The sequence below is a fragment of the Sciurus carolinensis genome, chromosome 10, assembly GCF_902686445.1.
Source record: "Sciurus carolinensis chromosome 10, mSciCar1.2, whole genome shotgun sequence".
Classification (NCBI taxonomy): Eukaryota; Metazoa; Chordata; class Mammalia; order Rodentia; family Sciuridae; genus Sciurus; species Sciurus carolinensis.
Window position 1 is genome coordinate 139634727 of NC_062222.1, and position 279212 is coordinate 139913938.

The 279212-nt window shown below is 52.7% G+C and overlaps 7 protein-coding genes, 1 long non-coding RNA gene and 2 pseudogenes across 33 annotated transcripts; 6 read left to right on the forward strand and 4 right to left on the reverse strand.

Moving 5' to 3' along the window:
- Positions 1-5989: 5989 nt before the first annotated feature.
- LOC124994325 (coiled-coil-helix-coiled-coil-helix domain-containing protein 2-like) lies at positions 5990-12122 on the reverse strand (annotated as a pseudogene).
- A 7373-nt stretch (positions 12123-19495) lies between these two features.
- LOC124994657 (succinate dehydrogenase [ubiquinone] cytochrome b small subunit, mitochondrial-like) lies at positions 19496-20748 on the forward strand (annotated as a pseudogene).
- A 2861-nt stretch (positions 20749-23609) lies between these two features.
- On the forward strand, positions 23610-42118 carry Nelfa (negative elongation factor complex member A). Of its 2 annotated transcripts, none has more exons than XM_047567479.1 (11): positions 23610-24089; positions 34391-34562; positions 35920-36081; positions 37333-37422; positions 38747-38877; positions 38964-39033; positions 39201-39289; positions 39924-40035; positions 40729-41038; positions 41127-41226; positions 41328-41496. In XM_047567479.1, the coding sequence occupies exons 1-11, from the start codon at positions 23880-23882 to the stop codon at positions 41355-41357; spliced, it is 1476 nt and encodes a 491-aa protein (XP_047423435.1). In that variant the 5' UTR covers positions 23610-23879; the 3' UTR covers positions 41358-41496. The 2 variants fall into 2 exon arrangements, with proteins under 2 accessions (XP_047423435.1, XP_047423434.1); XM_047567478.1 differs by having other exon boundaries at positions 23616-24089; positions 40729-41003; positions 41328-42118.
- Positions 42119-42578: 460 nt separating this feature from the next.
- Positions 42579-123035, reverse strand: Nsd2 (nuclear receptor binding SET domain protein 2). 9 transcript variants are annotated; one of them, XM_047567474.1, is made up of 22 exons: positions 122903-123035; positions 98136-98758; positions 95681-95843; positions 90412-90578; positions 89493-89975; positions 84684-84828; positions 80879-80997; positions 78576-78657; positions 77195-77319; positions 68441-68572; positions 67790-67913; positions 66770-66970; positions 66076-66255; positions 65719-65875; positions 65385-65590; positions 63545-63648; positions 62279-62548; positions 61171-61287; positions 48106-48247; positions 47818-47924; positions 46694-46898; positions 42579-45734 (listed from the first exon to the last, which is right to left on the reverse strand). In XM_047567474.1, the coding sequence occupies exons 2-22, from the start codon at positions 98730-98732 to the stop codon at positions 45463-45465; spliced, it is 4098 nt and encodes a 1365-aa protein (XP_047423430.1). In that variant the 5' UTR covers positions 98733-98758; positions 122903-123035; the 3' UTR covers positions 42579-45462. The 9 variants fall into 9 exon arrangements, 7 of the variants coding, with proteins under 7 accessions (XP_047423430.1, XP_047423426.1, XP_047423429.1 ...); XM_047567470.1 differs by having other exon boundaries at positions 98136-98761; XM_047567473.1 differs by lacking the exon at positions 122903-123035 and adding an exon at positions 122325-122410 and having other exon boundaries at positions 98136-98761.
- Positions 123036-137981: 14946 nt separating this feature from the next.
- On the forward strand, positions 137982-174022 carry Letm1 (leucine zipper and EF-hand containing transmembrane protein 1). 2 transcript variants are annotated; one of them, XM_047567535.1, is made up of 14 exons: positions 137982-138335; positions 141425-141487; positions 148224-148674; positions 154817-154960; positions 155464-155601; positions 157092-157295; positions 159601-159720; positions 160477-160608; positions 161088-161231; positions 161790-161921; positions 167243-167377; positions 169180-169367; positions 170156-170294; positions 171342-174022. In XM_047567535.1, exons 1-14 carry the CDS (start codon positions 138034-138036, stop codon positions 171489-171491), a joined length of 2442 nt encoding a protein of 813 aa, XP_047423491.1. In that variant the 5' UTR covers positions 137982-138033; the 3' UTR covers positions 171492-174022. The 2 variants fall into 2 exon arrangements, with proteins under 2 accessions (XP_047423491.1, XP_047423492.1); XM_047567536.1 differs by having other exon boundaries at positions 138113-138335; positions 141421-141487.
- A 2180-nt stretch (positions 174023-176202) lies between these two features.
- On the reverse strand, positions 176203-190816 carry Fgfr3 (fibroblast growth factor receptor 3). 10 transcript variants are annotated; one of them, XM_047567545.1, is made up of 18 exons: positions 190639-190816; positions 190084-190294; positions 184500-184769; positions 184243-184296; positions 183095-183264; positions 182889-183012; positions 182613-182803; positions 180854-180998; positions 180237-180427; positions 179929-180074; positions 179481-179602; positions 179294-179404; positions 179032-179222; positions 178770-178892; positions 178625-178695; positions 178228-178365; positions 178011-178116; positions 176203-177877 (listed from the first exon to the last, which is right to left on the reverse strand). In XM_047567545.1, the coding sequence occupies exons 2-18, from the start codon at positions 190190-190192 to the stop codon at positions 177731-177733; spliced, it is 2409 nt and encodes an 802-aa protein (XP_047423501.1). In that variant the 5' UTR covers positions 190193-190294; positions 190639-190816; the 3' UTR covers positions 176203-177730. The 10 variants fall into 10 exon arrangements, with proteins under 10 accessions (XP_047423501.1, XP_047423500.1, XP_047423499.1 ...); XM_047567544.1 differs by having other exon boundaries at positions 179929-180077; XM_047567543.1 differs by having other exon boundaries at positions 180231-180427.
- A 32160-nt stretch (positions 190817-222976) lies between these two features.
- LOC124994013 (uncharacterized) lies at positions 222977-224938 on the forward strand. Its single transcript, XR_007110423.1, has 3 exons — positions 222977-223024; positions 223833-223990; positions 224082-224938. It is a non-coding gene; the product is annotated as an uncharacterized LOC124994013 (long non-coding RNA).
- Positions 224939-234857: 9919 nt separating this feature from the next.
- Positions 234858-250289, reverse strand: Tacc3 (transforming acidic coiled-coil containing protein 3). 5 transcript variants are annotated; one of them, XM_047566963.1, is made up of 17 exons: positions 250098-250289; positions 249339-249857; positions 247314-247476; positions 247058-247200; positions 244000-244962; positions 243411-243486; positions 243044-243098; positions 240484-240536; positions 240023-240126; positions 238606-238693; positions 238208-238309; positions 236886-236962; positions 236762-236805; positions 236260-236420; positions 235389-235495; positions 235183-235303; positions 234858-235059 (listed from the first exon to the last, which is right to left on the reverse strand). In XM_047566963.1, exons 3-17 carry the CDS (start codon positions 247473-247475, stop codon positions 234994-234996), a joined length of 2322 nt encoding a protein of 773 aa, XP_047422919.1. In that variant the 5' UTR covers position 247476; positions 249339-249857; positions 250098-250289; the 3' UTR covers positions 234858-234993. The 5 variants fall into 5 exon arrangements, with proteins under 5 accessions (XP_047422919.1, XP_047422917.1, XP_047422918.1 ...); XM_047566961.1 differs by having other exon boundaries at positions 243044-243182; XM_047566962.1 differs by lacking the exon at positions 249339-249857 and having other exon boundaries at positions 243044-243182.
- On the forward strand, positions 249589-254595 carry Tmem129 (transmembrane protein 129, E3 ubiquitin ligase). Of its 2 annotated transcripts, XM_047566968.1 has the most exons (5): positions 249783-249900; positions 249941-250266; positions 251975-252449; positions 252890-253049; positions 253137-254595. In XM_047566968.1, exons 2-5 carry the CDS (start codon positions 250062-250064, stop codon positions 253383-253385), a joined length of 1089 nt encoding a protein of 362 aa, XP_047422924.1. In that variant the 5' UTR covers positions 249783-249900; positions 249941-250061; the 3' UTR covers positions 253386-254595. The 2 variants fall into 2 exon arrangements, with proteins under 2 accessions (XP_047422923.1, XP_047422924.1); XM_047566967.1 differs by having other exon boundaries at positions 249589-250266.
- A 1256-nt stretch (positions 254596-255851) lies between these two features.
- Positions 255852-265392, forward strand: Slbp (stem-loop binding protein). 2 transcript variants are annotated; one of them, XM_047567497.1, is made up of 8 exons: positions 255852-256334; positions 256465-256581; positions 259175-259279; positions 260151-260210; positions 260478-260615; positions 261196-261345; positions 262029-262110; positions 263485-264420. In XM_047567497.1, the coding sequence occupies exons 1-8, from the start codon at positions 256276-256278 to the stop codon at positions 263488-263490; spliced, it is 717 nt and encodes a 238-aa protein (XP_047423453.1). In that variant the 5' UTR covers positions 255852-256275; the 3' UTR covers positions 263491-264420. The 2 variants fall into 2 exon arrangements, with proteins under 2 accessions (XP_047423453.1, XP_047423452.1); XM_047567496.1 differs by lacking the exon at positions 263485-264420 and adding an exon at positions 264474-265392 and having other exon boundaries at positions 255857-256334.
- Positions 265393-279212: the final 13820 nt, after the last annotated feature.

The following is a 279212-nucleotide window of genomic DNA, read 5'->3' on the forward strand; positions in this document are numbered from 1 at the left end:
TGACAGTGAGCAATCTGCACTCAAAAAAGGTGTTGATATGCTGGCAGACTGCCAAAACATATTGAGTTTTAATGATAGCTATGAACCACAAAACAATTTTAATAATCTCAAATCCTTACCTTAAACTTTGGTTTGAAGAACATCAGTTTGGTAAAACATATTTTTTAAAAAATCTTATACTTAAAGGCTTTTATATTTGAAGATATGAATACATTCAGTATACAAAGAAGTCAGAAACAGCACCACAATTAAACTGATGTCTTTATATTAACCAAATTTAGCTTTTAAAGATAAATTTAGACTCTGGAATGTAGTGTAATAACCTAAAATAACAGTTGTTGTTTAACCAGAATTGCACAATCCTTAATGTTTTTATGACTAGTTTTTCTAAATCACAAAACTTAACAGACATAAGAAATTATCTTGCTGAATATGAGCAGATTAATGTTTTAAGAAATCCTTATTACATTAACAGAGGATTAAACGCTGGTTTCTATCAATACATTAATATTTGACCTTTGGAAAAAGTCTTGAATAACTAACTGTACCAATTATATATAGCCAATTTAGTTACACACAAACTTTGAAATTTACCATCCACAAACATATATAATGTACTTAGACATTTCACAACTTTTAACTTTCCCACAGAGACTTTTTTATCCAGAAACATGTTTTTTACTTTTTATATTAAAATATATATTTGTACCTAGAACTCTCCTTTGTCTTTTTTTAAAATGTTGACCCCTTTTTTAAATTAACATTTTGAAACAATCCTTATGAAATTTCTGAATTTAGACAAATTACTCCACTTTAATAAGATAGGATACTTTTTTTTATGGTACTTTAATTGAAACCTCACTAAGACCTTTTGTACTCTTTGTATATAAAATTACACCTGATAGAATCTTAACTCTTAGTAACATTGTTTTTAGTGAAGACACAGAAACAAAGCAATCTCAAACTTTTTCCATTTGCCAATTTAAGAAAACACATTAAATGTCTAAATATATTACCTTATGGAATTTAAGAAGTTAAGAGTACTTGATTTTATATGTATCGTTGATGTTTTAGCACTTTAACTTTGTAAATTAATCAGACATATCCTTTAATAAACACATTTATGAAGATTAATCCCATTTATGTTAAATCTAATTTACTTGTTTTCAACTGTAAAAAACAGGATATCAGACAAATGTAGTTAACAGTATTAGTCTTCTCTTTCCTATTGAAGAAAAACCTAGAAGGAATGGACATTACTTTTTAGACATTTTATAGGAACAGACACTTCATTGTCTGACCACCTAGGAAAACTTGTTGGTAATTTTAAAGACATCTTTATCTATTTACTTAATTTAAATTGAACTTCTTTTTTAAGTCATGCAAACTAACACGTATTTGGATTCATTTCTTACTTAAATTTCAATTAATGATGGCTCATTTATCTATATGTCAATTTTGATACCAAGTACATAATATATTGACACAGATATGTAGACACAATACAATACACAGGAATGCGCACATACATAAGCACACAAGAAAGAGAGATTTTGTGACTTTTTGTAAGTGGAGCTCCACAGGTAGGGAGGCAATGTTACAGATGTTTATTAAAGTCTCTATTAGATTTAGCCTGTTAAAAATTAAAATAGAGCCTGTCATACGTTTATATTATGACTTAAATATAATTGGTAATGAAAGGTACAAAGTCTGACAGCCACGGTGGACACTAAAATCAAAGTTTCAGGTAGCTGGCTATTCGTCCTCACTGGCTATCAAATTTATTCCCAACATCGCCATGTCTATATCCTTCTTAGGATTTTGTAAGAGAAAAATTTCTAATGTATTCAAGAGTCAACTCTCAAAAATTGGCCTATGAACAAAGAGTGTAAAAACTTCTATGGTTAGATAAAATAAGACTGGTCAGAAAAATACATTAATTTCTGTGTGCAAGATCAAATGTGAATTCACCATAAAACCATAAGCTCATGTTGGGAGCAGCAACTGAATTATGGGTTTTGAAACTGTCCTGTGGCAGAGGCAGTACCCCTCTGGAGAGTTCTTGGTGCAAAGGTGCCAACTGAGATAGCTCAGTTGCTGTAGTGACACCCTGTTCAATAGGAGGTTCTGTGCCAGCCACAAAGCTGTTCAGTTCTCAATTTGCCTTCTTAAAGTGCTCGATCCAGTGGGTTTTAGATGTCTACAAAGTTGTGCAACCATCACCTCATTGAACTCCAGAACACTTTCCCCATCCCAACAGCAACCCTTCATCCACTTGTCACACTACTTCCTGCCCTACACCCTAGAAACCACGAATCTATCCTGTTTCCACAGATTTGCCTATACAAGACACATCATCATGGCATATGAACAGATCACACAGCACACAACCTTCCCTGCCTGGCTTTGCTCGGGGAGTAAAAGGTCTTCAAGTCAACAGTGCAGATGTGGGAATCAGTACTCCATTCCTCCACATGGCTGAGTAAGGCCCCCTGGTGTAGAGGACATGACTTTGCCCATTCCCTCATTAACTGACAGCACTGGCAGTTCTACTCTTGGGCTGTCGTGAAGAGTGTGTGATGAATGCCATCATCAAGTTGTGTACACACCACAAGTGATTTTGCTCACTTGTCTTTATGCTGCGAGAGGCTTTACATGAAGTTGTCTTCTATTTCAGATTCAAGAGAGTTTTTCATCACAACTGGACACTGAAGTTTTTCAAGGTTCTTCTGCATCTGTTGGATGTTTGTTTGCTTTTAAATCCTGTTAACAGAGTGAAGTGTGTGGACTGACTTCCTAGGTTAAATCAGTGTTGCAGTCTCAGGATGAACTCTATTGGTCAAGAAGCATTATCCCTCTTCTATATTACTAAGATTCAGTTAGGGTTTTTTACATCTGGGTTCATGAGGATATTGGTCTGTAGTTTTCTCTTGTCAGGTCATGATCTGATTTTTGCACAGGGATAATTCTGACCCTGTGGGAATTGGTAAGTGTCCCCTCTTCTGTTTGCTAGAAGAGTCTGTGTAGAATTGCTACATTTTTTTTTTTTTTTTGAGTGTTCAGTAGATTTCATCTGGACCTTAGGTTTCCATTGCAGGAAGGTTTTGACTAGAAATTTAATTTATTTAGGAGTACAGAGCTATTCTGGCTGTCCCCCCTTAGTAAACTTTGGCATGGTGTGTGTTAGAATTTGCCTCCATCCTATCAATTGTCAGAACTTTTGGCATGCATCTGATCATGATGTCATCACCCATTTAATCTATGTAAGTTCTGTAACAGCATGTCCTCTCTCATGATTTTAGTAACATTTTAGTTTGTTTTTGCAGAACTGGGGAGGGAACCCAGGGCCTTAGCATGTTAGGCAAGCACTCTTTTACTGAGCTATATCCTCAGCCCTGATTTTGGTAACTTTTGCCTTATATGTTTTTTTCATGCTAAAGCTTTATTAATTGCATTGGGTGCAGTGCTACACACCTGTAATCCCAACAACTCTAGAGGCTGAGGCAGGAGGATTGCAAGTTGGAGGCCAGTCTCAGAGTTGCTATCTCAAAATAAAAAAATAAAAAGGGCTGAGAAAGTGGCTCAGTGGTAGAAGACCATTGAGTACAATCCCCAGTACAAACATAAACAAAAAAAAAAATCAGGCAGTTTAAAAGACCCTCTAACTTCATTGGCCCTTCAAAGTCACTCAAGAGATGGTTCCTGGACTCTATTCATTCATCCTCTTCCTGAAAAGCTCTTCAGCAGTGGGTGAGGACCAGCAGACAAACAATCAGCGTCAGGCAAGACAATGCCCTAGGATGAAGGCACTGAAGTGTGACCCACTGTCAGAGCTCTTGTACTGAGGTCTCCTCTGTTCTAGGCATTGAGGAGCGCATGCTCACCAGGCAGATTCCCCACAGAGTCACCGCAGCCCAACTGGTGTAGCTGAGTGTGAGGATCACAGAGGATGCTGGTCCTGAGGGTGGACTTGACTCAAGAGGGAGAGGGGCTTGGAGGATCTCAGGACCCTCAGGATCACTCACGGCCTCTTGCCACACATCCCTCATGGGCGAGGGAAAGGGATTCTGTCAGAGGGATGGGCTGACTACCAAATAGAAGCTATGAAATTTATCAGAAATAACAACATAACACAGAATTATCTTAAGAGCAGGGGCATGACCGATTGAGCTGTCCAGAAGAGTCTGGCTCTAACAAAGGAAGGATTCCATGCGTGCTTTATTTATATGGGTACAGATAAAAAGGGACTGGTAGGAGCTTCTGAGAAAAGCAGGAAGGGAGGTGGAGGTAAGCAAGTCATTTGGCTCTAGAGGGTCATTCCCACATCCAATGCTTGCATTTGAACTTTAGCAGTGAACTAAACACAGGATAACCATGTGAGTCAGGTGGTCTCAATCAACTGCCAAACAATTGTGAGTTCCTGAGACCATATCCTCCTGAGACTCAACCATGCTTGGTTTTTATACAAGCCATAGAGGGCTTCCTGCAACTGCCAACAGCCCAATGAAAACTCCATAAAAACTTGTGGATTGAGCACAGGTGAGTTTGCTAACTGACTGCACAGTGAGGACCACATCTTGGCTGAGGATTCTCTGTCTCCAAAGTGGCAGCCTGGGAGGCATTATGGAATTCAGTCTGGGCTTATGTGGCTGATGGTCTTCCAGTTCAGGACCTTGCTGGGATGGATCCAGCCCTCTGCCTATGGTAGAGGTCACAGATTCAGTCAGATGAAGGTTCCAAAGAATGAGCTGGTTCCCGAATTGGCAAACTGCCAGGATTTTCCTGCAGCAACGAAGTTATGTAATGATTTAGTCTTATTTTCCTAGAAAAGATTTTTTCTGGAGGAAAAAAACATTAAGTTCGCTTGGCAAAGGTGAGCTCAGTTCTCAGTCCTGAGCTAAGCTGGTATGTGTGGCTTTAGTGCTCCTTCTCCCTCAAAGTCCTGTCAAGGCCACGCTGCAGCCTCCACCTGCTCTCCTACCTCCAGGTTTTCTCTACTGCAAGATGTGCTCCCAGCAGCACACTCAGGGTGGCTCCAGGTATGCTGACTACCCTCCCCTACTCTAACCGATTCACTGGGCTAGCTTAAACCCAAGAGGTATCTCAAAGGTTGGTCCCACCCATGAACAAAGCAGTACATACTCCAAATAGAGTGTTAAGAATCTAAATAAGGGGTTGGGGAGATAGCTCAGTTGGTAGAGTGCTTGCCTTGCAAGCACAAGGCCCTGGGTTCGATCCCCAGCACCCAAAAAAAAAAAAAAAAAAAAAGAATCTAAACAACCTGGCAATACATGAAAAATAATAGTATGTTCAAATTGGGTTTATTTCAGGTATAAGATCAAACTGGGGTAACCCGATCAGATGATGGTAACCAGAGAACACAGGCCAGATGTGAATCGGAAAGAAACTTTACTGCAGAACGACTCTAAGGCGAGGTTGGGGAGCCCACCAGGATGCTGGGTCGGAGAAGTCGCATGTGGCCCCTATGGGGCTGTTTTTCTAACCCAGGGTCGGGGAGGGGAAGCTTTCAGACTCCGTGTCCTCCTGGGATTGGCTGAGGTCAGTTTGTCAGCACCTGATTGGTTGCTCCTTTGGCCTTGCGCAGGCTACACTGTTTCTCTGCGCATGCGCAGGCTGCTTGATGCCAGCCCCCATCCAGTCGCCCTGAACCATCCTCACAGCAGGAAAGTAAGATTTTTTTTTTTTTCCAGGAGAAAAATCACTTTATTCCAGTAAACTCAAAGAACATCAGAACAACTGGATTAAGGAGGGTACACAAACATTTGTCCAGCCCGGAATTCTGAACCAACTCAGTGAACTTCCATACAATTAGAAGTCTCTTTTGCGGCCACTCAGAAACATGAAGCTATTAGGTGAGACTTTACACTGCAGTTTTACATTTCATACTTTCACTATCAATTACATTTTAATGCTAAAGTAACTTGGTCATCACAGCTGATTTTTCATTTCTTCAATTTGAGTTTCCCAATTAGATTAATCCGTTAGCAATTCTGCACTGCTTCAGCACCTCCTCAAAACCCTCACGGAGCTTAACATCACCCTGGTTCTGGACACAAGTCCAAAAATTGTTTTATCTCATAAAAGTAAGGGCCACCCAGCTGCTGCTGCTGTGGTGGCTGGGTGCCCTGAGGCTCCTGGTAGTGATACCAGGTTTTGAGGGCTCCACAGCACTTCCTCTGCTGAAGCCCCCCTTGATGGCATGGCCCAGTGTGTGCCCCAAAGCAGTGCCCACAGTCACACCAACTGCAGTGGTTGGCATCTGGGCCACCAGACCTGGCTGCCGTGGTGTTGCAGCAGGTGAGCCCACTGCAGCTGGCGGGGCTGCAGCTGGTGGCGGAGCTGCTGGTGAGGGCATGAGCGCAGCTCTCCTCTGAGGGGCCCAGCTGGCAGAGGGCCACGCACAAGGTGCAACTCTGACTTCCACGAGGCACGCTAAGTGCGCGGCGGCTGGGCGTCCAGAATGCGAAAGAGCAAGGCAGGGGGATCCAGACAGCAGGCGAGCAGAAGTCCAAGATTTATTTAATTTGAAAAGCAATCAATCCATTCACCACATTCACAGAACAAAGGTGAAAAATCCCACAATCATTTCAATATGTGCAGAAAAAACATTTCTTAAGAATTTTTTTTTTTTGAGAGTTTGATTTTTTAATTACCTGTGAACATAAGGCTCTAAGTGTTAATTGCCTCTTGGATAGAGCTATCATTACAATTGTTAGCACATAATTAGTCAAAACAACATAACTATGTTACAAATTTTATAAATAATTATTAAGCAAAAAAATTAAAATCATTGGAAATAAAGCTCATAATGAGATGAGTGGGGTCAAATTGTGTCCATGGATAATTATTATTTATGATTTGAATGAAATGGGTTACACATCAATTCTATTTATATATTTCATATTTCTAGATGTAAACCCTGAGAAACCTTACTCATATAAATAGATAGAAACAGAGGTTTTGCTACATCTCTGCTGCTGCTCAATTGAAGCTCTTCTAGATCATATGCCAAGAAACCACCCAGTAACAATATTAGCTTTAATTTTCTACTTTTGATGATCTCAATTCATTCTTCAGTTTTGTTAAAAGCAAATGATTGATACGTTGTCAAGTCATTCGAGTTCATTCACTTAGATTTTATTGAGAATTATGAAATGTCTGTTATATTGGTCAGCCTTTGCTGTGTAACCAATAAAATCTCAGCATCTCAGTGGCTTATAATAGAAAGCAGTTGCTCTTCTTCCTAACAAGTATGGAGGTAAACAGAGGCAAGTCAGGATGCAGGTCAGTCCTGATGGGTTCCGTGTGTTTCCTGCTGGGGTCCAAGATGAAGATACAGTGGCTCCCTGGGGCCGTTCTCCTTGTGCCAGAGGTGGAAGCCACAGGGTATCTAGACTTGGAATGGGCTCATGCCCTCAATTGGTCAGAGAGTCAGATGACCACCCCAGCCTCAATAGGGCAGGAAGACTACCCTTTAGCTCGGGTGCTTGAGGTGGGGACATGAACGTTTCCCAATTTATCTAATCTACCTGCCTGTTGGCTATTCTCACAAAGGTTAAAGGGACATAATGTGTTTGTCCTGTCCAGATTGGAGCAAAACCCTCCCCTCCATTCCTTGATGGTCCACGTTCCATGCATCAACAACTTGGGTTGCAGAGTGAGGGCAAGAAGATGCAAAGACCTAAACCTTCCCAGGAGAACGTGTGGCCCAAAGGAGAGCTAAACATACAAGCTTTAAGCCACTGAGATGCTGGGGTAGTTTGATTCCCAGACCATTCTGACCAATTCATTTCAATTTTTTTTTTTTTTTTTTTTTTTTTTTTTTTGTTAAAGTGAGGCAAGTCTTATTTTGAAGGGGAAATAAGAAAAAAGAGAATCCACATTATACCAGAGAAGAGTATATATATGGTCCCCAAACTTGTTTGACCTGTGATTTTTATGATGAACAATGGTATGAAAACAGCACACATTTATTAGAAACTCTGCTTCAAATTCTGAATTTTTATCTTTTCCTGGCTAGTGCTATGCGCTATAATGTGCAGTGGGCTAAGTATGTTAAATGCATTTTTGATCTATGGTACTTTCATATCACCATGGGCTTGCTTGGCATGTAGGAGGCATGAGGCCTGGGTTCCATTTACAGCACAAAATAAAAAAGAAAAGAAAAGAAAAACACACACCCCAAAATTACAATGGATCTGGCAGGATGTAACCCCACTATAATTTAAGTGGTATTTATATATCAAAGTTGTGCTGTACATATTGAATCCTTTAAACAATCCACTTTATACAGCCTTTTAAAAAAATCTTTATATAACCTTTTTTAAAAGTCTCCATTCATCCCACTTTGAAAACCACTGGTTTGGGGGGTGGGGAATCTCCTTTAAACACTTTGCCAAAAGATAGCTAAGGAATTTTCATTGAAAATACAAGATATTCATGATAATTTCTCATCTCATTTCAAAGAATTTCTTAAGAATTTTGATAAAAGTAAATACCTAGTGATTTTTAAGTCACTTATTGATTTTTTAAAATCTTCATCAATTTAGACTATAAGGGAACTCCCTTACCTTAATCAAAGGTACCTTAAAAAATAAACATCATACTTCTCCTTGCACCATGACAGCAAGAAGCATGGTGCAGTGAGCTGGCCACCAGCCCTGCTGTCAGGCAGTGTTGTGCTGCCACCTCCAAAAGCACCGGCCAGAACAAGCAGAGCAGGAAGTGTGATCTGGCTCACAGTTTCAGAGGTTCAGTGCACGGTCAGCCAACTCCACAGCTCTGGGCCCAAGATGAAGCAGAACATCGTGACAAAGAAAAGCAGCTCAGGACATGGCAAGCAGGAAGGGAGAGAGGGAGGGAGGAAGGGAGAGAGAGAAAAAGAGAGAGAAGGGAAGGAGGGAGGGTGAGGGTACGCTTTGCTCACCAGGGACGAAATATGAATCCCAAGGATACCCCACCAGTGACCTACCTCCTCTAGCCATACCCTGCCTGCCTATAGTTACCTCCCACTTAATCCATATCAGTGGATTAATCCACTGACTGGGTTACTCATCTAATCATTTCACCTTTGAAAATTTTTGCATTATCTCATGCATGAACTTTGAGGGAACAACATTCTACCCCTGGTCCCCCAAATCCCATGTCCATCTCACAATGCAAAATATATTTAGTCCATTTCCAAGAGTCCCCTAAGTCTCAACAGTTCCAGAATTGCCCAAAAGTCCCAAGCCCAAAGCTCATCTGAGACTCAAGACAAACTCATTGATATTTTCCCCATAAAGATCAAAAACAAGTTACATATATCCAACATATAATGGCACAGAGTAAACATTTCCATTCTACAGGGGAGAAATAAGGGCTCAGAAAGAAGGGATGTGACCAAAGCAAGACTGAAATCCAGCTGGGTAAACAAGTCCTAGAGCTCCATGTCCAGTATCTGGGGCACATGGCATCCTGATACTCTCTCTAAAAGGCTCAGACAGCTCTGCCCATAGATCCTGCTTGTTGCAACTCACATGGCCTCTCTCACCCATAGACATTGCTAGATGCAGCCCACATGGCATCTCTTGGTTTGTCTCTGAAGATTTCCTCAAAAGATGTCCCACAGTACTGGCATCTCTTAATTGTGGGAGAAGCCCCCATGTTCCCCTAACTCCAACATCCTGCATTCCTGTACCATGTGGTTGACACCATGATCTGCCCCCATCTTGAGCAACAATCATGGCAGGGGAAAGTAGCTCAGAACATAGCAATCAGGAAGCAGAGAGGTCAGTGTACTATTCCATTGATCAGATTAAAGATCTCATAATCTCATCATTTCAACTCCCAAAATTCTTGTTTTGTCTTATACATGAGCTTTTGGGGGACATCACATATCTAGACCATAAAGCCTCCCACTGTCAAAGACTTTCCAGCTGGGGCCACAGCTCAGTGATGGAGAAGCTGCTATCATGGTCAAGGCCCTGGATTCCATCCCAGAGACAGGGGGAGCTTTAAAGAGTGAACAAAATGGAGCAGATTTGGAAGGGAAGTAACAACTTGGAAGAAGGGGCCAGCCCAGTGAGTTTTGAGGCAATTTTTAAAGTGTAAGCAGAGGACAGGTAGGCACCCCAGGGTGATACGAGAAGCTGAAACTCAAAAGAAAACTCAATGTCCTCTAGACTAGAACCAGATGGCAGGTCCTGAGTCAACACAATCTCCAGAAAAGAAGAGAAGAAAAGGAGAGAGGCAGAAAAAAGCAGTCCAAAATTCTGTACGTACGTTTGTCTCTGACTGACCTCTGCATCAAGAAGGGGAGGGCAGATTTCGGCAACTCAAAATAGTAAAAGAAAGACAGAGCCACTAGTAACAAGCCAAGATATGAAAAGGCTACTTAAAACCTCCATAAAAAACACCCAAAGAACAGAAGATCCTGCTGCTGTAGCTTGCACCTGGAGCATCCCCAGAAGCTCACGTATTTAAAGTTCTGTCCCGAGCCTGGCACTCTTGGAAGGCAGTGGAAACCCTAAAAGGTGGGACTCGGGGAGGTCTTTAGGTCCCTGGGGGCATGCCCCTGAGGAAGACTCTGGAACCTGTCTCCTCTCTCTTTTGCATCCTGGCCCTGAGGTGAAGGAGTTCGCCATGTGCTCGCTGTGACGTTCTACCTCACCACAGTCCCAAAAGCAACAGGGCCAACCCATTATAGACTGACTCCTCCAAAACTGTGAACCAAATTAACCTTTCCTCTTGATTAGCTGATTATCTCAGGCATTCCTTACACCAATGGTAGGCTGGCTAACACCAGACTTTGTGCACAGTAATTGAAAATCAGTGTAGGGAGATCTTGCCAACTCATTTTAGGAGGCTAATAAACCAAAATTGCCAGTGAACACAATAAAATATATGAACAAAATTATAGGCCAGTTCACTCATAATGAGTGGTGTAAATTTTAAAGGTATCCACGATGTATTTAGAAATAATTCAGGCATGGTAGTAAATGCCTGCAATCCCAGGAATTCAGGAGGCTGAGGCAAGAGGATTCCAAGTTCAAGGCCAGTCTTAACAATTGAGTGAGGCCCTAAGCTGGGGATGTGGCTCAGTGCTTAAGCAATCCTGGGTTCAATGCCTAGTGCCCCACCCCCCAAAAAAAAGAAAGAAAAGAAAACAAAGTAAGAAAATAAAGCTTCAGCCTGGTGCATTGCACATGCCTGTAATCCCAGTTACAGGGCAGGCTGATGCAGGAGGATCACAAGTTCAAGATCAGCCTGGTCAACGAACTGAGTTGCTATCTCAAAAATACCAAGGCTAAGGCTGTAGCTCAGTAATAACACCCATGGTTTTCAATCCCCAGTATAAGGAAGGAAGGAAGGAAGGAAGGAAGGAAGGAAGGAAGAGAGAGAGAGAGGGAGGGAGGGAGGGAGGGAGGGAGGGAGGAAGGAAGGAAGGAAGGAAGGAAGGAAGGAAGGAAGGAAGGAAGGAGAGAGTTGGGGAGGAGAGAGAGACAGGCAGGCTGGGATTAGGGTGAAGTCCATGAGACACTTGCCTTCAGGTATAAGCTTTGAGGTGGTTTTAAAACACTCAATCATCAAAGGTAAATATTTACCTGGGCAAAGTAGTACATACCAATGAGTGGAGAGAATCTGATTGAGGCAACAAGACCACAGACTCAGTTTGAAAATTTTTTAAAATATGTTTAAAGGTTTGAGAATATAGTTCAGTGAAGTACCAAGTATGATCTCCAGTACCAAGAAGAAAAAAAGGGTTAAGGTAATAAAAAGGAACAAAACTATATTAAAAAAATATGATAGTTGGGCAAGTTGGCACATTCCTGTAATCCTAGCTGCTCAGGAGGCTGAGGCAGTAGGATCACAAATTCAAAGCCAGGTTTGGCAAAAGCAAGGTGCTAAGCAACTCAGTGAGACCCCATCTCTAAATGAAATACAAAATAGGGCTGGGGGTGTGACTCAGTAGTTCAGTGTCCCTGAGTTCAATCCCCGGTAAGCCCCCACCCTGGCAGAAAAGATACTAAGGATCATAGGGAAAGACAGAGGCTCTGCAATGTAGCACTCACTGTGTGAGGGCATCCACCTTCTGAACCATACCTGAAGGTGTGCACCATCCTTACTCACATAGCTCCCTGGCCACCAAGCCCTGCAGCCAGCCCACCGGTCCCTGCTGAGAAGCAGCAGGGAGCAATGAAGGGTCAGGGTGGTGGGCTGTGTGGACAGCAAGCACAGAGAGTAAGCATGGGCTCCCATGCAAAACCCACCATGCTTTTGTGGGCCTGAGGTGGCAGCTGAGGTGCACCTGGGCAGCTGACCTGTCACCCCATGGCAGTCCCACCTGCACACAGTGTGGTTGCCTGCTGAAGAAGCATGCTGCATGCAGTGCTGCAGTTACAGACTCCCACTGAGCACGCACAGTCCAATGACTTCACTCTCACTCCCTGAAGCGGGGAGAAAATGAATTAGGCAACCTGAACAGGATTCAGGGCTCAGCAATAGTGTCAGTATGTTTCCAAACCCTCATTAACATAAGTTTGGACCAACAGCGTCAACCCACGTGCTCCATAAACCCCTAGAGTACACACTCAGACACCAACCACCAGGTGCCCTTGTCCTGCAGGAGTTTTGCTTCTCTAAATCAATATAAGAATTACAGCTTTAGTAAAAGTTGCAATTAAGTTTCCAATGTAAGAACACCTTTGCATTGACCATGAATACTTAGGGAAGGGTATAAATACCAATGTGATGATGCAGAATGCTAGAGAACAAGGAATCTGTATGCAGAGGAGGAAGCAAGAAACCTGAGAAGTTCAACGTCAAAGCTGAAGTAATAAGATGGCAGGACATATGTGGAGTGACCTGTCAGAATTGTTTGATCCATTTTATTGTAAGCATAAAACCTGTACCTCATTTGTCTTATTATCCAAAAGTCCAAAGTTGTGACAAGAATCCAGGGGAAGGTATAATTTATTTCTCATCAGACAGGTTTTTCTGAACTAATTAGATCAGACATATGCTTTTAGAACCAAAGCTATTATATGTACCGTTGTCTTTCTCATACCCATGTGGGACAGTAGCATAGCTTCTTTGCCTGAATCCTCTGGTTTAAGCCATTTAAAATATCTTTTTCCTCCCTTGTGTACAGATGCAGGTTCCACATCTTCTACATGTCCATTTATGATGCTCTTTGTTCCTCAATCAGATCCACCAGATATGTCAGAATCACACACCTCTGGATGTTGCTCCCAGATACTCCGAGAGCGGCGTTAGCCCCGCAGCCTTCCCCGAGAGCAAGGCGGCGGCCTGATAGGAAGGCAGAGTGCGGTCCCTAGGCTCCTCCAGCTGTGAACCAGCCGGAGTCCAAAGCCGCTGTGGACATGACGCCAACTCCCCAACAGCTTCTGAGCTCGCGGAGTGATCAGGCGGGGGACGGTTCCTACCTCCTAAAGGATTTTCTTTGGGAGGAATAACTAACCTTAAAGTGTTATTGTCTGATATCTTGGTTTTTATGAGAAACAGAAAATCTGGTGGTCCATTTTCAAAATATTGTATTTAGCCTTAACCGGATCCAACTGTAGCCACTTTAATTATAGCCCTTCCTTTTGCTCACCCCAATTTTAAAATCGGCGGATTGCATACATTGTGACCCTGAGCCCCTCCTACCAGGCAGGGAGCAGCCCTCAGGGACACGGCAGGTGGGCCACCCTCCAGGTTCCACAGCAGCCCTCTGCAGAAGGGAAGCTTGCCTTGCCCACCACTTTGAAACATGCATTCAATTTCTTGTGACACGTATTTCTAACAGTTTTCATGTGTAACACTAAGTTCTCTGCTAAATGTTTCTTCACAAACGTTTGTTTAAAAAGATTCAATACTTATCTATCAGAATAATTTGTTAGGGCTGGGGCTGGGGCTGGGGCTGGGGCTCAGTGGCAGAGCACTTGCCTAGCATGTGTGAGGTCCTGGGTTTGATCCTCAGCACTACATAAAAATAAATAAAATAAAGGTATTGTGTCCATCCACGACTAAAAAAATTTTTTTAAAAAAGAGAATTTTTGTGTCTATTAGGTTTTATTAGGACAATCCTAAGTCTCAAAAGTTAGGGTTTGCACCTGTTTTAAGGTCTTTAAAGCAATTACTCCATAACTGGTTAAATAAGCAATGGCTATTTTAGGTTTTTACATCAGAGTTGACACCCTAAATATATGTGGCTAGAGACATGTATTCATCTGAGTACTAAAGAGTCAAGCTTTGTCTGAGTGTTATGTAAAATCAATAAGTATGGTCTTTTGTACATTTTATTACCGTTGCCTGTTAGGGTTCAGCAGAAGTGCTACTCCTAACAAAATAACCTGCCTTAAGACAATGACTACAATAAGTCACCACCTACAGGACAGATAGGATATAGTGCTGACTTACAGGACTAAAAGTCAAAACCCAGCACTTCCACCTTAAGACTGGTGAAGCTAACCTGCTGGGTGTTTAACAGCAAAACCTGGAGACCAAATGCAGTAAAAGCGTTAAGGGAAAAATAGCCAATCTTTAAGGTCAGCCAGGATTCAGGGAATGATGGGATCCCTCTAAGGGCCCTGCAACTCCAGTGAGTTACCTGACTTCCCAATCAGGGGAACTGAGAACCCTAGAAAACAGGAAGCCAACAAGGGCACATTCTACAGAGGAAAGTCACTGGAGAGGGAAATGTCCCTGATGCTTCCAAGGGAAGCCACATATGATTAGCAAGACCCTGACCCATCCTGACAGATGGTACAACTGGTAGACGAACCAGGAGTCTTCTCACAAGTTCCAAAAAGTGATCCCTAACAAATCTCAACTGACTCCTAACAATAGATAAGAACAGGTCTGTAGTTTCTGACCAACTTGGTCTTAAACACCTGGCAGGAGAGTATAACCCAAACATAGTCACACAAGGAAGATAATGGTTTTTTGAAACTTGAGACAGGCACTGCTTAGTTCTCTCAAGTAAGCAAAACAGGGAGGTATAAAGGGAGGGTTCTTACACATGAGTGCCTGATAACTACTATCACAAAGTCTCTGCCAGAGGCACAGTTTTGTTCTAGATCTAAAACTAGAGATCTGCAGATCTTCCTGACCTCCTACATAGGTAAGTTCAATCTATTTTTCACTGGCATTATTTAGCCCCTATATTTATACCTCTAAAAGATATAAAGTGACACATGGAAGTTCTAACCAACTTATCCAAGGCAACCCTACACAACATGGCTAAAGGGGATCCCTCTACCAAGTTGGTAACACTAATGAAAATTGTTTTACAAAAATCAGGATGGCACAGTTCAAGAGAGTACCTAAGACCTTATAGAAACTAAGTATCTTGTATGCATTCCTAACAACTCTGCTAATGTTTCTAAAGTCTTCAGTGACCTCCAGTCACAAATCAGTGACAAGTTAGACCCCACTTAAGCTTCAATAAGTTACCTGTCTTCGTGGCTTACAGGGACTGGCTAATAACAGATTGTTTTTAAGCTGGTTGTTCACTTGTTCACTGTTGTCCCAAAACACTCTCTGCCCAAGTATGCCTAGTCCTGCCACCATGCATCTCAGGACTACCCTGATGTGCAGGATGCCCAAGCTACAACTAACCCTGCAGATGGAATCCAAAATCCAAACTTCCCTTCTACTGCAGGTCCTTAAACAGGCCTTTGAAGAAGGACCCCAACTGCCATTCCCCTGTCAATGCCCCTTTTCAGCCTTAAGTAGCCAGAGTGGTCATTGCCCTTTTCCCCCAAAGGCAGTTAGGGGCACTTCTTCAGATGGGGAATGACATGGCTTCCTGGCTGCCAAGCCATGCAACCAGCCCACTGGTCCCTGCCGAGAAGCTGAAGCACAGGCAGGAAGCATGGGCTGCCATGCAGAGCCCACCATGCTGGTGTGGGCCTGAAGTGGTCAGTCGAGGTGCACCCAGGCAGCTCCTGTCCCCCCACAGCAGCCCCACATGCACACAGTGTGGCTGCCCGCTGAAGATGTATGCTCCACACAATGCTGCAGCTACTGACCCCCTCAACTGAGCACACACAGTCCAATGACTTCCCCTGAATTGGGGAGAAAATGGAAGTTAGGCAACCTGAACAGGATTCAGGGCTCAGCAATAGTGTCAGTATGTTTCCAAACCCTCATTAGCATAAGTTTGGACCAACAGCATCAACCCACGTGCTCCATAAACCCCTAGAGTACACACTCAGACACCAACCACCAGGTGCCCTTGTCCTGCAGGAGTTTTGCTTCTCTGCACACTTGAGCAAATGCTACTCTTACACTCACTGACCATGGCTCTGGATTTCATTCTTCAATTTCACCAGATAAGACCCTGGAAAGAAGAAACTGATAGTGAGTAGTAACGTGTGGCTGCAGAGGCCTGCAGCTTGTGCAGACCCACCTGCCACCTGTGAAGTAGTAAACAGTTTCATCTCCAAACTCTGGTTTCATTACCACTACTGGGCTAGTGTGTCCACCATCATTATCACTCACTGGGTGAAGTTGTCCACCCTACCTACCACCCACTAGGCAAAGGCGTCTGCCCTACAAAGCACTCACTGGATGAGGTTGTCAGTTTTGTCTAACTTAACCCACAAATTCAATGGAAATCCAACCAAAATCCCACCATGAACTTTTTTAGAACTTCAACAAACTTACTCTAAAATGTATGGAAAGTCAGGAGCAGTGGCAGATGCCTGTAATCCCAGTAACTCAGGAGGTTGAGGCAGGAGGATCTCAAGTTTCAGGCCAGCCTTGGCAACTTAGTGAGACACGGTCTCAAAATAAAATTTAAAAATTGGGTTGGGGATATAGCTCAGTGGTAAATATCACCTGGCTTTTTATCCCTAGTATGTATGTATGTATGTATGTATGTATAAATAAATAAATAAAGTATGGAAAATTAAATAGCAATACTTATTGCCTTTAAGTAAGAAAAAAAAAAGGAGCCTCTTTATGTTTCAGAATCAAGCAAACAGATTTGAAAGGAACAAAAAATTTTATCCGCTATTGGCTAACCCAGACATAAATTTGAGGACAAGCTTACAGGCCACTCACTGATATTAAGGTATGGAACAAACTTTTCAAGAATGGACATGACCATAAGCAGCCAGGGTGTCCAAAGATGTGACAAGCTCCAGATTCCACATACAGAACATAACTTCACAAAAGAAGAATTCAACCAACAAGCAACTTCCCTCACTCCGTCCTATCAATTCCCTCACTAACCACCCATCGGGGAGGCAGATTTGAGTTTATGGCCTCCTTACCAGTCCATTTAAGCCTTAAAGCTAAAACATCTAACAAAAACCTTTTTGGCTTTTCTTTGGTCCTTAGCTTAAAAAATAAAGCTGCCCAAAGGAGCCTTTTCTTTTTGCAGAAAGCTGGTGCCACTGTGCTGGCTTCTGCACACCTTAGGCCTCAAGAACATATTCACAGGTGATATGATTGTCTTTGCAGGAAACTAATAGACTCTATCAAACAAGGGACTGTAACAGGACTCCAACTCTTCACTTTGATCTGCAAATGTCTGATTGATGGCTAAAAGCAGCAGGTCTGGTGGTTACACTTGAAATCCTAGCTACTCAGGTAGTTGAGGCATCAGGATAGCAAATTCAAGGCCAGCCTAGGCAACTTAATGAGCCTCTGCTAAAAATTTAAAAAAAAGGGGAAGGAGGGTGGAAACGTAGCTTGGTGGTAGCATGTCCCTAGATCTGATTCCCAGTGGCACACACACAAAAAGAGGGCTTAGCATTTCCACCTACATTTTGCATCCGTCTCCTTTGCTCTGAGCTACTGGGATTCCAGGAACCAGGTCTGATGGATAAACATCTTATGAATCAAGACTACCCCCATCAATAGCAACTTTCTAATCTTAGACAAACCCTTCCTGACCAATCCTGAGATGGACAGACTTCACCTGATTAAGACCCCCTTCTCTGGCAGCTGTGAAAAGCCCCCAGCTATGTGGAGCCCCACCCATGCCCTCATTCCCCTTTCCATAAAACCCCAAAGTTACCAGGCAAGGTACACACCTATAATTCCAGTGACTCCAGAAATGAAGGCAGGAGAATGGCAACTTTGGGAACAGCCTCAGCAACTCGCAAAGCCCTATCTCAAAATAAAAAAGCCTGGGAATGCAGCACAAAAGCAGAGCAGCCTGGTTTTGATCCCCAGTACTGCCAAACCAAACCAAACCAAACAAAAACACCTCAGTGTCAATCCTGAAAGACCAGGCAAAGGACGCGGGTCCCCTGTCTTCCAAGGGTAGCTGCACTGATGAAAGCTCCTTTATGTCTGCCACCATTATCTTTTCTGCTTGGTTTGGGGTGAGTGGCCAGACCGGATTTGTGAGATTCTAGATAGGCCTCTGGCCTAGACTCTGGAAACACTACTAGAACAAGTGAGGCCAGCAAGGACACAGTGCACCAAATCCCACATGCAAGACCAATCACATCTGAGTCTGCAACAGACTCTCAGAGGCTGTAGCTTAAAACATCCTATGCAATAACATCAAAGCAAGTGAGATGCTTAGAAACAAAAGACTGCAAGATTGGTATATTAAAAACTATAAAATGGTGCTGATTTTAAATAAACATATATATATACCATGTTCACAACACTCATGTTGATTCTCCCTACATTGATCCACAGACTCAACACAATTCAGTCAAAATGCCAGAAGAGCTTTTGTTGTATGTGGTAGAAAATTCTAAATTTACATGGAAATGCAGAGGACCTAAAACAGCTAAAACAACTTTGTTAAAGAACAGCATTGGAGAAGTAACACTGCCTAATTTCAAGACTTATTCTGAAGTTTTCATAATTAAGACAGTGTGGTATTGGCACAAAGTAGATGAATATATCAGGAGAGAAAGCTCCAGAATGAACCCATGCATGCATGGACAATAGATTGCTAAGGGTTCAAAATCAATCCAGTGGAGATTATCTTTTCAACAAATAGTACTGGAACAATTGGACATTCAAGTGTTTTTTAAAAGACCTTTGACTTTTTTTTTTTTGAGGATCTCTTTGTTGAAGTGATGTTTTGCTTCCTGCAGTTGCTCTTTCAACTGCTTATTGGTATGATCATTCATTGCCTGCATTTGCTCTATTATCTCATCCTTTGCTTCACAGATCATTTTAATTATGTATATTCTGAACTCCTTTTCTGACATTTCTTCTACCATGCTGTTACTGGATTCTATTAATATAGACTCTAGGTTTGTTTGGATCATTTTCTTCCCTTGTTTTTTCATGTTGTTCATGTATCTTCCCCTCTAGCAGTGCAGCTCTGGGGTATTGCAGTTTCCCCCCTATAGGCTTATAGTGACCCTATAGGTTTCCAAACCTCTTCTTTAAGGGGTGATCAATATTAGCAGTGCTCAGTATAGACAATATGCAACCCCAAACCAAATAGCCTCTATGAAGACATGAACAATATTGTCATAAACATGAGTTCAATTATTATCTGCAGGAGATGGAGGTTCTCTTGAAGCTGGGTGTCCTCTGCGGAGCTCACGGAGGGTGAGCTCTGTTTCTCTGAACCCCAGTGGTCAGACCTGCTCTCCTCTCAGCATTTCTTGAGGACCGACCTACCCCAGGATGGAGTGGAACACAGCACATTCACCTGTCACCAAACCGCCTTTCTAGTTCCAAGGCTGCATCTCTTCACTGGACTAGTGAGAGGGTTGTCAGTGTTTTGCTCCTGGGCCTGCTTCCAGCTGCATATTTGAATCCTTGCGCTGCAATGGACTACTCCTAGGCTGCCGTCCTCACTCTCCATAGTCACTGGGGCCTTGGACAAGTTGTTACTGATTATGTTCATGGGGATGCATCGCAGAAAGCTGCCAAGGCAGGCCTTTTGGCACTCTCAGCTTTAGCCTTTGCTGGGCTTTGTTATTTCAACTATCATGATGTGGGCATCTGCAAAGCTGTTGCCATGCTGTGGAAGCTTTGACCTTTTTGACTTAATATCTAAAGAATTGATTATATGCCTAATTGCCTCTGCTCTGTCATGCCATTCAACTCACAATAAGGAGAAAATAACAGATAAGTTCATTGGTGGACAGACCTTCTCCTAATCACATGGTTATTTTAGAATTTAATTGTTGAGGAAAAGGTTTGAGAGGAAATCTGCCCAAGAAATTTTGAGACCCAGTTCTGCATTCTAGTGAGTTAATGGGTTGTCTTCAAGCTCATGAGACTCACAGTATAACTAAACTTTACATATGAGCTTTTGCCTTTTGTCAGTCTCTTAAAGAGAATTCAGCTTTATTATTATCAATATATGGTCATATTTCTGCATTCGTCTTGGAAATAATGTACAAAGGGAAAGACTGTTAATTCATGAGTAAAGACTTTGCAAAAAATTAGATAGTATTTAATTTTGGAAATTTCCCTGTCTGTTCAGTTGATATCAGCTACTGATGATTTTATGCCTAGGTGAACTTTAAAATTAGGAGATGCTAAAAATCTCAGATTATAGATTTCTAAATCCTAGGAAGAAAGATTGGAGAGCTTCTGAATTTAGAGATGCTCCAGTTAGAGAGGAAGTTTTCCTGGTAGGCATATCAGAATATTACAAATTCTAAACAGATTTAATCCTCAAATGTGTTTTACTTGTTCTAAAATAATGTCCACAAATATAAAACTAAAAATAATAAATTATTTTCCCACCATGGGAATTGGTAATAAGAAAAATATTCCATGAAAAGAAAATTTTTTTAAAAAATACAATGTTATATAATAAAAAATTTATTCTACTCTTTTATGTTTTAAAAAAAAATTATTATCTGCAGTATAACAAACAGATTTGCAATAAGGTCTGCAGTTTCTAATGAAGGACAAAGAGGATGAGGAGGGGTGTAGGATGTAACTATTAGTGGGATAGGAAAAGAGTATATAGAAGTTCTAGATCACAGAAAGAGTGAAAGTGTAATCAATAGAAGTTGGTTGTTAGCATGAGAAAAGGGAGAAAGAGACTGAGGATGCAGAAAAACAAAAGAAAATAGAGCGAGAAAAGTAAAGAAATAAAATCTTAAAATTTTTCAAAAAGGAAAAAAAAAATCTACACTAACAGTCATACAGTATTCAAACCTCTCAGTCTTCAGTAGCCTGATGCATGAGAGGTACCTGACAATGAGCTTCCAGTCTCCAGCAGGTGTTTCAGGATGGGATTTGCCCCATCTAAAGATGGGAGTTACTACTTCCAGGATTATCCAAGATGGCTGCTCTGGCTTCCAAATGTGTTGGCAAATGGGGAGCTGCAGCTCCGGGGTGTGGGCATGGTCAGTCAGCGTTCCTGGAGGTGGAGTGTGGTTGGTTGGGCAGGGGTCCTGGAGGTAGGGTGTGGTCAGTCTGGTTGAGGTGTCCTGGAGATGGGGCTCAATCAGTCCAGCCAGGGGTCCTACATGTCCTGGCTGTTGTCTCAAAATGGCAGCAGTCACATGTAACCAAACCTGCAGGTTCTGGGACAGTGGACTTCCAGGCAATAGCAGGCAGCTGGCACTCCACTAGCAGTCTGTGGTCACTCGGTCTGCTGGGTGCTGTTGGGCGATCAGCAGGTAAACCTCGGGCGGTGGGTGATGGGTAGGTGAAAGGTGATGGACAGGCGAGAGGTAGGCAAATGGTGGATGACAGGAGACAGTCAGTGAACAATCTGCACTCAAAAAGTAGTCGATATACCAAGAAACAGATATCCTCTGCTTGAAACCCGATTTATGGGAGCGACAAGGAATGCAGCCTCCCTCCAGTCCACCATCTTTGAGGCTTATTCAAGACTTTTGACTTTTTAATTTTATTATCTGACAGGTATAATGAGGCATCTTCTTTCTCTTTTTGCAGTGCTGGGAATTGAACACAGGGACTTGTACATGCTAGGCAACTGCTCCACCACTGAGTCACATCCCCAGCCAGACATCTTATTCTAATTCAGATTCTTCAGGTTACTGAATTTAGCATCTTGCATGCATCTATGCATTGCCTTATCTTTTTTCCATTTGTCTATTAAGTCTCCTGTTTTTTTAAAGTAATTTTTTAATAATAACTTTATTTTTTTTAGTTTTGTATGTGGTGCTGAGGGTTGAACCCAGTGCTTCACATATGCTAGGCAAGCACTCCACCACTGAGCCACAGTTCTAGTCCTCTCCTGTTTTTTGGTCATTGTTTACAGGCATTCCTTTTGTCTATCCTAAATATTAATATGCTGTTGTTTCTTGATATTGCAAATAGTACCTCTTAGTGGCCTGTCTCATCTTTGTTAAGCCAGATGTTTAGAACAACTTTTCCTAATGCCCCAGAACTGGCATCAAGGTCCAAAACAAAAGACTCAGACACGTTGAGTACACATATTCTGGAAAAGCCTGCAAAATGATTATAGCCAGAAACACTGTGAGTACTTGAAGTTTGGGGCTACAAATAAAAATAAAGCTGCCATAAATGTCCCACACAGGTTTCTGTGTGAACAATGATTTACATTTCAGCCAACTGATGGTTACAATTCAATCATGATTTGACAAGTGGAGTCATCTCCCAAACCACTTTTTCCAATCAGGGCCACCAAATTTGATGTAATCAACTACTAAACTATTTCTCACCTCCAAATTACGATTTTTGAAATTTTTCAGCACCAGCCCCACTTATGTCAGAACTTCACATTAATCAAGGATGAGAGAAATTCCCTTGCTGAGTCTTTTCAATGGAAGAAATATTTTCTCAACTATCTTTTGTGCTATTCATAAGGTATTATATAGACAAATACGCTTAAGTTTCATCTGTCACGTTCCTAAGTCTAAACAATCAACAAAAGTATCAGTCCAGCCCTGATTTTGTAGCATTTGCCCATTTTCAAGGTGTAAATTCTTCCACCATTGCCAAGTTCAAACTACCAATTTGACATCACCAAGAGTGGAGCAGCCTAGAGATGCGCAGCAGCATCTATTTGTGTTTTCACCTGTCACCACAGATGTAGACAACATCAAGATCGCAGATATTCAGAATTAAGTAAATACTTAAAAAAAAAAAAAAAAAAGCCCCTTACAGTCGGGCTGCCAGGCAGGCCTTGAACTCCTGGTCTCAGTATCACACCCCGATTAGCAGGGACCACGGGTACGTGTCAGCTTTTTAGAAGACAAAACAGGGCTTACCTAACATGCTTCAGGCCCTGGGTTTGATGCCCAGCATCACTCCCCAAAGCAGTAAAATGAAGTCTGACTTTTTTTAATGGTACTAGAGATCTAACCCAGGGGCGCTCTACCTCTGAGCTACACCCCAGGCCTCTGTATTTTTTATTTCACAACAGGGACTCGCCAAGTTGCTCAGGCTGGCCTCGAACCTGCCATTCTCCGGCCTCGCTCTCCCAAATCGCTGGGATGACAGACCCACGTTGAACTTGGCATGTCTACATTTTGTGACAGGCTCCCAGAGTTCCTGAACACCTGACGCCGTCACGTCACGTGGGGCGGCTGGGCGAATGCGGGGTGCTCTGGAAGACAACTGGCCGGGCCTCAGCTGGCCGGCGCGACTTCTTCTCAGCGCCAGCCAGGCGGAACGCGAGGCAACGGCCAGCGCCGCTAGGCGTCACGCGGCGCGACGGCGTCTCGGCAAACGTCATCTGCCGGCGCAGGGGCGGGCGCCGCCATGATGCGGTACGGAAGCCGACGAGCCGCCCCGCGGCGCCCCGTCGCTCCAGCTCTCGGGCTTCGCCACGAAGCCGCCCGAAGGCGCGGCCTACACCAGTAGCGCTCGCTCGCCCGCCCAAGGCCCCGCCCCGCGCCCGCGGGCGCCGCCATGTTGGGGGTCCTCGCCGGGGGCGCGTAGGCGTCCTCATAAGATGCCGGCCCGGGCGCGCGGCAGCCCCCAAGATGGCGTCCATGCGGGAGAGCGACACGGGCCTGTGGCTGCACAACAAGCTGGGCGCCACGGACGAGCTGTGGGCGCCGCCCAGCATCGCGTCCCTGCTCACGGCCGCCGTCATAGACAACATCCGCCTCTGCTTCCACCGCCTCTCGTCGGCCGTGAAGCTCAAGCTGCTGCTCGGGACGCTGCACCTCCCGCGCCGCACAGTGGACGAGGTGAGGCGGCCCGCTGCGCTCGCCCGCGCCCCTTCTGCCTGCTCATCCGCCGACCCCGCTGCTTCTCCCGCCAGGGCCGCCGCCCCCACCCGTTCCTCGCCTCGGCCCGCCGCACCCCGGCATCCCCCCCACCGACCCTCGCCGCACCCCGGCTTCCCCCCCACCGACCCTCGCCGCACCCCGGCATCCCCCCCACCGATCCTCCGCCGCACCCCGGCATCCCCCCCACCGACCCTCGCCGCACCCCGGCTTCCCCCCCACCGACCCTCGCCGCACCCCGGCATCCCCCCCACCGATCCTCCGCCGCACCCCGGCATCCCCCCCACCGACCCTCGCCGCACCCCGGCTTCCCCCCCACCGACCCTCGCCGCACCCCGGCATCCCCCCCACCGATCCTCCGCCGCACCCCGGCATCCCCCCCACCGATCCTCCGCCGCACCCCGGCTTCCCCCCCACCGATCCTCCGCCGCACCCCGGCATCCCCCCCACCGACCCTCGCCGCACCCCGGCTTCCCCCCCACCGACCCTCGCCGCACCCCGGCCTCCCCCCCACCGATCCTCCGCCGCACCCCGGCATCCCCCCCCCCGACCCTCGCCGCACCCCGGCTTCCCCCCCACCGACCCTCGCCGCACCCCGGCATCCCCCCCACCGACCCTCGCCGCACCCCGGCATCCCCCCCACCGACCCTCGCCGCACCCCGGCATCCCCCCCACCGATCCTCCGCCGCACCCCGGCTTCCCCCCCACCGACCCTCGCCGCACCCCGGCTTCCCCCCCACCGATCCTCAGCCGCCCCCCGGCATCCCCCCCACCGACCCTCCGCCGCACCCCGGCTTCCACCCCACCGACCCTCGCCGCACCCCGGCTTCCCCCCCACCGACCCTCGCCGCACCCCGGCATCCCCCCCACCGACCCTCGCCGCACCCCGGCATCCCACCCACCGACCCTCGCCGCACCCCGGCATCCCACCCACCGACCCTCGCCGCACCCCGGCATCCCACCCACCGACCCTCGCCGCACCCCGGCATCCCCCCCACCGACCCTCGCCGCACCCCGGCATCCCCCCCACCGACCCTCGCCGCACCCCGGCTTCCCCCTCCCTGACCCTACGCCCGCCCCTCGGGCCGCCAGCGTCCCCGGTGGGGGTGGGCGTGGGCGTGGGCGTGGCCGCTGCGGGTCCGGGTCGGGGAGGCCTATCAGTGGCGGAGGTGCCCCGCGGAGGCGTCTTTCCAGGTGTGGGTGTTGGAGACCTGGCCCCTGGTCTCCCTCGGCGTTGGGGTGCAGGGCTGCGTGCAGTGTGGAAGCACCGCGGTGGTGTGAACATCCCAAGCTGCTGTTGGGTTTTTGCAGCCTTTATTGAGCTGTAAGGCACTTAAGTGCTTCATTCAGTCTATCGAACTCTGATGGCAGCAGGACCAATTCCTGTAACCTCCAGCAGGTGAACAGAAGCCCCGTCCTTAATCGGGAACTTTCCTCCTACCCCGGGGTGGGCGGTGGGTTGGCAGTACGCATTCCGAAACCGTCGAGTTGGTTCGCCTAATTGGAACCTAGTGTGCGTGTGTCCCCGGTGGCGCCTGGCTGACTCGTGCGTGGTGCGCCTTCCTGGCACCCAGCATGCCCTCCCTTCCACCTCAGGAAGGCGCTTAGGCCCTGCCCAGCTTCCCTGCTCCTGGGAGTGGTGCTGTCGCCAACATGACTTTTGGTCAGGGGCATTTCTTTAGGTACAGTATTCAGGAGTAGGCTTGTGGGGGAGTTAGGGTTATCCAGGTTGTTTTCAGAGTGGTCGTATCAAATTGTACTCCTCCCCAAAACGTGTCCTTCTGTTGGTGTGTAAATATTACTAGATTGTTTAATTTGTATATGCCTTATTACTGATTTGGTTGAACATCAAAACTTTTTTCCCTGATTGTCTTTTTCTTCATTGCTTTGTAGCAGATGGAGGTTTTAATAAATGCTGGGTACCATCCTTGTCCAGCTGCTTAGGGTCCTGCGCCTCCCAGCTGGGGCTTGACTTGCATCTGTGGATGGACAGAAGCTCTTGTAGTTGTCCCCTCTGGGTGCTGATCTGATCCTGTTGGGAAGGTCACCCCATCAGCCATTTTTCTTGTAGAGTTGTGCCACCGTGCCCTTCTTGAGCCGTCAGTCTGTCTGGACTTGAGCCGCTGGTGAAGCTGGAAGTGGTTTCACCATTTTCACACAGATATGGGCTTGGTCCAGCGCCACTGATTGCAGTGACTGTCCTTTTCTGTCAGTCCTCACAGTCACTTTTGCTGTGGGTCTGTTTCTCGGCCTTGCTCTTGAGCATTTGTGTGTTGCTGTGCTTCTTCACTAAGTCAATGCCCAGTCAGTTCTGGGCAGCTAACAAGCAGGGCAGACCCTCCCACTTTGTTCCTTGGGAATGTCTTGCCTTTTCTTGGCTTTTGCACTTCTTTGCAGGCTGTACCTTCGCTTCTCAGGTTGCATACATAACAGCCTGTTGGGATCTTAAGACCAATTTTATGAACACCTGGTTCCTTCTGAAGTGAAAGTGTATTAACATGAAATCCTGTAGCTATCTACTAATAACAATTTTATTTTCTATTATTGGTATATAGAACTGCTGTTGGCTTTTAGATAATGAGTTTGAATCACACACATGTTGGAAGTATCATTAATTGCAATACTTTTCTGTAGAACCTTGATTTTTCTTTGAACTTAATATGGTTATCTTTTCTTCTCTAGTCACCAGAAACCTTTTGTACATTCTTATTTCTGATCACACAGTGAGAACTTTGAATGGTTTGCCATTAAGATTTTTGTTTATTTGTTTCCTGTTTTCTTACGGAAATACCCTATATCTGATCAAGGAAATTCTTTTTTGTTGTTGTTGTAGGGTAAGTGCTCTAACACTGAGGCACATCCCCAACCCAAGGAAATTCTTTTCTATCACTAGGGATTTTTTTTTTTTTAATTCTCTTAATTGTAAATGAGGTGTTTGTTTTGTGGGGCTCATGGATTCAGGGGTTCATTCTGTAGACCACTGACTTTTATTGCTCTGGGCCTGAGGTGAGGTAGAGCATCATGACTCAGAACATCAAAAGATGTGGAAGAGGAAAGCTCAGGACATGGCACCATGAAGCAGAAAGCTCTGCTCAACAGGACATATGTGTGCCCCAAAGGCACGACCCCAGTGACCTGCCTCCTGCAGCCACACCCCACCTGCCTGTAGTCGCCACCCAGTTAGTCCATTCAAGGGGATTAAGGAACCTATTAGGTTAAAGCTTCTCTAATCTGATCATTTCACCTCTAAACTTTCTTTTTTGCGGTACTGGGGATCGAACGCACGGCCTTGTGCTTGCGAGGCAAGCACTCTACCAGCTGAGCTATCTCCCCAGCTGCTAAACTTTCTTGCATCGTCTCACACTTGAGTTTTGGGGAACACCTCACGTCTAAACTATGACACCCAGGCTGGTCTCCAACTCATTCAAGTGAAGCTTACTACCTCAACCTTCTGAGCACTGGGACCTCAGTCATGCTCAGCCACTCCCAGCTTGAATTAGTTTTTGTTTTTGTTTATTACTAGGGATTGAAGTGGGGCACCTAACTACTGAGCCACACCCCCAACCCTTTTTTGTATTTTATTTAGAGACAGGGTCTCACTGAGTTGCTTAGTGCCTCCCTAAGTTGCTGAAGCTGACGTTGAACTCACAGTCCTCCTGCCTCAGCCTCCTGAGCCTATGGGATTACAGTCTTACACCCCCATGCCGAGCTATCAGCTTTTTTTTTTTTTTTTTTAACCACTTTATTGAGGTACAATTCACATGCCATGCAGTTCAGCCTTGAAGATGTTGAGTGCAATGATTTTTAGTGATTCAGAGAGTTGATTATCCTAACCAACATTTCCGCACCCTGTCCTTGTTGCACTTCCCCACAGTCCTCTTCCTCTCTAGTCCCAAACGAGACCTGCCTCTCCTGTACATTTCACATAAATGGAATCATACAACACATAGCACCCCTTTGGGTTTTTGTGTAACTGGGGATTGAACCCCGCTACGCTCTTGTGACCTTCCTGCCTCAGCATCCCTGTCTTTCTGTTCTGCACTCAGTTTCTCAGTCACCCAGGCTGACCTGGAACATGCGTCCTCCGGGCTCAGCTCCAGTGCTGGGAGGGCAGCAGTTCATGGTCTTTATCTGACTCCTTTCACTGAGCAAAGTGCCTCCAAGGTTGGTTCCTGTCACGGCAGGTGTTGGTGCTGCGCTCCTCTTGTACTGGGTGGTGTTCCATGTCATGATGGACCATGTGTTTGTCCACTGCGCAGCAGATGGGCTTGGGGGCTGGTGCACCTCCTGGCACTGTGGCTGCTGCTGTGAGCATGCACATGCAGGGTTTTGTTTCCTTGTTGTGTGCCTGGGAGTGGGACTGTGCGTCACACGGTCAGTCTGCCTCGTGTTTTAGGGAATTTCCACACTGTCCTCCACGGTAGCACCACCACTGTATCCCCGAGGGTTTTGAGTACTCCATTTCCCACACCACCCTTATTGTATAACCATCCTAATGGGTATGATTATAAGTGAATTTTTAATTTTATCAAATCTTAAAATACTTACACGTAATTGATCACCTTGATGGATAGCTTTAATTGTAAACCAACCTTGTGTTCCTAAGGTAAACTGAAGTTAGTCATTTTCTGTTACTGGGTTACATTGTCCTGCTATTATGTGTAGGAATTTTGTATCTACGTTCCTGAGTAGAATTGACCTATAGTGTAACACACCAGACCCAGACGGTCTTTGTCAGATTTTTGTGTTGAGGGAATGCTGCCTGCAAAAAATGATTAATAATGCATCCTCCGCTTTCCTCTCTTTATTTATTTTGGTACTGGGGATTGAACCCCTGCATGCTCAACCACCAAGCCACATCTCAAAGCCCCTTTTATATTTTATTTAGAGACAGGGTCTCACCAAGTTGCTTAAATTGCTGATGCTGAATTTGAACTCGCAATCCTCCTGCCTCAGTCTCTCAAGCTACTGGGATTACAGGCATGTGCCTTGCTGTTTTCCTTTTCTTTGTAAGTGTTAATAATAGAATTATTTCTTCTTAAATGTTTGGTGAAGCTTGGTGATAATGTCTTCTGGGCCTGGCACATTCTTTATTTGTATTTATTTATTTATTTATTTATTTATTTTTGGTACTAGGAATCAAACCCAGTAATGCTCAGTGCTCTACCACTAAACCATATCCCCAGCCTTTTTTTTTTTTTTTTTTTTTTTTTTTTAATTTGAAACAGGGTCTAACTTGCTGAGACTGACCTCCCAGGTAGCTGGGATCACAGGTGGGCAGCCATACCCAGCACCTTCTTTATTTTCTAATAAATGCATGTAAGGCCATAAATTTTCTTCATATTACATTAACTACATCCAAATTTTATTCTGTTTTGTTTGGTGCTGGGGAGTGAACCCAGGAGAACTTAACCACTGAGCAACATCCCCAACACTTTTTTTTTTTTTTTTTGAGACAGGATCTTGGGAAGTTGCTAAGGCTGTTTTGAACTTGTGATCCTCCTGCCTCAGCCTCCTGAGCTGCTGGAATTACAGGCATGTGTCCAGCTGCATTTGACAAGTTTTGATATATGATACTTTCTGTTGTCAAGCTACAGTATTTTCTAATTTTTATGATAATTTCTTCACTGACTCCTGTATAAATTAGAAATGTTTCTCAATTTCTATACATTCAAGGGCAACAGGTTTTAGTTATGTTTTTATTAGTGATTTCTAACTGTATTGAGCTCTCATCAGAAAGTAGAGTTCAAATTATTTCAGTTGCCTGAAACTTGAGATTTGTTTAATGACAAAATATATGGTTAGTTTTTGTGAATGTTTGTGGATGAGCTTCAGAAACACATTTATTCTCTCATTTAGATCCTTTGCTTAGTATACATGTTCATTAGATCAAATTTGCTTAATCATGCCCTATTAATGGTTTTTTTTTATTCAGAGAGGATATATTTATCTCTCCCTTATGAGGATTATAGATTTGTCTATTCCTCCTTGTCAACCATTGCTTTATGTATTTGGGGGCTATGTTATTAGGTGCATGCAAGTTTAGAGTTGTTAGAGTTGCTTGGTGAAGTGAGCCATGGATTTATGTGCAGAAATTTGTTTTATCCTTAAGTCTGTTTTGTCTAGCATTAGGATAGGCATATTGGCTTGCTTTCTATGTATGTATATATGCACATGCATTTCTTTCCTCCTTTCTTGGACCTTGCCAATATGTAAGAAATGACAACAAAGACCTCATTTACTTAGATTGTGAAAGAATTAGCTATTCTGAACAATACACTTTTCTGAAAACCTTTTTTTTTTTTTTTTGCATTAAAAAAATCTTTCTAAAACATCTTCCTTCCATTGTCTATCCTTTTTTTTTTTTTTTTTTTCAGTTATATAAGGGTCTGGCACATTAGGAATATCACCCTGAGAATTAATCCTCTCTGCAAGGGACCATAGATCCAGTTGATGAGGTGACTTGACCGGATGTATTCCACAGTGTGATAGGATTCTTCCAAGAGAGCAGGGTGTGTAGATGCACAGTATGAACCAGGAGTGCCAAGGACTTGAGACCCAGGAAGGCCCAGGTCTGAAGGCTGGGAGAGTCCACCTCCAGCAGTCAAGTAGGAGGGCACACTCTCTTACCTTACCTAGCTTTTTTTCTTTTCCCCCTTTTTTGAGATGGGGTTTCTCTTGGTCACCTAGTCTGGCCTGAATTACTGAAGTGAAGCACTCTTCTTGCCTTAGACTCCCAAGTAGCTGGGACTGAAGGTGTGCACCACTTTACCTGGCACCCCCCTCACTCTGGGGGTGGATATTGGGGATTGAACCCAGGGGCATTCAACCACTGAGCCACGTCCTCAGCCCTATTTTGTATTTTATTTAGAGGCAGGGTCTCACTGAGTTGCTTAGTGCCTTGCTTTTGCTGAGGCTGTCTTTGAACTTGAATCCTCCTGTCTCAGCCTCCCAAGCCCCTGGGATTACGGGTGTGCACCACTGGGCCCAGCCCTCCCTTGCTTTTTTATTCAGGTCTTCAACTGATTGGATGAGGTCCACTCACATTCAGGATAGCAGTCCACTTTGTTCAGTACTAGTCCAAATGTTAATCTCATCCATAAACACCCTCCCGCACACACCCAGAATAATGTTTGACCTGAATATCTGGCACATGACTGTACTCCTAATGACATGGGAGACTGAGTCAGGAGGATCACACATTAGAGACCAACCTCAGCATCTTAGTGAGGCCCTGTCTCAAAATTTAAAAAAAAAAAAAAAAAGTGTTGAGGATGTAGCTAAGTGGTAAAGTGCCCCTGAGTTCACTCCTCAGTACTACAGAAGAAAAAAGATTAACCATTATATGTAGGACCTACTATGATTGTTTCTGGGTGAAATCCCAGAACCAGTTATTTTGTGATGTATCTATGGGGGCTTTTTTGTTTCGTTTGCTTTCTTGCATGACCAGGGTTGGAACCCAGGCAAGTGCTCTGCCCCCATCCCTATTCTTAAGAGCCAAGTGAGCAGCAGCTTTCAGCCAGTGGAGAGGAGGAAGACTGTGCAGTGAGGGGTGCCGCAGTGGGCTGGGGTCCTGCTCTCTAGGGCTCTGTTATGTCCTGGGATGGTAACACAGTCTTGCCAAGTGAGGCGGGTGGTTCCTGCAGGTAGCCAGGCACTGCCTGGGTGAAGCATGGGCTGCATCTGAAGGACTCTGAGGAAATGGGTGCTAGCACTGGGTGACAGCAGTCCAGTTGCTCCTCAGTGTGGGCACCAGAGCAGGCTGCAGAGGGAACCGCCGTGCCTATGCCCTGGCTGCTCAGTATGTGAGATCACCAGCTCCTGAGAGTCCGTGGAAGGCGGAGCCCTTCCTGCAGCTGGTGGCTGAGCTAGCCGAGGTAGCATGGAGGTCAGGGTGGCTGCGGAGTGAGCAGGAAGGACGCACCAGCTGTGGTTGTCTCATCCACTGAGAAACCTGTTTCAGATCTTTTTTTGGTAAAGCACCTCTTCACGTTTTGGGGGGAACACACACATATCTTGGTTTGTTCGTGAAGCACATGCTCTGCCACTGGGGGCACTGGAAGCAGGCCCAGAGCATCAGGCCTGCTTTCGTGTGCTCCTCTCCTTCCAGTCTCCGGTAGCTCTGCTGGAGTCGGGGTCTCTGGTGAGTCAGAATCCACTGTTCCTTTGCTGTTAGACTGGACGTCTCTTCTTTTCTGTGCTGTGAATCCAGGGTCCCCAGCCAGGAACCTGATGAAGCTGCTGTCCTTTTCTTACTGGTATGTGTGCCAGTACATGTGCCCACACGCCCGCTCACACACCTGTGAAATGTGCCAGCCTCAGGGCCCTCCTGGCAGGGGCTGCAGCCCACACTCGTGATGCTGTTGGCCCACTCTTCCTGAGCCCCTGGCATAGGGGGCGCGTGCTCAGGAAGAGCGCCGTGGTGTGGCCGCAGCAGGGTTCTGTTGAGGGTCATCCTTCTGAAAGTGGCAGCCAAAACAAGCAGTTGCCCTTTGGTGGCTGGACACACAGGGTCGCCCTTTGCAGTGGGGTAGTGCCTGAACTCGGGCTGTGGTCCTCCTGCGTGTCCCATGTTGTCTCCAGGAGACTCACACTTCCCGATAGGGTTGTGCTGTGCTCTCGTTGTTCAGGGAATAATGATGCTGAAAAAAAGGCCTGTTCACTTTCTTTTCTTTTCTTTTAAAGGTTTTTTTTTTTTTTAGATGTCAGTGGATACTGAGGATCGAACCCAGGGCTTCACACATGCCAGTGGCTGTACCACTGAGCCACAACCCCAGCCCCACACACTTTTTTTTTTTTTGGGTGCTGGGGATCGAACCCAGGGCCTTGTGCTTGCAAGGCAAGCACTCTACCAACTGAGCTATCTCCCCAGCCCCCCACACACTTATTTTTAAGAATGTTTTTAGTGCTTGCCTTGCAAGCACAAGGCCCTGGGTTCAATCCCTAGCACCACCAAAAAAAAAAAAAAAAAGAATGTTTTTGATCTGTGGTTGACAATCCCTGGATGCACAACCTGCAGGTGAGGAGAGCCAACCCTTCCATAGACTCAGAGGCTTAAACAGCAGACATTCATTTCTCACACTCTGGAGCCTGGAAGTCAAGATCCAGGTGCCTGCTTGCAGGTGGCTCTCACGCCCTCCAGCTGCCTCCCTGCAGCAGCACCACCTCCAGGTGCTGTCTTCATGGATTGCTGTCCACAATGTCCTCTGTCCTCCATAGCCTCATGCTGCATACCTGCCCCAAGGTGGGGTGCTGGGAGGTGGAGCCCTCATTGAGTCCCCTTTGGAGATAGACTGAGGGAGCATTCACCCCTTACCATGGGAGGACACAGTGAAGGAACCACTGAACCAGGAAGTGGCCCTTGGCAGACTCTGAGGTGACTGATGCCTGGCGTGTGTGCCTCTGGCTCCAGAGCTGTAGGAGGCTGTTCTCAGGCCGCCCCTAAGACAGACTTTACCAGGAGAGTCTGCAGGTATGGAATCCAGTCGAGGAAGTGGTCTTTTGTTTTTAATCTCCTTTTTTCTTTCTTTTATTCCCCCCGTTTTCAGTAAACATCATTCGGTCTTCTCTCTCGGTAGATGTTGGTTTCCTGAGGCTGCTCTAAAAATGTGGCTTAGAACCACAGCAGTTCAGCAGCAGGTGCCCCACTGTCACAGGCCACAGGCCATCCTCTTTCTCCTGGCAACCGTGGAGGTCTTTGGCCTGCATGTGCACTAGCCACTTCAGTCATGTGGCCATCTGTCTCTGTGTCCATGATCTTGAGCAGGGTGAGTTGGGTGGGGCTGGTGGGGATAACAGGTGCCAGCTCATCATCCACGTGGGCCCTGCAGGAGTGATGGGGCTGCCTGCCCACCTTGGCACCCATTGCTGGCCTGGGCCCAGCTCTTCATACCTGAGATGTTCCATGCAGACTTCCTAAGTGGCAGTGGTGGTGGCCCCGAGGCAGGAGGCGGGCCCAGAGAACCTGGTGCTTCCAGGAGTTGCTGGGGTTCTGTGGGGAGGCTCCACAAGCTGGGCCACTGCTGCCTGGGAGAAGCTGTGGCAGCCCAGGGAAGTGGGTGGCCCTGGGGTGGGGTGAGGGCTGGGGCAAGGGAGCCCCAGGAGGAAGCATGGGCCTGAGGGGTGAGTGCCGTCCAGGCTGGCTGCCCCATGCTCACCCAGAGGCCTCAGGGGAAAGTGAAGTGCACAGGTGGAGACCACTTTCCTGGATCCAGCATGTGGGCTCAGCTGGCTTGTGCTTCATCATTTTCTCTTCTCCACAGATGAAGGATGCCCTGATGGAGATCATCCAGCTCGCCACCTTGGACTCTGACCCCTGGGTCCTCATGGTTGCTGACATTCTGAAGTCCTTTCCTGACACGGGGTCCCTTAACCTTGATCTTGAGGAACAGAACCCCAACGTTCAAGATATTTTAGGAGAACTTAGAGAAAAGGGTATGAAGTGTGGCCTTATGTTGTGTTGGGAGGAGAGAAACATTTTCTGGAAGGAACTGGATTGTTAGGCAGTAGTGTGCTTGTGTGTACATGGTGCTTCCCAGAACACTACCTTTGTGCACCTCATGCCCACATGCTGCTGCCTGACCTGTGCCTGTCCTTGCAGCAGTGGACCACAGCCTCTGCACTGTACCGTGGCTGTCCATGGCGCACGCCTGTGATCCCAGTGACCTGGGAGCTGAGGCGGGAGGATCCCAAATTCCAGGCCAGCCTGGCCAACTTAGAAAGATCATGTCTCAAAATAAAAAATAAATAGGTTCGGGGGTGTAACTCAGTGGTAGATCATCCCTGGGTTCAATCCCCAGTACCAAAAGAAAAAAACAAACAAAAAAAGTGTTTGCAGGTAGTTATAAGGAGCATGCAATGAAGGAACATCCATCCCTTCAGAATCCTTCCTCCTTTGAAAAATGGGAACTGCAGCCCCTGAGAAGCAAACCCATGTCCTGTGCTCCATAGGGGCACTGCCAGTGCCAGCAGGCAGGGCTGTGGCTGGAGACATGGGTGGGCTGGTTACCTGGCCCAGGCGTGGCTCCGCAGCAGCCACTTGTGTGGCCACCTGTGCTGGGAAGCCTCTGGCATTTTAGGTTTTCACTTGACCTGTAATTGCGCACACCACAGACACTGAGCACATGGGCTACCCAGGTGCACACATGCCCTGCTGGGTTCCCTGGGGGTGGAGGGAGCTGGAGGAGCCCAGGGCAGCAAACTCCAGGGGCTGCCTGTGCTTTTCTCAGGGTGGTTATGTAACCAGCTGGGGCAGCAGGTGCTCCTGTCCCCAACACGCAAGTTTTTTCCTTGAGTTTGGACCCCTTGGTGACCACATAGACTCAGGCAGTGAGTTTTGTAAGTCTCTGGATTCAGCAGTCTCCAAGAGAGACCACTGATGGGGCTCCTGGGGAATCCCGAGAAGCCGTACCCCACCTGCTCTTGCTGCACAGGCACACGTCGCAGGAATCCGTGGTCCGAGGGTCTGCAGCCAGCCCTTGGTCTGCTGTTAGGCCCAGGGGCTTGCAGCAGAGCAGCCCGCAGACCCTTTCCTCTGTTCCAGGGGCTTTTGTTTCTAAAGTGTTGCCTGAGATTCTGGTGAGGTCCTCCCTTGGGTGGGAGGCCCGGCCTTGCTGCCTGGCCCACATTGATGACCTTGGTTCTGGGGTGGTGGAATTGGATCCAGGGGGATCTTGTGGGCACAGAGGAATTAAAACCAGAGCAGAGGCAGCGTTGCTGAAGGATGGAAGCGGGTCTGTGGGGGTGCAGCGCCCTGAGAAAGGGCCTCTAACCGGGTTGGGGCTCTCCACAGTGGGCGAGTGTGAGGCGTCCGCCATGCTGCCCCTGGAATGCCAGTACCTGAATAAAAACGCCCTGACCACACTCGCTGGACCCCTCACCCCGCCTGTGAAGCATTTTCAGTTAAAGCGGAAGCCCAAGAGTGCCACACTGCGGGCGGAGCTGCTGCAGAAGTGTGAGTCTACCCCATGGCCTGGTGCCTGCTCTCGTCCCTGCTTTCCAGGCCTCACTCACCTCCCTGGGTCCTAGGCTGTCTGTTCAGAGAGGAGCTTCTGAAAGCATGTGTCAGAAACGTGAGCGTCTCCAGGTCTGGTGTCTGACCTGGCGGGATGAAACCTGTGCCCGCTGCCACGCCACAGCGGTGCAGGTGTGCCGCCTGCTCTTCAGCTGTGAAGACGTCTGGCTGTCTCAGCTGGTGGAAGTGTGTGCAAGGTGCCTGCTGGGCAGAGTGGGGAGTGACCACTTCAGTCCAGTCGCAAAGCATGGATTTCACACCAGGCACAGGGGACACGTGGGAGACTGAAGCAGAAGGCCCCTGAGCAGCACAGCCAGGTGCTGTCTCGAACAGAACAGAGCCACCTGAGCCAGTCACGGGACACACCTATATCAGCAGCTTGGGAGGCTGGGGTAGGGGAGTGCAAGCTCAAGGCCAGCCTCAGCAATTTAGACCCTGTCTCAAAATAAAAACCTTAAGAAAGGGGTCGTGGCTCAGTGGTAGAGCGCTTGCCTAGCATGTGTGAAGCACTGGGTTCGATTCTCAGCACCACATATAAATAAATGAATAAAATAAAGATCTCAACATCTAAAATTTTTTTTACAAAAGGACTGGGGATGTAGCTCAGTGGTAGAGTACACGTGGGTTCAATCCTCAGTAAAAAACAACCACAACCACAGATTTCAGTAAGCTTGTGAGTGGTCGTGGAATCGTCATAGTAACAGACCTGGGTGCCCTGTTTTCTCACTGCCTCAGCTGTGACTCCTGCTTGGAGGAGGCAGTGTCCTGGGGTCAACCCAGTTGTGGGGACTCTGCAGAGACTCTGGCCACTGTGCAGCTCTTAGAGTCTGCCTGTCTCTCGGGTCCCACCTTCCAGGAGTCGGCAGCAGAACCTGGCTCTGGCCAGGGCAGCCGAGGCACTCTCCCTCCTCACCCTGAGCGGGGCAGCGAGCCGGGGAGCCCCTGTTCTTTGTTAAGTTCAGGCACTGCTCGGGGAGTGTAGGGAGGCTCTACCCCCAGAGCCCTGCTCCTCCCTCGCGGAGGCTGGGGCTGGGCATGTCCTAGGAGCACATCCCGGGCGTTCCTGACGGAAGACCTGGCTGTGGTGTTTGCCCTCGGCCTTCCCACGGCTCACGTTTCCCGAGGTGTGATTTACATGGAGCAAGAGGCCCTGTCGCTGCGAAGAGGCCTGACATGACCCTCTCCACACAGCCACCGAGACGGCACAGCAGCTGAAGAGGAGTGCAGGGGTGCCGTTCCATGCCAAGGGCCGGGGACTGCTCCGCAAGATGGACACCACAAGTAAGCCAGATGCCCACCGGTCAGCCCTGTTGCTTCCCAGTGGGAGGGGGCAACCTGAAAGAAGTGACTTTCCTCGTTCCCCACGTGGCAGGAAAGGAGGGCGTGGACTCCTGAGCTGCTGAGGGGGCTGCCCTGCCTGGCTCTTCTGCTCTGTGGTGGTGTCCAGTGCAGTGTTGCTGCTTGCCAGCGCTGTCCTGCTGCAGGTTCCCTGTGGTGGGTAGGACGGGGCACAGACCACGGGGTGAGTGGCCTGGCAGGCACGTGGCAGCCCCGCGGTGCTGCGGCCCAGCATCTGCACTGACCTGCGCACTCACTCGCAGGTCGGGCGAGAGCTTGACCAGAGGGATTACTAGTTGCTGTGCTGCGCTGGGGAGCTGCCAGGGAGCACGCCCGCCCGGGCAGAAAGGGAGCCTGCTGGCCCCTTCCAGGGCCTCTGCTGCCCTGTTCAGTTTGTTTGGGATTTTGTCCTACCAAGTGCCCACAATCCCAAAGCTCTCACCCAGGACCTGGCGGGAGCAGCTGGGTGAGGGCTGACGACCTTCCCCGCAGGCGCAGCCCTGCCCGTGATGAACGGGGCTCCACCTTGCTGACCAGACCCCAGCTTCCATTCCCCTGAGCAAGTCCCTTGAGGGCAGGACTGCCCCTGTTTGGGGGGACGGATAGCATGGCTGTCCATCAGTCATGTCCACCCTTCCAGGGTTCTAACCATGCAACTCACTGGGTGCTGCTTGGCCCCAAGCCCGGATTATGTGCTGGAGGGCAGCCTGCCTAGCAGGGAGTGTGGACAGCTGCCGGGCTCAGCAGTGCAGCACCTGGTCAGGAGTGCGAGAGGACAGTTCTCGTGAGTGTGACCCTCTGCACTGAAGCGCACGAGAAGGAAGCAGAGGCCAGCACTCCACCTCTGCTGACAGGAGGCTCGGTATCCCTGGCCAAGTGGGGTGTCTGTGCTCAGCGTTCTTGGCAAACGTGGCAGAGGTCAAGGCGCTGCTGTTTTTCCAGGATAGTTCAGTGTCCCCAGGTGGCCCTTGCCCTGCAAGACTGGGGTTCCAACTCATCTGGCCAGCTGTCCTCTCCCCTCACTTCAGCCCTCCCGGGCTCACCACTGTAGGGGTGTCACTGGGCCAGCAGGGTCTGAGCTGAGTACCTGTCCCCCACTGTGGTGCTGGCAGGAACAGCCTCGGCGGAACATGGGAAGAGCAGCAGGAGACCCGCTCCTCCCTGTGGTCCTCTCAAGGCAGCCCCCGCCCACCCTCTTGTATTTAGAGGGTGTCGGGCTCCTGTGGGCATCTCTGCTGGCTACTGACAGACACCGTCCTCTCCCCAGCCCCGCTCAAAGGCATCCCGAAGCAGGCACCCTTCAGAAGCCCTACCACACCGAGTGTCTTCAGCCCTGCTGGAAACCGGACCCCCATCCCACCTTCGAGGACCCCACTGCGGAAAGAAAGGGGTGTGAAGGTAGGCCTATACCCTGGTGCCGCTGTGTGCAGCCTCCCTCCTCCCCCGTGCCATAAGCAAGCCCGGAGCTGTGTTTGTCTTGGCAGCTGCTTGACATCTCTGAGCTGGATATGGTCGGTGCTGGCCGAGAGGCGAAGAGGAGGAGGAAGACTCTGGGTGTGTATGGGGCGACCACTGGGACTGGAGGGAGGCTCCAGGGCCTCTTTGGGCAGCTCTGTGCTGCAGTCCCTACAGCACCAGGGTCACCTACGTGGAGGTTGCTTGAACCTCTGAGCCAGTGGAGGCCTCCAGGGCTCCTCACAAGGACTGTGGCTCCTCCACAGATGCAGAAGTGGTGGAAAAGCCAGCCAAGGAGGAGACCGTGGTGGAGAACGCCACCCCGGACTACGCAGCTGGCCTGGTGTCCACACAGGTAGGGCTCCGCGCCTCCCCAGCTGGACATAGCCCCGTGGCATGCTCTTGTTCTGAAGGTTAGCCACCAGTGTTCTGTCGGAGAATGTGTGTGTTCGTGTGAGAGGCAGCGTGGGCTAGGGGCCCTGATCCAGCCATCAGCTCCAGTTGGAATGAGCACCTGCCACACTCCTGGAGGGACTGCCTGGGGACCTCCTCACTGCTATGTCTCAGTGTCCTGGAGTAAGGGTCCTGCCAGGAGTGAGTGGGGTCCATCACCCAGAGTCTGGAATGATGTGGCCAGAGAGGCGCAAGGCTGGGAAGGCTGACGTGGGCGTTCTCGGGAAGAGGGCAAGCTGATCTTGTGGAGCAGCTTCAGACGAGTGCCTTTCCCTGCGGTGCACACGCGTAGCAGGGCAGCCTTGCCGTCCTCCAGAGACAGTGGTTTGGGGGCCTCCTTGAGTGGGAGCTGCTCGGCCCTTCCTCTGCCAAGGGGGCTTCAGGGCCCAGGGATGGTGACGGGGCTGGGGCTTGCAGCCTGGAGCAGCTCTGCCCACCGTGCCAGGTGGGTGACGGGCAGTGCAGGTTTGGGCCAGGCCCGAGAATGGCACCTGGAACCCAGGCCTCTGCTGGGAGGGATGGTCACTGTCTTCCAGAAACTTGGGTCTCTGAACAGCGAGCCTGCACTGCCCTCCACGAGTTACCTGCCCTCCACCCCCAGCGTGGTCCCAGCCTCCTCCTACGTCCCCAGCTCCGAGGCTCCCCCAGGTGAGTGGACTTCTCTGCCCCTCTGGCCCTGAGGCTTCAAGGGCTCTTCTGTCCACCTGGGAGGCAGCCTTGCCCGCATGGTGTTGCCAGGGCCCAACGTCCTGTTTCTTCATCAGGACATCTGTCTTGTCATCATCCTTTAGCTTCTGCTGGTTAAACCCCAGGCAGGCAGGCGGGCAGGCAGCTGCTGTGTGCTGTTCCTGGCTGTGCTTTAGGGGCAGGAGGGACTGAGGACTCTTCCCAGATGGACACGGCCCAGCAATAGCACCCTCAGCCCCAGAGTTTTAGAAGATTCATAGGAAGGTGGAAATGGACCGCTCACCTGGTCTTAGGCTTTGGCTCCACCAGGACTGACAGAAAGGCCGCAGGTCAGGCAGCCTGTCTTGTCACCGATACCTCATGACCCCAGCAGAGTCCCACCACTTGTGAGGATCCAAAAATGCTTTGGACTGCAGGCTCTGCCCCTTTGGGCGGGGCCTGCAGGGTTCATGCCAGGGAGGCCTGCTTGTCATTTGCAGGAGCAGGACAGAGCAGGTGGGTTGGGGGTGTCCGTTGGTCAGGGCCTGGCAACCAGAGCTGAGCTGTCGGCTCAGAGGGCAGGGGCAGGGGCAGGTGGGGAGTGGGGGCTGGGCACAGGCCCAGGGTGTGGGTGTGGGGTGCCATCCCAGCCTCACCAGCGCTGCTCCACCACAGCACCATCTTCCCGGGAAACCAGCCTGCAGGCCACCCGGCCGCCTGAGGAGCCCAGCACCCCGAGCCCCACACTGCCGGCACAGTTTAAGCAGAGGGCACCCATGTACAATAGCAGCCTGAGTCCTGCTGCGCCCACACCTGCAGCACCCACGTCGCCCCTGACGCCCACCACGCCCCCAGCTGTCGCCCCAGCCGCTCAGACGCCCCCGGTGGCCATGGTGGTCCCACAGGCCCAGCCCCCTGCCCAGCAGCAGCCTAAGAAGTTGTCCCTCACGGTAGGTGGGTCCTGGCAGGGCCTGTGGGCTGCCAGGTAGGTGGTACAGCCTTGCCCACCTGCAGTTGGGGTGGGAGATGAACCTCGGGGGGCCTGGGTACCCAAATTGCCCTCCTGCCCACAGAGAGAGCAGATGTTTGCCGCCCAGGAAATGTTCAAGACCGCCAACAAGGTCACACGGCCCGAGAAAGCCCTCATCCTGGGCTTCATGGCTGGTTCCCGAGGTGTGTGTGGGGTGGGGGCTGGGACTGGGTGGTGTCCCGGCTGGGCTGGGGGTGGGCTCCTTGGCCTCAGGCATCTGTCCAGGAGCCTCTGCCCTCCACAGAGAACCCATGCCAGGAGCAAGGGGACGTGATCCAGATCAAGCTGAGCGAGCACACAGAGGACCTGCCCAAGGCTGACGGCCAGGGCAGCACCACCATGCTGGTGGACACCGTGTTTGAGATGAACTACGCCACAGGCCAGTGGACACGCTTCAAGAAGTACAAGCCCATGACCAATGTGTCCTGAGGGCCACCTGCCCCTACCACCGGCGCTGACTGCGTAGGGCTCCGAGGGACAAGGGCTTTCCAGCTTGGCTGAGCAGCCAGGGGGTACACGCCTGTGCCCAGCCACCCACAGTGCTGTGGAGCCCCAGGTTATTTAAGTTTTAGATCTTTTCTCTGGGGTGTTTTGGGCTTATTTTTTTTATATTAATATGGGTTACTTTTTGTGTGATTTAAGATACTTTTTTGGATTCAATATTAGAGTTTTTTGAATGTTAAAGTTAACCAAGAAAGTTATAACTTCCCAGTTTTAGTGCCTGTTAGACTTTTACCTTTTTTATTTTTTCTTAAAAGAAATTCTACTGACCGAGTGTGAGGGCTTTTCCCCCGCTAGTGCACGCCCTGCCCCACAAGGTTGAGGGGACCAAAGGTGGTACCTGGAGATGCTGGGAGGTGGGGGGACTGCCCCGGCAATGCCAGGAAGGGAGACGGCGGGCCTTGCCCTCCGTCAGCGCCTGCCTGGGAGTTTTGTATGTCTTTTGTACAGCTGTGGATATAAAAGACTGGTCTTTGGGTACCTACTTTCATTGTAATACTGAGTGATTAAAGTCTAGCTTTTCTAAAGAAGGCCCACAGAGCTGTGTTTCAGGCCTGAGCTCCCTGCTCAGGGGCCAGGGCTGGGAGAACCCGAGGACACCTGGACCTGGGGTGGGTGTCAGCATGAGGGTCGCTCCAGTGGCATGGGCCGTGGCCATAGGCCCTACCGAGGAAAGTAGAAGGCCCTGGGACCGCCCCGGTGGCCAGCTGCGGGGCTGGGAGAGGAGTGCCCCTGCCTCCAGATCTTTTCACCTTGAATGGGAACTTGGGAACCAAATTATTTTTGAAGGAAGAAAATGTATTTTCCAAAATCAGAATCCCCCTCGGACGTCCAGCATTCCCTATTTCCCAGGGCTTCCCTAGCTTCCTCCCCACCAGGCAGAGGCGGGAGCCCCCCGGGGCAGAAGCGCAGGGCGGCCGAAGGGAGATGGAAAGGCAACCCAGTCCCATATCAAATGAGGGAAGGAGAGGGCCTTTGAAACTTTTTAATACAAAAATACTCATACACAATTTTCCAAACACAACTTTCCACTTTAAATGCTATTTCCCCCCAACTGGCAATTCTCAAATCTATATTTCAGTATACCCACCCCCCCCAAAAAAAAATTTCAAGTTTTAAAGTCTAACTATCAAGCCTGGTGATAGCACCCAGTGTTCCTAGAAGGAACCTGCACCTGCATGAAACTTAGACACCGACAGGCACACTTCAGCTTAGGGTTGATTCTGAGGAGGCATCTCACATCTCAACAGCCACCACGGCAGGCACCATGACGCCAACAGACAGCGCTTTACTCCACCAAGTCACCAGCTACACTTCAGATGAAGATACTTGCGACTGACAATTGTTTGTGTCAACTTTAATTAAAACAAGTTTCTTTAATCTTTGAAAATAAGGTAGTTCTGGAATATGGGCACTGTACACATCATGGTTCAGATGTCAAGATAAATATTTCAGAGGCGTCATGAGCACCAACCCGAGTGTGCCCCGGGCCCAGAGAGTCCCAGGAGGCAACACTAGGGAAAGGAGGGCTGTCCCCAAGTCCTCGCTACTTTCTTTCAAGACATGCTTCCCCACAAGTGACCATATTTTATAACTGTCCAACTGGACCTATCTCAGTGACCACACACAATGGTGGGGCACCTGTGTCCTCACAAGCCAGTGCTGGCATGGACAGACACCAGGCTTGCACACACGAGCTGCCTGTGGGGGGGGTGTGCGCAGGGCAGGTACAGGTTGGGTCCTGCTGCTGAGAGCCCTGAGGCAGTCAGCTGGTTCCCATGTTGTACTTCACATTAATGACAAGGGATTGAAGTTGATGTTCGAGAAGGCTTCAAACCCTCAAAAACAGATCTTCCCCCAGACTCAGAACGAACTCGGGCAGGGCAGAGCACCTCATGACTGCATGCCTGGCCACCATCCCAAGGCCCCGTTTTACTCAAATTTATGAACGGGTCTAATAGAAGACTCTCAAAGTTAGTGTTATTTGCTCATTGTTTTTGAAAAGGAGAATTATTTAAGATTTTTGCAATATTTCCTTTAGGAAGCTCTAGGTTAATTTGGAGATAATATTGAAGTGACTTCAAAATCATAAAACTTTACTACTGCCAATACAGAAATAAGTTAGTCTGTTCTCCAAGGTGCACTACAAAACCATGTTCGCTCAGCTGGTAGGAAGGGGTCTTTTGGACAAGTAACAATACTGGCGGGCACCCGTCTGAGGAGCCTAGGGCCTTGGGCTCCAGAGGTGGGGCCGTGTGCACATGGGGATGCTACCTGGCCTGTCACCAGAACGGCCTTCCAAGTTCAGGGCATAAGGAACAGAAAAGTCTGTGAACCAATCCAATATTTTCTGAGGACTGAGTAGTTAGGCTCTAAGTGAAAAATACTCCCCAGAGGCCTGTCTGAGCGGGCTCGTGTGGAGGTGTCGGCTCGCTGCAGGGCTGTTTGTTCCTTTTGGTCCTTGGTAAGTTACTTTTGGGGGACCATGACTGAAGAAAAGCACAGGGAGGGCTGCCAGTCAGCAGCTTCCTCCCACACACCTGGTGCCTGAGTGTGGGCGCAGCCATGAGAGCAGCCAGGCCTGGGTCCGCAGGACAGCAGATGAGACCTCAGGTTCTCGAGGGCAGGTGGTGCGCTTCCATCTGCAGAAAGCAGTGCCTGCCACCTCTGCGTTCCCCCTGTTGCAGGAGGCCTGTGGCCTCCCCCTTTCTCACGGAGCTCCGTGCTCCCCGGGGCAAGAGGAACCCCCAGGAGGGAGGGGTCAGGTCTTCCAAAGAAAGCTTAGTTCTCCTCGGATCTCTCTGTGGGTCTTGCAATAAGTAAGAGAGAATTTTATCTCCAGGCCTGGCCACCGAGACTAGGTGCTGCTTCTCGTGGTGCCCTTGGAGAGCGTGCGAGAGAAGCAGGCCCGGCTGGACCGCGGGGTGAAGCCAAGGAGTCCTCGCTGCAGCCCATGCCCTCAGCAGTCTGGCATGGGCCCTGAGTTCACTGCCTCTGTAAGAGAACTCAGGTTGCATCAGTGAGCATGTTTTAGTTGGTGATTTGTGAAACAGGTTTAGCAAGAATATACTGAGAATAAAAGCCAGATTAAAAAAAAAAGAAGAAAAAAAGTCACATGAAAAAAAATATACAAGGTTTCCCCTCAAATGTGGGTTAGAACCTATAGAACCTAGTGTGTTCAGAAGGCAACCCAAAGGAGAAGCAGCCCACTGAACAGGCTGCTCCTTGGGGCCCACATGTCCACAGCAGGCATGTCACCAGCACTGGGTTCAAACCCACAGAGACGCCTGCAGGAGAGCTTGCCACACACCACCACTTCCACGCTCGTGGGGCCAGCCTGTCGCCAGGATGGGAAGGAAGCATTTCAAGGAAAAAAATTCACATTAGCACAAAACACAGAGCTGTTTCAAAAGAGCAAAATGATCAGAACCGTGGTCTGTGGGCACCCAGGGCCCGAGTCCCACCTCCTGAGTGGTGCAGCACTGTACAGAAGCAGAGCGAGGTGGGCGGAGCAGAGGCCCTGCAGAAAACACTACTCTACACACGTGCGGTGAGAGAAAGGCATTTCATACACCCATTCACCTTCAATGGCAACGTCAACCTACACAACAGCGCGGGAGGGTACAGAGCCTGGAACGGCTTGGCGCTCTGGGCCAGGCTTGTTTGTCCGGGCCGCCCAGCTCAGGGCTGGGAGGTCGTCAGTGCAGACAGCACAGCTGCCGATGGCTCAGTGAGGGAGGCGTACCCTCCCCAGGAGGCCCCCACGTCTGTCGCGGTGGCTGCAGCTGGGTCCCGGGGCACTGCCATGCTTGCCCTCCCTGCAGGCGGGGCTGGCTGCCCCGCGCCACCCCTGGATCTGACCACGCCGCCGCCTGGCGCTATTTGCCTTCCGTGACCCTGCGCCAACACCGCCTTTTCCTCCTCTTCCCTTTGGACTTGACGGGTTCCGGGAAGGGTCTCTCAGTCTCGGCACTCCTGCCCGACTCTGCCCCCAAGTCATGCTCGCAGCAGTAGGGCCGCCCGTCCTGGGTGCAGCGGAAGGCTGTCCCGTCCTGGTGCTCCTTACAGAAGGAGTTGGGGCAGAGGTGGCAGAAGGAGGCAGAAGGCTTGCCACACACGTCACAGTGGTGCCACGGGCACTCCCACTTCCCTGCAACAGAGCACAGCGTCAGCGGGCAGCACGGTCAGCACCTGGAGCACGGGCTCTACCACTGACCCCTCACTGCCCAGACGATCCCCCCGCCGCAGCCTCTCGAGCAGTGGGCTCCTGTGCACCATCACACCTCGCTGAAAACGACTTTAGAACTGTCTGTCAGAGGCATGCAGATCAGCACAAGATGCTGCTTTTCCTTCAGTCACCAGAGGCTAATGCTTGGTGCATAGGGCCTGGTGGGCGGGGGCCCGGAGTGGACCCGGGAGGCAGTTCGCTGCTGCTGGGCCCTCACTGCTCTGCAGCCTGCACAGGCACTGGCCAGCATTCATCTGAAAGGCCTTTGGTAGGTTAGGGTCAACTATCACATCCACTGCAGGCATTTTTCTCTATTGTCTCTAAATGGTGTCGCTTTATCGCTTTTCAGTTTTTTGTCTTTGGATGAGGGTCCCTTAATTTTACTTCTGAAATCAGTTGTGATTCACCCTTAGCTGGCGCTCGCTTTGAAACAGCAGGGGTGGTAGAGCAGAGCCCTCTCCACTTCCTTCCAGTCAGCTCCGGGGTCCCGCCACCCTCCAGGAGCTCCTCCTGGTGCACCGGGTCCTCTCGGGGGAGGGAGCCTGCACATCTTGGCAGGGAGGGACTCAGGTGTGGAGGAGCCAGACCAACGACTGCTGGACAGCTCAGGAGGCCAGAGATGTGGAGGCAGCTGCGGTGGATGCCCCCGCCCGGGAGGCGTCTTCTCCCACCCCACCAAAGCCAGGCCAGTCTCACTTCATGCCTTGGCATAGGCAAGGTGCCACTCCCTAGCCAGGCTCCAGGAGCTGCCCTGGGGGGCTCCAGCAGGACCACTGGACGGAGATGGTCACCACCCAGATGACCAACAAATCAGTGGACAGACAAGACCTGTTCAGCCGAGACGAGGCCAGTGAGAACAGCAGCCCAGGCCCTGCACCTACCGAAGGGCCGCTTGCCCAGGCCCAGGCAGCCCAGGTGGTAGGCCTTGGTGCACAGCTTGCGGTCACACAGCACCAGCTGGCCGCCGTCGCCACAGCGGAAGCACTCGTCCTCCGACCGCCTCTTCCCTTCCCCCTTGGCTCTGCGCCTCCTGGTTTTCTTCTTGGTCTTCTTGCCCTTTTCCTCTGAAGAAAGGGATGCTGAGGTCTAGAGTCAAGAGTTGAGCACAGTTCACTTAGAAGAGCCAGGCGCTCGGGGTGGAACGTCGCCTGGAGTGTGCGAGGCCCACCCAAGAACGTGGGAACCCAGGACCACGGACTGAAGCCATGGTCAGAGAGACCAGGGCAGAGCCCAGACAGAGCCCTACAGCTCTGAAGACACGCAGCGCCCGGGCAGGCGGTGGCCCTGCCACAGGATGGCTCCCCACCCGGCAGGCCCGTCAGCACCGGCATGCAGGGCACCGGGCACCCCCACGGGAGAAGAGGGAGAACCCAGAACCTGCGACTGCCCTGAGACTTCACGACAAGGAAACTTGAAAGCATCACCCCTGGGGCCCCCAGGGCGGCCATGACGCTGGGCTCAGGCCAGGTTCTGCACAGCTGGGAAGGAGGGACCACCCCAACCTGTGACCTTCTCTGGCCTTTGAAAGTGCCCTCTTTTGGACGCAGGGTGGCTGCAGGTGCAGCTAGGGTGGGGTCCTACGGGGGCAGGGTGGGCCCTGACTGCAGTGTGACTGGGCATAGGGTGAAGGGGGCAAGGTGGGGTGTGGCTCTGTGCCCAGCCTTTGCCAGGCATCACGTCTGAAGCCCCAGGTTCTGTTCCAGCACCACAATCAAGGGGGGAGATCTGATCGCAGCCATGCGTGGGGGAGAAGGCCACACAGGACCCAGGCCGGGGGCACCAAGGGCTGCAGGCCACCACCAGGAGCTGAGGCGGCTCAGGTGGGGTGGCCCCACCCAGGTCCCGTCCCCATCATCTGGCCCTCACCACCAGTGTGGTGCTCGGCTGCAGCAGCCACAAACCCTCAGCCCACAGCAAAAGCCCCTGAAGGCACACCCGTGACCGCAAGGCCAGCAGCGGCTAGGAAGCAGCTGGGCTTCGTGGAAGGAAGTTGCAAAGACCTCACCTTTGGTCTGTCCCCGAGGAACCCACTGCAATTGGAGGCTCCACACCGACAGACCGTCTTCTCGTTGCCCAGACAGTCGAGGTTGTAATTAAAAGTCAGTTCTGTCCCTGTGAGGAGACAGCACGCTGGAGCACGGGTCCACAGGATCCCTCTCACCTCCACGTCTACACCGCCCCATCGTGGTCTACCACCACCTGCCACCGCCCACCAGCCCAGTCACACACAAGCGTCCAGCCAGCACCTCTGCCTGCCCGCACAGCCAGGAGCACCCACGCCTTCCCCAAGTACCCGCAGGGATGTCGCACACAGCAAACAGGCCCACTCGCGTGTCTCCGTTCACTGTCCACTTGAGGGTCTCACAGTTGGGCTGGCAGCTGTGGTTCATGAATCGAGAATAGTTCCCTTTGGGGCCAGCATCAATTATACGATCCTGCAGGGTTGGGGAAAAAGAAAAAAAAAAATCAAGCTGAGTTAACTGCTCCACTGAGCAACTGTTATCTTCTTAAAGGGTATTATCACTGTCCCATGTAAGGCTGGACTAGCGTCCCCTGAAATTGTGGCATCCTGATTCTCCCGCTCACAGAGGATGGGTTGGAATGACACAGAGGACTGAGCCAGGTAAGCACGAGGCAAGGGGAGGCCAGCCTGTGCCTGCACTGCCCCACGCAAGGACACACGAGGTGCTGCAGGGGCACGAGCACCACGGCCAAGCAGAGCCAGACTGCCCAACCAAGCACTGGCCAAGGACAAGCCCGGCAACTGCGCGGCTGAAGCAGTGCACACTGAGGCAGCAGGCCAGGGCCTGACGGCGTCCACAACAGCACACGCTGGCTGGGAAGGGAGGGACAGCAGGAATGGCTTTGAGAAAGCAACCTGGCAGAAGCCTGAAAGTCAGAAATGCAAGCACGCCGTGGCCTGGGAATTGGCTCACTGAAACCCAGGTACTCGTGGCAAGAGGAAAATGGCATCTACCTATGGTGGCCCATGCTGGAGAGACACCTCTGCCCAGCAGCAGGGAGGACAGATGGCCACCCAGTCTCCAGCTGCCTCCTGTGGTAGCCTCCAGACCAACTGCACAACTGATGGGTCCCTGCTCCATGAGGAAAACTTAAAAGGCACAATTATGAGCCACACTGAGGGCCCCAGAGCTCTGAGCAGAGAAGGCAGCCCCAGGAGGCTGAGTGCCTCTCCAGGGGACCCTTTTGCTCTCATCCTAATGATCTACCCCACACTGGCTATTCCCTTAAAAACAGAAAGCCAGGCACAGTGGTGCACACCTGCAATCCCAGTGACTCGGGAGGCTGAGGCAGGAGGATCTCAAGTTCCAGGCCAGCCTCAGCAACTGAGCGAGGCCCTAAGCAACTTAGCAAGCCCCTGTCTCAAAATAAAAACAAAAATAGAAATAAGATCAGAACATAGCTGCACTGCAGTGTGCCTTTTACTGCACAAGATGTAACAACACTGTACAGTAAAACTCCAGCAGTCTATGTCCTTCCCACAGCCGCGAGATATTCCAGGACGTCCCTCACAGGCAGGTGTGGACCTCAGCCACCCACCAGTGGTGAACTGTGAGGCTCTCGCTATGCCGAGGCTGCGGGCACTCAAGCTCCGCCCCCACGCTCTGGCCACGCACATCGCAACCCAGCGTGGGCTCAGCACTGCCTCCTTCCCCTAGGCCTGAGTCTTCCCACCTGTGCACGGTTCAGCCAGGTCTCTGCTCTGCTGTCCTCATCGGCAGACGCTGTCTGTTCTAAACGTTAGACCCTCACTACGGTAGCCTCGCCGTCCGCTGCATAGTACCTTCTTCCACAAACTCCCTCAGGTCTATCAGGCTTTTGCTTTATGCACGTAGGATCTGCCGAGTAGCCTGACACAGCTTCCCCTGCCCCAGTCCACCTGAAATTTACAAGTGGCATGACAGGAGACACCTGTGCTTGCTGATGGCCTGCCCTGGGCCAGGGCCTGGTCTCCTGCTGGCTACCCTGCCATCTGTCCTGGGCTTGGGCCACACTCTGCTGGAAGGCAACCGAGAGCTCAGTCCTCCAAGGACACCCCAGCCTGCAGGCTGGAAGGCCAGGATCCAGGACTGACAGATCCAACTGAAGTCTCAGTTGCTGTTTCACTGAGATCACGGGGAAGGCCCAGTGGAGACACCTTTGCAACACGAGGCCGACCTGCACCCTGTCCTGCACCCTGTCCTGCTTCGCCCTCAGAAGCTCCGACGCCCCAGTGAGCCCCTGAGACCCTGTGGCTCTGCAGCCACAAGGGCAGGGCAGGGCCCTGTGTGGCGACCCTGAGCCACCATGAGGGAGGGAGAGTGGCCCAGCTTCCGCCCCCCACCCTGCACGACTGTCAGCAGCATTTCCCCAAAGCTCCTCTCGCCTGGACCATGCTTGGAGCGCTACTGCAGCACGTCCCCCAGTCAGTTCTGAGCCCCGTGAGCACGCGCTTCCTGTACACCCTGCCTGGGGGAAGTCATGGCCACGCTGCAGTGGTGCTGCAATGTGGACATGCTGGGCAGAGGGACAGGTCAGAGTGGGAGAGCCCAAGAGTCCTACATGCTGCACAGAATGGCCTGTGACATAGCCTGTGTGGGCCATTTCTGGAATTTTCTATGTAGTACTCCCGGACTGTTTTCAGTTACCTCACTGCAGGAAGTGAGACCAGACTGTGGACCAGGGGGACTGCTGTCCTGACTGGGTAGCCCTGGTCTGGGAGGTGGGGTGCCAGCCCTCCCTCTGACCCATGGGGGCAGCACTTTGAGACCTGTGTGCCTGCGTCTCTCCTCAGGACTCAGTGGACAACAGTAAACTCACCAGCTACATCAGTTCCATCAGCTTTGACTCCCCCAGCGCTTGCACAGCTGTGGCAACTGTAAGCTCTTTATTCCACTCTGGTCATAAAAGCTCCACGCACTCAAACCACACGGCACGCTGCCCAATGACAGGCCACAGAGAGGCTGAGAGCCAAGGAGGCCCCGGGATCTAAAGAGGCAGCACCAAGGGCGGAGGGCAAGAGCCACTGCAGGGTCAGGTGTGGGGCTGAGACAGTCACTGCTGTTGAGGAAGGGTCTGCACGGCAGCTCCCTGGGACCCTGATGCTGCACTCGGGGGCCTGCTGGGAGGGGGAGCCCTGCCAGTGCTGCTGTGCCAGTCTCGCAGGTCCTGGGGTCTCCCGTGCTCGCAGACCTGGTTCTCTGGTGCTGAGGTATCCTCCTGTCTGTGTCCTGACCCTGTGTGCAGCTGCAGCCACACCTCTCGCAGACACGGTGCCCCGGCCTCTGCACCAGGCGGAGCCATGCTGGGAGGGCAGCCCTGGTCCTCCAGGCTGCTGGACACTCGCCCTTCAGTGGCTACTGGAGGAAGGGCTGGAGCCTGCAAGCTCAACCCAGCTCTGCAGCTGCAACGCCTAAGGACCCCCAGGCTGAATCATGTCCCGGCTTCTCTGTGGACACCTCTGTGGGTGTCCCTGGACACAGGCCGTTTTGAGAGAGCTCCGGAAGGCCTCAGCAGCAGCTGGACTTCGTGTCTAGCTGTCCAAAGGGCTCTCTGTGAAACCCCACGGTTAAGCTCTCTGTTGACCATTCTGTGACTTCCCCTGAAACAAACCCTGTACAGCCAACTAACTTCTCAAGTTCAGTTTTCTTCTTCCTTCATTACTTGGGCAAATCCCGTTCATGGTCAGCTCTGTGTCTGAAGTGAAGAAGTCAGCAGGGCACCGAATGCCAGGCAAGAGCTGTCCCTGGGCACTCAGGGCCTCGTGCTGCCCGTGCCAGGCACCGACCCTTGACTGTGGTGCTCTCGACGTGCTCCTGTTTTAGCTTCTGTGGTCTCTGCATCCTCAGGCTTTGTTGCTCTGTTGCACCACAGGTGCACACAATGGTGGCCCTGCTGTCACAGACTTGCACATGCACACGGCGTAACTATGATGGCCAGTATCCTGCACAGTTCTGCTTTTGTTTACAAGGGACCTCGGTCTGGGTTTTATTTCCACTGGGGAGTTTCATCAGGAAAATGATGCATGTTCCACATACCTCTCCTCACACCACCCCTCCACTCCAGGACAGCTACTGGACATCTCTATTTTCCATGTCTCTGGACTTTTTTTTTTTTTTTTTTGGCACCAGGGATTGAACCCAAGGGTACAAAACCACTGAGCCACATCCCCAGCCCTTTTTATTTTTTGAGACAGGGTCTCACTAAGTTGCTGAGGCTGGTCTCAAACTTGGAATCCTCCTGTCTCAGCCTCTCAAGTTGCTAGGATTATAGGCATGCACCACCATGCCCGGCTCTAAAGAGTTCTAAGCAGTCATTCTAAACACCTTGCCCAGAGACCTGTCAACAGGTCTTTTTTAGAGAGTTCCTGTTGTTTTTTTCCTTCAAATGGGTCATAGTTCCCTGGTTCTTGGTAGGCCTTACGGTTTTCTAGATGGAAAGTAGACATTTGAGTCTAATAACATAGTAACTCTGGAAATCAGATTCTCCTCCTTCCCCAAGGTTGGCCATTGTTATTGGTGTTGTTTTATTTCATTTGTTGTGGGCTGTCTCTGTGTCAAGGATCGGCCTGGGATACAAACCCCAGGTCTTCGCAGGTCATTTCTGAGCCAGCACCTCTCCCTGGCAGACATGGTAACTTTCTGATTCTCTCCCTTATAGGCAGTTGCTTTGAATGTCCTAGTGTTTGATGTCCAGTTCCCTAAGGGGAAAAAGGGAAAAAGGAAGAGTAGGGGATGGACACCAGCTCTTTAAAGCCCTTGAAGTCACCAGGCAGAGGAGGAAGGACTTGAGCAGAGGAGCAAAGTGAGCAGGCATCACTCACTTCTCTGCAGGGTATCCAGGACAGGGTCCTTCTTGCCCAAACTGGCCGCTCCAGGGACCACAGGCTGGAGCTGAGCACTAGGCAGCTGCTTACTCTGCCGAGAGTCAAAATTAACCAAAATTAACACAAGTTCAACCCAGGCCCTGCCCTAGAAGTTGTAGGCCCTTGCGAGACTCCGGAGTCCACAGTGGCCACACCAGGCAGCTCCTCAGTGAAGGACCTGCAAACATGTCAGCTGTTAACTTCCACTTGGTTTTCACAGGAAATGCACAAGCCTGGTTGTTCAGAACGTCTCCCATGTTGTGGCTGCATCATTGGTCCGGCCCTAGGTCAAGTTCCGCCTTCAATGATGTCAGCTGTTTTCAACGTGTGACTTGGCCTTTCCTACTACACACCAGTCACTTAAATACAGCCTCTGAAATTCAGTAAGGCACAGGCCTATGGTTTTAATCTCTAACGAAGTAAATAACCTCTCCCCAAAACATACCACATACAAGACATAGGCTATCTGCTGCCTTCTGGGACAAATTTATGGGACCCTTTCCTAATGTAAACGCCCTCCAAGCGGCCTTCAAGTTCACCATCCGGCCTTGGAGCAGGCCCCTCACAGGTCCCAGGGGAGGGCTCACCATATGCTGAGAACCTGGGGGAGGAATTGTTACCCGACTCTCCAGTCCCAGGGCCTGCAGGATTTTTTTTTTTTTTTTTTTGGGGGGGGGGCGTGTCAGGGCTTTGAACTCAGGGGCACTCAACCACTGAGTCATATCCCCAGCCCTATTTTGTATTTTTTAAATTTAGAGAGAGATCCAAGATGGCGGACTAGAGGGAGGCTGCATTCCTTATCGCTTCTATAACTTGGGTTTCAAGCAAAGGATATCTGTTTCTTGGTGAGGCAGTTTTTGCTGTTTATCGATCCCCTGCTGTTTACCCCATCTGTCCACTGCGATCACCTGCAGTCTGCCAGCATATCGACTATTTTTTGAGTGCAGATTGCTCACTCTCTGGCACCTACCTTCCACCATTTACCTGCCTTTTGCCTGTCCATTGCCTGCTTTCACCTACCCATCACCCACCACCCGAGGTTCCCCTGCCGAATGTCTGACAGCAGCCAGCAGACCAACCGCAGACTGCCAGTGAAGCGCCAGCTGCCTGCTGCTGCCTGGAAGTTCACAGTCACAGAACCAGGTTTGGTTACACGTGGCTGCCGCTGTTTTGAGAAAACACCCAGGACCTGTAGGACCTCTGGCTGGACTGACTGAGCCCGTCTCCGGGACCCCTCAGCCCAACCGACCACTCCCTGCCTCCAGGGACCTCAGACTGATGGTGCCCCACCTCCAGGATCCCGCACCTCCAGGACCCCTGCCCAACCAACCGCACCCCGCCTCCAGGACCTCCAGCCAACCACACCCACACCCCAAACTGCAGCTCCCCATTTGCCAACACGTTTGGAAGCCAGAGCGGCCATCCTGGATAATCCTGGAAGCCATATCTTCCATCTTTAGGTGGGGCAAATCCCATCTTGAGACGCCTGCTGGAGACCTGAAGCTCATTGTCAGGTACCTCTCCTGCATCAGGCTACTGAAGACTGGGAGGTTTCATTACTATATGAGTGTAGATTTTCTTTTCTTTTTTTTCTTTTCCTTTTTGAAAATTTTTAAGTTTTTATTTCTTTACCTTTCTCGCTCTCTTTTCCTTTTGTTTACCTGTTCCCTCAGAGTCTCTTTCTCCCTTTTCAAATACTAACACCCAACTTCTTTTGATTACACTCTCACTCTTTCTGTGATCTAGAACTTCTATATATTCTTTTCTTATTCCATTAACAGCTACATCCTACACCCTGCCCCATTCTCTTTGTCCTCCATCAGAAACTTGCAAATCTATTTGTATGGTAGATAATACTTGAACTCATTCTGTTTATTATGATAATATTGTTTATATCCTCATAGGGGATGTTTGGTTTAGGATTGCATATTGTCTGCACTGGTGCTGGTAATATTGATCTCCCCCTTAAAGAGAGGTTTTGGAAACCTAAAGGGTCACTATAAGCCTATGGGGGGGGGGGGACTGCAATACCCCACATCTGCACTGCTAGAGGGGAAGATACATGAACAACATGAAAAAACAAGGGAAGAAAATGATCCAAACAAACCTAGAGTCTATATTAACAGAATCCAGTTACAGCATGGTAGAAGAAATGTCAGAAAAGGAGTTCAGAACATACATAATTAAAATGATTCATGAAGCAAATGATAACAGAGTAAATGCAGGCAATGAATGATCACACCAATAAGCAGCTGAAAGAGCAACTGCAGGAAGCAAAACACCATTTCAACAAAGAGGTAAAGATTCTCAAAAAAGAAAAAAAAAAAGGAAATTCTTGAAATGAAGGAAACAATAAACCAAAATAAAAAACTCAATGGAAAGTATCGCCAACAGACTAGACCACTTGGAAAACAGAACCTCAGACAATGAAGACAAATTATTTAATCTTGAAAATAAAGTTGCCCAAACAGATAAGATGGTAAGAAATCATGGATAGAATCTCCAAGAACTATGGGACACCATGAAAAGACCAAATTTAAGAATTATTGGGATTGATGAAGGCACAGAGATACAAACCAAAGGAATCAACAACCTATTCAATGAACTAATGGCAGAAAACTTTCCAAACCTGAAGAATGAAATGGAAAATCAAATACAAGAGGCTTACAGAACACCAAGTGCACAGAATCACAACAGATCCACACCAAGGCACATTATAATGAAAATGCCTAACATTCAAAATAAAGATAGGATTTTGAAGGCTGTGAGAGAAAAGCAACAGATTACATATAGGGGGAGACCAATACGGATAGCAGCTGACTTCTCAACCCAGACTCTAAAAGCTAGAAGGGCCTGGAGCAACATATTTCAAGTTATTTTAACAAAAGTTAAAAGAATTTACAAATAGAAAGACTGTGCTACAGAACATTCTCAGCAAACTATTCCATGAAGAGGAAATGAAAAAAACAATGGAGGTCAGCAAAGCGAGGAACTACCTTAGAGAAAAATCACTCAAAGGAGAAACTAAGCCAAGTTACAAACCAAAAATAAGTCCAAATGACTGGGAATACAAATCATATCTCAATAATAACCCTGAATGTTAATGGCCTAAACTCATCAATCAAAAGACATAGACTGGCAGATTGGATTAAAAAGAAAGACCCAACAATATGCTGCCTGCAAGAGACTCATCTCATAGAAAAAGACATCCACAGATTAAAGGTGAAAGGATGGGAAAAAAACCTACCACGCACACGGACTCAGTAAAAAAGCAGGGGTTTCCATCCTTATATCAGATAAAGTGGACTTCAAGCCAAAGTTAGTCAGATAAAGGACATTTCATACTGCTCAAGGGAACCATAAGTCAGGAAGACAAAACAATCGTAAATATTTATGCCCCAAACAACAGTGCGTCCCTGTACATCCAACAAATCCTTCTCAATTCCAGGAACCAAAAAGACCACAACACAATAATTCTGGGTAACTATAACACACCGCTGTCACCACTAGATAGATCTTCCAAACAAAAACCTAACAAAGAAACCATAGAACTCAATAACACAATCAATAACCTAGACTTAATAGATAGATATAGAATATTCCATCCATCGATGAGCGAATTCACTTTCTTCTCAGCAGCATGTGGAACCTTCTCGAAAATAGACCATATGTTATGTCACACAGCAGCCCTTAGGAAATGCAAAAAAATAGAGATACTGCCTTGTGTTCTATCAGATCATAATGAACTGAGAGTAGAAATCAATGACAAAATAAAAAACAGGAATTATTCCAACACCTGGAGACTAAATAATATGCTACTAAATGAAACATGGATAACAGAAAACATCAGGGAGGAGATAAAAAAATTCTTAGAGGTCAATGAGAATGATGATACAACATATCAAAATCTCTGGGACACTATGAAAGCGGTACTAAGAGGAAAATTAATTGCATGGGGCACATTCAAAAAAAGAATAAAAAGTCAACAACTAAATGACCTAACATTACAGCTCAAAGTCCTAGAAAAAGAAAAACAGAACAAGGGCTGGGGATATAGCTCAGTTGGCAGAGTGCTTGCCTTGCAAGCACAAGGCCGTGGGTTCAATCCCCAATACTGCAAAAAAAAAAAAAAAAAAAGAACAGAACAACACCAAGAAGACAGAAAATAATTAAAATCAGAGCTGAAATCAATAAAATCGAAAAAAAAGAAACAATTCAAAAAATTGAAAAAACAAAAAGTTGGTTCTTTGAAAAAGTAAATAGACAAACCCTTAGCCACACTAACAAAGAGGAGAGAGAAAACTCAAATTAAAATTCATGATGAAAAAGGAAATATCACGACAGACACCACTGAAATACATAGCATAATGAGAAGCTACTTTGAAAATCTATATTCCAACAAAATAGAAAATAGCAAAGACATCGACAAATTTCTACAGACATATGTTCCTCCCAAACTGAACCAGGAGGACATACACAATTTAAACAGATCAATATCAAGCAATGAAACAGAAGAAGCCATTAAATACCTACCATCCAAGAAAAGCCCAGGACCAGACGGATTCTCAGCTGAGTTCTACAAGACCTTCAAAGAAGAACTCATTCCAATACTTCTCAAAGTATTCCAGGAAACAGAAAAGGAGGGAACCCTACCAAACTCATTCTATGAAGCTAATATCACTCTGATAACCAAACCAGACAAAGACGCATCAAGGAAAGAAAAAGCTTTAGACCAATATCCTTGATGAATATAGATGCAAAAATCCTTAACAAAATCCTGGCAAACCGCATCCAAAACTATATTAAGAAGATAACGCACCACAATCAAGTGGGGTTCATCCCTGGAATGCAAGGTTGGTTCAACATCTGGAAATAAATAAATGTAATCCATCATGTCAATAGACTTAAGGATAAGAATCATATGGTTATTTCAATTGACACAGAAAAAGCGTTCGACAAAATACAACACCCCTTCATGCTCAAAACACTAGAAAAACCAGGGATAGTAGGAACATACTTCAACATTGTAGAGGCTATTTATGCTAAGCCCACAGCCAATATCATTTTTTAAAATATTTTTATTAGGTATTGATGAACCTTTATTTATTCATTTGTACGCAGTGCTGAGAATCGAACCCAGTGCCTCACACGTGGGAGGCAAGCACTCTACCACTGAGTTACAACCTCAGCCCGAACAAAATTCTTAATGGAGAAAAACTGAAAGCATTCCCTTTAAAAACTGGAACAAGACAGGGATGCCCTCTTTCACAACTTCTACTCAACATCCTACTTGAAATATCAGCCAGAACAATTAGTCAGACTAAAGAAATTAAAGGGATACGAATAGGAAAAGAGGAATTCAAGCTGTCACTATTTGCTGATAACATGATTCTCTATTTAGAGGATCCAAAAACTCCTCCAGAAAACTTCTAGACCTCATCAATGAATTCAGCAAAATAGCAGGCTATAAAATCAACACGCATAAATCTAAAGCATTTTTATATGCAAGCGACAAAACAGCTGAAAGGGAAATGAGGAAAACAACTCCATTTGCAATAGCCTCAAAAAAAGAGAAAATACTTGGGAATCAATCTAACCAAAGAAGTAAATGATCTCTACAATGAAAACTACAAAACATTGAAGAAAGAAATTGAGGAAGACCTTAGAAGATGGAAAGATCTCCCATGTTCTTGGATAGGCAGAATTAATATTGTCAAAATGGCCATACTACCAAAAGTGCTGTACAGATTCAATGCAATTCCAATTAAAATCCCAATGACGTACCTTACAGAAATAGAGCAAGCAATCTTGAAATTCATCTGGAAGAATAAGAAACCCAGAATAGCTAAAGCAATCCTTAGCAGGAAGAATGAAACAGGGGGTATCACAATACCAGAACTTCAACTATACTACAAAGCAACAGTAACAAAAACAGCATGGTATTGGCACCAAAATAGACAGGTAGACCAATGGTACAGGATAGAAGACACAGAGACATACTCACATAAGTACAGTAACCTCATACTAGACAAGGGGGCCAAAAACTTACACTAGAGAAAAGATAGCCTCTTCAACAAATGGTGCTGGGAAAACTGGAAATCCATATGCAACAGAATGAAACTAAACCCCTATCTCTCACCCTGTTCAAAACTCAGCTCAAACTGGATCAAGGGTCTAGGAATTAGACCTGAGACCCTTCACCAAATAGAAGAAAACGTAGGCCCGACTCTCCAACATGTAGGCTTAGGACCAGACTTTCTTAACAAGACCCCATAGCACAAGAAATAAAAGCAAGAATCAATAAATGGGATGGATTCAAACTAAAAAGTTTTTTCTCAGCACAGGAAACAATCAATAATGTGAAAAGAGAGCCTACAGAGTGGGAGAAAATCTTTTCCACACACACTTCAGACAGAGCACTCATCGCCAAAGTTTATAAAGAACTTAAAAAACTTTACTCCAAAAATACAAAGAACCCAATCAATAAATGGGCTAAGGAAATGGGCAGACACTTCACAGAAGAAGATATACAGGTGATCAACAAATATAGGAAAAAGTGCTCATCATCCCTAGTAATTAGAGAAATGCAAATTAAAACCACCCTAAGATTTCATCTAACTCCAATTAGAATGGCTATTATCAAGAACACAAGCAATAATAAGTGTTGGCATGGATGTGGGGAAAAAGGCACATTCGTACATTGCTGGTGCAGTTGAAAATCGGTGCAGCCACTCTGGAAAGCAGTATGGAGATTCTTCAGAAATCTTGGAAAGGACCCACCATTTGACCCAGCTATCCCACTCCTTGGTTTATACCCGAAGGACTTAAAATCAGCATACTACAGTGATACAGCCACATCAATGTTCACAGCAGCTCAATTCACAATAGCTAGATTGTGGAACCAACCTAGATGCCCTTCAATTGATGAATGGATAAAGAAACTGTGGTATATATATATATATATATATACAATGGAATATTACTCAGCCATAAAAAAGAATAAAATTATGGCATTTGCTGATAAATGGATGAAGCTGGAAAATATCTTGCTAAGTGAAATAGGCCAAGCCCAAAAAACCAAAGGCCAAATGGTTTCTCTGGTAAGTAGATGACGATATATAGAGCGGGGGTGATGTGGGGAAGAGAATAATGAAGGAACTTTGGATGGTGTAGAGGAAAATGGGGTGGAAGGAGGTGGAGGACAGAAAGACAGTAAAATGAAACAGTGTTACCCTATGTACATGATTACATGAATGGTGTGAATCTACATTGTGTAAAAAAAAAATTATAATGAGCAAAAAATAAAATAAATAAAAATAAATTTAGAGACAGGGTCTCACCGAGTTGTTCAGTGCCTCCCTTTTGCTGAGGCTGTCTTTGAACTCATGATCCTCCTGCCTCAGACTCTTGAGCTGCTGGGATTACAAGATGCACCACTGCACCCGGCTCAACCAGTTCTTTTGTTTAAAACATTTTAACCCTTCAGGAAACACCAATAGCACTGTGCCCACCAGGCACCCACACTCACACACTGCTGATGCTCTGCCCGTGGGCTTTCTTGCCACTCTTGCGCATGTGCAGACATAAACCCATGTGTGCATCTACGTATGAACACAATTTTCTCTCGTGCTTGCTGTTTTTTTGCAGGGGGCACTGAACCTGGGGGTGCTATACCACTGAGCTACACCCCAGCCCTTTTAATTTTTATTTTGAGTCAGATTCTGACTAGGTTGTCCAGGCTGGCCTTGAACCTGGGATCCTCCTGCCTAAGCCTCCTGAGCAACTGGGTCATAGGCGCGTGCACCACACCCATTTTCTCCCTGGTTCTTTGAAGGTGCATGGCCAGCACCCAGCAGACGACCTGCCCACCCCGCCCCACCGTGCTCACTCTCTTGCGGGGCCTCGGCACCTCCTGCACCTGAGAAATGTAACATCAAGAACAGTTTCCTGTCCAAGCACAGGCTCCCTGACCATCCCCAAAATGTCATTCAGGAGTTCCTAACACCCCCCAAGCTTCAAGCTCTGATCAAGAAGCACACTCCTGCTCAGGGTGGCCAGCCTCTTCTGACCCAGAGCCTCTGTCCTTCATGACACTGACTGTGCTGAAGGTCTAGGGCCTTGACCTGTGCCCGTGACATGGCGCCCAGGGCCGCCCAAAGGGATGTCCACAGTAGCCACTTTTCTCCAGGTCTCACCACATCTTCTGTCTTCCATGAGTCATTCAGGAATTTTGATTTTTTTTTAGGGTGCTGGGGATTGAACCCAGGGCCTTATGCTTGAGAGGCAAGCACTTTGCCAACTGAGCTGTAGCCCCAGCCCCTGACCTCTACTCATTCTCAAGCTGGTTTTTAAGCACTACTATTAACCTAGTCTTTGACACAGTCATGCTTTTCTAATAGGCCATGAGCTTACTGGCAACCAGAGCCATAAAGGTGTGCTCTGCGAGCCTTCCTCTCCCGCAGGCCCGGCGCAGCAGGCCTCCGCCACAGTCACCTTGTCTATGGTGAGCATGTAGAAGTGGGTGATGTCGTTCTCCTGCGCGTGCCTGATCCTCGCCATGCACTCCTCCTCATCAATCAGCTCGCCGACGTACTCGTTAACGAACTCTCCCTGGAAATCAGAGAGATGTGGTGAGAAGGAGCCCCGGCCACGCCCAGCATCAGGCTGGCCTCGCCCAGTCACTCCGTCTGACAGGGAGCCGCAGGCATGGTGGTCCTGGGGTGGCCTGCAGAGTGCTCATCGGTTCAAAAGTCCAAACGCATTCTGTAAGTAAAGGCTGTCCGCGACAGACTTATTGGAGTGTTTCTGAAGTGCGGCACTCCATGCCTGCGTCTTTCTCTTAGGAGCATGTCTGTTAGCCCAGTGTCCACCTACGTCGCTGTACATGCAGAGTCCCACAACAGAAGTGGTTCAACTTGCCAGGCTCCTCAGCAAACAGGGGCAGGAGAGGAGTGAGGTTGCAGGAGGTCCTGCACATGGACCTGGGGTCTGGGACCACCCACCAGGGCCAGGTCAAAGCAGGCCAGGGCCAGGTGGCAACAAGACAAGCAATCCCATCTGCGCCTCCACATCCTGGATGCACCTGGTACTTCCTTGAGAAGGGCGGCCGTCAGGAAGCCTCTGGCATCTAACAACAGCCTTGCCCTCGGCTACGCTGGGACCACCCAAGAGAGGCTCTCATCTCCTCACACTGCTGCTGGTGGCCCCTCAACGTCTGGCTGCAGGTGGCCTCAGATATTGCTCATTTACAGCAGCAACTCTACAAATTCTGACTGACGGCATCCTTCAGGGGAGTTTTAGTCTTTCTTTGTTTTGGGGGGTTTCTTTTTTGTCTTTTATAGTTCTAGACAAACAGCATGCCTTTATCTGTTTATTTTTATGTGTTGCCAGGCAAGCACTCTGGTCGTGGTCTGCAGCCACACCCCGAGAACTAGTTTCGGTAGTATCTCCCAAGCAGCATCTTTCAAAATCCACTTATAACTCAACTCAAAACAAATTTCTTAAATAACGTTCTCGCATGAGTGCCAACATACAACAAGCAAATCTGTGTGACCAGTGAACCCTGACTCCTTGGAGGCAGGGAGAGGGGCCCAACACACACCTTCCTGATGTCCCTCTTGGCCACCAGGCCCCAGCCCTTGCCATCGGTCCTGATGATCTTGGTCTCGGGGTACTGGCGCTTGGTGAAGCACTGGTTCTGGCAGTGCTCGCCCGCGGGACACACCTGCGGGTGGCACTCGAACATCAGCATCCTGTTCAGACACTCTGAGTCAAAGCCGCAGGGGTTCTCGTCCGTGGGCTTACAGTTGCACTTTGGGATTTCGGAAATATCAGCGGTATAGATCTGGACTTTCCCGTAGGGCTTGTTCACCTGCAGGACAAAGCGGTGGGTCTTGGCCTCACGTGCACAGAGCCCCTGAGCCCCGACAGGACACGCTCCTGCAGGCCTCACCCAGAGCCCGTCCCCGTTCCGCCACCTTAGTTACGCAGGTGGCTGTGGGCATATTAAGACTGCTCAGTAGGGATCCAGTCAGTGCCTGGCGAGAGCCCTGGCAGCAGCCTCCCTCCCTGCCCATCTGATGTGCCCTCAGCAAGGCGCCATGGCAGCCAGGCAGAGGGCACCCAGCAAGCTGTTGGCGGAGGGCAGTTTCTGTCCTGACCTGAGTTCATCACTAATGGAAAGGGTGCCCAAGCAGGAGAGGTAGCAGAGCAATGAAAAGAACTGGGCCGTAATCAGAGGCTCCGGCTCAGCGTAGTGGTGGCCAACACCCCAGCCACTGCTGCAGGACAAAGTCACCTGTGATCAACCTGGAAGGTGCCCAGAATCTAAGTTTCATACACCTCACCCTCTGGTTCTGTTTCTGAAATCACCCCAAAGACAGCACTGAGCACAGATGAACACAGAGAACACTCTTCACACACACGCTGACTGCACCCCAGAGTTTAGAAGCAAAGACGGAGACTGGAGCCAGCCACGAGGGCGGCACCCTTCTGTCCAGACAGGCCTGGCACAGAGGAAGGGCAAGACCCGCACCCATGCCCGTCTCCTGCAGGCACCTGCTTGCCACAGCAAGGCCTGTCCTCCAGCTCACTCCCCTCCAGGTGGCCCTGTTGAGGGCCACCCACTGCGGCATTCCATGCCTCCTCTGCTTACAGGTGGGCCTAAGCAGCCTCCAGGGCCTGCACACACTCATCCTGCACAGAGAGGGCCTGGGCTCAGCAGCAACTGTACCTGCTACCTGCCCACGGCCCTGGGCAGCTCACAAGGGCGCTTCCACCAGCGGCAGCCCAGATGTGACAGTCTGCAGCCTCAGAGCCTCCCCTGAGCTGCTCGTGGAGGCGCTGCTTACGCAACCCTGACACGCACCTTGATATGCTTGTACGGAGGGGGCTTGCGCTCACTTTCCTGTGTTTCTCGGGCTTCCCGCTGAAGTTTGATTTCACGAAAACGAGCTTCAGCTTCTTGCAATGCTGAAGAATCAATGAAATACGAAAAAGATGTCTTAGTACGTAAAGATTTCTACCTTCAAGCTCTACATTTTAATGGCTTACTCTAAACTGCCGCAGGTAAATTCAGTTTCTGGTTTCCATGAATCTAAAGGTTACAGAAAGCTGTGAAAGGGGAGGTTGATAAGACATGGCCAAAAGTGCAGAAGAGTGCTGCACCCCTGTGATCCTGGTGGCTCAGGAGGCTGAGGAAGGAGGACCTCAAGTTCAAAGCCAGCCTCAGCAACTTAGCGAGACCATGTCTCAAAAAAAATCTAAAGAGGAGGGCCGGGGATGTGGCTCAGTGGTTAAGCAATCCTGGGTTCAATCCCTGGAACCAAAAAAAAAAAAAAAAACTGCCACTGCAGAAGAGTGCTCGAGGGTTGTGGCTGTGGCTCAGTGGTAGAGCACTTGCCTCAGATGTGTGAGGCCCTGGGCGTGACCCTCAGCACCACATAAAAAATAATAAATAAATAAAATAAAGGCATTGTGTCCACTACAACTAAAAAGAAAAATTTTTTTAAATAATAAGAACAGTGCTCGAAGACCATCAGCGACTGAAGGGCAGGGCTGCTTGCACACAGTGCCACGAGGGCCCAGCATGAGGTTCTGCCAGCTCCCCACCCTGCGCTGGGGTCTGAGGACGAAGTGCCAGCCTCAGAGCTCGGGGCTCACTGTCCTGAGACAGAAAACAAAAATGCCTTTGCTCCTCTCAAAGAGAAAGGCTGTGAGTGGAGAGCAGCTCAGGCTGCGGCAGAGGCACGTAGACTGTGTGAAGCCAGCTGTCCTGCGGCTGCCCTGGCGCTGGCTCTGCAGGACGCCAGGCCTGAGTCAGGAGCCGGCCTCCCACCAGCCACAGCCACAACACACCCACGAGCTTCTCTCCCTCTCTCAGACCTTCAAGAGTCTTGGGCTGGGGGCTGGGGAGATGGCTCAGGTGGTAGAGGGCTTCCCTTGCAAGCACAGGCCCTGGGGTCCATCCCCAGCACCCAAAAAAAAAAGAGTCTTGGGATGCCTGTTCTCGTTCAGAACTCCAGAAGCCCCACGTGCTGCGGTCCCAAAGGAGCAATTACGGGCTGCCACTGGCCACCATACCCGAGGCCCAGACACCTGCCTGCCGCACACACCAGCCCCGCAGCTCCAGCAGCCCTGCATGAGCCGCGGGCACACTTTCCCTGCACCCTAGCACGCTCCACTGACCTAGGCACCAACCCCTGCCATCCAACAGCCTCTCTGCCCTCCTGCCTGGTTCATGGTGGCCTCGACAACTGCTGCTCCCGCTCCCAGTCTGACTGCAGGATCAGACAGTGCCCCACCCACCCGATACCACCGGAGGCCCAGCCCTGTCCACTCAGCACTTCGAGGTTTGCTGAAGGGCAGGGTGGCTGCTGAGCACCTGGGCACCTGGTCCGGACAGCGGAGACTCCTCCACATCTGCCTCTGTAGAGGCCAGTGGGGAAGGCGTCCGCCATCAGGACCGAGGACAAGGTACTCAGGGGAGCTCTGCTGCCCCATCTGGGCACCACTCACAAAGCATCGACCGTGTGCGAGCAGCACAACTCACTCCACGCTCCAGCAGACAAGCCCTGCGTAAGCCCACTTTCTTCTAACTCAGAAGTACTGAGACGATGCTCAGTTCAAAGATCAGATTTCAAAACAACAGAAAGGATGAGTAGCAGAAGGCACAGCGAGCGCCCCTGCTCCCGCGGAGACTTCCGTACCGTTTTTGAAGACTCTTCCGATCCCTCTGACCCCATGGTAGCGGCTGCCCCGGTCCCCCTCCATGTACGGGAACACTCGCGCCTGATGCGTCCAGTAATAATCTTTAGACCCAAAGAAAAACACAGGGAATTCTCCAATCTCGTGCTTCATTTTCTGAATATTTGGGGGAACATTTTTGGGATGGCAAACTTCTGCCGGCCACCATCTATTATAAATATTAAAAACAGGATTCACAGACTCTTCAGAGAGAGCGACAATCATTTCAATGCTTTTAAGTTCTGTAAAGTCAAACAGACACGTGAACAGAGACAAAAGCACAGACGGTCGGCACACCTGTAGTTCCCCAGTTTGACCCAGACGATGTCCTGGAAGTGCAGCCTCTTGCCAGCCCTGCAGTCATTGCAGAACCAGCTGCCGTCGGGCATCTCGATGCTGAGGCAGTCGGGGTGGAAGGCTGCTGGGCAGGCCTCGCAGCACAGCAGGCTGCCCCCTGCAAGAGCGGGCGGGGTGAGCTTGCCGCCGGGGCGGTGGCTCCTCCTGGGCCTGCCGCACTGGGCCAGGCAGCACCCCACCAGCACAGACCCAGCGTGCGCTCCCTGAGGGGCGCCTGGGGCAGGCGGCAGCGAGTCCAGAACACGACAGCACGCTGCTGAGTGTGGAGCAAGGCCCGCTGGGTGGAGGCGCCCTCACCTTTGGAGCACACGAAGCACCAGCTGACGTTGACATGGCTGTGGTGCCGCTTCCCCTTCCGAGCGGTGAAGTGGCCGGTGCAGATGATGCTGTTGGACGCGATCACCGTGCACCCTGCTGCCAGACAGGCGTCCCCTCCGTGGTAGGCAACAGGGCAGCGCACGCAGCGCATCATCTTCCCTGAGGGCAAGGAACACCCTGAGGACCCCAGGTTCTGCTGCCGCCCCTGCTGCAGCCGGGACCCAACACAAGGCCAGTGAAGGTACTGCCTCCAGGTGACAGAAGGTGCTCAGGACAGCTCGAGAGGACGGAGCCGGAGCACGGCAGGCATTGGGGAGGCCGGCTGTGCCCTGGAGCACGTCCCCAGAGCAGCCCCAGGCACCGCCACCCCAGGGGAAGCCCTGGTGCTCTCTGGCCCACGCAGTTGCCCCGAAATGCTAACCCAGATGCACTCTCGTCCAAGAACATTCCCCGGCAGCCAGAGTCCATCGGGTGGCCCAAGGGTACCTGTCTCTTAAGACTAAGACCCCTGAAGACACTGCTGGGATGAAGCGGGTAGAAGCAGGGAAGGTCCAGCAATGAAGAAAATCTGCCACCAGTTCTGTGTCCAGCAGCAAGACAAGGCACCTGACCTGGCTTGACAAGCCCAGCGGGCGCCAGGCATGCCCATGGGAGGGAGTCAGGCACAGCCTACCTTTTGCTGGCCTTGGATGTGAGGGGTTGGAGGCATGGCAGCTCACACAGCTGTGCAGGGGGCAGCGAAAGCCGCGGCTCTCAAACACCGTCAGCGGGAACTTCCGCACACAGGCTTCGTGGTAGAACTTCCCACACTGAGTCACCACGCAGCGCCTCACCTCTGTCTTGCTCTCTTTGCACACGAAGCACGAGTGGACCCCTAACAGCAGGTCAAGAAAGGAGGGAGGAGGGTTCCAAGAGGGAGAGTTCAACCGTGGTTCTAGGCCGCCTGCCCACGGAGGCCCCGGGCTCGCTCTCTCCAGCCTCGCTGATGAGCACAAGCACTCTTCAGGAAAATGCCGGCCATCAAGGGTTACCCTGTGGCTACCTGAGCTCCAGTTTCACCTGAAGCCACACGAACCAGCAAGCTTCACCCTCCATGGAGCCACCCCAACTGTGGTGAAGGGCCACTCACAGCCACAAGCAGGCAACACCCCAAGTGCAGAGCTGCGTGTGTTCCCACCCGAGCTGCTCTGACTACAGCCAGGGATGCCTCAGGCCTGCTGCGCAGCTGTCCTGACATGGTAACCCCAGACTGGTGTCAGGGCAAAGGCACTGACCACTCAGGCAAGCTGGCCTGTCCCTGCTGTTCCAAGGGAAGCTCACACTGATACTCTGCCTCCCTACCAATGCTGGTGTTCTGTGACCAACCAGGTTACCTGGCTAAGAAGGCCAGCTGTCCACGGGTGGAGTGGGGCTCAGGCCCACAGGAGGCGGTGCAGGGCCCCAGCCACCACGCACTCCTTCAGTCACTGTGCACTGAACTACTTGCGGAGCGAGTAGGTGGCAGTCACACCCAGAGCCTCCCACCTGCCGCGGGGTGCCCAGGGACCTGGGAGTCACGGCCAGAGAGCAGCTGTGGGCGGGAGGGGTGCGATCTCTGCTGGTGTCTGGGCTTGGCTGCTGCAGGGACGCAGGAGTGGGGGCGGGGTGGGGCGGGCAGCAGCACTGCTCTTGGCAGCGGGATGTCACGACTTGCCTGAGGCACACTCGCTGCAGGTGAACCTCCCTTCAGGTCTCCGGGAGAGGCCCAGGCAGGTGAGGTGGAAAGCCCCACAGCAGGGCCCTTCACACAGCAGGAGGCTGCCTGTCTTCTCACACAGCTGTGGGGACAGAACGGGCAGCCTGAGCCACACACAGCAGGAACACGACACCCGCCACAGCGAGAGCCTGGCCTGAGTAGCACGTGCAGGATCAGGTCAGAGCCAGGTGACTCGGTGGCCAGTCCCTCAGCAGGGCCGATGAAACAATAGGAGCCAAACCCCAAAGACACACTCACGACACTTCAGCTGGGACGTGAAGATCAAGAAACCCCAGGACACACTTCTTCCAGAAAGCTGTTGTCCTGCCAGAGGTGACAGGCTCCAAGCCAAGGGGCACCTTTCATAGTCACTGCCTTTAAATTTACCACCACCTCGCAGAGGGCAGGGCAGAAGCTCAGCGCAGCCAGTCTGCCATCGCCAGGCACTGCCGCTCCAGGGACCCAGGGGTCCACAGGGCACTGTCAGCGGGGCAACAGCCAAGGCAGCCCGATCTGGCCTGGCGGCACGTACACCACACCCCACAAGGCAGCCCACCCGAGTGCCTGCACGGGACGCCCTCTCGGAGGGCAGGGCGACCTGCTCCTCACCTGACACACGTGCTCCTTTTTGGCAGTGATTCCTCTTTCCGACCTCTTAGAGGAGACGGACACCTCGGTCTGTGTTTCGTCTGCACTCTCATAAGGGGACTCCGAGGGCTCATCCACGAGGCTGTCTGAGACCTGGAGATGAAGGAGGTGGAGGACAGTTCACAAGTCACAGAATACAGGGGCTCGCTGTGCGCCTCAGGCTCGGCCCGCTCCACCCATCTCCGCTTGACACGCCCAGCCTCTGGCCTCTGCAGTGGGGCCAGCATCAAGAGAGCTGCGCAGCGTCCAGAGGTGGACATACTCTACTCAACGCTGAGAATACTCATGTACACAGAGGCCCGTTCCTTGAAAATAAGAGACACACAGAAACCCAGCTTGTTCTTCTAGGTGAGCCAACACAGCTTTGGGACCAGAACCCTCCCTTCCTTACCCAGTCTGCTCAGGTCCAAACACCAAATGGATCTTGAAAGGAACCAAGGCTGTGTGCAGCGGCCGAGCGGCCCGCTCCCGTAGGCCCCACTCTTCCTACACTGGTGTGCTGCCCCAAGGTCAGCGGTCATCCTGACTCCAACCACTGACTGTCGCTGACTCTCTTCCCCTTCCCCCAAGAAGAAGTGTACAGTGGGCCTTCTCTGGGAACACAGAGTCTGAAGGCAGGGCCAGGGAGTCCCAGAACCCCAGAGCACCTGGAGCAGGGAGTGGTGGTCCTACTGCCCGAATGCCCTCCGCTCCACACCGGTCATCAGGACCAGCAACAACCTCACTCTTCACAGAGCACCTTGCCCTCACTGGACCAGCTGTAGCAATAAGTGCTTGAGAAGACAGAAGACCTTCTTGTCTATCAAATTTGGGTGTTTAAAAACTTTTCACTTTTTATTTGATGTTAGGTAAATAAGCATTGAAAACTGAAATTTGGAGCTGGAACAAAATGTAAGCTACTTCCTGCACACCTCATTAATCACAATAAAGATGTTACAGTATTGCTGCTTGTCAATGAGCACCAAGCTAGGTATTAAAATGGGGCCACATTAAAAACAAAACCGCCAACTCCACCAGGGAATCTGACTGATTCAATACCCTTATTAAGAGCTTCTTCCAAATTTAGCTCACTGAAATTACAGGAGTGGTTAGAAGAAAAGAAAGAAAAGCTTTTGCGGGTTGACTGGCAGGCAGTGGTGGGCTGACTGTTGAGGGCCTCCGTCGCTCTGACGCTCATGGAGCAGACAGGGCCCTGCGGGCCACCGTTGGAGCCTCACTAGACACATCTCGGTTTTCTCACCTTTTGCAGGAAGATGGGAATAGCATGAACCAAGACTAGCTCAGAGCGGTGTCACGTCTTAAGGTTCTGTCACCCGAAGGCCGACTAGCTGGAACTGCAGGGCCCACTGCCCATCCCTTGCCCATCAGCTCACCCCCACTTCTTTAACATCAAATCCAGAAAGAGGCAACCTGAAATGCTGAGTTCAAACCCCAAATTCAACAGGTCCATCAGACAGAGGTCACAGGTGGGGGTCTGAGCACTTCAGAGGTGAGACTGGAGTGGGTACTGGGGGAGCCCGGGATAACAGGAAGCAGCCTCATGGCTGCCAGATGCTGCTAACCCATCTGGTGGGGGAACCAAAGCCCAAAGAAAGGGCCTAACACAAGCCCTAGGGAGGAGAGCCAGCACTCGACCCGCCAACCCGGTTCCTCCCCAAGTGTGGCCAGAACGAATGTAAAAGCTAAAAAAGGAGAAAATACATGGAGAGAAAGACAGAAAACACAAACCAGTCCTGGGTCAGAGGAAGGAACAGCACCTTTTATTTAAGATTTACAGAAAGTTAGCACGTTTCCACTTGGAGATATCTCCTAAATTAACAAAGTCTGTTTTGAGGAAATAAACAGGAAATACATATTTGAATGGCAATATAAATAAATGTTCATGACACACATGAGGCTCAATTCCTGACTGGGGCCCAGGTCCCACATACAGAATAAAGACCTTACAATGTCACAGTCCATGGCAGGTGGCAGGCCCGCCCTCACCCCGCCTCCCCACCAGCCAGTCAGGAAGGGTCCCTGGCTCTCTGCTCAGTGCGCCCTCACTCCAGCTGCAGGCTCCGCCTCCACGCCAGGTGACAGCCTTACTCGGAGACTCCATTTGTGGAGGTGAGCATCACCTGCACGGGCCCCAAGTCCCAGGGCTCTTCTAGGACCCCTACCATCCATCCCACATCGACAGGAAGTGTGGGAAAGGAAAAGTCAGCGGCCCCAACAAATGGAGCCTTCCTGTCGTCTCCTGCGTCCACCCAGGCCGCATGGGTAATTCCCAAGCAGCTTAGTTCCTGACTTTCCAAATTTTTCTTCAGTCTGAAAAACCTTTCTCCACCTCTACTCTCAGTACATGATGGTACCAAGCTGCCTGTTTGCCTTAGAAATACATCCTGTGGGGCAGGGAGCGCAGGCTCCTTCATCTAGCACGGGACCTTCAACGTGGCACTACCCAACAGGACGGGACCCCATGAATGCCTTCTGCCAGCCGCCAGCAAGCACAGCCACAGAAGGTCACTCAGCACAGCCCCGCCCCTTCCGGGTGCTGTCACACAGTGAGTTTTTAATTTTTTGACAAAACAAATCCCTTCACAAATTGAAGACTACATCATTTTTGAAATACAATCACAGACCTTGAACAATAAATATTTCTATAAACCAACATTACTTTCATGTTTAAGTTATGCTTTTGTAAAAGAAACTGATTACTAAGTATTTTCACAGAGGGTTTTAGATTTACAAATGATAAGGAATCCTGTGCTCAGCAGATTTAATGAGTTTTAAATCAAAAGACTAATCTCAAAACAGGTCTTCCAAGTTAACATCACAGTGAAATATTAGAGCAGAATTAAAATGATTTTAAAATAAATTACTCATTATCTAAAATTTGATATTCAAAATAATTTTCGTTGATCCTTCTAGGATACAGAGACTGGAACCTTCCCAGCTGTTCCTAAATGCCAGGGTAAGGGCCAAGTGTGAGTCACAGAGGACATAAAGATCTCTAGTCCACAGAGCTGTCACATGCTTCTCCATCAGCTTCTAATCTACACCAGCTTCTGTGAGAATGAGCAGCAAGGACCCAGGGGACTTGTGGCCATAGCTGGCCATGTGGCTGCTGCTCCCAGTTCAAGACCTGCCTTGTCCAAGGCACAGGGAGTCTCTCTAAAGGTCCCAGCTGTGCCTCAGCAACGGCAGTGCCGAGCTGGGGAGCAGGCTGGGGAAGCCTGGGCTGGCGGCCTGAGTCTGGTCTGGAGGGCCTGAGAGCAGACAAGAATACGAGGTCTGCCTCCTGCCTTGGGTCATGCAGCTGGACAGCAGCCCTGCAGCCAGACCAGGACCCATTCCACACCAATCATTTCTTGCAAGCAATGTCCCCAACATGATTAGCATACTTCAAACACTGCCAGAGCTCTATGTGACACGCCCAACCCAGACATGTCATCTAGCAAAGTCACAAGTGTGGGTCCAGCACGGAACTGCGCAGGTACACGGCACCTGCCAGGACAGGGCTGCCAGGCGGCCAGAGGGACACCCAGGCAGCCAAGACACCCAGAGCTCCAGCCCCATGCTTTCTGGGCAAGGGTACAAGCTCTCCCGCTGGCTAAGGACAGTCCACCTCCATCACGAGCAGGTCAACTGGGGGTCATTTCTAATGAAAACAATACCCAAAGGGATCAAAATTTACTTCATTTACCCAAGTCCTAAAACACACAGGAGTCAGCGTCCTGTGTGTGTGTGTGTGTGTGTTTGGGTGTGTGTGGTACTGGTCCTCTAGCTCTATGCCATACAGCGCTCCACCACTGAGCCACACTACAGCTCCAGGAACAGGCGTATTTCTTTAAAACAAAAAAACTGAAATGCCAGTGAGGAGCAGGAGGCTGGGCATGCACAATGACAGCCTGAAAGACAGCAGCCCGGTCCTCAGCAGCTTCTGTGTCTGTTTCTAGATGTGCTAAACTTAGGTAATAAAACTGAGTTTTAAAACATAAAATGCTCCATGCTCTGCTCTGCACTAAGTCCAAAGGGTTGGCCTGATCCAGCGCAGGCATCTGCCTGGAAAGGAGCATGCAGTGGCTCAGTTCAGCCATCTCAGAAGGCTGCACTAGAATCAGCGACTCAGAAATGAAGCAAGCTTGCTACATCTTCCGCTGCAGACACCCCTGCATTGGGAGTCAGCAGGACCCTGGCTCCATCCTATGCCACGCAAGGCTGCCACCAGACCCGTCTCAGGGTACTTTCAATCCTCCTGACCAACGCACGACACATGTATGTGGGCAACCACTTCTGTTTGGGGAGCTATGATCTCAATTTTCTGCTCAGAGTGTTCTGTGACAGACCCATAAGCAGGTCCTAGAGTCACGCACACTGTCTGGTCATAGCTTGGGTCCTGGGATAGTGGGAGCCATGGACCATCACCGTGGCGTGGTCCCACTGCTTTCTCCTGCCTTTCCTCACTCATCATCTTCCAACCTCTAAGAATTCCACTTGGGTCTCCCTGGGCCTCAAGCCACCAGAAGCAGGCTGTCCTGCTCCCCCTGCACTGCTGGGCCCCTCTGCCTCGGCCTGGAGATGCCTCCTTGGGGTAAAGCTGGGCCTAGGCTTCTCCCTGCTTTCCAGGAACATCCTCTTAAAATCACTGGCGTTACCACCTTCAATGGGGAAACACGGCTACCACAGGTATAGTGAGTGCCAGGACCACCCTCAACTTCCAGCACTCTGTGGAAAGGCCAGCTGGGCAGGGGACGCTCCACAGCACTGCTCCAGGTGCTTGGCTGGGGCACCTCTTCCCAGTGCCATCTTCCACGAGAGCACCACCACCCTGGCCAGGCCAGCATGTACCTGTGGGTGATCTGAGGCAAGCCAGACAACGCGTCTCAACAAAGGGCAGCTCGAATGTCCTAAGGCCAGACATGTACCACTGCTGTTCTGGCAGCTGTAGGAAATGAAGGGATTCCATGTTCAATTCGCAGCATAATGAATTTTATATTCTTGGCAGCTTGTCCAAGTCGTTGCTCCTTCATGAGCTTTCAAACAACTCCATCTCCGACCCAGAAGAAACTGCTTCTCTGCCACAAAACCACTCCTGGCCTTCAAAGCAAGGCACTTCTGCCACACGTGAGACTGTCCCCCACAGGGCAGATGCCGATACCCTGCCTGTCAACTGACTCCAAATGTTCCTGGGGCACGCATTCTCCCTAGCTGAGGACCACTGTCACTGCACCCTCGCTCCATGTGGCCCTGTGAGAGCTGCTCTGTCCCTGAGATGGCCCTCTCCTCCCTGCCAGAGGACAGCACCCCTCCTTGGTCACCCAGACAAAACCCACCATGCTCCAATTTCAAATGCAATTCCTTCATTTGTGCCCAAAGCCTCTGAGGCTAGCATCTTCACTGTGGGAGACCATTGTGTTGTTCTTATTTTAAAACCTAGAGACTGGTGTTTTGACGATCTCAAGTTTACCTGAGCTCCTTATGTCCTCTAGGGGTAGCATGACTCAGACTGCTCCTAGGCTGTCTGAGGTCACATCTGCCACTACTCTGAGCAGGGCCATGAAGCAGCCCCCAGCCCCAGTCCAGCACCCTCTGTGCCACACAGACCTGGCTTCTGCCAGGTCACACTGCTGCCCCACATGCGTAATGTAGTTGTGAGGATCACTGTTCATGCCAAGGCAAATGTTATGCTTCCAGATAAAAATGGAATGAGGGTGATTTCATCTTTTTATTGTCATAACCATTACTGTCACAAGAGCGAGCCGCTGCGTGCTTGCCAGGTGCCAGGCACCCCAGAGCTCACATGCGTTACAGTACTTAGTGTTCGGAACAAAAGCATCACTCAGGAACTTTCATGACAGGTCAGACACATCTGAGGAGTGGCCGGGAACAGCTGGGCCCCTTCCTCTGGCTGTGAGCAGCGCAGCTGCTGTGGGAGCCAGGGCCCGTGCCGCTTCCCCATGCAAACGTGCGGACACTGGGCATGGCACGGCTGGCACCCAGGGCCACGACACGACGTGCTGCTGATGCCCCAAGGAAGTGACTGGCGAGGTGGCTGGCAGAAGTAGCCCAACATGGGTGCCCGTCACCGAGTCAAGAGTTGGATGGTTCACAATGGCACTGTAAATGGTACTTGGCCCAAAACTTACTGTGTCTAGTGTCATAGTAAAACTGTTCAGTAGAAAAGCACAGATTCAATGCCTCCTGCCTGTTATGCTGGAGACTGGGTCGTATCTACAGCACTGACTGCGTTTCACTGGCAACGAAAACAGCTGGCGAGGACCCTTCCATGTGCTGTTTGCTCTGTCTCTGGAGCAACGGGTGCTGACACTTGTTCACAAAGATGCAGGGGGTTATGACCTGGGGGAAATGACGTCTAACAGGATCACCCCGAGGCTGTGTCACTGCTGTAGCTCTGGGGCGCCGCCGAGGGCCTCCTCCCAACTTAACGCTACGTTGCTCTTGGGAGTATGGGTGTCTCTAGCATGAGATGGACGTGACTGAGCCAATGGCCTTGACAGGTTCTTACCTTGGTCTTACAATGTGTTATCTGTTCTCTTCACTGTATGTGTTTATTAGTGCCAGTAAAAACCGAGTACCACATGTCTTCCACACAATGACTGTGAGAGCAAGCATGTCACTGAGTGTGCGCGGCAGACATCTCGGGCCATTACATCACTCTAAGTGCGGTACAGGGCATCTGGTTCAAGTCCAGCTTGACTGATGTGGGCTCCCACAAAAGCTGTCACCAGTGAAGGCGAAAAAGTAAGAATTTGCTCTACTAAGGGAATAAGAAATGAAGTTACAAGACAAATCACATTAATTCCTTCACAGGCCGTTGTCATGCAAGTGTGTAATTTAATCTATTCTCTTCACTGGGGTGATGCAGGGTCATGTAATAATTACTCCAATAAAAATTTATTTACCACACACCCATTTGTCAAGAATTTAAACCACAACATGACCTAAAATGTCTTGAGATACCAATCTTAGGAAAACACCTTGCTTTTTCCAATCGAGTGTGACTGAAATATAAAGGAAGGAAAGACAGACATGCAAACAGGACGTGAACCTCATGAGGGCTGTGGGTATGCCCAGCATGGCTGCCACACCAGAGCTGGCCCACAGTGGACAGCCTCTTGATCACCCAGCGGCCAACCAACAGCGTGACTCTGTAAGCACCAACTCCAGCGGGAGGTTCACACACCCCACGGGAGTGACCTCCTGGAGAAGGCCCCGCAGCTCGAGTGATGACGATGCACGCTGTGGGCCCAGGTCACCTGAAGGGCAGGAGGGTGCGTGATCCTAGCGTGTCCGCTGGGATGTAAATGTGCTTTGTCGTGACCAACCTCTAGAGCTCCTCAGTCACACACAGACTCAGTCTCCTGATCACAAAAACGTCAGCTAAGCTTCTGGAGCGTCAAGCGGAGGCCACATCAGCCTGCCGCCCTCTCATCTCGACTGCTCCCTCACCGCCCCAGCCTGGCCTGCATGAGACAGGCACCCAAGAGCCAGAAGGGATTCCCGTGGCCTCAGTGCTTTTCTCTCTCATCTCTGACAACGGCATCAGCAAAAACTGAACCAGAAACGTGGACCAGAATAAGAAAAACGCATCAGAAATGCTTTATAAACAAAGCCACCAACTTAAGTCAAAGGGCCTATGGAATTGAAACGTTCTGTTTTTAATATTCTTATTTGGAATTGTAGACCACCCTTCATTTAATTCTAGGCTACTGACCTGAACTTGGGCAAGAAAGAAAAGGGAAAATGGTTTGTATAAAATCTGCCTTTCCGGGTTCTCGCAAGCTCCTAAACAGAAGCTTGCTAAAGAACTGAGCATCCAGAAGAAAGGCATGTTTGTCTACACAGCAAGCCATAGGTGAGTGCCTGGCCACAACCCCTGCCCAGCGGGGGCAGAGGGGCCCACAGTGCTGCCCCTGACCTGACAGGAGGGAAAGGCCATCCTGTCCCCCCTCACTACCCTCTTCCAATAATGTTCAAAGTCACCACCTCCTCACAAATACAAGAACAGGACTCATGTCCACAAGGAGACAAGCAGAACCCCAGGGACCAAGGGGAAGAAATCAAACTGGAAAGGAAGCCCCATGAAGGGAGTCACCAGGAGCGCTGGGCCACACCTATCTCTGCAGCACAAGGCTAGGCCTGCGTTTGTGGCTGTTCCTTTTCACTAGCTTGGCAACAGCAAAGTCCCAGACTTGGTGGTGCCTTCTAGATGTCACACCACAACGACAGCAGCAACAGCCTACAATGGCTACTGCTCTGCCAGCCCAGGAAAAGGCAGTGGCACAGTGGCAGCTCTGACTAGCCTCCACGCTCAAGGACCAGTGTGCCAGACGTAGAGTGCCTGAGGACCAAGAGACTGCTGGCTTCCCCAGGCCCCTGTGAGCCCTCACCACCCACAGGGCTCACCATGGCCAAGGGCAGCCCGGTGGACACAGTGGCCCTGTGGGAGCCAAGGTGGACCCCAAGTGTGAGGAGGGACAACATGAGGCCTACAGAACAGGCATGGTAGAAGCAGACTGCAAGGACAGGAGACAGCTCAGGAGAGGGGCGCCACACACCCACAGGCACGTGGCTCAGCGGCACCACCTCTTCCCTCCTGTGCACGTTCCACACCTGAGACCTGAATGGCCCACCCATGGAGAGCACCGGGTGCTCCTGAGCCGGGCCTTCACTAACACCCAACCTGTAACCACGGCATCATCCTTTTACCTCGTTCTCGGTCAAGGACGCAGAAGGAGACGAGCTTTTGCTAAACCCCAGAGCTGCAGACGCTGCTGCGGAAGCCCGGTTTCGCTTCTTCAGTGGTTTGCAAGCATCAGACAGATTTTTTGTTGCTGTAAAATAGTTTTGTTTATGAAGTAATGTTTGAGATCTTAAACCCTCAGCCTCTTGCTGCTATGAATCACACCTTGAATACGTGCAGTCCTACAGACTCTTCTGGGTCCCTTGGTCATACTAAGGGCTTAACTGTTTACCATGGAAAAATCCAAATATAAATAAAAGCTGAAAACTGTACAGTGAACACCAGGTCCCCAGGCCTGGTCCCCAAACCATCAGTCCAGGGCCACAGCAGCCCCACCCACACCTTGCTCCATGTCCCCTGGCAGATTACTCTGGAGAAAAATCCAGGTATGTCATCTTATCCATCAAAAGCTCAGGGCACACATCTAACAAAGTTTTAAACATAACAATTCCACTAACAATTCTTAAGAGTAACAACCCCTTTCTATCACCCAGGGTCCAGTCGGCACTGAAATTCCAACTGCTCACACATTTTTTAAAGAGACAGTCTGTTCAACTCATTTTCAAAAACCAGTCAAGCATCTCACACGATTCAGTAAAAGCAGCTTTGCCAGTCTTCACCCCAAGGGCTTATTCTCCCATGAGCTGAAGACAGTTAACCACCTCTGATAAACTGTCAGGCAGATATTTCAACAAGATAATTAATGAAAAGGTAAAGGGGGTGTTGATTGCTCCTTTCAAAATTTGTTTGATAGCAGTTTTCTTTTTTGGTACTGGGGATCCAACCCAGGGGACATGCCACTGAGTTGCATCCCAGCCCTTTTCAAATTTTATTTTGAGTCAGGACCTCATTAAGTTGCCTGGGCTGGCCTTGACTTCTGAGACTCCTGCCTCAGTCTCTGGAGTGGCTGGGATCACAAGTGTGTCCACCACACTCAGCATTAAGCTGATTTCTTTAACTTGTGAGACAGAAGCTACTTTTACTCTTAGCTAAGGTAGACGGAGCATCAGGGTCCTCTAGGGAAGGCTTTTGGCAATGACTGGTGCCATCAAATAAGAAATCTGAAAACTTCGGGCTTGAATCACTCCTCTAGTAAAATTTCAAATTATAAACAATAAAGTCGAGTAAAAATCAATAGAAAAGTAGCTTCAGTTAACCCCAAGTAAGGCCTTAAAACACCTGTCACGGGGCTCGTGTCAGCAGCACCAGGACCCTCCCTTCTCGCCCGAGTCCCTCTGAGGCTCCCTGGGATTCTCTTGCCCAGCCCCGCTCTCCTTCACCCCCACCCCCTCTGAGGACCTCTGCTCACCCACCTGCAGGGGTACCAGAGGGCCCTGAGCACATTACCTGCCTGGCTCCTGAGCGAGGAGGCTGTCTCTGAGGCCCTGTAAGAGCTGGCTCTGGCCATTTTGTCAGTGGTCATCTCTCTCTGTCATTTAGAAAAGAAAAAGGACAAGAAAGGAAAAGAAAAAAGTCTCCTAATGTGAATGAACACAGGTTGCTGAAAATCCGTGCAATGGAAACTTCTTCCACTGGGAGTGTGTCCACACCTAAGTGGACCAAGGCTGCCCCATCTCTGCCTTCTCCTCTCTGGACTTGCTCTTCCTGTACCACCCACTCTGAGAGTCATTCTGCTGTAGCTGCACTGTTCAGATGCCCCCGGTAGGTGCACTTCACATGCTGCCCGCTCTTCCTGCTGAACCCAAGCAGGGTGTTCACTGTGAAACCCAGCCTTCTACCCCAGAGGTCCAATCATGTCAAGCAACCCTTTCTGGCTCACTGTGTGCCAATAGTGCTAGTCTAATACACTACGATGAGGACCTCCAATTTTGAGATAAACTCTAAAGATCCAGCAAACTCCAGCAAATAAAAGCATCAATGAAACACATTTCACAACTGAGATAGCAAACAAAAAAACCAAAAAAGGGTCATGAATACTTTGCTGAGTGCTGATCCTGAGGCGGGGCAGGCAGCCCAAGGAAGGACTGTCTGCTGCTGCCCATCTCATCAGGAGGCTCAGCCTGCACTTGTGCCCAGTACCTGCCACAGGAAACATATCAGTGCCTCTTAGGAACCATGTGAATGTGCTCAGGTTCATGAAAACCAGACAGAAGACACACCACTACTTTGTTTTATACCATGTACAATTTCCTAAACTATAGTTAACAGAAACATTCCACCTGGTTACTTGATGTGAACCTTGATATTTCAAATGTCCAGGGTCATACATTTTTTAGATATATTATTTACATAAATATTTCAAAGCAACTTATTTCAGTATGATCACCAGTAAAAGCCTGCTTTAGAGCTGGTGACCAGAGGAGATATTAAGTATGTGCTTCCTAGTAACCTCAGTGACTCATGGAGAATGTGACTTAGCTAAAGCTGGACACCTGATTGATAAACAGTCCCAACGATGATGGGCACTGAGAACACTGTTGGCCAGGAAGATAAGGCAGGGTCTGGACTGCACACACACCTTAAGAATTAAGACAGACAATATGGTCCATAAAGTTATACTTCAGCAATCTAATATCTGAGATGTTTTCCATTCTTCCAAGTAATACAAAACAAAAAGGGCAGTTTAATATAGTATCAAGCTGTACTCAAAATCATAAATATATAACTGTCAGAACTATTATCGAATAAATTTAAGTTCAAATATAAAGTACAAAGTCTGTTTAAACTCAGCTTAGAGAAGAAGTCAACTGGACATCTGAGATGACTAAGGTAGACAGTGCTAGCAAAGGGCTCACATCTGCTCCCAGGCTGAGGGTACAGCCAGCCACTGTGGCTCGACTCCCTGCCAGGGTTACGGGAAGCTCTGCCCCGACAGATGCTGGGAACACATGTGTAATACAGGGCCTGGGGCTGCCCATGTGTCAATGTTGCCCCCATTTGGTGGCATCAGTACTGCCCACACTGCCTAGGACTCCCAGTGAGTAAACAGACTAACAGTTCATGAAATATGATTTCAATGCCTGCCATGGATTCTTTTGACTTTTTTTTTTTTTTTTTTTTTTTTTTTTTTTTTTTTGGCACCAAGGTTGAACCGAGGGGTGCTCTTCCACTGAATTACACCCCAGGCCTTTCTATTTTGAGACAGGGTCTTGCTAAGTTGCTTAGGGCCTCAGTAAGTTGCTAAGGCTGGCCCTGAACCTGCAATCCTCCTGCCTCAGCCTCCTGAATTGCTGGGATGACAGGTGTAACCACTGCACAGAGCTAGATTCTCTTAGTTTTTACTGAACATAACATACATCTCTAATGGATTTCCTATCAGCTCAATGATAACAGAACACTGAACAAGCCCTACAGACAAGAGTCTGTGGGCACGTGGTGCTGAGGATAGAAACCAGGCCCTCATCTGTGCCAGGCAAGCACACAACAACGGAGCTACACCTCCAGCCCAAGAGTTATTTTTAATATGCCATTTTATCCAATCTAAAAGCTGTATGTCACTCCCAAGCGCTTGGGTGCTGTTGCACACAGCTACGTGACAGCACCTTCTTCAGCAGTGCTCTCCCAGGGACTAAGGAAGAAGAGCAGGCTTTGCCCCTGAGCAGCACCAGGAGCCCAGAGAGCCTCTGCCTGCCTCCTGAGTCCCAGGAACCACACGTTCTCAGGGACAAACAAACCTGGAACATACTTACCTTCCGAAGACTATGCTTGTCTGTCCTTAGTCTTTTCCTGGGTATATCCTCAACGTCACCATCTTCTGGAGGGTCCTCTGTCCTCTTTGTGTGGATTCTTTTCTTCCCATTAACGTTACCTTGAAATAGGGGATGTGGAAACACACGTGAGAAACTCTCTGTGCTGCCCTCCAAAGCACAAGACCCTGGCCAGGGTAGTGGACATGCAAGCCAGCCTAGGGGAGGTTCCCAGCAACCCTGGAGTTTCCAGGTCCTATGTTTCACACACTGAATCTCCTTACAGTGAAACACTGGGGACTGAAAATACCTTAGAGATTATATTAGTATTCATTATCATTTTATTTTAACATACTAGAGCATTAAATTTAAAAATAACCCAGTATTTACTAACATTCAAAGATTGGTGGGATATAAGGTGAACTTGAAAACAATTTGCTACTATTTATGCATTCCCTGAAAGAACCATTTAAACAGCAACACTGCATTTTTATCCACAAGTGAAAGGCTTCTCTCTCTCTCTCTCTTTTTTTTTGGTACTAGGGATTGAACCCAGGGGCACTTAACCATTGAGCTGCATCCCTAAACCTTTATATATTTTTTAAAATATTTCTTTTTTAGTTGTAGATGGACACATTATCTTAATTTATTTATTTATGTATTTATTAGATGTTAATAGACCTTTATTTTATTTATTTATTTATATGTGGTGCTGAGGATTGAACCCAGTGCTTCACACATGCTAGGCAAGCACTCTACCACTGAGCCACAACCCCAGCCCCTATTTATTTATTTTTATGGGGTGGTAAGGATCAAACCCAGTCCCTTGCAAGTGCTAGGCAAGCACTCTACCACTAAGCCACAACCTCAGCACTTTATTTTTTATTTAGAGACAGGGTCTTGTTAAATTGCTTAGGGCTTCGGTAAGTTGGCTGAGGCTGGGTTTGAACTTATGATCCTCCTAACTCAGCCTCCCTAACTACTGGGATTACAGATATGAACCACATCTGGCATACCCAGCCCTTTTTACCAATTTTTTTTTTTTTTTTTTTGTGGTACTGGGGATTGAACCCAGGGTTTTGTGCTTACGAGGCAAGCACTCTACCAACTGAGCTAGATCCCCAGCCCTCAAAGATTTATTTTGAGACAGCGTCTCACAAGGTTGATGAATTTGGCCTTAAACTTGCCATCTCCTACCTCAGTCTCCAGAGCAATCGGGATTACAGGTTTGCATCCAGTGCCTGGCACTTAGGGCTTTTCTACGTGTGTACTTCACTGCTCACACACTCGGTGTCCCAGGATATCACTAATCCCCAACAGATGTGCAAACAGCCCTGGCCTAGAAAGATCAGGTGAATGGCACAAGCGTGAACCTAGAGACAACCAGCTTGAACGTGCCGGTGTTTATTTTCAGAGGTTCAGGATTTCTTGTTAACAGACAGACACCACCACCCTCAAACTCACTGTCCTTTGGAACACAATACCAGCACAAAGTGCTCAGCCCCCTGTGAACAGCAGGCCTCTGGAGGAGGCACCAGAGAGGCCTCACATGCTGACAAAGTGGCAGGTTAGGCTACAGTGTCAAGCAGCCAGCACACTTATTGCCCACCTCCAGCTACAGGCTGTGCAACAGGGCCCAGAACTGGCCCTCAGCAGACTGGGCAACTGGTCACTGTGGGCTGACCACAAAGTCTGCATGGGAAGAGGCCTGCAGAGCAGAGGATAGCAGGGTCTCACAGGCACAGCTTGAGCACAAGCACAACAAAGCCCAGCCTGCCTTACTTGCCAGAACCTCCAGCAGGTCTGCCACTAAGCCATGTGCACCTGCAGCAGCCGCATCTTCCTGTCTGTCTTCCCACTGGGATGCAAGCTCCTGGACCTGTCCATGAGCGTCTGCTGAGCATCATCCTCCACTGGGATGAGGTAGCAGCAGCTATTGGTGGAGGTTAACAACATGGCACCCATGTGAGGCCCATGAATGAAACAGTGGGACGGCTGGCACACAGAGAAGGCACAACACACTGTGGGTGGCGCCAGGTTCCCATGGAAGCCAGGGTTCAAGGACATCCAAGGACAGCATGCACCTGGCTCACACTGTGATGGAAACCCACTATCACCCTCACTGTCTACCGAGTGCTCGGGGACAGCCCAAATGGCAGAAGGTGACACACAAACAAATTTACCCCCTCTTCAAGGATGAACACCTCCTGCTTCAGGAAAGCCCAGCTCCTTTTTAATCAGGCACCTCTGTAGAAAAGCACTTCTCTCACGTGGCGTGCTGCCACTCGGGCAGGTGACCAGCTCGCCCTTAGGACAAACACACAAGTCCTGCATGTCTCGCTGATTTAAGCTACAGCCCTTGCAGCAAACACCGAGCAGTCTGAACAAAATTCAAGAGCAACACAATTAATCAATTTGGAGATCTAAAAAGCCCCAAAATAACATCTGAGGGAAAGAGGTACCACCGTGCCTGTGATCACTGCCCAGCACACAGGTGCCACTCCTGGAGAGGACAACTCACACAGCCTGCACCACTGCCAGGTGAGTCTTGCAGCACTACATCTAGTCTCTCCAGAACTCCTCAACAGTGAACCTCGACACAGGCACATTTTCTCTATCTTTTCTTTCTTTTTTTTTTTTTTTTTGCGGTGCTGGGGATTGAACCCAGGGCCTTGTGCTTGGGAGGCAAGCACTCTACCAACTGAGCTATCTCCCCAGGCCCCTCTTTCTTTTTTTTTTTTTTTTTTTTTTTAATCAAACAATCTTCTTTCCTACTTTATTTATTTATTTATTTAATGTGGTGCTGAGGATCAAACCCAGTGCCTCACGGATGCTAGGCAAGCACTCTCCCACTGAATCACAACGCCAGGCCTCTTGCATCTTTTCTTGATACCCAAATATGTCACACTTATTTTTACATTAAAATGGCAGTTTTCAGTCAGACGTAGTGCTGCACACCTGTAATCCCAGCAGCTTAGGAGGCTGAGACAGGAGGATTCAAGTTCTAGGCCAGCCTCAGCAACTTAGTGAGGCCCTAAGCACCTCAGCAAGACCCTGTCTCAAAATAAAATGGAAAGCTCTAGGGATGTGGCTCCGTGGTAGAGCAGCTGCCTCGCATGTGGCAGGCCCCATGTTCCAGCCCCAGCCCCAGTCCCAGCACAGGAAAACATTTTTTAAAAAGGTGGTTTTCCACCACTTGTGAGTCTGAGAACACACAGACCTCAAACCTGACACTGTTGCATGTCTTCCCCTTCTTACCAGGCTATCTCCCTTACCTTGCCACTGCCCCAAGTAAAGTAACACTTTCTATAAACTGAAAGCCCAAAAGGAACCAAAGGACACACAAACTCAAGATCAATCTAGTCATCCTCCTTAAATGCAAGCTCTCAAGCAAACAAGCCAAGAACTGACCCTCTCTAGGCCCAGATGCCTGACCTGCAAAAGCAGGCCTGAGAGGGGCAGAGCAAGAGCCAGCACTGGACAGGCTGCTTGGGCGGCTCCAATGCAAGGCTGCAGGCCTGAGGTCCAGACCCTACACCATCCAGCCTGGAGTCCCAGAAATGGCCTGGTTCCCTTCCTTCTGTCCTCTCCCAAATAAACCTCTCATGACTACAGTGGCCTCATGACTACCTGCTCCCCATGAAAAAAGGGCAAGGGACCTGCCGGCCGGCAGAGGATGAGAAGGAACAGTTCCAGTGACAAGGAAGGAAGTGCAGACAGAGGCTGCCTTGTCACGGCACACACACTCTGCCTGCGTCCCAAGAACGGGGCTCAGGCAGCTGGCCTCACAGACGAGCTGAACATTTACCAGAGTCATCTTCAGCCTGGGTGGAGGTCACCAGGGCAAACTTGGTGTTATAGCGTGCCTTCTGTTTTTCATTGAGCATGTTCCACTGGGAGCCTAGCAGTTCTTCAATCTCCTCGCCTGAGGCATCCGGATGCTCAGCAACAACCTGTGAACATGCAGAGGAAGCAGAAGCCGCCTGAACAAACTCATTCATGCTCTGCACTAATCAAATACATGGTTCTTTCCAACTTAGCATGTGGCATTGTTATTCCCACATCATGGAGCTAATTCTCAGAAAAACCTCAAAGAAAAATAACACTTAACTGATGATACAGTGATTCACTGAAAACTCAAAAATGAAAATACTGATGAATGGTAAAAAGAGAAAACATTACTTTTCCAAAATCAATAAATGATTTTAAGTCAGTTTTCTAGGCGCCCCCTGAAGTCAGTAGTTGAGCAAGGTTCATGGAAGCGCTGCCCCCACGCCTACAGTGAGGCCCTGGTCAGGCTTACTCAGGGGCCAGAGCACCCACACTCCATCTTCCAGTACTTGCCCCAGAGTAGGAAAAGCGGTCCAGCAAGGAGGGAGTCCCGGTTCCTGCCCCAGTGCTTCAAGACCATGATGGGACCTCCTTGTCCCTCCAGCCACTCAGCAACAGCACCCCAGGAGCTGGCTAGCAATGCAGACTCCCAGGCTCGTCCCAGACCTACTGGCCAGGAGTCTGTGTTTTCCCAAGGTCTCCAGGTGTTTGGTGTGCACAGTGATTCTGGCTGCACACATGGCAACAGCATCAGGAGTTTAACATCGATGGTATTCTGGTCCCACCATACCAGTGCAGCTCAGTGGGCTGGCGTCTGCATTGTTTCTGATGGGTATCAAGATAGAGAAGCACCAACAGAGGGCAGGGTCCAAGGGCCAGCACACTCAGAGCTGCAGCCCACTCTGGCTCACTGCCTGTTTCAGAAAGACCCAGGAGCTAAGAATCATTGTTTTTACTTTTTAGAAGTTGAAAAAAAGTCAGAAGAGTATTTCATGACATGCAAAAATTACAGAAAACTCAAAGATCAGTGTCCACAAACAAAGCTTCAGGGGACTTGGCCACAAGCTGGCGCTGCTGTCCTGCCCAGGGCTGTTTGCACACGGCAACACCATCGAGACAGAGACAGAGACAGGGCCCAGGCAAGACACTTTTTGACCAGCAGAGCCCTACCAGCACTTCTGGAACCAGACAGGGATCCAATGCTGACTGCTGCACTGGGCTTTTCTGAACGTAGGCAAGTGAAGGTGTGGTGCTCATGTCCACCATATGGAATGCGGGTGGCATGTGCATTCAGAGCATGAATGCCAGCTGGCTGCCATTACCACCCGGATCTACCACCTGCCAGTCAACACCAGTACCTGTCTCCGAACCCAAACCAGTGCCCTCCACCATTGGCCCTCCCGCTTCCTGGGTAGGTCATGTGCTCACTCCCCCTCTACCTCTGCCCTGCTGCACCCTACTGGCTGGACAAGGACAGCCCCACCACCTCCCCATATCACCTTTCCAAATGAAGGTGAGTAGCAACCTGCAGACACATCCAGACTGACAGCTTGCAACCTCCCACCTCAAGGACACTTTCTGCAGTTTCAAGTCTGGTTCTGGCTCCAAAGAGCCACAAGGGTTCTCTTCCTACCCCTGCCTGGGCATTCCCAGTCCCACTCACACCAATCTGCTGCTTGACTTGGGTGCCTTCCCCTTGGCCAGGCACAGCTCTTTGTCCCTCTGCCTGCAGCCTCACCCACTGCATGAGCTCACCCCTCCCAGCTCTGCAGGCACCAAGATCTCAGCCCTTCCTCCAGTGAAGGCTTCTGTGCAGAGGTTCAGTCCGTGTGGTCAACGGTGCCCTCCTCGGCCACTCACCCCGCTGGGCAGGGGTGACAGCATGGATCATGACAGTGCTCCCAGCAGCCTCACTAAACAAGACCCTGGCCTTCCCCACAGGCCAGCTTCCTCCTGCTTCTCATCCTGCACCCCTCAACATTCTTTATCCATCCAGTTCCATCCAGACCACCTTGTGTGCAGATCTTAATTTCAGCAACCAGTCTCCCTGTTCTCAATCCTGTCCATCCACTCCTGACACTCCCGACCCAAAGAGGCCAGAGCCCCAATCCACTCCCAGGGTAAAGCCCCCACAGCTCCACCAGGACTTCAAAGTCCAGCAAGACTCCATGCTGCTTCTCTTACACTTTTATCTCTCACCTAACCTCCTGCAGGCTCCTTGCTCCCTCCAGCCCTCTCCGCTGGGCTCCCCTGCACCCACACGAGGTTGTAGAGGTGTTTACAGAGCTCTGTGCCAGGGACCATAGGAAAATGGCAACAGCACCCTCCCTGCACCAGGGCACTCACTAGCTCTTTGCTCTTCACCTTTCTCCAGATGAGATGCTGCAGGGGGACATGGAAAGCGTCTGTCAGCAGCCTGGGATGATAAAGCAATGGCCACGCGTTCAAGTCCACATAACAAGGCCGCACCTAGAAAGACTGGGAGCAGGATCTTTCCAGTTTCCATGGTGTCAAGGTAATACATGTTCAGCAGAAATCATGCCGTGAATTTTGGATTTTAATGATTTCCATGCTGGCAACATGCCACACAGCCCTTTCTCACCATGCTGGCCAGTTCTGCGATGGCAAAAACCCAACACCAACACCAACACCCTGAGGCAGAGCGGCCTGCTGGGCAGGTCAGGAGCACTCAGCACATCCCCACGTATGGTATTTTCAACTGGGCATGGTTCATCAGGCCAAGACCCATGATAAATCAAGGCGCCCCTGTGGTTCAAGATCACACACGCAGGTGTGCAGTCAGGGCCAGGTCCAATTTTGCTTCCTGCCTGCACTGCCACTACTGAAGGAGACTGGCTTTCACCTGTGGGCTCAGAGCAGTCAGCCACAAGACAGGATGAGGCAAACCATGGAGGTGACCCTAAGCACTGGGTGCAAGTCTGCACAGTGACAGGTGGCAAGCACACAGCAGTGGCTACCTCTGCTTCACGACTAGACTGATGCAGACATGCTACAAAAGCATGGAGAACCAAAGGGCCCCAGGCCACAGGTGACTGAAGACGCTCGCTCTCGCTTGTACCAGAGGACAGCTGTTCTTCCCACAGCACATGCCTCCTGCAGCCCCCGCCCCCACCCCACCCCAAAGGCCACCTGCTGATGTTCACACCCCAACTTGTCAGCACTGGCCAATCTACTCAAGAGCTCCCTCCCTTCTCCCCAGGTCAGCTGGATTTTTTAAGTTGCCCAGGGTCCCAGAGCTGTGTCTAGAGCGGCCATCCCACCCTGCTGGCCTGTAGCTCTTTCCCATGCACTTCCACCACTCAGGAGTCTTTTCCTGGGCCCTGTTCTGCATGGTGTCCCCAGCATCAGTGTCACCATCTTCACAACAGAACTTCCCATCTAGTCAGCAAGCCCTCTGGCCATGTCAGCATCCGCTCACACTGTACGTTCACTGTGCAGTACTGATCTGTAGATCTTGAGAGGGAGTCGACAACTGCAGAGTCCTGAGCTGCCCAGCAGTTTCTCCAAGCCACACAGCCACTCCACACCTGTTCCTCAGGACTCACATCCTGTCTCCTCTTTTTAAACACCACATTTACTCTCTATCGCTGCACTCGGGCAGTGACCACATAGCCACAGCCTCCGTGAACTCCTACCAACCTTAAGGACTTCCTGTACCTCCCATGGGGAACTCAGAAGCCAGGACTGCGCTCCTTCCCTCACAACCTGCCTTCCTGCCACCCTCCTGCCTGGTGCACTGACGTGGTGCAGCTCCTAGTATGTGGGGAAGAGCGAGCAGCTCCACTGGGTACTGTTAGAGGGGCTCCTGAAGTGCCATCAGGAGGACCCAGCAGAGGGCGTCTGACCCTCCAACAGACTTAGAGAGTGCCCTTCCCCTTCTTTTTAGTCAAAAAGCTGACTTCCATCGAATGCCTCTTCGCCATTGGGGAGATGGTCGATGGACCTGCAGCAGAGAACCACAGCGACGGAGTCCCTGGCCTCGCCCAGTCAGGCTTTCGCTCCTGAGAAGAGCCCAGCCCCTCCAGAGGGGTGCTGCTGGGGGCTTCCACTGGAGAGCCCACGCTGGGCAGGACACAAGACGTCACTTACATGTTCCTTAAGCTACTCGTGACCCCGCCCTGTGCCGAGCCACCTGATATGGAGCAGGCATGGACCACATGCCCAGGGACAGTGCCTGGGAGAGAACCTGCCTCTCGCTGTCATCTCAGGCACCAGGTGGGTGTGGAGTGCAGAACGGAAAGCCCCCAAGAAAGTGAAGTCACAAAGAGCACTACAATAGCAGGCGTTCAGTTCCAGACTAGAGCCCACGCACTCCACATGACCGCACCACCAGACTGGGAGCCTCAGCTCCTCAGCTGAGGAGTCAAAGGTCCTGTGTCTTACTAGAACAACCAAGCACGTTGGCAGATGCTCCACTCATGACCCACTGCTGTCCTTTAAATATCAAGGGATGAATCCTCAACGTACTGATGCCTGAGGAGAGGTGCGCGTCACAGATGAGCAGGGTCATGCCAGAGCCTCAGAACAGCCATCCACAGCACAGGCTCACCTGGAGTTGAATGCCGAGGCAGAGGGTGGCCCAGGGAAGCCCACTCCCCGAGTGGAACACGGGCAGCAACCCAGGGGCAAAGGCAGGGTCCTGGCCACCAAGGGGTCAAAATGGCTGCTCCCCAATAGCCAAGAAAAGGCCAACCACGCACAGAAGTGTCCCTCAATTTGGACACTCTGGTCTGAAGTACAACTCAGAACCCATCTGAGTACTGACCTCATCCCTGTGCTTTTGACAGAAGACCAAAAACTGGGCAGCTGCATCTCCCTTCCTGCTCCTCGGAGTGGAGGGTGTGGTTTTCTTTCTCCCAGGAGGAGAGCCCATTCCTCTTTTGGGGTCCACCTCTGCCATCTTTTGAGGAGAACTCCTCTCTGTGCCAGGGCCACTCTCATGGTGCTCCACAGAGCTGGGCCGTTTGACTCTCCGCCTTCTCTTCATGGGCCCACCCTCTTCCTTCATGGGCCCGGGGTCTGCAGCAGCTTCCTCACCACCCCCTGTGGCCTCTGCCATTTCTCCAGAGGTCTGCACAGCAAGGCCAGCCTCCTTAGCCACCTGAGGGTTGAGGTGAAGCTGGTCCCCCACGTAGAGGAAGGTGAATTTGGCTTTCCGCTCTTCTACTGACATGCCTGCAGCTTCTTCTGCTTGGACGATGCCCATTTCCCACTGGGCCCTCAGTTTCCCTGAAATAGGCTTCAACAGCTAGAAAGAGAAGCAGAAGGTGTCAAAAGTTTTTTACAGAAACATAACTTAACTTACTTTAAAAGACACTTACAATTCAGATATTTAGAAATCAGAAACTATAACTAAACTTAGGTTAACAATTAACTTAGAGAGTTTTTAGATAGAACTAAGCACATAACTATTGTTGCTTTAAACTAGAAATCAATTCCAATTGCATTAACTAATGTAATCTATATATACATAAAGGGTAATAAAAAGTATAAAACAAATTATTTCTGGGAATTATCAAATGGGTAAAGGAAAAATAAGTTGTCTCAAAATTTGGCACTTGCCAAATTTTACAGTATATGTGGGCAGAATGAGTGATGACAACTTAAGAAGCAATTTAAGTTCAAATCAAACACCTCAGATGACAAAATGTGGACTGAAAGTACATGAAAGAAACATCTATCACCTTGGTTTTCTCAGCCTTCGTGGGTGCCAGCTTGGCACTTTCCTGGCATAATTTTTCAAACTGTCCTTCTCCTTCAAAAGCTACAAGGCTCTTCTCAAATATCCAAGCTCTCTCTGGGGCATCACCAAAGAACTGTACGTGATACTGGCGTGCACTCTTTTTCTGACCTGATTTTTAAAACGACACATTAGAACATGAATGTTAAAACTTGGGATGAAACCAAGCAAGCACAATGTCACTCTAAAGCTGTTCACTAGAGCCCACTGGCTGCAGAGTGAGCCCTGGCCTCCCATGCCCACCATGCTCCAACAAGGACCGCTGGGGAAGAAGGCGCAGGAGTGCATCCACTCCTCTCAAGGCCTGAAGGAGATGCCAGGCAGATGAAGCCTCAGAGGGCAGAGCACAGCAGGGGCAGTGGCCTGGCGTCCAGGGCTGGGTCCAGATCCACTCCTCCTGCCAGCTGGCCAGCCCTTGCTTGCAGTGCGTGGGGAAGGCACACGGCCTCTGAGAACACTGCAACCACAGCAAAGCTGCACCCTCGGACATCCAGGTGGTCGCTCTCACCTACAGAAAGAAGCCAACACAGCCGGGAGCCAGGGTGAGCAGGGGGCCAGATGCTGCTGAGGTGGAGAGAGAGCTAGAGCAGTTAAGCCAGCAGAAGGGCAGGTCTCTGGGCTGACGAAGGGAGGGAAGATGGTCTCCCATCCCCATCCCCTTGTGCACTGTGTTGGCCACAGGAAACCAAAGGAGAGTTCCTGGGGAACAAAAGCACCCAGGAAAATCTCTGCATGATTCCTTAGACACTCCCACTGAGTAACTATTGCCAGGCCAGAAACCAGAGTCTCCCACTCAGGGCTGCAGGCAGTGCTCAACATACTGTATTCTGACAAGGCCCCACCAAGAGCACTCAGGACCAGGGACACCTCCACATCAAGGAAGTCAAACACACAGAAGTCCTGGGCAGCTTCCATAGGGCCACAGACACAGGGCAAGACAGAAAATACACCCAGAGAAATGCCCTGGTTTGCTATAAAATGAGACACAGAAAGGGAAACAGTCAACGACAAAAATATAATTCATCAAGAAGGCTGGGTAGACAAGCCATCTCCCAGAAAAGCCAGTCATCCTATTAATTAAGGAGGCTGAAGCAGGAGGATCACAAGTTTGAGGCCAGCCTCAGCAACAGCAAGACCTTGTCTCAAAATAAAAAGGGCTGAGATACAGTTCAGTGGTAGAGCACCCTGGATTCAATCCCTAATACCCAGGGGGGAGGGGTGTTGGCCCAAAACTCTGCATTCTAGAAGAAAATGGAGTAAAACCTTCAACATTCTGAGGGGAATTATTCTTTTTTTTTTTTTTTTTTTTTTTTTTTTTTGTGGTGCTGAGGATTGAACCCAGGGCCTTGTGCTTGCAAGGCAAGCACTCTACCAACTGAGCTATCTCCCCAGCCCCGGGGAATTATTCTTAATGTAAAATTCCATATCTAGCTAAATCATAATGAAGAGTGAGGACAGAAAATTAGCTTCCTCTGAACTGCAGGGACTCAAATGTACCAACCATACACTCGGAGGATGCCAAGAATGTACTCCAGGGGGCTGGGGTTGTGCCTCAGTGAGGGGGAGTGCTTGCCTGGCATGCCCAAAGCACATGCTGGCTGGATCCCAGCACCACAGAACAGACAAACAAGAGGCCCCAACCAAGGAAGAGCACGGAGGAGCGACAGCACCGCAAGCCGCTCAGGAAAGGGAGGCCCTTGCAGCAAGGCAAGAGCACAGCAGGCAAGAGAAGGGTTCTCAGAGCCCCATGGAAGAAAGACAGGGACACCTCCACACAGAGTCCGGGTCACAAGTACAAGGGTTCAAAGACAAGCCCAAGGACAGAAAAGAGGGGCTCAGAAACGAATTCTCACTGCTGTTCATTTGAGAAGGAAAATAACTACATAAATACATAAATAGGAGAAACTACCCATATAATAAGTATGAGTCTTAAAGACATAGAGATAAATATTTGAAAAAATCATGGCTATCTCGACAGCAAAAGTACGTGTTTTTTTAAGAAGGCAATAACTAAATCCAGGAAAAACAAAATGTTGTCCAAGAAAGAGATTGCAACTACAGAACACAACTTTTCATCAAATGGCATTTATATAATCCAAGTTATGTAAACAATTCTTTTAATGAAATAAAAAAGCACCTGAGTCATATGGAGAAAAAGGGGAAAAATAGAAAATGGGTGAAGAATCAATCTTAATTTTTCATGATAAAAAGTCAACAGAAAATATCTAAGTAATAAAAACTAGCAGTTGAAACCATAAGAAAATAGAGTTTAATGAGTTAAAAATAATTACCTTTGGGGAAAAAGGGAAAAGGAGAAAGAGAAAGGATGATTTTTCACTATTAATCTCAGCACAATTTTTTAGGATACCTTTTAGGTTTTGGGGTACCAGGGATTAAACCCAGGGGTGCTTAAGTACTAAGCCACATCAGTCCTTTTCATGTTTTTATTTTGAGAAAGGTCCTCACTAAGTTGCTGAGGCTGGCTTTGAACTCACAATCTTCCTGCCTCGGCCTACCAAGCCACCAGGATCACAGGTGTGCATTACCACATCTGGCTACCTTTAGTTTTTACTTACAGTATTTTAATATCAAGAGGGTGTGTGTGCGTGTGTGTGTGAGATAAGGATCAAAATGCATGCTAGGCAAGCATTCTACCGCTTTCAGTACCATCTGATTTGTTTCTAAGTGTGCAAAGTAATTTGAAAATGCCTAAAATTCAAGAATATCAAGGGAATTGGGACTTCTTCCATTACTTTAATACTTTAAAAATATTTTCCCTATTAATGAAAATGAATATAGACAGACATGAGATATGTGTGGCAGTTATATGATAATCTTTTACAGTACATACAATAAAATAATATGAATTTAAATCATTTTATAAATAGTTAATGACCCAGAAAAATGATCCTGACATGTTGTGGGCAAAAGCAGAAGATCACCACAATCTGGCCCCAAGGTGTAAAATAAAGAAATGAAACTTTTTTTTAAGTTCTTTCCTATCTAGAAATTTGATAACATCACCCAATTTTCTCCTCTTTTTTTGAATATCTTTAATCTACCTGAATTTCATTTTGGTTCAAGTTGAGAGGTGATTATCTTATTGTTCTATTTTATCACAAAATTCACCAGTTGTCCCAGGGACACAGGTTAGTAACCCTTCCTTTGTTGCCAATCTCTGGCATCCACAGATCCCAGTCTACAAGAGAGTGGTTGCCGCTGACCCCCTCTGGCTCCTTGAACGGTCCTGGTGCCTGACTGTGCACTGCACTCCTATGTCCCCATCACAGCCCATTAGACTGCAGGTGGCCCCGTGGCTGAGACAGTTCTCTTTCTCCAGATTCCGAGGAGCCTGTGGAACTGACAACAGCCATTCCTGCACACAGACAGGACCCCACAAGGGACAAAGCTGTCTCGGGACGAAGAGAAGCCTTGAAGATGCTGATAAAGACTGATGTCTACAACATCAAGAACGGCCCACAAAAAGTCACAAGAACAAGAGCAGAACTCCATGCCTGAGTTTCCCAGTTCAACCCCAAAGCATATAACACAGACACTGACAGAACTACCCACAGAAAATGGCATATCCACTCACTGTCCCAGGGAGAAACTTTATTTAAACAGCTTTGTATGAACAAGCAAAAATTCCCAGACACTGGTGCTATGCAGACAAATGATATGGAAGTCAGCAGATTTCTGTGTAGGGTCCACACTCAGTTTTAGAGAGCAGAGAAGGGACAAGCCTTCACACATGCACATATGCCTGCACCAGGGTTGGACACACTGCACAAAGGTCTAGATCCCACCGACCAGCAAGTCCTCTAACACCCAAGGTCCAGGCGCCCTGAGGTACACCCTGGGATTCTTGCAGCCCCTTGGGGAGGATTCCTTTCATTCCAGCAAAGCCAGGATTCCAAAGACCCCCCAGGAGATGAAGTCAGCTTAGAGACTCCTCCTGCCCATGTCCTATGGAGCATACCTGCACCAGAGTCCCACAGGACAGGAGGCCAGAGTGCGGCACAGGTGGCACACTCGGGTCCTCTCCATCCTGAACCCGACCCCTTCTTGGCTACCCTTGCCAGGAGGCACCATCATATCTCACTCCCCAAGAGCCACCTGTACCCAGGGCCAGCTGACCCTCCAGACTGCTGTGCTGGTAGCAGCATGAGGACCCAGACCCAAGTGGGAGCAGTATCACCACTCCTGGAGAGCTCAGGCTGCTGAGAGCAGGGGGGACATTCAATGTGCCACTGAGGCTCCGTGCAAGGCTGACTGATGGGCCTGGCCCAGCCATGCTCTGGCTGCCCACATTCTGAAGGATGCAGAGGTCAAGGGACACCAGCATGCTCAGCCCAACTTTCTGTACTCACCACACCTCATCTTCTTCAAACCAAACTAAAATTTCCCTCTAGAAGAACTATCTAGAAGAATCTAACCACCATCTAACCTTTTTTTTTTGTTTGTTTGTTTTCCCAGTTATAGACGGACACAATACCTTTATTTTTTATCTTTATATGGTCCTGGGGATTGAACTCAGGGCCTCACACATGGTAGGCAGACATGCTACCACTGAGTTACATCCCTAGCACCCCCACACATTTTTTTTAGTTGTAGATGGACACAATACCTTTATTTCATTCATTTATTTATTTTTATGTGGTGCTGAGGTTCAAACCCAGTGCCTCACATGTGCTAAGCAAGCACTCAAGCACTGAGCTACAACCCCAGCTCCACATGACTTTTTGTTTATATTTCCTCCAAAACATATTTATGGGCAATCCAATTATTTAGGTATTTGCTGTATACTGATAACATATTACACTCTATAAATGTTCCTCAGCTGTCCCTAGCACCAATTTATATAAAGTGATCATTTCTATCGGTTTTCCCTCTTTCCACAGGCCTGATTAACCTGGGTGCTTTCAAAACTCAAATTTAGTATAAAAAACAATTTTGCAAATCATGCTGGAAAAAAATAATCACTCTACGTAATAAATTTGTTAAAAAGCTTGAAAGTCATTCAAAGCAAAGACCCTCCTTCCTTTGACCCTAATTGGTCAAATGAAGGGTACAGGAAAGAGCTGCAGCACATCACACCTGCATCCATTTCTAATCTCAGCAAATGCTGTAAAAACCAACTCCGGTAGACCTGTTGCAGGAAGTGCAGGCAAGAACTGGAGAGAAGGAAAAGGGTGTAGGAGGGAGTGCCGTACCTTTGAGCTTGGTGTAGTGGTGCAGGAGTGGGTCAGCAGAAACCATGCAGGGCCACCAGGGGTAGCCCGACACTTTGGACCACACCAAGTCACCCACGTTATACTTCAACAGCTGGTCTTTGTCTCTGCCTGTGGTTGGACAGGGTTCTTTCTTAACTGGAATCTGAAGGTGAATAACAAAAGAAAAATATTAACACACCCAATTACCACCCCTCCATCCAGCCTTGTAACTGTGGAAGACCAAGGATTAATCCGACTGTAGGTTTAAAACACACGTGGAGGGCCAGGGACAGCTCAGCAATAGAGATTTGGCCTGCTATGTACCAGGCTGGGTTCCATCCTGGCACTGCAAAAAACGAAGATCATACACACATGGCCCCCAAAGGAGGGGGGGCCTTGCTGTTTCAGGCCACGGCAATTGTATGACTCTCCCCTCATCTGAAGGGTGGCACAGTGTCTGGCGCACAGTGGGCACTCAACAGTATGAAGATCTATTTCCCTGGCCAGGGGGTGGTCCTCAGCAGGGCTCTAGTCACAGAATTTCAAATCCATGTGTCTAAAGATGGTCAGTCCTCAAAAGCACACAGTATGGAGACCCAGGCCCCAGCCCACCACTCTTGCTCCCAGTGCTGAGTCTCAGTTTCCCCATCTCTGGAACACGGGCAAGGATTTTTTTGTTCCTGTTTTTATTTTCTGGGTTTGGGGCAGTACTGGGAATTGAGCCCAGGGATACTTTACCACTGAGCTACAGCCCCAAGTTTTTATTTTCTACTTTAAGACAGGGTCTCACTAAGTTGCAGAGGCTAGCCTCCAACTTGCAATCTCCTGCCTGAGACTCTCAAGTCACTGGGATCACAGGCTTGTGCCAATGCATGTGGCAGATGGTTGTGTTCCGAGGTTCAACTTGTTATCCTCCTCTGCAAGGCAACTCTGCCCCAAGTCACTTTGGGCTCTGCTCCCCAGTGGGAGCAAGCACAGTCAGTGTGGCCCAGCCTCCCATGACCAGCCCAATTCCCTCTCAAGAGTACTACATGCTCAGGCAAAGGGATGATCAGTTTGGGGTCTGTTTCCTCATCTGTGAATGGAAGATAACAGCTATGAAATCTTGTGAGCCTGGCAGTGAGCTCTAGCACAGCGCTGCCACAACATACACTTACAAAAGATGAGAACACTCAGAGGTTCCAGCAACCAGGTTCACCCCATCCTGCAGACAGTCAAATTTCAAGGCATTCCCCTGAGTTTCAACAGAATCAAGTGGCGAAGCCAGATCTAACAACTTTCACAGGCTTCCTGCCCTGGAAAGCTTAAGTTTTACCACAGCAGTGAGCACTTCCAAAACTCATCCTATCAGTCACAAAAGGAACTCTCTAAAAGTTGTGTTTGGGGTTAGGGATGTGGCTCAGTAGCAGAGGGCTTAATTTGCATGTGTGAGGTTCCAAGTTAGAGCCCCAGTGCTACTACAAAAAAAAAAAAAAAAAAAAAAACCTGCAGTTGAAATTATATTAGCCAAAGCCAAAACTGTTCCTAAGCACTCAAAAGCCATTGTTTTTAAACCCTCGAAGGTCTTCGTTGAGTTTAAATAATTCCCAGGAAAAGTTCAATCATTCCTCCTCCAATCTGTGGAAATCCTAAACAAAACTCCACAACTGTAATTTTAAACAAAACACCCCAGGCTTGGTGACAACACCAGCTCACACCAGTCAGTTCCCCCATGGACCTGGAGCCACACCTGAAGGCCCACAGGCCCCCAGGCCCTCCTGGCCGCCAGCCCCAGAGAGCAGGCTGCCTGGCACTCACTTCCTTCTGCCAAGGCCACAGTCCTTGGCTGTTTTAATGGCCCATCCTCCCTGAAGTGTCCAGGCCACCCTGTATATGTCACTCTAGGACATGGTGACAAGCCACCTGGAAGAATACAACAGAGCCACGAGTCCTTCCACCTAAAGCCAGGTTCTCCTCCCAACCTCTGGTGAATGAACCCCACTCATTCATGTCCAAAGAGCTGGGCGGGGCACCAGAAATCAAGAACAGCCCCTCCACCTGCTGGACCCTGGCTGAGACCCACCAAGTGGACGGTGGGGCATGTGGGAAGGCTAATTGGAGCATCCCAGCCTGGTCCAGTGCTGCCCCCACTCATCGGGTGCTGCAGACCAGGGCTACCCTCTACTAAGCAGTCGGCCCAGAGTGCCTGGGACTAGCAAACCTGGATCAGAACTGCCTTGGCCTTTGTAGCCTCTCTGCTCCTGAATACCTAAGTTTTCCAGGCCTCTCCACCGGTACAGCAGCTGACTGTGGACCTCCAGTGGCAACTCGGGAGCTACACCGGAGCCCAAAGCCCAATGGGCATCAGCTGCATGTGGCCAAGGTGAGAAGACAGACAGCATCTGCCACACCAGGCCCATCCCCCACCACCTCTGCCTGCCGTGACACATGCCCCGACGGAATCCCTCACAAATACCTTTTTCTCTGCAGGACTTGAGATCTTGGACACCAGAGCTGCTTCCACAAGGCCCTGCTCCAGCAAGGAGTCATATTTTATGCTCCTTTTCCTGTTCCTCCTCGCCTTGTTCTCAGATTTTTGTCCATTTTCTTCTGACTGGGACACATCAGCAGCACTGTCACCACAAATGGAAGATTCAAAGAGAGGCTTCCCATTCATGTATGTCTTAGTGATTTTCAGCTTAATTTCAGGAGAGCCATTTTTGACAGGGGTAGTGTTGGGTGGCGTCCCCATTCCTTTTACTTCCTGGGACTCAAAACACAATTTGGCATCATGTGCACCAGGCTCTCCATTAAACACACGGGAAGTAAGATCTTTCAACTTCTCAGCTGGAATGAAGGGAAGCGCATCATGGCCATTAAATTTCGGCATGACTCCCTCCTGCAGGCTGTTAGAAAGCTGAGCTTTGCTGAGGAATACAGAACAGTCGCGGTTCACTTCACAGTTCTGGGTCTTCCCGTTTGTATTGCCAAGGATTTCTGGTGCCTGCTTCATCTTTATGCACTTTACAACTTTCTGAACAGACAGAGGACTTTTTTTGATGCTAAATTCCATCCAGCCTAGATGCTTCGGTTCTTAGACTACTATAATATTTTAAAAAGAGAAGAGAAAAAGCAACATTATATTTGAAACCTAGGACAAGCATGCTAACAGCTCTACAGTTTTGTGGGGGCTGGGGTTTTTTGTTTGGGGGATTTTTGAGGCACTTCATGTCTTATATAATAACAAGTTGCAGGAGGTAATTTTAATATCACTAAAATGACACAAAATCACAAAATGTGAACACTGGAAGGAAATATGCCAGGAGTCCTTCCCAAAAAGCACAGCACAGGCTGTCGGGAGAGCACACTCCAGGCTGCCAGGACCACCAACCAGCGTGATGGGAAGCTTACACCTGCCCCAGCACACACCCTCAACACAGTCCTGTGTGCCGCAGGGGAGCAAAACGCTGGGCCCAGGCAGGACACCCAGGAAGCGCTGAAGAGCAAAGCAAACTGACAGGCAGAGCTCCTCCCAGTCCTTCCTGTCAGCGAGGACCTGAAGCATCCCCAGGTGACCTGGACAACAACAACAGCGCTAAAAACACAGTATTAGCTCCAGAGCAATGAAAGAAAAAATGTGGGGGGAAAGGGCAAAAGAACACGCACACACTCCAAGTCAGCTCTGGCCAGGGCTGAGCAGGATGCTGTGCCGGGCCCCCAGGCCCCACCGAATGCCTACAGTAAGGACTACTGCAGCACCGTACTCCACTCTAATACCTGGGGGTCCACCTGAGAACCCTCGTGCAGAGGAAGCCAGCCACAAGAGGCCAACGTGCAGAGGAAGGCAGTTTTAGGAAGGCCCACTGGCTTCCTGGACCCACCAAAGTGGGGTCTTCACTGGGAAGCTACAGTCGAAGAGACAGCCAGCAAAGGTGCTAGGAAAAAGAAACAGGCAGACACCCACCCCAGCCGGGAAGGCAGTAACCAGGACCACACCATCAGACTCCAGAGAGATCCCTCAGGGAAGCAGCGACCAGGAATAGGCACTGGGGAAAGCTGAAGACACAAGGACCAAAGACACCCATGTATGTAGAGCAGGGGTTCTCAGCAGGGATGGCTGTGCTCCCCAGGGACATTTAGCCCTGATAGGGAACATTCTGAATTGTCACCACGGAGGCCTGCTATTGACAATACTGGGCAGAGGTCAAGGGTGCTGCTGGACATCCTACAAGGCAAAGGATGGCACCCAACACAGAATCACCTGCCCAGAATGTCAATGGTGCCAAGGCAGAGAGAGCCCAAGGCAGAGAGAGCCCGGCACAGCATCCTGCTCAGCCCTGGCCAGAGCTGACTTGGAATGTCTTCAGAGAGCTATCTCTGAAGAACGCAGGAAGGAACACCCAGGCTCCAGTTCAGCTGCATGTGCACTGGACAACCTCGAAACACCAACACACACATGCCTGCTTCCCCAAGGTACCATCAGAGCAGGCTCCTCTCCAGCACCAGGCAGATCAACTATCCTGCAGGCACAGTCCTAGGCAGAACAAAAAAGCCACTCTGCATCCCTGAAAACCACCAAAGCTGGAAGGAAAAAGATGCAGGTTGAATCTTGAAAGAAAGAGGATGGGGAGAAACTCTCAACTTTCACTTTTGTGCCTAAGGTGAGCCTGAAGCAGTTCTGACTGCTGTAAATGAAAGAGGGAAACCTCAAGTTCTGCCCAAGCTCCAGGCCAACACCTGTAGGGGCAGGTTCCAAATAGCCATGTCCAAGAGAAATGAAATGGGACACTAGCTGCTAGACAAAAGTAAAGCAAAAATCAATTTTAAGAGAAATATGATGGAATCCATAGTGTCCACAATATATCATTCGGGATATACTCCAAAATTACCAAACAGTTGAAGAAACAGGGAAACAACAAAAACTAACACAAAATGGTCCAAATATTAAAATGTAATAGACACAGATTTCAAAACATTATAACTCTACTCAGACATAATGAAAAATACACTAGTGAAAAAAAAAAATTGCGGGGCTGGAGCTTCGGCTCAGTGGTAGAGCGCTTGCCAAGCATGTATGAGGCACTGGGTTTGATTCTCAGCACCACATAAAATAAATAAATAAAGCAAAGGTATTATGTCCATCTGCAACTAAAATTGTTTTAAAAATTAAATTAAAAAATAAAAATTGCAACAGAGAAAAAGAAACTATGAAAAAATACCAAATGGAAATTCTATAAATGAGAAATACTGTATCTGAAATTAAAATATCAATGGATGAACTTAATAGCATATGAAATAACAAGTCAGGAAATTTGAAAACATAACAATAAAAACTATGTAGACTAAAAAACAAATTAATAATAATTAAAAAAGGAATAGAACCTCACCATTCTGTGCAACAAAATCAAAAGAGTCCACCAAGAAGGAGAGACAAAGAACAAAGCAGAAAAAATATTTTGAGAAAAAAAGTCAAAAAAATTTCTCATGACATCAGTTTATAGATTCTAGAAGTTCAATGGGGAACCATAGCACACACCAGTAATCCCAGCAATTTGGGAGGCTGAAGTTGGAGGTTCACAAGTCCAAAACCATCCTCAGCAACTTAGACCCTATCTCAAAAGAAAATAAAAGAATAAAAAATAAAAGACTAGGGATGTAGTTCAGTGGGTAGAGTGCCCCCTGGTTTCAATCCCAACACACATACACACACAGACAAAAACAAAAATTTCAAAATAAGTCTGAGGGCTGGGATTGTGGCTCAGTGTAGAGTGCTTGCCTAGCACATGTGAAGCACTGGGTTCGATTCTCAACACCTCATAAAAAATAAATATACAAAATAAAGGTACTGTGTTCATCTACAACTAAAAAACAATTTAAAAACAAGAAGTCTGAAAGAAAAAGGCCCATTAAATACAGAACAATAATATGGGTGATCATTTAATTATCAAAAAACAGTGGAATGATATTTTAAGTTCTGAAAGAGAAAGGTATGGAGAAGTTTTGTATCCAGAAAAAAGATCCTCCCAGAATGAAAGCTAAATGTATTTTGAGATAAATACAAACCAAGAAATTGTCACCAGGAAACCTGCATTGCAAAACAATGCCAAAAGAAGTTCTTCGAGTTGAAGGTAAAACAAACCAGGCTGAAACTCAAGACATCAGAAATGAATCGCGGAAACTAGCCCAGCAAACGTGCGGTTCCACATACGAGATGGCTGCTGTGAGTGCCTCTGGAAGCACACGCCTCCAGCCCAGTCTGTGCACTGGGAGTCCCACTTGCCATGTGTGGCGCCTGTGACAATGCAGCAGGGGCACTGCCATGTGAGCGCTGAGGGGCCAGAAGCAAGCTAGGGAGCAGACTGCACATCCAGCTGCCATGGCCACAGAAACTAACAGCCAACAGCAACCACCATTAGTCGCCAAAAGTTTACATTTGGGATGTTTTATACAAAAACTAGATTTCTGGCTTCTTGTGAAATGTGCACAGGTCACACGGCCAAGAAGTCAGGGGACCAGGACTCCACTCAGGCCTGTCATGAAGAGGCCCCGCTGCAGGTCTGTTTCCACTGGCGCTGCTCTGCTCACTTATGCTGCCTCTTTCTTTGTGCTCTGTCCTTTCTTCCTCCAAATCCACTGTGGACTACTCACTTCCCCGCATTTTACGTGGCCACCTTTGCTTCCTTCACAGCACTGCTTGTCACTGACCACTGAAGGTACCTTTCTGAAAGGTTTTATTTTATGTCCAAAGTATGCCAATAAGTTAAAATATAGTCTACTCTTTCTAGTATTTCAAGAAAAAAACTGATCAGAACTAACACAACAAATCAAAAGCCTGAATAGTCAGTAACTAAAGAAGAAAGCTGGATAAAGGGCCAAGTCCAGGAAACCTCACTGGCCAGTCTCACCAGCCCCAGGAGTGGTCTTCCTCACAAGGGGGAAGGCCAGGTGCGGTAAGCTCTTAAATGCAGGAAAGAACCAAGAGTTTCAGGACAAACAACATCCTGACCATCCTGAAAGATCACTTTCAGCATTTTGCCACATTTGCTTCAAGTCTTTTTTATAGGAAAGAAAAACAAACTGGAGAGTAACAACAACACACACATGCTCCAGGTTCCTCTGTGGTGTTCCCATTCCCAGGTCCAGACCTGAGACCCAAGAGAGAAGAAAGCAGCAGCCAGCCCCTGCAGACTCCAAGCTAGGAGCTTCTAGTGTGGGCGTGACTCCACACACAAGGCCCCCGGGCGTGCAGCTGGGAGCTGAGGCACCTGCTCCAGGTGCCACCTCCCAGGCCACTGGAAGGAGAAAAAGAGTGATGCGCAAAGGGATGAGGTCCACCCTAGTCCCCCAAAAGAAAATCCACCTATGACCCTAGGCCCATCTCCAGCATGAATTCACTTACGCCTTCCCAGTCCAGTGTCGTGTGCAGCCTCCATGTCTAAAACTGCCACCACATAATACATCTGCTCCACAATGTGGTCATTTCTCCGTGTGTGTGTACACAGTCAGCTCCATCTTTTGAACTGCTGAGCTCGTCATCACACAAATATATCATTCCTATTGTTTAGGTTATTCATAGATGATAAAAATGGAACATAGGAAATGACGGAAAGATTCCCAAAACACTATGCAAGGCTGACATAATCCTCATAAGAAAACCAGGGGTAAAAAAGTAGAAAAATAGATATATCAAGATCAGTCAAGTCACTGTATACACAATGCAAAAGCAAAGTAAATCAAACCCAGCCAGCCTGGGGGTATGGCACAGTGGAGCAGTACCACCTACCATGCACAAGGCCCTGGGTTCAATTCCCATCACCATGGGGGGAAGAAAAACAGATATCACGGTCTAAGAGGGTTTATCCAGAAACATACAGACAATTCAATGCCAGAAACGTTCATCAATGTTCTCACTATGCTGAAAGATCACAGAGGGATTTCTGGTAAGGTAACTAAAATGCTATTTTAAAGAAAAGCATTATCACTGCCCAATTCAAAGCAAAAAAGGAAAATCCCAGGTCTAGAAAGAGTCTCATAGGGCACAGGCTGCCCATGGTGAGACCCCAGGTTTTAAGGACTAGGGCTTGGGCACAGGGCAGGGCCTGCTGGGCACCTGCACAGAACACACAGGTCCAGCAACACTTCAGAGGCAGTGGTTAGGGTGCAGAATGTAGAGGCCACAGCCTGGGCCTCCAGGCACTGCCACTCACTAAGCTGTGGCACCCTGAGCAAGTGACCACCTCTCACCTTCACTCCCTGTCCTTCGGATAGAGGGCCAACCTCACAGAACTCTTAAACAAGAGAAGGTGACATGAGACAGAGGCCTCACTGGTCCCTGGGCAGTGTACTATCAGTGACGCACCTGATATCACCTGGGCCCAGGGTTGGCCCACAGTAAACACCCACCAAAGCAACTGGGAGGTGGGACCACCCTGGTGCATATGAACCCCAAGTCTCTGCCTCAAGACTGTGGTAAGCCTGAGATAAGACATTTATACCAAAGCAGGCCCAGCACAGGCATCCTGGACGGGCATCCAAGAAATGGCTCTTTGGCAGCTTCCACACCCAGAATGCTCAGGAGACTGAGGAAATCAGGCCACAGTGCACAGACCTTATCAACGGGATGCCCAAGAGTCAGGCAAAGTCCTGGGGTGTGCCTTCAAAAATCTTCCACAACCTGCAAAGTGGGGGGTGGGGGGACATGGGGGGACAGACCCTGAAATATAACAGAAGATATATCTGTATAAATTACCTAGAAAGAAAGCTAAAAAAAAGTAAAAAATATTGAGAGGAATTGCAAGACAGAGCATCCACAGTTCTCTCTTCCAAGCGTCTGGAATGCCCAGTGTGCCAGACACTACATTTTGGAAGCTGGGTTACAGCACTGAACCAAACAGTGAACACACTGTGCCACCCAGAAAACACAACGCTCAAAGGGGGTCTGTACATCTGTGCTCACAGCAGCAGCATCAGGGCAGCCACAGAGTGGCCCAGCAGGCTCGCTCTCACCGTCCTGAGCAGCACATGGCACTGAGGGAAGCTGGACTGGAAGGGCAGACACAGAGGTGGCATGACACGATGTGCACGATGCCACAGTGGGCTGCTGCTCTTGCTTGCCTTTGGGTTTGGGCTTTTTGGTTGGTTCGCTGCAGTACTGGAGATGAACCCCAGGTCTCACACATGCTAGGCTGCACTCCATCCCAGATCCACACATATACTTTAAAATAGTCCAAATGGTAATTTTTATATTTATGTATATGTTACCACACCCCCAACCAAAGAAATAAAATAAACTCCACCTTCAAGGAGCTTACACACCAAGAGAGTTCTAGGAGACAAGACCAGGGAGAATGGCAAAGGCGATTTTCAAAGGTAAGGAAATGATATTTGGATGAAAAGAGCTTCAATGCTCCAAGCAAGATAAATAACAGCAAACCAATACCTAGACACAGAGTAACAGAACTATTAATATGAAGAATAAAAACATCTTAAAACCTACAGAAAAAATGCCCAGATTTCAGCAAGTCTAAAAGAGAAACAGCCAGGCACAGTGACACAGGCCTGTAATCCCAGCAACCTGGCAGGCTGAAGCAGGAGGACTGCAAGTTCAAGACCAACCTGAGCAACTTAGCAAGCCCCTGTCTTAGAGTGAAAAATTAAAAAGGCTGGGGTGTGGCTCAGTGGTAGAGCACGCCAACTGTAACTATAGACCTCTGTTGAGCCTCAAAAGGTAGGAAGAAATAGATGATGAGTATCCCTTAAGCATGAAGAGAAAGTAACTCCATCCAGAGCTGTAGGCCAGCTGATCTCTCTCAAACAAGAAGCTAAGGGAGCTAAAGACAGTCCTCTCCCAAAGAAATGCTGAGAGGCACCTGGGCCGGTTGCAAAAAGTAAGGAGGCTGGTAATCCTAAAATAATCTTTATATTTAAAAAGAATGAGAGGATTCTTCTCCAAATTCCTTCAACAAGTCCCAATTTTAATGACAGTAAAGGAATTTAAAAAAAAAAAAAAAAAAAAAAAAGAATTAGAGATATCCAACCTGGGGATGCTCATTTCAATTCACTGAAGTTAAGTTAATGATATGCTTATGCAGGGCAAGGGGAACAACTAAGAATTCCTCTTGTTCATAAATATTTTATTCTTTTAAAAAATGCACTTTTAGGGCTGGGGAAATAGCTCAGTTGGTAGAGTGCTTGCCTTGCAAGCACAAAGCCCTGGGTTCGATCCCCAGCACCGCAAAAAAAAAAAAAAAAAAAAAAAAAAAAAGCACTTTTAATTTGCTTTAAAAGTGCAAATATGACAAATGATCATTGCAAAAAGGGAAAAAAAATATTGACAAACTCAGAGTGAAAAAGAAAACATGGAGTTAAAACAAATGAGCAGTCATGGGGTACATGGATGGTAATGGGAAGGCACACAGCTGCTGCTCTACAGGAATCACACAACTAACCACTTAGGTTCACAGAATTCACACAATGTGAACCTACATGCTAAGCAACGGGCAGTTGGGCAGCCCCACGGGGCCACCTGGACTAGAGGGGTTCTACGACACTGCCTCAGCGGAAAGGAGGCCAGGCAGTAGCCATTAAAACCAGTCCTGGCAATAAAAAACACATTCCCTGTTTTGTGGAGCTGGTGTCCTAGACAGGAGAGACAGAAATGAAGACATACAGGAGAGGTGGCTCAGTGGAAAAGCACCGGCCTAGCATGCATGAGGTCCTAAGATCTATCCCAACACCACAAAAAAGAGAAAGAGAAATAAATATAGGCAATATGACATATTAGGAAGAGTGATGGGTGGAGGGCAGGAGGGAGGCAGGAAAACTATCCCTTCTGTTGGACTTTAATGCCTTGGGTGCGCCAGGCCTCACTGTCCCTGCCTTCCCTCTGCCAGGGTGTCAGTCACAGCCCACTCTGGTTCCGTGAACCCAAACAAGCAGAGTCCCCTTGGGAAGGTCTCAACACAGAGAGCAGTGAGGCCTGGGACATTCCCCAGAGTCAGGCCATGAGCGGGATCTGGACTCCTCAGTCTCTACCACTTCATATGGGTCCACCTGGTGTGTATTCTGGTCCCTCGGTGACTGAGTGAGGGCAGAGTCTCTCCGTCAGACACGACTTTATCAGGGTACATGGTTCTGCACATGCATGCTGCAGAACTGGGTCCCTGCTCCCTGCTATGCTTGGAAGCCCCCTCCTGTGATTAATCTACATCAGCCAGGATCTACCAAGTTAGCTCTGCTTCTATGGAGAAGCACCAAGACAGTAAGGACTCTGACCTGGTTCCTTTTCTGATTCAGCAGCAGAGAAGCTCAGGAGGTTCACACACACCATTCTTCCCTGCTTCAGACCTAATCTTGACTTAGGGCACAAGGCTAGAGCACTCCCTAGTCCCAAACACTGCTTCTTCCCCATTTCATACATTCTTAGTGCAACAGGTCAAGTGCTCTTACTCCTTCTGCACTGCTGGTGAATGCAAAATGGTACAGTTGCTATGAAAAACAGTCTAGTGGTTCCTCAAAGAGCTAAACACACCTGAGTTGCAGTGGTGCATGCCTGTGATCCCAAAGACTCAGGAGGCTGAGGCAAGAGGATTGCAAGTTCAAGGCCAGCCTCTACACCACCTTTTTTTTTTTTTTTTTTTTTTTTTTTTTTGCGGTGCTGGGGATTGAACCCAGGGCCTTGTGCTTGCAAGGCAGGCACTCTACCAACTGAGCTATATCCCCAGCCCCTCTGCAAGACCTTAGTAAGAGTATCTCAAAATAAAATTTTAAAAAGGGATAGGGATGTAGCTCAGTACTAGGGCACTTGCTTAACATTTGTCAGGTCCTGGGTTTAATCTCCAATACTATAATAAAAATTTTATTTTTAGTTTAAAATTTTAAAAGTTAAACGGAGTTGCTATCTGACCCAGAAATTCTACTCCTAAGTATCTACTTGAGACAAAAACATGTTCATACACAAAGTTGCACAGGAAAGTTGACAGCAGCATTATTCCTAACAGTAAAAAACAACCCAAAAGTCCCCACCTGATAAATGGATAAGCAAGGTGGGGTCTACCCATACAATGGGCAGAATTCAGCCATGAAGAGAATGAAGTTCCTGAAAATGTTTACCTAAGTGAAAGAGGCCAGACACAAAAGACCACAAGCAGTATTCCATGCATCTGAAATGTTCAAGGGAGTCACGTCCACAGAAGTAGAAAGGCTGCCAGGCTGAGGGATGGGGAGGAGGGACAGAGGCTGCTCAAAGGCACAAGGGATGATGAAAATGTTTAGGAATAGGTAGTGGTAACAGAGGTGCACTGAATATACTAAAAACCACTGAACTGCACATCATAAAATAGTTTGTGAACATGTTATATGAATTTTATCTCAAAAAAGTCAAACCCCTATTAAGAACGCCAAAAACTCCAGAGTCTCAGTCCCTTCCAGGCAGTAACCAGAGCACACTGTCAGGACCAGGTGAAGTGTCTCCAGGTGCTGAGAGACAATCCTGCCCCAGCAGAGACCTCCCAGGAGCTCCTGAGCCTTCACCTTGTTTTATTTGCAGTGCTGGGGATTGAACCCAGGGGCACTCCCAATAAGCTGCAACCCCAGACCTTGTTTGCTTGCTCATTTTTTTAATACCTTTATTTTATTTATTTACTTTTATGTGGTGGTGAGGATCAAACCCAGTGCCTCACATGTGCGAGGCAAGCACTCCACCACTGAGCTGCAACCCCAGCCCCTGCTTGCTTATTTTTGAGGCAGGGTCTAAGTTGCTCAGGCTGGCCTCAAACTGCCACAGCCTCAGTTGGGAATACAGGCTCCCAGCAAGACACCTGGTTCAGCCTTCACTACACAAGGGCCCTCAGTAAAGGGCTGCCAGGCATCTGAGGGCAACTCACCACAAGAGACAAGAGAGCTTGAAAGTAAAAGTAAAGTGTGATCTTTTTTTTTTTTTTTTTTTTTTTTTTGCCATGCTGGGGGATCGCTGGGGATCGAACCCAGGGCCTTGTGTTTGCAAGGCAAGCACTCTACTAACTGAGCTGTCTCCCCAGCCCTGCAAAGTGGGATCTTAGAAATATGAACAATACAAGGAAAGGGAGAGCCTTGTGAAATATATTCCATTTGTCACTAATATACAGTTTCATTCAGTTATCCTCTGGCTACACCAGTGCCTCCAAGGAGGTGAAATGGGTGGTTGAGGAACAATGCAGTGGGAAGCTGTATGTTTGTTTTTGTTTTGCAGTGCTGGGGCTAGTGCATGATAAGCCCATACTCTAGCACTGAGCTACACCCACCCCAGCTCAGCAGAGAGAATTTTACATCACACTATCTCATTTAATTATTACAAGACCCCCATTTTACAGATCAAACTGAGGCTCCCAGGGAGCAGTTTCCCAGATAGTCAGTGTCAGTATTGGGACTTGAAACCACATGTGTTGGAATCTAAAGTCCATTCTTTTGTTTTTTTGTTTTTTTGCTTTTGGTGGTGCTGGGGATTGAACCCAGGGCCTTGTGCATCACACTTTTATACCAACACATGTGAACATATCAAAGTTTTTATTTCAACTTTTAAAGAAATATGATGAGGGGCTGGGAATATAGCTCAGTTTGTAGAGTGCTTGCCCTGTAAGCACAAGGCCCTGTGTTCAATCCCCAGCACCACATAGGGAAAAAAAAAAAAAAAAGAAAGAAAGAACGAACGAAAGAAATATGGTGAAAATGTAAAAATATTTCCAAAATAATTAAAAATCGTAGCACTCTCTATACCGTAACATTCGTAAAGGCTAAGGGGACAAAAAGTCAGATATGCGCCTCCTATAATCCTGCCCAAAGAGGAAGAGAAAGGCAGGAAGAAGGGAGATAGGAAAGGAACAGGCAAGGAAAGCAGAGAGGGAGAAGAAAGGAGGGAAGGTAGAAAGGAAAGGAGGGAAGAGGGTAAGGAGGAAAACGAAGGTGAGAGGTAGAAAGGAAAAGACAGGAGAAAAAGAAAATGTGAAGATCATGCCAATGGATCAGCCACATAACAGGAGTTCCAGAAAGAGAAAGAAAACTTAAGACAGCAATAACAGCAATAATAATAATGTCCCATAATCAAAAAGTCAGAAATAGCCAGTAAGTGGCAACAGATGGATGCAGAAGAGGCCACGAGGCTTCCAGGGGGGTTTCAAACAGGCCACAAGCAAAACCAGAAATGGGAAGAGCACCAGACATCTCAAAGAGGAAATGCATTGGGGGAGTTGAGAGATAATGAAGAAATGCCTACAAATTTTGAGAAAAAAATTTTTTTTCCAACCTAAATCACATACCCAGCCAAGCTATCCATCAAGCATAAGCACAGAACAGTTAATTTTGGCACATAAGGTCTCAAAAATGTCACCTCCTACACACTTGAAGATTACTACCAGACAGTATGTCACCAAGATATGAAGGTGAACCACATCAGGCACAAGACACCAGAACAGAGGTTCTGCCCCAGAAGGTGACCCAGACAGCTGTGTACAGGCCAGTGCAGGCCTGGAGAAAGGTCATTGAGAGAAAGGATGGAACTGACAGAGCTAGTATAGCTGACCATACCAGTTCAGTTGGAAAATTTGGGGCTGAATTAATAATAGATACATGAAAACTAAGCAAACAACAAAATTATTACCACTGGGAAAACAAAAAGTCATACAAGTAAATATTACCAATCATAACACAGGGTTTAGCTGAACAATATGACAACTTATAAACATTCATTTAAACCAGTAATCACAAAGTGTGGTGAATTACAGATGACTGGTAAGCTTTGCCACTCTATCCAGTACAAGATGAAACCCATTTCCCACCATTTCAGTTTGGATATGATGTGCCCCCAAAAGCTCATGTGTGAGCAATGCAGGAACAGTCAGAGGCAAAATGATTAGATTATGAGAGTTAGAATGCAATCAGCAGATTAATCCACTGATACTGATTAACAGGGTGGTAACTAAAGGCAGGTAGGATGTAGATGGAGGAAGCAGGTCACCAAGTGTGTGCTCTTGGGGTTTACAGTTTATCCCTGGTGAGTGGAGCTGTCTCTCTGCTTCCTGGTTGCCATGTTCTGAGCTGCTTTCCTTCACCATGCCCTTCCACCATGATGTTCTTTCTGACCCAGAGCTATGGAATTGGCCAACCATGGACTGAACCTCCAGAAACTGTGAGCCAAATAAACTTTTCCTTCTGATTGTTTTGTCAGGTCTTCTAATCACAGTGACCCAAAGCTGACTAAAATAGAAATTGGTACACAGAAAGTGGGGTCAGTGCTGTGATTGGCCAGGCTGTTTGGTTCAGAGACCTTTAGAGCTGGTTTTCTGGGGGTGGAATTCTGAAACATTAAAAGATGCAACTTGGAAAAGCTTTAGAGTGTTGTTAGTGGAGATTAATAGGCTCACTAACACATGGTGGAGTTCAGAACACCAGAAAGCCAACAGAACTGTGGATAGTGAAGACTGGGTTCATGAGGACTCCGCTGGAAATTAACTAGAGGTCACTCATGTTACGTTCTGGCAAATAAGTTATCTACATTTTGCCCATGTCCTGAGACTTTCTGCAAGGCTGAATTTAAAGGTGATGAACTAATTAATCGAGCAGAGGGAATTTCAAGGCAGCATAGCATTCAGGTAGTGGCATGGATACTGCTGGCAGCTTTTAGCCAAGTTTACTGTGGTACTAGGAGCAGAAAGCAAGACAGAAAGATTTGAAAAACTTGACATTTGCCCAGAAAAAGGCAAGGAAAACTGGGGCTAAGGAAGGTGTTAATTGTTAGAGATTATAGTCACTAATGAGATGCTAAAGACTTTACCCAGAAACAACAGGAAAGATGGCTTGAGGGCATCTCAGGTGTGGCAAGACCTCACCCATCCAAGGTTCAAAGGTACAAAAGTAAAAATTCCCTTGAGAAGAGACCATGGGGGCACACTGTTTGCATAGGATGGCCAAGGAAATTGTTTTACCATGCTCAACTGCCCAGGCACTCAGAGGCTGGCACAGCCAGGGTCCCAAGAGGCTTGGTAACTGCTTGAGATGGTGACAGACCTTGGTGTCAACCACATGATGCTGGTTCTGCAAGAATGCACGATGCTGGAGTTAGGGAATCATGGGGGCTTCCATCAAGATTTCAAAAGAAGGGCTAAGGGGCCAGGTCAGAGAGTCCCTACAGGTTGCCGTGAGAGGGTGATGCATGAAGATGTGAGAAGGGAGCTGAAGCTGCAACAGAGACCCCTGAGATTAAAAAATGCCAGTACTGTGTGATATCTACTGAGGGCAGAGAAAAGCCAAGTGAGGTCACATGGGCTGTAACCACTAAGGTCATGGAATGGAGCTACAGCCCTTTGGAGAGAAAATCACAATGCCATGTGCCCCAGATGCTGGGTTACCATAGAGCTGTAGGACTCATCTACCCATCTGGATTTCAGTCTTGATTCGGTCCATCCCTTCTTTCTATTCCCCTATTTCTCCTCTGGGGAATAGAAATGTTTACTCTGTGCCTTTACATATTGGATATAAGTAACTTGTTTTTTTTTTTTTTAAATAAATAGTTGTATAGTTTTTAGTTGCAGGTGAACACAATACCATTTTATTTTATTTTTATGTGGTGCTGAGAATTGAACCCAGGGCCTCACACGTGCTATGTGAGTGCTCTACCACTGAGCCACAACCCCAGCCTTGTAACTTGCTTTTGATCTTTACTCTCACAGTTAATACTTTGCCTTAAGTCTCAGATGAGTTTTTGGACTTGGGATTTTAGGTAATGCTGGAACTGTTAAGACTAGTGAAAACAGACTAAATGTATTTCATAGTATGCGATGGGCATGAGCTTTTAAAAGGCAGGGGTGAAATGTGATGGTTTAGATATGAGGTATACCCCCCAAAAGCTCATATGTGAGGCAATTCAAGAATTTTCAGAGGTGAATGATTAGATTATGAGAGGTGTAATCTATGGATTAATCCACTGATCTGGACTAACTGGGTGGTAACTACAGGCAGACAGGGTGTAGATGGAGGAAGTACGTCACTGGAGTTGTGCCTTTGGGATTTACATTTTGTCCTTGGTGAGCAGAGCTCTCGCTATTTCCCAGTCGCCATGTCCTGAGTGGTTTTCCTCTGCCATGCCCTTCCACCATGATGTTCTGCCTCACCTTGAGCCCAGAGCTATGGAGTCAGCTGACCATGAACTGAACCTCTGAAACTGTGAGCCAAAACAAACTTTTCCCCCTCTGCATTGTTCCTGTCAGGTCTTTTGGACATAGCAACAAAGCTGACTTACACATACACCCCTGAGTATGCCTGGCCCCCTGAGTCTCTGCCTTCAACAAAACATGTATGGCGAGAGTAAAGCCATGGCAGGTCTCATCCTTGCCTTTAAAAGGACTGCAGGGTTGGTATGTAGCTCCCTGGAAGACCACTTATCTAGCACGCTTGAGGCCCTGGGTTTCATCCTCAGCACTGCAAAAAATTAACAAACGATATAAACTGAAGGTTTCACTTCCTCCTTCTTAGAGCCAGCCACCATACTATGAGAAGCCCAAGCAGGTTCACAGGATGGCCCACACTGGAGAGCACAAGGTCATGGCCAAAAGGCAGTCCTAGCCATCGACCAGCATCAAGAAGCCAGACACACACAGGAAGCAGGTTGACACCACACAGAACAGAGTGAACACATTAACCCTGGCAAATCATGTCCAAACACAAAACCATAAACAAATATTACTATGTTTGTTAGCACTAAGTTCAGAACCAAACACAATCCTGGGAATATTGGAATGAAGCAGAAGGCAGGTGGGGGCGGGGAGGGGTAAGAAAGCTAAAAAGTCACATCATCTTCTACAGAAAGAACTTAATATATAAATCTGAAAGTTCCAAAATCAGCAAATAAGCAAGTTTGTGACTGTGTTTTGGGGGTTTGGGGGTTGTTTTAAGTGTAGATAAATACCAGAAACAGCCATTGAAAGAGCAGAGAACATACCTTCAACCATGTACCTCCCAGGGCAGTTGGCCTTCATTGTATGTGTCTTGGTTTAATAAAAGAAAAGATAAATTAGAAATGTGTGTAAAGTTTTTGGTTGGTTAGTTCCAACTTCCCCTCCACTTTGCTACATAAAATAAAATTTTCCTAAGACTTGTTTTGATTATAAATATTAAAAAAAAAACTATACTTTCTATTTTGCCATAATAGTATGTCTGGAAGTTGCACATTCTTTAAAATAAGACTTCTATAGGCTCTAGGTGAGAGCTCACAATTTAGTTCCTGTGCTGGGGCTCACAGGTGAGGAAGCACTAGGATCAGGAGCTCTGAGGTGGCAGCTCGGGGATCTCTCGGGCAATAGCAGAGAAAAGAAGCAGTGTGAAAAGAAGCACAGAAGGCAAGGTTGCTTTCCCAAGATAACAGAAGAAATATCAAAGGCCACTCCTGTGAGACAAGGACAACCATGAGGAAGGTACTGCAAGAACAGGGCCAGGCTGAAGAAGCCAGCAGCTCCCTTAAAGCCTGAGTAGGCCTCCATGCTGCAGCATCCTGCTCAGGCTTGGGTGCCACGTGGAACTCCTCCAGAAGTGGAAAGGTACCTGTTGACGTGCATTTTCACTTGCAAGGGGCGATCAAGACACAGATTTCCCCACCTCAGAAGTTCTGAACTTCTAAAGAAATGGAGAAGGTCATGACCCACAGCTTGTTTGTTGCTATATCTTCTGAACCAGCAGACAGCCTTCAAAAACACTCTACAGATCCAGGGAGGGGCCTGAGAGCATGGCACCGGACACCTGGCTACTGCTCTTCACTGATTTAGTCCACTAATTGGCTGAGGTTTCCACAACAGTCAAGAACATCCTGGCATCTTGAGAAATACATTCAAGTTTAGCTTCCCAGGTAGACAATGAATGAACAAGAATCACTTTTAATTGTTTCAAAGGAGTTGTAAGAAGCTACATTTTAAAGAAACTTTTGTCAGATTTCAGAGCTCAACCAAAAATAACCTAATAAACTATTAACATTATACATAATCCCAGCTCATCTTCTACAAATAAAGTTCACAAATTATTTCAGATAAAACAAAAGGGAGGCAAACCCAATTTCCCCACATGTACCATTCTCAGTAGTCTCATCTTATAAGTGTTCACTTTGGGTGGTGCTACCACTGAAATGCCCTTCTCTCTCCCACGTGAGGAAGAGTGAGCTGCCTAGAGTTAGTCAGACTTCCCCACGCCACCATGCCAGTTTGTGCCTCCACTCCAGGGTACCATGTGAATGAATCTGAACACCAGAAGCAAAAGCTAAGCCTGGGAGGCATGTCACCCAGGCACCATCCAGCACTCAGCAATGTCCCAGTCACACCTCCATCAGAACCTGAAGGTTCTCCCAGCCACCATCCATCCATCACAGGATTCCTGAGCCCACACACTCAGGCAGGGATGGGGGTGCCATGCAGGCGTGGGGATGCAAACAATGTGAAGAGACAAGTGTCCCACCTACAAGGAGTTTCCACTCAAGGGCAGGTGGGGACAACAAATGGGTCATCACCAGTTTCCACTCAAGGGCAGGTGGGGACAACAAATGGGTCATCACCACACCAGAAAAAATTAATTAGCCAAAGGGGCCTGGATGAGCAGAGGGGTACAATTTTAAATAGGGAGGTCAGTGTGGGCTTTACTGAGAAACATATTTGAACAAATCAAGTGAAAAAATTATTTTTCTTTCATAATGGCCTCTTTCTTGTTTCTGAGCTCAGAAAATGAAATAGATGCAAATGTTTACAAAAAAGATACTTTATCTGGACAAGAAAAGACATCTCCATCTATCTGTTTCTGTCAGACAAAAGCTCAGAAGCCACCACTTGACAGTTGTTCCCTACATGTCTCAGGACCCCAAACAACATGCTGTCGATTCACTCCAGAATCCACTTCAACTAAGCCCATCCACTTCTCACCATGCCACAGTCCCAGGGCTAGCCAACCACCAAGGGCTACCACCAGGTCTGACCCCACAGTGTTCTCAACCTGAGGATGTCAGAACCACAAGGGCTTGCTAGAACCCTGATTGCTGGGCCCTCTCCAGGGCCTATGACTCAGTGAGACTAGTCACTAGAGAACCAGAGAATCTGCATTTCTAACAAGTTCCCAGGTGATCAACCCTGCCAGACTGGGGACCAGACTTTGAGAAACCTGGGACTAGGCTATGATACAATACCAAGCCCAAAACCACGTGCTGCCTGGCTCATCCCCAAGAATTCCTTCTTACTCATGGCACCCATTCACTTGTTTCCACAATTAGAAAAAGGAAAACGGGAAATGATAAATGATAAGTCACATATTTCTAAGACCTTCCACTCTGAAGTGATATACTTTCCATCAACCAAAGCAAATCATATGGCCACACAAATTTTCAAAGGGACAGGACTGTTCAGCCATATCAGGCACCCAAAGCAAGAACAATGGAAAGACCCTGAGAGAGTTAACTACTTTCTGCCTAAATCCTACAACTAGTCAAGAGAATGCTGAGGAATATGCTCTCCAAAGCACATGGACTTGTGTCACATGATCCAGTTCCCTAAAAACCTGTCAAGGCCCTCACATTGCTCTTTGCATGAAAAAACAGTCTAAAAGAACTTGCCTGACAGTCCCCTAGACAGCAGCTGGCACCTCTGCAGCCTCACTCTCTGCTCCAGCTATACCCACTTCCTTCTCCTATCACAGGGTCTTTGCACAGGCTCTTCCCTCTATCTGAACCAACACCCAAGCCCTCTCCCTCTCTGCCCCAGACCAATCCCACAGGAAGTCTTCCCTGATACCTGTCAGGTATAACCTCCCTACCACACACACCCAGCTCTTTTATGACACAGGAGGAATTCTGAATGTACATGGAGGTGGACAGAAGAGGTAAAACCCACATGCCCTCAGCATCATCGGTATCATCAGCGTGTCTCTAACTAACTGGCCAGACGTGGATGCACATAATCCAGAAATGCTGAATCAGCTGGTGCCCTCATCAACTCTGGCCTCCTTGTGTAAGGGGACGGGTTGCTGGTCAGAGTTCTGCTGATGGCAGCCCAGTGGTGTAGGTTAGCATGCTCCTCTGCCCCAGTACTTGCTCACAGAAGCTTGATCAAATGCAGGCTTGATGTTTTTGTTGTTTTGTTTTGGCAAAACTGTTTTACAGGTTTTTTTAAAAGATTTTTGCCCACGCTCTCCTGTTTCCCCCTTCATAGGTCTCTATACTCTGGGGGACCTAGGACACAGGTCCTAGCTTATAACTGCACAGCTGATGCTCACCCATCTGTTCAATGAATAAAAAAATGTCAGAGAAATACAAAATCTTAAGTGCTGGGGAGTGGTTGGCCAAATTATATTGTTGCACTGTGTGCATGTGTGAATATGTAACAATAAATCCTGTCACTATGAACACCTGTAGTGTACCAATAAAAAAATGTGGAAACAAAAAGCACCTACAAATCAAAAATAAACAAAACGAGTACAAAACCATAAAGGCCCACCCTTCCACCTGGGGATAGACCACAATGTTGGAGCAGTAAGTCCCAGGGTACAGAACCAGCAGTCGGCTCTGCAGAAATCTCTCCATTACATGGTGCCTGGTGACTCTGGGTCAGTTTCTTAACAACTTTGGGACTTAGATTCTTGCTGTGAGGATCCAGTGAGATGACGTAAAGAATATTCACTGTTCAAAGTTGCATACAGCAAAATTCTACATAGATGGCACTGACTTCTAATCTTTGGGGGGTGGCCAGGCACAGTGGTACACATCTATAATCCCAACAACTGGGGAGGCTGGCACAGGAGGGTCACAAGTTTGAATCCAGCCTCAGCAACTTAGGGAGACCCTGTCTCCAAAAAAAAAGGCTGGGATGTAGCTCAGTGGTAGAGTACCCCTGGGTTCAATCCCCAAATCATCATCATCGCCATCATCTTTGGGGAAAAGCAATATAAGCCTATTTCTAACATACCTTAATTTTTTAAAACTAGTGATTCCCATTCTTATGAAATTAAAAAAATCCTTAGAAAAACAGAATAATGCCCAAAAGTCATCTCCACTTGTCCACTGTGTGCCTTCTACATCCAAGCACTGAAGGTAACTCAGAGGGTCATCCCTTGAAAAACTTATGACCTGGAGAAGAAGGTGGGGTGGGAGCCTGGGCAGCCTGCTGCCTGTGTAACAGGCCCTGGCATTCACAAAGGCACAACAAATTGGGCACAAGACAAACACATTCAGTCCCAGGGATCCAGGTCTGCAACACTAGTGGAAAGGCTTCCCAGAGATGAGGGATGAGCCATCAGAAAACCACACCACTCAAAACAAGACTACTCATGAAGAAGTGACAACACATGCAAAGATCCACAGGACAGAGCAGAGCTCATTCAAGACCACCTGGCAGCCTGACAGTGAGATCTTAGGGCAATCACAAGGGCTGGCCAGAGAAGACTCCAGAAAGATAGGCAGAGACCACGTGGCATGCTCCAGATCCAGGGCTTCCTCTTCTAAGCAGAGTGGAGCACCAGGATGCATCTTAGGCAGGCAGGTGAGAACAGAGCCTCCTTTTGGAAAGAAAAGAAGTAGATCAGAAACTAGGGCCACCTTCCCTTTCACTGCTTTACTGTGAGGCAAAAAAAGAGGCCAACACAACCCAATTTTCAAACTGTAGATACTGGAATCCCCAGAGTACCACTGTTCCTCTTCATCCCTCCATGCTGCCCTGACCCAGCCCACCAAAGCAGCATCAACTCCCTCTTGCAGTTGTTCATTCTTCCCATTCCCACCTCCTGTATCTTGGTAAACCATAGTCCTCTACCCTGGGGTTCTGGTCCACAGGCCTCCTCACTGGATTCTATCTCCAGTACATGGCCCTCCCATTTCCAGGCTCACTCCAGGACAAACATGCTCACATCAATCACTTCATTCACATCATGTCTAAGACATCTCATATCCCTGGTATCACACAAAAGACTGAGAAATCCTTCATGCAAAGTGTTGCTGAATATCTGCCAGTCACTCAGGTACCACTCTAGGCACTGGGGTACAAAGTAGTCAAAGACAAAGGAGAATGTCCCCGCCCTCACAGATATCTCACATAGTCAGAAAAAACAGGCAACATGTGGAATGCCAGAAGATAAGTGCTACGCAGATGACACTCCAGCAGAGAAGAGTGCCAGGCAGCAGCAGAGCATTCACATTCCTGGTCAGGGATGGTGCCTCAAGAGGACCTTGAGCAAAGACCTCAAGGGGAAGAGGAACAAGTCACAAAGCCATCTGAGGAGCATCAGGCAGAAAGACCAGCACATGTAGTAGCCTGAGACAGAGCAGGGACTGGGGTTTGGGGCCAGTATGTCTGGGACTGACAAAAATGGAGACTGGGCAAGGATGGGCACAGCCCCAAGTGCTAGAGCATACATACAAAAAAAGTCTGCCAAAGAGGCATGGAAGCAGGGGCAGCCTTCTAGTGTGTGTCCCAAGCTAAAACTGGCTGAAGGAATTAACAGGAAAAGCAAGCCCAGCCCAAGCACACATTGTGGGGAAGGGTATGCATATGGGATGAAAACACTAAAACCAATCATGCAAGGCTTGGGGAAAAGCACTACAGAAGGCCAGGGTAGAATAAATGCAACAAAAGCCAAAAAGCCCAGCAAGAGACAGGTCTTGAACCTCAAAGAGCAAAGAGATCCTTGAAGAGTGGGACTCACAGGACCACACCTGTTTTAGGAAGATCAGGAAGGATGTTGAGAACTGACTGAGACAATAAAAAGGGGTCAGGTCCATGCTACCTGGTGTGTTGGCATCTCTAACAGAGAAGTCATCAAAACACGAAATCCTTACTGAAATACACAGACCTCCTAACAACATGACAAATTTCATTTGCATCAACTCTTTCAACTTAAGTCAACTTAAAAAGTGAGGTCCCAGTTCTCTCCAGAAAGGAAAAAGAAAAAAAAAAAAAAACACTTTTTTTACATACTCACTAGGAAATCTCACTGCTGGAGTTTTGAGCTGTGGGCCATCACTCAGACTGAGCAACACTGTGATGTCTATCCTCATGTTTTGTTGATACCATTACAGCAATTAAGATGCTCTGAAAACTCATCAGTGGCTACTTGGTTTTAGGAAGGCTAAATAAAACACAAAACTAATCTGAGTTTTGTCTTGATCTCTTTAACTAGCAAACTAAATTTCATCATATTAATCAACTCTTTCAAAAACTATACTGAGGGCTGGGGATATAGCTCAGCCTGTAGAGGGCTTGCCTCACATGCACAAGGCTGTGGGTTCAATCCCCAGCACCACAAAAAAGAAAAAAAAAAAAAATAGTGAACAGGATGCAGTAGTGCATACCTGTAAGCCCAGTGGCTCAGGAGCCTGAAGCAGGAGGATCACAAGTTCAAGACCAGCTTCAGCTACTTGGCAAGGCTCTAAGCAACTTACAATACCCTGTCTCAAAATAAAAAATAAAAAGAGCCAGGGATGTGGCTCAGGGGTTGAGTGCACCAGTTCAATCCATAGTACCAAAAGATAAAAATAAATAAATTGGCCTCAAAGCTATACTGAAACCAACAGACAGATATAAAGTCTAGGTGGCCAACGAGAAGTCTCCCCCAATTGTGCTCAATGTAAAAAACATTCCCCAAAAGAGAAACTAACAAGTCACAGAGACAGTTTGTAAATTTAAGTTCAGAGCATAGTCCTCCAGGGCTTCCATGTCCCTTCTTGCTTTTGTACTTTGTATACTTTCTTTTTACCTTGTCCAGTGATACAGAGAACACAGCAGGAGGTTCAGCAGAAAAGCTTGCTCCAGGTTGGTATAGGTACTGCTTGCAACATTTCATAGCTAATTTTCACGTGCATTTGAGTAAGCCCTTGGTGAGCAAATGAAGCCACTCTGCCTGGCAAACACACCTTGCTTAAAGCAGAGTGACCTTAGCCCAACCCTCTCCTTTCCATACTCAACTTCTTCCCTTTCTGCTCCAACATGACTTACAAAACAGGTCTGATACTGGTATTAATTTTTTTTTAACTTTATGTCATATACCCATTTACTCTGCTCTTATGGAGCGCCTGCCACAGGAATACACCAGCAGAGGCAGGCTGCCCAAGGTTATGACAGAGTCCTACCTCTGAGAGCTCATCCAAAAAGAGAGAAAGGTCACGTGTGGCTCTTGACCGGCCATATACTGCGCTCAGAAGGGAGGATAAGCAGTGGTCCATGCCCAGCAACAGCCCATACAAAGGGCTGGAGTCAGGACAGGACACCACATATCTGGGGCAAAAGAGGAGAGTGAGGTCAGGAAACCAAGATGATCATTCAAAGTTGTACACATTCTATAGACATGATCAGTTCTCGAAAAAAACACTAGACCAGAATATGTGGACATAAACACTTCTACCTCCAGGGCTGGGATGTTCCAGGCCCTGGCTTCTATTACCAGCACCCCAGAAAAAAGGTGGAGGATACTTCTCTTCCAATCTCACTAATTAAAGCATTTACTTAGGTTATTTTACTGGATTGAAAAGACCAGGGCAAAATAAGTTTGAATTATGAACCTGAACTCCACCTCAGCACATCAGTTTACACACACTCGTACCTGGCAGAGAGAACCACACAGCTCACACGGCACACATTTTATTACTGTTTTCTGTCCTCTCACCAGCACTTCTAAGTCAGTCTAACTCCACCTACTTTCACATGTTTTACACTGAATCGCCAAAACTGTTTAACAAAAAAAAAAAAAAAAAAAAAAAGGAAGTAACTCATTAGCTCACATTCTGCCATGTAAGAAGACCTTTTCAAGTCTGACTACTGCTAGAGGGAGCGGACATCGAATGGATGGAGGGCCAAGCTCGCTCCTAACTAACACGCGGCATCTCCAATGCCTGACTCATTTTGCAATTCTTACTTAGAATTCATCTGGTTCCTCACATTTCAACCGGCACCGGTTTAATAGCCCTGTATAAACTGGTCGCATAAAAACAAAACCAGTGGTCGCACCTAAAGCCCATTTACCGTATTTTTCGCTGCGGGTCTCGTTAGTTTGCATGTTACACACGAACCACCACCGCCCGTATCCACACACCAGAACTGTCATCATGCTCTGAAATCCACCAAGTTTGCCGGCGCTATTAAGGCGGAACGTTTCCACTGCCATCAGAGACCACCGAAGTGGAAGTCGGAGGGGAGGATCCACACTGAAGAGCTGATGGGCGCTCTTCACACAAACTCCCAAGCGGGCGTTAGGTCCCCACGCCACCAACCATCACACCACACCGAGGGCTGCTGGGCGGCCAGAAAATGGAAGGAGAGGAAAGGAAATGACTCAAAGTCACCACCAGGCATACGTCCTCCGCATCGCCGGCCGGCGGTTCGGATCTGAGCGCCCGGGTCCCGGGGCGAGGCGCCCTCGGCGCGCTCGCCTGCGCGACCCGCACGCCCGCGGCTCGGGGAGCACCAGCCCAGCCCGGCCTCCCGGCGGCGGCCCCGCTCTGCACGCTGACACGCTTCTGGGAAACGCCTCGCGCTGCGAACGCGAGCGGCGCGCTCTTGGGATTTAACTCCTTTAAAAGCCAAGGCCGCGGGCCCCGCGGCGGCGGGCGGACTGCGGCACCGGGCCGTCGCCTCCCGGCGGCCGCAGCGCGCGCACCAGCGGCCCGAGGGCGTCGCGGCAGACGCACCTCCGAGCCGTTTCCAGCGGGATGACAGAAGGCTGGGCGCCGCGGCGGGTCCCGCGCCGCGCCTCGCTCTGCCGGCAGCCACGAGCCAGGTTCTGAACCGCCGGCCGCGCGGGCCCGGCCCGCCGCCCTGCGCCCGCGGGGCTGCCGCTCGCCGGGGTCCGGGTGGGTCCGGGCACCGCGCCTCCACCTGCCGGCCCGGCGGCCGCGGCCCGGGCGCGCCGCGCTGACCAACGGCCGCCGCCGGACCTCCCGCGCACAAAGCGCCCGGCGCGACCCCGCCGCCCGCGCCCCTCCCACCGCGGCTGCCCGGCCGGCGCCCCGCGCTGCACAAAGGCCGGCGGGCCCGCCGCGCCGCGGAACAAAGGCGGCCGCCGGCCGGCACAGGTGCACGGCCGCCGGGCCCAACATGGCCGCGCGCCCGCCGCCCCGTTAGCCGCCGCGCCCGCGGCCTGCGCCCGACCGGGCCTCGGCCTGCGCCCGGCCGGGCCCCGGCCGCCCGCCCGCCCGCCGCCCAGGCCTCCGGCCTCGCTGCCCGCCCGCCGCCCGGCCCGCCCGGCGGCTGGCGGCCGCCCAGTGACCTGGCTGCGTCGCATCCTCGGCGGCGTCCGGCGGCGCGGTCCGGCGGGCGAGGGCCGCGGAGGGCAGCGGCGGCCGAGGGGGCGGCGGCGGGCGCAGCGCGGCCAGGCCGAGGCTCTCGCGCGCGGCGCCGACCCCGCCCCCGCGCCTCCCGCCCGCCGCCGCCGCCGCCGGGCCGCCGCCGCCCCCAGAAGCCGCGGGAAAAGTGCGCGCTGCTGATTGGCTGCCGCCTCGCGGCGCCCGCGGACCGGGCTTTTCAAATCCGCGCCGGGGCCGCGCGCGGCGGGCGGCGGCGGGCGGGGCGCGCGGCGGGGCCGACGGCGGGCCGCAAGCGGGTGGGGCGCCGGGCGCGCGCCCGCCCCCGCCCGGCTCCCGCTGCCGCTCCTGCTCCTGCGGGCGCGCGGGCGGTGCCTGCTCCGCGGCCGCGGCGAGTCCGGCGCGCTGACGTCACGCCGCCCCTCGCGCGCGCGGCCCCGGGGCCCTGCGTGGGCGCGGAAGGCGGGCGCGCGGCGCCGGCCAGTGGCGCGGGGCGCGGGGGAACATCGGGGTGCGGGGGAACGTGGCCCTCCTCGCGCCGGGCGAGCCACGGGCAGGGTCGGGTCCTGCCGGCCGGTCCTGCGCGGGGGTAGCTTGGAACGGCGACACGGAGCGAGCTGCGGGATGTCCCTGAGCGTCCGCGGGGCGCGGGCGGGATTCAGGCCAGGAGCCGCAGAAGGGTGCTGGCGAGGGCGCCCGCGCGTCGGGTGTGGCGAGCACCGAGAGACGACGAAGCCGGCCGCTAGGGCAGCGGCAGGAGCGTCCGGTGGCACTGGACGCAGCCCCAGCCGTGCAGAGCGACTCGCGTGCTTTCAGGGGAGAACCCGGCGCCGAGTCGGGGAAGTGAAAAGTTACAGACGCGGGAAGGGCGGCAGGCCCATGGGTTTGCTAACTGGCTCTTTGGAAGTTAGATCCCTACCCTCCTGCAAAAAGACGGGACCCTATCTCCAGGAACCGCTGGAGCAAGCTCTGCGCTTTCCCAAGGCCCCTGAGGACCGCCCCCGCCTGCCGGACAAGGGCGCATCCTCTGGCACTCAGAACAACGGAACCGAGAGAGGCCCCCTTCCTTGGCCGACTGGACTGTCCGAGGGAGCCTGTGGTGATTAGCGGCCAACCTGCGTTCACTTCCTGGCAGGCCCACTATTGCCCAGGCCCTGACTCCTGGTGCCGCTGTGAGTAGCAGAAGGGTCCGAGAAAGGAGACGTGGGCTCTTTGGTCTGCCATTTCCAGGGCCTCGGGATAAGGCTGTGCAGCCCCAGCCCCGCCCCCGCCCCGGCACACACACCCTCTGTGCAGGAGGCAGCACTCCACCCCTGTGCATCCTTAGACGTGAGCCACCACATCACACACAGCTACAAATGAGCACTCAGCGGTGCCCTGGTGTTGAGATCAGGTGCTGCGGTATAGGACTCACCCATGCCCCTTGCTTCAGCTCTGACCCTTCCTGTTTCCACAGCCTCCAGATCGCCATAGAACCTCAGGGGTGCTTTTAGTCAAGTGCACCTGGTCTGAAAGGGGTGAGGAAAAGGCTCCCAAGTTCAGGCAGCATCCATGAAAAGTATGAAGAATGGGTGAGGGGCTAGAGCTCTAGGTCCAGGAAGTACCTTCAAGGCAGGTGGACAGCAAGTCCTGCTGATACAGTCACCACTGTGATCAGCCACAGCTTCATGCTTCCCACAGCAGCAGGGACTGCTGTCCAGGGCTTCCAAATGTGTTACCTTTCATCCAAACACCACATGACAAGGCCTGTTGGGTCCTGTGCAAGGTGTGGAGTCCAGCAGGGGCCAGGAGAGATGCCCTGCCCCATGATGTTCACTGTCAGAACACCAGGAGCCCTTGGGAGGCATCCAGCTGGGCAGTGGCCAAGCCCCTCTGGCTGTGGGGAGGGGAATGGTGCCTTCGCTAGCCCTGGATCCACCTGTCTCACTGGGGCACAAGCCCAAAAACTGCCTACCTCACCAGCATCTATTACATTCCTGCAACACATGTCAAATGCCACCAGAGCTCTTTGGATTCCACAGATTTGGAATGCAGGCCACTTTTCAAAGAAAAAAAGTCTGCATTTACTATATGGAAATCAACATGCAAATTTATTCAAAACATGCAAGTATGTGTTTGAATTTTCTTGAAGAAAGTTATTTGGGGCAGGCTGGTCTTTTCCTGCCAAACATTATCCTCCCTGAGCCCGCTTCGGTGAATCCAAACCCACCCATCCCTGGCCTGTGTGTTGCAACACTAGAGGGCAGGAAGAAAAAGGCCCACCCAGGACTCCACAGGTGAGGTCGGGGGAAGGAGGCCCTCATCTGCAGGGCTTGCAGAGCCCACATTCCAGGCTCCCAGGTGGGTTCATCCATTTTGGGACAGTAATTCTGTCCCACAGGTCACCTGTTTGGGCACCCATGCAGGCTGGAAGTTCTGAGAGCCTCAGCAGCATCCCCAACCCTGCAGCCTCACAGAAAAATCGTTCTTGGAGGGCAAGGCCCAAGCATGCTGCCAGGACTTGTAAATAAGAAACTCAAGTCCTGGGTAGGCCCCAGATGGGGCAGGGCACACAGGGACAGCAGCAGCTGGACTGACCCTGACTTGTTACTTCTTTGAAGACTCTGAAGTCCAGCTGCCTGCTCCCAGCACCCTCCCACCCAGTGGGCACTCCAGGAGGGACAATCTGCTCTCCCACTGCTCCATGTGGGCCCCACTGAAAGCCTCTTGACCTCTGGGCTCCTCAAAGTCTCATGCCTAGCATGTTTCTGCACCTCCCTGTGAGAGCTGCTGCCAAAAGAGCCCCTGAGCACCCCCCCCCTTGGCCTCTCCATTCCCCCAGGACTGGGGTCCCCCAGGGGCCAGGCTCATTGCTGTTTCCATGGGGATGTGTGCACTCTGACCCCAGCCTTTCTACATCCCAGGCCAAATAAAGAGGGCTTCCAAGTGGAAACTGGCAGTTCAGGCTGCCCCTCCTCCAGTGCCCCAGGTGGCCCTGCCTCCAAGGAGGGGAGAGGAAGCCCAGAACCCAGGAAAGCTGCAGGAGGGAGGGCCAGAGGGGCCTCCCACCCTCACCTTCTTGCCAGCCCCTTCCCAACCCTAACCACTCCACTCTGCATGTTGAAAGCATGCCTCTCCCCAGACCTGGAACCACCCTCAGGTACAGCAACTGCAGCAGCCAGTGGGTTGCTCTGCAAGGCCCTCCTGGGCCAGGGACCCAACTCCCACTAAACCAGGATCCCCACTGAGCAGAAGAGAGGGACCTCGAAACTGAAATTGGCTGAGAAGTCCTTCGTCCACCCTGCCCAAGTCCCAGCTGAGAGACCTGAGCTGCCTGTCACCAAGGTTCAGTCCTGGGGTGGTGCTACAGACCCATCTGTCCTCCAAGACTGCTTCTTTTTGTTGTTGTTGTTGTTGTTGTTGTTAATGGACCTTTATTTTGTTTGTTTATATGCAGTGCTGAGAATTGAACCCAGTACCTCACATGTACTAGGCAAGCAAGAGTCAGCCCCAGCCCCAGCCCCAAGGTCGCTTCTTGGAGAAGCTGACCTTGTTTGGGAAGCCAGCTCCCCACAGGGTGTTGTCCCTTGGACCAGTGTCTCTCTCCTCCCTGCAGGAGTCTCTCTTATCTGAGATATTACTTCTCCAAATCCCTGCTGATGCCTCCCCAGACTTCCAGAGCTGGTTCCCCCTCGTACTGGCTGGTGTCTTAAGTCACTCTTTCAGAGCTCTAGAGGCTGATGCCCAGACCAAGGCCCTGTCGGCCACGAGGCTCTGGCGGAGGACCCTTCCTCTTCTCAGCCTCTGGCGGCGCCCGCGTTTCTTGCCTTGTGCCATCGTCCCTCGTCTCCTTCACCACACATTGTCCTGTGTTTCTGCCTGTTCGATTTCTCTTCTTATGAGGACTGCGGTCGCACTGGCGCACAGCCCACCCTAATGACCTCATCTCAACTCGATGACACCTGGTAAGACCCTATTTCCAAATAAGGTCCCATTCACAGGTACCAGAGTTAGAACCTGAACGAACTTTTGGGAAGAAGACACATTCAGCCCCTTGGCTGATGAACGGATTGCGGGAACTCTGTAAAAGGCTGTCAGTAACAGTGCAGCGTCCGCTTCTGGGGCGGTGGGAGGAAGCCGACGGCCAGGTCCGAGCGGCTGCCCAGGGGCGCGGGCTCTCCCCGCCAGTCGCCTCCGCTAGAGGGCGGGCCGCGCCGAGCGGACGTGCGCGCATCCTTCCAGAAGGCTCGCGGAGCGGCGTGGGCTGCAGGACCCGAGCTGGGCCGCGGCCCGGGGCAGGGCAGGGCCTGGCCGGCGAGCGCCGCCGAGGGCGTCCGCCTCTCCGCTGACGCCAACAGGGTTAGGGACGTCGGGTCGGCAAAGGCGCCCGCCGCCGGCCCTGCCCCTGGGCCTTCGTCTCCGGCTCGGCCCCGCCCACGGGTCCGGGCCCGCGGGGCTGTCGGGTCTCCGACTTCGCGGTTAGGTCGTGCTGGGCGCGCTCCGCCCGTCTAGCGGGGCTGCGTGCTGGCCCGCCGCGCCGGTGTCCTGTTCCCCGCAGCCCACGACCCCCGGGCCCGCCGGCGGTTTGATTTTGCCACTCCAGATTCCTCGCCAAGGGCCATGGCTCCTAGGGCAAGGGCGGGGGTCGGGAGTCCCCACCTGCCCACGGCAGCGCTCTCCTCGGGACTGGCTTGGACTTTGGCGAAAACAGCATGGCTGTGGGTTAAAGTACCGTTTCTTTTTCTAGTCACGAAAATGACAGGATATTCAAATCCACACCAGCAGAAAGAAGGAAAATTCTTCCTAAACTCTGAGCCTGCGGCAAAATCTTTGGGGAGCGCTTGGGGCCACTTCTTTTCTGAACTGGTGATGGGTTCTTAAAGCCTGAATTGGGAACAGTAAGAGCTGCCAGCCTGCGGGCATCCTCCCAGGGCACCCGCCCCCAGCCAGGCGGGTCTTTTAGATTTTTTTTTTTTTTTTTTTTTTTTTTTTTTTTTTGCGGTTCTGGGGTTCGAACTCAGGGCCTTGTGCTTGTGAGGCAAGCACTCTACCAGCTGAGCCATCTCCCCAGCCCTTAGATTATTTTTTACTGAAAATTTGCAAAGCTAACACAGTCCCCCCACCCATTTTCCCCTAATGATAACACCCTACTCTTCCAGATTGGCTTTATCAAAACTGTCCTGGGGCTGGAGATATAGCTCAGTTGGTAGAGTGCTTGCCTTGCAAGCACAAGGCCCTGGGTTCGATCCCCAGCACCGCAAAAAAATAATAATAATAATAAAATAAATTAAGTCCTATACAGGTGCATTACTGTTAACTGAATCCGACTTTGTTTCTGAGCTTATGGTTTCCACACAAAGGTAAAAAGATCTAGAAGGCAATCTGTGGAAGGGCGCATTCTGGAGACAGAAACCAGGACCTAGCAATGCCCTGCCATTGATCCACACTAGTTCTGTAAGGTAGATCTGATGGAGGCTTCCACTGCCTACGGTCATAGAAGCCAGCCCCAGACCAGCTGTCACCATATAACCACAAGGGGGACAAACGGGGTGAAGTGCCTGTTCTCAGGTGGCAAGTGCAGGGCTGCCATGCCCAGAGCAGGGAAATTCATGAGGTAAGCTGTGGCCTCCCCAGCTCTATTTCTGGGCAGTGGCACAGGAGACCAAATCCAGCCAGGATATAAGGCTTCCAATGAGCTGAGGATAGGGGTCCAAGTCCAGCCCCGGCACAGTGGTCCTGCTGAACAGAGGATTGGGGGGGGCAAGTCCTGCCAGAGCATCATGGTACCATTGAACTGAGGACAGGGGACCAAGTCCAGCCAGGGTAGAGTGCTCCTGCTGAGCTGAGGGCAGCAAGGCAGCCAGAATGGTAGAGAGGGCAATGGAGCAGAGGGACAGTGTGAAGGGGAGCCTGTGCTGTCCCACAGTCCTTGGCTAAGGAATGGGTGATTCATGCACAGAGGTAGACCACCTGGACTTAACAAAGAACTGCCCTGACAGCTCTGGCCTGGCCAGAGTGGAGAGTCTTCATTCAAACACCATGTCCCTGGCATGCAGCGAGGACAGCAGAATCCATTTCCTGGGAACTAGGACAGCATCCTAGAATAAACCCTTCTCTAGACAAATCCTGTGGTAGTTATCCAGTGGTACATATCAGATTACCCCCAAACTTGGTGTTTCAACACTGTATAAACATTGATTATTATATGGTTTCTTTGAATTTGGGAGTGGCTGAGCCAGATAGTTCTGGCTCAAGGTGTCCTATGCGGTCACTAACAAAACGTTACCCATGGCTGCAGTCTTCTGAAGGTGTGGCTATGCGCTGCCAAGACAGCTTACTTGGTGGTGTTCCTGTTGGCAGGAGACCTCAGTTCCTCCCTACATGGTCCTCCCCACAGGTGCTTGAGTATCCTCAATGACATGCTGCTTGACTTCCTTCAGAGTGGTGATCCAAAGGGAGAGAGAGAGACGCTGCAAGGTCTTAGTGGTCTAGCCTTGGAAACCCACATTGTCACTTCCACAAAATCCTATTGGTTACATATGGCAGCACTCCTCAGTGTGGGCACCACCACCCAGAGGCAAGAATCCTGGTCACACACCCAAACAAAGTCTGAAGTCAAGTCCTGACAAGATCCTCAGAGACATCTGGAATCGACTCCCAAAGTTAAAGAGTTTGGAAAATATATTGGACTTTCTGCAGCTATGAAGAGCATAAAACCAAGCCAGTCCAAGTTCAAGGTGACCTACTACACTAATTGAACTGGCTGCTAGGGGGAAAAATCAGCTCTCTTCAGAGGAAGAAAACAGAATCTAAAGACTCCGTAACATTATATCCACAACCACCAATACACCATAAAAAGTCACTAGGCAGCCAGGCATGGTGGCACAGGCCTGTAAACCCAGCTACTTGGGAGGCTTATGCAGGAGGATCACAAGTTCTGGCCAGCCTGGGCAACTTAGCCAGAATCTGTATTCAAAACACAACAAAAACAAAAAACAAACAAACAAACAAACAAACACCACTAGGCATGCAAAGGAAAGAGAAAATGGGGCCCTAATCAGAAAAAAGCAAATAATGAAAACCAGTCCTGAGCCCAGTTGTTAGATTTGACAGATACAGACATTAAAGCTGCTATTTTAAAACATTCTCAAGGAAACATTGTCTAAAAAATGAAGAGAAAAAGAATCTAAACAGAAAAATGGAAGCTGTTAAAATAACCAAATGAAAATTCTAGAAATGAAAAAGCACATAATTAAAATGACAAAATTACTCATGGTCTTTACAGGGAAAGGAAGATGACAGAAAAGTTAGTGACCCTGAAGACAGATCAGTAGTAATTACCCAACCTGAGGAAAATAAAATTTCAAGCACTCAAGGGAAAATATCAAGGTATTTAGTATATGTGCATTGGAGTCACAGAAAGAGAAAAGGTTACAAATGAAGTAAAAAATATTTACCAAAATAATGGCCAAAAATTTTCCAAAGCTGACAAAAACCTTTTTTTTTTTTTTTTTTTTTTTTTTTTGTACTAGGGACCGAACCCAGGGGTACTTAACTACTGAGCCATATCCCCAGCCCTTTTTTGTATTTTATTTAGAGATAGGGTCTCACTGAGTTGCTTAGGGTCTTGCTGAGCTGGCTTTAAACTCAAGATCCTCCTCCCTGAGTCTCCCAGGCCGCTGGGATTTACAGGCATGTGCCACTGTGCCAGGTTAAAACATTCTTATGAGTGTTTACAATCTACGAAGCTTAAGGATCCCCAACAAACCCTAAGCATGATGTATGCCTACTGGGATGCAAGTCACACCTATGCTCCTCACGATCAAACCAGGGAAGGCAGTGAAAAGGTACCTCTCCTCAGTTGGCAGTCTTAACCAATTACAATTAAAATATTTTACTTTGGAAATTTTATCAAAAAGTAAATAGTCCAAAAACAATAAATTGTGTGTGAAAAAAAAGCAAATAGTTCATGTGAATGCACTGACTTGTAAAGGTCCCAAACAGAGGAAAGACCTTGAAGTTTACACTTGTTAGATCTATGGTGACTGTGTCTCTGATCAGGCTCAACCATGAGTGGGGTGGTGTGCACGGACTGCCAATGAGAGAGAAGGGAGGGGCTGCGACTGTGGCTCAGTGGTGGAGCGCTCGTGCAGCATGTGAGACACTGGCTTCACCACCAGCACCACATAAAAATAAATAAATAAAATAAAAGACCTTGTACAACTAAAAAATATTTTTAAAAGCCGGGGGGAGAGGAGAGGGGGATGGGCAGAGAGACAGAGAAACAGAGAAGGGAAGAAGCTGCCTGTTATCCCAGCAACTGGGGAGGCTGAGTTAGGAGGATGGCAAGTTCAAGGTCAGTTTGGGCAACCTAGCAACACCATGTCTCAAAATTAAATAAGAAAGATCTGGGGGTATAGCTCAGTGGTAGAGTATTCCTGGGTTCAAATTCCCAGTAGCACCATAAATAAATAAGTGAATGAATAAATAAAGTTAATGAGAGTTCTGGGGTTGTAGCTCAATTGTAGAGCACTTGCCTAGCATGTGTAAGGCCCTAGTTCAATCCTTCATATGGCTAAAAACAAAAACAGATGAAAAACAACTTAGTCATGAAAGAAATACAACATGAAACCACAATATGTCCCACAATAATCTCGGAACCAGGTGTGGGTGGGAACGTGGAATGACTGCAGCATTCCTGCTGTCTGTGGTAGGGACGGTGCCGCCCCTCTGGAAAACCATCTGTCAGTACCTCCGAAAGCAAAACTGAAGCATGCCCTCTGCCCAGCAATCCTGTTGCCCTAGAAAGCCAGCATGCCAGCAAAAACTCAGTACAAGAACATTGATGTTGGGGCTGGGGTTGTACTCAGTGGTAGAACGCTTGCCTAGCACGTGTGAGGCCCTGGGTTTGATCCTCAGAACCACATAAAAATAAGGGCATTGTGACCATATACAATAAATACATACATATTATATATGTATATATATGTATATAAAAGAATATTAATATCAACTAGTTGGGTGGTGGTGCACACCTGTAATTTGAGCAACCCAGGAGCTAAGGCGACAGGAGGATTGCAGGTTTTGAGGCCAGCCTCAGCAACTTAGCAAGACCTGTCTCAAAATTTAGAAAGGGCTGGATGGGGTGTAGCTCAGTGGTAGAGTGCCCCTGCGTTTCCCAGTACTGCAAAAGCCCCCCCCCAAAAAAAAAAGGCGACTTAACTCATAATGGCCAAAAATCAAGGATCCATCAACCATTGTATTAGCAAAGAAATTATGGTACATTCATTTCATGCAATGGGATACTACAAACAGTGTAAAATAACATGCTACCATTACTGACAAAGTTAATAAATCTGATATAATAGAAATGAAAAAAGCCACTGGATGCAGTGGCACATGCCTGTAATCCCAGCAACATGAGAGGCTGAGGCAGGAGGATCATGAGTTCAAAGCCAGTGTCAGCAACTTAGCAAGATCCTGTCTCAAAACAAAAAAAAAATAAAAAAAAATAGGCTGGGGATGTGGTTCAGTGGTTAAGTGCCCATGGGGTTCATCCATCCCCAATTAAAAAAAAAAAAAGCCATATCAAAAAAGCTATACAGTGGGCTGAGGTTGTGGCTCAGTGGTAGAGCACTTGATTAGCATGTGTGGGGCCCTGGGTTTGATCCTCAGCACCACATAAAAAAAATAAAATAAAATAAAGGTATTGTGTCCACCCATGAATAAAACAAAATATTTTTAAAAAAGCTATACACTAATTCCATTTACATAAAGAAAAAATGTAAAAAGCCAAAAGTGATGTTTGGTGGTAGCAGCAGTCAGAATTTACTTTTGAGGGGATGTGAGGTCAGAGGGCGCATGAGGCTTCTGGAGAGTGGCAGCCTTCCACCTGGATCCAAGCACAGATGGCCTGTGTGTCTATGTGGTGGAAAAAAATTATTTGGGACTTAGCCATTTCATGTGTGTTACACTTTGAAGGTTTACAAAATAAATATTCACATTTGCTGTGACCCAGTAATCCAACTTCTAGGAATCTGTCCTTCAGTTTGTTAGGAATAAGTCCAGTTTTATGTGCAAAGATATGTCCCAGATAACTGGCTGAAAAAAGAGATGTGTTCTCACTCTTAGGTGCAAGTAAGCCCAAGGCTCCCTTCTCACAGGGGCACACAAGCAGGAAGAAGCAGAGGCATCAGATGAACCTTCCTCCCTTCAAAGATCTTCATCCCAAGTCCTAGATTTAGCTGCAAAGGAGACTGGTGAACAGTGTTTTAGCTGCGCTGTTTCAATCCCGGTTTGTCACTCAGAAGGAAGGACAGAATGGGAGTGGCTGTGGGGGCTAGCAGACGAGACCTCCATCCCATGCACACCCAGCCTGCAGCACCACTGCATGGAAGTCAGTCCAGTGGCACAAGATGGACTGCAGATAGCCTTCTGCTCCTTCAGGTCCATGTACCTGGAGGAGGGAAACCCGGCTCTTCAACGTGCCTTGGGCTCTTCTCCTGGAGGGCCAGGGGTACAGGCCTCAGCCTGTACCAGTAAGCTGGAGCCATCCCCACCCAGCGGTAAGTACCCCTTTCCTCAGCTTACTCACTTTGGTATCTGGCTCCAAATTTCCTTTCAGCCCACAGGCCAGTTGATCCTGCCACTTCCACTGCCTCCTCTTGTCTCTCCCGTCCCCAGTTTAAGCCTCTCAGACAAGCCTTACAGCCTCTCTCTTGCATGCACCCTTGACTCCACTGTCCCTCTCTCCCTTTTATCACACTTCCTGGGAAAACCCCCAATAGGGAGCCAGCCACGGTGGTGTACTCCTGTAATCCCAGCTACTCAGGAGGCTGAGGCACAATAATTCCAAGTTCAAGGCCAGCCTGGGTCAGTTAGTGAAACCCTCAGTAATCTAGAGAGACCTTGTCTTAAAACAAATAAGTTAGCTGGGAGAGATGGCTCACGCCTGTAATCCAACAGCTTGGGAGGCTGAGGCAGGAGAATGATGAATTCAAAGCCAGCCTCAGCAAAAGTGAGGCACTAAACAACTCAATGAGACCCTGTCTCCAAATAAAATACAAAATAGGGCTGAGGATGTGGCTCAGTGGTCTAGTGCCCCGAGTTCAATCCCTGGTACCCTCCCCCAAATAAACTGGGTGTGGTGGCACATGACTGTAATCCCAGCAGTGAGGTGTCTGAGGCAGAAGAATTGCAAGTTCAAATTCAGCCTCTTGGGCTGGGGTTGTGGCTCAGTGGTTAGAGTGCTTGCCAAGCATGTGTGAGGCACTGGGTTGTGTAATCATACACGTACATAGGGTAAGATGTTTGTCTCATTCTGTTATTTTTCTTCCCCCCACCCCCACCCCACCCCTCTTTTTTCTCCTTTCTTGCCTCCCTACCACCCCCTGTTATGTATCATCATCCACTTATCAGAGAGATCACTTGTCCTTTGGTTTGGGGGGATTGGCTTATCTCACTTAGCACGATATTCTCCAACTGCATCCATTTACTGGCAAATACCATAATTTTATTCTTCTTTATGGCTGAGTAATATTCCATTGTGTATAAACCACAGTTTCTTCATCCATTCATCAATTGAAGGGCATCTAGGTTGGTTCCACAACCTAGCTATTGTGAATTGAGCAGCTGTGAACACTGAAGTGGCTGCATCACTGTAGTATGCTGATTTTAAGTCCCTGGCAACTAAAGAAAAAAATATTGGGTTGGGGATATAGCTCAGTTGGTAGAGGTCTTGCCTTGCAAGCACAAAGCCCTGGGTTCAATCCCCAGCACCACACACACACACACACACACACACACACACACAAAATGGAAAAATGGAAAAATGGAAAAAAAAAAAAAAAACCACAAAAACAAATCCAGCCTCTGCAATTTAGCAAGGCCCTAAGCAAATTAGTGAGATCCTGTCTCAAAATAAAAAAATAAAAAGGGCTGGGAATGTTGCTCAGTGTTTAAGTGCCCCTGGGTTCAATCCTGATACCAAAAAAATAAAATATAAAAAGGGCTGGGGGTGTAGGTCAGTACCCCTGGGTTCACTCCTAGTACCACAAAACAAACTCAACAGAGGCAAATCCAACTCTGCCTGTACTGAACCCAAGTGTGGGGACTGGAGATGTGATCCCGGAGTACAGTACTTGCCTGGAATGTGGACCCCCAGCACCAAAAAAACTAACAAACCAAAAATCAATCACAACAGCAAAACACACACAAAAGAAGCCAAGTATGGCTTGAAGAAAGCATACACAGCCCTTTCCTGCTGGATCTTCCTTTGGCACCCTGATCCTAAATCTCCTCCAGCCAGATGCTTAGCCCTTTCCCTACTGCCTTCTTAACTGGGCCTGTGCTACCTGGACATCCCACCAGATTTCTTAGTGTAAACACTTAAGTGAGTCATGGACCACTAGAAGGATACCTACAGCATGGGGAGTAGCTGGTATCAAGTCAGGTGAGGTGGTGCTCAGCCTGTGATCCCAGCAACTCTGGAGGCTGAGGCAGAAGGATTGTCAAATTCTAGGTCAGCCTCAACAATTAGTGAAGCCTCAGCAAGACCAGTCACCCAGTCTCAAAAAAAAAAAAAAAAAAAGTCTAGATGTAGCTCAGTGGTAAAGCACCCCTGCATTCAATCCCTAGTGTCGTCACACATGCACACACAAAGTCTGTGGTGCTAAAACATAAAACAAACGGCTGGGCAGTAGGGTTCTGAGCCTGGACTGCTGCATAGGGGTGGTCCTTCCCAGGTCTTAAGAGTATACATTATAACCTGGCAGGATGCCCAACTTCTACTTCTTTGCTTATTCTTATTTTTATAAACCTGAAATGGCTACACTTAGATAATAAGAAAACCCCAAATTTTGCTATCACCCTTCCCTGCCCAGGCTGTCCCTGTGCAGAGGCAGCTGTGTCCACCTGCCATTGGCTCTTGGCTCCTACCCTTGCAGTAGGTGGGAGTCATCCCAAGAGTAGATGAGTGGTATGTTCCTGCATCCCTACACCTCTGTGCATCCCGGGCCGGCAGGATATGAAGTGGTTTCTCCACCTTGTCCAGTGTTCTTCCAAGACTGCAAACAGGCACTTCTGTGGAGGAGGCTGACCCAGGGCATCTATTGAAGGAGCACTGATTCTTACCCAGTCCCAGGGTTTCCTTCCTGTCTCTCAGAGTCTGGGCAGGGCTAAGCAGACCTCAGGGCTAACATCCCTGCTAGAACTAGGACAATATCCTACACTAGGGTCATAAAAAGTCCAGTCCTTTCTGACCCTGAGCACCTGCCTGCTGTGGCCAGGCCTAACCCTGGGTGAGGGGAACAAGGTTTCTTCTCTTTCTCCTTCTCCTTCTTTGTTTTTGGTACTGGGGGTTGAACCCAGGGGTGCTTTACCACTGAGTCACATTCCTAGTCCTTTTAATTTTTTACTGAGACTAAGCTGCTCAGGGACTCCTTAAGTTGCTGAGGCTGGCCTCAAACTTGGGACTCTCCTGCCTCAGTCTCCTCAATTGCTGGGATTACAGGCTCCTGCCACCGCCTTTGGCTATGTTTTTCTTTATTCTCCCTTTGCTGGGTTGTGGGGGGTGGACAAGGGACCCCATTACAATTTGTTGGCATCAGAGGCCCAGGTTTTGGGTATCCCTGTGCTTAGCTTAATTCTGTATTAACTGTATCTGCCCAATGGATACAAAGCTTCCAGACCATCTTCAAAGTAACCTGAAATAAATAGCACCACCTCCTCTCACTGGAGCTGGGGCCTCCAGGCCCATGAAGGCCCATCTCCTATGGTTCTGGTTTGGGGTAAACGACTAGGCTGGCTACTTTTTCCCAGTGAGCTGTGCTGGGAGAGCTGGGGGGGATGGAGAGGGAGCCTCAAATTACCTCTCAACACTAGGGAGCAGGCTGGGATCAGGAGTTCCTCACTTGTGCACCCAGAGAGCAGAGATGCAGGACCCATGCCCTAAATTTACCCAACTCCCACCCCCACGAACAAGGCAGAGAGGGTAGGGAAAGGACGGATAAGGCCTTCTGCAGGGAGCCTGAGAGGAGCAAAGGCCAGGCAGTGGTCAGCGGTGAGGGAAGCCCTGAGGAAGGGACTGGTATCCCTGGATTGGGGTGTAGGTCTGTGAGCAGGGGTGTGCCGGGGAGGGCCGGGGTGCCGCGGGCGTAGATCCCGTGGGTCCCCACCTTTTCTCGGCCTGCCTCACTCCATCCATTCCGCGCTGAAGGAAGGGAAGGGACGGCGAGGCTGAAGTCACTCCTTTGGAGCTGGCAGGCCGGCTGCAGGGTGGGCGGGAGGCAACTTTTTGCGGGCCAGCGCTTGAGCGGTCAGTGAGCCGGGCGTGGGGAGTGGCTGTCCGTTGGCGGCCCGGACCCTCTACGGCGGGGTCCTGGAAGGCCCGAGACAGGCCCTCGACTTTTCCTTTGCAGACGGGGACGTGGGACCCGCAGGGAACCTGGCGCTGTCGCCACCCCATGGAGGCCCCGGCCCGCGGGGCAGAGTGGCTGTGTTGATGCGCTTCCCGCGGAAAGGAGGTCCAGCGCTGTCCAGAGGCGATGCCCGCACACCCAGCAGTACCGGGTGTGGGGAACGCCGCCCACCGCAGGCAGGGCGCCGGCAGCCGGACGAGGACCCGGGCCGAGGGCGACCTGGGCGCTCGGACAGGCAAGAGCGGCCTGGGTCCTGCGCGCTGCCCCTGGAGGGTGCACGGCGCCGGAAAGCGCTCCCCCAGTGTCCCAGAAGCCGTATGCAACACACCGCGGGCGGCCGACTCGCAGCCAAGATTCCGGTGGGAGAACAGCCACTGCGCGTGCGCGGGAGCCCCGCGGGACCACGAGAACCAGAATGCCGTGCGCTCGCGGGGAGACCGCGCGGTGCACGTCGGGACCTGCAGTCCCAGGGCGGGAAGGGCGGGCCGCGCGGTGCACGTCGGGACCTGCAGTCCCAGGGCGGGAAGGGCGGGCCGCGCGGTGCACGTCGGGACCTGCAGTCCCAGGGCGGGAAGGGCGGGCCGCGCGGTGCACGCCGGGACCTGCAGTCCCAGGGCGGGCCGCGCGGTGCACGCCGGGGCCGCCAGTCGGCGGCGCAGGGCCGCCCCGCACCTGGTCGGCGGCGGGCGCCCGCGGGGCCAATGGGAGTGGCGGTCCGTCGCCCCGCCCCGCCCCGCCGGACGTCTGTGCCGGGACATGGCCGCCGCCGGTGCCGGGTCCTTGCGCTGAGAGCCTGCTGTCAGCAGCCAACCTCTGCCGTCGGCCGTCCGCGCGGGCCGGGCCCAGGCGCTGCCCGGACGGCGAGGAGCCGCGGCCACCGCGGAGGAAGAGGAGGCTGCCGCAGGAGGCCGTCTCGGCCGGCGCATGGCGTCCATCTTGCTGAGGAGCTACCGCGGCCGGGGGCCTGCACGCCTCTCGCCGCCCCGCGCCGCAGCCCCGCGGGGTGAGAGGCCGGCGGGCCGGGCCGGGCCGGGGCGGGGCGCAGGGTCTCGGGGGCCCCGCTTGGGCCCGGGTGCCGCGGCGCCTCCCCGCCGCGTCCGGCCCTCGGGGCGCCCGGCGGCGCTGTGACCTTAGTCGCCCGGGTTGCCCCAGGTCACTGCCGCCGAGGGAGGGGGTGGGAAAGTTCCCGCGCCCCCGGTGCGGCGGAGCGCGGCGCCCGCCGTCGAGGACCGGTGTGCCCTGTGGTCACGCTCAGGCGGAGACCGGAGCCCGCCGGCCCGGGCACCGCCCGCCCGCCATTGCCCGGGTGGGGCGCGGGCTGGCCGCGGCCGAGCTGGGCGCCGGTCTTCCCCAGCCTTGGCGTTCGTGCCTGTCTCTGAGGTTGCCGTGGCGGTGAGACTGCAGTTCTGGGCGCGTGCACCAGGACAGGCGCGGCTCTGGGCATTTTTAGCAGCGATGGCGGGTGAGGAGAACTGCAGGAGCTGCCCAGGTCGCGCTGCCCCTGCCGTGAGAGTTGTCTGTTGGGGATGCTGGCGATACTTCTGCCTCTACACATTTCTGCAGCATATTTATGACTTAAAAATTAGATCGTTTTCTTCCTTCCTCCCTCCCGCTCTTATTCCAGAACAGAATGTTTTCTGTAGTTCTGTAGTTATTGTTCTTTGTACAGAGACACTCCTGGCTGGTGGGTTAGACAGATGGTTTGCTGCAGAACCAACAGGATATTCAGAGCCCATGGGACCCAGGTCTGGGCTGTGGGGAGCAGGTTCGTGAATGCCCCGAAGTGATATTCCCCTGGAATATCAGAAGTCATTATCAAAGTCCCTGGTTGGTGTGGTTCACTTCACAGCTAATGAGCTAAGGACAATACCATAATCAGATTCCTTTTAATCTGTTACATGTACATGGTTTTATGTACTTTTTCTTTATTCTGTACATACTTATTTTGATATTCTCTCTGCTCCTGGACCCATTCAGGACACATTTCATTTAGTCACAGCTCCTTAGGTTATGACACTTTTTTAGCCTTCCCTTGTTTTCCATGACCTTGATAGTTTTGTGGAGTACATACTAGGATGCTTCTCTCAGAATTTTTTAAAAATGTTTTTTCATATTGAAGCTGGGGATAATGGGTTTGGAGAAGGTAGGACCCAGGAGGTCTCATCACATCCTATCTAGCCTCAGTGCTGCCAAGATGCTTTATCACTGTTCATACCACTGTTAATATTGACCTTCATCCCTAGGTGTGCTTGTCTGGTACTCCCCTCCCCTTTCCATGTTTTCTTCTTTGGGAGGAAGTTACTGTTTGAAGCCCATCTGAGTGATTAATGGGAGAGAAGTATCCAGCCCTGAGGCCCACAGAGCTATTTTCTAAACCCAGGGGGACTGTGGAGGAGCAGGCTGTGGGGTCAGGCAGGAGTTTTTGGTGCAGTTCAAAGTGCAGGGCCCAGCAGACCCTGGGAAACCTCTGAAGAGGAGGGAGGTCAGGATCCTGACATGAGAGTTTGTTCTCTTGGAGGCCAGAAGTATGGTGTGGTATAGTAAAAATATAAATTTGGTTTCTGTCCCTGATGCTGAACTCTCACAACCCTTGTAATGTCAGGAATTTCTGGGTGTAACCATATTGGCTTTGTTATTCACAACAAGCCCCTTCTTGCACCCAAGTTTATGGAGGTTCAGGTGGTGCTGGCCAGACAGATTGAATGGTTGGAATTTTAGCCCCAACCTCCAAGGAAGGGAAGGATATGGAGATTGGGTTTATAGTGTAGTTAGTTGTGCCTTTGATGAGGCTGTGGAAGGAACCTGATGTGCTTAGGATCCTCCTGGTGCCCTCTATGCCTCTTCCTCTGGCTGCTCTTTCATGATGCACTCTGATAGTGACTGAAGCACTTCGCTGGGTTCTGTGCAAATTATCAGAACTGAGGGGGCTGTGGGACCCACATTTGTAGTGGGCAGATGTGTAGGTAACCTGGACATCCTTTCTGGTGGGAGATGGGCTCCTGAGCCCTGGCAATCTGGGTGACCTTTTCCTGAGGGGTTTCTATGGAGAGTGGATTTGGATAGGGCAGAGGAAGTGAGACAGGAACTGTTAAAGCATTATCCACTCAGACTGTCTGCTTGGGGCTAGGTGGGTGGGGGGTTCTGAGCAAAATCCTGGAGGGACCAGAGTGGCCAGGCAGGGAGGAAGTACCTGGCCACTTCCTTAACATAGAGGAAGGGGCGGGAACGGTGTGCTCATGACCCTGTACTTTTAAATTTAACTTGTAGCACTTGATGCACGTAAGAATGTAGCTAAACATTTTTTACATTATGAATTGTGTTGACTGAACACTGGTGAGCCCAGCCCCAACTTATTAGGCAAGTACTCTACCACTGAACTATATATCCCCAGCCCCCAACTTCCTAACCAGACTGTTCCCAGTGGTTTTATTAGTTATAGATGGACAAAAGGTTGACTCTGCACAGGCTGAGCTGGACCCTCCTAGGGTTGGTGCCCATGGACCCACTGCACCCACAACTGTCTTGTTCCCTGCATGCAATTTGTTGGCATCACCCTCATGGTGGTGTGAATAAGCTCTGACATGCTTATGGGAACTAGAACCAGTTAGGGAGAGCATCAGAACTATATCTGAATCCTGAAAAATGACCTGTTTGCTCATCACAGCTGTTATCCAAGAAACACCTTCCTCTTGGTGTTGGTTTTTCCCGTAATCCTCAGCCCTTGCCACCCTGGGGTTGTTGCTTGATCTGTAGGACTGCCTGTGCATTGGGGGGTCATATATGCTTTGGCCTCTGACCATCAAAGCCAGCCAAGGCTAGCAGGGACTGGGGGGTCCAACAAGCAGGAACTACAGGTCCTAAGCTAGGAACCCAGCGCCCCTTTTCTGGGGCTTGGCCTGCTTGACTTTCCCCTCAAGGCTGCCCTGAGACCCTGTTTCCTAAATGGGGAAACTTTTCACTTAGCTATGCTCTGAAGCCTTTTTGTATCTAAAACAGGTTTCCAGAAACTTAATGCGTTTCTACTCTCAGACTTTCGCAGATGCCTGGTTGGGACCTGTTCACTCACTTCTCCCTTGTATTTGTCATAGGTAGTCTGGGGCATCAGCGTCGTGCTTGTCTCAGTTGTGCCAGCACCACGGGGTTGATAAGCCGCCTGTAAGTACATTTGTCACTGTGCACCTGTCTGCTTGAGAATGGTGTGTGATGTGTGACTCTTGCTTCTTCAGAGAAATAGTAGAGCCTGCTTTATTCTTTGTTTTTGTTTCTTTTAAATCTTTATCTTTTTGTTTTGATGTTTATATAACTACATACATTAGTAATCTTAAAAATAAGTACTCACATCCCGCACACAGTTGTATATGCCACTTGTTTTTTGGGGTCTTTACCAGCCCTTTTTCTTATGAGCTGCGTTAGCACAGTCATACCTGTGGACTGCTCACAGTTCTGGCAATCTGGTGTCCTAATCTTTTTTTTTTTTTTTTTTTTTTATAGTATTTTTAGTTGTAGATGTAGACAGTACCTTTATTTATTTATATGTGGTGCTGAGGATCGAACCCAGTGCCTCTCATGTCCTAGGCAAGCGCTCCACCACTGAGCCACAACCCCAGCCCTTGGTGTGGTAGTCTTTCCGTGCTTCACACAGCTTCCCATGTCATCATACCCTAAGCTGTTTGGCAGTATTAGTTGGAGCGTTGGGATCCTTCTATGGGTGCAGAGCAGACCCTCCCTTGAACATGGTCTTTCAGGGGCATACTGACTCAGGAATAACCCCAGCAGGCCCTGCACCTGGCTCTGGGGATGCACCTCAGACTTAGCTTTCTGTGTGGCACCCACAGCTTAGTTAGATGACACACAGTGCAGTGGTAGGAGACTGAGGCAGGAGGATTGCAAGTTCAAGACTGGCCTGGGTAATTTGGTGAGACCTTGTCTAAAAATAGAAAAGGTGGGGGTATAGTACAGGGGTGGAGCACCCCTAGATTCAATCTGTACTACCACAGAACAAACAAACATAAAAGGACATGGCCCCAGGCTAGGGTTGTAGCTCAGTGGTCGAGCACTTGCCTAGCACGTGTGAGGCACTGGGTTGGATCCTCAGCACCACATAAAATAAAAGTATTGAGACCATTTAGAACGAAAGAAAATTAAAATAAAAATAAAACATTTAAAGAAGAAGAAGAAGAAGAGCATGGCCCAGTCTGTGCCTTCCACCGTCTGCTCAGCCCTGCAGGTGAGGTTAGTTAGGTTTCTCTTTGACAGTCTCAGGACTGATGACATGCAGTCTTCTGATGAATGGCAGTATTAATGTAGCACACAGAGCAGCTTTACTCCTGCCAAAGTGTGCTTTTCTTCATCTCATTCTGAAGCCAGCTCTAAGGTTTGTGGGTGGCTGGGAATGTGGTGGTGACCTGGGGTTGAACTCTTGGGCACCATGCAGAATGTAACTCTGAAGGGCCTGCTCTTTGGGTTCAGGAGAAGCTGGAGTCTGGGCTTCTGGTTTTAAAGTCCTGACCCCAATGCTGATTAGGTGCTTCTCATGTGGACTCAACTTATCTACATGAATCCACTCAGGTGTGGGATAGAGATGCTCTGATTGACAACCCCAGAGCTTACTCAGGCATCCATTATAGGTCCAGGGTGGTACATCTGTAGTTCCAGCATCTGTCATTTTCCTTAGTGAGTTCTCTAGTGGATGCTTGTCTGGATACCAGGTTTTATACTTTCATTTCTAGATTTCCTCTGAGTTCTTGAGTGTCCCTCCAGATGAACTTGCCAACTGTTTCAGTTCTAAAATAGTCTTTATGGGATTGTGACTGAAATATCATAAAACTTATTAAACCACCAGGAATAGTAACTTTTAAAATATCAGATTGTCAGCCAGGAGATGTACACCTATAACCCCAGCTACTCAGGCTGAAGTCACAAGTCCAGTTTGGACAACTTAGCCAGACCCTGTCTTGAAATAAAAATTTAAAAGGGATGGGGATGTAGCTCAGTGGCTCAGTGGTTAAGGACCACTGGGTTCAGTGGGCCTTTTTTTTGGTACTGAGTCTTGACTAGGTTCAAGTGTCTCACTCACACTAGGCAAGTGACCTATTACTGAACTGCACGCCCAACCTCTACTTAGTTTTCTTCCTTAAGACCATTCCCCGCTCTTTCAGAAAAAGGCATGCCATTCCTTTTTATTACCTTTCTAAGTGGTTGCTGCTGACACGTGTGGCATTGCTCTGTGTAATGTTGGGTCTGGCTGCTTGGCACCACTGTGTTCACTTCCTGTTTTGCTTACATGGCAGCACAAATTTGTTAGGTCCTTAGGCCAAAGTAATTCCATTTTGAAAATCAGCACCTGCCCACCCAGGCATGACCTTCCTCGTAGGCCCACCCTGAAAGAGTCCCTAACTACCAAAACCACTGCAAAGATGTCAAGTAACAATCACAGGGCCAGACAGGTTATTTTTTAACTACTCCATTGTACATGACTATATAGTTAAGAAGTTTTTCCTATAGGCTGTTGTGCCTTGCAGAGGGGCAGTCTGGCAGACTCTCTTTGTCAATAAACCTTTGCTTGAACTCAGAGCTGTGACTCTCGTGGATATTTGTGCCAGCTACCCTAACGAGATTCAGATAGGGTCATGAGCTTGCTGGTACACCACAGTGATGCCTCTTTCACTCCAGTGGCTCTGGTGCATGAGTTTCAGTTCTTACCTCCACATCCAGTTCTACCTCAGGACAGCTATAGCCAGTCATGTACTATCATAGCAACAGAACAGGGTCTAGTGCTCATTGCCTTTAGGGTAAGCTTTGGGTTTGCAAGTTTGAGGCTGCTTTTCTTTGCCATGGCTCTTTATTCTTCAAGTATTTTTATTAGGAATGGATGTTGAATTTGTTGAGTACCTTTAACTTAAGGTTCATATTAGAACATAAAATGTATGCTTTATTAGTAAATTTTTTTAAAGGTATTTACTTAATGAAAACTGTAAAACTGTGTTTTTTTGTTTTGTTTTGTTTTGTTTGGGTGCTGGGGATCGAACCCAGGACTTGTCCTAGCAAGGCAAGCACTCTACCGACTGAGCTATCTCCCCAGCCCCTGTAAAACTGTTTTGATGAACTCATTTCAAATCAGCACTTATGGGTGAGCAGCAAAAAGCTTTCTTTTTTTTTTTTTTTTTTTTTTAATATCCTTTTTAGTTGTTGAAGGACCTTTGTTTAATTAATTAATTTATATGTGGTGCTGAGAATTAAACCCAGTGCCTCACACATGCTAGGCAAGCAATCTACTGCTGAACCACGACCCTAGCCCAGCAGAAAGCGTTTATTTTTCAATATGCATAGTATAAGAAATCTTGAATCACACACAGAAATGTCATTGCGAGTGGTACCCATTGGAAGTGGTTTACAGTCTCAGGTCTTTTTCGGTTGAAATGGCCCAGGCCCTGATGGGGTGTAGTACGTGGAGTACTTTCCATCCAGCACAGCACCGGGGACATTCCTGAGCCATTTTTGGCCTTGATAATGAAGTGAGGGAAGCGAGGCAGTACGACATCTTTGCACAGGCAGTGGGCAGTTGTGCAGCGAGCAACAAGTAGTCCTGCAAACCAGCTGGGCTCCCCTCAGTGGGAACACCTGAGCTGGCACAGGCCCTTTCTGTCCTGTATCTCCCTGTGACATGAATGCCAGTGAGATGTGCTGTGGAAATAGCACTGTGCTGATGGCCGGGTGCACTCAGGCCCCTGGCAGATGTCTCTGCAGTGTGTGTCCTTAGCACATAGCAAGGGTGTGTTCCTGGCTCACAATCTCAGGCCTCCTGCTGGGGCAAGGCACTGGGCCTTCTGGTTACTTTGTTTGTGCATGTTCTCCACTTCCCCAGCAGAGGGTAGTGAGTGGTTTCTCCATGTGGAGTCTTTGTAAGCACAGGGCTCTGAGTTGCCCTGTGCTTCTGAAATATTCCCTTCTGGTGGTGGTAGCTGTTACTCTGTCATTCTTCCTTTCTTTGTTCTTATTTCTTTTGGGGTATTTCTTGGCCCCTGTTAGCATTACATCCTTGAAGAACAGGGCAGCATGTCCTGGTTAATGTCCTCCCTGACTTGACCTTGGTTCCTTGTCTCACTTTGTGCCTGTCTGAGGGCAGCCATGGCAGGAGGTTCTAGGAGTGCCTTTTGGGAGTTGTCTCCTTGGGAGCAGCCTGCAGGCCCTTGTACTTGTGGCATTTTCACAAATTTTGACACACTGTGACAGGAGAGTAGGTCTGGGACCCCATGCTTATTCACCCAGTGACTGTGCAGCTGACATGGTAAGGCTTATAGAGATGCTGCTCCTTTGCAAGGCACTACATGGTTCTGGAGGTGACAGCAGGACTTCCAGGTTGTGGCTGTAGGTGTCAGCATCCTCAAGTAAGCAGACAGCTGCATAGCAGTGTTTGAGCATTGTGTTGTGTCTGAGCAGGCCTTCTGCTAGCTGTCTGCTTCTTGTTGAGATATTGCATTTGCTCAGCAGGCTTTCCCCACTTTACAGGTGATTTACAAAGGAAAGGAAAAGTAGGAAGGAGGTCAGGAGACAGGGTGGTAAGAAGCTGGGCCTCCTGGACTGGCCTTCCTGAATGGTGCTCTCTCAGCTGCCAGCTGAGATTAGGTCTGTGTTGATCAAAAAAAAGTTTTAATGTGATGTAGCTAGGCACAGCAGTGCATGCCTGTAATCCCAGTAGCTCAGGAGACTGACGATAGGATTATAACTTCGAAGCCAACCTCAGTAATTTAGCAAGACCTTGTCTGAGAAAAATAATTAAAAGGACTAGGGATGTAGTTCAGTGATAAAGCACCCCTGAGCTCAATCCCTAGTACTGAAACAAAAAAAAAAAGTAAAACAGGGTATAATTTTATGCTTTTTGAAAATAGCTAACCCCTCATGGATAGATTATTAGTAATAGCTCTCTGAACTTGAACACAGCTGGATCTGTGGGGGTCCCCACACCAGATGTGTCGTGAGCTTCTCTGCTTGGTCTGTTTTTACACATCTTCATCTTTGCCTGTTGGCTGCCCCTTTAAAACTGCTGACATCTTGTCTTCTTATGGAAGCCTTGCTAACCAAGTGTTGGAAAGCTGCATAATTAAGTTTGACAAAAATAGGAGTGACATGTATTCCACATGTAGGCACTGGTGTTACCCACTCATCAAGGTGGGAAATGTGGCCGAGTGGTGCTCTGAGCCTGCGTGGGCTCTGCCATGTTCTGTGTGGCCTGGCCCTTAGCAACACTGGCTCAGGACAGGGTGAATTCAAGGGATGGATCCTAGGTACCTGGGCGAGACAATGAGGAGAGCGCACGCACACTGAGGTTGGGTACATGCGTTCATATGCTCAGGAGAGTGCATGTGTGCACACACATGCCTCACCCTTGCCTACCGCATGAGTGTCCCAGTGTGGCCCCTGCGTGCTTTTGTGTCTCATCACTCCATCTTCAGAAGCTTGCTGTGAGCTCAGTGCTAGGCTTGCAATTCTGGCTAAAGGAAGACAGGGATCCTGGAGGGGTCCTAGGGAGGTCCACAGCCAGGGCCTGAGCCCGGTATAGTCTGTGCTGGCATTGCACAGCTGGACCTGTCCTCCATATGCTGCAAGCTGAGGCAGGCAGGTGAACACTGTGGTCCTGCAAAAGCCATCCTCTAAGCCTAGCAGTTCTAGAGGTCCCCATCTTGCATCTACTAGTTTGATGGGACGGTCATTGTCACAGCCATTCCTGTTCAGGGTACTTGGCACATATTCACATATACTTGCAAAGGAAGCTCCCAAAGCAGAGAGTTGAAGTTACTTGATCAGGATCAGACAGTGATAAGAAGTGGAGCCCAAGTTTGAACCTGGACATTCTGCTTAAGGCCTCAGGCCTTCACTCTGTGAAGGTGTAGAAATGACGAGAAATGGGAAGAAACTAGGGTATGTATAAACTCATGGCAGCCCTCTAGGGTAGGTTGGAGCTTGGGGCCACCCAGGGGTGGATCTGTGTATGAGCCACGGGAGAGGCTTCTAGTTTGGTAGGTGAGATAAATAGGAGATGATAAACCTGAAAGAGAACTGTATAGACAGACCAGTTGTCCCACGTTGAATGGCAGATGTCATTGCAGCTAGGCTGCAGTGGCCCTCCCGACCTTCTGATTTGTGTATGGACACAGAGTGGGCAACCCTGTGGGCCTGACTCAGTGTAGACAGAAGTCTGAGGATTTTGGCTAACATTTAACCCTCATCAGCCCTGGCCCATGCAGCCTGTGTTGGGTGGGGAAGGAGCAGGTCTCACCTCTCTCAGCCCCCCAGATGTAGGTCAGGGTATACATTAGAAGACAGCAGTGAAGAGACAACAGTGGAAGTTGAGTGGGGCTGTGAGTCAGGCAAGGTATAAGCTAGGGGTTGCCAGGCAAGGGCAACCAGTGCCAGAGCCCAGTGAACAGCGGCAATAGACCTTTGACTGTCTTTTAGTTTGTGCCTTTGCTCTAGTGCCTTTAGTCAGTCAAAAGTCACCTGTTAGGGGAGAGGACCTCTAAACTAAACAATCTTATTACTTTGTTCCCCAAATCCCAAACAAGTGCATCACACCTCTTCGGGTTATTTGTGCCTGGAGGTTGGGTCAGTTCTAGGGGTTACTGTGCCACTGTGTGCATGTCTGTTCTGCTGTTGTATGTATCTCTCTGGGGACCTGCGAACCTAGCTACTGGTGGATGTGAAACAGGCCCCCACCTGGGACACACATCATTCTGATCTCATACCCGAGTCTTCCTAAGGGCTCCTGAGGGTCTCAAGTCTCAGGAAGGAAGCTTGTGGAATTGCGGGTGTGGTTGTGATTCTCTGTGGTATGTGCCGCTGCGCAGCCACAGGCTGGGGCTGGCTCCTTATTGCCATTTTTCCTTTTTTTAAGGAATGTTTCATCTGGCTGCTATGTTCCGGCCCACCCCGTGTACCTCTGCTTCAGAGATGAGCCCCTCGGTGGTTGGACTTTGAGGCCCAAGCACCTGCGCACAGTAGCAAGAATGCCATGGACCCCCACCTCAGCAGGCTTGGTTGTCATGGGACCTCAGTACCTTTCTATGCGAGGCTGGCACTCATCTCCCCCGCTTAGTGATGATTCTGTGGTGGAGAAGTCCCTCAAATCCTTAAAGGACAAGAACAAAAAACTGGAGGAGGGTGGCCCTGTGTACAGCCCGCCAGCTGAGGTGGTGGTGAAGAAGTCCCTTGGGCAGAAGGTGTTGGATGAACTGAAGCATTACTATCACGGTTTCCGCCTGCTCTGGATCGATACCAAGATCGCCGCACGCATGCTCTGGCGTATCCTCAACGGCCACACCCTGACCCGCCGGGAGCGCAGGCAGGTAAAGGGGATGTACTGAGCTCTTGGCTTCACCCAAAGGTTGCTTTCAAAACCTCGTTGGGACTTGCTTTCTGCTGCTTTTGGTGAGGAAAATGTCAGTCAAAGCTACAAAAGTGGGAACATCCCCAGGACACCACCACTGAATTGCAACAGGACCGCAGTATCAGCACCCATTGCCTTCCCAGTGCCTCCTTGCTGTTCCCTGCTTCAGACTTTGTGTGACCCTTGAAAAGTCCACAGTGTGGCTGTGTCTCTCTGGCCCCAGGCTTGTCTCCCCCAGGGCTGTGGCATCCCTCTGGGGAAGTCTGGCCTGTTTGAAGCTCCTGCTGGCATCTACACCACTCCTTCAGTCCAGGCTCCGTGGGAGTTTTTCCTAAGCAGGGCATGGTGGTGCATGTCTGTGGTCCCAGCTGCTCGGAAGGCTGAGATGGGGAGGATCACTTGGGCCCAGGAGTTGGAGGCCTGCCTGGACAACACAGTGAGACCCCATCTCCAAAAAAACAAGCTGGGCATAGTGGTGCAAGCCTGTAATTCATCAACTCCAAAGGTGGAGGCAGGAGGTTTGTAAGTCTGAGACGACCTGGGCAACTTAGTAAACTTAGCAAGACTGTGTTTCAAAATAAAAATTTTATAAAAGATTGGGGATGTGGCTCAGTGGTAGAGCACCCCTGGGCTCAATCCCCAGTTCCAAAAAAGTGAAGACTCACTGTTGTCTGTCTGTCTGTCTCTCTCTCTCTCTCTATTGCTCTCTCTCTCTCTTTTTTTTTTTTTGTACTGGGGATTAAACCCAGGGGTGCTCTACTGCTGAGCTACATCCCCAGGCTTTTTTGTTTTTATTTTTATTTTGAGACAAGGTCTCACTAAGTTGCTTAGAGTTTTACTAGGTTGCCCAGGCTTATCTGGGACTTGGGATCCTCCTGCCTCAGCCTCCCACGTCACTGGGATTAAAGGCATACACCACTGTACCCTGTTCCTGTTGTGTATTTTTGTCTCTCAAGGCTGCCACCTAAATACTTCTTTTCTATCTTGTTCATTATGTTTTCAGCTAAAATAGTCTTTTAATGCATCCATTAGTTTTCTTTTTTGGAATGATTTTCGGCTCACAGGGAAGTTGCAGAGATACTGCAGCGTTCCAAACGCTCTGCCCAGCTTGCCTACCGCTTGTCTTTGGTGATTGGTCGCAGCTCAGCTCCTCACTCCTAACCCAGACTTGGTTCTCTTTTCCACTTTCCGGGCAACGTCCTTCTCTGGTCCAGGACCCCATGCTGCCTCCTGAGGCCCCTCTGGTCTGTGATGGCCTCTACAGCTTTGGGGCACACTGGCTAGTGCCCAGCAGCACAGACCCAGGGTTGTCTTGTGTCTGTCTCCTGGTCAGCAGGTGCCCTTGTCACCACCCACCAGGGTCAGTGAGACACTGTAGGGTCCATCGGTTGTGTGGCCCAGATGACACCTGCCAGGTGCCTCCATGGGCAGCATCCTCTGCCCTGAGGACCAAGGAGAGCAGGTCCAGTCACAGCTCTACCCCTGTGACTGATGCTTCAGGTGTGTCCAACCTGGGCCCTATCCCCACCCTGCTTATGTCCCACTGCCCTATTGCTCTTTCCCCATGTGTGATCTCAGGCATCCACTCAGCATACATACCTGAAACAAACCCCAGTCTTCCCCCAGCTCATTCCTGGACATCTCTTAAAGGCCTCCAGCTACTCCCAATTCAACAAGGCAGCCCACCCTGACTGGCACTTAGGCCAAAACCTTGGCAGCCTGCAATACCCACATTCTCCTATGTTGTATAGCAACCCTACGGACCCTTGAATCATGCGCAAATCTGAGTACTCCCCACCCCACCACCCATCCTGCCCAAGGTACCAGAGTACCCTGCGCTCTGTCTCCACGCTTCTGTAACAACAATCCTTTTAAAGCAAGAGTGGGCAGGGGTGCAGTGGTGCCTGCCGGTAATCCTAGCAGCTCAAGAAACTGAGGCAGGAGGATAGCTAGTTCACAGCCAGCCTTCATTGCTCTGTGGGTCCCTTTCCCTGGTGGTAGCCAGAGTCTTCCCAGAAGTTGTCCTGCCACAGGCTCCACGCTCACCCTGACCTCGCTTCCTGTATTCTTCCTGTGTAGACTTGCTGCCCCATAGCTAATCCTGGGTGTACCTTGGAGCCTTTGTGCCAGCAGGCCCCACTCTGTCACCTCTCATGCAAAATACGAGACCACTCCAGTTATGCAGGGTCTCAGCGTCTTCCACTGACAGGTGTGTGCAGCCAAGTGCCTGCGTGTTCCTTCCCGACCAGCTCTCACTTGCAAATGGGCATTGGGCTTGCAGAAATAGAAAATGGTTTATGCCCACAACTTAGGTGGGCATTTGTAAAATGGTAACTGATAAGGGTTTTGGGTATTTGTCAGCTGTGTGTCCTTATAGGAGGGGAGAGGCTCTGTCACTCAGTCCTCATAAACTTGGTGATTCAACCTGGTGGGATGGGAGTTCAGGCACATGGAGTCCTTCACCATGAACCTGAGGCCTCTATTCTGGTGTGAGCCTTTGGATGCCAGTAGCCCTGCCTGGCCCTCCAGCAGGGTGCAAGGGCACAAAAGGGGGGGTTTGGTTTCTCAGTCCACTGGCACCTCCACATCTCATGTTGGGGGCGTGACCTTGTGTAGATTTGGAGTGTTTGTTCTCTCTGCATGTGATAGATAACTAGCTTATTCTTTCAGGTCCCATGTTTGAATTCTACCGTTTTAGCAGTATCTTTAACTTTTTCTGAAAAAATATATTTTTAAAATTGATATATAAAAACAAATTATGCATATTTAGGAGGTATCGTGATGTTTCAGTACATATACACATTGTATAATGTTTGAACCATCCTCTGCCTTTTAAAGATAATTGTGCTTACATGTGCCATACAGAGGGTACTTGCAATTCTGCTTTTGTGTTTATAAATGCTTAAGAAGTTCTTTTATTGCCCTGTGTTTTACAAAAAGTTCTGTTTTACTAAAATATGCAAGCATTGTTTCGAAATATATGTTCTCATTGATAAACAAATTCAGCCTGTTCTAACTGGACATCAAGCGCCTTGGTGTTAAAATGTGCCTGAAAGCATGGGGTTTCAGAGAGGCTGTGGCCCTGGATTTAGTGTTAGGCCAGCATTAGGCAGGAATAATGGTGGATGATCTCAGTGTTCTGTTTGTGATGTCTGCAGTGTGGGCCTGCCGGCACAGTGCTTCTGCACCATCGGGTAGGAGAGCTTCCCCACCCTGACTTAGCACCTGGGCATTTCCCTGCAACCATGACCAAAAGGAAGGGACCAAGGCCAGGAGGCTGTGACAGATGGGCTGCCCACCTCTCTTCTGGACTTCTCATAGAAACCCTTCTTCCAAAGGAGAGTATTCACAGTTGATGGTTATGCCACAGGCCTTTTGGGTTTTTGTGAAGTAAGTGAAGTCACATTGCAAGCCCTCCTTCCTTCCTTCTTCCAGTTCCTTTCCTTTGTGGCCTTTTCCCAGGTGCTGACAGTGGCACTAGCGCAGCCAAAGGAAAGACACAAAATCCTTTGGACAGACTGCCCGGAGTTGACCAGCAAAGTCTTCCACAGTGAGCAGAGGAGCACTTTACCTGATGATCTTGGGAGTTGCTTCTGAGAAGAGTAACTCCAGCTTCTAGTTCTGTACTTCGTTGAGAGCAGAGGGTTTTGTTTTGTTTTGTTTACCTGACTGGAATTTTCCCAGGGTGCTGATAAGGAAGGGAGCAGAGGGACCATTTACAGGAGAGGTTCGCACTGGAGCTTCAGAGCCAACCTTCTAGCACCAGTTGGGTGCTTAATGAGGAAGGCCTTGCTTTGTGACCGGGCCCCTTCCAGCTCCTCCACTTTCCCATTCTGCCTGAGTTACAGTTTTGCTATTTCACTAAAAAAGATGAGTCTTAAAGGAAAAAGGGTGGGGCACATTTGGAACAGCCATGTAAGGACCAGACAGGTGTCTACAGGAACATGGGGCTGGGGTCAGGTCCCCTGTTACTGTCACTAAGGAGGGTCTGTGGAGCCTGTCTGGGTTTTCCTTAGCTTGGGATCTCATAGGTAATTTGGATTTGAGCAAAGTGTTACCAGTTCTGATAATCATAGGAAAGTGCTTCTTAAAATTGTAAGTACAACAAAAGTGAAGGAAGACCATGTAAAAATTTAAATAATATTTGTATGAACATTGTTTTAAGTGGAAGACATTTGAAGTGTGTGACTCATGTTTATGTCACTGTTGGGTACTTGCTTGTAGTATTGAATAGAGGATGACAGATAAGACCTGGAGGTTCAGTGTAGAATAGTTGCATTTAGGAAGTTATTTGGGGCTCTGGTTTTGAGTACCAGGGCCTTGCAGAGACCAGCAGGAAAAGGTGGGTTTCTGAGTCTCTAGGACACAAGTGACCATGCCAGAGCAGAGCATGAGATGCTGTTCAAGCAACGGCCTGGCAGCCACTACTGGGCTTCCTGGCTCCTGATTTTGAGCTCTAGTTCCTCTGATTAGTGGAATCACACAAAAATTGTCTTTGTGTCTAGCTTCTCTCACCTAGCATCATGCCCTCAAGTGCGACCGTATTGAAATATGAGTCAGGACTCCCCCCACCCCCCCTTTTTTTTTTGTTTTTTGTTTTAATACAGGGGATTGAATCAGGGACACATCCCCAACCCTTTTAATTTTTTATTCTTAGACTAAAACTTAGTGAGTTTCAACTTCGTCCCTCTAAGTTGCTTGGACCTTCAAACTTGCAATCCTCCTGCTTCAGCCTCTCAAGTCACTGAGATTATTTTGCAGATGTATCTTATCAGTTACTAGTTTTTGGCAGTTTTGGGCAACTTTTGTAAATTCCATCAATTTTGATAAGGAAAAGATGTGTTTTCATTAGGTGCCTTTTCTGTGTCTATTTGGACAATCAGATGATTTCGTGATTTAGCGTAAGGAGCTGCTCAGCTTGAGCAGGGTGCATGCAGGCTGTAGGAGCTCCCTTAAAATGCACGCCCCAGACAGACTGGAAGAAGTCAAGATGGTGAAGGTGCCCTGACCAGCCCTGACCAGACCAAGACATTCCAGAGCAGCTGCAGTGGGAGCTGTGAGGCAGAGTGCACCTCATTCCAAAAGCCCGACGTGGAGTATCTGGAGAGGACAGGCTTGTACAGCAGAATGGAGTTGTGCTTGCCTAGTGCTGGGAGCTTTCTGGCATATGAAAATATGGAATTTACCAGAGGGACTGGGGCTGTAGCTCAGAGGCAGAGCACTTGTCTGGCACATGGAGTCACTGGGTTTGGTCCTCAGCACCACATAAAAATAAACAAATAAAATAAAAGCATTCTGTCCCTCTACAAAAAAAAAAAGAAATTGTTTTAAATTTTAAGAAAATTTACCACGAATCACTGAGTTGTATCCTTAAACTTCATGAATGCTATGACACGCAAATTTTACCTCAGTGAAACTGCTTTAACCCCTCTATTTAAAATTAATGGGGAATACAAAAAAAAAAAGCAAAATCAAGATGAAACTGGTGTCATCTTGAAGGGCCTGTCCCTGTCCAGTCTGGGGCCATTTGAGAGTGAAAACAAGTGAAAAGATACAGGAATCCACAAGTCCATTTGTATAATAAAGAGCATTCCATGGTCTCTCTGTGACACATGCCCAGTGCACCTGGACTGTAAGCTACACTGCTTTCTGAAGATGATCAACATGTGGATTCGCAGGGGTGGAGGGTATGCTCTTTTGTTTTGTTTCCCTTTATTTTATCTATGTGGTGCTAAAGATCAAACCCAGTGCCCCACACATGTGAGGCAAGTGCTCTACCACTGAGCCACAACCCCAGCCTCCCAGCCCTTTTTATTTTATTTTGAGATGGGGTCTTGCTTAGGTAACCTTGAACTTGTGATCCTCCCACTCAGCCCACCGAGTAGCTGGATCACAGGCATGCCACATCATGCCCAGCTTGGCATGTGGTTTTGACTCAAGAAAGACATGAGTTTCAGGAGGTATCTGCTAAGTGATTTTGGGACTTACAGCTCCTGAGCCACTGCCATGGTTGTCCTTGTAAGTGATGACAGAAATGCTCCCACTGCTCGCTCCTGCTCCCATCTTTCTCTGCCCCCCTGATAGAGACCTCCTCTCTCCAGTTTCTCCGGATCTGTGCTGACCTCTTCAGATTGGTCCCCTTCCTGGTCTTCGTGGTGGTGCCCTTCATGGAGTTTCTGCTGCCTGTAGCCGTGAAGCTCTTTCCCAACATGCTGCCATCCACCTTTGAGACCCAGTCCATCAAGGTGAGGACATCATGACTGTGAGCACATTTAAAAATGAGTCTGAAGTCCCTTATCACAGCTGTGTTGCTGTGGCTGACACATGGGGGTGAGGTGTCTTGTCATCCACAAAGACTCAGGGGCCTCCACACCCCATCACATGTGTTGGGGAGCTTCTGTGAGGCCTCTCTGAATGAAGTGGTTGTATTAGCTTCACTGTCTGGCCCCTGTGGAACATGTCTGCCAACCTGTGCTCTAGGAAGTCACACAAAATATTTTTTGTAAAGAGAGAATTTCAGAATGTATTACAGTTGGATAAGAATAACCATTGTTTTGTGAAATGTTTATCTGAGCTTGGAGAGCACGGGGGAGCCAGGTGGAGAGGTGGAGGCGTGAGATGCTTGTCTTCCAGGGGGTGATGGCAATTGGAGGAGACTCCTGGAGCTGCGACCTGCAGTACAGGGAGCTGGTGGGGTGCGGGAGGGCAGTGGGGCAAGGCAATCCCAGCCCTTTCTCTGCCCTTGCAGGAGGAGAGGCTGAAGAAGGAGCTGCGGGTCAAGCTGGAGCTGGCCAAGTTCCTGCAGGACACTATTGAGGAGATGGCCCTGAAGAACAAGGCAGCCAAGGGAAACGCCACTAAAGACTTCTCTGCATTTTTCCAGAAGGTGCTATGTGCCTCAGACCCGTGAACTCCCAAGTCCAAGACTGGGTGGAGCTGCAGAGCTCCTCCAGCCTTGGCAGCTGCTTCCTCCCTTTTCTTCCTTCTTCTTGGCTGCACTCAGCAGAGTGGAGCTGCCAGGCAGGTGCTGGCTGGTGCTTTAGGGAGTTTAACAATGAGACTCTGCTGGCCTTCATAATGACTTGTTTATGTCCCGGCTTTGCAGCAGCTCAGGGAAGGGAGATCATAACCGACAAGGAGCCCAAGACCTGAGGTTATGGTGTGGTGCATGGTCAGGGTGAGCCCTCTGCCTGGTACTCCTGAGAGGCCTGTCAGAACCTGCGTGACAGCAGCAGGTGCTGAAAAGAGAAAGGGAGTGCTATTGACAGGGTTGCTGGGGACAAGACCAGGGTCATAGAGCTTGAGAGATTTGTGCTGCTTTTTGGAATCTGAAGACTGTCTGAAGTTCTCAGAAAGCTTCCACCAGGCAGCGTCACTGGGCTTTGGCACTCACTTGTGTGTTGTCTGGTGCTTTGCACTGCAGCACGGAGGAGCAGAGTCTGCAGCTGCAAAGGCAGAAATACCTGCTCTGTGGCCTTTACAGAAAAGTGTGCTCAACCCAGCACAACCTTAGAGATGTCATCTCTGAGGAAGAGGCGGGTATAACTGTGGAGGTGCTGAGTGCATATGGTGGGTCCTACAAGGGAGATGCAAGCAGCTGGGCTTCAGGGGCCCAGGAGAAGATGGGAACAAGTGGGAGCTAGAAGGGAGGTGGGGCTTCTGGTGGGCTGCAACTCCCGAGAAGGCTGCTCGTGGCAGCCTAGGTTGAGGGATATTGCATTTGGTCTTCCCCCAGGAGAACCCCTACAACTGTTTCTGGGTGATATTCTGTGTGGTGCAGTCTGGGTCCTTTTGATCTGGGTCAAGCTCCTGGGGGCGCCAGGTCAGGTCAGGCTGGTTCTACCCACTTTGTTCTTTGCTGGAGACCAGCCCAGCTTGGCTCTTGGCAGAGACTAAGCGTGTTGTGTGGGAGGTGGTGTAGGCCCCACTGTTCTGAACTGAGGAGCTCTGCTTCCTAGTAGCAGTCCAGGGCTCAAGTGGCAGCACACTCCCTGCACTTGGACCCTCTTGGAGGGAAAAACAGGTACACACATCTGTGCCCTCTTCTCACACTGAGCAGCTAGAGTCTAGCATGAGGACCCAGGGCACTGCTTCTGCAGTTGGTGACTGGAGTCCCTTTCCTAGTGAAGAGTGGCAGAAAGGTTCAGGGCCAGTAGTTGCAATGCGTAGCAGAACCCATGGCAGGCTCAGCTGACACTGAATTCCTGAGGTTTGAGGGGCTCCACATTGGAGTATGGTACGCGGTGGGTGGTACAGGGCCCCTGTACCCAGGCCCCATCTTGATTCTTCACTTCTGCTGGGTCCTGAGTCTGGGGGGTGGGGACAGGAGAGCTCACAGCACTTACCAAGTGGGTAAGCCTCCATTTGCTCCTGCAGATCCGGGAGACGGGAGAAAGACCTAGTAACGAGGAAATCATGCGCTTTTCCAAATTGTTTGAGGATGAGCTGACTCTGGATAACCTCACTCGGCCGCAACTGGTGGCACTGTGCAGGCTGCTAGAGCTCCAGTCCATCGGCACCAACAACTTCCTGCGCTTCCAGCTCACCATGAGGCTGAGGTCCATAAAGGCTGATGACAAGGTGGGCCGTCCACAGGCAGGCCGCATGGCCACTCCACTCCTTTGGTTTCTTGCCTATGCTTTCCTTTTTTTTATCTTTAAGTTTTTTTAAAAACTGATATATGTAAACATGAAGGTTTAACGTATTTGTGGAGTGCCATGTGATGTTCAGTACATACCTATTCTGCATGTCCATATGTTGTGGGGTTTTGTGTTTTTTTGTTGTTGTTTTTTGGTTTTTTGTTTTTTGTTTTTTTTTTTTTTTGCATTGTTGGGATAGAACCCAAGGCCTCACACATGCTAGGGAAGTGCTTAAATCACTGAATTTTGTCCCCAGCCCTTTAAATTTTTTTTTTTTTTTTTTTTTTTTTTTTTCAATTTTGAGGCAGGTTGTCCAGACTGACCTTGAACTTGAGATCCTTCTGCTTCACCCAAGTTGCCTGCCTCTCCTGCTCCCGGCTGCACTGTAGCGTCCAGCCCTTCCCCATACCCTTCTCCTGCCTGGCCCAGGGTAGCCAGCAGGCCTGCTGTTACTCTGCAGAGGTGCAGCTCTCCTTCGGCAGCTTCCTTCGCAGGGTGTGCTCCCTGCGTGTCCCTGCACTCTAGCCTCAGGCGTCTTTGCCTCTCACACCACTGTGCTTGATTCTGCTTTCAGGTCACTGATCCCTGATCTTTTCTTGGTCAGCACCACTCTAATACCCATTGTATGACCTCTAAATTTCACCCCTAGGAATTCTGTGGGTTGTTGTGTTGTTGTTGTTGTTGTTGTTGTTTTCCAATTTATTCTTTTTTGCAGTACTAGGGATTGAACCCAGGGGTGCTCTGCCAACCTTTTTGTGTTGCTTTGAGAGAGTCTCACTAAGTTGCCCGGGCTGGCCTTGAACTTGTAATCCTTCTCCTCAGCATCCTGAGTCACTGGGATTACAGGCGTGGCTGCTGCACCTAGCTTGCTTTGCTTTCTTGAACACTAATCACAGCTCATGAAGGGCCCATCTAAAGTGGGTGGGGGACTGGAACACGTGGTGTGGCTCTCAGGCTGAGTACGGGCAGCATTCCAAGCATCCCTGTCATGACTGGGAGAAGTAAAGGGAGATGAGATCTCTGCACTTTGCTTGAACCAGTAAGAGCCCTGTGATCCCTAGAGGACTGCTGAAAATGCTGCAGAGACAATTCAGGTAGCCCACAGGAGGACAAGGAACAAAGATAGAAGTGAAAACCAGCTTTAGTCACAGTAGACAAAGTAGAAACAACCCAGGCATGCGAATGTCCAAGCAGACTTCTCTGTCTGTCCAGTGCCGCGCTCCTCACATTTAGGAGGAGCTGTTTTGGATACCTACAACAGCAGGTGGGTCTGGAGGGAACCCTAGAAGCTGCCTACCATATGATCACCGTATGTGTAACATTCTTCAGATGACAGACATGCACATGGGGCCCTCTTGGGGCAGAGGTGACTTCTGTCCTATGATCCCCATGAACATGACCTTCTTCAGTTGACAAGTGATAGCCATGTAAGTGAGGGCCCTTGTGGAATGGAAGTGACTTCATCCTGCCTGGAGCAGAGTTGGATCCTAGCTAGGATGTTATGCTGCTTTGTAAACTTACTGTTGGGAAACCCAGTGAAGGGTGCATGGGATCATTATTCATTATTAGAGATGCGTATGTATTTACAATAATCACAAAATATAATTTTTGCAATGGAGTTAATGTTGCTACCTAGGATATTTATGAGACAATTGCTCAGAAAGGGCTGGGTCTACCTCACACAGACAAGGTGGCCCCTGAGAGCTGGCCTCATTTCTTCTGTCTTTCCACCTGTTGCTTAATATACTTCTCTGACCTGTCTTGGGGTCTCCTGTTTTTCCGTGTTAGGGCCACTGTGACCTGTGCAGCCTCAGAGAAAGAGTACAAGGCCACAGGTATCTTCAGGGTGTTGGGGTCTCTCCTCCCTTCATCCTGTGAACACTGAGAATGACTTTGCAGATAGTGGGCCTTGCAAATCAGGCCAGGGCAGGACAGGTTTTGCTGGCAAAAGATGGGGCCTACCATGTGGAAGAGATGCCCACATGCTGAGAGTGCCCTTTGTGGACCTGGGCAGAGGTAGATTTTCCTGTGTCTCCGGGTTAATCTTGGCCAGTCTGTGTTCCCGGGGCCCTGGCCCTCCTTCTAGTCACCTCAGACCCAGAACCAGGCTCTAGTGTGATGCTGTGTCTTTTGCTTGTCAAAAACCATTAGGAAAATGACTTCTGACTTGACAGTTCTTTCCTAGACATGTTAACAGCAACACCACAGACCTTGCAAAGTGGAGACTGATTGGTGTTCTCTTACAGCTGATTGCCGAGGAAGGGGTGGACAGCCTGAATGTCAAGGAACTGCAGGCAGCATGTCGGGCGCGAGGCATGCGGGCCCTTGGCGTCACAGAAGACCGTTTGCGGGGTCAGCTGAAGCAGGTGCGTAGCCTGAGGGGCCTGCATGCAGCTTCTCTCCATAAGGCACTCGCTTTTCACCCAGACCAGGACAAGCATATTGTGGGAAGCTTCAAGCTGCTTAGAACCGTTTTGATGGGGTGCTGTGCATGTGCTCCCTGCCCAGGCCCCTCAGCATGATCCATGAAACTGTGACACATTTGGGGGTTAGGGCTCCTCTTCCTTACCTCTGTTCAGTGTTTTCAATGTTCTTAGCATTTTGTCATATCTTTTTCTGTGTGTTCAGTTTGTGTCCGTATGTCAGTCACTGAAGTAGCCTGACATAGTGCCCAGCCTGTGGCAGGCCTATGCATACATGAGTGGGGAGGGTCTCTATGCGCCTGCCTGAGTGAAGAGGGTCTTAGTAATACCATCTTTGCTGCTGCCCACACTCTGTTGTTTCCAAGTGCAGATAGAGCATGCTGACTGTTCTCAAGGCCTGGTGGCTGAGCTGTAGGGGCATTGATGGCCCTGGGGCTTGTGCCTTCAGTTTACCAGGGTGGTCACGTTTCAAGGTAGCACAACAAATAGAACTTTTGAAACTTGAAATGTCATCTTTGGAGCCTTTGTTCCAGTGATTTAATGAATCATCTACTCAAGCCCCGATTGGCTTGTTGCTGCTAGACCAGAGCAGCCAAAGAAAGCTTGGGGACTAAAGATCTGGGTCCCTCACAAGAGAACAGGACAGGACCAGGGTTCAGATGGGATGGGGACTGCATCAATGAGCTGTTCTGCTCCCAGTGGCTGGACCTGCACCTGCACCATGAGATCCCCACATCACTGCTCATCCTGTCTCGAGCCATGTACCTCCCAGATACACTCTCACCTGCCGACCAGCTCAAATCCACACTGCAGACCCTCCCGGAGATTGTGGTACGTGCTCTTGGGAGACCCTGTTTGTCAATTCACTTTGTGGGGAGGGGCGCTCATCTCCTATGCCATGGAAGTCCCAGCCAGGAGCCTGCAGATCCACCTGTCCTCTCCCCATCACTTGTCTGCCTGTCCCCACCCCCACCCATCCATCCCTTACGATGTCACAGTCTTGGGCACACTGAGCAATCCTGATCCTGCCACAGTTGACCAGAGACAGGCAACAGGTTCGAAAGGCTTCATTGAGTCTTGGTGTGGTGCCTGCATTGATCTTTTTCTGAATATGGAGTGGTCCTCTGACAGGTGCAGGAGGTAACACTTGGTAGCCTTTTACATTCCTGGCACTGGAGGCAGTGTCCCAGTGTGCCTTCTGCCACTTGTGGAATTCAGATGGTGACGTCGCTGGGAGACAGACAGAAGCCGGGGGCAGTGTGCACGCTGCAGCCCTGGGACTCACTCACAAGCGCCCTTCCTCTCTGAAGGCAAAGGAGGCCCAGGTGAAAGTGGCAGAGGTGGAGGGTGAGCAGGTGGACAACAAAGCAAAACTGGAGGCCACGCTGCAAGAGGAGGCCGCCATCCAGCAGGAGCACCGGGAGAAGGAACTGCAGAGGGCTGCAGAGGCAGCAGTAAGCACTGGCTAGTACCCAACACTGGGGGCTAGGGTTGTCCTGGTCCAGCTTTCCTAGAAACTCCTTCATGTCCTTGCTTGTCTTCTGGAGTAGTCAGGGAACTGCAGGGAGACCAGCTCAGCACCCAGGCAGAGGGGTCTCTGGGACCCACCTTCTCGGGGGTATTGCCATGAAGGCTGCTGGCCCAGGGCCTCAGGCTCCTTTAGCTAGGGGCCAAACTTGTTTCCCTGGGCTCAGAGGCTGCAGGAAACTGCACTGTGAAATGGGCTTGGGGTCTTCCGAGGTAGTTCATCACCCACCCACAGACAGCCTCCTGCTCTGCCAGTGTTGGAACACCATGGCAGGGTTGTGAGGAAAGACTAGAGACAGAACAAGGCACTCTGGCCCACTCTGTGAGTCCCTGCTCAGACTGCAGCAGGCAAATCTGCTGCCGGATAATGTCTCCTGGGTCTCCACTGTCACCTAATGGGCTTGTTCCAAGTTTGGCCTTTTTTAGTAGAACATGCGTGTAAGACTAGTAGTGTGACAGCATGGTGCCTCCTGTGATTCTTCTAGAAGGACATTGAGCTGGAAGGAGTGGAAGCTGCTGCTGGGAGGCCAGTAGTTGAGCCAAAGCCAGAGGTGCCTGATATAATCCTGCCTTCAGAGGCCCTGAAGGACACTGCCCCTGTGCTGGAGGGTGTGAAGGTAAGGGGTATACTCAACCCAGGAGGGGAGGAGACCAGGGAGTGAGGATGAGACCTTGAGTGTGTCAGCCTGCCTGGCAGCAGGAGTGGGTAGGGAAGCTGGCCCTTCAAGGCAGGACTTCCTTCAGAGGCCCACATGTTGTCACCTCCTGGGTGACCTGGGTGTGGGCCTCCTTGGGGACTGCCCACCAACTGGGACACAGACATATCCCCAGGAACTCATGCCAGGGGACTCTGTGGTCCAGGGATGCCATCTGTTGTCTTCTGTTCTGAAATCCTGGAGGACCCCACACACAGAAAGAAGCAGGTTTTAGGGTGCCTTGTGTGGGCATTTGGCCGCTGGTGGGGGGGTTTGCGTCTAGGGAGGTCTCAGCCTGAGGCTCTTAAGAAGCCTCAAGCACATGTGTCTGGAGAGGATGGGGTAGTAGATCTGAGCTCAGGTCTGAGCGTGAGGTACCCAGGAGGTGTGGCTGTCTGTCCCCTTTGACAAAAGAAAGGGTGAGGCCTGAGTGCTGCCTCTGGTGGGCAGGGGCCTTGGAGGACCAGGGAGGGCTGCCCCCACACCCAGGCCTGTGAGGTAGGACCGGCCTAGTTTTGTATTCCTTCAAGAAGAGGAGAGTGTCTGAAACTGGCTGCACTGCTGGGACTTGTGCAGTGATGGGCCCTGAGCCCCAGGCACTGTACTGAGAAGGGTTGCGTGGGGCAGAGCTGACCAGAGCCTTGGATGGGCTCCTTTTGGATGCTGACCTGGCTTGGAATAAGTGAGCAGGAGATGAAACTCTAGGGCCAGAGGCCTAGGGAAAGCAGGTGTCTCCTGCTGCATGACCCAGGAGATCCTGAAATCAAGGTAAAGGTCACGGCAGGGGCGGGCGTTCTAGGGAGCCTGGGCTCAAGGGTGACCCCACAAAGGTGGACCTCAGGCACTCCTGCAGAAAGTGTTAAGGTGGAATACAGCCATCTCATTTTTAAGGGATGTGGGACTGGGCTAGGCCTAGCAGAACAGGCATGACCTGGCCAATGGGCGAATGGGGCAGGACAAATCTGACTTCCCAGGAACAGATGAATCCTGTTTTCAACAGATTCAACTGGGCCATAAGGGAAGTTTAAAAATCTCAGGAGATCTGGATGTGTTGATACACACCTGTAATCCTAGAGGCTCAGGAGGCTGAGGCAGGAGGATCAGAAGTTCAAAGCCAGCCTCAGCAAAAGTGAGGTGCTAAGCAACTCGGTGACACCCTGTCTTTAAATAAAATGCAAAATAGGGCTGGGGATATGGCTTTCAAAAGGAAATCACAGGAGAACTAATGTATGAAGAATCATCAAGATGTTTTAGAAGCCTGGACTTTCGGGCTGAGGATATAGCTCAGTGGTAGAGCATTTGCTTAGCACATGTGAGGCACTGAGTTCAATCCTCAGAACTGCATAAAAATAAATACATAAAATAAAGAAGTATTATGTCCATCTACAATCAAAAAAGAAGAATCCCAGACTTTTAAATAAAATGGAAGCATCGCCAGCCCCTATGGAGCCATCCAACCTGTGGTTGCCAAGTGCCCATCATTACTCATGAGACTGATGACCTGAGCAGCTCTACCACCAAGGAGGACATGACTCTTAGCTGGAAATCTTTCCCCAGAGGAGTCCCCAAGCCCAGATGGCTTCACAGAGATCACTGGTACACCTAAAGAAACAAATGGTTCCAATGCTGAGGAACTCTTGACAGAAAAGGGAACATTCCCCAGCTCATTCCATGAAGTGTCACCTTATACCATTATCAGATCCGTGTATGAAAATCACAAATTGCTGTCTTTTATGAACATAGATGCAGAAATTCTTAAAGTACAATTCTTAACAAAGTGTTTAGCAAATCAAATGTAATTATTCTACAGAAAGGAACATGGTTGCATGGGATCTGCCCAGGGAATACAAATTGTCTTAACACTTAAATAAGCAGTCTTTAACCACCATATCATGATCCTCCCAGGCCTCCAAAAGCATGCATGTCAGAATGCACATTGTCCTGACAAACATGCTGAGCACAAGCGGAGGGATGCCTTGCCACACCTCCAGGACTCCCTGCCACCAGCAGCTCTCCAGCACTGGGGCCTTGACAGGGCTGCTGCACTCCACACTCCTCCTCAGTGCTATAGCCAGGGGATTAGGGAAAACCCAATAGGGGGTGCTGGGGTCGTGGCTCAGTGGTAGAGCACTTGCCTAGCATGTGTGAGGCACTGGGTTCCATTCTTAGCACCACGTATAAATAAATGAATAAAATAAAGGTCTATCAACAACTGAGGAAGAAAAAAAAAAAAAAAACAAGACAGATAGTGGGACCAGGTATAGTGGCCAAGCCTGTGATCCCAGCTACTTGAGCCTGCGGCAGGAGGGTTGCAAGTTCAGGGCCATCCTGGGCCACTTAGTGAAATCCTGTCTCAAAATAAAATAGAAAGGGCTGGGACAGAACTAGGCAAATGCAACACTGGACCCCTTCATGCAAGGCTCATTGTTGCTGAGATGCAGATCCTCCTTCAACTGTTCTGGAGATTCCTTCAGACCATCAAAACCCATGAAGAGGGCTGGGGTTGTGGCTCAGTGGTAGAACATTTGCCTAGCGTGTGTGAGGCACTGGGTTTGATTCTCAGCACCGTGTGTGAATGAATGAATGAATGAATGGCATTGACAACAAAAAAATATTTTAAAAAAAGAAAAAAACCCAAGCAGAACCTTTCGTTGAAATTGACAAACTTTTCTAAAGTTTATGTAGAGAGTCAAAGGACCTAAAATAGCTAAGACATCCTTGTGAAATCGCAAAAGCAAGAGGAACTTCTCCCTACCAGACCCCAGTGTCACAGAGCTGGGACCTTCTGAGAAACTGAAGCAGCACAAAGACCTGCCCTTCAAACCCCAGTTCTCACTATCAAGTCAGAAAGATTTCAGGCATGGCATGTCGCTCAGAGTAACAGGAATGAGTTTATTGAAGGGATAGGAAAAGGGCAAGGAGACACTCAAGAGAGAGAGGGGTTGTCTCAGAGAGGAGGGGGACAACACGCCTCTCCTGTACTCCAGCTTTATTGGGATCCCAGGGAAGTTGCCAAAGAGTCCCACCCAGGTCCTCTGATTTTTGACTGACAGGAGGATGACATCAGACTTTCAGGTACCCTTTGTCATGGTACCTCTAGGTCACCTTGGCCCATGCTGACTGGTTCTAATTGGATTCTTTTGGTTTTTGGTGGGGCGGGGGTAGCGGGGATTGTACTCAGGGGTACTGGGTCACTAAGCCACATCCCCAGCCCTGTATTATATTTTATTTAGAAACAGGGTCTCACTGAGTTACTTAGCACCTCACTTTTGCTGAGTCTGGCTTTGAACTCCCGATCCTACTGCCTCAGCCTCCTAAGCTATTGGGATTACAGCTGTGCACCACCACACCCTGCTTAAATTGGATTCTTAACCATACGTTCTTACGGATTTTATGGTTAGGAGGAACTCTTCTTATCTCCTAGAGTTTCAGGATTTGGTCACAAAAGTCTTCCCTTTTGGGATAACTTGGGTTCCTCTTATCAACATTATTTTGGGCCTGCATTTCTCCTGTAGTTAACAGGTAGTTTGCTGAGGAATGTGACATAGCCTATCCACTTAGGCCAGGCAGGGCTGCAGGTAAATTGTTTCACAGAAAAGAAAGCATGTGGGGGTCAGCACAGTGGGCCCATTTTATAGAAGTATTTTCTTAACTTTGTGTTTCCATTGCTCACATCTAACTGTCCCTTAACACCAAGACTTAACCAAGCTTCAGTTATCAAGAGGTGTGGGGGACCAGCAGGTGGCTCAGTGGTAGCGCACTTGCTAGTATACACAAAGCCTCACATGAAAAAGTATGATGTTGCTATAAAGCAGGTCAGGAGATATACCCAATGGAAAAGAGGTGCAGAAATAAGCACCTAGACAGACAGGGTCAGTGGTTTTTCTACAAAGTGCCAAGGTGGTTCAAAAGGGAAAGGGAGTGGGCTGGGGAGATAGCTCAGTTAGTAGATTGCTTGTCTCGCAAGCACAGGCCCTGGGTCCAATCCCCAGCACCGCCAAAAAAAAAGGGGGGGGGGGGTGGAAATCTTATCAGCAAATTGTACTGAAGTAATTAAATAGCCATATGCAAAAAATTGAACCTTGACCCCTGTATAACTCACACAGTATATAAAAACTAGAAAAGGTTATAAAAACTCCCAGAAGGAAACAGTGATATTAGATTTGCCAATACATTTCTTAAATACAACACAAAAATATCCATGAGAGAAAAAAATCAATACTTTAGTCTTTATCAAAATTGAAAACTTATGCCTTAGGAAACACTTAGGAAAATGAAAAGGCAAGCCATGGACAGGGTGAAAATGTAAAATATTTACCTGACAAGAACTTGTTTCTAGAATATATTAAAAACTCTTAAAATTTAATAAATAGGAAGACAAATAATTTTTATTTCAGAAGTGGGCAGAAGATTTGAACAGACACTTGACCAGAGAAGACATGCCGATAACCACTTAGGCCCCTGCAGTGTTCCGTTCACCACCAGTGACATGAAAAGCACACTGAGTGCCACCACACCCCTGTTAGTATGACCAGAACTGCAGTCAGACTGGTTGGGGACGTAGCTCAGTGGGAGACCATGTGCCCAGAAAGTGAAGGCCCTGGGTTCCATCCCCCCATGTGTTGATGAGGACATGGAGGAGCTGGACCACTTTGGAGACCCTCTGATAGTTTCCTGAGAGCCACTCCTGCACCAGCACTCCATCCCCTGGTGCTTTCCCACGGGGCCTGTGCCCACACATTCAGAGCAGCTTCACTTGTGATCGCTGAGCATAGGAAACGAGGCGGCATCTCAGGAGGGCAGGAGACTAACAAGCTTTGGTAGCTGCTTGGGTTAAAAGCACACTAGCTCCACATGATGGCTCAACGGGGAGTCAGAGAGGAGGATGTGCAGGTGACTTCTCTTACGTAAAGCCCTGGAGATGCAGGTTGACCTGCCGTGCAGGAGGAGGATCCTGGTCCTGGGAGACCAACCAGTTTTGGGCAGACCAGCATGTTCACTGTTGGTGTGCGCTTCACAGGTGCACATAGGGGTCACTCCAGAGTGTGCCCGATGACACGCTCAGGCGGGCGCGGCTGAGAGTGGCGAAAACAACTTGGTGCCTGTCCAGTGTAGCCCAGACCCAGCCCCATCTGAGTTTCATCTCACCTGGGACTGCCCCCAAGTACTGGCCCAGAAGGTGCCAACACCCATAGGAGGGAGTCATTGTGTCCCTTCGCTTAGGCTTATTTGCTTCTTCCCAGGAAGAGGAAATAACTCAGGAGGAAATCGATGTCCTCAGCGACGCCTGCTCCAAGCTGCAGGAACAGAAGTCATCCCTGACCAAGGAAAAGGAGGAGCTGGAGCTGCTGAAGGAGGACGTCCAGGACTACAGCCAGGTGGGCCGGGTGGGGCAGGGCAGCCTTGCTGACTCGTCCCACAACTGCTCCCCAGGGATAGCAGGGGTGGGTGGAATTTGCTGCTGTTGTTGAAACTGAAATAACAGCTTTATCAGCCCCAAAAGACATAATGATATTTATCAAAGATGTGACAAGGGAAATTCCAAAGGGAATTTGGAGAGAAAACCAAACTGAAAATCAGTTTTATTCTAGAACTTTTCCACAGCTGCTGTCAGGGCCACTTTCTGGGTGAATATATACAGCCTTGCCAAGTCTGAACACATATGGGCCGCTTGGTCCCTCGACAAGCGAAACCTTACTTTCATTCCTGACTCCCCAAAAGAGAATAGAACCCAGGGTGCTCTACCACTGAGCCACATCTCCACACCTTTTTTTATTGTATTTTGAGACAGAAACTCACCAAGTCACTGAGACTGGCCTTGAACATGCAGCCCTCCTACGTCAGCCTCCTGAGTGACTGCAATCACAGGTGTGAGCCATGGAGCCCAGTCGACTGTTTTCTTTTCTTAGCTGGTTCTTTTTTTTCTTTTCTTTTTTTTTTTAGTTGTAGGTAGACACAATACCTTTATTTTATTTTTATGTGGTGCTGAAGATTGAACTCAGGACCTGACGCATGGTAGGCAAGCACTCTACCACTGAGCCACAACTCCAGCCCTCTTAGATGGTTCTTTTCCCTCCTCCTTTTATGGTGCTAGGGATCAAACTCAGGGCTAGCTAAGTGCTGTACCACTGAGCTACATCCCTTCATCAACCAGCAATTAATTTATAGATATTACTTTCTAATCTGATGTAAAAACTATTTTCACAGCTTCATTGGGAAAGGTAACAAGTTTTGAAATTAGTAAAAACAATTCGCCATTCCCGAGGTACATCCCTCTGGCAGCCCTCTCTGGGGGCTTCTCCGTGGGAAACCACACATCTGTCACTGGGTGAGACTGTGTCTTATCCCAACTGCACTTCTTGCTCTTGCTCCTGTCCTTCCCTGGGGTTCTTGCTCCTGGGGGTACACTGAGTTGGAATTTCAGGGGGAGACACTTAGGGTTCCTCAATTCTTAATTTCTTTATTCTTCAGCAGATATAAAAGAGGATGATTTTCAAAAAATAAGAACCAGCCAGGCGAGGTGGCGCACACCTGTAATCCCAGTGGCTGGGGACGCTGAGGCAGGAGGATCTCGAGTTCAAAGCCAACCTCAGCAAAAGCAGGCAAGGTGCTAAGCAAGTCAGTAAGACCCTGTCTCTAAATAAAATACAAAATAGGACTGGGAATGTGCTTAGTGGTCAAGTGCCTCTGAGTTCAGTCTGCAGTACCAGAAAGAAAAAAAAAAGTTTGATGGGTAGGATAAGATTTTGCAACTTTCTGTGGTTGGTATTAATGCATTTTGTTTGTTTGGGGAGTTTTATTTGTTTTTGCATTGCTAGGGATCAAATTCAGGGCCTCACACTTGCTAGGCAGGTGCTCTACCATGGACCTACACCCCTAGCCCAAATGAATGGGTTTAATAACTTTCAAATTAAATTTAATGTAGGATCCCCGCTTTTTTATTTATTTATTTTGTACTGATTTTAACCCAGGGGTGCTTTACCACTGAGCTACATTCCAGCCCTTTGTATTTTTTATTTTGAGATAGGGCCTCACTAAGTTGCTATAGCTGGCCTGCAACTTACAACCCTCTTGCCTTGGCCTACCAAGTTGCTGGGATCACACAGGCATGCACTACCAGCCAGCTCCCACCCCCAGCCCCCTTAAAGACAAACTTTATAACTACAAATAATTTGATTAGGACTTGCAAGAGATCAAGAAGGAGCTTTCCAAGACTGGTGAAGAAAAATTAGTGGAAGAATCTAAAGCCAGCAAGAGACTAACAAAGCGTGTGCAGCAGATGATTGGGCAGATTGACGGCCTGATTGCACAGCTGGAGACGGGTCAGCAAGCCGGCAGGCTGGATCCAGCCCAGGGCTCAGCTGTGGGGTGAGTGGGCATGAATTGAAGAGGCCCAGAGAGGCGCAGCCTGCATCAGCAGGCACTCTGCTGCGATCTACGCTGTCCTTTCTGACTCTAGAGTGCACATCTTGGTTCTGCCTGGCGTCACCTGATAGCTAAGGTCTACCCTGGGGGCATCTTTGCTCATAGTTTTTTCTTTCACACCTGGGTTTTACATTCTGATGCTGGTTTCACCTGGGTAACTCACTCCTGGACCTCTCACCTCCCTGCCTATGCCCCCGCACTGCCCTTCCTTTCCTTCCCTGCCTCCCCCTCACACTCCAGCCTCAGCCCAGTTTGTTCCTGTTTCCTCAGTCAGGCTCTCCTGCCTCCTCCCTTTCCCTGACCCCCACACTTGAGGGATGCCATCATGGGGGCTGTCTGCCTTCCTTGTGCCCTCGTGTGACCCAGATTCCTGCAGCAACAGCTACATCCATGTGTGTGGCTTCCTACCATCCAGACCACAGGCCCCGCGACACAGGCAAGCCGGCAGCTCGGCCTCTGTCCCTGCTCCGGGAGGCTGTCATTGATCTCTTGTCCCTGCGGCAGACGGGCCTAAGGACCACTGGCTGTCCTGTCCCAGGCATGCACTCTGGGGTCGTGCACCCCAAGGAAAGGGCTGGGAGCTCTTGGTAGGGTGTGGGGAGTCTCCCTCTGCCCTGTCAGCCAGTTCGCACATGGCCATCAGAGTCAGGGCCACCTGTTGGAGCTGGATGTGGCAGTGAGGCTCCAAAGGCAGGACATGGTGGTAGCCACATGCAGACTGTACTCCCCAGGGAGAACGTTGTCAGCGTCACTGAGCTCATCAGCGCCATGAAGCAAATCAAGCACATTCCAGAAAGCAAGCTGGTGAGCTTGGCCTCAGCACTGGATGACAACAAGGACGGCAAGGTCAACATTGATGACCTCATCAAGGTGCGTCTCAGTGAGGTCCACAGGGTTGGGGAAGAGCTACTGTTGAAGGCTGTCAACAGGTAGGGTCCCTTGGGCCTTGGCATAGGAAGTGAGTCACTAGAGGTAGAAAGTGCTGGTGAGACAGGAAGATGAACCCCTCCCGTAGGCCCTGAAGTTGCCTGTTGTGACCATGGCTCAGTGGCTAAGGGGAGTGAGAAGGCCCCCCCAGAGCAGGCCACTTGCCTTGCCTGTGTGCCTGTGGGACCTGGACCTGGTTAGGCCTTGATGCTTAGGGCAGCCGGAGCTGATCCAGGGGAGGGCATCAACGCCACATTCTGGGCTGTCAGTGTCCACCTTTTCTTGCTTCAGCCATAGTGTGGAGCTTGCACCCACAGCAAGCAGTCAGGCATTGGCGGGGGGGGGGGGACTGAGTACACCTGTCTGGGGCTCTTCCTGGGGCTGCCTAAGGCCTGAGAGGCGATGATGGTGGTCTGAGCTCCTGAGTGCAGCCACGAGGCCCTCAGGTCAATCCTGGAGACCTGGGACAGGATCCCGCCTGCCTGGGAAGTCTGGATTCTGACCAGAAGGTTAAGACTTAATCATTCCTGCTTCTGAGAGAAGGCTGCCTTCACGGCCCCCAGTGCATCTGTCAAAGTAGTGATTTTTCAAACATGACCATAGATATTGCCAAGTTTCTTTTATTTCCATTTAAAAGCAAGGTGCTGTCAGACTCACATGCTGAGCACCATCGCTCCCTCCCTCCTCAGTCTGCACAGCAGAGGGCATGTGCCCCAGTTCACCACTCTGTTCCCTGGTGAAGCCCCATGCAGGGCAGGCCCCCAGCAGTGTGGTGGGGCCTCGCTGGCCAGAGCAGGGGCTTGACACTGGCAGCCTCGTTCTGCTGTCTGTGGCTTCCCTGGGGACTCTGATGCTCTGAGACCTATGGCATGCTGTGCAGCAGGTAGGTCCAGAAGACGGCTGGGAGTAGGGATGGCACTCCCACCCTGTGCTGTGCAAGAGCAGGCAGCACTCGGGCCTTAGCCCCTCTGAGCCCTCTCACGTACACAGGTGATCGAGCTGGTGGACAAAGAAGACGTCCACATCTCCACTAGCCAGGTGGCTGAGATCGTGGCTGTGCTGGAGAAGGAGGAGAAGGTGGAGGAGAAAGAGAAGGCCAAGGGCAAGGCTGAGAAGGAGGCTGCAGAGGTGAAGAACTGAGGGCGGCCCTGGCCCCCACATGGCCCCTGTGGGCCTCCTCCTACTACTACGTTGCTGCAGTGGGGATGATGTGAGAGGGATTGCTTTGAGGTGATCTTAGTGGCAGATCTAATATTTTGTCTGGAATAAATCAGAAACTTCTGTAATCAAGTAACTTTTAATTTTCATCATTCCACGAAGATTCAGTCAGCCTGGAGACTGGGAGCCTCCAGGGAGTCTCCAGGGAGTCGTGTCTGGACTCACCTATGTGGTGCTCAGTGGCCCTGAAGAGGCCACGTGCATTTGCAGCAGGGGGTGCCTCCCTGCACGTGCCTGTGCTGTCTAGGGCCTGACCTGTGCTCTCTGTTCCCTGAGAGGAGAGTGAGGACCACATGGACTTCCAATGCCCAAGTGGAACTGGACAGTGAGCCTCATGTTCTCAGAGGTGCTGGACAAGAATCAGACACGCGCACAGCCCTTCTCAGCTCTGAAGATCCTTCAGCGAGTCTGTGGACTTTGATTCCCAAACATCCATGTAAATAGGTCGTCTGTTCCTGCATTTTCAAAGTCATCTGTGTGACTCTTGAGACAAGCATCTGTGACCTCGGTGGCCTCTGGAAATAGCACCTCCTGACAGCAGTGCCCGTGTCTCAAGTGGATCCTATGGTGTTTGCTGAGCTCTTTCTTGGTTCACTTTTGGTTTTCCCCTGTCCTCAACTGGTTGACTAGTACAGGACCTCCACACTTGAAGTCTGATGTGTGAGTAACATCCAGAAGGAACTGTCGGGGAGACACCCTAGTGCAGCCCTTGAGAAGGAAGCATTGGTTGGGTGCTGGCCATGTGTTGGGGTCCGAGAGCTAGGCCACCACCGCAGCCAGCCAGAGCAGGTTCTCTGGGAGCACCTGTGGGGCCCTGTGGCTTCCACGTAAAATCCAAACCCAGCCGCCTAGAGGACACACGGCTAGAGTGGACATTACCTGCAGCTGGCCTCCTGGGCCAGGGTACCACAGACGGTCTCTGCACTTCGACCTCCTCTAGAACAAACAGGCCAGTGGCCACTCCTGGCCCCACCAGGGTCTATGGAGAGGTCGCATGAGAAGCAGTGGCATCCCAAGGGGCTTTCAGTGTGCACCCCACGTGCTTAGGGCTGGTGTGCCTCCAGGGCCCTGGTGGCCAGTGGCGGCTTCATACTTGGTGACCCCGTTGGGGGAAGCTCAGTGTGGGCAGACCAGAGCTGGGTGTCCTGTGACCCCTCCACCTTCCTGCTCCCGAAGGCCACACTTGTCCTCTATGGGTTGCCAGCAAGAGTGTCCTCTTGGAGGGCTCCAGATACAGGACCCACAGAGCCAAGTTAGCCAGGGAGGGGGGTCACAGCACTCAGGAGTGACACTTTCTCAGTTACTTACTTTTTTCCTTGGCCCTTAAAGAAGAAACTTGGCAGAATAGGAATCCGATTGTACATTCTCACATGGACCCAGGTCGAGAAGCTGTTGGGCCCAAGGCCTTTCGCTTCAGGCCTGGAGAAGGGAGTGTGTCAGCTTGGAGGGAATTTTGCCAGTCACCTGCCCGCACTCCAGCAGCCTCTGAGCTCAGACTGCACTTACTTTTGAGAACAAGCTCTGGTTGCCAAGTGTGCCCCCAGGAGGGACATCTCTCCTGTGTGCAGCACTCTGGGCCCATCTGCTCTGGAGTCCGCCCTCCCTGGTCACAGCAGCACCTCAGGATGTGGGCTCACTTCCAGGTGCCACAGGGACATGGAGGGGCACACGTGGATGGAAGGTTCTGTTGGGTGGCCTTCTCCCTGAAGCCGTTCTGGATTTGTTTTGTCGTACTGACTTACTTGTTGCGGCCAAGTCGGTGTCTGGTGTGGGAGTGAGCAGTGGTGGACCCAGAAGTGAGGGCCTCGTGGTGAGGCCCTCTGCTGTGGCTGTGTCTGGCTGTCCATTTGTGCCTGCCCGTGCCTGAGCCTCACCTTCCTGGGTTTCCTGGAGCTGTGGTGTCCATGCCTGCGATGTGGACGGGGTCCCAGCGTAGGAGTCCAGTGCGCCTTCCTCACCCCACATGCCCACTTTCCCATGCAGGCACTGGGAACAGCATGTGGCACCCAGACACCACTGGCAATATTAAACATGAGGGGCGCCTCCTGGGAGCAAGTTCTCTGACAGCCTTTCAGGGTCCCACGGGCCCACAGCCTGAGCTCTGGGTAAACACCTTTTGTAGAAATGGTATTTTTATTAAAACCTCGAGACTGCGTTTCTATAACAGTTCAAAGTAATATTTATGAACCATTTGATGGAGATGGAAACTCAGAGGTCTTAAGTGTCTGCCTTCATGACAGCACTGTGGGCCCCATACTCAGATTCCAGAGGAGCCTCACCTTCCCCACAGGTCACCTTCTGTGGGTTCAAGCCCTGGTTCCAGGCCTCTTCCTTGTGGCACCTCTGAGACCCATGTCCCCTTGTCCTGTGATGCTGATAGGTTACATGGTGATGTTTCTAGACACCATTCAATATGAAGAGATGATTTAATAAAGTGCCACTTGATGATTGTCTGCCATGGACTGGTTTGTCCAGGTTGGTGAGCCCGATGCCTAATGGAGCTTTCCCTAACCTGCCGACCTCAGAGTCCTGAGAGCCAAGACACCCTATACCCAGATTGTTCCTGGCCACGCCTGGGCAGTGTGTGTGTGTGTGTGTGGGTGCGTGTGTTGTGCCAGCACAGAACCTGGTTTCCTGAGTGGGTGGGGGCTGTCTCAGGGCTAGGATGGGCTGTGCTTGCTGGTGGACAGCAACCCAAGGAGTAAGCAGCCAGGACAGAGGGCGTCTGCTGCAGCAAAGACAGTGACCCCAAACAAGGTGAGTGCCAGCAGTGAAGTGGCAGGCAGGGTTCTCGGAAGAAGAAAACTATGTGCCTGTTGGGGTGACACTCCTCACTAAGAGCAGGACATTCACACAGAGCACAGTGGCCTTCCCACCTTCGGGGAAGCTCACTAGTGGAGAATTCTGATGGTCTGGGAACCTGGGATGCACCCCAGCCCTGGCAGACGGACAGCCACGGAGCTGTCTGCAGTGCTAGGAGCCTCCCTGTCCCAGCACTGGCCTGACCAGATCAGGCAACTGCGGGACCACCAGCCATGTCCAGAAGGCATAGCCGTCGTCAGCAGAGATCAAGGGACTATTCTAAACTAGAGACCAGCAGACCAGCCAGGCAGCAAAGAGGGGTCCCTCACTGGGCAGGGGTGGCCACAGGAAGCTCCCGGTGGGGAAGCTCCACGACTGTCTAGTGCCCTCCCTCTGCAGCCAGCAGTAGTGTGAGTCACCTGAGCAGGATACTGGCCTGCCCCAACTCTGGACACCCCCCTTTCCCAAGAGTCTAGGGGACTCCACCAGGGAAGGGGCTGGAAAGGGGCCTCAGGCCAACGTCAGGGTGCAGCTCACACCAGTGCAGCACCAGGGGGCGCTCCAGCCACACCGCCTGCCAGGCAGATGCTAAGCCCAGCTGTGGGACAGCAGTGCCTCTGGCCCAAGCCCACCTGGCACCCCATCACTGCCCTCCAAGATGGAACTCAGCAGTCCTCCAGTCGACCTGTGCTACCCAGGCCTTCCCCAGTCCTGGTCAGTCATAAGGTATCCCAGTGGCCAGGCCAGCCTCCTCGTTCCCAGATCACATTGTTTCCCTGAATCAGGCCCAGGAGTCAGACCCAAGGCCCTAGCAGCCTCACCTATCCAGAAGAGGGAGCCAGCAGCTTCCTCACCTGGAGCAGCAGAAAGCAGAACCAGAGTGAGAGTTCATTCAGCCCAGCTCCAGGTGCCTCCATCTGGCCCTCCTAAGATGAGATGGTAGGGCAGGGGACAGCCAGCCCTCTCCTGTCTCCTCCAGGAAGACTTCCCAGCTTACTCCCCACTTGTGGGCAGCCCTGTGCACCCCAGTTGTCAGAGCCTACAACACAGCAACAAGGAGTCCTGACTTACAAGCGCCTGGGGATTCAGCTGCAACCCAGATTTTCTGTGGCCAGGGGGCTGCCCAACCAGCTGAGACCAGAACAGCTGCATCAGCCAAAGTAGTCACTCCAGGGTCACAGGGTCATGGTACCAGTGGAGGGAGTCCCGAGGCCAAGTACCAGGCCTGGGTGGGGATGGAAGGTGGTCAGGAGCAAGGATGTGGCCACTGACGTATACAGTCTGAATTGCAGGGCTTTTCTGCATCTTTAAGTGGGAACCCATGGAGTGGGATGATGCCGGACAGGCCGTAGAAGCTGCAAGCACCAAGGTGTGACCCCTTGACCCTCAGGGCCCCATGAGGTATGGCAGCCAGGGAGCTCCACAGGGCCAAGAGCCTGCCTCCTCACGCCCACCAAGGCCCCTCCTGCAGATTTCGACTTGCCTGAACTCCCTGCCCGTGGAGTCCCCAGACCTCCCATGGCCTGAGATTCTGCCGGCAGCATCAGGTCGTGTTCACTGGGCATACCACCCTGGCTTCACCCAGGACTCATTTCTCCAGGTGTGGGAGCCAGAGACCTGGGCTGCACACCCTCAGGAGGCATGGCCTGGCTGGCCAGTCCCCACAGCCTGAGGAGACCAGCACCTCTGTCTGGGGACCACCCAGGCTATCATTCCCTTCACGGAGAGTGGACCCTCCCTTGTCTTGGGAATAAAAAACAGAACCTGTCCCTGACCGGAAGTGGGACAGAGCTGCCCAGTATCCCAACAGAAGGCAAGAGGCGCAGGCAGGGCCAGAACCAGGTCTTTCTCTTTATTGTTTGGAAAGTATGCCTGCTGGTTAACAAAATCACTCCCCAGTGTGAGCCACACCTCTGGCCACTGCAGCTGGGCCTCGAGAAGTGATGCCCTGAGCCACCAGTGACCAGCAAGAGACAGCCACCCGAGCTTGGGGCCCATTAACAGTACAAAAAATAACAAAACTGAATTCACGGCTTTTTCTCCCAAGCTTTGAAAGGTAGCAGTCCAGGCTATAAAAGTCTAGAAGCATTGCGTAAGAAGTGTTAAGTCTACAGCAAATACATCTTGTAAAAACTCAATAAATTATATATATAGATATATATATATATAAACTTGTAGCATCTAATAACATCTGAACCTGCAAGCAGGGCCAGCCCCTCCCTGGACGCAGCCCCCACCTGAAACACAGTAATTGGAATCTGTATGAAAATACCAGCTTGCTTTGAAGTACAAAAAATAAATCTCCTAAAGAAAGCGCCTATGGAAAGCTAGTTCCCCTGCAAAGGAGGCCGGAGGAAACACGAGCTCAGGCAGACCCTCTGGCCGAGTGCCGTCCAGGCTCTGAGCGCCCATCGGCCTCATGTGCGGCTACACATGCTCCTGGGCGGCCCGGGAACTTGGCGTAAGCCTCGGCTGTTAATAAGTTAAAACTTTAATCTCTGCCATGCGGCTGGCTAAACACTATGAACATGGGTGGGGGTGCAAGGGTTCTGGGGGTCGATAAATAGCTTTACAAATATACAGGTCCAGGTACAATTTCTAAAACAAAACTGTGGTGCTAGAAAAGCCTGTTGCTCCCCTGTGGTTCGCACCTGCCTCACGAGCCAGTCCCAAGGGACTGGCCCGTCAGGCACCGCGCCCTGCGCCCTCTGCCCTCCCACAGACACGCTCACAGGTCTGTCTGCATGCATACCACATGTACAGCACCTATCTGTACAATGTACACTCATTTCAGGAGTAGAACTCTCGGATAGAAGGCAGAGGCTCCCACCTTCAGGTACCCGTAATTTCAGTCTCTGAGGGGCAATGTGGGAAGTGGGGAGGCCTGGAGGTGGGGAAGCTGCCACCCACTCCAGGCACAAGGTGCCACATGGGACATCCCCACAGCTCAGCTCTGGGCACTAGAGGGCCCGAGGCCCACTGTGGACACTGGGCCCAGCCTGGTACCTGATGCTTCTTGTGGGGTAGCGGTAAAGAACCAGGCACTCTTACATTCTGCATTTGGTCCCCCCAGAACAAGGGTCCCTTGGTGCTCCTGGCACTGGTCAGTCAGGAGATCACTGTATAGCAGCGCAGGCCCCAGGGGACCTCTGTACCCAGGAGCCACCGGACACTTTCTCTCTCTCTCTCTTTCTCACACACACACACACACACACACACACACACACACACACGAAGATCTGTGTCCATTGGCCCATCCATCCTGGGTTTGGGTCTGGGTCCACTGCACACTAGCAGCAGCAGGGTAGGCTGGGGTCCACTCTCACATTGGTGGGGCTCAGCCTAAAGGCCCAGGCCCTTCACGTCCGAGGGCCCACGCTGCTAGGTGGGGCTGGGGGCAGCAGGTCGTGGGTAAACACAGAGTCATCCCCGGAGGAGCTGGAGCTGGGGGTGTCCTGGCCACCAGGCGAGTACTGCTCAAAGGGCACCGACAGGTCCAGGTACTCCTGCCAGGGATGGGACTGGTCAGTGCTGTGTCCTGCATGAGCCCCACTTCAGTTGTGCTCAGGCTGTCTCCAAGGACACGCCCCTGGGGGAGGCAGAGCGGCCACATCGGGAAAGAGCAGGACCAGCACTCACATCTGTGGACGTCACGGTGAGAACGCGGTCCAGGTCCTCCACGAGCTGCTTGAAGGTGGGCCTCTGGGCAGGCACAGCGTGCCAGCACTCACGCATGATCATGTACCTGGGGATGAGGCTGCTCAGGCCCGGCCGGCAGCGCAGCCCACCTTGCCGACACAGGCCTGGCTGCCGGCCGCCCCCCAGGACCCGGGCCCCCAGAGCATGCTGTGCTCACAGGTCATGCGTGCAGTTGGCTGGCCTGTCCATGCGGTGGCCCTCCTTCAGCAGCTTGAAGAGCTCTTCCACGGGGATGCCAGGGTAGGGCGAGCCCCCCAGCGTGAAGATCTCCCAGAGCAGGACCCCGAAGGACCAGCTGCAGGAGGGAGACGAGCCAGTCTGCCAGGCGGTCAGGGCCCAGCCCTGCCGTGGCTCTGAGCTCACGTGCCGCCAAGGACCAGATGGGCTGGAGCGCAGGAGGCCAGAGCACTGCCCCAGGGCTGAGTGGGCAGCAGTGAGTCCGGCAGTCCCTGCCCACCCCCACCCCGGGCACAGCGAGTCTGGCAGTCCCTGCCCACCCCCACCCCGGGCACAGCGAGTCCGGCAGTCCCTGCCCCCTCCCGGCCGGCACATACACGTCACTCTGGTGGGTGTAGACTCGGTCAAACAGAGCCTCGGGAGCCATCCACTTCACGGGCAGCCGGCCCTGGGAGCGGAAGGGGAGCTGTTGCTGCCGGCGCCTCTGGCTCCGGTCCCCGCCCACCCCAGGGCCCAGCTCACATTGGTGGTCTTCTTATAGTAGTCGAGGTTGTGCACGTCGCGGGCCAGGCCAAAGTCTGCGATCTTCATCACGTTGTCCTCGGTCACCAGCACGTTGCGGGCAGCAAGGTCCCTGTGGATGCACTGGAGCGGGGGCCAGGGCTGAGCTGAGTCTCCCATCACCCCTCACCTCTCCCCACTGGCTGGGTCCTGACCCCAGCAGGTCTGTCACCCTCCACCAGCCCTCAGAAGGGCCCTTAGCCTGTGCCTCCTGTCTCCTCACCTTCTGGGAGGCCAGGTACTCCATGCCCCGTGCCACCTGATAGGCACAGGACACCAGGTCCTTGAAGGTGAGCTGTTCCTCAGGCAGCCTGCAGGTGTGGAAGGAGTAGTCCATGCCCGGAGGCCTCCGTGCCCGCAGGTACTCCCGCAGGTTGCCCTTGGCTGCGTACTCCACCAGTACGTACAGAGGCCCTGCAAGCACAGGGCTCAGAGGGGCTCCAGGCCCAGGGAGGGCTGCCGCCCGGCCCAGCCCAGACACCTACCGCCCTGTGTGCAGGCCCCCAGCAGGTTGATGATGTTCTTGTGCTTCCCAATCATCTTCATCATCTCCATCTCTGACACCAGGTCCGACAGGTCCTTGTCAGAGGCGTCGTCTAGGCCGGGAGGGCGGGTGTCAGGCAGTGGTGCCCCGCGGCCCACCCAGATGCCCCTTGCAGTCTCCCTTCCCACCTTTCAGCATCTTCACAGCCACTGTGACAGGCCTGGCGGCACGGTCCTTGTCGATGCCAGTGGCCTCCGCCATGACCACCTGGCCGAAGCAGCCCTCTCCAAGAGGCTTGCCCAGGGTCAGCCTGGAAGCAGACAGGCTCCGAGTGTGCACCCTGGCCCGGCCCGCCTTCGAGGCCTGGCTGCACCAGGAAGCCCACCAGCCTGAGATGAGGGCAGCACCCTCAGGCTTCTTGCCTGCCCTGCCCTGCAGACAGGCACCCTGAGGTCCCAAGAGGTCTGGGTCCTGCCCTGCACCCCACCTAGGCAGCACCTCCACCTTCATCAACAACTGCCATGTTTTCAATGGGCACTGTGTCCATTCCAGTCTAAAGTCGCTGTCCCACCAGCCACCACAGAAGCCCTGCCAGTTCCCTGGCATCCACACATGCCGACCCTCACCACCACTGACCGGGCCCGGGACAGCTCCCACTTGGGGTCGGCGGGTAACTCGAGCTCAGAAACGTTGGCCAGTGTGGGACCCTCTCCCGAGGACAGCCGGGCGATGCGGACCAGCGGCGTGTTGGAGTTCATGGACGAGTTGGACTCCAAGGACACCTGCTTGGGTCGGCAGGGGCAGGTTGGTGCTGCAGGATGGGCACCGGGGCCAAGAGGCGTGGGAGCACACAGCTCCCGGGGACAGCACGGCCAGGCAGAGCGGACTCGGCTCCGGGAGCTGGGGCAGCAGCGGCTCAGAACCTGGTATCTACTTTCTGTTACCTGTCGCTTCAGCGGGAAGCGGGAGACCGTGTGCACGGTGGGCGAGCCCAGGCCCTTCTTGGGGGGGCTGCGCAGGCGGCACAGCGTCACAGCCGCCACCACCAGGATGAAGAGGAAGAAGCCCACCCCGTAGCTGAGGACGCCTGCATACACGCTGCCAGCCTCGTCCGCCTCCACCCGCTCCTCCTCGGCTGCAAAGACAGCGGCGTTGGGGCTGCCAGCCTCGCTGGGCCCCCGCCAGAGCCACAGCTCCGGGGGGGGCGGGTTCAGCCCCCGGGGGGGTCAGCTGGGGGCCCGGGTGCCACCGTCAGAAACGTCTGTTGAGTCAAGAGGGCCCAGACCCAGGACAGAAGCAGCCCAGCAGAGCCTCAGCACCACACCGCCACCCAGGCGCTGGAGAAGCCAGAGCAGGGCAGGGAGGACCTGGGGGGCTCAGGGGAGGCCTGTCTGGGGCCAGAACAGGGCCAGGTCAATATTCCCAGGCCAGGCACCAGGCGGGGCGTGAGGGCTGCATGTGGTGGGCAGCCGCAGGCCACGGTCGTGCCCCCCTGGCAGCCCTGGTGCGTCCTGAGCCAGCCCTGGACAGGTGCGGAGCCAGCAGCAGCAGCAGCAGGTACCTGGCAGCACCGCCAGCCACGCAGAGTGATGGGAAAACCCGATAGAATTGCCCGCCAGGCAGGTGTACTCCCCCGCGTCCTCAAAGGTGACATTGCGCAAGGACAGAACCTCTAGCTCCTTGTCGGTGGTGTTAGCGCCCGCCGTCTACAAAGAGAGAACAGAGCGATAGGCGAGCGCCAGCACCACCCACGGGCACTGCGGCAGTCCACACAGTGACGGTCCAGCCGGCTGCAAGGAAAACGCCACCACCATCGCTCGGCCACCACCACGGCCACGCCACGGCCACGCCACGCCACGGCCAGGCCACGGCCCTCGGCCTCGTGCTCTGGCACCGGCACGGAGCCTGAAGCCAGTCCCTCCACCGGCGAGTCCTCTGTCCCAGCTGAGCGTCAGGCGGGCGGGCAGCAAGGCACCGCTCAGAGGCAGCATGCAGGGTTAGTGCAGAGGAGAGTGCAGGTGGAGGACAGGCAGGCAGACGGACGGACAGCGGAGCGAGCAGCAGAGCTGGTGGCCAGGGAGAGGCCCAGGGGGATGTTCAGTGTGGGGTCAGCCCCTGCCAGGCTCTGAGGACCTTCTGGGGGTGCACCTGGGTGCAGAGGGGGTCAGCACAGGCTGGGGGCCCGAAGCCAGCATTCGCAGTGGTGGGCCAAGACGGCCAGTGCTGCCAGGCTGGCCACAAGCGGAGCACGGGCCGCAGGGCGGAGGGCGGACGGGGCGTGCGGGGCGTGCGGGCAGCACGGGGCCAGGGCGTTGGAGCTGGAGCTCGGTGTGCCAGGCAGGCGTGGGACAGAGTCGTTACCTGCTCGGGGCCCATGAACACGCAGCCAAAAGGCCTTCTCAGCCACGCCTATGAAATTGGTGGCTCGACAGAGGTACTCGCCCCCGTCGCGCTCCGACACATTGGCCAGGCGGAGGCGCGCGTCCGCCTCCACATTCTCACTGATCCAGGACTGCGGGGACAAGAGACCCGGCTCAGGCACGCCTGGGGCAGCCCAGCTGGGCACCCGGCAGGAGGCAGGACGAGGGACAGCCCCAGCAAGGGAGGGGACTGCGCGCGTCATCCTGTAGGGCTGCCTGGAGGAGGCGCCCAGGTACTCCAGGCGATGGGCTGTGGTGACACAGGATGCGCCTTCTCCATGTCCAACTCCACAGCCCGGAGCCCAGACCCCTCAGCCAGCCGCCTGCCTGGGCCTGGGCCCAGGGTGTGCATGTGCCCAAGGGCACACATGCTCCCCAGTGTCCACAGGGAGAACACTGGGATGGGGCCCTGGCACCTGTCCCAGTGCCCTGGACTCTGGCTCCTGTCCTGCTCCGAGCGCGGCCCCACCCCCACAGGCTGCCTCGCCTCTGAACAGATGTTTCTCTTGGGGCTTCCAGTGCTGCGACCGTCCCCTCGGGCGGCCCCCACCCGGCAGCCATGGGAACCAAGCTAGGGCAGAGGGAGGCCGCGGGCGGTGAGCGGGTGCCTCGCCACGTAGCTGACAGCAGCCACTCCAGGCCAGCTTGGGCAGTGGCTGTCCAGGTGTGAGATCCACGAGGGTGCTGGGAAGCTCCGCAGCTGCCTCCTGCCCTGGGCCACCATCATGGTCGCCTGAGCTCAGGCCCACCCAGAGGCCTCCTGCAGGCCATCTCCAAGCTGAGGGGCTCCAGAGGGCCGAGGCCAACCCTCAGCAGAGGGGACGCAGGTCCCACTGCGGCCCCCAGCCCACTTCCTCCCCAGGCTCCCACACCCGCCCAAGCCCGGGCGGCGGTGCCCACCTTGAGCACGGTGACGTAGGGCGTGCCGTCGGGGCCCACCCGGCTGCCGTTCACCTCCACGTGCTTCAGCCACTGGATGTGGGGCTGCGCGTCGCTGTACACCTTGCAGTGGAACTCCACGTCGCTGCCCAGCACCGCCGTCTGGTTGGCTGGCAGCCCTGCCTGCAGGATGGGCCGGTGCGGGGAGCGCTCTGCAGAGGGGTCAGGCAGCCGGTCAGGGGCTCACGCTGCCCTGGCTGGCTCCCACCAGCCAGGCCCGGGGCCGGCCGGCCATACCCAGTACGTCCAGCGTGTACGTCTGCCGGATGCTGCCAAACTTGTTCTCCACCACACAGGTGTAGTTGCCGCGGTCCGAGGGCACCACGCTCTCCATGACCAGGCTCCACTGCTGGTGCCGCAGCTGCAGGCGACGGGCAGGCAGTGAGCAGCAGCCGGCCTGCCCCTCGGGCCCCCAGCCCTGCCCCAGCCCTGCCCCAGCCCACCTTGATGCCCCCGATGCGATGCTCCCCACGGAATTCCTTGCCGTTCTTCAGCCAGGAGATGGAGGGAGTGGGGTTGCCAGCAGCTGGGCAGCGGAAGCGGACGGTGTTGGCAGCTGGCACCGCCAGCAGCTTCTTGTCCATCCGCTCTGGCCGTGTCCAGTAGGGAGCCCCTATCGGCAGAGGTGCACGTGAGAGCCATAATGGAGGCAGAGGACAGAGGCCCATCTCGCCCCTTCCAAAGCTGGTCCCTGCTGACCCTCCCGCCTGTTCCTCTCCTGTTTTGGAGTGTGCTGACCTTTCAGCATCCCCTGTGTAGACTGGACACCCTCAGAACTGGGCTATGTCCACTCCCCGCAAGAGGCTGCTACTGAGAGGCTTGGGGTGCCCCCCGCAGGCCTGGAGGCGTGTCTGGGGAGCCCTCTACGAGGGTGGCACCCTTAGTCTTCCCCGGGGGGGCAGACGGAGACCCTGGACGTGGTTCCCGAGGAGGAAGAAATGGCAGGATGCAGAGTCTGGGAAGCAGGACCCTGAGGTTGCCCTCCGGCAGTGCCTGCTGCTGTAGCCCAGGTAGTGCCTGGCAAGGATGCCAGCCGGCAGGTTCTGCCTCCTCCCTGCCCAGGTGCCCAGGGCCACTGCCTCCACCCCACCCTCCTTCCTCTGGGCTGGGGGACACTGGTGCTGCCTTCTCGTCCAGACTCACCAGGATGCTGGGCCTTGTCCCCCACGGGGAGGCACAGGGGTCCAGGACAAAGGAGGGGGGACCCTTCCTCACAGGACCTCACTGCCGCGCACCCAGTGACACTCTTGCACACTCACAGTTGCACACAGACACACCGCCAGCACCCCCTTCCGTGTGTGGCTCTGCTGGGCACGGCCAGCCCTGGGGCTCTCGATCCCCGGGCACCGCTGCACCTCAGCCACCTTCACATGGGACAAGTCCCCACAGGCAGGCCTGGCCTCCTCGCCACTCCAGACAGTGTGCCCAGCATGGGTGCTCCCCTCCCTCCCCACGGCCAGCTGGAGCTCAGAGCCAAGCGTCCAGAGCCCCCCGGTGGCCCACGAAGGCCATCCCCCAGGTGTCCTGCCTGCCAGTGGTGGGCAGGGCTGGGCATGGGAAGCAGCCCTGAGTGCCCAGACTCTGGTCTCACCTGTGTCCTCAGCCACGTCCTCCCCGTCTTCATCGTCTCCCGAGGACGGAGCATCTGCAGTGCAGGGGTGTGAGTGGCCTGGCTGCAGATGCCCGTGCCAGGTGCCCTTCACAGGCCCCCGTCCACACAGCACCTGCTTGGGTGCCCCCTCCCAACCAGTGACCAGCCAAACCCTTGGGGCAGGGCTGCTGCAGCCACACTGGCGGAGCTGGTGGTCTCTCAGGGTCCCACCCGGCCTGCACACCACAGGGGCTCACCTGTCACGCGCACACTGAAGCGGCACAGCACGCGCTGCGTGAGCCGCTGCCGGCAACTGTAGGTCCCTGCATCTTCGTGGGAAACGTTCAGCACCTGCAGCCGCCGGGACCCCACCAGGACGCGGCCCGAGGACACCAGTCCCGAGCCATCCTTGACCCAGACAGTGGGACCCACAAAACCACCTCCAGGTGGGTAGCAGCTCAGCTCCATAGTGTCGCCACTGCCAAAGACCACCTGCTCCTGCTGGCTGGGCTCAGACCCGGGGGCCTCTGTGGGTGGAAAGGCAGCTATGAGGGGAGTACCCGGGCCCGGCAGCCCAGGGCGCGGCGCCCGTGCTGCCACAGCCACAGCTCGAGTCCTGAGTGGGCAGGGTTGTCGCCAGAGCCAACGTCCTGCCAGATGACCCTCAAAACACAGGCCAGAACCGCCCCTACACGCCCCATGGGAATCAGTACTTCCAGGCCTGCCAACCAGTCTCGGTTCCAAGGACTAGACTCGGCCTTGGGGTACAGAGGCAATCTGCGAGTGGCTGGGCACAGCTGCGCTCCAGTAAGATTCCTCGTGGACGCCGGAAATTCCGATTTCAGAGTACTCCACAGGGGGCCGGGTGTGGCTCAGTGGTGCAGCACTGGTCTAGTGTGCCTGGCCTTGGGTCTGATTCCAAAGCCAGGGGAAAAGGAAGGGTCGCTAAGTGTCATTCTTTTGGTTTTTCTACCATTTGGAAATGTAAAGTCCATCCTCTGCTCACCAGCACAGAAGCAGGCAGGACAAGCAACACTACACCAACCTCTGGCTAAAATAAAGCTCAGAGGAAGGGACGGGCCAACCCCCAGTGAGACCCTCTCCTCACCCTCAGCCTCCTCTCAGCCTCAAGAGCAGTTCAGGCAGGTGCAGTGGCCACGCCTGCAATCCCGCAGCTCAGGAGGCTGAGGCAGGAGGTTCGGAGTTTAAAGCCAGCCCTAAGCAACTCAATGAGACCCTGTCTCTAAATAAAATACAAAATAGGGCTGGGGATGCGGCTCAGTGGTTGAATCCCCAGTACTCCCCCCTACCCCCACCCAAAAAAAACCCAAAGCAGTTCAGATGGAGAGCCAGGCAGCAGCTCCTGCCCCAGCAACAAGTGTAGGTCAGGTGGACGGGTCCTACTCTGTGGAGCACACAGCAGGGTGCTTGCAGCACTGAGCAAAGGCAAGCCCTGCCCCGGTGGCCAGGCAGGGTTTCTGCAGTGGAACTGGCTAGTGCCTGCCGCTCACAGGCTCACAGCTCCACAAAGCTCCTCGCAGCCTTGAAGACTCCCTGAGAGCAGCCCCTGAGGTACAAGGGAGTCCCAGCAGGCCCTTGAGAGTGGCTGGCCTTGGGCTCTTGCCTGCATGGGGCCTGGACACCTATCTAGACACCTGCATCGGAGGTGATGCAGCGGTCCTAGTCACCAGGTAAGTGGTCAGAGCTAAAGCCTAGGGCAGGTGAGGGTCTCAGACCACCCTGAGAGGCGAAAGGCTAGGGTGGGAGTGCAGTCCGAGGCAGGTATGAGCAGATGGCCTCTGGCCTTCTGCCCAGGGACTGCCCAGCTGCTGATGGGCCCCAAGGTCTGAGACAGGGACATACCACCAGCAGGGCTGAGCATCTCCCCCAGGCCTCCCTGCCAGGGCTGTACAATGCTGGCATGGGGGCTGTTGGGCTTGGGGCCCAGGACGGGTGGGTGGTCCTGCTGGGCAGACCTTCCCAGACCAGCTGGACCCGCTGCACCATTACTTGTCATTCTGCTGACGCGTGGCCTAGATTCGAGGTCCAGCTGCCCACTCTGGCCACACCAGTCTCCAACTCCCCAGAAAGGCACAACTCTGCCTGATCCCGGGGCCCTCGGGATCCAGCCAGCCAAAAGGACCCGCTCAGCCCCTGAAATACAGGAACCTGCATCCCACAGGGACCCCCAGCTCAAGGCCAGCCCTGGTGGGCTCCACAGTCAGGGGGCTTCTAGCCTGACCTCCAGCCCTCCAGCCCTGGCTGCCATGTCCTGTGGGGACCACCCAGCGTTGCAGTTGCTGAGGCCCCCCAGAAGGCCAAGGACAGGTTGGTCAGTAGCCTCAGCCTCAGGCCTTGGCCAAAGGCAACAGCCAGTTGATTCCGGTTTGGTCTGGGCAAGGACAGCAGGTCAGGCCATCCACACAAGTATTTGCTTCAACCTGGTCCAGTGAAGAACTGGGAGGAGACACAGAACAGCCCCAGGCTGGCCATGCAGATGGATGCTGGTGTGCGACAGGAAGGAAAAGGGCCCCACACTCGGCCTTCCAACCCTTGACCTGCCCATCCACCCTGCTGTCAGGTGCCAAGAGAGGCCAGGGACAGCAGAGCAGCCTCAGGCAGCAGAGTTTCCACCTCCTGCCATCCCATCCCAGGGCCCACAGGGGCCTGGGCCTGACACGCAGGGGCTGGGTTAGGAGAGTCAGGCAGGGGGATGCCACGGAAAAGACAGTGTGTGAGTGGCCTGAGTGGACACTACAAGGGCCGGGGTCTGCCCCACCCTGGCCCCCATTCCCCCCAGGAGACAGGAAAGGTCCACCTATACCCTGGCCCTGATCCCTGGTGCTTCTGCTGTGCCTGTGAGGGTGATGTCCCCCATGTGGGCTTCGCAGCACCTAGTGCCCCATGTCCCATGAATCTGAGCCCAGTCAGAGCACCTCAGGTCAAGAAGAGCCCACTGGTGAAGCCAGAGGACAGCCGTGTCCCGGTGAGGGGTATGCTGGGCCTGGGGTTTCCCTGTGTCTGAGTCTCAGTTCCCACCACTGTGACACAGTGTAGAAATACCACCCTATAGGCTGGGGGCCCGGAGAGGTCACCTCACCTGCTTACATGCTGGAGCAGGTGAAGAGAGGTGGTGGCAAGGGATGCTTCTGCCTGGGACTCTCTCTTGCCCCAGGCCACAGCCAAGCCAGCCTGCTGAGGCGGGCCAAGACTCCTGCCAGAGAGACCATGCTTCCAGTGCTGAATCCCTACAGCTGAGGCCCCTGGCACACCCTGCAGAACTAGCATCAAATTCATACTTGCTTCTAAAGCTGGCCACCCCAAACTGAGCGGGGAGCTAAGCATTCTGGCTTGCACAGGACACTGTCTGCAGCCCGGGGACATGGCATGGCCAGGCAGGAGGCTAAAGTAGCCTGAAAGAAGGGCAGTGCCCCAAGAGACCCTGAAGGCAAAGTAAGGGTCTCCCATCCCAGCCTGAGACATTCCACAAAGTTTCGTAACAGGGGGGGGATCCGGAGGCTGGGTGGGCTAATGAGGGCTTATAGGGATTATCCAGCCTAATCCTCAAAACAATCCTGCTATTATCGCTGTCCTCTTGGACAGGTGAGAAGCCTGAGGTTCCAGGAGGGTACCCTGAGCCTGGCCCCACAGCTGGCAGCCTGGAGGTCTAGGCAGACACCCCCCCCAAACCAAAGGTGGCTGGCTCACAGCTCCTTCTTGTAAATTATTCAGGTCTGCTGGACCCATGCTCTCCCCTAAACCCCAGCACAGCCCTTAACCCTTGGACAGACCCCGGGTCACCTCTCCCACAGACCTCAAGCCCCTGGGTTCCCTTCTAGGCTCAACTATAAAAAGAAGTACCCACAATCCCAGTTCCAGGCCCAAGAGGGACCTGAAGCCTGGGAAGGGGTGGGGGTGACAAGGGGGCTCGGAGGCACAAAACAAGGGCTCCAAGGGCAGAGGATCAGGCTGGGTTAATGAACCACCGAGAGGCCTACAAAGCTCAAAGTCCAGACCTGCCCCGGAGGGAGGGGGAGGCTGGAGCCAGTAACCTAGCCTCTGGGGCAAGGCCTGCATTCCCTAGAGGCCCCTCCTAGCTGGGGTGGGGTCAACCTCCAGGCTCCCTAAGGGCCTTCCCAGAGAACGTGGCCCAGCAAGGAAGCAGGATGGAGGTTGCCCTTGCTGGGCCTGGGGTGGCCTGAGCAGTCCAATGGCCAAAGCTCTCCCCACCGCCCTTGACCCCACCTGGCTCCCGCTCCATAATTTACGTTCCCGGAGAAAGCGCCAGCCGGGACGGGTCTGTAAATTTCACGAGGTCTTTGTATTTTTACTGCTGGCCCATCTCGTTAAGGAACCGGATTAAGTTTATTGACCTATCAACTCCCTACCTGTTTCACCAGCTCTAGTGCGAGGGCGGGGGTAGGGCCGCGCGCGGGCGCAAGGAGCAGGAGATCGGTGCGCACACTGCCGGCGCCCAAGGCCCGCCTCCCGGACGCTCCCAGCTCCAGCAGCCGGTGGGGGGGCCTGCGGGGAGGACACTGTCCGCGCCGCGGGCCCGGCAGCGGGCCCGGCGCCCCTCGCTCCCCTCCGCGGCTCGCTGACATTCGGGCGTAGGGAGTAATATCTTTATCTGAATGCGCATGCTAATGCGCCCCCCCCCCAACGCCGCCCATTCGGCGCCCTGGAAGCTGGGCCGTCGGAGCAGGCGCTAAAAGCGCGCGCTGACCTCCCGACGGCCTCTGTCACGCCGCTGAATGACACGCACATTCAAGCGCCGGGCCCACTTTCATTCATAAAATTAAAAAAAAAAAAAAAAATGACATTGTTCCGGGAGGCTGCAGCCGCCGCCGGAGAAGGGGGCGCGGGGGCGCAGGGAGGGGCGCGCCGCCATCTGCCTCGTCCCGCCGCGCCCGCCGCGCAGCTCGCACCTCCCCGCGAGGCCGCCGCCATCAATGCGCGGTCTGTGGCCGCCCGGGTACAAAGGAGCGGCTGTTCGAGCCTCGGCCCGGGTGGGGCAGGGCTCACCGGGCGAAGGCCTCCCTCCGCGCGGTCGCCCGCCAGGCCAACCCTCTGCCCAGCCGCCGGGCGGCAGCTCCTTGCTCTCCCGCGCGCGCCGCACCTAGGGTTCGCCATGCGTGTGTTGGGCGGGCCTGGCGCACCCTGCTCTCCGGTCGGTCGCTCTGCCAGCCCTCTTTGCTGACCCCCGACGTCCCGCTGGACCTTGGTTGCCAGCCTGAGTCCACGACCTCACAACTCTTGGGAGATCCGCGCCCTCACCTCTCACAGCCCTGCCTGTGTTGGGTGCGCACCCCCAGGGTCAAACCCTTTGGATCACCGGGCAAAAGAGCAGGGTGGGGGCAGTGGTGGCCCGGAGGCTTGTCACCTCATCACGCGGGCCACCGGAGGGCAGGAGCCGAGCTTCGGCTTACGCACTCCTACCACCTCCAAAGTCCAACCTCTCCCTTTGGCAGAAGCTGGCCATGAACTGCGGCCCGGGAGCGGGGGGCTCCAACAATAGGAACTTTCCGTCTGCGCAGCACCGGAGGAGCAACAATGGGAATCCTGGAAACTCAGCTGCCCCCCAACGCGCCCACTTGACCGCGCCTCGGTTGGGGAATCGCGGGAGACGCAAGCCGCGGCGCCTGGCACTTGGGTGGTGGCCCTGCGGCTCCAGTAGACCCATAAACCGCTGCGTCGGCTCAGGGGACAGCAGAACCCGGCACTGGTCCCACGGTGACACTCAACCACAGACTTTCTCTCCATCCAGGCGCCTGTCCCTGTCCCCGACGCCTCTGCCTGCCACGGCCCGTCCCCTCCTGTGCACGCTGCGTGCTTCCTTACCTGCCGCTCTCGGCACAACGCGCTGCTCTGTGCCCGGGGGCTCCGAGGCGACGCCGGCCACAACCGCCACGGCCACGCACAGTGCGAGGGCGCAGGCCGGGGCGCCCATGGCGGGGGCGGAGGCCGTGGCGTCCTCAAGAGGCGCGCGCGGACATGCTGTCCCCCACGGCCCGGCTCGGGCCCCGGCAGGAGGTGGGCGCCGCTCCGGCGTCTGCAGGAGGAGGAAAACACTCGCTACCGGGGACGCGTCCAGCGCCCCGACCCCTCCGACCCTCGACCGCCCCTCCCGCCGCCGCCGCCGCCCAGGGCTCGCGGGCCGCCTGGCGCCGGCCGCCTCCTCCCCGCCGCGGTTCCTCCCTCCTCCTCCTCCTCTCCCTGGCTGCCGCAGAGCCCTCCCAGGGCGGCGGCGGCGGCAAACTTTCCAGAGCGGGAAGCCCGCGCGCCTGGCCCGGCCCCGTCGTAGGGACCGCTCCGGATCCGAGCCCGCCGCTCGCCCGGGCCCCTCCAAGCGCCCGCCCGGCCCCTCCGAGAGCGTGCCTGGTCCCTCGCTCCGACCTGGCGGCCACAGGAGCCCAACTCACTGCCCGAGGCTTCCGCTTCGGACTGCAGCCTGCGGGACGGCGCTCGTCGGGTCCCTCGGGCTGTCCGCCCGTCCGTGCGTCCGTGCGCCGGAGCCGGACCGAACGGCGCCAGCTGCCCGCGCCGCCGCCGCCGCCACCGTGCACTGAGCTGGGGCTGCCCGGCGCGCGGCAGCCAGTGGGGGACGGCCCGCGCCCGTCACGCCCCTGGACACGCCCCCAGACACGCCCGCGCCGGCTCGCTGGGGCGCAGAGACACGCCCCTCCTCGGGGGCGGCCCGGGGGCGGGTCCGGGCGGGGGCGCCGGGCGGTCCTGGAGGGCGTGGGAGCCGGGGCGGGGCCCAGAGGGCTTCCAGTCGCGGGGGCGCGCGAGGCCCAGCACAGGCCTCTCTTAGCGCAGCGCAGTCAGGGCGCGCTGGAACTGTGCTCATCCACTCAGAGAGGAGGCCTCGGTGGGGAACGGGATGTCTGGGCGGCCTCATTGAGAAGCGGCCGCTGAGCCGAACCCTGCGGTGTGAGCAGGAATTCCTCAGGTGGAGGAAGCAGGACCGCATTCCAGGCAGAGACAGATGTGTGTGCAGAGGCCTAGCAGTGAGGACTGGCGAGATGCAGGGGACACGCCTCTGCATTTAGGAAGCAAGCCCCCACAGCACAAGTGTAGCCCAGTCCGAGCCTTACTACAGGACCTCCCTTCCAGGGAGGAGGCAGTTTTGGAGGCTGTGTACCCGCCAGGCCTCAAAGTGGAAAGCTGAGGCTGGGACCCCCAGGTGTGGTGAGCGTCCCCCCCCCTCCCAGGGCTCTGAAAAAGGACGATGTGGGGAGTTGAGGCCAGAGTCCTAACTGGCCCGAAGTCTGGGACACCTCAGGGTGGGACACACTCCAGCTGGTAAAGGTCCAGGCTGCTGATATCAGAGCCTAGGAGGACCCAGCCTGGCCTCCCCATCAGACCAGCAAGCAGACGGTACTGCCCTGCAGATGCTCTGGGTCCTCTCACGCCACGTACCTGACTGCTGTGTCCACTCACAAGCATCTTCTCCCACTTTCAGGCTGGGCCTCAGAGGATGGAGCTAATGGGAGCCAGTAAGGGACAAGGCGAGCCCTGGACCAGGGCATGGCAGCCCCTCATCCACTGATTACTCACCCCGGACCCAGCACAGTGCCCACCCTGAGCTCCAGGCACAGCCTGTGCTTCCAGAGGCTGCAGTGTCTCTGGGCTGACCTCAGGGAGTCCTCGTGCCCTGTGCCCACCTGACAGTTCAGCACCTCTGCCTATGCCCACCACGTCACCTGCTGTGGCCAAGCATATGTCCCTCCAGACTGGCTGGGGGCCCAAGCCCACTGAGTCCCCAGAGAACCGTCCAGCCTTCCTCCAGTGAGCTGCCACCCAGGTCCCCTCGCAGGGTGCCATCCCAGGGGCAGATGTCCTGCACCAGTCCTAATGGAGTCCGTTACTGTGCCAAGATGGGTGTGGGCCCTGTGTCCTTGACCCTCTTCATCTGGTGACTGGCATTGTGTTTACCCTCCTGGTTCCTTTGTGGGAAGAAGATGGCAGGTGAGGTGGGGAGGTGCTGGAGGGCCCTGGCTCTCCTGTGAGACCCTCCAGAGGCTCCTGCAGGTGGAGGGCTCAGTGGAGCTGCAGGCCTGCCTCCCAGGGTAGTGCCAGCAGCCTGCTCCACCCTGCATCTGCCTTCCCACCCTGGGCACGGTCTCACCTTGTTTCTAGGATTGTCTCCGTAGCATAATGCTCCCATGCCCCTGACCTGCTCCTCCCAGGTGTGCATCAACCTGGCCCCACCGGCCCCTCTTCCAGCTCCCCTGCCTCTTTCTAGGGCCTTCTCTGCATCTCTGTGTCCTCCTCCGTCTTCTGTAAGGATGCCTGCTGGAGGTAGGGCCCCTCAGGCGATCCAGTGATTTCATCTCAAGCTCCAAACCTGACGACCCTATAAAGACCCTTCTCCACAGTGAGTCCATTTGCAGCCCCAGGGCCAGGACACCATTCTGCCCACTGCACACACCCAAGGATGCCTGGTTCCTGTGGCATCGCCCCTTCAGTGAGGACTCTGCAGGCACTGTGGCCATTGTCTGATGGCCATCGGGGCAACATTGCCTCCAGGGTGCCCTGGTGCCTCCAGAAGCAATGCAGCCCCACCGGCTCCACGGCGGCTCCCAGAAGGCAGGCTGGTACTGTCAGCATGACTTTGTTGTTCAACTTGATCGCTTCAAGTCAGCAGCTTCCACCGAAGAGCACAGCGTGGGCTTCTCCTGGACATTGGGATGAGGCGGGTGCTCCTGGGAGGCGGGGCTTCTCCTGGACATTGGGATGATCCTGGCGCCTCACTGCCTGGATTTCGGGTCCCTAAACCAGCCTTTCTCGAAGCTCCCGACTGCCTTTCTTGGCCCTGTCAGCACTACCCGACCGTCTTGCTGGATCCCTCCTTGGAGAGCCTCCTGTGGGCCCATCAGTGATGCAAGAGTCCAGGATGGCTGGCCTTGATGGCAGCGATCCTCCAGACTGCCAGTGTCCCCTCTAGTGCTTACACCTCGCTGCCCAGGTCCTCCCACCCCAAGGCCCACACCCTCAGGATCCAGGGTGAAGAGCAGTGTGGGAGTGGAGGCCAGGGGACACAAGGTTGATGGGCCCAGCCTGGCCTCACCTGGCCCAGCCCTGGTGGTGACTCAGAACCGGGTGGCCCTGGCTTGCCGGGGCCTGTGTCAGTGAGCAGCAAAGAGGGGTGCCACAGAGGAACGTCAGAGCACGTGCCCCGGCTGCAGGACCCCAGCAGGCCGGCAGGGTCTGCCTTTGCATCTGCCCTCCTGGGCTGCCCCTGCTGGACCTGGGCTAATGGGGTGTCACCAGGTGCCACTGGCAGAGGGGGATGCTCTGGCGAGGACCTGGACCCACAGCCCTACTGTCTCCAGGGCTCTTGGCAGGTGGGGATGCTGCAGGCCAGAGTCAGCCTGGACCCAGGGCAGAGGACTCCCAGGGAGCACCCTGCCAGCCAGCCCTCTGTGGATGCCTGGCCCAGGACAGACCTGCCATGAGACTCAGTGAACCCGAGGCCTCAAATGGCTCCACATCCCTTCGACCCAGTCTTCCTCCTCTGGGAGGCTTTTGAACCCCAGGGGGTCTGCTTGACCCCCTGCCCAGGAGCTCCTCACCTCCACCTTTTCTAGAAACTGCTACTACCTTTGCATGCTGACAGGAGCCCAAGTACCAGGGTGGGCACCATGGGGGGAGGAATAGGGCACCTCAGTAGACCCCTAAGCTGGGCACGGCTGATCCCCTTCCCCCAGAGAGGAGAGAGCAGGCTTGAGTGGGACTGTGGCTGCAGGAGTTTATGGGCAATTTCTGCCTTTTTAATTCATTCTGAGAGAATGAGGAAGATAAAGATTGAAAAAGCACATTTGATTTGCTTGTTATAACAGAAATGTAATTTTAAAGAACACGGATAAGAAGAGAAAATACTCCAAAATCCCTCAAAGAACACTAGCTACTATATGAGATCTTTAATTTTAGCTCTGAGCTTCCTGGCAGGCTGAGCAAAAAGGGCAACACCATGACTCATGTACTATTGGGAGCCTGGATGGGCCACAATGGTCCGGTTCAAACTTTCTGGTCTTTTCGCCCCTTCATTCACTTATACTACTAGACCTCAAGTCTTGACTTTTGGTTTGGAAAATGTGGTTGCTCCCAGATGAGCAAAGAAGGGAGACCAGGGCTGTCTGCAGGCAGAGGAGAGAGATGCAGTAAGGGGTGAAAGCTTAGACTTCCCCTGGGTTCCAGTCATCTGAAGCTGGGGGCTCCCCACTCCCCTCTCAAAGCCTGGCACAGATGAGCTGCTTAGCCAAGGTAGGACAGGAGGCAACTGCAGGGGAGGGCAGCGGAGTCCAGCAGGGAGGGGCTAAGGCCTCGACAGACAGCTTCAGGGCCAGGCCAGTAGCCGCTGAGCAGCTCAGAATCTATTTTCCTAAGCACTTGGCATTTGCCTGAAACCTCAAGTGTATTTTCCCTAAGTTTTATTTTTTCTTTGACCCCAAACTCTGGTAAATTTAAGGGAAATTTAATTATGGTGTTTTGGGTCCATTTACACTTAAACCCGCTCAGCACTTTTTCCAGGACCCTTTTGGAGTTTAGCACGCCTTGGGAGCCTTCTAAATGAACGTTTTTATTATTATTATTTTTTGAAAAGGCCTCACTCCCCTCCCCACCCCCACCCCCAGCACCAGCCTTCCTGCCAAAAATAAACAAGCCCAACTTGCAGGCTCCAAGGGAGTTGGGCCTCCAAGCCTCAGGCCACCCGACCAACCCTGGCTCCCAGCCTCCCTCCAGCCCAGCCAGCCTCCACCCTCAGAATGCCCCTTCCTCTTGGCCCTGCTGGCCCTCCTGGGCATCCCTTGTGCCAGCGTAGCCAGCGCCCTTGTTCAGAGCCACCCTTGGCCCTGCTGTCCCTGCGCCCGGCCACCACATACAAGTCTCAGCACAGTGTCCAGCCAGAACCCGAGAGTTGTTTGGCCAGCTGACTCTGTGGGCAGTGGAGGGCTCAGTCTAGGCCACTGAGGCTGCAGACGGCTCTCCGGGTCAGCCAGAGGGACCCCAGCCGTCCCCAGGATGATGTGGGTTGGGCAACCTGTGTCCTGCCTGCTAAGGAGGAGGGTGAAGTCAGCACCACTGCTGGTTCCTGATGGAGGCCCTTATGTCAGCCCATTTGGCAAATGGGGAAACTGAGGCATGGCGTGTCCTGTGGCATGGCCTGCAGAGGAGCCCAGTGACCACATGACTGCCTTGCTGCTGGGAGGTTTCGGCTGAGCTTGGAAAGGGCAGGGTGTTCTCTGCAGCATTCAGAGAGCCCTGGGACAGGTGAGGTCCTAGCCCTGGGCCCCAGGCCGGGCAGCACAAGGAGTCCTCCCACCTGGACGCAGCCTCTGCAAGCTGGCACGCAGGGCCACCTGGAGCTGATGGGAGAAGGCAACCATTTGCAGAGAACTCTCTGAGACGGGGCAGTGACCCCTCCAGGAGCTGGTTCTGCAGAGGCCCCCCAACTCCATGGCCGCAGCCAGCCAAGCTCAGCGAGGGCGCAGCCTGCCCATCAGTCAGCCCGGGGCGCGGGGACTTGGCCCACGCCCTTGCTGACACCGCATCTCAGGGTGGCAGCCAGCAGCACTGGGCCTGGACTGGGGTGCAGGGAGGTGTGGTGGTCAGAGGGCAGGCTAGGTGTCTGAGGCAGAGTCCTGCCCCACCACCTGCCAGTCCCGGGGCTCAAGGCCTGTCTCCGTCTACGTGGGGCCCTGGGGAAGCTGCTGAGGGGGACTGACACCGTGCTCAGAGGGGCACAGGGAGGAGGAGCCTGGACCCCTGAGAAAGGGCTCTGGGGGTTTCAGCCATCAGGAATTTGCGAGGTAAGGCTCGGTTGGCCTCTGCCAACCCAGGGCCCGACAGTCCCCCAACAGAGGCCACCTCTTGCCAGGGAGAAGGCCCTCGCTGCAGTTCATGAGGCCCAGTAAGGTGGGATGGCCGGGCCCTCTGGAAAACCTGCTCCAGCCCAGACTCCCAGAGGACAGGGCCCTGCTCCCGGGGCAGAGTGGGACATGGGCAGCCCCAGGTAGGCACATGGAGACACTGGGGAGCGGTGTCTGTGGAGGTCCCAGGAAGCTGGGGAATGTGCCTGAAGCATCTCCAGAGGGCTCTGCTCTGGGGCTGGGCAGAATGGAGCTCCCGTCCTGCAGAGAGATGTGGGCCTGGGCACCTAGGAGACCTGTAGGGCTGGGGTGCAGCACCCCTGATGGCCCATCCCCAGGGCTCCCACCACACACACCCTCACGACCCCTGGCCTGCCCCACACTCGGGTCTCAGGTGGCTCCTCTGCCCACGGGCCTGTGCTCCCAGGGCATAGAAGACCCTGCCTGTCCTGTGCCCGAGGGATACTCCCAGCTCCAGGAGACCCCAGGGCTGGACAGGATGGAGAGGGCAGGGTCTGCAGCCTCAGTAGAGATATCACCAATGAGTCCTCCTCCTGCCACACCTGCCGCCCTGGGGTTCTGACTACTGACAGCTTTATTGTTCCCCAGCCTGGGCAGGCAAGGGACCGAGGGTGTGGCAGAGGCAGCCCCCTGGGGTGTGGATGATGCTGACCACCACCCAGGCAGAGGGTGAGTGTTAGGAAAGGGTCTTGGGCAGTGTGCACCCACCTGGCATGTAACTGCCCACGCGTGCACAATGGTCTCCACCCAAGCCAGACAGGGCTGCCTACATGGCAACTGCTCTCATAGGCCCCAACCAGGGGTGACAGACCCAGGGACCTTGCAGCTTGGGTAAAAGGGGGAGGAAGGGGAGGTGTCCTTCCCAACCAGAGGGGACAGAGAGCTGGATAAAGAGAGGCTGGGCTGTGTGAGGAGAGGCAGTTCCTGAAGCCTGCCAGGCCTTCGCACAGGCCCCCCCACCTCAGGCTCCTGGCAGAACCTGCCTGAAGATCAACCACTGCCTTCCCAGGGTGGGCAGGGGTCAGGTGTCCTGGTGAGGCCAGCTGAGGCCGAGGGTCTCAGTGAGGATGAAAGGGGCTCCTCAGGTTGGCCAGCCCAGGGCTGGCTTCCTGCAGCCACCCCACTGCCCTCCCCCACTCCGTTCCCTCCTCCCAGCAAACTTTGCTCCCTTAGCCTCTGCCCACTGGACCCTCCTGCCCTCCCTCCTCTGGGATGCTTTCCTGGGCCCTCCCAGCCCCTGGGGTTCTGTGGCTTATCAACAAATCCACTGGCTACTCAAGGATCCTTGACTGACCTCCAGGGGAGAGGGCAGGGGAGCATCTGCCCCCCTCTGCAATGGAGGGTCACAGGGCTTGGTCTCTGAACAACACACCAGTTATCTGGAAGCCTCCAGCATAGCAGCAATGTCCAAAGGGCAGGATGCTGGTGGGGCCTGGGGCAACCTAAGTCCTAGGAGAGGATGTACACATGCAGGGGACAAGTCCTGGGCACATCAAGTCAGGAGGGTTGTGATTGTGACTCAGTGGTGGAGCGCTTGCCTAGTGTGCATAAGGCACTGGGTTCGATCCTCAGCACCACATAAAAATAAATAAAATAAAGGTCTTGTGTCCATCTACAACTTAAAAAAAAAAAGACAGCAGGAGTCCTCAACAAGTTGTGTGGGCCCCGGACGTCGGTATTGCCCATGAAAAGCAGCACAAGCTCCTGCTGCCAGCACTGCCTGCTGCCTGGGCACAAAGGCTGGGCCGGGCCTGGAAACTGGGTCAGAGCAAGGCTGGGCAGGCTCCCTGCCTCAACCCTGCTGAGCCCACACCCAGCTGAGCCCAGGCCCGAGGACAGGGCAGGGTCTTCAGCGGCACCATAGCCTGGGGCCCGACACTCTGTCTGGGTGCCCTCTGGCCACTCACCACCCTGGGGGCACAACCACTCAGCTCAAGGCTCAGGTCTCCTCCCTCCAGCCCAGGTGCCCCAACCTGGCTCAGGACAACCAGTGGCCAATGCAATGCCCAGGCTAGCCCAGATCCCAGGCTAGGACACAAAAGCTGGGCAACCCAAGTACCCTGGTCAACTCTGGTCAGCTCAGGAAAGGACTCCCTGCCTGAGACTTTTACACCTTTGGGACTCAGGGAGATGAATGCTACCAGGTAGATGATGCAGAATCTGAGTTTCAGAGAAAGCAGTAACCTATCCCAGGGCACACAGTAACAAAAAAGAGTCACTTTTCCTCGGAACACCCCAGAAATGTCCACTTAAGTGGCCTCCCTTGGGTTAAGCACGTCCTCCTGACCTAGGCACACACTCTACCGCCATCTCGCCACAACTGTATATGGACAGCATGCCTTTATTTTATTTATTTATTTATGGTGCTAAGGATCGAACCCAGTGCTTCACAAATGCTGGGCAAGCGCTCTGCCACTGAGCCACAGCCCCAGTCCCTCTGGCTCAAACCTTATCCTCCTGGTTATACAAGACCCTCGGGTGCGTCACCTGGCACGTGGGCCCTGGCTCACAGGTGGCGGTGCAGAGGAAGGATGGCAGTCACCCCACCCGTCGTTGTTTCAAGGAGGCCACCATGCGCCTCCTTCTCTGCTCATTGAAGCCATCCATGGATCCTGGCCTGCCCATCTGCACACCCCGCTGTATGTGGCCACAAGGTCCCCTTTGCTGGATCCATCCCACAGTGGGGAAGCAAATCTCCAAATCGTAAGCTGGTGGACTCCAGAGAGATTCCTACCATTCCTACCCCATCCATCCACCCCTCACTGCTGGAAGACCTTCAGGCAGTCCCCAGAGACCACCAGTTCCAGTGCTTTGCAGTCCCTGATTCCCTGCTTGGAAGGACCTGGGGACCTAGAGTGGCACCCCCGCCGTCCCAAGCCCCACGTGTGCACACTCAGGCTTGCGCATGAGTGCAGACGCCTGGTCCTGCTTCTGGATGCATCGTGTTCCTCTGCTACTGTTGAGCTCACAGAACTGGTAGTGCCAGAAACTAGCTGGTTGGGCAGGTGGAGACTCGATGGAGGCCGGCGGCTCCCCAGAGCCTCTCTCCCAGGCTGTGCTGTGCTCCCCCAACATGCTGATGACCCCGCCCTCCTGGCTGCTTTATGGGAGTCACTGGCCTCCTGCTGCGCTGCTGTGGGCTCCGCCTGTGCTCCTCCTGGCCTCTGTCCTGACCCTCCGCAGTGGCAGTGCCACAGGTGCTACGCTGGGCCTCACTGCCGTCACCTACCCCTCTCCAGTCCAGGCCCCATCTGGCCAGCTCTGACTCCACCAGGACCTCTCCCCAAGCTCTTCACCCCTCCCGCCAGTGTTGTCCTCCTGATCCCTCTTCCCCTCTTGAGGGTGGTCACAGCCCAGAAGGCACTGGGCCTGGGGTCCGGGCTCTGACCTCACTTGTGATTGGCCTTGGGTGTGCCTGCCCTGTGGGGTCATTTGTGAAATGCAGACCACAAAGATATGGCCCAGGTAGGAGGAGAAGTGGTAGTGGGTGGAGACATGGGAGGCTCAGGAGGACACCTGGGGACACTCTGGTCATGGCCAGGAAGGTGGGGCTTTGTGCTTGGTGGAGGCCTGGCCCCTGACCAAAGGCCTGTGTTGGTGTCTGCACCCAGGACATGCAGGAGAGGGGCACCTCGGACGGCTCGGTACCCACCTTTCTTCAGCCTCATTCTCTCCCACGCTGGAGGTCAGCCCTGTCCCTCCTCCACCAGAGCCTCCTGTACTGGAGGGGGCTGCCTGAGTCCTTGGCTAGCTCCCGGAAGAGGGCAGGTGTGCCAGGGGCCAGGCTTAGAAACTATAGGACGAGGCCCGGCAGGGTCCCTGGGGAGGCCTCGAGGTCTCAGGAGTGCTATGTACTTGTGACCCCAAAGGGATAAGGTTGGGGTGTTGGGACCCCTCCAGGGTGGCAGGGGCCATGGCATACCTGTCTGCACTCTGGCAGACAGTGCCCGTCAACGCAGCAGCGCCCCTCCTGGCCTCCGAGTCCTTCTCCGTGACTGCCCCACCCAGGGACTCACATCTGTGCCTGACGTGGTCTGTCCTCAGGGCGCCACGGTCAGCCAGGAAGAGGGTGTGCTGTTGGGTCTCAGCGGCCCCCGCCTCCTCTAGGGCAGTTCCCCAGGACTCTGCTCTCAGCCCTGACTGCTGGGCCCCCAGACAAGGGGAGGCCATTAGCCCAGGAGAGGGGTTTCAAACTGAGAGGGAAAGACTCCAGCCCCCAAGAGTCAAGACTACCCTCCCCCCAGCAGTGATTGTGCCTCGAGGACACTGGCCAGGCAGAGGGACAGCAGAGCACAGGGCCCACGCTGCTGCTGGAAGGCCCAGGATGCATACCAGGCCCAGGCCCAGGCCCCCCACCTCCCACCTGCCAGCAGGCAAGGCACCCTGGGCACTTAGGTGGACACCACCCTGTCCTGGGGAGCAGCCTGGTGTCAGGGAAGCCTGGCCCCTGGAGAAGGGGCGCCTGGGAAGGGGCTGACCAAGGTGTGTAGAGCTCTCCAGGTGCACAGGCCAGGCCAGCACTGTCCCCAGCCCTGCCCAGGGCCTGGACTGCTGTGCGGAGGTGGCCAGGGTGAGGCTTGGTTGTGCTATGGCCTGGGAGGGTGGCCTGTGCTGGGAGGGTGAGTGCTGTTTCTTTAGAAAACACAGCTGCTGTGGGCACAGCTGGGCAGCCCAGGTCAGCCGCTCAGGCCGAGGCAGGAGGTTGCAAGCTCCCCCTGCACTCTGGCAGAGGTGGCTGGTCAGCTGCACCTGGGCACCCTCGCAAGACCCTGGGACCAGGGCGCAATGGTGAGGCTTGCCTGGCACAAGTGAGGCCTGGGTTCGAGGCTCAGCCCTGCGTGTAAATAAATAAATAGCATAAAGGTCTATGGGGCTGGATTGTGGCTCAGTGGTGGTGAGCTCACCTAGCATGCCTGAGGCCCTGGGTTTGGTCCTCAGCACCACATAAAAATACAATAAAGGTACTGAGTCCACCTACAACTAAAAAGTATATTTAAAAACAGAAGAAGAAGAAAGGTCCCTCGACAACTAAAAAAAAAAAGGTAAAATAAAAAGGGCTGGTGACGGAGCAGTTGCCCAGCTCACGATGTGCGAGGTCCCGGGTTCAATGCCCAGTACTACAAAGAACAAAAATAAGATAAAATATATAGTTTTACACATCAGATCGAGAAAATAAAAACAAACTTTCCAGAACTTAGATAGGGGAATTACTGCCCTTGGGCCCTTGGTTTTGTCCTGAACTCCCTGGCAGCCTCAGCAAAGAGAGCATGAGGATGCCCCACACTCCCTGAAGAGAAGAGCGGCAGGGCCCAGCTGCAGCCGGAGGCACCACGCCACCCTTAGCACTCTGTGCCCACCTGTGTCTTGTGAGACTGGGACAAAGGCCTCCACCCTGAAGCTGTGCTCTGGAAGAATGTGGAGCACCATCTGTGACCTGGCAACAGTGGGAACAGAGTCACAGTACAGTTGCAGCAATCCCAGGCTGGCAAGACGCCCTAGCCAGAGGACAGCTGTCTGAGGGGCACTGACCTAGGACATCTGGGGCTGCAGGGGCTTGCGCAGCCTGGGACCTGGGGTGGCAGGGAAGGCCATGGGCAGGTTAGGACCCAGCTCCAGCACTGCTTGCTATGTGTCTTCCCAAGGTCCCCCTGGGTTCTGGTCCTGCCATCCAAGGTTGGGACATCTACATGCCTCCGTCCCTTCTCCAGGCAGTCCAGGGTCCATTTTAAACCTGTGGGGTTGCATTCCTCTCTGCTCAGGGCCCTGTTGCTCCTAGCTCCTCAGCATGGCCAGAGCTTTCAGAACAAGCTCTTGGACCACCTCACTCCCCATCACCCCACAACACCAAGTGTGCCCCCACCTCGGGGCCTTTGCACGACTGCTTCTCCCTCCCAGGGCTCCATCCTGCACCTCCCAGTGCCCTTCCTTGGTTGTGCACCCTGTTCACTCTTGGCCTTGGGCTCAAGGCCCCTTGTGACTGCTTTCCCCCAGACTTGGTCCCACCTAGAGCACACAGCCTGTACTAAGGTCCAGAGGTGTGAAATGACCGTGTGGGTTTGGAGAGGAAGGCTTGGGGTTCAGCCCTGAGGAGTTTGGCTCAGCCAAGAGAATGGACTACCCAGGGCGCAGGAGCCCCAGGCAAGGCTGGGCACTCTTGGGGAGGCGGTTTCCAAAGCAGCTGCCTGCAGCACATTCTGGATAGTCAGGCCTGGCCACAGGCCCTGCTCCTGTCCGGTGCAGCCCAGCCTGACAAGGCGTGGAGGAGAGAAGCCAGCAGAGCCAGCGAAGAGCCTGGCAGGTGGTCCTGGGGGCCCAGCCTCCCAAGGCTCCACGCCCCATTTGTTGGTCCAGTTGGCTCAGGGCTTTTCCTCAAAAATGGAGCTGGTGAGGTGTCCTGTGAAGTGGACCACACGTGGCCACCATGCGAGGGACCCAGAGGTCAGGCCCAGCAGGGGCTCCCAGCAGGGAGCTGGGGTGGCTCCAGGGACTCAGGCCTGCTCTGGGAACAGGGTCCTCACCTGCCAGGAGTGAGGGTGCGACAGCTCAGCCTTGCGCCTGCACCCCGGGCCGGGTGACTGGACACTGAGTTCCCTCTTGTGAAGCAGGACTGGTGGTTTGACCCTTCACTCCTCCATGAATTCATCCACAACTCCTCTACCCTCAGCTCCTCCTGGGCCCTGGGGCTGCTCCTGGACCTGGGGGCTGGACCGTAGTGTGTGGCCGGGGCTGGATTCCTGACAGGCTGTGCAGGGAGGCTGGTGGTGACAGGCTCATGCTCCTCAGCGGTTTCCATCTCCTCTTCAGCTGCACCCCCTGGTCCACAGGCCCTGCACTTGGCCCATTGCCCCTCATATTCTGGGGCAACCTGAGGCGCACAGGGTGGGGGTCACCAAGCCCAAGCAAGATGAGCAGGCCGGTCGCCTTGCTGAGGACCACAGGAGACAGGGTGGACTCATCTTCTCCAGCAGGGCAGGGGGAGGCATTCCTAGGGTTCCTTGAATGCCCTGCCCCCAGGGTGGTGCCAGTCTCCCTCCAGCTCCTAGCAGAGGCCCCAGCAGCCAGGCAGGCCCTATGCCTCCTGGTCCTACTTGTCCCTAGGACTGTCCAGCCAGGGATAAGGTCCCCAAGCATCCTTCAGTACTCTTGGGCCCTGGTCAGGGGAAGGAAGGGATCACCTCAGATATGTCAGACAAGCCACCAGCTGACTGGGCCCGGGGCTGACAGCAGGCTCTACCTGGGTGGGAGGTGGGTGCTGTCAGGAGATACTGGGGCCAGGGTCTGCAGCAGGCCCCAGTGGGGCACAGGACAGAGGGCGGGTCCAACCAAGAAGTGGGGTCAGGATCACATGGGCTTGCCCAGGTGAGATGCAGGCAGACAGCCCCTCCGGCTGGCCTTGCAGCCCGGGCCTCTGTCCCTGGGCTCCAGTGGGCAGGACGAGGGCTATTGCCCTGCCACCTTAGTCTTTTCCCCAACAGGTTGCTTAGAGGGCATCTTGCCCTGCCTTGGGCCGGGGGAAATGGGCAACAGGTCCCAGTCAAGCTATATTCAAACCTTGATTCCTCAAATACCAGTTACCTGGGGCCCCCCAGTGCCAGACCTGGGACAGCTACTGGAGAGCAGTGGGAGGGTCTCCACGTTTGTGGGGTGACAGGGTGAGGTGGGAGACCAGGCAAGGCAGAGGAGGTGGTGATCAGCTGGGCCTGTGGCCCAAGAGCATGGCCTTCTATTCCCGTAGATGCTGGGCAGCCCCTAATGGCCCCTGCCCAGACCATGACATGATAAGATCAAGGCTCTGAGAGGCCCTCTGGCTGCAGGCAGGGGAGGGGCAAGGACAGAGGCCAGTGACCAGTCTGCCAGGACCAGTGCTCAAGCCTGCTGGGGGCCCAGCTCAGGAAGGCAGGAGTAGGGGCCCATGAGCAGCTGACATGGGTAATGCTGGGGAAGGGGGTGGGACAGAGGAGGGGTCCCGAGTTGGGGGGCACTGACGGCTCAATCCAACCCGTCACTGCTCAATGGGCCCTTGTCCCCTTCCATTGAGCACTGCATTCCGGGCCCCCTGGCGACGGCCCGGCCACGGCCATCTCCGGGGAGGCAGGAATGCAGCGGGCGGGGCTGGGGCTGGGGGTGGGGGCTCCCGTTCTCACGCCCGTGGCCACTCCGCTGGCCGACTCAATTGGAATTTAAATGCTGGCCATTGTTGTCCCCAGGATGGCCGGGAGTCAGTGCTGCCCTAGGGGCCTGGCCAGAGCCTGGACTGGGGTGGCTAGCCAGCTTGCATCCAGCAAGCCCACTCACTTCCCTCCTGCAGGACTTGCCCTGCCCCCTCCTCCAGGTAGCCCTCCTAGACTGATCCAGTCCTGATTCTATCTGTCCTCGAGGGCAGGACATGGGCCCCCACAGGTCCCTGCCAGGGCAGGCAGCCGAAGGTGGAGTCCCTTTCCCTTTCCCTTGCTGTGCTGCAGGCCAGCTGGGCCAGGCCCTCACCCTTCCTGAATTTCCATTGCAGGGGCACCAGGAGGCCAGTCCGAGAGAAGGGGCTCAGAGTCACACAGGAGCTTCTGCACAAAGGCAGGAGAGGCTGGGAGAAACAGAACCCAACCTCAAGGTGTCCTGGGGCTCAGGGCCAGCAGGGCGGGACTCACAGGAGGCCTGACCCAGGTGGAACTGGGCTGGACCCAAGTTCCAACAGGCAGGCCTCTCATACTGAGCCACATGTCCCCCTGCTGGCCCATCATGAAACCCAGGTCCACCAGAAGGTTGACTCTCTCCAGGTCCAAACAGGGGCCAGGGAAAGCTGCATGCCCAGGGTGCCCCTGGTTTGCGAGGGCACACAGGGAGTCATATGCAGGCCTGTCTCTCACTGCATCTGAGCCTAGGGCCTCTGATCCTCTCCACAGCAGCCAGGGTGTCACTGGGCACACTGTCTCCAGCAGTGCCAGAGCCCACCGAGGGAACCTCAGCTTTGCAGGGGAGACCCCTCACTCCCTTGCCTCACATCCCAAGCCCTCCTGAGCACACCTTGAGTTTCCAGGTCTGGTGGTACATCACCTGGTACCCAAGGCCCTGAGGGCCAGGCCAGCTCATGGAGATGCTGGCACACCCCGCCCCGCCCACCTCACCCAGCCCCGCCCACATCCACAGTCCTGCCTACCTCCTCCTCTGCCCCACCTCTTTCTCCCCACGGCCCCATTCACCCTCTTCCTTCCCCAGTTCCGCTTACCTCTATCCCAGCCCCATCCACCTCCACCCCAGCCCCACTCCTAACCCTGACCCTAACCCCGCCCACCTCCTCCTTTGTCCCCACCTCTTTCTCCCAGCAGCCACATCCACCTACTCCTCTATCCCAGCCCCTCCCACCTCCGTCTCCACCCAGCCCCACCCACCTCTTCCTCCCCCCCCACCCCGCCCACCTCCTCCTTCGTAGCCTCGCCCACCTCCTCCACCCAGACCTGCCCATCCCCTCCTCCCCGCCAGCCCTCCCACCTCCTCCTCCAGTCCCACCCACATTTTCCTCTTCCCCAGCCCCGCCCACCTCTTCCTCCACAACTTCATTCATTCATTTATTTGCTGAACCTCTGAGGCCCTGAAAGGGGCTTTGTCTGAGCAGACAATGGCACAAATTGAAATAGAGCCCAGTTCGAGGAAAGTCTGGTGTTTTCGAGGGATGGAGAGTGGTCCAGGCCGGAGGTGGGGCACAGAGCCAGGGACCAGCCCACTAAGGGGGTCCTTGAGCATACTCACCCACCCCAGCCCAGGTCACCCCAAGTCCAAGTTGTGAGGCCTCCGAGAGTGACCAGCACCTTTGAGTGGGGACAGAGGCCCACACCCCTGCCTCCTGGGTCCCTGTTCTGGAGAGGGAAATCCTAGCACAGAGGTCACCAGGCTTGCAGACTCCATCTTCACAGCAGCGGAGGAGGGTGGGTCAAGGGGACACCCAGTACACAGGTCCTGTGGCTAGGTCCCTGATCATGCCACACTGATGTTCAGGAAACAGAACTCCAGGTCCAGGGAACAGCCCCTGCAAAGACCCTGAGGCAAATTTGAAGGACATAGAGGGGTAAGAGAGGAGGCCCCCCATAAGTTGCAATTTAGGCTTTGGTTGGGGTGAGGTGGGGGCCCCAATGGGCTGGTCAAGGGGCAATATGGCCTAAGATTTTCAAAAAGTCATGGTGAGGGTAGGGGCTTCAAGACCAGCGAGTGGGTGAGCACAGGGTCCCAGCAAGAGGGGCAGGGACCTTGACCCAGATGTGGCCAGGGAGGGCTGGTGGGTTGGATTGTAGATACATCTTTTCTCATTTATTCATATATATTTTTGCAATGCTGGGGATTAAATCCAACTAGGTATGTCCTGAAGGTAGAGCCAGGTGAATTTGCTAACAGATGAAAGTGAGGGCATGCTCTCAAGAGGAAGTATGTGGGGTCAGTCCAGCTGACCTCCCACCCTGTAGAGTGCAATCCCTCACAATAGGACCCCCTGCAGTGGGCCCTAGGCCCACTGGAGCCCTGGGTCTGGCTGAGCAGAGCTGGGTTCAGAGGCCAACTCCTTCCTGGAGGGACGTGTGCGAGTGTGGGTGGATGCAGAGGCCCAAGAGCTGGCAGTGCAGCAGCAGTGAGGCCAGCATCCTGTTTAACCCTGGGCCCAGCGAGGGGGTGCAGAAGCTGAGAGCCGCTGACACTGTGCTGGCCACACCTTCCCCAGCTCTGCCCCTGCCACTGCTGCTTGCCCACCTACCAGTGACCCAGAGCTGCCAGCACTGACCTTGGTCTCCAAAGCCAGGCTGAGCTGCCCAAGAAGCCTTGGACACACATATGGAACAGGTTCTAGGACTGGTCAGAGTCCGTCTCCTAGGATATGGGTGCAGAGAACAGAGACCCCAGAACTCCACATGGTGAAGCTCAAGACATGGGGGCCCTAGGGGCTGGCCTGTGGGTGCCCAAATACCCCCAAATAAGCCCCGAGGGCAGATCCCTCTAGACCTTGCCCTTGACACTAAGGGCCCTGGAGGACAGCCGACCCAGCTCTTCGGGAGGGTGAGCCCCGGGTGTGGGGCTCCGCGACCCTATCTAGCAGTGTCCTCTCAGCTGGGGTGTTGGTGCTCTGCTTCCCACAGAGAGTTAGTTGCTTGGTGGCATTTCTGTGATCAGTAACTGCTGTCTAAGTCAGCCCTTGGGGTGCTCACCACGGCACTGCCAAAGAGCCCCCACAGCAGGCCTGGGGCTCTGAGGTGGGCACTTGGGTGAACTGTGTGGGGTCCCAGGCAACCCCAGCTGTCAGGACATCCAACCCTCATGGCCCCACAGCTGGGCCATGCCCAGCGTCCACTACTGCTCAGCCAGAGGTCTGCTCTGACGGCTCCCTGCCGCAGCTAGACCCCAAAGGCCCACAGTCCTTGGCGACGGTGACACCACAGGCCTCAACCACAGCCCCACAGCCCATCAGCAGCAGCCTCCAAAGCTGTGAGTGGTTGTGTGTGTCTGCTTTTACCTCTGCAGTGCTAGGGACCCAACCCAGGGCCTCGTGCATGCCGTGCAAGTACTCTACCACTGAGCCACACCGACACCTTGGAGAACCATGTGGCTTCAGCATTTGGAGAAGGCCCAGTTGGGGTGGGGGTCCCCAGCATGCTGGCCCACCTGCCCCTTCTCTGGCCTCATTCTGGGGTCCAGGTTTCCCCTGGAAATGGAAAAGGCCAACGTGGGACTGGGCCCAGGACAGGTCACCATGACTGAGTCATCATGCCTGTGGCCTGGGGGCTCCCCTGAGTTCCCAGGAGGATTGAAGAGGGGGAGGAGAGCACAGGGCTGGGACACAGACCCCACTGAAGAGGCCAGGACATGAACCCAGAGGAAGACCTGTCCTCATCAGCCGTGGGGTCAGGGGCCAGCCAGGTGGAGAAGAGGAGGAAGGTGGCAGGCTGAGGCAAGGCAGAGTGGCCTCCTAAAGACTGGAAAGGACTTAGGACCTGTGGCAGGGTGCGGATTCAGGGGTGAGCTGATGGACATTCCAGGGGACAAGCAAAGGACCAGGGACTGCCTACCCAGGCACGGACAATAAGTTCCAGTGGAGATCTCCAGATCCCGTAGCACCTGGCTCCACTCTGCACGCCTCGGATGAAAATCAGTTGGATACTGTGGTGCTGGGAAGCACCCGTGTCCACTTCCCCTGTCCCCAGGCTCACTATCCCACCGCTGCATCAGCCATGGGGATCAGAGCAGACAGACACTCCACCTAGACAGCTGTCCACACTCCCACACACAGATCTGAGGCTGGACCGCCCTCCCTGGGGATGGGGATCCCAGGGGATGAGGACTAGGATGCTGGGCAAGGAGGCACAAGGCTTGAGGAGGGGGCTCAGAGTGGGTGTTCTGGACCAGGTTATGGCTGAGTTGGGTCTGAAAAAGGAGAGGCACGCAGTCAGCAAAAAGCATCACCCATGGGCAGGAGCTGACCTGTCTAGCTGGAGGGTCCCAGTCATGGGCACCTGGAGCCCATCTGTAAGTGGGCCTGCTGTGGACACCCCCTGGGGACAGTCGGGGCCCAGGATGCCCAGAGGAAGGTGGTGTGAGAACAGCCAGGTAAGCCAACACCGGAGCCACCCGGTCCCAGTCCTGTCCCAGATCTGCTGCCATCTGAGCAGGAAGGCCCCCAGGCTGGGTTGCTGTGGTGTGGGCCCACTGACACCCAACCTGGGAGCCCCCAGCCCTCCCACCCTTCCTCCTCACGCCAGGTCCTGGCTCACTCTGGAAGCAGCTCCAGGTCCCGGTGCCTGGCCCCTGCCCGTATCTGGGGCAGATCAGCCGGGGAGGAGCGAGGACAAGGGTTGTGCTAATCTCTGCGTCTCCAGGGATGGCCCTCCTGGTGTACAGCGGGCAGAGGGTGGTGGGCAGCTCAGGTTTCCAGCTGGCCCCTTCCCAGGCGCCGACACCTGCTTTGGGCGCGACGTGGCCATTCTGTTGCTGTCACAGATAACACCTCTACGCTCACCGGCTGTCTAGGGAACAAGCGCTGGCACCAGCTCCAGCCAGGCAGAGGCAAGCACTGAGGCCACTCCGGGAGGGGCGGCTGAAGTCCAGAAGCCCCTCCAGCCTCCCTTCAGCTTCTCTCAGGGCTCAGGTTGCTCTTGTCCCACAGAGGGTCCCACACACCTCCCCTGTGCTCCTGGCCACACTTGGACACACTGGCCTCTCAACCCCAGTCAAGCAAAGTCACCAGAGGGAGATGAGTCCTAGGCCAACTCCCTGGACTGGGATGTCTTCATCCTTGGGAGGGGGACCATTGGATCTTTTGGTAGCTGGGACACACTTAGTCTTGGTGTCTGCCCTTTGAGGGCTTGGGAGGGAATGAGTGGCTCAGTGGCTGGCCCTGGGGTCCAGTCATCTCTGGGTCTTTAGGTGTGCATGTCCAGTGCCCATGGCTCTGCGTGGCCAAGAGCTGGCACGTCAGTTTTCCACCTCGGCCTTTGCAGCTGATTCTCCCAGTAAACTGGGTCAACTTGTGGCCTCCAGATCCCTCTGCACAAACTTGGTCTGCACTGTCGCACACCACAAATATTTACTGAGCTCTGACCCTCCCGGGGGCCAAGCTTAACCCCTTACCCCTGGGGCCTGTGCTTACCCAGGGGCCACATGTGGGTGAGTGTGTTCCCACATCCACTGTACATGCGCCGCACTTCTGGGATATGGAGGGGCCAGGGCAGAGGCGTTGGCAATGCCCCTGCAGATCAGATATATGCAGTCAGCCAGCAGGGTCAGGGTCAGGGTCATGGTGCACCCATTGGTTGCACCCAGCCCCCCATGCCTGCCCAGAGCCCCCAAAGGCCTGCCTGTTTCTCTTCTCTGGGCATCTGCCTGCCAGGGCTCCTGTTCACCCCCTTTCAGTCAGGCCCCTGAGGACACAGTGTATAACTGGGGCTGTACAGCAAGCCAGACCTGAAGACCCCAGCAAAACTACGAGGCCCGAGAGCTGGGCAGGCTGCGGGAGGGAGGGAAAGGCCCCTGGCCACAATGCTGGACCCTCAGGGACACCACCACACCCAGGCCAGATAAGCCCAGATAGGGTGAATCCTTCAAGTCATACAGCACAGCAGGCTTGGGAAGCAGACGGGGGTGCTCCTTGCAGAGCTCCCCAACCCCATGCACACAGCCCTCCCTAACAGCTGTCCATGATGATCTGGCCAGGGACCCTCCCAGGGAATGTCCACTCTTGCCAGTATTGTGATCCATGAGAGCCGTACCAGGGCACCTTGCATAGCCACCCAGTGACCTGAAGACTCTTGGAGGTTTTCAAAGGCCATGAGCCCCAGGAACCTTCCAGTCTTAGACTGGATACCCAGGAAGAGTCTCTGGCAAATTTCCTTGGTCCTGTCCCCATCCCTATGGCTGCCCAGAGCCTGCACAGCCAGGAATACCAGGGCCTTGGGACACTCAGCTCTTTGCCTGCCCTTTACCCCCCAGCCCAGCCTGGGTGGACTGCAAAGAGGCACCCCAAATCTAAGCCCCAAAAGGAGCCAGAACATGCCCCCCACTGGCTTCTATCCCAGTGCCACCAGGCAGCCCAATGGACAATGACCAAGTGAGAGGAAGTCCCTCTGGGGCTGTGGCCGTGGCCTGGCGCCACAATCCCACCTGATCCGGACCCCACAGCATGGCCTTCGGGGCCTGGCCCTTGCCCTTTCTGTGGGCATCTGGACTTTGAGCGTGAATTCTACAGCCTGTCAGAGGCTGTGCCCTGAGTCGGGCTCTTCGCTGAGTCCAGCACTCCTCCTCAGGGCAGCCATAGAGCTCAGCCTGGCAGGTGGGCAAAGGGGGTTCCTTGGGCCTCTCCCTGGGAATGGACCCAAGTCACCCTTCCTGAGTTGACTCCGCCCCCACCCCCACCCTGCCCCCTGGCGCTGAGCCCAGCAGCTCACAGAGCTCATTAGCACAGCAGCAGCCCCGCCGAGCTCACTTTAATTGGGGCCGGCGGGACGTGAGAACCCAGGGACCCCGTGCCCGGGCCGCAGGGGGAGGGGGCGTCCGCCTGAGCTGCCTGCGGCGGCGGCCCCAGATTAGTGAGAGGCTCAATGGGCCCAGCAAGTGGTAATTAAAACTGCCCGCCTGGGCTGAGGCAGCCAAGGGAGGCTGTGGCCCTGGCCCCAGTCCCACCCGAGAGCCTGCTTGGCCAAACTGCGTGGCATGTGCCCTTCGCCCACGAGTCCTGGAGGCCACACCTGCCCCTCTCCACAGCCCTCCAGCTCCCCTGCCAGGGGACCAGGCTAGCTGCTGCACAATGGTGCCTTCCTCAGTCTCCCTTGCTGGACGTTAGGCCCACCAGGTCCTGCCTGACACAGGGTGTTCAAAGGCTGTGGTAAAATGAGGCACAGAAACAGATCCTGGCTTGTTGTGGGTGCCAGGGTGTGGCCAGCGCCTCCAGGGTCTTCTGGGCACCCCTGCAGGCTGCCTCTGCACTGGGCCTCCCTGGGATGGCCTGGAGGCCTGGCTGGGTGGTAGATACTAGGCCCAGAAGGGTTCCATCCAGACCCTGGAGCTGTAAGTGAGCAGAGGGCAATTTCACGAGGCCTGACTGAGCCCTGCTGGACCCTTGGGCCCCTTGTTCCTCTTTCCTTCACCTGACCTACCTTCCCTAGTCCCCACCTGGGCCAAGACCAAGGGGCCAGACTGACCCAGCAGGGCCAGGTTAATGGTGCACGGGGCACCAGCTTCCCTTTGGCTGGACAGAAGAGTGGTTCCAGCTGACCCAGAAGCTCCAGAAAGTTCTGGAGGGTAAGCTGGACTGGCCAAGAAGGGAGGGTGGCCAGGCTGTGGTGAGAGGCTGGAGGAAGACCTGGGGCCTGGTCCTGACAGCGTCTCTCAGTGGGAAGTGGGGCGCCTGGGGGTCCTCAGTTGGAGATGGGCCGGCGGGGCCACTCCTCTTGGTGGGTTGCCTCCACACCAACCCAGTCATTACTCGATTGGGTTTCCCAAGGCAAACCCCAGGCTCCTTGTGGTTTCTCCAGAGTCATGAGATCCCGCTGGGCCTGTCCTTGCCCTGGTCAGGAGAGTGGGGGCCTGTAGAGGGCACCTCCTGGCTTCCCAGAGGCAGAAGCGCTGGCCAAAGATGCCTCTGGTCAGGAAAGGCGGGACTCCTGGACTCGAGGCATCCCAGTGGGGCTCAGCAGGACCCAGGAGCCTCTGCCTTGGGCTTGGGCAGGCTTTGTGTGTGCCTCCATAGCTGGGGTGCCCCTCGAGCCCCACAGATAGCTCCCCTGCCCCCAGCTGATCCTGACCCACAGGGGCATAGGGTGGGAGGCCTGAGGACACAGGTTGCAATGTGTATCAGTGGCATATGGGGATGGGGGACAGCTCTGTCTTCTCTCAGGCAGGATGGCAAGGCTGATGAGGCAGGTCAAGGAGACACCTGGGGCCATCTGGGCTCTGAGGGTCATCCCTCAAAGACACATAGGTGCCCAACAGAATGGACACACAAGTGCTAACGCCTGGCCCTGCCTTGGGGTGCCTCCTGCCCAGCCCTACCTTCCATGTGGTGTCTGGCTCATGGGCGGGAGGCAGGGTCCTGTCAATGTTTCACCACCAAACTTGAGAGGCCATCGTGACTCTGGGGTGTTAGCAAGAGTAGGGGCCTCCGGGGCAGTCAGCTCCCACAGGCCCGCCTGGGTCAGGTTTGGCCACATTTTTTCTTGGAGTCTGTTGCTTCTTCTGATTAAGATGTTTACTCTCCTGGGGCAGGGGCACTTGCGGAGGAGCATGTGCATGTGAGGACATGTGTGTGCATGCGTACACGCGTCCATGTGGCTGGGTGACCAAAGGCAGGTCCCAGGTGGCCTCTGGCACTGCCGGTCAGCACTAAGCAGAAACAGAATGAGAATTCAGGGAGGGGAGGCCAAGCCCAGGCCACAGCCAGGAGGCAGCAGGACCAGTGATGAGTGAGGTTCACGTCAAGACCCCAACCCTAGTCCCGGGTCAAGCTGGGCAGAGGTTAAGGCTCCAGGGCCAGCAGTCCCCTGAGCAAGCAGGCAGCTGGAGTTTACTGAGCCAGGTGAGGATGGGAGTGGAGATCCAGGCCCTGCTTCACACCTGCCTGAGGCATGATCCTAGGTTGCTCCACACCCTGGGCCTCCATTTCCCCATCTGTAAAGTGGGAGTAATAACACTGCTTTCTGTGGCTTATTCTGAGTGAGTCCTCCGAGTTCCGGAGACGGTGTCCTTTGGTCAGCAGTTTCTCCTCTGGCTCGTGTGTGTGTGTGTGTGTGTGTGTGTAGTGGGGTGTCCCTCTGGCCTTGACACAGAACTTATTTTAAAGAAAGGGTGGGCCGGAATTGGAATTGAGGGAGGGGTACTCACCTACACATGTACCCCTGGGACAGGGGTTCCAGGAGAAGAGGGGCTCAGGGACAGTGCCCAGAGCTGAACTTGGGAAGATCGAGGCAGGTCACTAGGACAAGGCAGCAGTGGCTGCGAGAAGGGTGGAAGCCAGAGCCTGGAGGTGGGGGTGGGAAGGGAGCGGGAGGGCGGCCTAGTGGGCAGTACCCAGCTCCCCGACCTGGAGACCACTTTGGACTAGGGGGCTGGAGACCTCCCCTGCAGTCGTGGGGCACGAAGATAAGTGGGCGTGGGCTTGCCCCACGCAGCCGCCGGGAGGCCGGACGTCCAGGTCCCCGCTGGCCCAGGCCGCCTGCCACCCCAGCAGAGTGAGCCGGGAGTGCGCGCCAGCGCAGGGCGCGGGGCTCGGCCGCGGGGCGTGGCCGGGAAGGGGCGCCCCGGGAGCCGCTCAAAGGCCGCTAATGTTCGCTAATCCCGGCCTTTCAGGCGGCCGCGGCCCGAGCTGTTGGCCCAACAACAGGCGGCTGAAAGCGGAGCGCGGGGCGCGGGGGCTCTGCCCCGACGGCCCGCCCCGCCCGCTGCCTCCCCGCCACGGCCCGGCCTCCGCGCGGTCCCGGGGACTCCGACGCGGGGCCGCGGGGCCTCGGGCCCGCGGGGCCACCAGATTGGGAGGCCGGGGAGGCCGGGATGCCCCTCCGCGCACAGCTCCCAGGCCCGGGCGGGCGCGGGGCCCTTGCAGCGCAGACGCACGGCCCCTTCGGAGCGTGACCCCGGCTTTCAGCGCCGCCCCTGGCCGGGCCCCAGCGCCTCGTTAGGGATTTAATTAAGAAGCCGCCCGGGATTTGCATAATCTCCGCGCCCGGCTGGGAAGCCCCGGGAGGGGGCGGGAGGCGCGGGCTGGGCACGTCCATGTGGGCGCGGGTCTCCCCGCCTGAGCCCAGAAATGGCCTGGAGGGGGCAGGAAGGTCCCTTTTGTGTTTAGGCCAGCCTTGGAATTCCCCATCCGGACCAGAGGGTCCCTCCGCCTCCACAGTCCACCAAGTTGTAGACCCAGCGCGCGGGAGGGGCGCACTCCGGGGGCCCCACGCACCTCCCGGGGCAAACAGTGAGCGCAAACATTCCAGCCCCAGCCCTGCCACGTCCTGGGGAGCAGCAGGCCCTGCCCCTGTCCCAGGTCCTTGAGAGCAACCTGCCCCCACCCCCCATCTCTGGTGGCAGCCAGAGGTCAGGCCATCAGGGGGCCCAGGATAGGGGCAGAGTGAGGGACAGGGCATTCCCCCATACACAGTGCCTGACCTGAAGGAGCAGGGACCAGACTGGGCACCCAACTTCTGACCAGAGCTTCTCTACTGACCACTGAATACATGGACCTTGAATCTGTGAGTGGAGGCTTCTGGGGCTGATCTTCTGGGCCTTGTGGCTTTTGACTGAGCACTGCCCCAATTCAGTAGAGCCCAAGAATTGCGGGGTACCTTCTGCCCCCATGACTGTCCAGTTGGGAAGACAGAGGCATGAGTTACCGGGTTTGCTTTTAGTGACTGGGTCAAGGAAGGGTGGTACCTCCTGCGCCCACTGCCTGCTGCATTTCACACAGGGCCTGGCACCAGCAGCCCCCTCCTGGGGCCTGGCACCCGCCTGTCCTGCGGGCATTCCCACAGCCTTCAAAGGGCACCGTGGGGCCCAAGAGGGGCAGGGCCTTTCATCTCCTGGGTGGCTGGATGATCCCTGGGGGCATGGGTACCTCCCAGGCCCTGCCCCCCCAGTGCCCTGGTTGTACCCAGCCCCCCAGGCAGCCTGAGTTCTGCCCTCCACATGAGGGAGGGGCCCTAGTGTGGGGTTGCAGGGTGGGAACAGGGTGCTGAGCCTGGCATCCTGGCCCAGGGCTGGCCTGCAAAAGTCTGGAATTCTATCCCTCCCGTGTCTGACCCTCAGCCTCACTGTGCACAGCCTCAGTGCTCAGAAGGTCACTCTCATCCCCAAATCACCCTACTGCGGGGACTCTGTGGCCACCAGTCAGAATCCTAGCCCCCAGGGGCTAAGGCTAAGCACCACATCTTCACTCCTGTCTCCTACTGGGGCTGGGCACCCTGGAACCTTGCACCTATGGGCCACTCAGGTCTGGCTTCTTACCATCCCAGTCTTGTCAGGGAGTCTGCTCCTCCTGGGAGCCCGCTGGACGCCCCACACACTTCCTGGCTCTTCTGCGCTGACATTGCTCTCGGGATGTGGTACCAGCCCTTCTTCACACACTGTGGGTGTCTCAGTTCCAGGACCCCCACAGCCAGTGGGAGGACCATGAGACTTGGTGTCCTCCTGGGTTGCCATCTCCCCCTGACTGTGTGGCCTGTCTCTGTGCCCCTTTCTTCACCCCTCTGGGCCTGTCTCCACACCCCAACAGGGCACCCACAGCAGGCACCAGGTCAGGGGATCTCAGGAGATACAAAGATGTGCTGTTGATAAATGCTCAGCACCACCCGAGGTGTGAGCAGTAGCTCCCACAAGGAGGTGGGCTTCATGGGCCACCCCGCGAGGCTTGCCTACAGAGCACCTCACTCTGCCGCCTCCCAGGAGCAAAGAGCCCAGGTTAAGCCCAGAGGAGAGCTCTGGTCAGCATGAACCATGGTGCCCTGTTCTGGCCGGGTCAGATCTGGCAGCTTCCTCTGGGCTGGGTCTCAAGGGGTAAGTGGCGCTCAGGAGGGTGGAAGAAGAGATAGAACACAGACAGACAAGGACAGAGGGCCTGAGGGGTGGGATAGAACCAGGCTGAAGCCAGGCCTGGACTCTAGGACTCCAGGTTGTCTCAGGAGTTTTGCAGAGCCCAGGGACGCTGGGGACAGAAATCTGCCTGGGAATATCATATTTCAGTTCCTGGCAGGCTCCTCCTTCCACCAAGCCCAGCTTTGTCCCACTCTTGGTTCCTTGGGGAGCCTCCACTCATCTGAGAGTGAGGCCTGGGACACAGGAGGACCCTCCCTAAAACAGAGGGACCAGAAGCCAGGGGTGACCAGGGACAGGGCTATCCTAGGCCAGGCCTGGGTCCTGGTGTGTGGGCACTGGTGGAAGCAGGAGCACACAGCCTGGTGGAAGCAAGCGGGGGCCTCCCAGGGCGGATGGGCTTCAGCTCAGTGAGGCCCCGTGTGGACGCCAGCTCTGGCACCAGCCCTGTCTTCAGCTAGAGGGTCTTGGAAGCCCAGAGGGCACAGGGCACAGCCTCTTGCATCTGCAAGAAGTCAGGAGACCCTGGCCCCAGACAGGTCTTCCCTACCCATCTCGGAGGCTGAGCCCCTCCACTGGACTCGAGTCCTGCTTGTTCCAGGTACCCATCTGCTGTGTCCCTTGGTGTGTGGAGAAGGGGCCTAGGCCTGCCCTCCAGTGGGGCAGACAGAAGGGAAATGGTGTGGCTAATGCCACACAGCGAGCCCAACCTGGGTGCGGCCCCCACTGTGCCTGTGGGGCCAGGAGGCTCTGAGGAGGCTCTGAGGAGGACGGGGCACCAGCACAGTGGCCGAGGGCTCCGCTCAAGGGAGCTGCTGCAGGAATGAGACACCCAGGAGGACGAGGTGCGGCAGGAGCAAGACTCCACACTCAGGCCCGGTCCCATCCTCCTGCCCATCCGGTCTGCAGGCCCCAGAGCACTGTGGCCAAGTGAGGAGTGGAGATGAGCCACCCCATTTTCATCTTTCCCCCTAAATCGTCTGTTACCACAGGCTCCCAGAGCCCCCTCCTCTTTCCTCCTGTCGGCTCCCTGGTCCCCCAGGCCCTGGGGAGGGTTCTCACTGTAGGAACAGTTTTTGTCCCAGTGGGGGCTGTCTGGGTTTGTGCCACCACAGCCACTTCCCTGCGTCGCCTGGCCCCTTCCTCCTCTGCCCAGCCACCTAGGCCCCCAGCCCTGCCTGAGGGAGCACTGGGCGGAAGGGGTGAGGTGGCTGCCTGGGCGCCGGGCTCTGGGCCCTGACCTGTCTGGGCGCAGGCTAGCTGGGGTTCAGGGGGGCCCAGTTGAGTCTCGGCCGCAGGGCCAGGCGGAGGCCACGAGCCTGCAGGGTTGGGTGCGCAGCAAGCCCCCCACCTGGCTCTCGTGCCTGGAGCCAGCCATTCCTGAAGGGACCTTTCTGTGAGGCTCCGGGCGTGGCAGGAGCCCCCGCCTGCCTGGTGCCCAGCCCCTCTGCCGGCGCCTCGCGGCCGGGCGGCCACAACCCTGATGTTGCTTTAATAAAACAAAGTTTTTCTTTCGTGCCGGGCCTCCAGCAGTGAAAGGGCCGATTTACAGAGCCCGCGCCCCCTCCCGGCCGCCCCGCCCGCCCTGTGGTGGCGCTGGCCGTGGCTGTGGGTGATTTATAGGGCCAGCCCAGCGCATGACTGGGGCCCTTTATCCCGGCCCCATTCACGGCAGCCACACGCTGCCTCCCGGCCACGTTCCTCGTCCAGGAGTTTGGAAACCCGCGGAACCCCGTGGGTGAAAACAAACCAGCTGTTTGTGCCCGGGCTGCTGGCAGCCGCGCCCCCAACCCACCAGGCCCACTGTCCCTCCCCGGCCCAGCCCCCAGGACCCCGAGGCCCCTGACCCCCGTTCTGCAGGTGAGGAGACCCAGCCAGCCTGTTCCCTCCAGGGGTAGGGAGGACTCCAGTCAGGCCCAGCGGCATTGCCGTCCCCGGAAGCTCCCAGGCTCAGGCCTCTGCCAAAGCCCAGAGTTTTCCTGATTTGTCACATACTCTTGGAGTGGCCAATGCAGGCAGGGTCCAGGAGGGGCCTGTGCCCCGTCCCAGGACCGCCAACCCAGGGGGAAGAGTGAGGTGCCCATCCTAGGGCCAGACCTCTTTCTAGAGGGGGAGGGCACAGCTAAGAGGACGGGGGTCCTGGAGGTGGGCTGAGGCTTAGGACCTTGAGTGGGCAGAGATCAGTGGGCTCTGGAGAGCCTGTGACCGAGGCTCTGGAGTGGCTGTTGCTCAGGACACGGGAGCATACAGCACTGGCCTGGACGTCGGTACCCACCACCATGAGCACCAGCACCGTCGCACAGGCCTGGCCATGTCTTCACACAGGTCCACGTGCACACTGCCTCCTGCCCATCCGTGCAGACACATGTGCAGGTCCGACCGACAGGACTTGACCCCACAGAGCAGGCGCGTGTCCCCAGCCCCCTCTCCATCCAGCTCTGCTGGTACCTACTCTGTCCTTCCAGTGGGCCAGGCCTGACCTCCTGGAGTCCTCTGTGCCTGCCCACCCTGCTGGGGCACCCACTGGGCTGTGACTCCTCTCTGGCCTACCTTCTCCTCTCGGGACCATCACAGGAACCCCTCACTTGTCCCTGTGTCCACCCTGGTTCCCCACAGTCTGGTCCCCCACCAGACCTAATAGGGTGCACCTTCCCCTGCCCAGCACCCGCTTGTCCACCAGGGATGGGGTCCCCAGGGGAGCAGTGGCTCTCCAGGGTACGTATGTCAAGCTGGGCCTCCCACCTGAGCCATGTGGAGAGACCGTGGCCTCCGACAGGAGCAGGAACCGCACTGCCCATTTCCTGGAGTCTGTCCCCTGCCCAGCAAAGGGGGTGCAGGCAGAGGCAGTGACCTTCCTGAACAGAGATCCAGCACCTGGGGGCTGCTGGGGGCTCTGCTGGGATGGGGTTGAACGCTTCTCAGGGCTCCTTCTCTCCCACTCCCAGCAGCCCTGCCGGGAGCCCTGTTTGCAGGGGGCTGCTCACTTCTGGCCCCTGAACCTTGAGTGCTGTCTGGAGGGTTCCCAGTGTGGCTCTGATAGCAACCTTCTGTCTGCACCCCTTTCTGTAAGAACCTCAGGTAGGCTGCTGGGACCTTGAGTAGGCACCATCAGGACTGCCCTCAGGGTTCTGTCCTCTCCAGACCCTCTACCCTGCACCCTGTGCCTCCCGACCCTGGGATCTAGGGTGAACCACTCTCCTCACTTACGTCAAGAAGCCTCAGAGAAGCCAGGTGTGGTGGCCACGCCTATAATCCCAGCAATCTGGAGGCTGAGGCAGGAGGATCACAAATTCAAGGCCAGGCTCAGCAACTTAGAGAGACCCTACCCTAAATTTGTTTTTTAAGGGATGGTGGTGTAGCTCAGTAGTAGAACACCACTAGGTTTGATCCCAGTATGGGAGGAGTCCTCAGAGACACCTGCCCATGCCCAGCCTCCTCCTCACCCAGATGCCCCTCTTAAGGTGGAGAAACTGAGGCAGCAGGGTGACCCCTTGGGGAATGAGCTGGTGGCCAGCATGTAGCTCTCTTCATGTCTCCAAAGGGCTTCAAGTCCCCTCTGCTTTTTGGAGGCAGATATCTGTGAAGAACTTGGGGGGTCACCAGGTCCGTTCTGATGGGTGCTGGTGGCATCTCTGATCTATGAGAGGGTGGGTTCCCACGCGCAGTCAACGCCCCTGCTGGAGTTCAGTTCCAAGGTCGGGAAGTGGGAAAGTTGCAAGGCACAGGGAAGTGATGGTGGATGGGTGGATAGGATGTTCCAGGCTGGTGTCCAGCTGCCACCCCACCCAGCCCCCAGCCTGCCCAGAACCTCTGCAAGGAGCAGGGAGCAAGCTTTGGGACACTTGGCCCTGTGTCTTTGGTGATAAGACTACCTTCTTCCCAGGTCTTGTGGGATAGGGTGGCAGGAGGCCTGGGAGAGGGCCTGGCCAGTGCTGGGTGGGCCCAGCGTGAGGGCCCGACAGGGTTAATGAGCTGCCTCTGCTCCCACACTGTAGCTCGGTCATTAAAACCCCATCTCCTGCCTGTGTCCCAGCCCTCCCAGGGCCTCCCGGGGCCTTTGTCTCTCTTTCTAAGGCTCCGACAGGATCAGGCGGGTGGGGGCCGCAGGAAGAGGGGGGGCAACAGTATACAAAGCCCCCGCCCCCCTCAACCGTGGCCCTGGCGCCTCCTCCGCCAGGATGCCAGCCGGGAACCACTCCCAGGATGCCCTCCTTGGGGGCTGGCACGGGCCAGGCTGGGCGGGCGTCCCTTAAGCCCGGCACGGGGTGGATCCGCCCTGGCCGCACCCCGCGGCCACCCCCGCGCTGTTCCCATGCCCGGGGTGGGAGCCCCCAGCCCTGCTCTCATTTGCCCATGCTCCACTGCAGGTTGCTAGGAGCTGGGGAGTGGGGGGCGTGCGGCCAGGGGCCGGCCAGGCGGAGAATCCTGCAGGGGGGCGGTGCCCAGGGACAAAGCCCGCCTGTGATTAAGTCATCTGCCCGACGGCGCCATGCACACTGCCTGGCCAGCCGAGGGCTAGCCTGCCCACACCTCACAGCCAGTGTGGCCTCCTGCTCCGGCCAGACCCCCTGCCCTGTCCCCCAGCCTTGTTCACCCATGTGACCTCAACTACCCTGATACCCATGACCCCTCCCAGGCTCTGTTGTCCTCTGCTCCTCCTAGCTCTGCCCCTGGCAGTCGAGTGACCTTTGGCAAGGACCCCTGCCTCAGGGCACCCACTCCTCCCAGGACTCTGGATGGGGAGCGCCTGACTGTCCCACAGCCCTTCAGCACCAGCCCCAGGCCGTTGCCTTTTCTGTGTTGGAGGCTGCAGCAGGGCAGGGATCCCTGGCGGGCCACCCTGACCATGGGAGGGGCAGGCGGTCCCTGCCCCCCGCCCCGCTGCCTTTCTGGTGTCCCCGGGATGTTACTGCGCACCCACAGGGCCTCCTGGCTGGGCTGGTCCTTGCTCTCCACCTCCCAGGCTCTGGGTGTCCTCCAGTCTCCCCAGCAGAGCCTGTGGCACGTCCCCTGCAGGCCCCATACCACCTGGAAGAGGCCTGACCCTCAGGATGAGAGACACATCCACCCTACGAGCACCTCGCTGGGCAGCCGGGCTCCCCAGCAGCTGGGCGGCGGACACGGGGGCACGTCTGCTCCTTTCCTGCAGCGGGAGCATGGCCGCCTGGCGGGGAAGGCTGGGCACAGGGCACCACGGCCTGGTCTGAGGGTGACTGTGCGTTATGAGGACCTGCTGAGGAGACGGGGTTTCAGGATGGGGTGGGAACTTCCTGGGATTTGCCGCTAATCAGGACGGGGCGGGCCAAGGCTTCCCTCTCTTTCTTTCTCTCCTTCAGACCTTATCTCACTCAGCGCGTCCTCTGGCCAACATTCTGGGAGTGGGGACAGGCGGGCGGCGTCCTGGCTGGGACAGGGGCATGAGTGGGTCCCCAGGGCCTCTGTGTGAGACTGAGCCAGCCCTTCCTCCCTCGGCCTCGGCCCTCCCAGCAGTAACCCGCCGGCAGCAGGCCCTGGAGGTCCAGCCCTGGTCTGTCCCCAGGAGTCCAGGGGTGGGGGGTGGAACCTGGCTCCCCCTTTGCCTGTCCCTAGTTGCCCGGGGGACGGGCGGACATGACTGAAGTACCTGGGAGGGTGCAGGTGGGGGCCCTCCTGCTCCCACCCCTCCTGCTCACAGGTGAGGGAAGGAGGTGGGGTGAAGCTGGACCCCGCTTCCCACCCTGGTTCTTACTGGGACTAACAAGGCCCCATCTGATGAGGCCTTTCCCCAGCTCCATTCAGCCGAACCCGGAGACCCTTGAAAAGCCCCCTCACTCCACCTCCACCTCACGCTTCTCCCAGTGTCCCCTCAGTGCCCTGTGTCCAGCTCCCTGCCTACCCCCCTACCGCGGCCCGTCCCCAGGTCAGGTGGTGTGCCCTGTTACCTCCCCGCAGCTCTGCCCTAGCTCCTACCCATCCTTCAAGCCCGGGTCGGGACACTGACTCTGGGGACCTTCCCGCGTCCCCGCAGCTGACTGTGGGCGAGGGCCAGAGCCATTGGCTCCCCAAGATCACAAGGGGGCGAGGTGTGTTCTCAGCGTGAACTGGGTGGATGCTACAGCTGGGTGAGCAGACCCGCAGCAGGACGCGGCCTGACAGGGATCCACGTCCACATCCCAGAGCTGTGTGCCCTCCCTCCACCCAGACCTTCGGTCAAGGGCAGGGGGTGGCCTGCGGGGTGCACTCACCCATGGGCTGGAGATCCTAATGCCCAGCGCAGCCTTTCCTTGCCTGTGTGGCCTGCTGAGCAGATCCTGCCAGCCTGGCGTAGGTCCCCAGGCTACCTGGGCTTATTCCTGCCCCTCAGGCCCAGCAACAGAAGATATGCCCTCGGCTCCCTTCCCAAGTTCTAGGCTGTCTGTATACAGCAGGCACTCGTGAGGTCTGCCTTGGGACTTTCCAGTGCTGCCCTCATGGGTCCTCACTCTGACCCCTGCTGTCTCCATGGCTCCCCCACCACTCTCAAGCGTGGTCTCCAGGACACTGGTCACCATCAGTTGGGGCCACTCCACTAGGCGTCTGCATCAATAGTCTCCAAGAGGTCAGCTCGTCCCCAGCAGTGCTGGGCAACATGCGTGGCCAGCAAGCGTTTGTTGGTAGGTGGGAGGAGGGGGTGGGGATGGGAGGGGGGTGAGTGGGGACAATAGCAGGTGGGTGTGGACGGCAGCCAGCAGTGGAGGGAAGGTGCTGTTGGCATGGCTGGCCAGGTGACCGCGGTGGGACGGGCGGGGAGCGTCACAGTGGGCTGCAGGCTGCAGAGGTGCTGTGATGGCCAGGGGCGGAAGTCTCTGTGGCTGTGTGGTCTGCACTGCTGGGTAAAGGGAAGACCAGATAAGGGGGCTCCTATCCCTGGGAGGGGAGGGCGAGGGAGGAGGCGTGGAGGGTGGGCGGGTGCCTGGGAGGCTGCAGTTATGAAGGATGGAGGGTGGGAGTGAGTGTGGTGTTCTCTGGGGCCCTCAGAGTTGGCCCCTGGAAGGCAGGTGTGGCCTTCAGAGCCTCCCAGTGGGGAAAGTGGCCCGACCGATCCTCTGGAGAAGGATCTGGTACTACTGGCATCAATGGGTGGGCCCCAGGGAAGACCCAGGGGCAGGTTCATGGGGGTCTGGCTGGGCTTCCCCCTGCCTGGAAGGGAGAGCTGGAGGCCATCAGTGTGTGGGAAGAGGTGAGTCACCTGCCTTGGGGAGCCCTGTGAACCAGCGCCCACGCCTGCCTCGGTGGAGCTCATGACTGCTGGGGGTGCCCCAGGCTGGCACATGGGCAGAGAGCCAGGGCACCTCAGGCTCCCAGCTCACCCGTAGCCCCCGCTGTCTCAGGTCATCTTGGGGTCATCAGGCAGACAGGGCCCCATGGGGGATAGAATGGTGTCCACCCAGATGTCCACCAGCCCAGTCAGAGGCCCCTTTGTGTACACCCTGGCCTGGTCTCCAGGCAGACCAGTACTGCCCATGCAGGCCACTGGACTGTTGGGGCCAAGTAGATCTTCCCTTTGGTCCCCTGGTGGGGGCCTGCATGGAGTCAGGCTGGGGCTGTGCTCACCTTGGGTTGCTGGCCTTCGCTGAAGGTGCAGGGGTGGGGAGAGTCACCTCAAGGGGGACTGCAGCCTCCAACCCGTTTGGCGTCTAGCAGGGGCCAGGTGAAGGCCAGAGGTGCAGTTCCTGGCCCACTGCAGCTGCATCCTGGGATCCCAGCCAGACCCTCCTCTGAAGCCTCGTCCCTGCTATTCCTCTGTCCCCCTTGACGCCATCTGGTCCTCCGGAGCCTGCTGACCCCAATCAGGCACTGTAAGGATGGGGTCCAGGCTGACACGGAGGTGGGGGAAAGTCTCGGCCCCTCTGGACCCTTTCTGCCCACCCACTCCTGATTTCCCTGCAGGGAGCTGGGGCCCGCGACCCTCCTGCCTCCCCAGGATCTACGAGCAATCTGAGGCCTTCCCAGCTGGGGTGGGGTGCAGCCAGGTCGAGGACGGCAGGGCTCTGGGCAGAGGCCAGGTGGCCCGTACCAGCACCTGGTAGGCAGAGTGGGCAAATCTTATTAGCCAGCAGATATTCAAGGTCCTCAGCGCAGACTGCCTGTGACCTTCCTCCCCACTGTCCAGCAGGGCTGGACCCCCGAGTGCCAGGGTATCTCAGGGTATTTGCCACTTCTGAGCCCTCAGCTGATGGCCCTCCACCGTGGTTACCTGACTGAGAAGGCTCCTGGGTCTTGGGGCACTGTCCCTGCTTGAAGGGAGCCTGGGACTGTGGGACGCCTACCCACTCTGTGGCCTAGCTGGAGGCTTCGGAGACTGACCCCACTTGCCTGAAGCCATGAGGGGGCATTTCCCATAGGCAAAGGTCTCTGTGTCTGGGGCACTGCCAGGGCCCAGGCTCGGGCTTCCCTGTGAATAGTGTTGCCCGGGCAATGTAGCCAGAACTCACTCCCTCTGATGTGTGACCCAAGTCCTTGACGCCCTGGGTTCCTTTTGGCCCCCACCCTGGAGTCCTGCCCACTTCCCCCAAGAGATCTCCAGCATGGAAGGGCTGGGGTCAGGCACCAAACTCTGCATCCCCCTGTGATGCCCAGACAGGTTGAATGCTTCAAGTCTGTTTCCCCGTGCCTCAGTTTCCCCATCTGTCAAATGGAAAGCATGACTGAACAGCAGCCTCTCCTGTCCTAGGAGAAGCTGGGCAGTGGCATGTGGTCTGCTCCCTTCCCCCACCCCTGTCCTGGTTGGCAGGACGCCTGTCCAGGGCCCCCATCTGGAAACAATTGTACTTGTGGTCCTCGAAGATATAATTAAAATATACTGGGTTGTATGCTCCTTTCTCAGCTGAAGCGGAATCCAGGATGGTCATGAAATCAGGTCATGCTGACGCAGGGCATAGCAGGGAGCAGGGGAGCAGAGTTGGAAAGCCTCTATGGGACACAGACTGCCTTGGTGGCTTCCATGAGAGCACACAGCAAGGAGGCCCCTGAGCTCTCTGGGAGGAGGAGAGGGGACTGAGCCCAGGGCTTTCCCATGCCAAGGCCCCCTGCCCACGAGTGATCCTGTGCATGTGGGCAGGGGCAAAGGGCCAAGGATTCCTGCTGAGTGGTATCAGAGGCAGCCATGGTTGCCCCCCACGTGGAGGGTCTGTGGGCCAGCCAGGACATCCCTGACCATCAGGCGGGAGACCTGGAGATTGGACCTGCCTTCCCCTGGGCGGGGGGCGGTTTCCTTTCCTGCTTCTTTCCCAGGGTCTGAGAGGAATCATGCATGAAGCCTTGGGAACTAGGGTCTCCCGCTGGTGGAGCCCAAGGGCAGTACCTTGGGGGAACTGGGCTAGGACGGAACCGTCACAGCAGCCATCTCACCCCCGGGTGGTGCCTTGCTGGCCTCCCCTGCCTATAGGTGCCCACACCTGCCCTGAGGGCCTGTCTGGGGAGGGCTGCCTCCTCCAGGAGCCCGCCATCTCTCCCTTAGCCCACGGCCCATTACACCCTAAGTTCGGATTCTGGGGTGCCCCGTCCCCTCCTAACTTTGAGCAGAGGCTGTCCCTAGCCCCTGTTCTGGTTCTGTTGGCCTCCCCTTGGTCTGGGATAACAGGGTGCAGATGTCCCTACCCCGCAGCTCCCTTGCACTGTGGCAGCCACGGCCTGTCTCCAGGTCTCAGAGCATTCAGGCAGCTCCAGGTCTGGGCCCTGGGGGTGGGGCGGCTCCTGCTGAGCACTGCCGCCCCCAGCCCTCTTCCCCAGCAGCCTGGCTTGGGGACCTTCAGCAAGGTCCCCAGCATGAGTAACTCACCCCTCCCCAGCTGTCTGTCAAGCCTCAAAACTGGTGTCTAACCCTTGCTGGTATGCCCTTCCCTGCCCCCAGCAGCAGGACTCCTGGTCCTGTCTTCCTGGCAGGAAGACACCCTGGGGTGGCACAGTGCTGGGTCTCCCAGCAAGGACCCAGTAGGACCCAAGATGCCTACCTCCACATGGAGTCAGGCTTGGCTTAGCCTGCCCAGTCTGAGAGTGGCCAAGATGTCAGCTCAGTGTGGCCAGAACTGAACTCAGTCCAGTGTTTGGAGGTTCAGGGGACAGTAATCATGCCTGGGATTCTGGCAACTGGGTCACCCCTAATCCAGCACAAGTGACCACCACCCTAGCACTGCTGTTCACGGTCACCCCAGCACCCTCACCCCACACCTGGGCCTCCCTGAATTTGTGTCCTTGGGGTGCCCCTGCTGGGTCCAGTGCCAGGGGCGGTAGCTGGTGTGCTCATCCCTCTCCCCAACTCTCCAGTTGAGGTACAGGCTCTGGGACCACTCCAGAACCTGTCCCAGTCTCCACCGGAACATGCTCGTCTGGGCTGGGATGGGCCCATGGTTTCCTAAGCAGGAAGCTCTTGGAAGGGCAGCAGGCCAGGGCTGGGATCCTCTTAAGGGAGGGGCTCCCGGGCTCTGGGTCCTCACAGGGCTCACCAGGCAGCGACACGGGCTCTTCCCTGTGCTGCAGGGGGCTGGCTCCACTGACAGTGGTCACTGCAGTGGCCCTGGCCTACAGCAGTTGAACCTCCTCAGGGGCCCAGGTTTGGGCCCAGGTTTGAGGCTCGGGTTTGGGACTTCAGTAGGAAGAGGGTGCCTGGAGCCTGGCCACCAGGAGAGTACAGCTGGAGAGGCGAGCACCCAGGCCGGGGCCAGAGCCGCTGCCACGCGGCCAGCTCCTATGCCTCCTGACCTTCGCCTGGGTGAGACCCTGCCCTGAGGCCTCCCCTCCAGCCCCTTGCCCCTGGGTCCCCCGTCCTGCCAGGTCCGGATACCTCCTGTTGGAAGCACTTTCAGATCCTGCCTCGCTGCTGTGGCCCTACCCAGTTGTCCCTAGCCAGAGGAGGGCCTGGCACCTGGGACCAGACAAGCCTGGGCTGGGGGCAAGGGCACATTCCTACTTTCTGGGCTTGTGGGGAGGGGGATTCCCAGAAACACGGAGGAGGCTTGCCAGAGGCTCGCGGGAGAGCCCCTGGCACTTCCTGCTTGGCTGGCAGAACTCAGCAAAAACACGTCTACAACAACAGGCCCCATGGTCAGCTCTGCTGGAGCCCTCCGCCCTGGCCAGGGTGGCCATGCTGGGCCTGGGCTGGCTGAGGAGGCTCCCATCCTTCAGATCCTGATGCAGCCCCTGCCTGGGCAGCAGAGTCCTGTCCCTACATCCTCTGGTGCCTTGTGCCTGTGCCTGGCCTCTTCTCATGGTGCTCACCTGGCTGTCCTGCAGGACCCTCCCTGATGTCCACAGCTCCTGGGATCAGAGCTGGCCAGGGGTGTCTCTGTCCATGTGAGGACCCAGAAGGCTCAGGACTCCCAGGGATGATCCGGGAAGCCATGGGGGTAGGGAGGAGGCAGGGTGGGGAACTGCAGAAAGGCTTCGTGACCTCGGGCAAGTCACGTAGCCGTGGGGTGGGGACTGCCTCAGCCCGCCTGCCCGAGGAGGTGAAGTGAGCTCATGTTCCTGGCAGAGGAACCAGCTCCTGGCACGGGGGAGTCCTGGGGGGTGGGGAGGAGGGCAGCAGTGCCTTGGGCACGTCAGGGCGGCGCAGATCTGGCCCCAGCCCGCCTGGCTTGGGGTGGCCCTAGGACCAGGCAGGGCCTCCTAGGGACAGGGTGGAGCCCTTGGCAGCCCCTCTGACTCCTTGGTCAGGTTAGACACTACGGGGCACTCCTCTGGGGGTGGCGTCCTAGTCTGGCAGGGCCACTACCCCCTGGGTCTTCCGAGGAGCCCTCTGCCAGAAAGTCCTTCATGTGCTGGTGCAGGGACTCCCAGCTCCTCCTGTGGGCTGGCCCACAGCAGTGTCCCGTGGGGGTGAGGGGCAGGACCCTGTCCCACCATCTATGCCCCAGATGTGGATGGCTGGGTCAGGGCCTGGGAGGGCCTCAGGAGGGCTGGCTAGTGGAGGCTGAGGGGAGAGGTCAAACCTCCAGGCCAGGGAGACTATCTGGATGGTGGAGGAGTTGAGATTGGACGGCAAGTCCCTCCACCAGCTCCTGCCCCAGCATGGCTCTGTGGGTGAGCTGCCTGAGGGCTGGGTGTGGGCACAGTGGGTCACCATGTGTTTCTGATTCCTTCAGGCCTCCCCAGCGAGGTCCGTGTGCAAGACGCCCTGCCCGCTGCCACAGGCCTGAGTGCTCTGTTGGCTGGCCTGCACACAACAAGACATTAATGGCCTCAGCTAAGCTGGGGTAGGCGTTGCTAGTGGATCTCAGTGGGTGGCTACCTTCCAAGTCCAGAGGACCTGAGGGTCACAGGACCCAGGACATTCCTACAGGACAGAAAAGATGAGGGGCCAGCCTGGGGTGCAAGGGCAGGGTGCAGAGCCAGACCCAGCCCAACCTTGCTGGCCTCCCAGGTGGACACTGGCCCACCCCCATCCACCTGCTGGACAGCTGGGCTGCTGGGCCAGTTGGGGTGAGGGCTCCTGCACCCTGTGGGGCGTCCGGTCTACCACAGGCCCAGGCCCCTTTGTGTGGGGCCAGGCCCTTCACACCCTGTGCTGCGCTGGCCTTGACGGGAGGGGACCTGGAGCCTGCAAAGGCTGGCACAGGGGGAAGCCTGCGCCCCAGCACAGGGCAGGCAGCTGAGCCCCGACAAGCGCCTGTGGGCTGAGAACAGGGGCCACTGTGAAGAGCAGCAGGACATTGGTGGGCATGAAAGGACACCTGGAACTGGCCCTGGGTCCCCCATGGGCTGCCACTGTGGACAGATTCAGCACCTGCTTCTTTATTCCATCGTACCTGCAGCTTCACACCCGCTGACTGGAACAGACCTGGAACAGAGAAGGCGCAGATGAAAGACCAGTGTGGGCAGTGGGCTTAGAGCCTCAGGGTCCTGCCCTTGTTGACTGATTGGGACATGGGGCCCCAGGTGGGAGTCTAGGCACAGCTTAGGCCTGGCCTCTGCCCCACCCCAGCCCTGGCCTCTACCTTTTGGAGTCAACCTGTGGGGTCTTGAAGGGGCCTTAGAAGCTGGGCCTGGGCCAGAGGTGAGGGGCTTCTGGACAGTGGCAGTGGCTCTGAGGCTACCAAACACCCCAGGCCAAAGCTCTGGGCCCTTCAGCTCCCTGAAGCCCCTCTGCTGGCAGGCTCTTGGGACACTCTTGGTCCATCCTGAGGCACTGTCTGCTGCCGGCCTCACAGGCAGTCTGGAATCACCTGCTAGATGGAAACACCAGAGAGGGTCAAGAACACCCTCTCGGGCCCCACAGGCTCACCACACCCCAGCTCTGCCCAGTCCTGGACTCACTGTGTGGAGGGCCCCCAGTCCTGCAGTCCCTCTGTGACCCCTGATAACAGCCCCCCAGACAAGATCCTCCCCCAAATCCCCTGGTTCTTTGGGAGTGGACACACTTGGAACTTTGCAGACCCATTGGCCTCATGCTTGGCCCGTCTGGGTGGCAGGGCCACCAGCAGCACACAGTTGGCCTGATTCACCCACATAGAAGCCCGTTCTTTCCTTTCCGCCTTCCTTCGTTCCTTCCTTCCTAAATTGCTGAGGCTGGCCTCAAACTTGTAATCCTCCTTCCCAGGCCTCCCGAGTTCATAGGCAGACAGCACCATGCCCGGTCCTGGAGCCCCCTGTGTCTCACACTCTCTCCATGCTTTCTCTCCCCTCAGAAATAAGCATGAGTGAGTCCTCTCCCCGTCAGTCCCAGTTGTGCCCACCCCCCCAATATCTCCCTGTAGGGGGGACCCCGGAGTCCCTGTGAGCCCGGGTGGGCTGTCAGTACAGCCCAGTACAGCAGGTGCGAAGACAGGAGGGCCCAGAGCAGATGCAGCATGGAGGTACGAGCCCCGGGGCCTCCTGCAGGACGGCGGATTTCTGCCTACACTGCCTGCAGGGACATGAAGCTATCACTCCTAGTGGCCTGGAGGGGGTCCTGAGTGGAGAGGAGGTGAGGCTGTGGGAGTGGGCACTCTTGGAGCATTCTTTCCACAAACACCTGTGCACCTTGGCGCCAGGTTGGAGGTGTTCCTGAAGGAGTCTGGCCCAATCCTGCAGAACCATGGAGATGAGGGGCTGAGCCGCACGCCCCGCAGGGGGGACAAAGTACTGCAGCCTAGTGGTTCAGGGTGCAAGAGATAGCACTCCCCTCCACCCACCAGGGTGGTCTCCTGGGCCTTACCTGGGACCCCTGCTCCACAGCTGTCCCCATTGTCACCTGACCTTGCTCTCACAAGCTTTCTGGGAGCCTGGTGAGTACACGGGTCTTCAGGACTGAGGGGAGGTGTCAGGGGGCAAGGGTACTTTGGGACCCAAGCCATGGCTAGCTGGTCAGGGTCTTATGGGAGGGCCTGGTGGTCAGGCAGCTTCTTAACACCATGGGAGACAGGTCTCTGGAGACCCAGGTGAAGGGGCTGAGCCACAGGATGACTGACATGGGTAGGAGAGGCTCAGCCTGGCCCAACTGCGCCCCCTGCTGACTGCCTGGCCCAGCTACTCAGCCAGCTGTGCCTGCCCGGCCCACATAGGGTGTGGCAGGCAGGATCCCCATGTGCAGCACCCTCCAGCATGCCCTCACCCCATGCGCGCCCCAGAGGAACTTGCCCTCTAGCTCACCTTAGGGAAGGGCTCAGAGTTCCTCTTCTGGCTTTACCCAGCACAGCAGCTGTGCGGACGGGACTTTAAACTCCTCAGCATGTCCCCATTTGCTAGGTGACCACCTGCCAGGCCCTGCCCTACTGGACCCTCCTCAGCAGGGATGAGGGTCCTGTGCTCAGTCCAACCAGTCAGGAAGGCAGCTTGGGCCCCCTTCCAAAATGGTTGCCGATGGCCTCTTGGAGTGAACCCGCACTTCTCCGTGTGGGACTAAAGCTCTCATGGGCCACCAGCTAGGCTGTGGATGGTGGTAGCCACAGGAGGCTGATCACACCGTGGGTGGGCCAGGGGCCAGGCAGTCCACCTTCCCAGGGTGGGCTCTTACCATGCTGGAGCTGCCAAGACAAGCTCCCACGGACTGGGGGCTTCCACAGCAGGCATTATCTCCCTGCTGGAGGCTGCAAGTCTGAGACCAGGGTGCAGCACCTCCAGGGCTTCCTGGCCTGCGGACACCACCTTCTCGCTGTGTCCTAACATGGCAAGAAGAGCTCTGGTCTCCTCCTCTCCTTGTTAGGACACTAATCCCATCAGAGGGCCCCACCCCATTACCTAGTATGACCCCAATTTCCTCCCAAAGGCCCAATCTCCACACGCATCCCGCTGGGGGTGTGGACGTCAGCACATGAATTGAGGGGGACTCCCGCTTCCTGTCTCCATGGTGAATCCCAGCACCCGCAGGGGGGCTCTGTGACCGGGCAGGGCGGCTGTGGAGGCACTGCCCTGAGACTTCCTCCCTCCTACTCGACCGTGGCACTGGAGGTGGTGCTGGGGCAGCCCTGTTTCCCTGTCCTGTCATGAGGCCTCTGGGGCACCAACTGTGTAGATGTTAGGGACACCAGGCTGCGGAAGTCCAGACCCGCCGCTGTGTGCCCAGCTGGGGTCATGTTTACCCACTGGAGGCCAGTTCCAGAGCCCCCACCCGGCCTCGTGGCCCCAAGTTAACTCAGGCTCCAGGATAAATATCCATTCAGACACACAAGGCCCCTTTGTCCTGGAGAGAGGCTCTGGCCCAGGACACTGCCCAGTGCCGCTGTCCTCGGCGCGGCCCCAGGCCAGGCCGGCTGCCCCAACACGTCTAGCTGCCCCATGGGGCCTTCTCTGGGCAGACTCTGGGCTTGGCTCAGAGAGGCCCCAGTGGGGGACAGGACTCTGAGCAGCTTGCAGAGGGACAGGAGTGGCCAGGTAGGCAGGCTGGTGAGGAGGGGCCTGGCTGCACCCACCTGCCTCTAGAGGCCTCTTCAGAGCATCCCTGGCCTGTAAAGAGGGGCGAACCTGCCCAGCCCCCTACCCTTCCAGCAGGCGAGGAGCTCCAAGGGCTTCAGGCCTCACCCAGACCCTCACCCACAACTCCAACTCAGGCAGGAGAGGTGCTGCCCATACCCTGTGTCCTTTTGGCTAGCTGCCCCTTGCCAGTGGCGCCGACCCCTGCGGGCCTTGGCACCTGTTCTGAGGAGTGGGAAGGCTCTGGGAGGCCCCTCGGAGGTGGGGCACCCACTGTCTGTCCAGGCAGAACTGGGATGAGACCTTTGTGGAAGAGGGTGGGAAGGTCTGGAGGCCAGAGAAACTTGGGATCGGGAGGAGCTGGGATGGAATAAGGTGGTGGGGCCTGGGGGACTCTTGGGGAGCACAGAGGCCTGAGGCTTGGGGCATGGTGGTCCCCCAGTTCCCTTTTGCAGCTGACTGGGTTTCCTACCTAGTAATGCCTGCACGTCCTACAGGCTTGTTGCCAAGCGGGTACTTTTCTCCAGATGGGCTGAACACAAGCACCGCTTGCCTCCCAGAGCCCCAGGGGTCTGCCCAGGCTGCGGGGCTCCTGAGACTGTCCTTCGAAGCCCTCCTTCCATTCTTGCACCTCTTAGGAGGTCCCCTGGGCTTCTGGCATCCCAGCCCAGCCTCTGTGGTCCCATCCCTGCACTGTGGCCCATGGCCGGCAGCGACCCCTGGTGGCAGCCAGGCACATGGCTCCCCTAAAGAGCTATCAGCCCCAGGGCCCAGACCAGGCCATAAGGGAGTCTCCACAGCAGGTCCTGGGATCATGGCTCTGGCTAAAGTATGTTCAGGATTACTGGAGTGGCTGGGATCTTGCCAGGGCCATGTGACGTCCTAGCGACTTGGCCCGGGTCCCTCCAGGATCCTGCTTTTTATTGAGAGAACGCCCGCTTTGGCTTGGGTTCTGTCCTCAGACTTCAGAGTCTGTTCCTGTGGGCTCCTAGGTCTTCACTTGCTGCTCCAGGTTCCCAGGGCCCAGTTCCAAGGGCTGTGGCCCAGGCCTTGCAGTACCAGCTCCCTGCAGCACAGTGCTGACTCTCAGCCCTGCCCAGATTCCCTGGGCCTTCCGACTGGTTCCGGAGGCCAAGGTGGGTCACAATTCTAGTCCAGTGTCCAGTGTTTCCAGGCCTGTTCAGAAGGGCTCCTAGGGACTGTGAAGCTCCATTCAGCTTGTCCCAGGGGTTCCCTCCACCCTTTAGCCCCTGTACCATGCATGGGCCCTTCTGTGGAACCATCCTTACCAGAGCCAGCTCTGGGACCCTAAGGATGCAACCCTGGCACCCGTGGGGTCTGTTGACCCAGAGACATTCTTACCTATATGTTTAGAGAGTGGACTTTGGTCAAGACTTACAATGGGCCGCCAGTTTGTGACTGAGCCCTGCTGTGGTTGGGAAGGAAAGGGCTTCAGGCACTAGGAGCAGGGAACACGTTAAAGTCCTGAGTAGCTGGGGTGCATGCCTGTGATTCCAGCTGCACCTCATGAGTCTAGTAGCTTGTTTTGAGTTGGAGCACATTAGAGTTTATTGAAAGAATTTCGACATTCTCTCTCCCCCTTCAATCATCCTGTGAACTTGGGGAGCACTATCATAAAGCCTTTCTCAACTAGCAGGAATTGGTGGCTGTGGTGTTTACAGGGCTTAAGTAAATACAACTGGCACTCATGAAAAGATACATGTGCTCAATAACGGTTCTCTGGAATTAGCTTTGAAAATAAATGAAAAGATGGGGGTCTTGCTATTTTGCCTGGTTTGGCCTCAAAACCTTGAGCTCAAGGGATTCTCCTGCCTCAGCCTTCCGAGTAGCCGGGACTATGGGCACACGGGACCTGGCACTTACCAAATAAGTTCCAGTTAGTGTGCTCTGAAAATCTGCACTAAAGAATTGTCATAAATTGGGGCTGGGGAGATAGCTCAGTTGGTAGAGTGCTCACCTTGCAAGCACAAGGCCCTGGGTTCAATCCCCAGCACCACAGAAAAAAAAAAAAGAATTGTCATAAATTGAATGAAACAAATGGGATTTTCTACTTGTTTTTGTATCCTTTTATATTTAAAATACTGTTTAAACTGTGAATTCCTTTACCCTCTATAGTATGTGAGTAGCCAAGTGGCTGTATGCCATGAACTTTAGTTTTTCCTTTTGATATTACAAGATTTTTGCTTTGAGGCATTTTCCTAAAACTCTTGACATTGCATTGACTACCTCTGGGTAAGGATGGATATCAGACAATTGAAATATTATGAATGGCCACATCTTTTAAGTGCTGAGTAACGAAGGGAAATCACACAAGGGAAGGCACAGCCTGTCCCAGTGACTGCTGTCCACGACCGCCTCTCCAGAGTGGCGCTTGGCAGCCTCTTCCGAGCTCTGCCTCTCTCTCTCTCTGGCTGGGAGAGTTCAGGATTTTCAGAGTGGCTGTCAGGGTGGAGGTAGGACAGAATTTCTTCTTAGGAAAACCTATTTGGTCTCCGTGCTCCCACTGCACCAGAACGTCAGCGTTAAGACGTGACACCCACTGCCTCGGCCCCCAAGGTCACAAGTCTCCCAGGCCTTGCCCTGGCAGGTTCGGCTCGGCCACCTTACATGAATGCTCAGGTTCACGTGCTTCCTATCTGTGGTCCTGAGGTAGGGATGCAGTGTCCCTCCTGCACAGGACCACGTGGCTAACCAGATGCCAGGCTGGAGGCAGGGCTTGTGCAGTCTCACCCCAGAGTAACGGAGACGAGGGCAGCCTTAGGCTAGACCCCGGGCACCCTCATTTTAGTTGAGACCAGTGCTACTTCAGAATTTGAGCTCAAGGGAAACTTTATTTAGTCTTCTTTTTTAAAAGCAATCAATCTAGTTTGAAAACAAGTTGAGGTTAAGAGAGAAAAACACAAGACAAATCAGACGGACAGACAGGAGAAGGCAGGTGTGGCTGTGGTCCTTGTCAGATCTTTTCCATCTTGGAGATGAGGTCATCACAGATCCTGGTCAGCTCCTCGTTTTCTTTAGTCTGAAGGGAAAAAACGAGTTAGTGGCTTTTACAGGACACTCAAGGCTGGGAAGGGAGAGAGAGGCAGGCTGTGGCCGCCTGGAAGGCACTGTTAAGCAGGGTCTGGGCCTCTCGACACCCCACCTTCTGCTCCACAGTCTTCTCCAGCGAGTGGATCTGCATTTGCGCCTTCCTCAGGCTCGCCTGGAAGGCCAAGGCCTCTGCTTGGGCCTTGCTCCGGACCTGGGTGATCTCCTCGTTTGCCCTGGAGCAGGGGAGGCAGAGGCTGAGCTGGAGTCCAGCCCAGAACCAGCACCCCCCGCCCCACCCGGTTCTCACCCGGCTCTCACAGCTTGAGCTTCTCCTCCGCGTGGGCCTTCAGTGTCTGGTACCTCTGGCCCTCCTTTTCGATCCTCACTATGTAATCCTCTACGCACTTCTTCAGCGACTCTTCATTCTTAGGAAATAGCAGGCGAGAACTTTTTTTTTTTAACATATTTTTCATATATTGATGAACTTTTATTTTATTCATTTGTTTATATGTGGTGCTGAGAATCAAAACCAGTGCCTCACACGTTAGGCAAGTGCTCCACCACTGAGCCACGACCCCAGCCCAAGCAGACGAGAACTTTTAACAGTGTGTCATTTTATCTGATCTGTCAGGCTAAGTGTGCAGGGACCCTCAGGGTCAGGTGTGAACTAGAGACCCTTAGAGCTCTGGGGACATTAGCAACAGCACCTGCCACTTCCTTCTGGGAACATTCCCAGCCTGTGTGTGGTGCAGGACAGCCCAGAATCTTCCCCTCTGGGACCTAGGTCTGGCCTTCAAGTCCTCACAGCTGCCAGGCTCTAATGAAGAAAGCAGGCCCCAACCCCACTTGGCAGGCAGACATGATGTGCACTGTGCTCTCCATGGTGCTCCCCGGACACAGCATCCCTGCCACTTGGGAAGGGCCCAACCACCAGCACCCGTTCCTTCAGAGTGCCCCCGAGCTCACAGGCCCCTCTGCTGAGAGCAGGAGCTCTGCAGCCCTCTTGAGCCTGTGCCTCACAGATGGCGCCATGTGTACCTCTTGTTCCCACTCCCACCAGCATCTACTAGACACAGTCTGTCCTGTTCCCAGGATGCCACACACCCTGGTGCCAGGGAAAGTTGGGCAGAAGACCCAGGCACAGACACCCCCTTCAGGGCACTGTCGGCATGGACCGTGAGCCACCCACCTTACGGTAACCTTCGATCACCTCCTTCTGCTTCTCAAACCGCTTGAAGAGGTCAGAGAAGGACTTTTCCATGGAGTTCAGGTCCACAGTGAGTTGGTCTCTTTCTTTCAGAACCTTTTGGATTTCGGCTTTGGCAAGCTCCTTCTGTTTCTGAGCCTCCTCTTGAGAAAATCAAACACTAGGACTCAGGGGCAACCCCTGCACTGGGTGCCACAGGCCAAACACAGTTGCTTCTGCCACGCCAGCACCTGGCAGGGAGGTGAGGGCGGGGCTTGAATGCCCCTAGTGAGACCTGGAGGCTGGTGCTGGTGTGCTCAGCTTGAGGCCCACACCAGAGGCCAGACTGTGGAAACAGCCTGCCCCAGCCCCCTAGTGAGGGCAGAGCAGGGCAGGTTAGGCAGCATCTGTCCCCAACCCTGGCAGTCACGGCCCTGGCTGCCAGCTCAGGGGACACAGATGGAGAGGCACACGGGGAAGTGTTGGGGAAGCAGCTGGCACTCACCCATTGCCTGGCACACGAGCCCTTCAAACCCGTCCATGACCTTCCTGTGGGGGGAGCATGTGATCATCTGTGGTCAGCCACGGTGGGCAGAGTGGGTGGGAGCTGAACGTGGCTACAGCCTTACCCCATCTCCAAGTTCTTCATGCGCAGCTCCTCACACCTGCTCTTCAGCTCCAGGTTCTCTTCCTGTGTTGCATTCACCTGCACAAGCCACACACAGTTGGCAGGTAGACACACCTTGCAGCTCCACAGGTGCCCCCACAGGGGCTTCCCTGCGCCCAACATCTTGGGAGCCTGGCCAGGCTGGGCCACCTGCTCCACGTGGCTGCTCCTGTGGACCCTCTGCTGTGGTGGACCTGTACTTGCCCAGTGAACACGTGCAACAGGTTGTCTGCCTGAGCCCCAGTGGGCTCCTCCGACTTCATTCCACCTGGCTGTGGGTCAAGTGGGTACCAGGAGCCCAAGTTAGGTAGGAGCCCCAGGCCCACAAGGTGGGACTGGCAGTGAAGACCAGATCTGATGCCACGGTCTGCTCTGGGGTTACTCGTATTGTCTGAGATAGGCAAGGGGCTATGGGGGATGCCCACCCCACAGGAAGCCTGGGCCTATCTGGTCCACGTGCATATCACAGGCCCTTGAGATGCCCTGGGGGTCACTAAAAGACACACTGGAACAAATGTATGATCTGAGCCCAATCTGCCAGCCATCCTTCCTGGGATACCTGGTCCCTTCTCTGTGTAGACTACTGAGCATAAGGGCAGCTCAAGTGGGGCCTGGAGGCACCTGGACCCTAAACGTGCACACAGGTTCTCTTGGGCTACCCAGAACCAGAGTTAACACAGGCTGAGGTTTCTGCATATCCGAAGAGCAAGGAGAGATGGCTGAAAATGTGGGAAGTGTAGGGCCGGGGGCCTCAGACACCAAGAAGGTAAAGACAAGCCTTTTAACCTGCCCAGAGCCATGTCTATGGGGGTCAGGGGAAACTGGAAAGGGGTAACCCAGGTTTGCAGCAGAAAGTAAACACCCTCAGTGCTGAGACATTGGTGTCTACTTGCCACAGCACAACCGCAGCAAGACTGCCCCCATGACTGAACCCCTCCTGGGAGGCTAAGGCGACTAAGGTTTCAGTTGACCCAAGGCAGCTGATAGCTCTGCATAGGGATAGCTGCCTGCTTGGACCTAGAGGGACACCTGGAATCCTCAGCTATCTGGGCAGTAGTACAGGCTGAGGCGCCAGAGTGACTGACACCAGCCAGGGCCAAACCAGGCACAGCTTTTCTGCAGCAGAGATAGCTCCACCTCAAGCAGCAAGGGCAGGATAGCTGGTTAAGGTCACTGGACCAGCACAGGAACCAGGCCCTGTTTTCAAAGCTGTCTATGCCCAGTTCTTGGCTAATCCCTAGGATGGCAGTGAGCTTTAGAGGCACTGCTGGCCCGGGTCCTTACCGCTGCATCCAGGTCCCTCTGGCTGTACTGCAGAACATCCACAATAGGCCCAATGGGCAGGGGACCTCCAGGCTCAAGGAGGCATGGGGGTGGGCCTGGTACCTGTGAGGGCAACAGATAAGCTGATGTGAGCTGTCTTGCTACTTACTACCTCTAACCTATCACCTCAAGAGCAAAGTCCATCTGGCCTGACCAGAAGCCAGGGCCACAACCAGGCAGAGATGCTCAGTGAGGGGCCCATAGCAGCAGAAACCTTGTTTGTCATGGAGGCCAGCAGGCCCTTGTCCACTATCAGACACAAAGTCTTTGGACCCTCAGGAACTAAAACACAGGCCTGCAAGCCACCCACATATCTTTAGACCACAAAAAGATTACTCTCAAGAGACCACAATGCTTACAGGAACATCCAGTGTGCCCAAGAAATCCAATTCCACAAGCTTGGCTTCCAGCGGATTTCCCAAGGAAAGCTCATCTGCATCCTGTGTGCTGAGACCAAACAGGCAGCAGGGTCACCAACACCCTCTCCACTGAGCAGAACATGACGGGTAATCTCTCTCTCTCTTTTTTTGCAGTGTGAAGGATGGAACACAGGGCCTTGACATGCTAGGCAAGTGCTCTGCTGAGCCAGAATCTTACCAAGTTGCCCAGGCTGGTGTTGAATCCACCAACCTCCTGCCTTGGCCTCCCAAGCAGTTGGGTCCAAAGGTGTGCCACTGCACCTTGCCCTGTCCAGTCTTAACCACCAGTCCTTTGGTGTTCAGGTTGGTAGTAGAGGATGCAGAACTGCACTTGGCAGGCTGGACACCTGACTGGAGCCCCCTTCCCCTCTTGCCTGCCCATCACCGGCAGCTGCTCTCCTTCCTGGTGTACGAGGCCCAAGACTACATTGTCCACAGCAGATGTGCCTAGTTGGGAGGGCCTTGTCTGTGGGTCCTCACAGTAGAGGTAAATTCTTACAGCTAGGGGCAATAGCCCTTTTTCTTCCCTGGCTTCAAGTTTCCATGTAATACAGAGTAAGTCATTCTCCTTGAATTTATATAAATATCACTATTTTCTTCCAGAGTAGGGGTCAGCCTAGGTTTTCCACAAATGCCAGATAGTAAATGTTTTCTGAACTTGAAGGCCACACAGCCTGTCACAGCTACCGAGTTCTGCCCTTGTAGCATGAAGGGCAAGATCAGACTGGGCAACTTAGTGAGACTCTTTTCAAAAAATAAAAAGGGTTGGGGATGTGGTTCAGTGGTAGAGCAACTCTGGGTTTGGTCCCCAGTGCAAATGAATGAATAAATAAAATAGTACCCAGAGGTCCAGTTTGCTGTCCTCTGTTCTATAGGATCTACTTTTAGTTTTTTGGTATCAGGGATTGAACTCAGGGTCCTCAAACACTGAGCCACATCTCCAGTCCTATTTTGTAATTTATTTAGAGATGGGCTATCACTGAGTTGCTTAGTGCCTCACTAAGTGCTGAGGCTGGCTTTGAACTAGTGATCCTCCTGCCTTAGCCACCCCAGCTGCTGAGATTATAGGCATGTGTCACTGTGTCTGCCTAGGATATACTTTTCTTAATTTTAACATTCATGGTCTTCGAAAACCTACAGTGGTATGTATGGTGAAGAAGGGCTCCTCCTGCAGGTTCAGTGATCCCACCACATGAGGCTGGCCTCAGGGTCACGGCCCACTTACCTGTGACCATGCTTTATTTCCAGTTCAGATCAGCTCCCTTAGTCTAGAGATCTCTGATCAATTAGTGTACCCGGTGACAGTCACTTGCCTCCCTGGCCCATGCTAAAAGCGCCACAGAGGAGGGGGACATACCTTGTTGTCACTGGGACCATGGGCACTGGTCGCAGAGGGCTGTCTTTCAGTAGAGGGTCGAATTTCAGGTACAAGGACTGTTTCCTCCAGGCTGACTCCTTGAACTGGAGGGACAGGGTAAGGCAGCAGGGTCCCCTGCTGTCCCAGAGATGTAGCCCCAGGAGTTTGGCATCTACTCACTGACAAAGAGGGCCAGGGAGAGGACCACACCACTCTCTGAGGCCCACCTTCCCAGCACTGGTGTGTCTAGCTGATCTCAGTGCGGGTGCCAGGGCCACAGGATGCCACTGAGACAAGAAGCCGTAGGAATGGGGCCCCGCAGAGACTCAGACACAACCAGTCACAATGCTGATGCTGTGGGATGTCCCAAGGGTTGAGCACCACCATCGCTCAGCGTAACAGTAGTAGGGATGGGTCTTGGGATACAGACCTCTGTGAGGCGGCCGGAGGCTGGCACCTACCGAGGAAGCTCCAAACTGCTCCAGATAATCCACCTCAGCAGCCGTGCCTAGAACTGAGAAAGTCACGCTGGCTGTCATCTCCCCATACCTGGGGCCCTGAGGGCTGCACTACAGTGCCTCCCAAGGTGCTTGTCAGGGAGGGACCACAGTTCTTTGGTGAAGTAAATGCAGGGAGGCTTCTCCACTGTCATGGAGAAGGAACCCCCCACAAGAACCTATCTGCATGCATGGTAAGCAACCCTTCCGCTCCACTCCACATATTCAGTGCTGACGTACTTTTTATTTTAAAATTTCCTATTCAGCACTGATTGAATCCAAGGATGTGAAACCCATGGACAGAGGGCCAACTGTGTCTTCAAGTCATCTATCTAACAAGAGAATAACCCCTCAGCAACAAAAAGATACTATATTTCACCACGCAGTCTTCTCAGATTTTATGCCAAAAGAGGGGTGCTACCATTTTGTGAAGCTGAAAAAAATCATGCCGGTATTATTTAAAAATCATTTATTATTAGGAATCAGCCTCTGGGACAGGAGTCCCCTATGCTTCTCCTCTGCTAGCAAAGCAATGTATCTTTTTACTTTTTCCTCAACACACACACACCAACAGAAAACCCCCCCAAAAAAACCCAAAAAACATTACTAGTAACCAGGCACAGTGATGCACACCTGCAATCCCAGTGCCTTAGGAGGTGAGGCAGGAAGATCACAACTTTGAGCTTAACCTCAGCAACTTAGCAAGACCCTGTCTCAAAAAAGAACGAACTGGGGATGTGGTACAGCACCCCTGGGTTCAATCCCCAGTCCAGAAAAAAAAAAGAAAAAGAAAAATCATTCATTACCAAACTGTTTTTGGTGCAAGGTTAAGATACATGGAATGCTTGTGAATGTTAAAATTGTAAAATTGAATAGTCCAAATCAATGCCCATCATTTCTTCCTGACAGTTTAGTAAACACTTTTCTGGTCTGGTGAAAAAAAAATATTAGTACATTAGTTGTTACCAATTTGTGCACTGTAATCAAAATACTATACTTGAGAAAATTTACTAGTGTTGCAAAGCACGGACTTGGTTGTTACAACTCAGTCTTTGTACCATCCTGCAAGATGCCATTAGTGCAGCAGCCTCTAAACAAACCACACACAGCTTCAGAGGATGCACAGGTGCCGAGAACGTAGGCTTGCAGTGTGCACCCACATGCCACTGGTGAGTACACGCTACTTGGTTCACTCCTGTGAGGTAAGTACTAATACTGAACCACATCCCCAGCCTGTTTACCTTTTAACTAGCCTGTCCGTTATTGTGTATTTTTCAATGAAAGGTTATAAACTAATGTTCAGATGAAAAAAAATAGGATTGAAGATTATGTGGTGGTAACAATTATGTGGTAAGAGATGGTAACCCAATCTAAAAAATGGGCAAAGGACGTGCAAAGACATTTTGTCCATGGATACACAAGTGACAATAAGCACATGGGAAGATGCTCAAAAGATGTTTGCTAGCTGTCAAGGAAACACTAGCCAAAACCATCATGAAACCCTGTTTCACAGCTGCCACGATGGCTAGAATCAGTAAGAGATGGCAAGCACTGGCAGGGCTGTGAAGCGACGAGGCCCTCCTCAGCCACAGGCACGAGTGTGAAATGATGCAGCCACGCTGGAAAACGATCTGGCAGCACCTCAAAAAACCAAGTACGGCTACCATGATCCAGCAATTCCACCTCTAGGTATGCACCCAGGAGAAGTGACACACACCTGCCGAACATGCCCGTGTATATGAGCATGCACAGTAGCATCACTCTTCTTTCCTCGCCTAGTGCTGGGGATTGAACCCCAGGACACTGTACCACTGAGCTATATCCCCAGACCTTCTTACGTTTTGAGATAGGGTCTCATTAAATCACACAGGCTGGCCTCAAACTTGTGACCCTCCTGCTTCAGCACTGAGTAGATGGATGTACAGCCACCGTGCCCTGCTAGTAGTGTTACTTTGATAAGAGCTAAATAGTAGAAATCACCTAAGTGCTCATCAGTGAATGAACAAATGTGAAGCACTGATACCTCCCACAGCACAGATGAGTCCCAAAGACTCACACTTGGTGAAGACACCAGACACAAAGACTGTGACACATATGACTGTCCAGCGTCCCAGGCTTCTCCACAAGACCGCAGTAGCCAACAGGGAGACCTCACCACTGCTGCTTTCCTTTAAGCTGACTCAGTTACAAGTACCCCTGGCTGCACTCGAATGCTGTTTCTGATTGTCATGATCGTCAGTAGGAGCCCAGCTGCTTATCACGCGTTTGTCTCACCTGTGCATTACCTCATTCACATCTTTTGCCCACTTTAAGAATCCACAATTTACATGTCTAGAGTCCACTACAGTAAAAGTATTGCCTTGTTCTACTGAAAATGCCTATCTTTTGATGAACCAGAAGTTTCTGCGATTATCAGTCAGGAAACAGAGTATTTGTAAATGATATAGCTAAACCAAATAACAGAACACAAATGTCCACAGGACATCTTTTGGGCAAACTGAGAGCAATATCCAGGGCTGCCTACCCTCAGCTGGGTCCCTGAAGCACTCCTCCTCCAGCTCCAAGGTAGGCTCCAGTCCCTGAGGAGGAGGGGCAGACGTCAGTTGAGCAGAAGGGGCTGCCAGCTCACTTTCCAGACAGCTCTTGGGAGCCAAGGTTCCTTCCTACAAGGAAGGTTCTGTCATCTCATACAGCTGAGGACCCTGTGTGGGACTCTGCCTCACCAGGTCTCAAATCACACCAGAGGGAAAGGAGGCTTTAGGACAGGGGGCAGGGAGCAGTGTATCCAGCCTGATGCCAGACTTCCACTGGTCTCTTCTCCCCTCTTCTCTACTGGACATGTAAATGGCCACACAGTATAGGGATGCACCTGTGCACACACACATCTGTACCTTGCCCTCTGCTCTCGAGGTCTCAGCTGTCATCTGCACCACAGGTACATCACTCGCTGGGACTGAACACGGTTGCCTGGAGAGAGAGAGTCAGCAGAGGCCGGTGTGACCCACGTTCCCTGCTCCGGCACTGAGCTGCCACCTGCCTGTCTCCTGCGCTGTTGTGCTAGTTCACCTGAGAAGACAGTCATGCTAGAGGTGGATCAAAGTGACTTGAGGAATTTACCCTAGAGGAAACAGGCTGTGTCTGGGTCTTGGGATAATGGTACTCAATTCAGGTCATAGCTGCCCCCTGGAAGGGACATGCCCAGAGATAGTGCTGTGCTATGGTGCCGGTACATTGTTTTTCACCTGATGGTAGCCTGTGTTCATCTTATTCTTCTTTAACCTGGACACATGCTATTGCACATCAGCTGAGGCCGTTTCCAAGCACTTCTGGGGATCTAGCAGCGGTGCTCCCTCAGTTTGGGTCTACCTGAGCCCTGAGATCCTTTCTTTTAAGGTGCTGCAAAGGGACAAGTGGCACCTCTGGACTTGGGTCCTTGATCACATATAGGTTAGCTGCCCGACATGCCTCCCCCATACTCACTGGCTTGGAGGCGAGTCCTCTTGGGCCGTGGGCCCAGCACTTGGCTGCTCAGACACAGGCAGTGTTGTCCTGATTGCTGGGCTTTCTGGGGGCCAGGCCTCTTTGCCATCAGGCTTGGAGCTATCTCCTAGCAGGCTGAAGTTTGGGTCACCCAACTTGTTCCAGCAAAGGTGGGAGTCCTGGGGAAGAGGCTCCGGGCACTGGTCTCCCTCTGCTGCCTCCTGTGGGGCCTGCTCATGCCTGCCCTCAGGTTTCTTTCCTTGTCTCCCAGGTGGAACCAACCTTTTGCTGGTGGTTTCATTAGAGAAGTCAAATTCTAGTCTTACGGGCTCACACTTTGGCAGGACAGTTATTTGGCCAATGGCCTCTTCCTTCAGAGGACTTGGGTTTGTGGCTTCAGTCTGCAGAGGGCCAGCTGGGACTGAGTTCTCAGGACCAGATGAACACATGTGGGGAGGGAGGTGGGTGCTGGCTGCTGGCTCAGGGGAGCCTGGGGTCTCACCAGTCAGGTCTGTGGGGGGGCCCCCTCCACATGGGCTCTCAGGGCTGGTATCAGGTGAAGTAGCCATGGCTGAGGCAGTGCTGTGTGAGCTTTCTGCTGGGGCTGTGGGAGGAGTCTCCACCTTGGGTTGGGGTGCTGTCTCCAGAGGGTTTTCTAGGGTCTTAGAGGTGGATGGCATTCTTTTATCTAAGAAATGAGAGCTAACACTTTCCTTCAAGGCTTGACCTGGATTGCCAGACACTTGTCTTGGAGATAACATCTGTTTCTTAGGACTTTCTAGGCCCTGGGGAGAGCTTAGGGAGCTTGGGCCAGCCAGTGTAGCCAAGCTGGGCTTGCTGGAGCTATCATTTTCAAAGGCTTCAAAGTCTATGTCTGCTGGAGGAAGGTCACTATTCGTCACTGCTTCTGTCTGGAGAAATCCATTGATAGCTTTGGTGTCCACTTCCTTGGTAACCTGTTGGCTTCACGGAAACAGACTGGTTAACACCAAGGGTCGGGAGCTTTTCGACAAGATTTCAGTTCACATGAAAAGCATTACCCAAAGACAGACCAAGAATGTTTGGTTAACTTTTTCCTCATGTTCACAGGACAGTGCACCAGGGGACATGCTGGCTCCGACAGTAGAGACAGGATGAACCAGGAGTCCCAGTGAAAGCTTTCTCACTGACCTACTTTCCCTCTAACTTGGGGACCAGAACTACTTGGCCAGGATGGTCAAGGCACATGCAGTTCCAGCTCTGCACAGGGAAGGGAACTGAGGTCAGTGATGCTGCTTTCAGACAGTTGGCTTGGTGTGGAAAGCACCAGGGTGCAGAGGGCATCTTCTGAGGAGTCTATAGTCCCTGTTGTGCCTCATACCTAAGGTGCTGGAGTGGCAGAGAGGAGGGTGGTGGAACCAGAGCAGCTGATAGGCAGGAAGGTCTGTTGGGATAATGGAAGGATGGAGGGTAGGGTTGGGGACTGAACTGGAAGGCACAGTGCCATTGTGGAATAAGTGTTACTCGACCTTGGATCACTCAGAGGAGGCCAGCCTCAGCATTTCAGCAACTTAGGAGAAGGGACTCTGCCCTGTAGCCCTACTCATATAACTTTTCTTCATATTTAAAAGCATTAAAATTAAGAAATTGGGATAAGGAACTTCTCACCTAGTCAGAATGCTTATAGCTGCACTCCTCCCTCCCAGTTGCCACCTCAGTCACACTAGGACAATGCCTGGTCAGCCACTCCCTGGTTTCCTCAACAAATACAAGGTCCATGAGATACCACCTGAGCATCCTCCTGTCCCTAGCATGTAGCTCAGCAAAGCACCAGGAAGATGATGAATGGAAATAACAGGAACGCCATGCCTGGGCCCTGGAGGACAAGCTTGCAGATGAAGCTTGTAGCTCATGCCTCTCAGCTGCTGTCCAGCTCCTCTCCACCTCCTGCTCTATGGTCAACTGCTAGGCAGCCCAGAAACACAGGGCAGGGGCAAGAACCTCTGGCTTCAAAGCAGGCCAGACTCATGGCAGCCAAGTGGAAATTGCCAGCTCTGTATTCCTTCTTGAAATTGTTAAAGATCATGTGATTTACTTTGATCTTACTGATCAAATTTCAAAAAGTGTAAAAACAACAAACTGAAAAGTAGCAAGGGCATATGGGAAAGCAGTAGATTCAGGCTGGGAGGTGCCTCCACAGGGTGGAGATAGCACATGGCCCAGAGAAATATCTGCATTTATCAGTCACATTTTATTTAAATCAGGTGACAAGCACAAGTGATACTTGTTTCTAAGACTTTTCTCTATACATCTGAAATCTGTTTAAAAGTTTTGAACTGTTAAATCAGCAAAAACCTGCAGAAAATCATGCCAGTGAGGTCCCTTCCTGCTCTGGACAGACTCATTCCTGGTGCCAGAATGACAACCTGTCATTCTGACAGGTTGGTGGCCTGTCTGCCATACCTAGTACCTAGTGCCACTTCTGGTTGTGGTTAAGTGTTTTATCCTGATTGCTTTGGCTACACATGTGCTCTGCCTAGTGCATCATAGGACAGTTTCTCTACCTACGAGCCTCACCTGCTCTCTACGAGTGCTGACTCTCAAGCACAAGGGAATAAGCAAAATATAAGAAGTAAACAGCTGATTATCTTCCCTGGAGATGAAGTCAGGATATTTCACCAAGTCACAGAAACAAAAACTGATTGGCAAGGGCACAGCAAAGAAGTGAAGTTAAAACTTATTCTACGTATCTGATAATTAACTTTCTTCTAATAGGCCACACCCTGTATCTATTTGGAGCAGAGATGAAGAGAAAGTCAACCTAGATGTGACAGAACAGAGCACTCCTGTGACATCCCTCAGACAGAGGCTGGGTCATGGCTCTGTGGCAGAGTGCTTGTCTAGCTATATGTGAGGCACTGGGTTCAACCCTCAGCACCACATGTAAATAAATGAAAATAAAGGTCCATCAACAATGAAAAGTATACGTAAAAATAATTAAAAAAAAAAAAAAAAAAAAAAAAACCAACAACACATCCCTCAGACAGAGTTGTAGATGTTCAAGAACACCCACACTTACTTCTCTTTCTGCAGCCAGGTGTAGTGAGAGTTTCCTAATCCAGTGCTATTATCCAGAGCAAAAGGAATCTCAAGTGTGCTAGTCATACTAGGACTTAAGATCCTGTGTGTCTGTGGATCTCGCAGAGGTGTCTGAAAAGTCACCTGTTGGAGGGCGAAGAGGAGAGAGTACCTGTTCCGTGTTCAATTTTTCACAACCACGCTGGCAGTACCATGCAGCTCAGGGGGTCCCCACTCAGGTTAGAGTTCACACTTACCTTTGCAGCTTTGGCCTGGTTCCTAGGTGGCACATTTTCCTTCTGTGACGGACGAAGGACAGACGATCTTCCGGTAAGTCCTGGTGGTGAAAACAGGAAGTCACAGTTTTCTGCACTTTTTTCACTGATGGCATTTTCGTCACTTAAGACCTGCAGACTCATTCTGGAAAAGAAAACGTTTTTGTGTCGATGTGAGGGTAATGACACTATGTCATCTTACAGACACATCCTAGGGACAGAGTTGCCCCATAGTGCCACATGAAGTACTCCCTCCCACACAGGTGGGGAAGAGGGGCTTAGATTTCCCATCCTGCTTCAGTAGCACTGCCACCTTCTGGGAGAGGAGCTACAGGACTCAGGTTGACAGAACCAGTGCTCAGTGACGGCCCTAGCTGCATCACACTGTTGGGCAAAAGCTGGGGAACAGAAAGTCCTAGTCTAAGAAAAATCAAAGAGCCTGAGGAAGCCTCAGGTTACACATAGGTCTCTGCATACGGTTTAAAGCAAAAGTGGCAGTTGCAGCTGAGTCCAGAAGAAAACAGGACAGCAGCATTGGTCTGCACCCCTTCTACCAGGCAGGAGAGGAGGGATGGACCAAGATGTTTGCAAGGTGTAAACCAAGAGAAGGCAAGCCATTAGGAAAAAGTTATTCAGTAGGTGCCGAGAAGGGTCTACATCAGGGCCTCCATGCAGGCCAGAAGATTCTAAAATGGCTCCATTTCTATTTCCCAGGTCCTCATGTTGGTCACTCACAAAACAGATTTCATCACCCTTTTCATTTACTGTATTCTCAATCTAGGTGTTACTAGAGAACCAACTATCAACCTGTGCAAAGGGGCACCTACCCATGGTTCTGTTAGGAGCCCTGCAAGTTTAGGTTGAAGAGCAAGGAGGGAGGCTGAGAAGGAGGTCAGCACAACCAGTACCAGGGGTCCCTGCGGTCTCAACTTGAAAAGTCCACTGTGGTACTGTGAGTGGGTGGACAGGGAAGGACAAGAGGAAAAGTACTGAAACCAGAATCTCCCGCAGACCACGAAAGCAGGTGCAAATGGGAAAAAGAAGTCAAGGGCAATAGGTTTTTGATCTGAAAATTGGGTTACTTGTCAGCAAGTACAGGAGACACTGGATGGCTGCGGCACACGCAAGCCTGAACTCTGGGACACGTGGACTTAGAGGAAACCTTTTCAAGAGGAAAGAGGATAAACAGTGGGCTCATCCTTCTCAGGTGGGACTACGGAGGACAGAAGAGCTCTAGAGCAAAGGAGAGGCAAGCCATGAGTGTGTTTTGATGCCCTCTGTGGTGCAGAAGTAACTGCTGGGTAGGGGACGGGGTATATAAGGCACACTGGGGTCTTGATGCTACTCCAGTCCCAGCAAGAATCAGCATTGTGGGGAGGGCAGGTCAGGATCCAGGTGTTCATGGCAGGTGGAACAGCTGGAGTTGGTGAAGGCCCTCAGGTGGGGAACAGGAGACAGCATGAAAGCTGACCCCTGGAAGAGAGCAAAACAGTTCCTACTGCTAGAGGGCAGCAGTAGCTGGGCCGAGTGGGGTGGGGACTCTTCTCTGCGGCGATTCCGCAGCTGTTGGAGATCAAGTACTCAAGGCTGGAAGCACGCCTTCATGAGTCGGCCTCCAGGTGACACTCGGGCAAGACGAGGTCACCTGGGGGCTGGAGCTGAGGGAGAAGAGTGCCCGGGCAGCTTCCCGGAGGACGCCCTACAGGAACGGCCGCCCGCCACTTCTGGAGGCCGGCAAAGGCGTTTCCCGAGCGACCACCAGATCCGAGGCTGCGCAGACCGGACGGGACCGCGCGGGGCGAGTGTCCGGAGGGCGAAGAGCGCCCGTGCGGGGGGCCGAGAGAGGTCGCCGAGCAGGCATGGCCAGGTGCCCTCGGAAGACTGCGGGCGGCACCCAGGAGGAGCCTCGCACGCGCAGGGACGGGGCCCGGGAGGCGGACCCGGAGCCGGCGCAGGTTGGGGCGGAGGTCCTCGCGGCCGGGACTGCGCCCCACAGTCGCCGCCTACCTGTCCGCCGCCGCGCCCGCCGCGCGGAAGAAACAGCGCCGCGCCGGCTCCGCGCCCGCAGTTGAGCCAAGAAGCCGCGTCGAAAGAACCTAGTCGCAGTCGCCTCCCAGCCCGCGATCGCAGCCCGCCGCGTCCGCGGATTCAAATACCGACGGTTGGCGCCTCTCGGCCAATCAGCCTGCTGCCCGGGGCGGGCTCACAGGGTGCCGGGAACCAATGGGAGGGCACTCTGGCCCCACCCCCAACCCTCGCGCGCCTGCAGTTCCGCTTCCGGGACCGAGGAACCCCTGAAGCCGGGGGTTCGCGCTCGCCAGTGAGGTATTGCTGGTTGTCTCGGGCTCTGCGGCGAACGCGAACGTGCAGTGCGGCATTGCCGGGGTCAGAGAGCTGCTCGCTTGTGTCTGTTTCCTCGCTTGTGAAGTGGGACCAGTTCCAGCCCCCCTCCAGGGTTGCTCGTGAGGGGGCCACACCCTTGCGGGGACGGCCAAGGCGGCTCGCTACTTCCGTCCCGGCGCCCTGCTGCGGGCAAAGAACACAACGTCCCAGAGTGCCCCGCGGGCGGCCCGTCGGCGCCTCGGTCTCCCAGAGTGCCCCGCGGGCGACCCGTCGGCGCCTCGGTCTCCCAGAGTGCCCCGCGGGCGGCCTGGCCTCGGGGGTCGCCACCCTACCACTACCCAAGACCCGACGCTCTGGCCTCTTCCCCGCTCTGGGGGCGGCGGCGTGATGGACAGCCCGGAGGTGACTTTCACGCTCGCCTACCTGGTCTTCGCCGTGTGCTTTGTGTTCACGCCCAACGAGTTCCACTCGGCCGGGCTCACGGTGCAGAACCTGCTGTCGAGCTGGCTGGGCAGCGAGGACGCCGCCTTCGTGTCCTATCATTTGCGCCGCACGGCCGCCACGCTGCTGTGCCACTCGTTGCTGCCGCTCGGTGAGCCCCCTGCGCGTGGGCGGGGCGCAGTGGCCAGCTGCCTCCCCCCCCCCCCCGTCGGGCCCTGCAAACCGTCTGTGCGGGTGGGAAGGGGGGCCGGCGCAGCCGGACTGGAAACCTGAACCGTCTTGGTGGCTGGGGAGGGCGCCTGGGTAAGGTGCCCTGGAAGTGGGTGTGGGGAGAGCCCGCGCGGATGGGCATTTCGAGGTTTGGGGCTATGTAGATGCAGAGCCCTCTGCCACTCTGGGACACACAGGAGCTGTCCAGGACAGTGCTGAGCAGTGACCCACGTGCTCGTGGGGCCTCTGGGAGGTGGGTCTGGCAGTTGGTTAGAGGATGAATTGGGGGCAGCGTTGGGACGCGTTAGGAAACAGGCCGAAGCCCTCTGAATGGCACTGGCTGAAAGAGTCTGGGAGGACAGATGGCGGGTTCCACGTCTGCTGCCCTGTGGACACCAGTAGGGTTGGGTACTGAAGAGCTGGAGGTACCCAGGCCTGCCTCTAAGGGAAGGTGGGCTGAGGGGAGTCTGCTAGAGAGAAGGAAATGGGGCTGCTGTAGCCAGCTTGTCTCTTGCCCTGAGGGCCCTGTGTCCTGTGAGGCAGATGAGGAAAGTGGGGTAGGTCTTCCTGACCAGGTTGCTTCCTTGAGGGCTTGTGGGGTGGGTTTCTGGAGACCTTCTATCTGCACCCTCCCCACCGGCACCCCATTTGCACCAAAGGAAAGCCAGGCACACAAGTCATTCTGGGAGAACATACCTACAGTTGACGGTGGAGCTGGCCTTACAGCCTGCTGTCTCACCAACTTGTGTTTGCAACTTTTAAAAAACTTCCAAGTTTCATAGATGTTAGTTATTTACTGCTACATAACAAGTTATCTTAACATGTAGAGATTTGGCCAGAACGAATATTTACTGTTTTGTTTGTTTTTTGCAAACGAACCTGATTGTGTAGTCCCTTAGTATCTACTTTTTTAATTCTGATGTTTGCATTGTGCTGACCTGGTCAGTAGGGCCCTGGAGCTAGTTCCTGTGTCCTTGCAACATACTTCCTTATTGTTTCTGTACTTGCTCACCTTTTTGTTTTTGGTACTGGGGATTGAACTCAGCAGTGCTTTACCAGTGAGCCACATCCCCAGTCCTCGTGCCACCCAGTCCTTTTTATTTATTTTGAGACAGGGTCTCTCTAGGTTGTTTAGGGCTCTGCTGAATTGCTGAAGCTGGCCTGGAACTTGAGACCCTCCTGCCTCAACCTCCTGAGTTGCTGGGATTACGGGTGTGCACACTCTGCCTGGCTTGTTTACATTTTTGCATACAGTGCCCCTAGTCAGATCTACTTTCTCAGAGAGAGTGGAATTGAGAGGCCCAGATCTGACCCTCATAGCTGCCCCTAGTAGTCCAGGGATCAGCCCTGTGACAAGGTCTTTGTGTTTACTTTTGGTTTTCTAGGCTGTGCTCTTTTTTTTAATATTCATGTGTAAAAACTAAAGTAGTAAATTGAAAACCTTTCCCCATAATGTGTGGTGTGGAGCTATAGGTATGGTGAGGCCCACCTAACCTGGGAGCTGGTCAGGCCCAGAGCTAGTGTCAAGAGAGGACATAGTCACTCCCTTCTGCCAGCACAAGGTAGCATTGTGACCTCCAGATGGCCACTGCAGTAGGAGGATGGCACCTGACAACTCCAGTTTCCCTGAGGCACCCTCTCCTTTGCAGGCTACTATGTGGGCATGTGCTGTGCGGCTTCAGAAAAGCGACTCTACTCCCCCAGCCAGGCCCCAGAGGCCTGGCAGCTCTTCCTCCTGGTGGCTGTGACCCTCCCCTCTGTTGCTAGCATCGTGATTTACTACTGGTCCCAGGACCAGTGGACCTGCCACCCACTGGCCCGCACCCTGGCCCTCTATGCCCTCCCACAGTCTGGCTGGCAGGCCGTAGCCGCCTCCATCAACACCGAGTTCCGGCGGATTGATAAATTTGCTACAGGTGCACCAGGCGCCCGTGTGATTGTGACAGACACGTGGGTGATGAAGGTGACCACATACCGTGTGCACGTGGCCCAGCAGCAGGATGTGCACCTGACAGTGACAGAGTCTCGGCAGCATGAGCTCTCGCCAGACTCAAACCTGCCTGTGCAGCTCCTCACCATCTGTGTGGCCAGTGCCAGCCCTGCTGTGCGCCCCTTTGATATCCGGTAAGTATGTGGTGGCTGTAGCCTGCTGCAGGGTGTGGCCTTCAAGCCCCTCAGGAGGCAGTGGGTGTGCTGGTGAGTGCTGCAGCACTCCTGGGGCCTGTGTGGTACCAGTCAGCTACCCTCCAGCAGCACCCTCCTTTAGGGCCCCTGCTGCCCCTTCTGCTCTTTCTCTCAGCCTCTGCGGTTTCTTGCAACACATGTGGGACAGTGCAGGCCCATGGGTTGGTGGCACCTTGGTTCTCAACTCTTCCCTTCCCAGCCCTGGGGGTGGGTGGTCACAGTATAGGCTCTGACCTTAGGGCCATCATTGTTGACTGCTGCCCAGGGCACCCCTCAAAGCAGCTGGTGTCCCTGGACCTGCCTGCCTCTGGGTCCTGGCTGGCTCCAGGTTGAGCCTCTCAGGCAGAGGAGCCCAACCCAGCAGGCTGCATCTCCTGCAGGCTGAACTCAACAGAATATGGTGAGCTGTGTGAGAAGCTCCGGGCACCCATCCGGAGCGCAGCCAATGTGGTCATCCACCAGAGTCTGGGTGACCTATTCTTGGAGACCTTTGCCTCCCTGGTGGAGGTCAACCCAGCCTACTCTGTGCCTAGCAGCCAGGTAGGTGCTAGCTCGAGGGGGTGGGGTGGGTGGACCTCATAGAACCATGTTGCCAGGCTCCTACAGCTCTCTGTACAACCCCTGCAGGAGCTGGAGGCCTGCATTGGCTGCATGCAGACGCGTGCCAGTGTGAAGCTGGTGAAGACGTGCCAGGAGCCTGCTGTAGGCGAGTGCCAGCAGTGCTACTGCCGCCCCATGTGGTGTCTCACCTGCATGGGCAAGTGGTTTGCCAGCCGTCAGGACCCCCAGCGCCCTGACACCTGGCTGGCCAGCCGTGTGCCTTGCCCCACCTGCCGAGCACGCTTCTGCATCCTGGACGTGTGTACTGTGCGCTGAGCATCCCAGAGGGTGTGGGTAGGACCTTGGGGGTCTGGAACTGACTCTGTGCCCCTACCAGGGAGTGGCCAGACCTCTCTAGCCTTGGCAAAAGGCTTTATTCAAAGCACATGACTTGAAGCCACTTTGCCTTGAGCCTACTGTATGTTGAGGATATTTGTCTAAAAGAAATTTTGATGAGAGATACTCTATCCCTGGAGACTTCAGCACTTTCTCTTCCTGGCCACCTTCCTCCAGGTGAAGGCAAGTACTCAGAGCATTTGGGGATTCCCAGAACCCAAGACTGCCTTGATGACCTTTACCTGGCAACTTTGCCTTAACTTTACCAAGCACAACTACCCCTCAGTTTTAAGCCAGGCCCGTATCTGTTCACCCAGGCCCATTCTCCAGCCGGTGTCCTGGAGCTGGCTGCTGGCTCTGGTGTTCTGACACCCTCTCCAGCCGTGGATGCTGCTTGGGATACCGGGGGTGGAGCCTGATTGTGGAAGGGGAGATTTGGGGTGCCACTCTAGTGTGAAGGCCAAGCTGGGGCTTCTTGGTGGCTGCAGCCTGTGGAGAGGCTGTTCCTGAATGAGGAGGCAGGAGTAGCAAGCTGGGGTCAGGCCAGGATGCCCCCACCCACTCATGGGGGGCACCTAGCACCTGGAGGGTCTTCACTGTGCCCTGGTGTCTTTGGCTCCAATGGTCCAGAGAAAACTGAGGCCTCAGACTCCTGGCTCCAGGGCAATGGGGAGGATGTTGTGGCACGGGGACATCCAGAAGTCAAACCCACCAAGGACAAAGGACAGGGCCTGTCACTGATTCCAAGTTGGCTTGGTTCTGAGGAGGCCACTCCCAGTGGCCAAGTTTCTGATGGACATGCTGCCCAACTGATGACCTGATAGTACAGGTGGGAGGGGAAGAAGTTGCCCCCCTCCTTGCTGGAGGGAGGCCCTCCCATCTGTTGCCCTGCACCTTGCTGTTTTCAAGCAGGCATGACAGATCCAGCCAGCCCTACTCATCCAAGGCCTCACCTAATCCCAGGAGGTTTTCCAGCAGAACAGCTTAGCTTTGGGGGATGGGGTGATGGCAAGGACAAGAGCCAGCCACAATTTCAAGGACTGCCTAGGAAGGGCCAGCAGTTTGGGGTTATTTTTTACCAAAAAAGGAAGTTAGTTTTATAAAGATGTGTAGCTAAATGATACTGTATTTAATAAAATATTAGTTTGAACTGCTGTGCTTTATTTTGTTTTACCTGATACTAAAGCCAAACTTCCGATATAGGTGCTATGGCCCATGCCTCTAATCCCAGTGATCCCGGAGGCCGAGGCAGGAGGATCACAAGTTTCAGGCCAGACTCAGCAATTTAGCAAAGCTCTATCTTAAAATGAAAAAAATAAAATAAAGGGATGAGTATGTAGCTCAGTGGTAAAGTGCTCCCAAGTTCAATCCTCAGTGCCAAAAGAGACCAAGCTTTTGTCACAGATGGAGGGGTGGCTGGAGAATATTGGGAGAACATCTCAAACTGATCCCTTGTGCAATGTTTTGTTCAGAACAAGAAGGAATAAACGTGTTCCTGGTTAGGACCTTGAGGGGAGGCAGGTGGTGAGGTTCACCTGCCCTAGGCTGGGGATGACCTTGAGTTGGAAATGGAGGGCCCAGGCATGGGGCACCAAGGCTGTCCCTGGACCGCAGATGCTGAAGCCTAGCTCTTCCAGAGTGTGGCGAAAGGGCTCTGGAACTGGGCTCAGCCTCTTTATATATATATATATTTTTTAAATTTGTAGATGGACACAATACCTTTATTTCGTTTATATGTGGTGCTGAGGATCGAACCCAGTGCCTCACACATGCTAGGCAAGCACCTACCACCGAGCCACAACCCCAGCCCTGAGCTCAGGCTCTTTGACCTCTGCTCTCTCTGCTACTGGGCGGAACCCGCTCGCGATCTGCGGAGGTCGGTTCAGGGTGAGGTCTGCTGGGGCCCCGGGCTGGGTACAGGGTGGGTCGGTTTCTGAAAGCCGCCTGCACCACGCCCGTGGGCGCTAGAACAGGAGCCCAAAGCCTCGGTGAAGCAAGCCGGGCAGGCGGTGGCAGGTGTGCGCCTGAGGACGCGTAGTAGGGTTCGCCCATCGCTGCTGCCTGAGCCTACGCTAAAGCTGTTATTTTTTTCGCTCTAGTACCAGGGATAGAATCCAGGGCTGCGCAAACACTGAGCTACATCCCCAGTTCTTGTTTACTTTGCGACAGGGTCTCGCTAAGTTGCTGAGTTTGGCTTCGAGCTTGGGATCTTCCCTGCCTCAGCCTCCAAACTTTCAGTGGCTTAAATCAACAGAACGCAGACCGAAGCTGGGCCGTGGCTTCCGGGCTCCCGGGAGCGCGGAGACGCGCCCCGCCTGCACCAAGCCAATCAGAGTCTCTTCCCTTGGTCCGGACCAATCATTAAAGCGCCCTCCGGGAAAACCAAGTGCAGATCGCTCCGCCCATTCCGTGTGGTCGCGGCGCGCGCGTCGAATCTCCCGCCAAGACCCTTCCGCCCGCGAAGGCGCGACCAATCAGCACCCGAGCTACCGCGGAGCCGGCCGTCTCGAAGCCAGAGGGGGGCAATCCGTTCCTCCGCTTATCCTCAGCCAGGCAGGACGCGTCGGCTCACCTTCCCGGGCGGCAGCCTCCGGGGGCGAGGTCCCGCGTCTCCGCCCGGCCCGAAGGCCTGGACCCGAGCCTTGTCTACCCGCAAGGCGCAAGCACCGGGGCCGGGCTCCCCCGCCTCCGCGGACCTGGTGGTCTCTCCGGGCCCGCGCGCGCGGGAGCGCCGAGGGCGGGGCGGTGCGCACAAAAGGGCGGTTGGGGGCGGGGCGCGCGCACAGCCCGTCGCGCCGGCGCCGAGCACGCCGCCGCCCTCCCTGCCGCCATGGCCTGCCGGCCGCGAAGCCCGCCTGCCTACGGGAGCCGCCGCGACCGAGGCGTCAGGTGAGCCGGCCCGCGGCGGGGTCCCGGGGCGGTCGGTGCGACGGCGGGGTGTGCGGGGCGGCGTGTCCGGGCCTGGCCGCGTGCGGGGCGGGGCCTCGCCGCTGACCCGGGCGCCGTTCTGTCTCCATAGCCCGCCGTCCCCTACGAGATGGAGCCTCGGGCGGAAGCGCAGAGCGGACGGGCGGCGCAGGAAGCCCGCGGACGCGGAGGAGGACCAGCGCCCGGCCGAAGACCGCAGGCCCGAGAGGTGGGCGCCGCGGCTGGGCCCTGCGCCCCGTCGGGCGGCGCCGGGGGCGGCGGGCTTCCGGCCGGGCGCGCGTGCGGGGGTGGCGGCGGAGCGGGTTCCGGCCGGAGCGGGCGCCGCCGGCGAGCCCCGCGGGGAGCGGCTGGATAGCACTTGGCCGTGCCTCGCGCGGGGCGGCTGTGGTGGGGGGCGTCACGCCGGGGGTCGGCGGGGCCCAGGCGCCCGCCGCGGCCACCCCGCCAGCCCCGCGGTCTTGCCACTTGGTGAGCGGTGTCCTCGTGTCCACGTGGCCCAGACGTGCGCTGGCAGTGTCTCCTGGGCTGGGACGGCCGGGAACTGGGAAACCCGGAGGGACGCGGAGTCTCAGAAGAGAACGAGCTGGTGAAGGGTCGCTCGGGGAGGATTTCTCGAGGGACCCTGGGATGAAACGGGAAGTGATCCCTGTACCACATTTTGTTCCAGGCTTTCAGGTGGGGATGTGTGGCCTGAGTGAGAGCTGGCCAGAGGACAGGGAAAGGCCGCCACTGAACTCTGTGGAAGGACAGGGTGACTTGGCCAGATGGGGCGGCAGAGGTGGTGGGGAGCCCTTGGTATAGGGTGGGCTTTTGAAGGCAGACCTGGAGGACTCGTTGATGGCCTGGGGGCTAGAGGAAAGAGGAGTCAAGGTGGCTGGAGCCTCTAGGCTCCTGTGTTGGTTGTAGAGTCATTTGCCCAGATAGAGAGGGTGGGGGTGCGCAGACCTCCTGTGGGGAGGGAATCAGGGACTAGACTAGAGGGTGCATAGTACGTACAGATGATGTTTATGACCTTCAAAGACTTGGGAGAGGGGTGTGAGTGGGAATCCTACCTAGTCCTAGACTAGGTAGAAACGGGAGGCAACTAAACCTTACTGAGATCAAGCTCTAAACCCTTCCTCTTTAATCCTTACAACGTCTAGATGGCCTGTTATGTGAACCGCAACTGTCTAGCAGATAGGTCAGATGCGCAGCCTTATTCTGCCAATTTAAAAGGAAAGCTTCTGTCTCTGGGCCGTTGCACTTGATGTTTGTGCTGTGTGGGAATGCCTGGAGATACCTGGCACGTAGAATTAGCTGCAACTTCACGCTAGTCTTGTTGGGGTAGGGCAAGAAGCAGTTCCTTTGGGAAGAAGTTGGTTCACAGTGGGCTTTCCTTCCCAGTGGGGTAGATTGGGCACATGATTTGCCTCTTCTAAGAAATGGGCTTTGGCATCAAAAAAGGTACCAAAATATGAGAGGTTGCATAAGGTCATTTGTGCATACCCTTTAAGCTGTCCTTGTTGGGGGGTCTGGAGACCCAGACCTGAACCTCTTGCTACACCATTTGGGGGCTTTGCTGTCTAACCGTATACAAGCCTCCGTTTGCTGTACTCTATCTATAATACAGCTATTGAGTCAGTTTAAATTGCACTTTATTACCTATTTGTTTTCAGACTTTCCCAACCATTTTTAAAATCCACCTTAAGGTTCTCAGGGGTGATTTAGGAGGGCAGATAGTTACATGAATGAGTTATTATTGCAGTTATATTTTTCAAAGCATGCCAGTTGGTTTGCCACTGTAACACATAACATTACTTATTTGTTGTTGAAATTTTTACTGTCCAGTTTTGATAGACCAACAGAGGCCATTAGAAAGTTGGTGGGGAGCTGGGCACAGTGGTGTACACCTGTAATCCCAGCGGTTCTGGATGATGAGTCAGAAGGATTGGAGTTCAAAGCCAGCTGGCCTCAGCAAAAGTGAGGTGCTAAGCAACTCAGTGAGACCCTGTCTCTAATTAAATACAGAATAGGGCTGGGTATGTGGCTCAGTGATTTGAGTGCCCCTGAGTTCAAGCCCCGGTTCCTTTAAAAAATAAAAATAAAAAAGAAAAGTTGGGAAGGAAAAGTAAAGACACAAGTTTACATCTAATCTATAAATAAGACATGTCAAAAGCTTTGACTGCCAGGATTTTTGGCACAAAACCTTGATAGAACTGAGCTCTTGGGTTAAGTTTGACTCAACTGTAGGTGTGCACTTAACTGTGGTTGGCCCTAGTGCAGCAAGGGCTCTGACCCGTATGCTTACATCCATGATTTAATTGTGTGTGTAATGGGTTCTGAATCATGTGTGCTTGAAAGGAAAACAGTAGCCAGGCCTCTTGATTCTTACTGTGTGCTGGTCACTGCATGGATAGCATTAAGCATGTTATCTGAGATCTTTTTTTATAAAATCATGAGAAAATGGTTTCTCATTTTGCAGTTTTAAGAATAAACTATAGTAGGTGTCCTCACTACTGTGAGACAAGACAGTGCCTTGTTGACTTTTCCTCTTCGTTCAGTGGATGTGTCCCCATTGTTAACCAGTGTTCACACAAGGTTGGTGGGCAGAAATCATCTAATGGAGCCCAGAAAGGCTTTTAGAGAATTGTCCAAACTCAGTGAACTAGTCAGTTACAGAGTAGAGGTTCTTTTGCGTCTAATTAAACTCCAGAAGCATGTTTTGTTGGCATTCTGCTGCTTGGCCTCTGAATGTTTCCTGACAGTGTGAAAGGAAACTGAAAGTACTTTGAGGTCAAATGCAGGTTTCTATTTCATTGCAGCTTTACCACTCCTGAAGGCCCTAAGCCCCGTTCTCGGTGTTCAGACTGGGCCAATGCAGTTGAAGAAGATGAGATGAGGACCAGAGTTAACAAAGAAATTGCAAGGTATGCATTTTAGACCACTTTAATATGTTCTTATGGATTTTGAATCCTGCACTCAATTCAAGGTGTGCCTTAGAGCAGTGGTTCTCAAAAATCTGTTTTCCAGACCACAGCATCAGGATCTCCTGGGACTGTTTTCCAGTGCCTTAGTGGTGACCCACATTATGTGGTGCTGGGTAGGGAATATGGTGCCACTGAGCTGCACCCTCAGTCCCAGCTCCATAGCCATTTACTGTCATCATTGTGGGTAACACCAAGGCCCAGGTGAGGAACTATGCTCTTGATGAATGCCTTCCTTGGCTTGGTCTTCAGCCTGTTTGTTAGGCACAAGATTGTTCCCTTCCTTGACTGATTACATTCAGATAATAGGACCATTGTTTAAATCCCCTTGATTATATTATCAGCGTTTATAGTTCCTCCTCTCCTTTGCTACATACCATCCAACCCAAAGCCGGACGACTGAGTGACTTGATTTGTTGAAGTATGTTGAATCAAGTGGGTTTTAGTTGACAAGTGACAAGTAGATGGGAACAGATGTGTTAGCCACCTCTGATGAGGATGCAAGGGAAGAGTGGGATTGACTGTCTGACTGAGAGTGCTGGATCTGGCTGATGATGCTGTCAAGGGTTTTCCTTCTGGCCTCGAGATCCTTCGTGTGTTGTAGGGTGGTTTTCTTAACATCTGGTTGCTCTAAACCACCATCTTGGCAGATTACCTTTATTTTATAAGATGACATAATTGAGGTTGGTTTTGTGTAAAAAAACAGTGTTCTCACTGTCCCGGAAGGAGGCTTCATTCCTGGTGGCTCTCAACTCTAGAAGCATTGCTATATTTTAGACCTTTAAAGAAACAACACTGTTTTTTTTGTTCTCAGATATAAAAGAAAACTCCTTATAAATGACTTTGGAAGAGAGCGGAAATCATCATCAGGAAGGTACATGTTGTGTAAACATTTCTTTGTAATTTGTTAATGAAAAAAATAACTAAATTGCAGATTGTCCTGATAGCACTTATTGATTAGTCTGTTCCTCACTGATTTGAAATAGTGTGTGTTATGTACTGAATCCCCAAATGTACAAAGGTTCTGGGATTAATATGGTTTGGAACTCAGAGGTTGCTATTCCAGCACTTTCTTGGCACAGATTACATGATGATTTTATATGCCAGGCTGTTCTCTCAATCTTCTGTTTTTTTTTTTCAGTTCTGATTCAAAAGAGTCAATGTCTACAGTGCCAGCTGATGTGGAGACAGATGAAAGTGTTCTGATGCGAAGACAGAAGCAGATCAACTACGGAAAGAACACTATTGCTTATGATCGCTATATTAAAGAGGTCCCTAGGTAGTCTTGCCTTCTTGGCACTTCCTGAATCAGACCTGGGCATTGCTGAGAACTGCCCGTCAGTGACTCATAGGAACTTGTGTGCAAATCAAAGTGAATAGATTGGTATCTGAAAAGTACCCAAAATGATAATAGTAGTCACTTTTGTGTTTTTAAATGTTAGGTAGTATTCGTTCTCACCAATTCTACCAGTCTTACAGATAGTTATTAAAATATACAGTGGGGAAAGGGAGTTTGTAAAGATTGTAAAGATCTAACTAGAGAAAAATTGTCTTATCACCCTCCTTTCTCTTAGGCAGCATGCCCTTGCCTCTACTCTACCAAGCACAGATACAGATGGATACAGAAAAAGCTGAATTTTCATGAAATTTTTTGTAGCATCAAGATTAACATTTACTTTTCTGGAATAGATTGCAAATGAGTAGTAAAATTTAAAGAAATCATGCTTCTTTATACATGGCTCATTTTGTAGACTCAGTTGATCTGTACTTTGTCAAATAGTGCTAGTCTCAAAGTCTGGTTAACCTAGTTAATGTGAAATGTGAGAGGCCTGTGCTGAGGTGACCTTGCTCTCCTACAGACACCTTCGACAACCTGGCATTCATCCCAAGACCCCCAACAAATTTAAGAAGTACAGCCGGCGGTCATGGGACCAGCAGATCAAGCTCTGGAAGGTGGCTCTGCACTTTTGGGACCCTCCACCTGAAGAAGGGTGTGATTTGCAAGAAATGTATGTCTTTGTTGCGTTCTAGTTCTGTTTCTCTGATTGGCATAGTGACTGAGAGCTGTGTGTCACTGGTGACAGGTTTTCCTGGAAGTTCTCAGAGCAGAGTGATTGACTCTCAGGGCTTAGCTTGGTGTCCCCCAGTCATGGGACTGTGGGGAAAATTGTGGGGAGGAGTTTGCCTATTGGGTTGGATTTACCTTCTGGAGTTAGAAGAGATAGTGTTCAGTAAGTCTTAAGACTGTGTGGTGGTTTTGTCTATTGCCTTAAAAGATAAACATCCTCAGAAGTATTTGAGTGAGGGCTGGGGATGTTGCTTGGCGATTGAGCACTGACCTAACATGCATGGCCCTGGCTTTAATCCATAGTACCAACAAAAAAAAGTCAATCACTTATGAAGAGTTCTTAAGTTTAGTTTAGTTATCTTCCCCATTGGGGTGTTTTTTTGTTGTTGCTGTTTTGGTACTAGGAATTGAACCCAGGAGCACTCTACCACTGAGCTTCATCTTCAGGCCCCAACCCCCTTTTCTTTCTTTCCTTCCTTCCTTTTTAAATTTCAAGGCATGGTCTTGCTCACTTACTGAGGCTAACCTAATAATCGGCCTCCCAAGTAGCTGGGATCATAGGTACGTGCCACTGCCCCCATCCTGTCCTGGCTCTCTCAAGCCTTGTTGGATTTCATTTCACAGACACCCTGTAGACCTTGGGGAAATGGAGACTGAATCCACTGAAAGCAGCTCTGAGTCCCAGACGAGCTCACAGGATAACTTTGTAAGTACTTTCTTTAGTTACATCTTTTTGCCTGGATGTTTCAGATGAATTGTTGGTGATATAACCACTTTATAAACTGAATTTAGAGCTGAAGTTTGGTTCTAATGCATAAGAGCAAGGAACTCTTTACTGTGGATCCCGTTGTTGAAATGTGAGATTGATCATAAGATTGAGTTCTGAGAGAGTAACCTTAAGTTAGGCTTTTGGATCGTCCAACTGAAGAGTCCTGCCATTTCCATTTGTAGTAAAAGGCCTTTGCCTTCTGAATCCCACATCTATGTGAGCGTTGTCACTAGTATTGAGCTGCAGGTGGTGTCTCTCTTATGTTAGGGAACTGGTAGCATAGAAATCATCTGAATGTTACTAGACGGGGAAATGCTGTCTCTGGGTTTTGTTTTTGTTTTGTTTTGTTTTGTTTTCTGTGTACCAGGTATTGAACTCAGGCACTTAACCACTGAGCCACATCCCCAGCCCTTTTTTGTATTTTAGAGACAGGGTCTTGTTGAGTTGCTTAGGGCCTTGCTAGGTTGCTGAGGCTGGCTTTGAACTTGAGATCCTCCTGCTTCAGCCTCCCGATCCACTGGGATTACAGGTGTGCACCACTGCGCCTGGCTGTCTGGGGTTTTTAAAGTTAGATTTTCAAGGGAGAAATTGTTTAAAGGTAGTGCACAGATTGCCTCGTCTCCAGTTCTGTGGTTAATGATTGGAAACATGTTCTTTTTTTTTTCAGACTTTGCTGCATGAATGCAATTTTTTTTTTTTTTTTTTTTTTGTGGTGCTGGGGATCAAACCCAGGGCCTTGTGCTTGCAAGGCAAGCACTCTACCGACTGAGCTATCTTCCCAACCCCATGAATGCAATTTATAATGAAAAAATTATTTTTTTAAAATATTTTTTTAGTTGTCAATGGATCTTTGATTTTATTTATATGTGGTGCTAAGAATCGAATCCAGGTCCTCATACATGCCAGGCAAGCTCTCTATCACTGAGCCACAACTCCAGTCCAAAAAGATTGTTTTTATAACAGAGACTACCCAATATTATCATATGGAAATATTCAGAGTTGCAAGTAAAAAACAGGTGAAAGGCTCAAACATAAACACTTGAGCAGTTTGTGCTTTATATAAGTCCCTGTTCCATATTTGAACATATAAACCAAGCCCAGAGTTGCCTTGTCCTGCCTGTTCCCTGGTGAGATGCCATTTGTACACCACACAATCTGGTTGTGATAAGTAGGTGACACAGATGTCCAGTAGAGGAACAGCAAAATGATGTTTGTTTATTTTAAAATATTTTTTAGTTGTCCATGGGCCTTTACTTATTTATTTTAGTTGTAGATGGACACAATACCTTGATTTTATTTATTTTTATGCAGTGCTGAGGATGGAACCCAGGGCCTCACGTGTCAGGCAAGTGCTCTGCTACTGAGCTGCATCCCCAGCCCTGGCCTTACGACTACCGACTGAGCTATCTCCCCAGCCCTGATTACTTCTTAAGAAGTACACCTTGTTAGACTTTGTCCTCGTGACAAAATCCTGAAAGAAACTGAGATTTCATTGGCTTATAGTTTCACAGGTGTCAGTCCATGTTCAGCTGGCTTCATTGCTTTGGGCCTGAGGAAAGGCAGAACATGGTGGAAAGACTTGGTGGAGGAAAACTGCTTAGCTCACGGCATCAGGAAAGCAGAAAGTGGGGGAAGGGGAAGAGGAGGGGCCCTAGGACCAGGTACTCGCTTCCAGGGTGTGTCCACTTCCCAGTAATACCATCCAATTAAAGAGTCTCCAGGGGATTAACTGGTTGATGAGATGAGAGCCTCCTCATCCCTGCCTTTGAACATTGCTGCCCTGGGGAACACACCTTCAGCCTGTGAGCCTTTGCGGGGGACATTTCAGACCTAAACCATCCCATCTCAAATCATGATGGTATTTTTTTTTTAAATACTGAGGATTGAACCTGGGATGCCTTACCGCTGAACCACACCTCCACTCATTATTTTTGAGACAGGGTCTCACTGAATTGCTGAGGCTGACCTCGAACTTGGCAATCCTTCTGTCTCAGCCTCCCAAATTGCTGGGGCCACAGGCATGTGCCACTATGCTGGCTTAAATTTTTCCCTTTTTGGTTAAACTTTTGAAGAAAAATTCTAATTGAAGAGTCATACCCTCACGGGTCACAGATGTCTTGGTCATAGCAGCTCCTGTTAGCTGAGGCAGCCATGCTCAGGTATTCCTTGGGCCAGGGGTGGGTAGATAGTTGGTGGGCAGGAATTTGAAGCTTCTGGCTAAAATAAGGTCTGATGTACACTGGAATCCAGCAAGCCTGCCTCTCTGACGGACAGACACGATCTGTGCTTGTGTCTCCTAGGACATGTATGCTGGCACACCCACCAAAGTCAGGCACGTGGACTGCCAAGTGGAGGACGAATTTGATTTGGAAGCTTGCTTAACTGAACCCTTGAAAGACTTCTCGGCTATGAGCTGACTGCCACCTGGTGGCCACCAGGAGAAGCAGGTGCCACCTCCTGGCCAGCTGGAGGTCTGCTAAACATGCCGACCTGCGATGTGCACTGGTAGCTGGGTGGTGTCTGTCAGCAGTTCACGGTCTTAGAATGAGTTGTTGTTCTTGCCTTACTTTCTTAGAAACATTAATTTTGTGTATAGTGAGTGTTTTGCATGTTTTAAATTGTAAATGGCGCTGAATCCAAGAAATACTGGTGGTGAAGCAGTCTTGAGCAACCTCCGGTGCGTGATGGTACCACTCCCAAGTAGAAGGACCAGTGCCGGTGAACTGGTTTCCCCCAGCAACCTCAGACTCTCAGTCATGCTCGTCAGATGGGCTGGTTGTGGCCTTAACCATGTGTTCACAGGACCAATTTAGGGTGGTTTTTCTTTGAAGGTACCTGACAAAGTATTTTCAGGGTGAGACAGCCGATAATTTTTGTGGAAATGTATTTTCAGGTCTTTTATCAATAGGAGTAGTTTTTCTTCCCTACCATACAGAGCTCTGAACAAAGATGTTAAATTAATAAAAGGGTTTTATGTAAGTTAAAGTCTTAATTTGGTACTTGTAAATAGCACTAGGTGTAGGGTCTTAACTGATGAAACAGTTAAGGCAACAGATTTAGAAAGAGTGTTTTTTACAATCAGTTAATCGACCGTGTAAAATTGCTGTAAATGATAATGTGTACAGATGATATTCAATTGTAAACTTGTTAAAACTTGTGTTTTCATTGCTTTTGTATGGAATGATGTTGCAAAAATAAAAAGGAAAAAACCTCGTAACCAATCTAAGACGCTGCTGGATGGACTTACTACCCTGATGACTTTGTCCCTGAGATTCTGTTGTGGTGCTCAGGGAGGGGAGCCTGGTATTGAGAGAACAACCCAGTGCTATGTGAGTGCTGACCTGAGTCCCTGCTTGTGCCACCTGGTGAGGGGACCTTGGCAGTCCTGGTTCTGGCATGGGAGGCTGCCCTGATGGGGGTGAGGCTGCATTCAGGTCAGATTGGGATAAAAGCACAGGGGGGTGTCTGTGAGGGGGCACTTGAACAACTTGTCACCCCTCAGAAAGCAGCAAGTGTCGAACTCTGAGATAGGAGTGTAGTGTGCAGGCTGCAGTGAAATTCTAAAATGGAGAAACTGAGAGGCTTGGGAGCAGCAGACTGCCACCTCAGATAGTGGTAGGGTTGGAGGCGCTGAGCTCCACTTGCTCCTGATCACAGCTCTAGGCTGCTTGCTGACCACCTCCTGACTTCTGCTGCCCGGACGAGAATGGGCATTGATAAATTGAAGGTCTGTTGAACATACGCAGTGTAGTCTTCAGCCTCTACTGGTGGCAAAGAAGGTGAAGTTAAACGAGTGGCAAACATCAGCCAGAGGATGGTTTGGGCTGAAGCTGAGGGCATGGCTGTTAAATCCTTGGTCTGCTAAGCTCATGAGCTTGTCCTGTGGAAGCCTAGGATCCAGAGGGCTCATCTGGAAGAGAGATGGATGTGGCTCTAGTGAACGCCAGGAAGAGTCAGGTCTCACAAATTCCTGGAAGAGGTAGTGTGGCAGGAGCCCTGGACTGGAAGGGGGATAGGCAGTGGGAATGGAAGAAGACCTCTAGACCCTCAAGATCCCCTGGCAGGAAGCAGACTGAGAAAACCCCAGCTGCACACACACCTTGGTGGGCCAAGACCTGGAGGGCAGAGCCAGAAACCTGGAGGGTCATCATGCTCGGTGCCAAGCCTAGCTGGCGACTGCCCACATCCCCTGCTGGCTGGATTGTACAGTTGCTGTGGACCAGGGGCCCAGGAGCATGTGTCAGTGGGGCAGAAAAAGGAACTCGGCCTGGTGTGCTGTAGGTGGAAGCCTCGCCATGCTGAGTAGCGACTGCTGCCACCCCCTGCACTGCTGTTGCTGTGATCAAAATGGAACTCGGAGGCCTCAGTGTGGTGGGTGTGTATATCCTCCATTTTGGCAAGGGTGGTCTCAGACCAGGGCAAGGCAGCTGGGTAATGATGAGGCCAGGGCTGTGGGGGGTGCTTCAGGGTGACTTGGGCTTTCCTGAGTTGGGTGGGTAGCTGGGGAGGCCTGGTGCATGACAGGGACATGGGTTAGGAAGAGTTTCCAGCTCCTGGCTTTTGCTGCACATTTAAATTCTTGGAAGGCTCTTGAGCGCCAAGGAAATCAATCTTCAGCCTTCAGCTCTAGCCTCTTACTGTGTGAACATAATCTAGTATTTTCTCTATGAGTGTTACAAATAACCAACAGGCTAGGATCAAGTCGTCTTTATTCTTGACTCTTGTACATTGAACCAAGAAGTGTCAGAACTAAATTAAGTTAGTCCAGCATGATTAATTCTTCACAGTCCCAGACTGATTGCTATCTCATCCCATTGGTGAGTCATTTTCCTGTCTCCATGTGTAGATGGGGTCATCTTATCAGGTTGTCATCCCATGTCCCTTGACTTGCTTTCTCCTTATGTATTGTGCAGCTCTTTGTTTCTGGCTGCTGTCAGGATCCTGTCTCAGCAATTCTGCCACCAGGTTGCTGACTCCTCCCTCCCTTTGGTAGGAAGATGTCCATTGAGTCTCCCAGGTGAGTCACTTGCCTGAACCAATTAGCCACCTGGGGCTTTCTGGACCCTGGTGGGCATCTCTTCTGATGAGCTGATGGGTTTTAGGATCTTTCATTCCCCTGCATGGGCAAGTTGCATCAAGCGCTGTGCAGACTGGTGCGTTGGCCTTTTGGCTTTGAACCTGACTTGGCATATAAACATAACTTTATGTTTAAGAATCTTGAAACTTGGCGTGGTGGTGCACACCTGATATCCCAGCAGCTCTAGAGGCTGAGGCTGGAGGATCACGAGTTTAAAGCCAGCCTCAGTAACTAAGTGAGATCCTAAGCAGCTCAGTGAGACCACCTCTAAATAAAATATAAAAATGGGCTGGGAATGCAACTCAGTGGTTGTGTCCCTGGGTTCAATCTCTGGTTCCAAAGAAAAAATTGTAGCTTAGTGGTAGAGCAGTCCTGGGTTCAGTGCCCAGTACCAAAAAAAAAGGTCAAATCCCACTCAGATTTAAGGAGTAGGGTCCTGTGCATATAGGCTGTGTGAGTGTGTCCAACCCTAACCCCAAAGGGCAGAACTTGACAGCCCAGCCATTAGAAGGATAGCAGCCATGGCAGAGCAGCAGACAGCAGAGAGCAACTCAAAGGAGGCAGCAGGACGTGGTTGGCTGCTGCAGTGCAAGTCAGGAGTGAGCCGGGCATGCGACTCCCTGGTGCAGCACCTGCCCAGCAAGTGCATGGCCCAGGTTCCCGCCCAGTACCACAAAAAAAAAAAAAAAAGAAAAAAAAAGAAAAAAAAACGGGCGGGGATGGAAATCAGAAGCTTGCAGACTAGAAAGAGCTCGTGTCCACGTGTACAGTTCTACAGAAGCCACCCAAACAGCCCTACAGCTGACATCAGGAACCTGTGCATGTGGAAGCAAGTTAACTCCTGAAAACTTTCGCCACCTGCATGTGCCTTCCATGCTGGAGTCCTCAGTGCGCATCCCACAAAGCTCCTGTGGGGTCCAACACTGGCTGCTGCACAGTGCCCTGAGAGATGGAGGCTGGCCAGGGGAGAGCAGGCTCTGCTCGACTGCACACAGGCATGCCAGGCTTGCAGGGGAGCCTAGCAGACCTCGAGGCCGCAGGCAGGCAGGCTGAGTGGGCAGAGGGGTGCATCTGCATCACTGCCGTGGGTGGACATGGCTAACTGTGCCCCCCAGGTGGCACTGTGAGGGGGCCATGGGACCTCAGAGGGTGGGGCCAGGTGGGAGCTCTTACTCTCAGCCTCCCAAGTCACTGGGATTACAGGTGGGTGCCAGTGCACCTGGCTCTGTGTGACTTCTTTTCTAAACATTGTTGAAAATGCAAAACTGCAGAGATGGAGAATAGACGGCAGTTGCTGGGTTGTGTGTGTATCCCTCTGCCTCAGTTGAGAAGCGCGGAATCAGTGGCCCCTGTGGTCACGATGGCTGTTTCTTGCTTGTGCTCTTGGGAAGTTCCGTTTCCTGCTGGTGTGGAGAATGGCCTGCTCCAGGGCATGGGCCAGCCAGGCAGCGTCGCAGCAGTCTCTGCGGGGTCATGGCCAGAGATGGCACAGCTTGATCTGTAGGAAGAAGGCGAACCCATCAGACATGCTTGAGTGCCTGAGCTGGAACCCCTGCGGAGGGGGACCCAGGAGGAGGAGGATGGAGCCAGGCGTCCTGCCTGGGAACTTGGTTTCTGTCTGGGTACTCATACTGGGTCTCTCCTCACCTATTTTTCAACTTCTTATTGGCTCAGAATCCTGGGTTTTTATTTGATTCATGAACCACGAGTGGTTATTATCATTTTCTTCTTTTTGGGGTACTGGAGATTAAACCTAGGGGCATGTTACCACTCAGCCACATCCACAACCTGTTTTATTTTTCTTTTTGAGATGGGGCCTTGCTAAGTTGCTTAGGGTCTCACTGAGTTGCTGAGGCTAACCTTGAGCTTGTGATCCTCCTGCCTTAGCCTCCTGAGCTGCTGGCATTACAGGTGTGGTGTGCCATTGCACCCAGCGTGTTCTCTCTCCTTTTCTAAAAGCAGTAATTAAGAGCTGTTTTGGCAGAGTTCAGGCTTCCAGGGCCCTTCTGCCTTCTGGCACCTGCCCTGCTCCCACGGTGAGCCCTTGCTGCCCAGTGTCCTCCTGGGCAGGGGTGCCAGTGGGTGGCTGCTGCACCCTGTGCCCTGGGACATGAATGCTCTCAGCCATGGCCTGCTCGTGGGTAGCTTCTTCAGGGAATTCAGTGGAACCTGGTTGTTGGGCGTGGGGCACAGACACACCTCTGCTTTGCTGGCCAGTGCCAAGGGGTGGATCCCTGGGTTTCCTGGTTACCTGTGTGACCGTATCCAGGGTTGGTGTCCACCCTCGGTCTCACATCCAACTCACTTGGGCCCTTTCCTGACTGTCCAGCAGGCTTCCATCTTTCCCTGTGGGGCAGACACGTTGGCAGACATTGAGTATCTCCTCCTGTCCCAGGGTGCTGTCATTACTTGGAAGTACATGCTTTTCTTATTAAAAATTATTTATTACAAATAGTCAAAAGAAGGGGGAGTTGTGACTGCCTGTACTCTTCCTGAAGAGAAGGCACATCACCTCTAGTGGTATCCTGCCAGCACCTTGCGTGCTTTTGAGAGGCACTGTTTTTTTGAAGTGGGGCCTTGTTTTGTCATCCAGGTTGCTCAGACTCCTGGACCCAAATGACCCTCTGAGTGCTGCCACCACTGTGGCTGGAGAGGCCACAGTGGCCTCTTGCTCATCTGGCAGCAAGACCCTGGTGCTCTGCCCTCTGAGCAGGCGGTCCTCTTCCCATTACCCCACCTGATGGCTGTGTGTTGCCTGCAGTGCTTGGTGAGTGTCAGAAGTGCTTAGACTTACTGCAGGCAAATCCTCAGTACCTAAGAAAAAAGGTGTGATTTGGTCAAACACATCAATCTTCCTGTTTGGTTTGCACTTCTTTGTGACTTATTTTAAAATCCTGGGCAACCTATCAGATCCCCTCTTGCCCTGTGGGAACTCTGCCTCTTCTCACTTGAATAAATCCTGCCCTATTAAGCTAAAACAAAACAAAACAAAAACCCCAAACAACAAAAACCAAAAAGGAATAAAAAGGACTGGGGATGTAGCTCAGTGGTAAAGGGATCCTGGGTTCTATCCCCTAGTACCATGTGTGTGCGCGCACACACACACACACACACACACACTCTCTCTCTCTCACACTCACATACGCTCACACTCTCCCTCTCCTTCCTTCCTGCTTCCAGTTAGATAAGGATATTCTTCCAGGTTTTGCTTTGATTGCTTTGGGATTGGTTTTGTGGAAGGCAAGAGGTAGTGATCTGATGCTCTTTCCCTGTGGATAATCAGTGGTGTAGTGCTTACATAGCATGCCTGGACCTGAGTCCAATCCCCAGCACCGTCACCAAAACAAAAACAAAGGGAATCAATGGTACTCTGGACCAGCCGCAGCCCACAACCTCCCTGGCAGTAGGGCTCCCTCTGCAGGTCAGGTGGCCACAGAGAAGCAGCTTGTTTCTGGACTCTGCCTTGCTTGGTTCAGGGCTTTCTCTGTGCTGAGCCACACTGCCTGCTCACTGTGGCTTCTGAGTTGGGAGGCAAGCAACTTCCCGCCCTGCTGTTTTTAGAGTGGAATTACTTTTGGCCATTTGTTCTTCCTAATGAATGCTGGCATCAGCTTGGCAAGCATCACCAAAAGCTTTGTGTTTACAGGTGATTTGGAGAAAAACCGCCATCTCTGTGTTATCTGCATTCCTGTGACAAAATATCTAAGATAAGTCAGCTTAACGGAGAGGTTCATCCTGGCCCATGGTTTCAGAGGTTTCAGCCCCGCTGTGGTTTGGCCCTGTTGCTTTGGGCCTGTGGTACATGATGGTGGAAGCTAGCAGTCCCGATGCCCTCTTCAAGGGCATGCCCCAGTGTCCTACCTCCTCCAGCTGGGCTCTACTCCTGAAGGTTCCGCCAGCTCCCAGCTGTGCCCCAAGCTGGGGACCACGACTTCAGCACATGGGCCTTTGGGGGACATTAAGATCCAAATCACAGTTATCCATGAACATGCATGACTGTCCCATTCAGGTTCTTTAATAGCCCTCTGTGTTTTGTAGCCTTCCCAGAAAGGTTCAACCTTATCATTTCACTCACGGGGACCTGATAGTTGAAAGTGACACTTTCTAAAAAATTCCATGTCGTTGTCTGTGACGTGTGTTGGTCTTGTGTCCTGCACCCTGCCCACATATTAGACTGTTTTAAAACACTGATCTCTGGTTTTTTTGGTGTTTGTATGTGAAAAATATTCTAACTATAAACACAGGCAGTTGAGTGCTTCCTTCCCAGTCCTTAGAACTTCTTAACAGTGAGAAAAGTGGACCCGGCCGGGCTGGGAGGCTGGACGTGGAGCCCGGGACCCGCGGGTGGCGCGCTTCACCTGGGCAGGCCGGGCAAGTCCGGGCACCCTGGGCCTGCTAGGCGCAGGCGGCACCGGCCCGATCGTCTCTCGTCTGCGCTTTGTCGCCCTGGCACCACCCGAGTGCCTAGTTCGCAGAGCAGCTGACGCTGCAGATCGCGAGAGGGCCAGCGACGTCCCGAGGACCCCAGGCGGGGAGGCCTCAGGCTGGGATGCGCCGGCCCTCCCGGCCCAGCGCCCTCGCCCGCCGCCGCGGGTCGCCGAGGTTACCTTCGCCCAGCCGGGAGGACGTGGCCCCCGCGCTCGCCGGCGCACGGGGCGGGGCCGCAGCCGGGGCGGGGGCGGGCCTGGGGCGTGGCGGATGCCTGCGCGCGCCGCGCTCCCCGGGGCGGTGGGCGGGCCCGGGGCGGGGCGCTGAGGCTCCGCCCACGCGGCGCCGGCGTCGGCGTCGCTCCGCCCGGCGGCGAGGCCGAGGGGACGGAGCGGCGGCGGCGCGCGGCGGGCGACGGCTGACGGCTCCGGCGGCGGCGGCGGCGGCGGCCAATGAGGGCGGCCGGAGGGGGCGGGGCGTCGCCGCGGTTTTGTTCCGCCGCGGCTGGGGCGCGTCGAGCCCATGCGAGGAGCGCGGCCTGCGCGGCCGGCCCCCGCCGCCCCACCTCGGCCGCCGCCCGCCGCCCGCCGCCCGCCGCGCAGGTACCCAGCGGCTCGGCCGGCAGCCCGTGCCGCGCTCCGCCGCTGTCGGCGCCGGCCCCGCGCCCTCGCCGCCGCACACCGGGACCCCCTGCACCCGGCACCCCAGCACTGCGCGCGCCCTGGACGCCCTCCCGCCAGCCCAGGGCCCCGCGCGCCTGGGTCCTTGGCGCGCCCTCGGAGCCCCGCGCACCCCGGGGCCCCCAGCACCCCAAAACTCACCGCACACCCGGCGACCCCGTCCCACCTGCCCTGGCCCCGCGCTCCTGGACCCCCTCCCCTGCCGGCTCACGCTGCGTTAGCCCCGGGACCCTGGTGCACCCTCGGACCTCCGCGCGCCCTGGGACCCCCAATACCTCAACACTCCCCCGCACCCGGCGACCCCTTCTGACCATCCCGGGCCCCGGCGCAGCCCAAGACCCGATACTTCGGGGCCCTTCGGATCCATCTTGCCGGTCCAGGCCCCTATACGCACTGCAAGGGACGCGCTTGACTTGTTGAATCAACTTTGCTGTCGCCTTGCAGAGCTGGGTGGCCACAGCCTTTTCTGGGGCTCACGTGTTTGTCGTTCCCATCATAGACCAGGAGAAGGAGGACATTTGAGGAGGTAACAGCGGCACATTAAGGAAGTCCCAAAGGTGGACCCAGACGAGACGGGGACCATCCCCAGCGACCTGCACAAGGTGACTCAAATGGAATCTGGAGCCGCTTTTCCTGTGTAGGCTGGCGAGGCCCCAGTAAGTGGCTTTAGGACTTTGCTGAGCAGAGAAGGGAGCTCTAGGTGTAGATGGCGTCTCCTGTCTTACTGTGCAGCTTGCATTTCATTTTGTCTGATCTGAAGTACAATCACGAATCCAAGGTTTCATCACTCCTTCTGTGTGACATTGACTCTTGTCTGTACTGGGGATTGAACCCAGAGGCGCTTCACCACTGAGCTACACCCCAGCCCTTTTTATTATTTATTTTGAGACAGGGTCTCACCCAGTTGCTGAGGATGACCTGGAACTTGTGATCCTCCTGCCTCAGCCTCAGGCCTGTGCTCAATTCACTCTTTTTTTTTTTTTTTAAATTTTTTTAGTTGTAGATGGACACAGTACCCTTTATTTATTTATTTATTTATTTTTTGTGACGCTGAGGATTGAACCTAGTGTCTCACATGTGCCAGTGTTGTACTACTGAGCCACAACCCCAGCCCCTCCATTGACTCTTGACTTAGTAGTCCATCTTTGGGTACCTCTTTGATTCTAAGCTTCCCTCGTAACTTTAAGTTTATTTTCTTCTCTCTCTCTCTCTTATTTTCTTGGCCTTTCTGGGATGAAACCCAGGGCATTGCACCCAGGGCATTACACTTGCTAGGCAAGTGCTCTACCATGAGCCTCACCCCCAACCTCCGTATTTATTTATCTAACTCAAGCTAGTTTTGTGACTTAAGCTCTGAGGACGTTGTGCGCCAGGGTTGATCTGGCTTCAGGAACCTGCTTCTGTGGCGCACCATTCACAGAGTGTCACTGGTGCAGATTGCTGTGCTGTCGTCTCACAGTCACTCTGTCCCTCATGAAAGCCAGTCCAAGAGGGAAAGTTCGGCCTCTTGCTCTGAAGGTAGAAGGCTGGGGAACAGTTTTGTTTTGTTCTGAAACTATTACTTCAAAATCCGAATGGAAATTGTTTAGAAATAGTGACCTTTCCTGAAACTGGGTCAGCCAGTGCAGAAGTTCTGGTGGTCATTCTTTCAGACAGTTCTCCTTCCCTACCTTTGGAGCTGTTGTCCCCCTCCTGAATCCTCAGTGTGTGCTGGGCGTGGTGCTCTGCATCCCTTTCTGTGGCTTGATAAATGGTTCCCCTCCTTGTCCTGTGAACTTGGAGTTTGTTTCTGGAGCTTTCTAGCACAGTTGTGATTCCATCCGAATATCACAGCGGGTGGCGGTGTGAGGGGCTGCCTTGATGCCCAAGGTGCAGGGTTCATTCACGCACTGCAAAGAACAAACCAAAAAGCAAAAGCTGCCCTGGTAACTGTTCTGTAACTTTGTATGAATCCTTCTTTTTTGACTTAGGTTGGAATTTTAGGCCACAGAAAGAGCAGTTTTTGTTTCTGTTCAAGTATGTAAGATGGAATGCCAAAGCAGTCATTGTTTTTAAAGCAGATGCACTGGGAGCTTTTTAGTGGTGAGACATTGGCTCATGTCACTCGTATGCATAGGGAACAGAAATATGAGGAAGCTCCTTTCTGAGAGAATATGATTTTACTGGTAGAGAGAAGAACCAAGAAAACCCTTATATACTTTTTACTGGTGTGCTGGAATTACTAAAAACATTTTTTTAAAAAAAACAAATTAAAAATTTTTATAGAAACCCTTTTAGTATTTTCTGCAATGATATTTTGCCCAAGGGAAATTGGATACAAATCTTCTAAGCATTTGCTGTAAGCGTAGGTCATAATTTAAACCTTGTCTCAGGCACTTGGGTGCTTTCCATGGTAGTTAATTTGATTCCTTGAGGTCTCATGAAATGGGGGTCCATTTTTTATGACCCTGGGGATTGAATCCAGGGACACTTACCTGCTGAACCACATCCCCTTTTTATTTTTTATTTTGGTACAGGGTCTTGCTTAGTTGCTGAGGATGGCCTTGGAATTGGGATCCTCATGCCCTTGCCTCCCAAGCCACTGGGATTCCAGGTGTGCGCTGGGTGGTTCCTTCTTGATTTTAGTTCCAGGAAACTTAGGGCCAGAAAGGAGAAGTCACTGCTCAGGGAGCCCAGGAGTGTGCAGGCCTGCTGGGGTCCTTACATGCTTTTCCACCCCAGCTGACCAGAGCTGGCCTCGTGCCCTTTTCTCAGATTGAATAACTGGGAACCATTTATTTTCTCCCATGTGATGTGCAGAGTGTACTGACCAGTAGAGAGATAACAGTGAGGACTTACACTTTAAGACTCAAGTTTCTTTTCCTTTGTTGGTTCTCAGAGGTACCATGTTAAGCTTGGTTTCTGTACATCTAAAAAGATATGCTACATTTCTTAGAGCAACTTTAGGTTCACATAAAATAGAGCAGAGGATACAGGGCGTCCCCGTCTTCCCCCTTCCCTGCTCCTACAGCTTCCCTCATGTCAGCGTCCCACCAGGGTGGCACGGTGGTTCCCCTTGAGAATCTGCCATAGCACCTGATCACCCAGGTCCAGAGCTGACACTGGGGTTCACGCTCGGTGTCACGAGTAGCGTCACTGCCTGGAGACCCCTCTTCCCACCTGTCCTCCCCTCTGCCCGCCTGTCCTCCCCTCTGCCCACCTGTCCTCCCTCTGCCCACCTGTCCTCCCTCTGCCCACCTGTCCTCCCCTCTGCCCGCCTGTTCACCCCCTCTACCCGCCTGTTCACCCCTCTGCTGCCTGGGCAGCCCCGTCGTGGCTAGAGCCACGCAGTGCGTGACCTTTTCAGGTTGGCTGCTTTCACTCAATGCATTTGAGTTTCTTCCGTGTCTCCTCATGTGTCTCTTGGTAGCTCATCGCTTCTTATCCCTGAATAGCACCCCCTTGTACAGATGCACCAGTTTATCGTCCACTCACGTGCTGAAGGGCACGTGGGACATGTCCAAGTTTTGGCGATATGAATAAAGCTGCTGTAGACATCTGGGCAAGTTTTCTGTGGACACAAGTTTTCACTTTGGTTATATGCCAAGGGACATGACGGCTGATCACATGGTGAGTGTGTGAAAGGACCAGACTGCTTCACAGAGTGGCTGCACCATTTCTCATCCCCCAGCAGTGAGCAGGAGTTGCTCTCTGTCCTCCTCAGCGTTGGCTTCTGGGTTCTGAATTTTGGCCTTGTAATAGGTGTACAGGGGTACCTCAGGGTTGTGTGGCATTTCTTTTTTTTCCTTTTGTGCTGGGGATCGAATTGGGGTGCTGTACCTCTTGAGTTACACCCCAGCCCTTTCTGTTTTTCATTTTGAGACAGGGCTTGGCTACATTGCTCAGGGCCTCGCTAAGTTGCAGAGGCTCGCTTTGAACTTGCCACCCTCCTGCCTCAGCCTCTCAAGATGCTGGGATTACAGGTGTGCGTCACTGTGCCTGGCTATTTATGTATTTTTGATTGGTACTTTCTGTGTATACAAATCGGTGGAATTCCTTGCGGTGTACCTGTACATGCATATGACGTGATTTTGTTAAATTCGCTCCGTGTTTCCTCACCTTGCTGGTCTCTCCTCCCTTCCTCCATTGCCTACTCCTGTGATCTTCCCTGTATCTTCATGATAGTTGAGTCCCCATCTCCTTTCCCTATTTTGTTCCAGCTTCCACAAATGAGAAAAAGTAGACTGTTTATGTCCTCTCAGAAGTATTGTGCTAAAAGCTACTCCACATGCAGTGATATTTGGAGGTGAAGCCTTTGGGAGGTTCTTAGAGCGTGAGGGCAGATTGCCCTGGAATGGGATTAGTGTTCCTTAGAAAACAGACCACGGTTCCTCCTTGCCCTGGTAACATGTGAGGACACACGGTCATCTGTGAACCAGAAAACAGGCCCTCACTAGTTACCACACCAGCTGGAACGGTGAGTAATCTATTTCTGCTGGTCACAAGCCACCTGGTCTGTGCATTTTGTTATAGTGTCTTTAGTGGGCTCAGAGGTTTGAGATTGTACTGACTGTGTATGCCAAGTTGGGAGGAAATGGCTCTTGGCAACACTGAGCCTTCCTTTGCACGGACGGGGACTCTGTCTTGTTATTTAGGGTTTGATTTCTTTCAGAGCCTTGTACTTTTCTTTGTATAGCTCTTGTACATATTTTGTTAGATTTATTCCTTAGTCATTTTTTTGGGTGTTAATGTAAATGGTATTGTGTTTTTAATTTCAAATTCCACTTGTTCATTGCTGGTGTAGAGGAAAGTGGTGACTTGTGTGTGTTCAGTTCTACAATCTCATCATAATGGCTCATTATTCCAGAGTCAGTCAGTTCTTCTACATCTTCTGCAGAGGTGACTGTGTCATCTGAGAACAAAGGCAGTTCTACTTCTTTCTTCCTGGGCTGTGGACCCTTCTTTCCTTTCCTTTCTCATTGCATCAGCTGGGCTTTGCCGCGTGTTGACATGCCGTGGTGAGGGGCATCCTTGCCTCATTCCTGAGTGTAGTGGGGAGCTTCATGTTTCTTGCTAGTACATGTGATGCTAGCTCTAGGTTTTTGTAGATACTCTTTATCAAGTTGAGAAAGTTTTCTTTTTAGTTCATTTTTGCTGGTAGAACAGAATACTTGATGCTGGGTGTGTTTTAGAGAAACAAACTTCTGTGCTCTCTTACCACGACAGCCAGCATTGAAGCTTTTTTGGCCTCAGGAGGTGTGAACTTACTGCTCACGGGCAAGCAAGCCATGAATCTGCAGAGGGTGCAGCGGGGTCAGCTCAGTCCTGACACCATCTGTGTGGAGATGCCCACTTCAGCCCCAGTTGCAGTTCTGGGCCACCGGAACTGCTGACTGACCAGCTATAAACTGACACTCCCACAGCCCCCTCCTTAGGTTTGATTAACGTGCTCACAGAACCAGAACTCAGGAGCACCATACTTACATTTGCAAGTTTAACGTAGAGGAGAGATGTACGTATATGTGTGTGTGTGTGTGTGTGTGTGTGTATGTTTTGGGTTCTGGGGATTGCTTAACCACTGAGCCACGTTCCCAGCCTTTTATTTTTTGATTTGAGACAGGGCCTCACTAAGTTGCTGAGGCTTGCCTGGAACTTGAGACCCTCCTGCCTCAGCCTCCCGAGTCGATGGGATACAGGTGCCTGCACGTAGAGGATATTGTAAAGAACAAAGAAGCCTGGAGGGGCCCTAGCGCAGGAGTGTAGGTCTCTGTGAAGCTGAGGTTGCTACCTTCCCAGTGCAGGGGTGACTTCTGTCCACCCTCCTCTGGAACCTCCCTGGGTCCACTGTCCAGAAGCTTCCTGAGCCCCGCCTTTAGGGTGGTTACGGAGTCATTGCATGGTGTGACCGAGCGGAGATGCGATTGGACACAAAGGTTGACAGACTGCCTCTGACCAGGTCCTTGGGCATGCCTTCCTCGAGGGCAGGGGCAGGACAGCTTCTCAGTGGGGGTCTTGTCAGACAGGTGACATTTGATGAGATTTAAGATGAGATTTCTGTGACTTGCCTGGGGAAAAGGAATTAGCAGGGGAAGAGAAGTCGGGAGAAGTCCAGGAACAGACCGAGCCTGTTCCTGAGGCCGGTGGTGCCCAGTGTTAGCCCAGTCAGAGCTGGACCTGGGAACCTGCGTGAAATGATGTCACACTAGGTGATTTGCAAGGACAGAGGTTTATTTTCTCAATTCTTGAGGCTGGGAAGTCCAAGGCTAAAGTGCTGGCAGGCTCTGGGTCTCTGGCCGTGCCCTCCAGGAGGGAGGTGTGCCCATGTGGTGGGAGAGAGGGACCCTCATGGCCAGTCGCTTCCCATGGGCCCCACTCTTAGAACTGCTACCTGGACAAGACCTGAGTTTTGGAGGGAACACATTCAGATTGTACCCTTTCTTCCTATTTGCCAAGTTTTTATCACGAATGGGTGTTGGTGGATTTTGTCAAATGTTTTTTCCATTATCTACTTATGTGATGGTATGAATTTTCTTTGTTAGTTGATTTAATGGGTTACAGTGATTGACTTTCATTTTCATGCACTTTTGCTCCATATTAATGGTACTATTATTTTGTGGTACTGTGGATGGAACCCAGGGCCTTGCACATGCTAGCCAAGTGCTCTACCACTGAGCCACATGCCCAGCCCTTCCCAGGTACTTTTAAACTAAGATCCTACTTCCAAAACAAATAGTTGTGGATTTTACTATTAGCATGATGTTGAAAGAACTGGGTGCGGTGATGCACACCTGTAATCCCAGGGACTGGGGAGGCTGAGGCAGGAGGATTGTGAGTTCAAAGCCAGCCTGGGCAACTTAGTGAGGCCCTAAGCAATT

Coding starts and splice junctions, on each gene's coding strand:
- Nelfa (XM_047567478.1), top strand. CDS start 23,880: ATGGCGTCCATGCGGGAGAGCGACACGGGCCTGTGGCTGCACAACAAG. Junction 38,878..38,963: donor GGAAAGAAAGGGGTGTGAAG/GTAGGCCTATAC, acceptor TTGTCTTGGCAG/CTGCTTGACATCTCTGAGCT. Junction 41,004..41,126: donor CTAAGAAGTTGTCCCTCACG/GTAGGTGGGTCC, acceptor TCCTGCCCACAG/AGAGAGCAGATGTTTGCCGC.
- Nsd2 (XM_047567474.1), bottom strand. CDS start 98,732: ATGGAATTTAGCATCAAAAAAAGTCCTCTGTCTGTTCAGAAAGTTGTA. Junction 80,998..84,683: donor CCAGGCTGAAGATGACTCTG/GTAAATGTTCAG, acceptor CCCTATTTCAAG/GTAACGTTAATGGGAAGAAA. Junction 66,256..66,769: donor ACATCCAAGGCCAGCAAAAG/GTAGGCTGTGCC, acceptor CCTTGCCCTCAG/GGAAGATGATGCGCTGCGTG.
- Letm1 (XM_047567535.1), top strand. CDS start 138,034: ATGGGAGTGGCGGTCCGTCGCCCCGCCCCGCCCCGCCGGACGTCTGTG. Junction 148,675..154,816: donor CCCGCCGGGAGCGCAGGCAG/GTAAAGGGGATG, acceptor TCCTCTCTCCAG/TTTCTCCGGATCTGTGCTGA. Junction 169,368..170,155: donor GCCCAGGGCTCAGCTGTGGG/GTGAGTGGGCAT, acceptor TGTACTCCCCAG/GGAGAACGTTGTCAGCGTCA.
- Fgfr3 (XM_047567537.1), bottom strand. CDS start 190,192: ATGGGCGCCCCGGCCTGCGCCCTCGCACTGTGCGTGGCCGTGGCGGTT. Junction 183,013..183,094: donor ATCGCATCGGGGGCATCAAG/GTGGGCTGGGGC, acceptor CGTCGCCTGCAG/CTGCGGCACCAGCAGTGGAG. Junction 180,428..181,653: donor TGTTCATGGGCCCCGAGCAG/GTAACGACTCTG, acceptor CTGTCTTTGCAG/CCGAGGAGGAGCGGGTGGAG.
- Tacc3 (XM_047566962.1), bottom strand. CDS start 247,475: ATGAGTCTGCAGGTCTTAAGTGACGAAAATGCCATCAGTGAAAAAAGT. Junction 240,127..240,483: donor AGCAGTTTGGAGCTTCCTCG/GTAGGTGCCAGC, acceptor CTGTCCCTCCAG/TTCAAGGAGTCAGCCTGGAG. Junction 238,694..240,022: donor ATGGTCCCAGTGACAACAAG/GTATGTCCCCCT, acceptor GTTTGGTCTCAG/CACACAGGATGCAGATGAGC.
- Tmem129 (XM_047566967.1), top strand. CDS start 250,062: ATGGACAGCCCGGAGGTGACTTTCACGCTCGCCTACCTGGTCTTCGCC. Junction 250,267..251,974: donor CCACTCGTTGCTGCCGCTCG/GTGAGCCCCCTG, acceptor TCTCCTTTGCAG/GCTACTATGTGGGCATGTGC. Junction 252,450..252,889: donor GTGCGCCCCTTTGATATCCG/GTAAGTATGTGG, acceptor CATCTCCTGCAG/GCTGAACTCAACAGAATATG.
- Slbp (XM_047567496.1), top strand. CDS start 256,276: ATGGCCTGCCGGCCGCGAAGCCCGCCTGCCTACGGGAGCCGCCGCGAC. Junction 260,211..260,477: donor CGGAAATCATCATCAGGAAG/GTACATGTTGTG, acceptor TTTTTTTTTCAG/TTCTGATTCAAAAGAGTCAA. Junction 262,111..264,473: donor CGAGCTCACAGGATAACTTT/GTAAGTACTTTC, acceptor TGTGTCTCCTAG/GACATGTATGCTGGCACACC.